The sequence below is a fragment of the Natator depressus genome, chromosome 3 (genome assembly GCF_965152275.1).
Source record: "Natator depressus isolate rNatDep1 chromosome 3, rNatDep2.hap1, whole genome shotgun sequence".
Taxonomy (NCBI): Eukaryota; Metazoa; Chordata; order Testudines; family Cheloniidae; genus Natator; species Natator depressus.
Window position 1 is genome coordinate 38541125 of NC_134236.1, and position 282668 is coordinate 38823792.

General features: G+C 41.7%; 2 protein-coding genes across 2 annotated transcripts; one reads left to right on the forward strand and one right to left on the reverse strand.

The window, feature by feature from the left end:
* The first annotated feature begins 14444 nt into the window (after positions 1-14444).
* On the forward strand, positions 14445-159948 carry PXDN (peroxidasin). The gene is made up of 23 exons (XM_074947748.1): positions 14445-14757; positions 62596-62667; positions 64239-64310; positions 75742-75813; positions 82731-82802; positions 83454-83525; positions 85057-85226; positions 87904-88021; positions 89141-89310; positions 91630-91902; positions 93345-93461; positions 94989-95147; positions 99231-99343; positions 106944-107100; positions 112012-112120; positions 112677-112834; positions 116831-118334; positions 118741-118875; positions 138487-138695; positions 148692-148812; positions 153007-153139; positions 156439-156552; positions 159160-159948. The coding sequence occupies exons 1-23, from the start codon at positions 14552-14554 to the stop codon at positions 159283-159285; spliced, it is 4452 nt and encodes a 1483-aa protein (XP_074803849.1). The 5' UTR covers positions 14445-14551; the 3' UTR covers positions 159286-159948.
* Positions 41941-43695, reverse strand: LOC141983797 (uncharacterized). The gene is made up of 2 exons (XM_074946802.1): positions 43056-43695; positions 41941-42476 (listed from the first exon to the last, which is right to left on the reverse strand). The coding sequence occupies exons 1-2, from the start codon at positions 43636-43638 to the stop codon at positions 41941-41943; spliced, it is 1119 nt and encodes a 372-aa protein (XP_074802903.1). The 5' UTR covers positions 43639-43695.
* Positions 159949-282668: the final 122720 nt, after the last annotated feature.

Genomic DNA, 282668 nt, shown 5'->3' on the forward strand with positions numbered 1-282668 from the left:
GTTGGTTCCTTTCTTCTTGGAAAGCGTTTTTAATAAAGTAAGCAATCTGTATAACCTCATATTATGCATTCTTTTCTTTAAAAAAAAATCAGTAACATCTGTTTGTTTTAATGGTTGTCCATCCCTAAAAAATTCTTTCCAGTTGTCATAGTGAGTTTTTGAAAGCACTATTTTTAAAAATATTTTATATCACTGACATCTGCTCTTTCTTTTTTGGGGGATGAAGTCAAGTATCTCATATATGCCCGATTAGTAAGTGCACTTTTAAGTAGTAGGTAATATTTCAGGAGTGCCAGACTGTGTTCCCTGTAAGGTGCGCGCTTGGGCAGCCGCCCAGCAGAGATTCGCGTGCCGCCCAGCTGATTAGCAGAGCACACACATCTGGCAGCTTGTGTTCAGGTGCCCTGCTGCTTTGCAGGCAAGGTTGCTCGGTCCTGCAGCTGCTCCCAGGATTCTCCTGCTGGCTGTGCAGAGTGGGGCAAGGGGCTGCTGATGTCAGGGTGCCCCCGCCCCTTGCCCCTGTAGCCCATCTCCGCAGAGCAGGGGAGAGGGGATAGCCTGGCTCAGGATTGGAGGACTCGGATCTGCTGTGGTCTGAGATCTGAAGGGTGAGTGAGTGAGTGAGTGCCTTTCCTAAAGAGACAGCGCACATTTTCTGAGACTTCCCCAGCAGTCAGCACACGCAATCTCTCTCTCTCTCTTCCCCTCCCCCCTGCCCATGTACCCCATCTCCACAGAGCAGGGGATGAGAGACAACAGGGCTCAGGACAGAGCAGGAGAGCTTTCAGTGTGTGCCTTAAAAAGACAGTGCACGGTGTCTCTCAGAAACTTCCCCAGCAGCCAGCACACAGTCTCTGTGTCACACTGTCACACACACACGCTGTCTCTGTGCCACACACACACTGTCTCTGTGTCACACACACACTATAGATCTCTCTCTCTCTCTCTCTCTCTCTCTCTCTCACACACACACACACACACACACACACACCTCTCTTTCACACTCACCTCTCAACACATACTTGTATTATTGTTGTTGTTACTTCTTGGTACTTCCTGCAATGCACATATATTCTCTGTAATTTTATTCGTTCAAACTGTATTATTTTAGTGTTTTGACTGGTCTATGCATTTCATAATTTTTATTTCTCTTACACTTAAATTTAGTTCTTTGAGTTGTGAGTTCTAAAATGCCCAACCAGTCCTGGCTGGAGTAATTATCCCTATGGTAACTTTTTAAAAATATATATTATATCTAGGTTTTTTGTTTCTACTGGTGGTGCATATCCGCACATACCTCGGTGCACATAACAAAATTTATTCCGCACATGGATGGAGAAAATGAGAGGGAACACACTGCCGAAATTTTGGGATAAGAATCCAACACACAGTTATATCATGAGGTTGAGTTTGCCAGTTTCTGTTCTATTTGTGTCAATTATGGATTCTATCAGAGATACATTCCAGTGCCAGTCTAATCTGTGCCACCCTATGGATCTCTTGAAGTCTAGTAGTGCCAGGCTCCCATCTCAACTGGACATTCCAGCCATTCTGTTTTTATTCTTGGCTTCTCATTTGACCATAGGAATTTTTAATAACTTTTCAAAATTTCTTGAAGAAATTTTTGAGAGGTATAAAAGGAATCCTAGAAAAAGGATACAAGATCCTGGGCAGGATATTCATTTTAAAAACATGAATTCTTCTTATCAAAGTCAATTGTAATAACACCCACTTTTCTAGGTCATTGTAAATAATTGAATTTAATTGAAAAAAACTCCCCCACTTTAGCTGATACATGAATTCCTAAATATCTAATTTTATTATTTAATACTTTCAGTAGGCATTTTTCATGTATTGGATATACTTTGGAACTGAGACAAATTATTTCTGATTTAGAGTAGTTTAGTTTGCATCCCAATTCCTGACCAAAAATTTCAATTACTTCTTATAATAGTGGCTAACTTATTTATATCTTGAATAAAAAGCATAAGGTCATCAGCGTATAATGAAACTTTGTTTTCTATTCCCAATACAATTATTACCTGAATTTCTTACTGTTTCCTGATCTTTTATGCTAATGATGTGATATTCAAATCAAATAAGGGTGACAATAGACACCCGTGTCTTGTTCCTCTGTATAATGTTATTGGCTCAATCTTTGTGACATTTCCACAAATACATGCTGTAACATTTCAGGGCAACTGCACCTGTGTTCCCCCTCTATGATCCAGCAAAGGCACATGCCCATTGCCTCTCTTGGGAAAAGACCCACGTGTCTCTACCTCCTGACCAGGGTATTTCCGGGTTATACAGCTCCCTGCCTACACTGTGAATTCCGCAGCAAAGTCAGACTGCCTAAACAGGCCTGTTTTACTTTTCTCCTCAGAGACAGTAAATAGTATAATTGCCACAGTTAAGCTACCACACAACTCTTTCTCAGTATGCACATTTATTCTTAAGGTAGAAGCATGACAGAGAAAACATATTAAAACAATAAAAAACTTACAAGCATGCAAGTAAGCTCACCAGGGATTATTCCAATTCCAACAAGGGTTTGGCCGGTGAACAGTCCTTCAAACTCCACAAGAAGTTTTCCTGTGGTTACAAGTTCATTTGCCCAAGAACCGGTGAGTTACTCCTTTATGTCATTTGGGCTTTTGATCTTGGAAATAGGTGATTTGTAGGCAAAGGTCCATCAGGGTAAAACTTCAAAAGATCACGTCCAGAAGTAGACATTTGCATTCCTACCAAGTATTTCCTAGGCAACCTACTCAACTAAAAGTTCATTTTGTCTTAGATCATTGTTTAAAAGAGTCTTTCAAAGCTCATAACATTTTCCAAGGTTTACATTAGCCATGTCACCTAGATAAATTACATATAATCCCTCAATAACACATAAATATTTGCATTTTGATAAAATAAACTTTAACATGCTTAAACTTAATTCAATAAGGTTTGTCTACTCTAGAATATTGACATACCTGTCATACATACCATAGGATTTTTGTAGACTATTTTAATCGACTTATAAAAGTGTTCCCCAAAACCATATTTCTCCAACATTCTAAATCAAAATGGACTTTCTACCAAGTCAAATGTCTTTTCTGCATCGATCATTAGAAAGCAGGCAACTTTATGAGTGTTTTTGGAATGCTATACCATATGTGGGAATTTTCTTATGATATTCATATGGCTTCTTCCTTTTACAAAGAGAGTCTGTCTTTGGTGCACTCATTTAGAATTATTGTCTATAATCTGGACGCTAATATTTTAATTAAAATATTGCTATCTATATTTATAAAATATTGGATCTGATTAGTCTTTATTTGGCTTAGGTATCAAAACTACATCTGCTTGATAAAGGTATTTGGAAAGCTCTCTATTGCTAAAGAAGACTGAAATACATTTGCTAACCTTGACATTATTTGTGTTTTAAACATTTTATAAAATTCAAGGTTATCCATGTGGTCCAGGACTTTCCCCAGATGTTAGTCATGAGATGACCATCTCTATTTCTTCTCGTGTTATTGGCCATCTAGTACTAGTCTTTCATTATGTGTTAGTCTGGGCATTTTAAGATCCTGCAATATACTAGCTCCCAATTCTTCCATATTTACTAGCATATATCTCTCAGAAATATTCTCCTAGTATTTTATTAATTCCTTTGTTAGTTTTTGGAGTATTCCATTTTTGTCTTTAAGATATGGTATGCTGTTCTGGGTCTTCTGTTGGAAATTAGTCTGGCTAGTAATCTGCCAGATTTGCTCCCCCAGTCATAAAATCTTTGTTTGGCAAATAAGAGAGCTATCTAGGGTTTGTTTGTTTGTTTGTTTTTCAGTTCGCAGTGATTATAATGCTCTTTTTTGCATTCTTAATCTCTTGGAGCAAGTCAGTGTTATTAGTCAAATTATATTGCTTCTGCAAACTGTAAATTTGTTATTCTACAAAACAAATTATTTTTGCCTGTCTTCTTTTCCTGTAATTAATATCTGAAACAATATGCCCCGTTATTATGTTTAAAGGCCTCCCACTAGTTCCCAGGGATATATTGTGTCGGAGATTATCCTTAATATAATTTTCAATATGATTTTCCATTTTCTTCATAAAGTCTGTGTCTTTTAAAAATATACTACTAAATCTCTAACTTCTTTCTCTTATTCCTGAATTAGACTTCTATTTCATGAAGACAGGAGCATGGTCACAAATATGAATTAATCCAGTTATAACATTAAAAATTTCATGTAAATTTTGATGTCAAAATTAGATCTATCCTAGCATATGTTTTGGCAGTTTTGGAGAAAAAAGTGAAATCCCTCCCATTATGTTGTAGAACGTCATGATATCTACCATACCCTGTTCTTTATATGTTGATTCCAGTATTTGAGCTTTTTTGGATGGAGCTTCTTGTCTAGAGTAAAAGAAATCAAGAGTAGATGCTAAGTGTATTTACCTGTGTTTACCTATATCCTGTTAGAAGTTTAACAATCTTAGATTTAGTTTTTTAAGGACAGTGTGATATCTGGGTAAGACCTGAGATTCATATTGACCTGGGGATAAATATCTAGTCCTTTGGGATTGGTGAACCTCACATATGGTGAATTGGGTTTTCAGTTACCTCTCACTATATTAGAGTAGTTTGTCTAGATGGGAGCCAAGGGCTGGAATGCCTAAAGGAGACTGTGTTTGGCTTCTTGTTAACTAACGCGGTACTACAGAAGCTCTTTGTTACTTGCTTGATTAATCTAATTATAGAATAAATCACCAGTTTGGGGATTGTCTACCCTATTTCTTGCAGTCTGCCCTAAGTGTGGCATTCTGAGTGTGGCCCATCCAGGCACCATGGTCACAAGCAGGGACTGTCTTTTTGGTCTGTTTGTACAGTGCCTACCACAATGGGGTCCAGGGCCAGGAGTAGGGCTCCTAGGTGCTATCGTAGTACAAATCTATAGAATAAAATTCCAAAAATGTCACGCTGCGTGTCACTCTGAAGCCCAGAATGTCTGTAAAGTCTGTGTGAAGTGATGGAACAGCTGCAAGCATGGTTAGAGCTCTTTTTGTTCAGAATATCATTAAGCTGAATCATCACTGGGTTTCACAGTCTGTTACTGTTCAATTTTAAGTTCTCAGCCTTTTTGACTCAACAGATTATACCTGTGTTGTGTACAGCTTCAGTAAAACACATGCCTATATCATGCCAAGAGTACAAGATCATTGTGATATCAGAAGTAACACAACCAATCACCACCCTTACTCTACAACTAATTTACATCCAACAATCTAATTGGAGTCTGCTCAAGATGGTGGATTACTTAGCCCAACTGCCACAGTTCTCTTCAAAATCACCCACACAACTAGCATACACAATAGCCCCAAATTTACATAGCCGTTTATGGCAGGATGCCCCTCATTTGCCACCCACACCGATCTCCCAGCACAATTCCCCTAGAAACAAATCAACACAACCAGCACACACAATAACCCAAACATCATTCTGACCTGTTGTGGGAAGTAATGGAAAGAGCTCTGTTTGTTTAGACTATCACCAGCTTCAATCACCACTAGGATTTGCAGTCTGTTACTGTCCAGTATTTAAGTTCTTGGCCATTTTTGGCTTTTTTACACACATGACTGTAATTACACCCATGCAACAGCATGGGCTTTCAGTTACTAGTAAATAATACGGTATAACTACTGAAAGAGTTGGAAAAATTGCCAGAGTTGGCAACACTGTTTGGTCTCAGCTAATCATGTAAATTATTCCTTGGGCCTCTATTATGCTTAGAATGTCTGCTTCCCACTCATTATGGGACTGAAATAGAATGTTTTAGAGGGCACTGGCAGTTGATCTCAGCATGAAATTGAATTCCCTATGCTTCCTAAGGCCAAAAGTCTTTGAAACGTAGGGGAATTCACTTGTTCCACGTCCTCGGCGGCATTTCGGCGGTGGGGGCCTTCAGTGCTGCCGAGGACCCGGAGCACCGCTCGGTGAGTACAAGCGGGTGGCACCTTTCTTTATGTCCGCTCCCCCTGTTCACTGCACCTAGCTATGCCACTGGTTAGGAAACTGAGACTGAGTCTCCAGAGCAGGAATATAATCAAATATCTTCAGAGAAGTAGAATTACAGGTAAGGAATTACACATGTAACCTACCATGGCACTGAGTGCTCTTTAACACAACATGATATAACACAAGGGCCACAACTTTGTCTAATATGGTGAATCCAAATTTTTAAAATGATCTTTCAAAATACTGTCTGTATTCACTGAGAAACAGGTGTGTTCATTATTGTTTCATTTTCCACTGCACAGTTCAGTGTGTCTTTAACTTTTTAATCAGGTAAATGAGCCACAAAGCAGTTTTACAGAGTGAATTTGGCTATGAAGTTGTTAAATTAGACACAGTCTACAGTGGTCACCTAATTTTATGTTTCTACATCTGTTGTTTATCATAATCAAAACTAATTTTATTAATTTGAGATTACAAACTGACTATTTCCAGTACTCTACCATTTTAGATGTTTTCTCAAATTCATTTAGTGCTCATGAAAGGAGCAAGACTGACTCTTCTGAAGAATAAAGTCCTCTGTCTGCTGTACAGATATAGAATCGTCAGAGGCAGTGGAATCTTCCCCATGTGGCCCAACCAGGTGAGGAGGTAGTTCATTCTTCATAATCATTGCACCTTTGGACTCTTTCCTGGATTGTTAAATCTATTGGGAAATGAACAAAGGCTAATTCATTTAATCATATTTGCCAACAATCCACCTATTTCTATCAGCATTTTAGCCATATTTAACTTCTCAAAACTTTTTTTCATCATTTGAGGTGACTTTCTTTAAAAGGAGGATGCAAGTTCCAGTGTATAGGAAACAGGACTGGGAGTCAAATAGCTTGGATTGTATTGCTGGCTCTGACACTGACTCACTGTTTGACATGTTATAAGTCACTTACCTGTTTCACAGTTTCCCCATCTGTAAAATAGGTATGTTGTTTTATGGAATACATGCAATATTCAAAAAAATTAACCTACTTAGAATTCAAATTCACTGAGGCAGAATAATGGCTGTACATCCAATTTATCTTAATTCTTTATTGTTAATATATTTTTTTTAAGAAGAGAGAAAAATGTGTATATATATATTATATTTCGTTTTCATACTGGAATACTATCAGGTCAAGTCTAACCCAAAATTTGAATTTTGTATAAAAAAGCTTTTACAAAACTTAAGACCATTATAAAATGTTTCCATAGATTTTGTTTGTTGTTTACATTCCAAAGGAAACCATTTTTAAATGAACAAATTCTCTGTATTTTTGTAAGCCAATCATCTTAACATCCTATTATAGAAAAACATTGCAAAATGAAACTCACTAGGCGCTAACTCTAAACACAGGTGAAATAGAAGTCTATTTTTGTTGTCCAAGGTGAGAGAAATGCAAAAAAATAGACACATTGTATTGATGGTTAAAAGCAAACTAGCATTTTAAATTACAGTTTCAATAATAACACATAACACCAATTATTATTTATAAGATTAGGTGTAAGGAAATTTGGGAAGGGTATTGCCAGCTTTGTCTGTTACTTTGGGGTATGCTCATTTATTAGGGTTACTCTTCTGGGGCGTTCTATACTTCTATCAATGTACTGCTTGTGTCACTTGTGTTCTCATATGGAGCTCTACTTCTCCCTGCTGCAAGTTCCCTCCCAATGGAGCTGTCCTGCGGGACCTAGGTTCCTCAGGGCTGGGTTCTTCCACTCCCAGATTCAGATGAACACACACACACATTAACGGAGCACGTCTGAGAGGACCAGGGTAATCAGCACTCCCAAGCTGACCCCTTATATGTCCCTGGACTCAGGAGACTGGGTCGAGCAGCACTTTCAATCTGCCACCCTCATGTGCCCCTGGACTCAGCATGTCTCTATCCCCACTTTCACATTACAATTGTTCTGGTAGTAACCCATTTGATGAGCAAACCCCACAGGATTTTTGGGTGCTGCAGGGATCTTTTAGCTTAGGTACAAGGAGCATTGCTGCAGAGCGAATGAGGAAACCAAAAAACACCCACGAGAGAGAGAGGCAACCCGCTTAATCATGAAAGTTATTTATTGCCAGGTAATAACCATAGGGGAACCAAACAAACAAAACAGTTATAAAATAAATCTAACTTAAATTTGATTATAAAAGTCAGGTTTACAAAACTATAACTGATCACACAAGTCAGGGTCAGGAGACTATCCCTAGAGAGAGAGAGTTGGGTTCTCACTCCATGAAGCTTGAATCGATCAGGGATCCCAGGTGGTGGTGGTAGCTGAGGATCCAGAGTGCTGGAGTCAAGCAGAGCCCCCAGCACGATCAGTCAGGAGAAGATGAAGTCCCAATAGAACTGATGCAGATTTTGGATCCAGGCATCAGAACACTTACTTGAGCATAGGTAGGGTTTTTTGTAGAGAAACAACAATGGTTCAAGGGAGAACGCTAGATTTGTTTATGTGTAAACAAGGGAGTATACCAAAGTTGTTTTGTTCAGGCTAGACATGGGAGCTGATCATTCCTGGCTTTGGGCGGTGTTCCTTGGAGGGAGCTCACAATGCAATTAGGGAGCTTCACTATTTTGCATACCAATAAAGGATTTATTACTTGAATTGGTATGTTAACTACTGAGCTGGGCGTGTGCAGGCGTGGGTTCATTAACATCTGGAGCAGAGATCCCCCATCATGTAGTGCTTTCCTGGTCCCAGAGTTCCATTTATATATATATATTTATATATATAGTTTTTGCCTTGGAATCTCTGATCTCCATTCTGTATGCTTATGGATGTTAGGGAGCTTATTCCTTCACCCACTTACTTCCCTGCTCCTTCTCGCATGAACAGAGAGCAACAATACCCGAAGTCCAAAGGTGCAAACAATTCGATGTTCATTGGGGTGAACTTCCAGCAAGCATGATTCCAGTTTCCTTCCTTAGTGTTCCCCTTCCCAGCTCTGACACCACAGAGCTTTACCTGTGTCCCTGTTCCCATTCCCCCACTTAGCAAAACATGTTTCCAATTTCCCCACCCCCATTCCCTGTTCCCATTTCCCATACACACAGACACACACACTTCCTGATTGACTGCAGACTATATAGTAAAACTTGAGTTCTGCTTAGGTATACCTTAACCAATCATTTTACTGAAATGTAACTAACCAATCCTAACATATTGTAACATGATTATTTAACCAATTATATCCCACCACCTTAATTAGTTTACACCCAGCAAAATTAATTATACAGCAGACAGAAACAATCACAGAACCAGACAGAGATGATACAGACAAACAATAGGGAAATGGGGACAACAGTGATAGAACAACAAAGAAATGAGGATTTCACATCCCAGCTATTGATGTGAGTTCTTGCCAGACAGGATGCTATCAAACTAAGTTTCCTTTTACATCTTCTAGGCACTTCCCTTTCTCTGGAGGCGATAGGCATTATCAGGACAGGATTGTATTCCTAACAGCCCAATAGCACCTGATTTCAGTGTGACTAGTTTGGAATGTGATGATGTGACCGTTCACTTCCCAGTTTATGGCTGCCTCTGCTGCTTAGCCAAAGATTTAAGCCTAAGCACAGGGCCTCAGACTGTCACAGTAAGAGAAGGACCTTACACTGGCAGACAGTGATTTTGATTCTTTCTTTTATACCTCTATAACTAGCTAAGTGATAAGAATACACCTAAATTCTTTATAGGACTTTACAGACAGACCTGAATATCTATATCCTAACAATGGAGATGCCTCTTTGCTCCATCTTCGATGCAAATGAGGCTAGGGGAGTTTCCTTAATTCTGTCATTCTTATCCCAGGGGTTCAGATGTGTCTCCCACTGCCTTTTCATTGCTTTTTGTAAGTCTTTCTTCTGATCAGTTTTGGTTCAAGCAGAGGCTGGGGTGGGGGAAAGTCTTTTGTGAGTCAGACAGGCTGGGTACTGCACCCAGGTTCCCCAAGAACACAGAGCTGCTAGGTAACAAGGGCATTTTAAATAAAGAGCCAGATTGTTTGCTCTGATTTGGTGAGTGAAGGGGACTTAGATGATCTAGGGTGAGGGGGATTGTTGCCTTTATAGCTTCAATCCCAGTGACTTTGCAGAAACTCCTCCCCTTCAATTCCTATAGATGCAGGCTTCTACCAGATTCTTGTAGGCTTCTGGAGAGTGGAGGGTTGGTGGAGCAAAAGACCAGTCATTCTTCACAGTATTATCCCCACCAGGCACATGCTCAAGTCCTTCCACTAGCCCCACAGTCAACCTCTGGACCTAATTTTCAAACTAATTAATGGATCAAGCCCCAACTACATTACAGACCAAATCTGATCTATGAACCACTGCACTGTCAGACAATGTAGAACACAAAGCCCAGGACGAAGTGTGCGGGAGCCAGGGATAGAACATTCTTGGTCAAGAAGACCTGGTTTTGGAACCAACTTCCTGAGGAAATTTAGAGTCTGGACATCTTCAGGAAACACCGCAGAACCTTCCTCTTTGAAAAAGTCCTAAGAATGGCTCTCACAACACTAATACCCTCTTTGGCCCAATTAACTACTACCGTCACCACCCACAACAAAAGAGAAGAAAATAATAAAATTTAACATATCAAAAACAAAAGGACTTTCATAGCATAGTTTTTACTGTCAAATTGGAATAGTGCCAAGGACTCTATGAAGTCTGCTAAGGACTTTCCTATTGGTATTGATACTGTGGTGATGGGCGGCAATATAAAACCTAAATGATGGCTAACTCAATGGATTTCCAGTCTGAAGTGGTGCAGGGAGTTAATGCTGATGTAGCATAATTCCTGCTATTACCCTTTACAGGTATTCCAACTGCCGAGGCTCAAATTAGAAAAAAGTAGTGGTATTCTTCCAAAATTTGCCCACAAATACAGTTCCACATACTTAAGATGTCAAAATGCAAGGCCGCTCAAAGAAGATTGTACAGATGTTAAAAATCTTATCATCTGTGCTTCATTGGACTCCTGCTTGATGGTATTTGGATACACCTAGATGCAGGGCTGCATGAAGGAAACACAGAAATGTAGGGCTGGAAGAGACCTCAAGAGATCATCTAATTCATTCTTCCTCCCAACCCCTGTGGTGAGGTAGGACAAAGTATACCTTAATCATCCCTGACAGGTGTTTGTCTAACCCAGTGGTTCTCAAACTTTTGTACTGGTGAACCCTTTCACATAGAAAGTCTCTGACTGCGACCTCTCCTTATAAATTAAAAACACTTTTTATATATTTGACACCATTATAAATGCTGGAGGCAAAGCGGGGTTTGGGATGCAGGCTGACAGCTCACAACTCCCCATGTAAAAACGTTGTGACCCCCTGAGAGGTTCCAAACCCCAGTCTAACCTGTTCTTAAAAACCTCCAGTGACAGGGATTCCACAACCTTCCTTGGTAAACTATTCCAGTACTTAACTATCCTTATAGTTAGAAAGATTTTTCTAATATCTAACCTGACTCTCCCTTGCTGAATATTAAGATGGTTATTTCTTATTCTACCTTCAGTGGACATGGAGAACAACGGATCACTGTCTAACAGTACTTTACATACTTGAAGCTGTTAACAGGTCCTTCCTCAGATTTCTTTTCTCAAGAAAGAACATGCCCAGTTTTTTAACCTTTCCTCATAGATCAGGCAAGCACTTTGGAAGTCAGGATGTCAGGTCAGGTTTTCTAAACCTTTTATCATTTTTGTTGCTCTACTCTGGACTCTTGCCAGTTTGCCCACATCTTTCTTAAAGTGATCAGAACTGGACACAGTTCTCTAGGTGAGTACTCATCAATTCCAAGTAGAACAGGATAATTATAGACTCATAGGACTGGAAGAGACTTCGAGAGGTCATCTAGTCCAATCCCCTGCACTCATGGCAGGACTAAGTATTATCTAGACCATGGGTGGGCAAACTACGGCCTGCAGGCCGGGTCCGGCCCATCAGACCTTTTAATCTGGCCCCTTCATAGGTCATGTTTTCTAGACCTTTAATCATTTTTGTTGTTTTTCTCTGGACTTTCTCCAATTTGTCCACATCTTTCCTGAAATGTGGCACCCAGAACTGGACACAATACTCCAGTTGAGACCTAATCAGTGTGGAGTGGAGAGGAAGAATTACTTCTCGTGTCTTGCTTACAATACTCCTGCTAATACATCCCAGAAGGGTGTGCGCTTTTTTTGCAACATTATTACACTGTTGACTCACATTTAGCTTTTGGTCCACTATGATCCCCAGATCCCTTTCCGCAATACTCCTCCCTAGGCAGTCATTTCCCATTTTGTATCTGTGCAACTGATTGTTTCTTCCTAAGTGGAGTACTTTGCATTTGTCCTTATTGAATTTCATCCTATTTACTTCAGACCATTTCTCCAGTTTGTCCAGATCATTTTGAATTTTAATCCTATCCTCCAAAGTACTTGCAACACCTCCCAGCTTCGCATCGTCCACAAACTTTAAAAGTGTACTCTTTATGCCATTATCTGAAATCATTGATGAAGATATTGAACAAAACCGGACCCAGAACTGATCCCTGTGGGACCCCACTCGTTATGCCCTTCCAGCATGACTATGAATCACTGATAACTACTCTCTGGGAATGATTTTCCAACCAGTTATGCACCCACCTTATAGTAGCTCCATCTAGGTTGCATTTCCCGAATTTGTTTATGAGAAGGTCATGCAAGACAGTATCAAAAGCTTTACTAAAGCTTTACCTCCCATGTGTTACATACAATGCTCCTGTCAATACAATTATACTAGTCTTTTTTTCCCAACTGCATCAAATTGTTGTCTCAGACTCAATTTGTAATCCACTACAACCACCAGATCCTTTTCTGCAGTACTACTGCCTACCCAGTTATTCCCCATTTTGCAGTTGTGCATTTAATTTTTCCTTCCTAAGTGTAGTACTTTGCATTTGTCTTTTATTGAATTTCACCTTGTTGATTTCAGACCAATTCTCCAATTTATCACGGCTATTTTGAATTCTAATCCTGTCCTCCAAAGTGCTTGCAACCCCTCCCATCTTGGTCTCATCTGCAAATTTTATGAGCATATTCTCCATTCCATTATCCAAATCACTAATGAAAATATTGAATAGCACTAGAACAGACCTCTGCAGGGTCCCTCAAGATAAGTCTGCCCAGTTTGACTGCAAATCATTGACAACTACTCTTTGAGTACAGTTTTTTTCAACGAGCTGTGAATCCACTTTATAGGAATGCGCACAACAGGCAGGTGCCCAACGCCCTGATTCCCAGACCCATTGAAAAAAGTATATATTTAGCACACATGGTTATGACTTGAGTGTAACCAGTGCTATCATGTCTGCTTGAGTCTGCTGACAGCATCCAGAATAGATAGGAGTAGAAACCATTAGACCCTGGTAGAATGCTGTGTAGCCCCGTTCCCATCACCAGTGGAGACCAGGCTCCTGCTGCTCAAGGAAAATGTGGGGAGCAGGCTGGCCTCATTGTGAAATTGGTTCCCCCTGGATGGGACTCAGACATCCCTCTTGGCTCCACTTCTTGATATAGGCAGCATAATCAAGCAGATAGAGCACAGGGCTCAATTTTATTTCCGGCTCTGCCACTGATCAATGTATGACATTCAGTAAGACATTTTGGGCCAGATTTGTAAAGGTATTTAAGCACCTAAAGATGCAGATAGGTGCCTAGTGGGATTTGTAAAAGAACAAATGAATGGGAGTTAGGCTCCTAGGCACTTTTGATAATCCCACTAGGCCACTTCATCTCTGTGTCCAGTTCTCCTCCCACCTGTCTTGTTTATTTAGAACCTGTCCAGTTCTCCTCTGTCTTGTTTATTTAGTGTATGCTCTTTGGGATGAATGCTTCCTCTGTCTCTCTAGGGAAGGGAGGAGGCTTGGCAATGGGCGTTCTCCTCGATGTAATTTGTGGGCCGTGTTGGGGTCTCTCTCTGCCCCTCTAGGGAAGGGAGGAGGGTTTGGCTATGTGCGAAGACCCCTCAGCGGGTAATTTGAGACCTGTTGCTATCTGTGCCCTGGGTGCGGTAGTGTTCAGATGTGTGTGGTCCCCTCAGTGGGGTAACCTGTTGCTCTGTGGCCCTGGTGGGGATGGGGATGGAGGGTCGGACACGTGCAGCGGGCTGTCGCTCTGTGCCCCTGGTGGGGGTGAGGGGATTCGGCCATGCGCTTTCTCGGGCCGCCCCCTCCATGCTCCCTCTGGCGGAGGAAGCCGCTTCCCCCTCTCCGGGCGATGCCTCGCTGGGGAACGCTCTGCTCGGGGCCGGGGCCCTCTTGCGCCCCTTGCTCGGGCCGGGGAGCCAGTGGCGGGGCTGCCTGCCCAGCTCTCCGAGCGCGCCGGCTGGGGCGGTCCCACTGCCGTCCCTCCCCTCCTCTCTCCAGCCTGCGCCGGGCAGGGAGTCGCCTCCAGGTCCAGGAGCGAGAGCAGCCGCAGCTGGGAGCGGAGCAGGCACTGTGGAGACCTGCTGCCGCCCCTCGCCCTCCTCCCGCTGCCCCTCGCACCATGGCCCGCTGCACATCAGCGGCCGGGCTCGGCTTCGTGCTCCTGCTGTGGAGCGGGGCGCTTTTCCTCGCCGCCTCCCCGCAGCCCCAGCCGCCGCGGGGCAGCGTGTGGTGCCCCAGCCGCTGCTTGTGCTTCCGCACCACGGTGCGCTGCATGCATCTGATGCTGGAAAGCGTCCCCGCCGTGTCGCCCCAAACCACCATCCTGTGAGTACCCCCCGGGCGGGGGGGCTTCAGCAGCCCGAGAGGGAGGGAGGCCGGGAGCTTCCTGCCCTGAATGTAGGGAGAGGCCTGGAGGGGGCAGCAGGAGGGTCTCGGCCGGGGCACCTGGGGCGGAGGGCACCGTGCAGCAGCCGCCACAACCCTTTGTCTCTAGCCTGTCGGGTTGGAAGCCCCGATCACTGGGCTGCCCTCTCCCGCTGGAGTCTTTTGTTAGCTCCAGTGGAGACTGATTTGTAGAGAGCAGGGGGTGAAGCAGCTCCCTCCACCCCCCGGTTCTGGTAGCTATGGCTGGGGTCAGTGACTTGCTCGCCGGTTGTCTCTGCCTGGTGCATTCCTCTCTCGCTTTTTTGGTGTCCCCCTCTCTCTCCCTCTGTCTGATTATCTGCTGAAGGCACCGAGGTGCTGCACGGCTGAGCTTGGCCCGCGGCTGTGTGGCTTCCCCCCTCGAGGCCTGGAGCCAGCAGGGCGAGTGGTGGTGAAGTCACTCAGCGGGTTCCAGTTTTCCTTTCTTGGATCATTTCATTAATTATTCTCAGCAACATCTTTCGGAGGGAGCCGAGCTGCAGAGAGCTGTTTAAGAAGCTGTTGCTTCACCATTGGAGACTTGGCTTTGATTCGCGTTTTTATGTGAAAGGTTTCGTTGCACTCCACCCAGCCCTAGATGTTTTCAATTGAACACACTTTTTGGTTGCTTTCATAAATCAGGCTGTTGAATTGTAGAGCTACTGGATTTTGGTCAATCCTTGTGGATTTGTAGATGTTCTTAAATAAAAGTAATCGTGAAACATGGTATTTTGTATCTAATAACAGCCGTTGGTTTTTAAAGTGTTTATGATTCCTAAAATGTTTTCACGGTGACTCTTTCTAGTAGCTTGGTACAGTATATTTCATTGGTGGCAATGGATCATTTGGGAATGTCATACTTTTGGCTGAATTTTAAGCAGCAGCGTGGACATATAATAATACACCAGGGGCCAAATTCTATACGGAATTATACCCAATACAGGCCAAGGTCCCAATCTCGCAAAGATTTGTGCAAATGATTAATTTGATGAAGTGTGAATGGTCACGTTTATGTCAGTGGGATTAACTCTTTGCTGCTCGTAGACTTAAATACATGCATAAGTCTTTGCAGCATTATGGTTCAGTTGATTTCAGTGGAATCGCATGGGGTGAAAGCCATTAAAGAATTTGGTCTAAATATTTTTGACATTGATTTTTTTTTTAAAGAAACCAGTTTTAACCTTTCTGCCCACACCCTTTTAATAAAAAAGAGAATCCATACAAACCACACACACTTTGATTTAGAGTTCATTATGAGAAAAGGATTGGCTCCATTAACCTGTTTGTATGTTTCTTGGGCTACAGAAACACTCCTCGAACTAATTCCTGCCCTCACTTACACAAATGCAACCATGGAAAACCTAGGAGAGCAGAGATTGGCCTTGGATATTTTCTGCATGACCTACTGTAACATATTGACTTTTGACTTTCAGTTATTTTCAGAAAGCCATGCTGCATTTCAGACTCTAAATATATTAATGTACAATTATTTCACATTTCTGATTCCCTCTTTGGCACAACGTGAACCTTTTTGGCAGTACTGGAGCAGTCCTGAAGAAGCTGTAAAAGTTTTAGTGAACAACACAGGAAGTGGGTGGTTAATGTTTCTTGCATTTGGAACTAAGTACATATACAGAGCACATTTTATATTGGTCATTGAGCTTTACACAGTTTTCTGTAGTCTCCTGTTGTGAATCATCTTGATTTTGTTTTGTTTTTTTAAATCCTAACAATAGGGATGTGAGTCTAAAAGGTCTGGACACATGGCAAAGATATTGATGCGTACAACAGCAAAATATATTAGATTAAAACTGGACAAGGCAGAGCTCTCATCACCAGGGATATTTATAATTTGTGAGTAAGTAAGAGGAAAATATATGAACAATACAAACATTATATTTGTCTAACCTCTCCAATATCAAACCCTCTAGTCTCTCAAATTTGAGTAACCGTTCTAGCCTATGATGTAGTAAAGGACATTTTTTAAAATAAGGTTAACATTTAAATATGCTCAATTTAGCTTACAGCAACGGTTCTCAAAGTAAAAAGAAAAGAAGTACTTGTGGCACCTTAGAGATGCATCCGATGAAGTGAGCTGTAGCTCACGAAAGCTTATGCTAAAATAAATTGGTTAGTCGCTAAGGTGCCACAAGTACTCCTTTTCTTTTGCGAATACAGACTAACACGGCTGTTACTCTGAAACCTGTTCTCAAAGTGTGGCCTATAGTCTGCTGGTGGTCTGTTGAGCTCTTACTATTCACATGGTGATGACTGTCCTCCTTGTTTCCACCTACTATATCACCATTAAAAGGCAATTAGAAATATATCAAGTACTTTCCTAATAATACTTTTCCGTATAAGCAATTTCTGTAGCTGCTACAGTTATGTTATGTGATGGTGAATGGGAAGGAGGTGGACCACAAGATACTCTTACAGTATGGAAAAGTTTAAGAATCCCTTGGCACAGACACTGATAAAATTGATCTAATAAGCAGTACCTTGAAGATCTCCACTGGATATGAATATATCAAAAGTAATATTTTTACCTGTAGCTCAAAGATATACACTATGAATACTTATAATTAATTATTACATACGTTTCTGAGGTACTTATTGCGGTAGTATCTAGGCACCAAATGGTTTACATAGTTATACTTCACCTTAGTGCTACTTAGTTCATTAATAGTATGTACTATAAACTCTCACAGAAATTTTATGCTTTTATGGAGACACGTCATCACCCAGGTAGGAGGAATGTTATGAACCTCCACTTTCAGCAATGGCTTATTTTTTTAGCATCAAAAATAAAATACATTTAAATCACTTTCAGTTTGTGAATCATCAGATTATATCTCTTTCTTTTGGAATAAGTATTTTTAAGTGCATTAAAGACTATAAGATTGGCAAGGTTGTAAACAATTTGGTGTGGACCCTTGTCCGTTATGAACTAGACTGAGCCAGCTAACACATTTCACAGAGGTAAGTACAATAGAAATCTGTAGAAATGTTCCAGCCAAATCTATAAAGCATCTGTCAGTATCTATGTTTACCTTCATTTTCTATTCTGTTTAGCTATAATTTTATGTTAGTGTCATATTTACTGTAAGGCAATACAAATAATTTGTCCTGCATGGCAATGATAGCTGGATTGTTTCAAAGTATTAATTAACTGATTTAATTTAAATACATTCATTCTTGCTAGAACAGGAACATATAAAAATCCTGCAAACAACACTACTGGAGAGCTATTGTACATTTGTCTTAGCATGTTTTCACTGGCAGCACTTTATTTGCCATTCTTACCTTATCTTTTTTTTCCCTCTTAATGTATGGCTCTACTCTGAAAAGTGACTCTGTAAAAATGGCGTAATGGGATTTCCTTGTATATTGTATCTCACTGATTTCCAGAGCTCATTTTTTTCAGTTTATAACTGCCTCACCATGGGAGCTGAGAGCTGAGCTGTACTCTTTCTGGCTCACACATCACTTCCAGTGGTGGTTTAAAACAAAATGGACCTGGATACAATCCAGACAAATGTTCCTTTCACAAATCAAATGTCTTCCTTCTGCAAAAGTGCTTGTTACAGTCCCGGTTTCCTACCCTCCTGCTTCCCTATTTTCTGATATTGTCATTTCTGTATTCCATAATTGGAGATCCATATTCTGGCTTGATTCACACAGGCAGACTCTTACACTAGTGCAGTCCTACTGAAGTCTATGGAGCTCTGCATAAACACATTTCACCTGAGTGGATCAAAGTGCAGGATCAGGTCTTCTGTGTGTCCCTGGACTGTGTCCCAGTTCAACGTCTGCAGCTTCTTGAATCTACTTTCGCTCCATCCCTGGTTCAGGGAATACCGTCTCCAAAATAGCTTGTAAAGTTAATACCCTCTCATCCTTCTAGTGGCATCTTCAAGACCCACTTCTTCCTGATGCCTACAGAAAATCTCCAAATAAATGACTAAGTGGAGTGCTGGTGGGAATTGCTGGTATTTATTTATATTTTAAAAATTTAAATGATTCAGAACCATCAGGTTGTGCATATGGCACCTAAGTAAATGTGTGTTCTTACTACTGTTACTCTTGTCCTCCCTTTCCCTAGGTGCATTTTATCCTAAATTTAATAATAAGTTCTTTGCATCAAGGGTGTCATTCTGTGTTTTGTGCTCATGATTTGGGGTCTTTGAATGCTGCTGTAATACAAATAATAATGTATCTTGCCTTAATTTACTCCTGATCATCTCCAGTAAAAAAGATTCCACAGGCCAGCTTCTGCTCTCAATTACACCTGTGCAGGTCTATTCTGATCCTCATAGTTTTTTTCCTTGGCTACACCCAGGTAGTCCCAGTTAAGAAACTGGGGTTGTACAGGTTTAATTGAGTTCACTGTAGCTGGAATTCTGAGGGTGAATAAGAACAGAATCCAGCGCGCTCTATCATAGCTTTGTTGGCTATGCAGCGTGAACAGGACTAAAAAGTAGTAAAAATTTCTCGCACAAGTGGAAATGGCTTGTAATGCACATAGAATGCAGATCTATTAAACATAAAGCTGCCATTTATGCAAAGTCACTTTCTTAGTAGAACTATATTTTTATGACAATATTTGAAACATTTGTAAATCTTACATTGGGCTCTGTGCATTTAGTACAGCCATTACACTATCTTGTCTCTTGATGTAAGAAATACTACAGCACAGAATGTGTGCTTTACAGATGTCCAATTTACCAGTATATCAGAGGGATCAATCTAGTGAATCCATAAAGTGGTATGCATTTTAGGTATCAACAAGGTTGCAACTGTTTTTGCGTGTGGTTGCTGCTTTAAAAATTCTGAAGGTCTGTAACTGTTGTTAGTACCTATTAGTTGACAGGTCACAGATTATAGGACTTATTGAAGTAGGATATGATATTAGCCATATGATTAAAGAGGCTGCCTCTTCATCTTTGCTATCAAATTTGATATTTGAGCCATAGTTTATAATTGGGGCTTGAAAAATTGGCTTACCCAATCACCAGGTTCAGTAGGAAGCTTTTCTTGATGAGTGCCATTAGCTTCAGCAGATGGTTGCAAAAATAAGCATCCAATTGTAAATTGAGTGTAAACAATTGAGTGTAAATTGAGTGTAACAATGAGGAGTCCTTGTGGCACCTTAGAGACTAACACATTTATTTGGGGCATAAGCTTTCGTGGGCTAAAACCCACTTCATCTTGGGTGTTAGTGCATGAAAGCTTATGCCCAAATAAATGTGTTAGTCTCTAAGGTGCCACAAGGACTCCTCATTGTTTTTGCTGATACAGACTAACACGGCTACCACTCTGATGTAGTACTGTCTTCCTAAGTCTGCTGACAGATGTCTTCAATGCCTCTGCTACAGCTCAGTTTTTTGGCTGTAGAATGAAAAGTGACTAGTCATGTCAATTTTCATTGCCTCTACTGGGAAGTCCAAAGGAAGCAGTGAGATTCACTAGAATCAGATCAGTTTCAATCTGCTGCTTTTGAAAATTGGGAGCAACAAAGGCAGGCACTGGAGCTATTCACTGGGTAGAAAGATTCAAAAATGGATGCTTGGGAAGGGACACAGGAGCAGAAGCACAGCTACCCTCCCTGCCCCAATCACAGTAGCCAGGGGTGAGGGTAGAGTAGTGAGATCCCTAATGCTTGCAGCAGTCAGGAGGCTGTGGATTTGAGGATTAGGGGGACAAAGGTGTTTGGGGCAGTGGGTCTAAACTTTTTTTTTAAACACCTGTTAAACAAAGCCTGATATGAAAGGTAAGCATAATGCAAGGAAGGCACATGGATAAGTATCCCAGCATCCTCCCCTTTCCCAGTAGCTCATGTTGTCTTCTTACCTGGGAGGTGCTACTCATTAGTGGGCCCTGTATCTTTTTAATTGATATTTAGCAGGTAAGCTTAGTCCTCTGGCTATTTAGTGTTTGGTAAAATTTTCAAGCTCTCTCTTTGTGTGAATTGATTGGTCTGAAGGGAAAGTAGTTGTTAGTTTAAAAAGAGAATTGGTACTGAGAGGGTGAGTTTGGGAGTAGAGGAAACAGAAAGTACAGGGGAGGAGGTAGATGTAGGGAGAAAACGAGAAGAGACTGAGGCTATGGATACACTAGAGAGATTGTGCGGCTGTAGCTATGTTGACGGGAAAAGCTCTCCCGGTGTTATAAGGGCTGGTGGGGACAACACTAGGTCGGTGTAACTTACGTTGCTCATGGGGTGGCTAACACACCTGAGTGACATAAGTTATATCAACATAAGTGGCAGTGTAGATATAGCCTGAGAGAGGCAGAAGAAAAGAGAAAACAGACAGTAAAACCACTGCTGGAGAAGATACACTGTGATGTAGTGTGTGAAATAAAAGAGGAAAACATGGTGGAATGAAGTTGAGAAGAGAAATAAGATAGAACTAAATGAAAAGAGAAGTAGTAAATTACATTTAAAATAAAGATATTAAATATAATCTTAACTAACAATCTGTAGCAATTACACAAAAAATACATTTTATTCTTCGTTTGCTTGCACGGGTATTTTTCACCTTGTTTGAAAAGACTAGAAGATGTTGGGTACATTTTCCAAGCCCTGATTGCTTGAAATAGTATAGAAATTTGAAACATTCTTTTTTAAAAACAAACTTTTGATAATTTTTTTCTCAGGGGATTTCTCTGTCAAAATTGTAATTTTTACAAATATTTCATTTTGGGTTTATATTTTGATATTCTTGGTAAAGATGGAAGGTAAGGATTGCCCCATAGTCAGAAAACATCTATACATCAGTCCATATTTTAGTAGCTGTATATTTTGAATAGTATAGGTCTGATCCTGGAAACATTTATGCTTATGCTTAACTTTCCTCACTGTGAATAGTCCGTAGGGTTCTGAACCTGTAAAGATGCACACTTGTGATAGGACTATTAATAGTGAGTAACAATAAGTGTTTACAGGATTTGGGACTAAAACTTTACTTACTGGAAAACTACAGTTGTACAACTACTTTTTATAATATACATTGCTCAGGTGAGAAATTTATAATGATTTATATGTTTGGCAGGGTTGCTGTATAAAATAATAGGGTTTCTGACGAATTTTTCCTCCCTTTAAAAAAAAAAAAAAGAAATGGCTGGTCCCATTTGCCTTAACCATTTGGTTCCACTCAGAATCTGATTAAAAAAATGTTATAGATTTACTACTGTAAACATGGGCAGAAATTCAAAACAATCCAGAGAGGTGGTGCAATGAGCATTGGATGAACTCAAATGTGCTGAGGTTGTTTTTTTTGTTCATTCTCTTATCCTGCTGCTGGGTTTTGTTTCTTTTTGCTATGGAACTATTACTGTTAACAAGAGCCAACTGATTCCATTACAAATAAAACTGAACGAACATCTAAGTTACAGCAAATAAAACAAGGATTCTCAAACTGTGTTTTTGATGGTGCAGGCTTCCCTGTGGTCTCTCATGGAGATCTTCATGAACTACCATTGGCAGTGTGTGCTCTCAGCCTCTTATCCTTGTTTGTCTAATCTGTGCTTATATGGTACTTCTTTGGGGCTGGGATTTATGAGTTTGTAAAGTGCCCAGCATGGGCCCCCGATCCTTGTTAAGGTCTGTGGGTGCTACTGTAATACAACTTTAGACTATTAATAAGCACTACACAAAATTATGAAGAAGTAAAAGAGTTGAGAACAAAAGTTGTGTCCTCTCTCTGTTCCCCTGAGTTACAAAAGGGAACTCTATTGAAAAACATTGGGATATACTCTGCTACCTTTTACTCTGATTTTACCTTAATGACACTTTGCCATTACCCTCCTTCTCTGTGGGGTCCTGCTGCTGCTGTTAATGTATTTTCTTTAGTTTTTCCCTTTTCTCTTTCCAGTTACCACTCCCCCAAAGCTTATGGAATGTTCTGACTCCAACATTCCTTCCTTCCTTCTTAAAAAGGATACCAAGCATAACATTCTACTTGCTGCCTGTCTAGCAGAAGAGGGGAAAATAATATCACTCAATATATGCAGCGTTACATTTATAGTATTGGCCACTTTTAATGGGGACCATGCTCAGTATTTATTTCGCATTAGCTGTTTGCCTCCTTCATTCTTAGAGAGCATATAGAGTATCTTTAAATGATTTTGATACTGTTGTCCAACACATTTTATTCTGCAATTTGGCTGTAAAACATATCTGTGACCCTTAGTGGCATACATTTAATGATTATTTGAATAAATGTGTCCAAAATACCATAACCTTTAAACTTTGTCTTAACTGAGGTTCTAACATGTTTTATTTGGTGGTCTTCTAGAGAACTTTTTGCCCTTGGTATTTTTTGAAAATATTTTATAAGTGTACAGAGTTGCATGGTCCTAGCACTCAGTCAACTCTGAATAGCTCATTCGAAAATCTGTTTAAATACAAATAGTTTACAAATGTGAAGAAGGAAGGGCATAACAAGCAGATGGTGCAGTGTACATTTGGGTGAGAAACCAGCAAACCCATATTTTTATTGGTTTATTGCTGAGAGGTTGCTTACCGCAACAAGCTGCCTTTGAGCAATATTGTAACTCTTGTTTCTGAGATCTGATCATTGGAATCATGATTGTGGAAAAACAACTTAGGCCAGGTTACATTTTGACAGCAACTTTCCTTGATTACACACTGGAGAGTAGGCAAGATCATTGGATATTTTAGAAAGGGTCAAACTACAATATGAGTTGCTGGTTGCTTGCCCAGACTTGGGGGCATTTTGTCTCCATAGTAAAGGACCCAGACAATTGTGTTCAACAACCAGCAAGGACAAAGTTCCATCTGGAGGTTGTTATGCAAAGTTCTCACAGAGCATCAAGATCCATTGTTAGTGTGACCAGTTGGAATTTGATTAAGTAATGATCAGGGCACTTATTTCCTCTAGATTGGAATCTCATCAATAATTTACTGAATTAAACTAAATTGATGTAAACCAAGTTTAAACCAATTTAAGCGTACACTGGGGTTTTCACCCATTTAAGTTTAAAAAATAATTTTAGCTAGTTCAATTTTACGTGTGGACAAGGCCTGAGACTGAAAAGACAACAGGCAGGAGTATGGTAGTTGTGAGCATGTTTGGTTTTACTGCCCACCCAAAAAAATCCCTTTTAATAAGGGGAACAGAAACTTCCTTCCCCTCACCCCTTCTTAAAACAAAACCAAAAAACCCCCCAAAAGTCCCCCTCCCGGCATTCCATACAAAGGGTGCTCTGTCAGTAAATTGTTTTTTTTTTTTAAACATAGTCAAAACAATTGAAATTAAAAATGCCCTTTTAATACATGCCATGACCCATTCCTCTTCTTTAAAAAAAACAAAACAAAAAACCCTCCCCCCAGAAAGTATTCACATTTAATCATTGTATACCTTTTGTGTATGCTTTACATCAGTGGTTCTCAAGACTACTGAACCCCTTGTAGGAGTCCACCAAGTTAAACATCACTTAAAAACTACTTGTTTACAGAATCAGACATAAAAATTCAAAAGTGTCACAGCACACACTTACTGAAAAATTGCATACATTCTCATTTTTACCATATAATTATAAAATATAGAAATTGGAATATAAATATTGAACTTAAATTTCAGTGTATTGTATATAGAGCAGCATAAAATCATTGAATAAAATGTTAGTTTGTACTGACTTCGCTAGTACTTTTTATGTAGCCTGTTGTAAAACTAGGCAAATATCTAGCTGAGTTGGTGTACCCCCGGAAGACCTCTAAGAACCCCCAGCTGAGAACCACTGCTTTACATTCTATATCCTGTATAGCTAACATATTTACTGACCATGTGTAATCAGGAACTGATCAGAGCATCTCTCTTTTTCTGTGCCTCTCTGTTCCATGCAGAACACAAGGCCTTCACCATCTTCCATCTTTGCCAGTCTCCTGCTGAAGTCTTAGCTTCTTCCCAGGTCAATCAGAACATGCTGCTCACTTATTTGAATTCATGTTTGACTGCTGACAACCTATTTTCTGTCAAGACAAAAAATATTTTTTTCTTCTTTAATTGGTAATATTTTTGGACTAATTCAGTTCCGAATATCAAAATTAGTCTGAATCAAAATAACAGTTGTTTCTTGATTATTGGTATATTTTTGAAAAATGTTTAAATCATTTAGGAGCCTAAGTTCCATTTATTTTCAATGGGACTTAGGCTCCTAAATGACTAAGTCACCTAGACACTTTTCAAAATTTTACCCAATAGAAATCATTCAAGATAATGTAATAATTCCAGGCTGCGTGGTATAAACATGTAGCTGTTGTTTCATACATTAACTGGTGTATTACTTATTAGCTAATTGTCCTTCTCACTTCTAGTCAATAAACTTTATAATAAAGCAGCCTTTCCAACTCTAGGTCTTTTCGGGTGAGGACTGCCTTTTTGTTTTGTGCTTGTACAGCGCCTAGCACTATGGAGTTCTGCCTCCTAAGTGTTACTGGAATACAGATAATATAATTATGTAACTGTTTTTACTTGCAAGGCAGCTTAGTTATTGTCAGTAATGATTTCAGAGGTATATGGCCTCTTGTGGGTGCCCTAGTATCTATGTCAGGGGTTTCAAAGTCCCGGCCCATGGGCCGTCTCCGGCCCGAGAACCTCCGCACTGCGGCCCGCGGAGGAGAGACACATGCAGCCATGCTGCTGGCAATGTCTGTTGCAGGTGCTGCCCCCCACAGCTCCTATTGGCTGGGGAAGAGGGCTAGAGATACCATCACTAGTTGCCGGGCAGAGTCAGCCACGGAGGCAGCATCATTAGTTGCTGGGCAGAATCAGCCATGGAGGCAGCGTCACTTTTTTCCACAATGAATATAAACAAGTCAAAATACCGAACACAACTATCTGATGCCCACCTCGCTACAATCCTGAAGGTTTCAACTGCTCAGTCACTGAGGCCAAACATCAACAAACCGACAGAACTGAAGTGTTGCCAGGTGTCTGGCAAACACTAAAAACTCTCTGGCAGGCGAAGAATTGTATAAAGTTGTATGACAGTTTTATTATTTCTGAGAAATTCGAAAGAAAAATACAATATAAACATTTTCTTTTCTGAACACCATCTTCAGTGACATTAGTGGCCCGCTGGGAGGATTTGAGGACTGGCACTGGCCCTAAGGTAAATTGAGTTTGAGACCCCTGAGCTATGTGAAGAAAAGAAACTTGCTTTCACATTCCAGTAATATTCACAATCTGGAGACTCCAGACAATTCGGGTATTTCACAAAACAGTTTTCCATGAAGTTTCCTTCACTTTTTTCTCTGGATTCCATTTGGAATGGGATTTCTAATACTATTAACATATGATCTCTATCTAACTTAACTTGCCTGTATATAATTATTGCTCACATGGTTTATGTCCTGCTTATTTCTCTTCTACTCCCCCATACTCTTCCTTAGAAGTATGATTGAGTATGTATCTGAACACTAATCCTAAATGTTCATCTGTCATAGAAATGAGAATGTACGTTCATAAGATTATGTAAAGACAAAATATCTTTGATTTATTTATTGGCAGTTGAAATGGATTCTTCTTTGAAAAGTATCTTGATAACTTTGAGGACTATATTTCAAAATTCTGGTTCTTCCAGATGCTTTAATTTAAGAGGTACTAGATAAAACAAATGTGCGGGCATAGTGTGTCTTTTAAAAAAAATCTTTGTGTCCACTTACTGTATATCTGGAGCAAGATCTGAAAATAAGTAGAAACCTGTTGCATCTGGTAAATGATTTTTCTATAGCAACCTGAACTTTGTGGCATTCATAGCATCTGTTGAAATTTAACTTGGAGCTAAAAGAGACACTCATTAACATTTTTTTTAAAGGGGAAAAAACCCTGTGACTAATACGCAGTTAAAAATAGATAAATACTTTCCAACTGCTTCTTTTCCGTATAAGCAATTAATATAGCTGTTGCAGGAATATTGCATTATCATGAGCAGGAAGTGGGCCTGGCTGAAATTTTTCATGCACTATTTTCCCTTTGAAAACTGTAGTTTTGTCACTGGCTGCTGGAATAGTGGTGTTTCCACCATTCTCCTGCCTCCCAAGTCTCCATTTTGAATCCTCCTCCTCCTCTGTGAATAGCTCCAGTACCTATGAATCTGCAGCTGCTTGCAGCTTTCCCAGAAAATGCTGTAAGAAACTGACTTAATGCATGTCAGTTTCTGAGAAGGTTCCCAGTAGCTGCAATGAATACTGACAAGTATCTTTTTGCAGTGTTGTAGCCCTGTTTGTTCCCAGTATATGAAAGAGACAAGGTGGGTGAGGTAAAAACTTGTATTGATCCAATGTCTGTAGCTCGTCAGCACCAATAAAAGGTAAGTATCTGGTCAGTTGTCACTCTGCTACTTGGGAAAGCTGTGAGCAGCAGCAGAGGCAACGGAGCTGTCTCCCTGCAGACTTTAGAAGACAGCAGTGAATCAGTTTAATGTTCATTTCACATCTGGAAGGTTATCTTTGGAACTTAAAGGGAAGACACTTTGGATGCAACTCTCTGGTCACCTTTGGCAGCTCAGTATCTTTGTGGTGGGACAAACTAGCTGTAGCATCATCTTAAATGCCTTTGCCTGATTTCCCCAATGGCACTTTCATGGTTAATCATTACGTTCTCACAGTTCTGTGTCAGTGCAAACTAATCACTCAGCATTCTGGACAGATATCTCATAATGCACTGTTCTGCCACTCTGCTCCATGCTCTATTTTTTTTCATGGTGCATTATGGGACGCATACTAGAAACTACAGGAACTACGAGTCTTGGGGTCAAATTAACAAACTCCCATTATTTCTTTCCTGTCAATGTATACTGTTTGCTTGCAAATGGAAGTGTGGGTGAATGGATTTTGAGCTGTGTGTACTATAGTATTTAATATTCATACTGGAAAGAAATTCTCAGTTTATTCTCCAATACAAGTTTTTCAGTAGGTGAGAATGCATTTTGGTTTAAAATGTAGTTTTAAAAAAAATCCATATTTCATAACTGAGAAACTAATTAGGAGGGTTTCAGAAGGGTAGCTGTGTTAGTCTGTATCAGTAAAAAAAAACAAGAAGTCTTTGTGACGCCTTAGAGACTAACAAATTTATTTGGGCATAACAATGAGGAATCCTTGTGGCACCCAATAAATTTGTTAGTCTCTAAGGTGCCATAAGGACTCCTCGTTTGTTTTTAATTAGGAGGGAATACTTTTCCTGATTAGTATTTTGAGTTCTAGATACTTGGCTACGCATGATGTTCACAACTAGGACACTTTAAGAAGGTCATCTATTTACTACGTTCTGTTTCTGGGCAACTTCATGAGAAATCTTACTATTTCAGCATAGTATATTTAGTATAGTAAAGCTACGGTGTGCCCATTTGATTTATTTAAAATACACCTATCCCTTGCTTTAGGCACAAATGCAACATTTTAATTACAAAACAGAGATTGCACCAACCTCACAGTTAAAGAACCCAGATACACCTAAAGTAAGGCTGTGTTTACACTACTCAATCTGTAATATTAGATTTTTGGGTGTGCATGTGTATTTTCACACACTTGCTTTTCTTAAATACATCTGTGTTTATGCTAGGGTATCTTGTTCTAATGATGTTCTTAGTTGCATTTTCTGTTTTTCTCTGCTTATTCCATTTTTATGAGGCATTAATCAAATATTAACCTACACAAGATTTAATTGTATATGCGTGTGGTGTGTTGGGGGCATTTTTTTTCATTAGGAACACTGGTAGTAGAGTAATAAGTACCCAAGTTAAATATGTTGTTTTTGTAGGATGTGCAGAAAACTGCTCTCAGTGCCCCAAGTTGTGTTTTCATTGTCTTGGAGCAAGCTGGTTTGACCTCATTGATGATAACAGATGATGCTGGGGCAGGAGGAAGTTAACTGTTAATTTCAAGATTTGGGTGCCAAATGGAAAGAACTAAGTCAATAATCAAAATAAATGATAGTTTTTAAGTTGATGTTAACTGATGGAGAGTGAAACAAAGTATAAAAAGGTATTTGACAGGGTATATAGCAAGGATAATTCCCCACTCTGGCACTTAGAGTGCAGAAGGTGAGGGTCCGCAAGGATTCTAAAAATTCATATTGGCCACTCCAGGCTTGTATTAAATTCCCAAGGTTACAGCTTTTCTCTGACCTTGGATTGGTAGATGCTGCCACTACGCAAGTGCAGAACCCTATTGAGAGCCCAGGAAGGCGCACTTGGGAATTCCTTCCTGTGGGGTACCCTCAAGCCCGTTCACCCCCCCCCCCCAGAAGAGCTGAGAAAGGGGAGGGGGAAAAGGAAATCAGCTGTTGCCACCAGCTAATTAAACAACGTGCACAAACCTCTTAAGACCCAAAAATCCAATTCTTTTCTTAAAAAAGGTAAATTTTATTAATAAAAAAAAAAGAAGGAAAATACATCTGGGAACTCAGGCTATTGCTAGATTTTAAAAGAGCAACTACAAGGATTAAGCACCAAGAATAGCTTTCTTGAGGACCAGCTTAAAGGTTACAAGCAAAACAAAAGCACCTGGGGTTAGCACAGAGGAATCCACAAGCCCCAATGAAATAAAAGGGATAAACCTAATAGCTTCTTCCTAGACATTTCTTTATCTACTTACATATATGGGGTTTTAAATGAGTAGTTTCTAGGCATGATACTGATGATTTTTTCATACCTAGCCCAAGCTAGTTACCGCATAGCTGCTGTCCTGTCTGCCTCTCCCCAGGAGAAGAATAACAGACAGACAAAAGGGGAGACTTTTTTCAATTTTAAAAAGTTCTAACCTTCCCATTGCCTCTTTTACCCAGGTGCTCACTCACTTCCTTTTACCTACGCATATCAATGAGACTCTTAGATCAATTAGAGAACAGCTACTAAGAGGGATTTTACAGCTGCTGGCTGGCTGGGTGTTCATAAAAGGGAGCTCCTCCCCCCATCCTCTTTTATCACAGTATATCTTCATTTATGTGGAAGAATGAACTTTGTGTATTGTCTTATACCACTTTGGTGTCATTTAAAAAAAAAACAGACAAAAGCATTTGTATGTGTACAACTGCTTCTTCCTGCTATTTTATGTTTCCCTTCTTTGTTTACTGTAATAAAAGAATTGCAGGAGATTATAATTTACTTTAAAACATGTAGTCTCCTATTTCTGTTTGGCTTGGATTCAGAAGACTTGCATGACTACTTCCCCTTTACCCACATTTTGTATGTATAACCAGTTGTTGGCTGAACACTGATGATACTATCATGGCTTTGTTTGCTAGCAGGAAGAAGGTAGACAACTTAGACTAAAAGAATTTGGTAGCCTGAGGCTGTCAGTATGTAAAGCGATTAACAACATACACAAGACTAGCAAAGTCTTCGAAATGACAGACACATCTGTGGAATCTGTAACGGTCAGGTTTTCCACTTGTCCTTATGCTTTTTTGCTAAGCAATTTAGACTTACTTTGGGGGGCAAAGGATGAGAAGAGATGCGTGAAGGGGAAAAGTTTCAAATGTATGATATAGTTTAGTCCTACTTTTTATAACATGGAATGAAATGCATTGGGTGTCAATAATATCTTTCCAATGTGCAAAGCACTGTACAATATGATAAAAAGCAATAATACATCAACATTTTATTTCCTAAATGTAAATATGAATGTAGAATGTAAGGTAAATTGTTACATGATGAGAGAACTGTAGCTTTAAAGCTGTTATAGTAGAATTGTTTTTTGTTCGTAAACTTTTATTGTTAGGACAGACAAGGCAAGCATAAATGGTCTTTCTGTTGGTCTCTTTTTATTACCACATATATTTTTGCCTTTCAAAAAGCACCCTGCTAGGGTATTTTATTGATCGCTCATTTCTGTTTTCAGGCAGACAGCACTGCTGTTTGTGGGAGTGAGTTCTCCTTTCTGGAGCAGCAGCAGGAACATGGAGAACTTTGCCTCATGTTGCTTCTTAACCACAAATGTAGCCCAGGGTGGGATTTAGTGGGCAAACATGTCATTTTCTCCTGTCCCCATTGCTAGGAATCAAGTCTGGGGGTGTAAGCCACAACATATCTATACCCTCTTTCCCCCATTGAGATAGGCAGTGTTAGCATAAAGATGGTACTAAGCATGTGAATAAGTGGGCGTCGCCATACAATGCAGTCTGCTTTTCCGACACCCTTAGATGACATCATCACTGAATCTTCTCCTCCTCTGCCTTGTGGGGACAGAAAGAGCCATTTCCAGGGCACTCTTTCTGTGGAGATAAGAGTAGTTGTGCTATGGAAACATGTCACCTTGCACAGGTAGAAGGAGTTGCTAACCAGAATGATGTTGGGGTGTGTGTGTGTGTGGAAGACGACCTCCTGTCCTAGAGATTCCTGAGCAAAGGAGCTGTTCTCTCAGCTTCCTGTGCAAATCAGAGGAGCTCTAGTATATGCCAGCCACAGTCTTTTCCCGTCTCGTGTTGATGAGTCTTTCACATCTGCTTAATTCCTCCATGGGTGACCAAGCTGTGGTACACTGGTACCTTCTAAAGCCAGGCAGGCATGGAGATTTTGACTGAGGTAGAACCTGTGAATGGCTGCTTCTCCTTGTGGGTTCTGGGACAGAGGCGTCTCTTTATTTCATCATTATTATTTATTTTTGACAATACCCACAATTGCCAAATAGAAAAAAGGGTGTGACCTCTGCTCCGAGGAACTCATCACATGGGAGAATCCTAGAGCAGCTCCACTGGATCCTGTAAGGAAGTTTGTCTCCTGAGAATAACTACTATTGCCCCTTGCAGGAGGAGGTGTTATTCTGGGGTAGCCTCTTCTGCCCCATAAAAGGGGATGTCAGTAATAACGGAAGATGAGATTGTAGGATTGGTGTGGATGGGATTCTTAGCATAAGTGACTGTATTAAGCCTACCTGCCTTGATGCGAGTGGGGAGACGGGGATTCAATTTTGGCTTCTTTGTTGGATCTATTATGCTGGGAAGTGAAAGGATCTTGGAAGAGACTGGAGCACGACAATTACTAACTCATCTACTTCTATCCATGACCCACTTTGTTGTTCAAAAGCATCACGAGGCAGAATATATCATTCCAACAAAGGGTGTAGGGCTTTCCATCCTATATCAGGCAGGGGGCAAGCTGTTGTCTGCCTCCAACAAGGAGGCAAAAGGGAATATAGTAAAATACCCAAAATATAATTTCTAAAATTGAAGGCAACTTTAAAAGAAATTAAAAAACCTAAAGTTCATGGAATGCTTGTCCTGACTTTTCCAAGCATTAAGTGTTAAATTAAAGTACAGAAATGCTTTTGAGTCCATCTGAATAATACAGTTAGTCTTTAAATCAGAAGCATTTGAAAGCTACCATAATCCTGAAAATATGCTCTTCTGAAAAGCCCCCATGTTTTGCCAGTAGGTAAGGATGCAGAATGGGTTCAGGGGTATTTGGTGGATCTGCCATGAATAAAGGCTTCCTGACCAGTTTGTGGGTATTTCATTTTTTTTTTTCTGGTATAATTCTGTTCCCTTTGATTTCCCCTGTCCCAGGCCTTAAGCCTGTTCTTTCTCTTGCCTTGTAAAACTTCACATTCCATTAAAGGAGACAAAATGGATGCTCTCCACTTAGGCTACTGTTGTTCAATTCCCAGCATTGCTCGTTGGTCAGCCAAGTCCGCACACACACTGAACCTGTGTGGCTGCATCCAGACTTGCCTATGCTGGTGGAACAAAAGGTCCTAAAAAAATAGTGATGAATGACACAGATCTATTTGTGGCACCTTAGAGACTAACAAATTTATTTGAGCATAAGCTTTCATGAGCTACAGCTCACTTCATCGGATGCATTCAGTGGACTTCTGCTGGGCTAAGAGTATAGTTGGATAGATTAACAATATTGCTGGGTGGGTTAAGGGAACCACTGTTGTGGCCCCTTGTGGCATGTAGTAGTTTAGATAGTTTAGTGTCCTTTTTCTTTTGTAGAGAAGCAAAGTGTGTGTTGTAAATGGCTTGTCTAATTTTTGTAAAGTCCACTGAATGCATCTGATGAAGTGAGCTGTAGCTCATGAAAGCTTATGCTCAAATAAATTTGTTAGTCTCTAAGGTGCCACAAGTCCTCCTTTTCTTTTTGCGAATACAGACTAACACGGCTGCTACTCTGAAACAGATCTATTCGTCTGCCTACCATGTTCTTCAGTTCACTCCTGTTTCTCTCACACAGGCTTGGTTCTTCTAAGTAGCAGCAACTTCTGCTGCGCTGTTGTTCCCCCAATGAAGGAGGAGGAAGGATTTGAGGAGCAGGAGAGCACTGATTAGTGGGGAGGGAATCAGCCCTGCCTACCCTAGGAGCTGGCCAAAAAAATCAACTCTCTAGCTGAATTGCTGGAAAAGGACCCAAAAAGTCAGAGCAATGATGTGGTGGCTCAAGATAGGGCCTAAACTCTGGTTTCTGGCACATATGCAAATTGTAAGCGTATTCAGAATATTGACAGAAGTTATTCTTCTATATCAATGTGTGTGTTTTTACATTAAAAAAATTGTACATATTTGCCTGCAGCTGCATCTTGTTTTCATAACAGGAAAAAATAACTAATTTTCCAGTGTCGTATGCGGTGTTTTGTAGCTGTGTTGGTCCCAGGATATTAGAGAGACCAGGTGGGTGTGATTATATCTTTTTGCTAAACAATCTGTTCCATCTTGTGTTTAAACTCCGAGTAAGTTTCCTAGACCTGAAGAAAAGCTCTGTGTGGCTCAAAGGTTCGTCTCTCTCACCAACAGAAGCTGGTCCAGTAAAAGATACTGCCTCACCCACCATGCCTCTCTAATTTTCTAGTGAACAGAAATCACAAAAATCCCCTTTGCTGAGGAATAACCTTTTACTTGCATCTTTCTGCACAGGTTGTTTTTTGGTTTTGTTTTTTTAATTTTGGGGGATATTTCATCTTAATTTTGTTGATTTAGTTTTTGAGCTTACGCACATGGGAACTTTAAATGTTTAACTTCTATTTCTATTATGTTGTAGAAATTGGAGCTACAGTATCCAAGGCCGATATATTTAATAATATTTTTCACTTACATAGCCTATTACAATATCCAATGGCTGGATCCTGAAGTTAGACAAATTCAAACTAGAAATAGGATGCAAATTTTTAAAATGGAATATAGTTTACCATCGGAACAACTTTCCTAAGGATGGGTAAATTCTCCATCACTTGAAGTCTTTAAATGTAGATTGGACATCTTTCTGAAATATGTGCACTAACTCAGCCAGAAGTTATGGATTTGATGCAGCAATCACTGGGTGAGGTTCTATAGCCTTTGCTAATGATCATAATAGTCCTTTCTGACCTTAAAATCTGAGTCTTTCATCTAACGATTTTAGTATTCCATACAAACATGAATTAAGCATCATAACATCCCTCTGAGAGAGACAAGTGTAAGAAATTATTATTAATCATCATAATATAGACAAACAGGAGTAAGAGAGAATAAATGGTGACCATAAACTCAAAAATTACACTTCTGAATTATTTTGCTTGCTGTTGTTACAGTAATCTTAGCTATTACTTGTAACCAAAGATATTTGGGGTAAAACCACAATTTTTTGTGTAATACATTTCAACATTTCCCCCTGTATAGTAAGTCAGTCAATTTTCCCCTTTGTTTTTGTGGTCTTTCATGCACCACAATGGGGAGAGAGAGGTTTGTTTGTTTGGTTTTTTAACTGAAAAATGTTGTTATAAAACCATAAAAATTGGCACGAGTGCAGAGGGACAGATGTTGTACTTGGAGCTACTTATCACCCTTAACCTCCCTCCACACCCCCCATTTCTAGATTTCAAATTATCTGTATCCCTTTAAGATACAGAATGTGTCAGTGACTAATTCAGGAATAAAATCCAAGAGTCTTGATTGTTTGCTGGACCCAAGACACTAGAAACCACACTTCCTCTGATTATATGGACATATAAAATGTTGTTGTTTTTATGGTGCTTATTTTTTGTAAATGTACCCTGAAGTAATGTATAGTAGATCCCAACTAATTCACACATAATGCAAGATCCTGAATACAAGAATAAAATGAATAAGATTAGTGAATTATAAAAATGTATTTCTATAAGTGTAGTTTAGTCATTTTTTTTTGGTGATAACTTCATTGTATAGTGGAAGGGATCTTTAATGTCTGTTACAGGCAATTCACCAAACGAATCATTCTCAGGAAATCAACATGGGACACTGTCTTGTCAGCTGTCACCAGTTGATAACCTCCTATTTCTGGGGGAAATTATTGAAATTGTGGTGGAGGGCCAACTCCAGCAACATTTGATATCCTCCATTTCTCTGCAAATGGTGTCAAGTGCTTGGGGCAGTGGACTGTTGTCAAGCTTCCTTGCTGGTAATGCTTGCCCTTTCAGTACCATTGATCATGGGGCTCTTCTTTATGTGACTGTGGACCCGTGGCTGGGATGGACAAAATCACCTTAAAATGGTTTCACAAATTCCTTTCAAAGTGTTCCTAGAAAGGTAGAGTTGGGTGATTGCTTCTCCCTAGGACTCTTGGCTGTTGAATCCTACAGACTTCAGTCCTGGTCACCCTTTTTGTGAAATATGTCTGGAATGTTGCTGGTGGAGATTAAGTATTACCACCTGCAATGCCATCAATATGCTGATACTTCTCTCTCTCCCTTTTATTATGAAGAGAAACACATGAAGCTGGATATTTTGACAGTTGGATAGGGGATGTTTGGAACCCGTGGGGGACTGTAGGAAAATTAGCTGGATAATTCTGTTATCCAGAATAATCTGCAGGGAGTTAGTTGAGTGTTAGAGAGACAAGGTGGGTGTCACCAAAAGATTATCATCATTTGGTTTCAGAGGTATTGATTGTTGAGATGAATAGGGGTAGTTCACACCTTGTGTAGTGTTATTTCTTCAGGATGCATGCAGACGGAAGTGCCTCTTTTAAAACTCTATTCACAATTTTTAGCTTTTTTTTTACAACCAGTTGTGAGAATTAGAAACAAAAAAACGAAGAAAAAACCCCAAAACTTGAAATCTTAGATTTTGAAGTACAGTTTTGCTCAAGGGGTGGACTTCAGTTTCTGACGATGCAAAATACAAGAAGTTATGGCTATATCTGTGTAATGGTAGTGCTTCCATTTTTAAATCTAGTGAAGTAAATGTACATGCCAGACAGCTTGTCTAACTACATTGGCAATTTACAGCACTGCAACTTTCTTGCCCAGGGGTGTGAAAAAACACCCCCCTGAGGGTGGCAAGTTTCAGCACTGTAAAGCGCCAGTGTAGACAGTGCACCAGCGCTGGGAGCTACACCCCTCGTGGAGGTGGGTTTTTTAGAGCGCTGGGAGAGCTCTTCTTCCCCAGCGCTGCACCGCGACCACACGAGCCACGTTAAAGTGCTGCCGCGGCAGAGCTTTACCGTTGCAGGGTAGACTAGCCCAGAGTCTTGGGCATCTGTAAATGGATATAACAGCAGTTAACTAACTTTTCTATTTTGTTATCAATCAGTGAAATTGACCTGTGCTTTGTTAATTTCACTTGCACAGCTGATTGGAAAAGCTTGCAAGACAGTAGCACCAGAAGCACTGTAGCTAATAAGATGACAGCATCAATTTTCATTTGATTCACATTTGGAATATTATCTTCTCATGAAAACAGCAAACTATTATTTTTTTATTTATTATTAAAATCAACTTTTGCAGAAATTAATGACTTTGGTCTCTTCATATTCAACAGGAAAAAAACATTTTAAGTGGATTTTTACAGTCAGTAAATGCAAAAGATACTGATAAAAGGAGTGTGGAGAAACCAGCACGTATTTGTGCAAATTATAGACTATTTGAATAAGGAAATGTACAAATGAGTAAGGCTGCGCTGTTGGTAATTTTTATAAGCTATTTTGTGAAAAAGGATCACTGCTACGAAATGAGTTTGCATCTCGTGGTAATAGATTCATTTGTGGAAGAAGAAAAGGAGTACTTGTGGCACCTTAGAGACTAACAAATTTATTTGAGCATAAGCTTTCGTGAGATACAGCTCAATTCATCGGATGCATGCTCTGGAAAATACAGTGGGGAGATTTATACACACAGAGAACATGAAACAATGGGTGTTACCCTACACACTGTAACAAGAGCAATCAGGTAAGGTGAGCTATTACCAGCCGGAGAGGGCAGGGGGGATGGGACCTTTTGTAGTGATAATCAAGGTGGGCCATTTCCAGCAGTTGACAAGAATGTCTGAGGAACAGTGGCGGGGGGAGAGGGAGATCTCTTGTGTGGACTGGTCCAGGCTGAGGTTGATGGTGGGATGGAAACTGTGAAATCAGGGTGGAATTGCTCAGTATGCCAACATTTTTATGGCTGACTTAGAACAATGCTTCCTCAGCTCTCGTCCCCTAATGCCCCTACTCCACTTGTGCTACATTGATTACATCTTCATCATCTGGACCCATGGAAAAGAAGCCCTTTAGGAATTCCATCCTGATTTCAACAAGTTCCATCCCACCATCAACCTCAGCCTGGACCAGTCCACACAAGAGATCCACTTCCTGGACACTACGGTGCTAATAAGCAATGGTCACATAAACACCACCCTATTCCGGAAACCTACTGACCGCTATGCTTACCTACATGCCTCCAGCTTTCATCCAGACCACACCACACGATCCATTGTCTACAGCCAAGCTCTGCGATACAACCGCATTTGCTCCAACCCCTCAGACAGAGACAAATACCTACAAGATCTCTATCAAGCATTCTTACAACTGCAATACCCACCTGCGGAAGTGAAGAAACAGATTGATAGAGCCAGAAGAGTACCCAGAAGTTACCTACTACAGGACAGGCCCAACAAAGAAAGTAATACAACGGCACTAGCCATCACCTTCAGCCCCCAACTAAAACCTCTCCAACGCATCATCAAAGATCTACAACCTATCCTGAAGGACGACCCATCACTCTCACAGATCTTGGGAGACAGGCCAGTCCTTTGCTTACAGACAGCCCCCAAACCTGAAGCAAATACTCACCAGCAACCACACACCACAACAAAACCACTAACTCAGGAACCGATCCTTGCAACAAAGCCCGTTGCCAACTGTGTCCACATATGTATTCAGGGGACACCATCATAGGGCCTAATCACATCAGCCACACTATCAGAGGCTTGTTCACCTGCACATCTACCAATGTGATATATGCCATCATGTGCCAGCAGTGCCCCTCTGCCATGTACATTGGCCAAACTGGACAGTCTCTACGTAAAAGAATAAATGGACACAAATCAGATGTCAAGAATTATAACATTCAAAAACCAGTTGGAGAACACTTCAATCTCTTTGGTCACTCGATTACAGACCTAAAAGTGGCAATTCTTCAACAAAAAAACTTCAAAAACAGACTCCAACGAGAGACTGCTGAATTGGAATTAGTTTGCAAACTGGATATAATTAACTTAGGCTTGAATAAAGACTGGGAGTGGATATATCATTATACAAACTAAAACTATTTCCCCATGTTTATTCTCCCCCCCCACTGTTCCTCAGGGTATGTCTACACTACGGAATAAGGTCGAATTTATAGAAGTCGTTTTTTTAGAAATCGGTTTTATATATTCGAGTGTGTGTGTCCCCACAGAAGTGCATTAAGTGCATTAACTCGGCGGAGTGCTTCCACAGTACCGAGGCTAGAGTCGACTTCTGGAGCGTTGCACTGTGGGTAGCTATCCCACAGTTCCCGCAGTCTCCGCTGCCCATTGGAATTCTGGGTTGAGATCCCAATGCCTGATGGGGCTGAAACATTGTCGCGGGTGGTTCTGGGTACATATCGTCAGTCCCCCCCTTCCCTCCCTCCCTCCGTGAAAGCAAGGGCAGACAATTGTTTCGCGCCTTTTTTCCTGAGTTACCTGTGCGGACGCCATACCACCGCAAGCATGGAGCCCGCTCAGGTAACCGTCACCGTATGTCTCCTGGGTGCTGGCAGACGCGGCACGGCATTGCTACACAGTAGCAGCAACCCATTGCCTTGTGGCAGCAGACGGTACAATACGACTGGTAGCCGTCCTCGTCATGTCCGAGGTACTCCTGGTCGCCTGTGTGAGGTCGATCAGGAGCGCCTGGGCAGACATGGGCGCAGGGACTAAATTTTTAGTGACTTGACCAGGTCATTCTCTTTAGTCCGGCAGTCAGTCCTATTGAACCGTCTTATGGTGAGCAGGCAGGCAATATGTCCTTCTGCACCGTCTGCTGCCAGCCAAAGATGTAAAAGATAGATGGAGTGGATCAAAACAAGAAATAGACCAGATTTGTTTTGTACTCATTTGCCTCCTCCCCTGTCTAGGGGAATCATTCCTCTAGGTCACACTGCAGTCACTCACAGAGAAGGTGCAGCGAGGTAGATCTAGCCATGTATCAATCAGAGGCCAGGCTAACCTCCTTGTTCCAATAAGAACAATAACTTAGGTGCACCATTTCTTATTGGAACCCTCCGTGAAGTCAACCCTGTAAGCCGTGTCCTCAGTCGCGCCTCCCTGCGTCAGAGCAACGGCAAACAATCGTGCATCTGAGTTGAGAGTGCTGTCCAGAGCAGTCACAATGGAGCACTCTGATTGGGCTAAAACATTGTTGCGGGTGGTTCTGGGTACATATTGTCCGGCCCCCGTTCCCTCCCTCCCTCCGTGAAGGCAAGGGCAGACAATTGTTTCGCGCCTTTTTTCCTGAGTTACCTGTGCGGACGCCATACCACCGCAAGCATGGAGCCCGCTCAGGTAACCGTCACCGTATGTCTCCTGGGTGCTGGCAGACGCGGTACGGCATTGCTACACAGTAGCAGCAACCCATTGCCTTCTGGCAGCAGACGGTGCAGTATGACTGGTAGCCGTCCTCGTCATGTCCGAGGTGCTCCTGGCCACGTCGGCTGGGAGCGCCTGGGCAGACATGGGCGCAGGGACTAAATTTTTGGTGACTTGACCAGGTCATTCTCTTTAGTCCTGCAGTCAGTCGTATTGAACCGTCTAATGGTGAGCAGGCAGGCAATACGGATTGCTAGCAGTCGTATTGTACCATCTTCTGCCGGGCAGGCAAGAGATGACGATGGCTAGCAATCGTACTGTGCCATCTTCTGCCGAGCAGCCATGAGATGTGGATGGCTTGCAGTCCTTCTGCACCGTCTGCTGCCAGCCAAAGATGTAAAAGATAGATGGAGTGGATCAAAACAAGAAATAGACCAGATTTGTTTTGTACTCATTTGCCTCCTCCCCTGTCTAGGGGACTCATTCCTCTAGGTCACACTGCAGTCACTCACAGAGAAGGTGCTGCGAGGTAGATCTAGCCATGTATCAATCAGAGGCCAGGCTAACCTCCTTGTTCCAATAAGAACAATAACTTAGGTGCACCATTTCTTATTGGAACCCTCCGTGAAGTCCTGCCTGAACTACTCCTTGATGTAAAGCCACCCCCTTTGTGGATTTTAGCCTCCTGAAGCCAACCCTGTAAGCCGTGTCGTCAGTCGCCCCTCCCTCTGTCAGAGCAACGGCAGACAATCATTCCGCGCCTTTTTTCTGTGCGGACGCCATACCAAGGCAAGCATGGAGTCCGCTCAGCTCACTTTGGCAATTAGGAGCACATTAAACACCACACGCATTATCCAGCAGTATATGCAGCACCAGAACCTGGCAAAGCGCTACCGGGCGAGGAGGCGACGTCAGCGCGGTCACGTGAGTGATCAGGACATGGACACAGATTTCTCTGAAAGCATGGGCCCTGCCAATGCATGCATAATGGTGCTAATGGGGCAGGTTCATGCTGTGGAACGCCGATTCTGGGCTCGGGAAACAAGCACAGACTGGTGGGACCGCATAGTGTTGCAGGTCTGGGACGATTCCCAGTGGCTGCGAAACTTTCGCATGCGTAAGGGCACTTTCATGGAACTTTGTGACTTGCTTTCCCCTGCCCTGAAGCGCATGAATACCAAGATGAGAGCAGCCCTCACAGTTGAGAAGCGAGTGGCGATAGCCCTGTGGAAGCTTGCAACGCCAGACAGCTACCGGTCAGTTGGGAATCAATTTGGAGTGGGCAAATCTACTGTGGGGGCTGCTGTGATGCAAGTAGCCCACGCAATCAAAGATCTGCTGATATCAAGGGTAGTGACCTTGGGAAATGTGCAGGTCATAGTGGATGGCTTTGCTGCAATGGGATTCCCTAACTGTGGTGGGGCCATAGACGGAACCCATATCCCTATCTTGGCACCGGAGCACCAAGCCGGCGAGTACATAAACCGCAAGGGGTACTTTTCAATAGTGCTGCAAGCTCTGGTGGATCAGAAGGGACGTTTCACCAACATCAACGTGGGATGGCCGGGAAAGGTACATGACGCTCGCATCTTCAGGAACTCTGGTCTGTTTCAAAAGCTTCAAGAAGGGACTTTATTCCCAGACCAGAAAATAACTGTTGGTGATGTTGAAATGCCTATATGTATCCTTGGGGACCCAGCCTACCCCTTAATGCCATGGCTCATGAAGCCGTACACAGGCAGCCTGGACAGCAGTCAGGAGCTGTTCAACTACAGGCTGAGCAAGTGCAGAATGGTGGTAGAATGTGCATTTGGACGTTTAAAGGCGCGCTGGCGCAGTTTACTGACTCGGTTAGACCTCAGCGAAACCAATATTCCCACTGTTATTACTGCTTGCTGTGTGCTCCACAATATCTGTGAGAGTAAGGGGGAGACGTTTATGGCGCGGTGGGAGGTTGAGGCAAATCGCCTGGCTGCTGGTTATGCGCAGCCAGACACCAGGGCGGTTAGAAGAGCACAGGAGGGTGCGGTACGCATCAGAGAGGCTTTGAAAACCAGTTTCATGACTGGCCAGGCTACGGTGTGAAAGTTCTGTTTGTTTCTCCTTGATGAAACCCCCCGCCCCTTGGTTCACTCTACTTCCTTGTAAGCTAACCACTCTCCCCTCCTCCCTTTGATCACCTCTTGCAGAGGCAATAAAGTCATTGTTGCTTCACATTCATGCATTCTTTATTCATTCATCACACAAATAGGGGGATGACTACCAAGGTAGCCCAGGAGGGGTGGTGGAGGAGGGAAGGAAAATGCCACACAGCACTTTAAAAGTTTACAACTTTAAAATTTATTGAATGACAGCCTTCTTTTTTTGGGCAATCCTCTGTGGTGGAGTGGCTGGTTGGCTGGTGGCCACCCCACCGCGTTCTTGGGCGTCTGGGTGTGGAGGCTATGGAACTTGGGGAGGAGGGCGGTTGGTTACACAGGGGCTGTAGTGGCAGTCTGTGCTCCAGCTGCCTTTGCTGCAGCTCAACCATACACTGGAGCATACTGGTTTGGTCCTCCAGCAGCCTCAGCATTGAATCCTGCCTCCTCTCATCACGCTGTCGCCACATTCGAGCTTCAGCCCTCTCTTCAGCCCGCCACTTACTCTCTTCAGCCCGCCACCTCTCCTCCTGGTCATTTTGTGCTTTCCTGCAGTCTGACATTATTTGCCTCCACGCATTCGTCTGTGCTCTGTCAGTGTGGGAGGACAGCATGAGCTCGGAGAACATTTCATCTCGAGTGCGTTTTTTTTTCTTTCTAATCTTCACTAGCCTCTGGGAAGGAGAAGATCCTGTGATCATTGAAACACATGCAGCTGGTGGAGAAAAGAAAAGGGACAGCGGTATTTAAAAAGACACATTTTATAAAACACTGGCTACACTCTTTCAGGGTAAACCTTGCTGTTAACATTACATACATAGCACATGTGCTTTCGTTACAAGGTCGCATTTTGCCTCCCCCCACCGCGTGGCTACCCCCTCAACCCTCCCCCCTCCCTGTGGCTAACAGCGGGGAACATTTCTGTTCAGCCGCAGGCAAACAGCCCAGCAGGAATGGGCTCCTCTGAGTGTCCCCTGAAGAAAAGCACCCTATTTCAACCAGGTGTCCATGGATTATATCTCACTCTCCTGAGGATAACACACGAACGGATGTTGCTTGAACGCCAGCAAACATACACTGCAATGCTTTGTTGTACAGTGATTCCCGAGTACGTGTTACTGGCCTGGAGTGGTATAGTGTCCTACCATGAAGGACGCAATAAGTCTGCCCTCCCCAGAAACCTTTTGCAAAGGCTTTGGGAGTATATCCAGGAGAGCCGCGAATGCCAGGGCAAAGTAATCCTTTCACATGCTTGCTTTTAAACCATGTATAGTATTTTAAAAGGTACACTCACCGGAGGTCCCTTCTCCGCCTGCTGGGTCCAGGAGGCAGCCTTGGGTGGGTTCAGGGGGTACTGGCTCCAGGTCCAGGGTGAGAAACAGTTCCTGGCTGTCGGGAAAACCGGTTTCTCCGCTTGCTTGCTGTGAGCTATCTACAACCTCCTCCTCATCATCATCTTCTTCGTCCCCAAAACCTGCTTCCGTATTGCCTCCATCTCCATTGAAGGAGTCAAACAACACGGCTGGGGTAGTGGTGGCTGAACCCCCTAAAATGGCATGCAGCTCATCATAGAAGCGGCATGTTTGGGGCTCTGACCCGGAGCGGCCGTTCGCCTCTCTGGTTTTCTGGTAGGCTTGCCTCAGCTCCTTCAGTTTCACGCGGCACTGCTTCGGGTCCCTGTTATGGCCTCTGTCCTTCATGCCCTGGGAGATCTTGACAAAGGTTTTGGCATTTTGAAAACTGGAACGGAGTTCTGATAGCACGGATTCCTCTCCCCATACAGCGATCAGATCCCGTACCTCCCGTTCGGTCCATGCTGGAGCTCTTTTGCGATTCTGAGACTCCATCATGGTCACCTCTGCTGATGAGCTCTGCATGGTCACCTGCAGCTTGCCACGCTGGCCAAACAGGAAATGAGATTCAAAAGTTTGCGGTTCTTTTCCTGTCTACCTGGCCAGTGCATCTGAGTTGAGAGTGCTGTCCAGAGCGGTCAAAATGGAGCACTCTGCGATAGCTCCCGGAGGCCAATACCGTCGAATTGTGTCCACAGTACCCCAAATACGACCCGGCAAGGCCGATTTAAGCGCTAATCCACTTGTCAGGGGTAGAGTAAGGAAATCGATTTTAAGAGCCCTTTAAGTCGAAATAAAGGGCTTCATCGTGTGGACGGGTGCAGGTTTACATCGATTTAATGCTGCTAAATTCGACCTAAAGTCCTAGTGTAGACCAGGGCTCAGACGTTCTTGTCAACTGCTGGCAATGGCCCACCTTGATTATCACTACAATAGGTCCTGTTCCCCCCTCTCTCCGGCTGTTAATAGCTCACCTTAAGTGATCGCTCTCGTTACAGTGTGTATGGTAACACTCATTGTTTCATGTTCTCTACGTATATAAATCACACAGAGGGATATTATAAGTAGCTAATATTATTGAGAATTCATTTTAAAAGAGTGACAAACTTATCTTGTTTTTTCAATGTGTCACATAAAAGTGTCACTTTTTTTTTTTAACGGGGCAGTCATTAAAACAGCATTAATGTGCCATTGACATCTTCCAGTTACTGCATTGACTTGATTATATAACCTCTTTTGTGCAATTTTCATGCTTTGTTCTGTTTGAATGTTTTTGCTGTGCTGATGGTTGTTTTTCATTTCCTGCTGCAATGACCCTGAATAAATAAGAATAAAGTAGACATAAGCAATGTAGTCTTGTTGGCATTTGCAGATCTTTTGTTCTGCATTGAGAAACATAGTGGCTTGGCATTTATGTTAGAGGATTTTCTGTTGCTGATAATTGGTCTTTAGCTATTAGAAAAATATTTACTCTTTCCTTAAAAAAAAAAAATGCTGTACCAATGGCAGAGTGATCTATTTGTGAGAATTTTGAGAGTAATAGCCATTGTTCTGAAGTACTCCTAGGAAACTGGAATGAATTACCAAAATATTTAATCAAGAAAAAAATTGTTTAATCACTGATCTTTATCTGTAGAATTTCTGTAAATATAGGCCATTAACTTACATCCCTCTCTCTTTAAAGGGGAAAAAAAAGTTTTCTAGAGATTTTTACTATTTTTTTTGACAAAGAAATATAACCAATTAGGACCAACTACATTTGATGAGTTGGAGGCATCACCAATTATTGCTAACTGGAATTTCATAAGTGCCATTACATGCTGATGGGAGGATACATTCATTACATTTCACATCCAACTTTTTTTCAGACCTCTGCTGTCATACAAGTTTTGGTGCAAGAAAGTACAATGATGAGTGAAAGGCCCACTTCTAATTTGATTAAAATCCATCCTGTGAAAACAGTTTTGAGGAATATCATTATCCCTACCTATTCAAATAGAATCAAAGACCATGTTTTCTCCATTCAACTTGCCAAATTAAAGCAATGAAGATTGTTTTACCATATTATAATATTTATATCTACATATGGAGGAAAGATTTCATCTTTAAACAGGTGTTTAAGTAAAGATTTTGGCTGGAACTTTCAAAACTATTTATCTGAGATCTTGGTCTCCATTACTATATGTAGTATCTGATTGCCTTACAATGTTTAATGTATTTATGGTAACAACACCCCTGTAAGGTACCAAGTACTAATATATTTATTTGCACTCGGGGCAACTAAATGACTTGCCCAAGGTCACAAGTGACATGTGGTGGAATGGGTAATTGAACCTAGGTCTCCTGTATCTAAAGATAGCACCTGAAACACTGGTCCATCCTTTCTCTCAAAGGAGCTGAAAAGATTTAAATGATCAGGTGCCTAACTCCTATAGGCGCCTTTAAAAATCTTAGCCTTCATTCTTTTTCACTGATAAATGTTGCAGATTTTCCCTCATTTTGATGAAACTTCACAATGAAAAGTCACTACTGGTGTCAAAATGTCATGTTAGAAACACTGGTACATTGTACAAGTCTGGTGTTTGTGCATCCAAATTAACATTTTTTTCTTCAGTAAAAGATATATAAATATTTTTTTTGGATGGAAAAAAGCAGCATCTCACTTTGAATGTACTGTAGTTGGCTGTTTTCAATGGGATAATATAACTTCTGTACTGCTAACCCTAAGTGAGTTAATGTCATTTTACCAATATTACCTCTGATGCAAGCAACCTCACTGCATCCTCTGTAGATGACCAATTTTTTATTGAGACAATCTGGCAATGCTGCCTAACTCCCCTTTCCTGTGGAATTTAGTAATTTCCTTGCTTTTATTAATTTGTACGTATGTAGTGTTGTCATGACACATCTTTTTTTATTGTAATTTGTAGTCTGCCACATTTTAGACAGTACACTGAAAGAATTCGTGCAATTATTGCTTCAGAACAACTTCTATAAGTGTTTATAAAGTTTGCATTTGTCAGATGTTCAATGAGTTTTACTGATTGCATTCCAGTATTATAAAGCAAACGAACAATGTATTTCCAGTCTGGCTGGAAGAACTGTTGTGATGTAGGGGACTGTTGAGCAATCATAGGTAGCCTGTGAAGTTTTGGTGATGTGGAATTGAGGGTCTTTCACGTCACAAAACACAGGATTTCTATTTAAGTGAAATCCTTTATTGGAAAACTCTCAACTTCCTGTCTCCTCAGTATGCTCTGAAACAGTAAAATAGCTAAATGCATTATTATAAAATTTGCTTTGTCAGCTGAAAGGAGGCTAGAATTTATAACAAACAATTTTGTGTTGACCCTCCAGGAGAAGGACTAAAGCACAAACAAAAGAGAGATTACACATTATGTCTAAATCTTGGCATATGCATAAAGATAAGTTCACCCTTAGGCAGTTTTTACTGCAAGAACAAAGAGGATGTCCAATGTAAACATAAGCTCCCTGATTTACTCAGTTTCAAGATTCTGAAGATATCATTATATGGAAAGTATGTTAGTGCATTCCAGCTGTTATTGCTAGAAACTGTTTCCCCATGTTCTATGTTATAAAGCTCTTTACTAAATATTGTACCTAGCAAATGACTCCACTGGTTATAATATGTTTGTTTTTGTTTTCATTCTTTCACTGTGTGGTTGGTGTTAGTTATCGCAAGGATGTTTAAAGCTGTTGTTTCCATCATTAGCCAGGAAGCTGAGGCTTTTGATTTCAATAGTTTGGAGTAGCTTTCAGCTGGCCTTCCCCTTTCTATGTTTTGTTTGAAAGAATTCATTTGAAGAACAACTGCACGCAGTTTAAAGTGTGCTATTCATTAACTGATGAACACTATGTATAATAACATCTTTCCTGATCCTGTACATTACTTTTGCATAGGAACATACAGAACTTGTTTCATTATAAATATCATATGTTTATCACCATAAAGATTTTTGGTGATGTACTGATTCCTTGCAAAAAATGTCCCCATATATGAGACACGTGTCATAGTAAAGATATTTCATTATCTGTCAATAAATCAGCATGGTGTAAGGCATCTTTTATTCATGTGAGTTAGAGTATCCAAATTTCTGATACTGAAGTTTTTTGTTGTTGTTTTTGTTGATCTGAGAACTCCTTTCAGAGGATTTTCCTTGCTTGGCTGTACATAGCTTCCCTCCCACCATTCACCAATCTGAACATTCAGGAGGCAAGCAGGGCCTACCTAATAGACAAAAGAACTGGTACAGTGAAGCCATGATGCTGGGGGACTATGTGATGTGGGGAGGAGGAGCTCTTTCTACTGTATCAGATAAGGGAATTGTGGATCTGTCTAGTGGAAAATTAGGGAACCAGGATCCACAACTGTGTGGATCTGCCAGCTAAACACAAACATGTCCAGTGTGGCTCTGTTGCCTGTGTGGGAAAGATTTGGTCTGTCGTCCACAGCCCAGGTCCCATAGAACTCCCCTGTGTAGGTGGTTTACTTGGGATATTTTGTGGGGCCAGGGTTTGGCCAGTGGAATATATAATGAATATGCGCCAAGCAATATTCAATACACATTTAATACAAATCCTGCATCTTGGCAGGAGGTAAGACTAAATCAGTGGTTCTCAACCTGGGGTACATGTACCCCTGGGGGTACGCTCAGGTCTTCCAGGGGCTACATAAACTCATCTAGATATTTGCCTAGTTTTACAACAGGCTGCATAAAAACCACTACTGAAGTCAGTACAAATTAAAATGTCAGACAATGACTGGTTTATACTGTTCTATATACTATATCGGGGTGGCCAACCTGAGCCTGAGAAGGAGCCAGAATTTACCAATGTACATTGCCAAAGAGCCACAATAATATGTCAGCAGCCCCCCATCAGTCCGTGCCCACCCTGCTCCTAGCGCCTCCTGCCCACCGGCAGCTCTGCTGATCAGTGCCTCTCCATCTCTCCCCGCACCTCCTGATCAGCTGTTTCATGGCGTGCAGGAAGCTCGGGGGGGGTGGGGAGAGGCGGGGAGGAGCGAGGGCATGGCAAGCTCAGGGGAGGGGGCAGAAAGGGGTGAAGTGGGGGCAAGGCCTGTGGCAGAGCCAGGGGTTGAGCAGTGAGCACTCCCCGGCACGTTGGAAAGTTGGCGCCTGTAGCTCCAGCTCCGGAGTCGGTGCCTATACAAGGAGCCGCATATTAACTTCTGAAGAGCCGCATGTAGCTCTGGAGCCACAGGTTGGCCACGCCCGTACTATATAATGAAATGTAAGTACAATATTTATATTTCAATTTATTTTATCATTATATGGTAAAAATGAGAAAGTAAGACTTTTTCAGTAATAGTGCGCTGTGATACTTTTGTATGTTTATGTCTAATTTTGTAAGCAAGTAGTTTTTAAGTGAGGTGGAACTTGGGGATACTCAAGACAAATCAAACTCCTGAAAGGGTACAGTAGTCTGGAAAGGTTGAGAGCCACTGCACTAGATGACCCTTGCAGCCCCTTCTAACCCTATGATTCTATGATACTATGCTCTGATTTTCCTTTTCTTTTTGATTACTTTAGCAATTTGCATCAGACTTACCATAACAATCAGGTTCTTCTTCGAGTGCTTGCTCATGACCATTCTATTGTAGGTGTATGTGCTCGCCAGGTACACTGGTGCTGGAAGTTTTTCCCTCAGTGGTATCCGTAGGGGACCGGCTCTAGCGTCCTCTGGAGTGCCATGCGTATGCACCGGTATAGGGGCGCCGCTGGCTCTTCCCCCCTCAGTTCCTTCTTACAACCTGGGACTTTACATGCCGGGGCCTGTGAGGAAGCAGTTTAAGCCGCAATAGTCCCACAGATTCGGGAGCCAACCTCGATCAGAGCCCTTCTGCAAGAAGGCCAAGGGCTATAAGCAGTGGCAGGGCCATCAGCCGGCTCCCTCAGCTCACTCGAACGCTACTCACAACCAACTAGGTAATGAGCAGGCATTCTGAGGGTGTGCTCGAGGGCGACCTTCCAGCCTGTGTCCTGGATCCAGCACCCCTGTTATTTTCCAGCCGTTTGTCCCCCTTCCTCCCTGCCTGAGCCTCTATAACATTGGACCAGTGGGTCCTCAACACAGTAGCAAGGGGATATACCATCCAGTTTATTTCTATACCTCCCTTCCTCCCCGTTCCTCTTCAGGGACCCTTCTCACCAGCATCTGCTCGTTGAGGAGGTACAAAGCCTACTGAAGGTGGGAGCCATAGAGAAGGTCCCTTGGTCCCATCCTCGACCCGTGGAACCTCAACAAATATCTCAAGAAGTTCAAATTCTGCATGGTCTCCCTGGCCCCCATTGAACCAGCTTCTACATTTCACTATGAGCACTACCTTCTAGTAATCATATTAACATTATTTATTCTTTTATCTTAGTTTGGTTAATCAAGAGAGTATTTAAAAACCAAGCACATGCAATACCCTGCAAAAGAATATTTGGATTACTCTAGTTAAAGTAAAACACAATTATTAAAATAAACCAAGAGCACTCTGTTGTACTTAAATAATGAAGTTCCAAGCCTTAATTTCCTCCCTTGTATACACATCTGCTAGACGATGTGTTTTCCAATTACTGGAAAGCAGACCTGGTTTTCAAAAATCACAAAAAACATACAAACAAAAACCTCTTACATCAAAAGAATGTTAAATGTAAATATTTTTAAAAGCAATTTCCTGATTACAAAATTAAATTATTTTAGTTAAATTGAATAATATCACTGCTTGAGTACAAGGAGCATGTTTTGTTCTGACTAGAAAAGTCTCTTCACTAATAGAGATTACTGCTATTGAAGTGAAAGATGAAACAAAATATCTTTAACATGAGCCTTCTTAACAGTTGTTTGGTTTTTAAATTCAGTCATTTGGTACCTGGGGAATTTACTGTGTAGCACAATATTGTGGGGTTGTGGGTGGGGAATATATCACCAATGTGATGTAATTTCTGTGCCTTAAACAAGGCTTTATTTCTTTATTTAATCTTTTAGTTTTTAATTTAATCTTTCAGTAAAGTCCTGAGCCTCTATGTTTCCCTCCCTTATGGAATGAGATTATATAATCTGCTACTTTCTTACATGTAAAAGAATTCTTTTGCTCAAATAGTAGAGCCCTGGCTCCAAATAGGAGGTCCCAGGCTCCATGCCTTCTATGACTGGAATCTGTATGTGTATGCGGCCTTGGGTTTGTTATGTTTCTCTCCAAGGGCCATCTCCTTTGCATTCAAATAAACGGAACTAGCAATGTCATCTGGTGACTCCGAATAATCACCGCACTGCACCTGAAGTGGAAGGGATGGCCGGGGGGTGGGGGGCAGGAGACAGGACAGGGGCTGACACACACCCTGGGAATGTGAGGGCTGAAGGCTTTAAAAGGTGTACTCCTGGGAGCTGGAAGCCCTTTCTCTATGCGGCAGGCAAGGCAGCACCCACACCTGAGGTGCGAATATCAGGTTGGGTTAGGTCCTGCTGTGGGCATTGCACTAGTTGCTCCTTTGTAGGGGGGCTGGGAAGGAATTTTTCTCTCACCACCATAGTGGCTTTGGTAGAGTGGGTTTTTTTTTTTGCCTTCTCCACAGTGGGTGTCAAGGAGGACCTATTATGGGAGGAGAAAAGTGGTTAGGCTACCTGTTGCCATTTATTTTGCAAGTGTGGGGCAGATGTCCAGTGCAGGTACTCCATAGGGAAGGCATCCAGTGACCAGATAAGTGGCCTGGTAAGGGACTTAAAAGAAGATGCTGGTTAATGAAACAGGGCTGGGGGTTTGGGGCTCCTCTGATTGGTATGGCAGAGAGCCAACTCCCCCTTTCTTATGGTCCACCTTAACCTTCCTACGAGGGGGGAGGGAGGTGGATGGTAAGGTCCAAGCCATGGGCTGACTGGGGGACCTGGATGGAAAATGAAATGGGGCTGGTGGAAACCCAGGGTAGTTATTTGAATGAACATGCATTTGTCTGCACTGTACACTTTTATCTGCCAGGTAGTCCAAGACATCTAATAATAAAGTTGCAGCCTGATTAAATCCATATCAAGTGTCTCCAGTCCTTCTTTCGGTATAGCCAGGCAATGCTGCCTTGCCATTCTGGAATAGGAGATCTGTAGAAGCATTTCTGCTGACAGGAGATTTTGAACTTCAGGGCAGAGGGAGAGTGGTTGTATGGTTGTATGGCATGTTCTCAGGTCCTGAATTCACTCTCCCTTTGTGATAGAATCCAAGTCTGTTGATCAGGAGGCAATGTATATCTCTTTACATAGCTTTTGCCTCCAGGTGATTAGTTCTTATGGTTTTGTTTAGATGCGCTTGTCTGCTAATCCAGTGGCTCTGAACCTTTCCAGACTGCTGTACTCTTTTCAGGAGTCTGATTAGTCTTGTGTGTCCCCACGTTTCACCTCATTTACAAACTACTTTCTTACAAAATCAGACATAAAAATACAAAAGTGTCACAGCCCGCTATTACTGAAAAATTGCGTACCTTCTCATTTTTTACCATATAATTATAAAATAAATAAATTGGAATATAAATATTGTACTTACATTTCAGTGTATGATATATAGAGGAGTATAAACAAGTCATTGTCTGTCTGAAATGTTAGTTTGTACTGACTTCGCTAGTGGTTTTTATGTAGCGTGTTGTAAAACTAGGCAAATATCTAGCTGGGTTGATGTAACCCTGGAAGACCTCTGCGTACCCCAGGAGTACGCATACCCCTGGTTGAGAACCACTGTGCTAATCATTAGGTATAGAAACTGCTGATTATTAGAGTCAACATATTGCAACAGTAGCTGATGCTGTATATAAATTGTAAATGCTCTTGGAGGCTTCACAATAGGCACACATTTTCTTCTTAAGATGATAAATATCAGTAGGAAGCCTTCCTTTCCCTGGAAGCATGCTAATAATTTTATGGACTGTAATTTGCCCCATCACGGTAGCGTTCCCTCTTAACTTGTAGTTGCATAATTTTACGTAGTCAGTGATAGCTTGAGCATTGGGATACATTGTACATTCTAGAACTTCAAGGGCTGAACAGCAACCACTGGAGTATTAGATCACATTTGTTGGCAATATCTGCACAATGCTTTCTAATATACACTTAGAGATTTGCACTTAATTTGGCCAGGAAAAATATTATTCAAAGTTTTTATATTTTAAAATTGTATTTCCACAGTGTTGCCCTTAAAAAAGACTCAAGCCTAAACAGTGACTGATGGGCTTCCTTTTTCCAAGAAGAGAAATTTACAAGAACAAAAGTAACTAGAGCGCAGCTTTGCTATTTTGCTGTCCAATACATGCTGCTGTTTTTTTTTTAATGTTAATATTTTAAAATATCATAAAAAGATGAAAATGGAAGTAGAATTTCAGTCATTGATTTACAAATATAAGATGCATAATATTTATTTACTTTTTTCCCACTCGAATTGATGGGTTTTCTTTTATTTGGGAACTTTTATCACTCAGATATAGATTTATACTAAAATACATGGCACTGGTGAGACCTCAACTGGAATACTGTATGCAATTCTTGTCTTCCATGTTTAAGAAAGATGAATCCAAACTGGAACAGGTGCAGAGAAGGGCTCCTAATGATCCGAGGAATGGAAAACCTATGGAGGAGACTCAACTAGCTTGGCTTGCTTAGCCTAATCAGAAGAAGCTGAGGGGAGATAGGATTGCTCTCTATAAATACAGTACATCAGAGGGATACATACCAGATAGTGAGAGGAGTTATTTAAGTTAAGCACCATTGTGGACACAAGAACAAATGGCTATAAACTGGCCATCAACAAGTTTAGGTTTGAAATTAAGTGAAGATTTCTAACCATCGGAGGAGTAAAGTTCTGGAACAGCCTTCCGGGCGGGGGTTTGGGGGGGGGGGGGGAGAGCGTGGGGGAGGAACCTGAATGGCTTCAAGCCTGAGCTTGATAAGTTTATGGAGGGGATGGTATGATGAGACTGCCAACAATGGCATGTAGCTGATCTATGACTGCTGGCAGCAAGTATCTCCAATATCTGGAGATGGAACACCAGATGGGGAGGACTCTAAGTTAGTACGGAGAATTCTTTTGCCTGTTGGGTCTTGCCCACAGACTCAGGGTCTAACTGAGCTCCATATTTGGGGTCGGGAAGGAATTTTCCCCTGGGTCAGATTGGCAGAGACCCCTCTCCAGCATGGGGCATGGGTCACTTGTAGGTTTATACGGGTGTAAATGGTGGATTTTCTGTAACTTAAAGTCTTTAAATCATGATTTGAGGGCTTCTGTAACGCAGTCAGAGGTTAGGGGTCTATTACTGGAAAGGGTGGGTGAGGTTCTATGGCCTGCAATGTGCAGGAGGTCAGATTAGATGATCATGATGTTTCCTTCTGCCCTTAAAATCTTTGGGCCACACTCTGGTTTCTGGCAGCCTTGATTACTACATACAGGTAAACATATATCCCTTTCTTTAAGACAGGCCTTCTTGATCAGTTCTACCTAACTGGGGGGTATGTGAGTTTGAACATGTGCCTTTAACATCATACATGGGAAATTTCATAACTTTACACATAATGTTGCTACGTACATTTCACTATTATTGACCAGTGAGTTATTAGCTTTCAAATGATTCCTCACAAAGCATATTTTGTACAAAGATTATTACAATAGTGTGTAGGGTGTGAATACAGGGGTATATTAGGTCATGCTGCCTTACATCATGAGGGGCATGTTAGGAGATTCAAACTGACCCAGCTGCAAGGTGTTGATAAGAGAGATCTTTGAATATAGGAAGAGCTGCTATCTAAGTAGCCAGCAATGCTGATGACCGTTTTGGCCAAAGAATCAGCGGTAGCTTTCAAGGGAGGTAAGCTCTTCACTTTCCTTCACTCTGTAACTGAGCTGAGGATGGCTTATCTACTTTTGCTTATGAGAAGTGTAAGTCTAGAAAAGTTGAGTAAACTGTTTCCTGTCTGTTAATTACATTTTCTCTCCGTTTTTAATAATTCTTGTGTTGTTAAGATTCCTATTGGATAACTTCATGCAGACTACTCTCAAAGAAAAGAAAACTAACCTCTAGGAGAGGTGCTGAAAGGTAGTTTCTGAAACCTACACCCGCTCCCTTGCTGTCTCAGTCAAAGACATGAACAGAGGTGTCCACTTCTAGTGTGTTTTGTTGTTATTCGGTGGGCAAACACAATTGGAAAAGCCAAAGGGCCTCCTAGCAGGAGATTATCTTTGGAGAATGGTCACTCTAGCTAAAGGGATCTAGGCAGCTACCTAAAGTGGCAGATTTGGCCGGACCACCCCTCTGTCACATGAGTGGTATTGTGACCCAGGGCGTCTGGTTGCAATGCCACACACTCAAATTTGGCCCGGTCACCTCTCTCACATGACGGGGCACCTGGGCCAAATCTGCCACCATAGGCCTATGAGAATGGGGTTGGGAGCGGCACACTGAAGTTTTGCCTAGGGTTTAGATTGTCGTGAGTGGCCTCTGTACTTGGCAATGGTTATCGCCTCTATGCTTACATGCTTTCAGTGGGGGTTTTTGTAATGGCTACAATACTTGGTACAACTACTTTTAGAGAAGATTCTGCAAATAAAGATTTTGCATTTACAGGCTAAATATTGTTGATGGAAGACTGTGGTAGAATTTCAGAGCCACTTGGAAGTGAAGCATTACTTAAATGGATGCAACTTCTCAGTATTGGGAAAACAACTTTATGATACCTTTATATAGATCTGATAGTGATGCCTATGTTAAGGTTGCCTGATATCTTCCATTGTAAAACCCTGTTTTCGGTTGCTTATATCTTGGTCAAACCTCAACTATTTGGGCTGAAATTTTCCATGCCAAGTGTCTGTCTCAGACTGATTTTTTTTGTCTTTTTTTGGGGGTATGTTTCACCAAAAATGTATGGATAACTGAGAAACTTCTGATATATTTGTATAAAAAAATGCAAACTCAGTTTTCACTCTCCCTTTATGTGGATACCCACTGGGTGTGAATGAGTTAGGTTCTATCTTGAATAAGACAAGAAATGCAGTGACTTGGCTGGGGGGAGTCACCTACCATGAATGAACTAAAATCACTGGGGGGATTATACATACCTGGACTGGTAAACACGTGTGGAGAAGTACCACTCCCTGGGAAAATTTCACATACCAGTTTTGACTGGGTTCAAGAGGCCCTGCAAACAACAACTGAAAATTGTATAAAGTGACCAGCCTGCTGATATTGATGAGGGATCATTCTCACTCCATCCAAGAACCGATATGACACTGTGACATATGTGGTAGATAAGTATTACCTGGTAAGCATTTGTGTAAGCTATTTATTGTTTTATGTTTTCTCTGTGATGCTTTTGTTCTTAAAAACGAAACAACCCCCCTCCCCCCCCCAACTTTACTTTAGAGGGCTGGCTGGTCAGTGGTAACCCTGTCCTTGTCCCTGGAGAGAACAGGACATCAAGTACTGAACTAAACTCAGTTTTGCTAAGCTGATCACAATGATTTGCAGGAGGAATTGAAGCCTAAATCCCCAGTTGGAAGGGAGAGCAATGTGGGTTCCTGCCCTGAGAAAGGTGACAGCTAGAGGTCTGAGATCTAAATGGGGTGCCCTCAAGGAGACCACAAAATGATTAGAAGAGCAGTTACCTGGGGAACTGTGACAAAATGGTTCAGCTATTTCTCAGAATTAGGTTAGGGGAAAATACATTGTTTTGCCCATGTTAAAAATTTCTTATGACTGTTTTGCTGAGAATCTCTTAACGTTTTCATGCTGTGGATCAGGGACTTGAAAGTTGGCAAGGAGTTGCTCTGGGGTCAGAGAGGTGTCTTTTGTTGTCCCTATGCAAATCCACCTGTGGGGACATGGGGTGGACAGAGATAGATTGCAGTGGTGGACATGGGCAAAGGGAGGCGGGGGACACGCAAAGGCAGGCTGCAAAGGGTACATGTGGGGCAGACAGGGTGAATGGAGAAGATGGGCCCCAAACCACGAGAGCACATTCCCTTCCTGAACCTGGGATAAAACCCAGGATTCCTGAATCTCGGTATTCTTTTGTTGTCTGGCAAATAGCTGTGAAACCCACTGCCAAAGTGTCTCTTCCCATCCTAGAGTGACATGGGGGTGAGGTAATATCTTCTATTGGACCAACTTCTGTTGGAGAGAGCGACAAGCTTTCAAGCTTACACAGAGCTCTTCCCTTTTTAGTCATTGGTGGACCTGGAGAGTATTGCTATTAGTTACTCTTTATAACTACATACTCAAACAGTAAATGTCAGTGGCATGGATCTTGGTTCCAATCCTGATGTTGATCCATGTGGGGTCACATTATTGTTCCACATGAAAGAATGTGGGGTTATTCTGGCTTGGTTTTTTTTTTCTTTGTGAACTAGGAAATGACATTCTTAGCAAAACCCTACGTTAAAGGAACATTAAGGTTGCAGAGCCAAGCTCTGGAAAATTAGGAAGTCCCAGAATTAAGGTTGTCCATTCATTCTTAAATCTGCCCCCTTGTGCATATGCACTATGAAAGTCTTTAATTGCATGATCAAATATTTTTTCCACCAGACCCTTACGTTCTTTAGTCCTTGGGAGGGATGATGGTCATGGAATGAATCAGGGTTGTGGAGCAAATTAAATTGTTGTCTGTAAAATCCCTCGATGGTTGGTTGCAAAAGGTGCTGTAAGAAGAGAAAGGGTGGTCTTGTGGATAAGATAAAATGCTGAAGAACTGGGTTCTACCCTGCTTTTCCCAAAAAATTCCTATCTGCTGGTGAGCAGGTCACTTTAAGTAAAACATTGGCCACAGATTGTGTTGATGGTTTTATGGGTGCCAAAGTGAGACATCTGGGGTCAGATACTCAGAACTGATGAATGCTCACATCAGCAACTGAAGCATTAGGAGTTGTGCTTTGAACATATAAAGTGCTATAAAAATGTTAAGTACTTTGAATAACGAGACCCTGGATTTCTCAAGCTGGGCACCAAAAATTAGTGGACAATTTTGACCTTAATCCATCTGCGCCTTATCTGTAAAAATGGGGATGGTGCTATTTTACCTTACGGGGGGGTTTGGAGAGAAATTCATTCTCATTTGTGAAGCACTTGAATACTGTGGTGATGAGGGTTCATTATGAGAAAAGCCTATGAGGAAATTAATAATTCTTTAGTTAGTGTAGGGTTTACATGATGTGGAGTAAATAAGGCATGAGGCCACACACTGAATAAGTAAGAAAAGGTAGACCGAATAGTTTCGTATTTAGCAAGCACCATTCATCCTATGTACTGAGTGAAGCAGGGGTCCTTTATGTGTGGGGAAATAGTATGTGAGCATGTAATTTAAGACAGAATCATACTACATATGCATAAAGGGATGAAATTAAAGTTGCACAGGCAATCTTAACTGACATTTCCTAAATTTGGGGTGCTTGACTCTCTAACTATAACATTTATTTGTTTATAGTTTTTTAGCTTGCTTTATATGTGTTACGTTTTTTTAAAAGTCACCTGAGCAATACATTTACTAAATTTCTTACCTATGTGTGTATTTTAAGATTTTCTGTGGTGCTTTCTAAGCACGTCCCAAATAAATTAGGCATACATAACATATTTTTTATACATGTGTGTGACATCCCCTTTCCCCCCCCACACACACACATTATCTGTATTTAAAAGATTTCATTGGGGACATGGTTGGCACAATGAACTAATATTCTATTGCAATATTTATGGAGACCTTAGTTCAGAGCTAGTACAGATCACAAGTGAAATGAGCGTGATGATCTTAATTTAGCAAGGTGGCCTCTCTCAATTTTGTATAGTGGTCTCCCTCTGGTCACTTAAAATATCCCCATTAATTTCTTTGAGACTTTTGCAAAACTTAAAGGGATACTGTCAAATTAAAAATCATACTTCTGTCTAACAATTTCTTACCTGTTGTTACAAGTCACACCTAAGACTGCTATAACTAAAATGGATCAGAGAAAAAAAGAAATCTGTTATTTCAGATTGCTTATTCTTTATTTTTAACAGCATTTTAAGTATGTTTACTTTCTCAATTTCTTCCCCCTCTATTTTGGAGTGGAGGGGCTTATATATAACCAGGGGAGAGAAAAAAAACATTACTAAAATTCAGAAAAACTTACTGCCAAACCATAAAGCTTGATTGGAATATGTTGCCATCTCTGTTTACCAGATCGGCTTGCAGTATCCCTTTTGAAGGAATGGTACCAAAATCTTGACTTCCATTATTATGAGCAGATTGATAAACAGATTGGTTATTTTGTTCTAATATCATGTCTGATTTTACTAGTTTTTAAACTATATACATAGAGAATTTTTTCCTTAGATATGTAAAGTAAACACAGACTAAAATGTGTGTGGTCATAATTTTTCATGAAACATAATTCTGTGAAGATGCCAGAAGAATCTGACTTTAAGGAAAATGTGTGCACTGTAGTTTGTTTGTCAGGCACTTTCTGAAAACTACTGAACAGAATGAAATAAGTTGCCATGCCTTTCAGCTTGACTTGTTATTCAGTCTTGCAGAAATTAATATGCAGATAGAAACTATAGCGGTAGCTTGGGTAAGCAACCTTAACCATCAAATAATGTGAATTTACGGTGATCAAGATTATCTATCCATAGTTATCACAGTGGTATTTGAGTTACTGCATTAAGGGCTTGTTTCTGCACTGTGCTGAGCACTCTGGTATTGATTCAGAGGGTTAAATGCTTACCTAACATGTTTAAATTAAATACATACTTGTTTGCTGGATGAGGGCTAGGATGCTGAGTCCTAATTTTCCCATTCTAAATATAGATCATGATCATTGTGCTTGTTTTGGGTAAATGTTGACTTTGGTCACAGGTGCTTATTTTAAAGGGATAAAGTGACACAGAAGCCCAGGAGCCCAAATCCCATTGACTGGTAGTGGGACTTAGGCACTTTTTAAATTTTACTCAAAATTAAAAGCATTGGAAGTATGGTGTAATTTTTACCTAAATTGCAATGAAACGATATATTTTTGGGGAAAAAAATGGAATTATTGTGTAACACTCCTTTCTGTGCCAGTCCATGGAGGATATGAATCTGTTAAAGCTGTAGCTAAGGAATCTTGGCTGTTTAGCACAAGTTGAAGCAGCTCATGCTTTTTACCTTTGGAGGTCCTTGGTTAAATCCTCAGAGTGTCTGATGTTAGTGGGTATTTGTTCTGGGATTCAAGCTGCTGTGGGTCTCAGACACTCAGGATGTGCTTACTTTGGTCAGAGGAAATATGATCCAGTGGTCAGTCAGTGTGTGTTATATGTCTGCCTGATCCACAAAAGATGTGAGTGCTCAGTTCCTATCAGAGAACTTTAGCTCAAGCTGTAGCAGATTGTGCCTTTAGCTCTAGAAATCCCTAGTTCAATTCCTGGCAGCTGTTAGACGCACACGCAATTTAACTACAGCGTGTCTGTGTGGAATGTTTTGAGGTAAAGATAACATTTTATGTTATGTTCCTGGCATATAAACAGATGCAAACAGATAAATTAGATAAAAACATAAAATATTCTTGCTGGAAGTTTGCAGTATGACATTACTTTATTTCTTGGAAACCAGAACCGTAACACACAGCAACCCAAAACAGAGAGGCACAACTCATCCTACCTTACTATGGGCTGTCTGTCCGCAGACTGACTCTGCTTGGCTGAGTAGAAACTGAGTAAGCATTTAAGGATTTGGTTCATGAAAAATAAGGGTTTAAGCCAGGGGTGGGCAAACTTTTTGGCCCGAGGGCCACATCTGGGAATAGAAATTGTATGGCGGGCCATGAATACTCACAAAATTGGGGTTGGGGTGCAGGAGTGGGTGAGGGCTCTGATTCGGGGTGTGAGATCTGGGGTGGGGCCAGAAATGAGGAGTTCAGGATGCGGGAGGGCAGTGAGGACTCCAGTTGTGGGTGCGGGCTTGGGGCTGGAGCTGGGGATGAAGGGGTTGGGCTGCAGGAGTGTGCTCTGGGCTGGGATTGAGGGGTTCAGAGTGTGGGAGGGGGATCAGGGCTGGGGCAGGGGTTTGGAGTGTGGGATGATGAGGAGGTGCAGGGTCCGGATGGCACTTCCCTCAAGCGGCTCCCAGAAGCAGTGGCATGTCCCTTCTCCATCTCCTATGTGGAGGTGCGGTCAGGCGGCTATGCGCGCTGCCCTGTCCACAGGCACTGCCCCTGCAGCTCCCATTGGTTGTGGTTCCCGGCCAATGGAAGATGTGGGGGCAGCGCTTGGGGTGGGGAGAGTGTGCAGAGTGGAGCCCCCTGGTTGCCCCTACATATTGGAGCCGGAGAAGGGGCATGCCGCTGCTTCTGGGAGCCATGTGGAGTGGCCCCCGGCCCTGCTCCCCAGCTGGAGTGCTGGAATGGGGCAAGCCGCAGACCCAACTCGAGGGCCAGATTAAAACGGCTGGTGGGCCGGATGCGGCCCGCGTGCCGTCGTTTGCCCACCCCTGGTTTAAGCATACCTTTTGCAAAAGACTTTGGGCTAACTTATGCCTTCAGTTCTATAAAATCTCAGTCAATGGAATAGAATGGGTGTAGCAAACAGCTGAATGTGGATTTTCTATTATTCTGTGATTTTTCTCTGATTAGTTTAAGACCTAGCTCTAGGATTTGGTATCTAAAATAATTAAAATGTTATATGTATTTTTCAACTGAGGTGATTGTTTTGATTCAAAGGAGTGAGATGATTGCGATGTAAGCATTTATATGATATCTTTTTATAGGTGGATTGAATCTATTAATTGTAAAAACAGTAAAACAATAGTGTGACCTACACCACAACAAATTCTCATCTCCTTCTTAGTCTTTCCCTTTGTGTTTGCATGCTGAAGCTTGATGGCAACGCAGCTTACTGGGAGCAGACTCTTCTGTCCATGCTCTTGTCTGAGGGCTTGGCTGCACTTGCGAGTTACAGCGCAATAAAAGAGCCCCAGGCGCACTAGCTCACTACCTGTCCACACTGGCAAGGCACGTAGAGCGCTCTGACTCCGCGGCTACAGCGCTGCTGGTACTCCACCTTGGTGAGTGGAATAACATTTGCTGCGCCCCCGCTGGAGTGCCGCGGCACCAGTGTGAGCGACGTGTTGCTTTACTGCACTCTGATCAGCCTCCAGAAACATCCCATAATCCCCTTAAGTCAAGTGACCACTCTTGTCATTGTTTGGAATCGGCTGTAGGAATGCGGAAATGCCCGTTGAAAGCTCCGTTTCTGACAGCCACCTACTTATCTCCTCCGAGACAAAGCAACCATTACTGTGGAATGCTGTGTGTGAGAGACAGAGGTGGGGGGGGAGGGGAGGGTCTGCTGCTGTCTCAACTTACAAGACAGCATGCTGACATGCTCTGAGCACCCCAAAAACCCATTCTCTCTCCCCCCACATACACACAGCACACTCCCTGTCACACTCCACCCCACCCACCCCATTTGAAAAGCACGTTGCAGCCACTTGCATGCTGGGATAGCTGCCCATAATGCACTGCTCCCAATGCTGCTGAAAGGGCTGCAAATATGGCCACGCCAGTGCACTTGAAGCTGTCAGTGTGGACGGACTGCAGCACTTTCCCTACTGTGCTCTACGAAGGCTGGTTTAACTCAAAGCGCTCTACATCTGCAAGTGTAGCCATGCCCTGAGACTGAATGGCAAGATGTAGGCTCCAGAAACGCTTTACTGGAAGCATTTAAAACTAGCATGGTTCTTTTCTCTTTGATATTCTCTTTGTATTGCCCATACTGCAGTAATCTGAATAAAACATTTGTTAAAAACAGAGAAAATGGAACTAAAACAAAAACAGCTTGTTTAATGTAGTTAGATTTATACTTTTCATAAGCTACACTAGATAAGTCATTTTCTTTTTCCCCCCCAACAACAAAGATGAAAATGTTAATAGCTTATGTCTCTTGAAAGCAATCCCCTTGCTGGCCAGCCTGGCAGACTCTCTGGCTGTCCTTATACCAACTCTTCTTTTGTCCTCCTTATTGCCTTCCTTAATATATTCCCTCCCCCATTCTTTCCTCATTTTTCCCAAACAGTTTCTGAAGACAAGAGATATCTACACTTCAATTTGGAATGTTTAAATTCCAGTTCTAGGAGACTGACTATGCTAGCTCAATTTACATCTTCCAGCTCGAAGTGTAGACATACCCAAAGAAAGACAGAGTTTCCACCTGCTAGGAGATGGTCCACTGAGGAAGTGAAGACCCTTCATGATTAATGGCTGCTATTCAAAGGCTTAACAACCGAGCTCGAATACTGCCCTTCACAGACCACATTGTCTGACTGTACCCATTTTTGTTCAGCCCTCATTTTAAATGAGTTTCACCCACCCTCCTCCCATTTGGTCATGAGCTATGAATCATGCACAAAGGCGAGGACCCTTTGCCAAAATGGTGACCCACAGTAATGTTTTTCATACTGATGTGTTTTTGTTTTTTTACCCCACAGAGATCTACGGTTTAATAGAATTAACGAAATTCAGCCTGGAGCATTTAGACGGCTTAAAAACCTGAACACACTGTAAGTTATTTCCCTTGCTCCCCGAAAACACTTTCCCCCCCTTCAGTCAAATGAGTTTTCTTAGATTATGTGCCAAATTCTGCTAATCTTACTTAAAAAGTCAATGTGACTATTCACCTGAGTATGGCTAGCAAGATTTGGCCAAATTGTGAACGAATATACACGTGTCTTTGTTTTTGAATATGTTGGACACTTTGTTAAAACTTTAGAGGCCTCAGAAAACACATTGACAGCCTGTAGCGGAGCGACGACTCATCGGCACGGCGCCTCCTGCTGGTTTTCTGGGAATTAGCTCTTTCCAGCCTCAAAGCACCCTCTGCTGGCCAGTGTCTTGCCTAGCACTGGCCCCGTGACCCTCCCACACCCTGGTGCCCCTTTACCTTGGGGTCCTGTCCCCTGGCAGTGCCCCCACACTCTGGGTCTCAACTCCCAGGGGAACCCCCAACCTTCTGTCCCCACCTTGCCTCAGTAGCTACTGCCAGTCATCATCTAGCTCCCACTCACTGGGGCAGCCTGCAATCTGTAATGGCCACTCATCACTGGCAAGGGGTTAGGACCTGCTGCCTTCGCCTATCCGCAGGCTGCCCCTCTGCAGCTCCAGTACCTTTTCATAGGCCTTCATCAAGGCCTGCAGCCTGGCAGTTTACCAGGCTGGAGCTCCCTTGCCGTATTCCCCAGCACTGCTCTAGCCTGGGTACTTCACTCCCAGGCAGCTAGCCCTTCCCACTCCAGGGCTAGAGTGAGACTCTTCCAGCTCCTGGCCCCCAGCCCTCTTATAAAGGCCAGCTGGGCCCTGATTGAGCTGGCCACAGCTTTGGCTGCTTCCCCAATCAGCCTAGTCTTTCCCAGCCACAGCCCTCTCCAGGGCTGCTTTTACTGTTGGCTCCCCCAGACAGCCCTCTCTCAGGGCTGTGTTAATCCCTACACTTATTATGAAAGATATGAAAAATATATAACTGCATATTAACAGTTGTTCATAATTGTGTTGTGTTTTTAAACTCTATGAATGTGTAACATCGGATTCTGTAGACCAGCCAGTTATAGCCGAGTTGTTCAAATGCTTCTCCACTGCTGTGTTTTTAAAACTGTGTGGAATACTCTAGTAATTGGCTGGGAAAGCTCAATGTGGGCATCTCAGAGGGCAGCATCTCCTCTTCCAGCCCATAATCTGGAGTAGCATTTGGGGAAGAGATTTTTTCACCCCTTCTCACCATTCTTGGTACCTGCATGAAGCCAGATTATTTAGGTTTTATGTATTTTTCTTTAATTTCTCTCTCAGTTCGTTAAGGATTTCATTTTCACCTCAATGCAGTAGAGCACTTAAGCACATGATTTTGTAAGGACATATTTAATCACATTTGGATTTAAAACAGAGAAGGCACAAATTCATCAGTTTATTTCTAGTAACAATTGCTAATATGTCATTAGTTTATTTTTGTTTAATCTAGTTTTTGATGCTTGGCTTGTATAAACTCTCGGTCAGACAGCCTGGCATTCTGGGTTCTTTTCAGTTGCAAATTGTTTTAACAATTTATGAATTAAGAAACGTACTGTTTTCATTTCTTTTTTAGGCTTCTAAACAACAATCAGATTAAAAGAATACCTAGTGGGGCATTTGAAGACCTTGAAAATCTAAAATATCTGTAAGTTAATGTGACTTTTTATATCAAAAGTGAATTAAACATGACTTCAGAAATGGGGAAAAACCAAACATAATTTATTTTTATTCACATTCTCAGGTGTCACACTCTTTTGAAAATCTTAAATGTGATTTCTTAAATGTGGGTGGAGTACAAATAGATGGTTTGGCATTTGCTAAAGTAATACTGAGCCTTTCACAGCTATATTGCTGGTTCGAATCCAGGCACAGTTGATACTAACTGAAAATACTTGCTAGTTACAATAGAAATCTGTGTCGGGATTTGCAAAATATCTGTTAAGGATGGGATTTTTAAAGGATTTCGGAGTCCAAATCCATATGATCCTTTGAAAATCTACTGTACTGTTTCCTATACTTCACATACACCTCTTCCAGATTTGTGCAATTTTCCAAAAGATGTTTTCTTTCTATTTTGCATTCTGCTTGTTTTTGTTCCTACATTGTGTTTTATACGAAATAAAAAATTTAACAAGGTCATTTAAAATCTTACGTGTGGATATGCTTTCATTGCTGCTGATCAAAGCTTTATAACAATTTTAACAGTTGTGCCATGCGAGTTTAACATTTTTTAGTTATTTAGGTTATGTAATCACCAATTTCTCCTAATTTAAGGAAAATAGCAAAATACAGTCAATAAAATATTGGCCCATTCGTGTAATCAGAACCTGCAACTAAAAACTGGTATGGATAATGAGATGAGTATTCTCCCATGAATACTCCCTCTGGAGTTGGTCCTTCCAATATTGATTTGTATAATATGGGAAAGCTTTACTTTTGCAGCCTTTGGGATATTGAATATAATCTACCTATCTATATACACTGTATAGAAGTAATGGTCTTCTCTCTGAAGCACTCTGATATTGCACCCTTTTCAAAATTACTTTGTGAATTAAAAGAAATCCTGAAATAATTCAAATTTGTATAATTACAATATATGAATTCAAATTTTGTGGTATACTGAAATAGCTGTATATTGTCCTCACATAGTCTACTTAGATATATCTATCCACTGTGACGGGGCAAGGCCAGATGGCTACAGAAAAGTAGTGGGAGATAGATATATTAGCTCCAGGCTAAACAAATCCCTGGTACCAGGATAAGTGAAATGGCAGCTGCTCCAGGTCAGTTACTATACCTGGGGCCAATTGAGAACTTTCCAGAAGGCAGGAAGAATGCTAGGTTGATTGAGACACCTGAAGCCAATCAGGGACTGGCTGAAACTAGTTAGAAGCCTCCCAGTTGGTCAGGAGCTGTTGTGTTGGGAGGAGGTTGTGTGGTTGGAGAGACTGAGCAGTACACACCGTATCAGGCACAAGGAAGGAGGCTCTGAAGTAAGGGTGAAGTGGAGCCTGAGGAATTGGGGGCTGCTATGGGGAAGTAGCCCAGGGAATTGCATGTGTCCTGTTTCTAAAAGGTCAGCTACCATAGCGGATACTATTAGGGTCCCTGGGGTGGAGCCTGGAGTAGAGGGCGGGCCTGGACTCCCCCCCCGCCCCCCCTTTGCCCTCTTCCCCTGATTAATCACTGAGACTGGGAGACCACAGAGACTGTGCAAGGGAGGATAGCTTCTCCTCACCTCCCTCACTGGCTTATGATGAAAATGGCTCAGTAGACTGTGACCCTTGTCTCTAGAGAGAGAAGGGTTGCGTGGAGGGTCACAGTGAGTCTCTGAGGCTAGCGAAATCTGCCAGGAAACGTGGGACCCACGGAGACACAGACAAAGCTTTGTCACACCACATATGCCACCTGTGTGTTAAAACTGATTTAATTTCATGTTGTTTGTTATGTAAATCAATAAAAACATTGTTTACTAATTATAAAACTGGAAGAAGAAGAGGAGGACCCAATGCAGTGAAATGATGAAGTCAGTTGCAGCACGATCTGTTATACAAATATACTTTTTAACTTATTTTCTGGTGTATGTTTCTATCAAAGGTATACAGTAATTGACATAATGTTGAACACAACAATTTCAGTGAAAGTTTGAAAACAAACACTTTTAAATTATTCCCTCCTGAGCTTCCACAATATATTTGTCTTCCATTGTTGTTCAGATCCTGAGTCTCTATTATCCAGACGAAGGTTCTTTCCTTTTCCTCTGCCTCTCTGAAAGCTATGGATGTGACATGGCAGTTGAATAAGATGAAACTTGGCAGTGGACTCCTGATCAATAACAGGGCTTTGTCAGCAGAATTCTTTTTTAAAATCCTTCCTCCATTGTTTAACATAGCCTTTAATAAGTCTCGTTTTAGTTCTGTTTTTAGTTGACTGCTGAATGCAGTATAAACAGACACTGCTATAGTGCAGCCAGAAGATTTGTCAGCAGTACTGATGCTAATCTGGTGTTAATATGTCAGAATGGAACAGTTTGCTTATATAGTAAAAATGTAGTGAGACTGGCCTGCAAGTTTTAGTTAACTAAGTTGTCACAACAGGAGTGGGTCATGACCATGAGTGCCTACCTCGGGGCAGATTGTCAAAAACAGGGCAGAGACCCCAAGCTGGTGGTTGTTCTACAATTAAATTTCACCAAGCCAGTAACAAATGTGAACTCCTGCATCACTGTAACAGTCTTAACATGGAATCACAGATAGTCCCCTTAGACTCTCCTATCTTGCCACCCAGACAAACTGGACTTACTGATAAATGGTCACTTACACCAAAAATCACACCACACTCTGGTTGTTTCTAGTCCCAAGAGACCAGTCGCTTACCCCAGGTCAATTGGTACCCTAGATCTTACACCAAAGACAATGCCTGTAGCCAATCCTATAATAAACTTTCTCAAGGTTTATTAATTAGGCTAAAGAAATTAGAGAGTTGTTTACATGTTAAAACAAGTCATCTAAATCCTGAGAGTGACAGAGTTGTAGTGTAGTTGTAGTAATTCAAAGTGTCATTCAGGGTGGACCCAGGGGAACTCAGCCTCAGTTTAAAGAGTCTCTGGCCCTGTCAGAGTTCAAACAGCCAAGAAGACAGAACATTTTCTTGTGGCTTGGTTTTATATCCTTCATTCAGCTTCCAAGCCTACAGGATGAGGTTCCTTGCCTGTAGTATTTCCCAGATGTGATAGGGCCATTAACCAATCCTTTGTATTGTGATGTTCCTTGATGCACGATCTTATTTTGATAGTTTTTCTGCATAGATGGGGGGGGACGGGGACACAACAATTCCCACGCCTTGGTTCACAAGTTCATTTTCAAAGTTATAAAGCAAAACGTACATATTTTCTTAGAGTGTAGAATACAGACATAACAAGTAAACAATTTACAAGCATTTCCTAGCGTCTAAACACTAAATACATTCTTATAAGACTAAAACCTGTTTTGAGCTAAACTAACATAAAGGTAAACTGGTCTGGTCCCCAGCTATGCGTTTTGTCAGTTCTTAGCTAATGCCTGCAGCCGAGGCAAGAGCAGGGAAGCAAAGCTGGCCCCTTAACTCAGAAGGGATCAACTAAAATTTAGGTTCTTTTATTAAGAGCCATAAATTTTTTCACAGAAACATTACCAAATAATCCAAATTATTCTAAAATCTTTAGGTATTATTCAGAAGGGCCCTGATCCTGCTAACACTTACAAACATAAATAACTTTATGCACTTGAGTAGACCCATTAAATTCAATGACATTATCTGTGTGTGAAATTACTTATTGTGACTCTCCTCAGGGCAGCCCAGAACTGTAAATCACTATTACCCCTCTGCCTCAGTGAGTTTTGTTGAAGAGTAGACTGTTTGTCAGTTCCCTGCCACACCATCTGTCTGCTTCACCAGCAAACTCCTCAAAACTCTGCCAGTTTGAATCTTGCCTTGTAGGCAACTATCAGCGAGCCCCAATTCCCGAGTTTCCCAGCAACATCTCTGTAATCATAGAATATCAGGGTTGGAAAGGACCTCAGGAGGTCATCTAGTTCAATCCGCTGCTCAAAGCAGGACCAATCCCCAACTAAGTCATCCCAGCCAGGGCTTTGTCAAGCCTGGCCTTAAAAACCTTTAAGGAAGGAGATTCCACCACCTCCCTCGGTAACCCATTCCAGAGTTACTGTCCAGTCCCTCTCACTGGGTCCTTACAGAAATTGAGTTTGCTGCCTCCAAAGAGCCAGAGCACACACCAGCCTGTTAGTTTTCTTGTGGACTCACACTTAACTTCAGTATAGCAGTATAACTGAGATAGTTTATAGTAAAACTAAGAATAAGTTTATTAATAAAGAACAGAGATTTAAGTAACACTAAGCAAGAGACCACTATGGTTACTGTGATGGTTTACGCCCCTCAGGTCAGGGCAGCGTGGCCTAGCGGCCAGAGTCTATAGAGCATCCCTTCGGTGCAGGGCAGCATGGCCTAGCGGCCAGAGTCTATAGGGGTGGGATGTCCACCAGGGGGTGTGGCGGCCCCGGTAGAGGGGCCCCGGCCCTCCCGACTCCACCGGGCCCTGACCCAGGGTTCTAGCTGCGGCATATCAACTTGCCACTGACTCAACAGAGGGGTCCTGCCGAAACACACTGAGGTTTTCCGGGTGGGAGGTACTACGCCATCATCCTCTCTGGGTCACTTCCTACCAGTGTCTGCATTGAGGTCTCCCATGAGACTTCGGGTTCTCCATGGTCAGCTGGGCTGGTCGTCTCCTGTGGCTCCTCCTGTCGCCGGAGTTCAAGTGGGCCCAGGGAGGCTCTGATTCCCGGCGCAGTCAGGTGCTGTGGCTGGCCCGCCGCTGGAGCTTCCCAGACAGGTCCTTCCACTGCGGCCTCCAGCCCAGAATGAGCTGGGCTTCCTCCCTTTATACTGCTAGAGCATCGGAGCATACCCGGTCCCACCGGGGAGGCAGGACTTCCACTGTCAATAATATGGACTTAACCCTGTCTGGGCTAGTGTGGGGTAAGCAGACCCCATCACAGTTACAAACAAAACATCACATTTTCTAGTGACTAAAAATTAATGTTAGCAAGTTACAATCATTGTCTAAGGAGTTTTCTCACTTACATCATTACCAACATCTCTAGCCCTCCAGGCCAGGGGATCCAACTTTCACAGAATCAAAGGGTGCTGTCCTCTTTGTTCCCCAAGTGATGGGTAACTATAATGTCTTTTTGTTCCCCCTTATATTTTCCAAAGTCCATTGTCTTTGTTTTAGGAGCCAAGAGGGTGTAAATTCAGACCCTTGGTGTGCTGATTAGCTTGGTGGCTTTGTTTACTTTATATGTAAATGTACTTTCATTATCCTCTGCCTGTAAGCAAGATGGTCAGACAGGTAAATCCACATTCCTTTGTCTAGGGCAGGCTGGGTTTATGCACTGCCTCCAAAACACATTTTAAGAACATATTTCCAGCACATATATATAATTCTTTATACACAAGCTGTACCTATATTACACAATGATTTTTGGGACTATCATGTCACCAGTTTACATTTGATAACTTACATGACACCTCTGAGATACATATTATGACAACAGTATTTTGGGGGTACTGAGTTTGTCAGGCCTGATATGAGTTACATTATGGTGTGCCCTTTGCCAATGGACCTTGAGGGGCTTTTTGGGTCACACTTGTATGGCTTTATTTTTTTTTTTTTCAGGATTGGGAACCAGAGTTGTAACTGATATGGTTTATCCACTCTTTCTAGAAAACCCATCCTTTCCTTAAGGAATTTTAGAAATTTGTTTAGGAAAATATTAGCAGTTCTAGATGATATTTGAAGAAATAACGTCAGTGTCTTTATCTGAGAAAAGTAAATTCTTCTTTCCACCAAATTCTCACAGAAGTGTCAAATTTCAAATACTTGTACTACATACTTCCTTTCTGAAAGTGAGCCTGCTCTTTCCAACTTTACTGTTCCACTGGAAGAAAGGTTAAAATGGACTGAAGAAGAGTTCCAAAGGTTACTTCAGATCCATAGGCTTTCAAAATTGTCTCTTTATAAAGGACAAATGATAAATAGGATTCAAAAAAGAACTAGATAAGTTCATGGAGGATAAGTCCATCAATGGTATTAGCCAGGATGGGCAGGGATGGTGTCCCTAGCCTCTGTTTGCGAGAAGCTGGGAATGGGCAACAGGGGATGGATCACTTGGTGATGACCTGTTCTGTTCATTCCCTCTGGGGCACCTGGCATTGGCCACTATCGGAAGACAGGATACTGGGCTAGATGGACCTTTGGTCTGACCCAGTATGGCAGTTCTTATGTTCTTAAATGTTGATGACATGGACACAGTTTTACATTCTCCTTTGAGTGCCTGCAGATGCATGTTCCACTCAGGTGTGCACTTGCCAAGTGCACTGAAGCTGGAGAACTTTTCCTAGTAGTACTCACAGGGGTGGCGCTTACACCTTCTGACCCAATAGTCCCTCCCAGGAGTGTTTAAGTGCTGCACCATCTTGAATCCCCTGAGTTTCTTCTCACTCCCTAAGGATTGAGTCACACTTTTTTCTGTCCAGTGTTTCTGGAATTGTTGTATATAGCTACTTAGTTTGTTCATTAGCATAGTCAGTTTAGTAGTAACCTTAGGTGTTTGTTAGTGGTAAGCAATAAATTTTAGACTGCTGTGATGCCCTTGCCAGGTTTTAAACGCTACCTGTCATGGGGTGGTTATCCCTAATAGTGACCCCCACACTCGGTGCTTATTGTGCTTGGGAGAAGGGCCATTAAGAAAAGGTACTCCATCTGTAAGTCATTTAAAAAGAGAATGCAGGTGATGAGGGATTTGCACCTCAAGCAGCACCTTTTGGAGCAGGCCATGAGACCCATTTCAGTACCAGGGACCTCTGCAGATTGTCTGGTCCCACAGAGACCTTTGCAGCTGACATGGGATATTGTTGCAGACCCAAGGTTGGATATTTCTGCTAGGAGGATGAGAGATCGTTCTCCTTCCTTGGGTCCTCTGAGGAAGAGGCCTCATATGGCAGAACAAGGACATTCCAAGGCTCAGAGAGATTTCTCTTCATCTTCTAAGTGCGTTACCCAAAGACTCATGGTGCTGGTCATGTGGGATGGAGCTGGGACCTCTAGCCACTCCCAGGTGCTGCATAGAGATCAGTTGGATACTGTACTGTCAATTCCGGTACTAGCCATGAGACATCAGTTGAGTCTGGTACTGTTGACATTGGCATCCGCACAGACTGCCTCAATACCTTAGTGTACCAGGTGACATCACACCTGGTCTGTTTTTCCCTTCCTGACTCTCCATTAATTCAAGACGCTTCAGCAGCTGTGGCTTCTACTGTACCTTCGGCTGTGCCTGGACTGATCTCAGAGCTCTTTGTTACCAGCATCATCTCTCACATTGCCTAAGGTTTGGAGTGCAGGTCAGCTTCCCTTTTGGTATTGAGGAGTCCATTGACACAGATATTATCTTTGGCATTGATGATACCTTCAGTGCAGACTTGAGGATTGGTACCGGCCTGGCTTCGGTGCCAACTGGAAGTGCAATGCCCCTTTCAGTGCTTAGGGTGTTGATTGCTCCTCTGTACTGATACCATTGCCATATTGTCTTTTGGATGAGGCTGGTCATTTGTTTGCTCCATTGGAGATGGCTCATCTGCTACCACTGGACAGTTTCCAGAGCTCGTTGAGATAGAGTTTGTGGATGTCTTCCTCCATTCCCTGACCTTCAAGGCAACACTCTCAGAGATCCTCAATACCACCCTGGGATCACCATCAATACTGAGATTGGCACTGTTCCTGTGGTAGGGACAGGAGCTCTCAGCCCAACACCTAGTGGCCACCAATGCCATATACTTATCCCCCAGTGGCTTCCCTCAGTCTGCAAGGTCTCATTCTTTGGCCCAGGTCAGACCTGTCTGCAGTTTCTCTACTTGAACCACATATGTTGCAGACACAGACTGAGGTCATTCCTGAACCGGTTCAGCCTGAACCTCTCTCACAGGGACAAGTAGTCCTGCAGGAGCCTCCATTTGCCCTGCTTCCTTCCTTTTCCTCTTCACTGGCTGATTCCATGATACCAGATTCTTCTTCCCCTGTGCATGAGGATTTTAAGTCATATCAGGACCTCCTGAGGCATATGGCTTCTGCCTTGGACATTCAAGCCAAGCTTGGGCAGTAGAATATGCATAAGTAGCTGGATATTCTCAAGTCCTCAGTTCCCCAGAGAGTGGCTCGCCTGATGAATGAAACTCTTCTTGATCATGAAAAGTCCTTGTGGAATACCCCAGCTTCATTACCACCTACAGCAAAGTGTACTGAGAAATGGTATTTTATTCCTATGCATAGGTTCGAGTGGTTCTATTCCCATCCACCCCCTAACTCTCTTGTTGTAACAGCAGTAAATAACAGATCTAGGCAGGAGAGATACAAGTCCAAGCCTAAGAACAAAGTGTCTAAGAGGCTGCCCTTGATCGGGGGGAAAAAAAAACACAGAAATTGGGCTTGTTTTTGACTTAATTAGCTTGTGAGCTGCTAGTTGGCTAATTTTTGGCTTGTTGCTTGTTTTGCTTGTAGCTTGTTGCTTCTCTTTTTTGATCGGCTCCTGGCAAGGAGAGGCAAGCGGGGCGGGTGTCAAGGAGGGGCAAGAGGGGAGAGAGTCAGGGTCGCACAGCGGGCCCACAACAGTCCCTGACTGCACGCCAGGGGGATCTAGTCACCCAGAGTGTTGGGGTTCTTAGGGATCAGCTTGTTTTGGCCTTGTTTTGAAATGGGATTAGCTGATTTTTGGCTTACTGTGACAGTCAGGGTGCTTATTTACCACATGAAAGTTGGCAACTGTGGTGCAAATGCGTATTCCACAGCCGACCCTCCATCCCCTCTGCGGGGAATCGGAGTGGGACTGCCCTTAAATTCCCATTGGAAGAATTATGGGGCCAGAAGGCGTCAGCACCACCCTTATAAATAGTGCTAGGCAAAGTTCTGCAGTTTTGGTGTGCTGGGTGTGCACACGTCTCGGTGGAATACATGTCTGCACCCTCACCTTGAAGAGCAACAATTACAGTACAGGTAGGCACTCTGGTTTTTTCTGTATACCAAAAAAAATTAAGTATTTAGAAAGCAGAATCATAGAATATCAGGGTTGGAAGGGACCTCAGGAGGTCATCTAGTCCAACCCCCTGCTCAAAGCAGGACCAATCCCCAACTAAATCATCCCAGCCAGGGCTTTGTCAAGCCTGACCTTAAAAATGTCTAAGGAAGGAGATTCCACCACTTCCCTAGGTAACGCATTCCAGTGTTTCACCACCCTCCTAGTAAAAAAGTTTTTCCTAATATCCAACCTAAACCTCCCCCATAGAATCTTTCTATATGTTCTAGCCTTCCTGTTTCATAAGAAGAAGTACACTTTTTTTGGTAGGTGTGTAGCTGGGGTTAGTTATTTTATTTTTTAAATCAATGACAGCTACATTGCCACAATCTCTCTAACCCAGTGATGCTATATTGTCTGAGGTAATAATATAACTTCAAATTCTGATGGTAAAAGTAGGACAAAATGAATTTTATTTCTGTTAGACAACTGGCTTTGTTTTGCTTTGAAGCCTTTTATTTCAATTTCAGATTCTTAATTTTTGGTAGCGATTCTTTAGCCAATGTGCAACCCCAGACCTCCCCAAAAACATCTCATTACAGGTAACCTAGGCCTTTTCCATATCATAGCTAATTCACGTTTGTTCTGCCCTGCAGTAACTCTATATTACTCTGGTTACATGCTCTCCCTCTGCAATGTACAATGTAAACACAGCAGTTAAAAACCAAGACTAGAATATTGTCTTCATTTATTAACTAAATAAATGATACAGTGTATGTTTTATTCTTCTGTGCTTTGTTACTCATTATATATGTATCTGCTTTGTTCACTTCTGGTAAATTATTGGGTTGACCTGACAGTAGCAGTGGCGCAGAAAGATGGGGAAGAAAAAAACCCTAAACACTGTAATATATGCAAGGACATGTGCAATGCTCTGGTGGGGAAAATTCGTTCTGTACCCTCAGCAGAAACAGTTTACTTTCAGGAGAGAAGGTGCTTGTCAGATACAGACAGGGAAACTATCCAGGCACAATGTGCAGCACTGGAAAAAAGGAGGTGCAAGATAAAAAGATAGGGAAGTGTGTGGGGAAAATGTGAGTAGAAATGCAGCTATGATAAGATTACAAAAAAACCCAAAACCTTACGGATGAGGACAAGGAGTTTGAATATGAACTGGTAGACAGGAAGCCATTCAGGGAGCTCAAAGCAGGGGATGAGATGCTCATCATTGTGGGAGATGGTTATTTTTGCAGAGAATTTGGGGCATGCTGGCTGAGGGAGAAGTGAGAGGTCCGAGGCCAGACATCAAGGAGATAATGACCAGGACATGAAGAATAGTTTTAGCAATGAGGAAGGAACAGATTTTGGAACTATTAAGGTGGAACAAGTGGCAAGATTTAGTGAAAGATTGAATATGGGGGAATGGAGAGAGAAGTAAAATGTAATACCAAGGCTACAATCTTGGGAGACTTCTTCAGGATCCTCCTCTCTAGATTCCCTAATATACACACACTGTCCCTCACCAGTTAATACAAAATGTAGCTGCTGCTATTATCTTCCTTGTGTGATGAGCTGATCATGTCACTCCCCTCTTTGAATCTCTCCAGTGGCTCCCCATCTGCTCTTCCATACTTATACTCGCTTGTCAAGTTTTGTGTCACCCTCCATGAACATTCCACACGTCTGTCAGTCTCTCAAACAATCTCTTCCATGACTCTCTTCACTCAGCATTCAAGTAACGTATAGAAGGTTATGAACTTGTTTGCAAGGGACATATCCCGTCCGCTTTTAAGTCTCACATAAAAATCCATTTATGCTAGGCTTCCTACAGTGAATCTTATTGATATATAACAAACCCCTTTTTGTTATTCCCTTTCACTGACCGCTGTCTGTCTGCCATCCATCCCTACACTGTGAACTCGATGGGGCAGGGATTATCTTTTCCTGAGTATTTGGAAAGCGCGCACCTTACTGTAGTTGCTACTGCAAACAAATAATAATTGTAGAATTTTGTTCCCCCAAACTCTCTGTTCTAGTAAACTATATCCACATGTCACTAATACTGGGGTGGGCAAACTTTTTGGCCCGAGAGCCACATCTGGGTATGGAAATTGTATGGCGGGCCATGAATGCTCATGAAATTGGGGTTGGGTCAGGAAAATGCGGGCAAAGGAAGCTCTACAAGGGCATGGTAACAACCAGAAGGCCAAAGGCCCTCCAACTACTTGTGTCAGGGCATAGAGGGCCCCCCAGTTTTCTGTGCCTTTTCTGGTGGGCCTGGGGAAAGGATTCTCAAGCAGGAAGCGTTGTTAGTGTGTACATGTTTTTGTTTTTGTTTTTCTAATATGTAGTAGAAAAACTGTCTTCATGTGTCGACTTAATTCTTCTTTTCCACCTTAATGTAGCTCTTGTTTGTGTACTAATATTACTGATTGTTTCTTGTTTCAGCTATTTGTACAAGAATGAAATCCAGTCAATTGACAGGCAAGCATTTAAAGGACTTGCCTCTCTAGAACAACTGTAAGTGCCTTTTCTCTTCTGTGCTGTCATCTACGTGGTTGCCTTTCAGAGGAAAAGTGCACGTCTTGATCAGTATTTTCTGCCTGCATGCCTTGCATGTCTGCACTGGAATGGGATATTAGTCAAACATTGTTATAATCGTTTGCATGTGAAAAAACAAAATTGATCAGTGTCAAATTCTTCATTTCTATGTTTGTCTTTTATTTGTGATTTACATTCCAAGTGTCCTAGTGTACTGTGTAGTAGACTTGGAGAAGAAGCATGATCACAGACGAATATTGAAAACAATGTGCATTAATTAGAGATTCAAGGTCTGATTCTGCTTTCACCTACATAGGTTTTACAATGCTCCAACTCCTATGACTGCACTGGAGTTGCTCTTGTTTTACACTGGTGTAAATGAAAGTTTGAATCGAGCCCTGAAATTTATTTCAGTGTTTTTCTCTTTCATTTAAAAAAACTTTTAAATTAAAATATGAATATTATTGATACACATGTGGCTGATCATTGCCATATATTGGGGGAGGCAGAGGGTGGGAGTGGGAGTGGTATCCTCATTGTCTATAATGTGGAAAGCGTTTCAGTTTGCTGCTAGCAACATTGTGTAAGCTATTGTTCTTTTACTGAGTTTCAAGTGAAGAAGAATTTAATTTGAAAATGAATGGAAAATAGCCTGTACTAGTACGATTAAAAAGGAATGTATTGTTTCGGCTATGTGTTTGGTTATTCACAGTTTACTTAATCAGAAAACAGTTCACCATTACACAGTAATTCAAGAAGTACTTGGACTGGTAGAAGCAGCGATAACTAAATAGATAATATTGCAGATCCGTTTGGGAAGTCCTGAAGTCTTAAATTTCCATTCATTTTGCAGTGGATTTTTGCTTTGCAGGGTGAATTTCATTGTCTGTCATTGGGTTCCTGTGAAAGAGAATCTCCTTTCCTGTAGGGCAATAGGAATTTTGAGTTTCCAGACTGTATTCATATGTCTGTATTTGTACTATACATACCTGTCTCTGCATTTTTATTTGTCATATGAAGTTTTATATGCAAGAAAACTACACACACACACGCCATTTATACAATCCATATACGCATCTTTTAGAGGGCACTTGGGTGCATTTTAGGGGAACAGGTTCTATTTAGTTACTAAGTGTGAAACACATATGATAACTGTCATTTGTCTCCTTAATGCCTTTCTCTTCCTCCCTCTCTAGCACTGGTTACTGCAGCATACTGACAGCAACTGGTAGGGCTTGCTTACATGCTAATAGCAAATCTTATTTTCTTCATAATACATTAATTATTTAGGTGCGCCTGTTAAAGTACTAACTTCTGTAAAATAGTAAGCTTTCAGCTTATTCGCAGGTGTGAGATGCTATAGGTAGCAAAAGACAGGTTTTCCCATGCACTGCCTTACTAGTGATCTGCATTATGACTGGGAGATCTAACTCTCCGTGGGGGTAAATAACGCATACTTTATGTTCCTCTGGTTTAGATCTCAGTTGTGCACAGACTCTCTGGTTTGAGAATTGTCATGTAGTATTTAATTTAAGACTGATGGTCTCAAGTCATTACTTATCAACTTCATTTCCATATGGGATTCAAGAGTCTTAGAACTTAGATTTTGACAGTTTCCGTTTTAGTTGTAAAAGTGTGGAGTGACATCTGAAGTCCTGCTTCACTTGGATTATGTATGTTACCCCAAGCAGTGAATATAACTTAGTTGCTCTTTTGAACAGTCTCCCCATTATGGAAACAATATAATTCTGTTAAATGTATATGCTAATATTACATCTTATATAGTACTTTTTATTTGTGTATATTAAAAGGAAGGGGAAGTATTATTATCCTCAATTTACAGATGTGGAAACTGAGGCACATATATGAAATGTTTTGCCAAAGGTTACACAGAAGGTCAGTGGCAGAGCTTGGAAATAAAATCAAAGTCATCTGATAGTCTAGCGCCTTATCCACAACACTGTGCTGCTTCACTATATTCAGATCAATACAGGCTTCTTATTTTCTTTAATTATTAACAAATTTCCTTCCCAGGTTTACTGACTAAGCCAAATTTTGGACTCCAGTACGCAGTGAAACTCCTTCTGAAGTCCTGAGAATTGCATGTACATATCGAAAGGAAAAATTTAGTTCATAATATTTGTTTGGCATTCACACAGAATGAAACTGGAAGTGTTTGTGTGTGTATATTTCATCGTTACTCTATTCAGTTAAAATTTATATATGTATACATTTTAATTTAATAGAGTAACAGAAAGTTTTGTTTGTTTCTTACCTGTGTTCCCTTAAGTTATGATGTTGAGAGAGAAAAAACAAGTATAGTTAGCCCCCTATCATTGTCCGCAGGCAGGATTCCACTTTTCCCATAGGTTCTTTGGCATCATCCTCACCTAATGACTCATTAGAAACCTCCCACCCACCCTCCGAATTCAGCAACTGGAGTAGCATCTCTGGACCAGATTCTGATCTTTTTTTGTACCAGCGTAAATCCAGTAAAGTCAGCAGGGTCATGCATCCTCAACACCACTGAAAAATCAAGTCAAATTTATTTAGATACCTGAATATTAAGTCAGTCATGGCAAATTGGAAGTGCCACAGATACCTAGTGTGATGGATGACAGATATTTTTTTAGCCCTGGTCACAGAAGCTGACTCCTTAATAAAATGAAATTCTGTGCTTGTATGTATTATATCCTGTGGTCTCTTCCCCACATCTTTCCTCCCAAGTAACTAACATATTCTAAAGAGCAATGCTATAGTACTTTTCGCACAAGGAGAATAAAACCTTTTCTGTGAAATCCTTCTAACAAGAGAAGCCTTCCTTTCCATAATGCTAATTGAATTATTGAAGTTTTAGCTATTTAATTTTAGTAGTATATGATTTTCATATTAGTAGTATATGATTTTCACATTAACATACTTCTGCTTGTTATAACTTCACCTGTTCTAATATAAGAGCTATGCATTCAGCCTGCATACAGATGTACATGTTCTTTGTTAACTGAGTCAGTAATAGTGTGAAATCTTACATACTATACTACAGTTTCTGAAACCAATATTTATCGTGATTTTTTCTATTAAGTTTTCTGTGGTTTTGAAATGTTGGTATAAAAAGATAACAACTTCTTTGGAACAAAGACTGCCTTTTTATTATGTGTTTGTACAGCATCTAGCATAATGGGAACTTGATTGGGGCTTCTATGACTTGGGTACCTAGATGCTATGGTAATATAAATAAATAATAATAATAATACATAATATGCACTAGCACAATACCTACAATAAATAGTAATAGTAAAAGGGGAGCATTTTGCAAAACAAATGCAGAAGTTCTTTTGATCAGTTTTGAATAAAACTGTTCACAATGGCCTTTTTAAACACTCAGTGTAATATTATTGCTGACATACTTAAACATTCAGTACATAACTGGTATTAACTATGGATTTAAACACCCCCCCCATCCCCACCCCCTCAAAAAAAAGATCTGGAGGTATTATTAGACAAGAACAATTGACAGATTTCAAACTATACTACAGACTATAAACTTAAACTCAGTCCGTATTCTAGAGTGCTTGCACCATATAGCTGTCCATTGTAGCTGATGATGATATCATGGCATGATGTGTTCTCATGTCTATGATGCGTGAATGCCTGTGCACTAAGTTTTTTAAGTGAGAAGACTATTGCACAGAGGCAATGTCACTCTCTCAGCTGCTGAAGTCAAAGACTAATGGCATGCGGGGATGCAACAACTGGTGGTTGTCTTCAAGATATGAAATCTGCTGCCCAATTGATCGCAGTTAGTTTGTGGATTATATTGTTGCTAGCCTTTATGTTGGCAGTGGTCTTCATCAGATGTTGGCAGGATGTGAGGCTATGATCCAGAACTACTCCAAGATATTTCAGGAAATCCTTGTGCCTGAGTTTGGTGTCACAGAAGGTGACATTCAGATGCTTCTTTGCATGTTGGTTGATCAGATGGAACATGGAGACAGCTGTTTTTGAGGATTAGGTCATAGTTGCCATAACCTGTAAGACACCTACAGCTTGATCAGATCTTCTGCTAGGGTGCTTCCGCTTGGGTGAAAGTACTCATTTGAATGAGAGTGTGAGATCATCTGTGTATCCAAATTTCAGTGACTAGGTCAATGGTACGTTGCTGATATAAATATTAAAGAACAATGGTGCCAAGATGGATCTTTGTGTGAGCCTGTTGTTCATTAAACAAGGTAGGCGGTTTGTTTTATCAGATGTATGCAAAACTTGTGATTGGTGAATTTTAAAATACTTAAACAAGGAGGTTTATATGGGTTGTTGGTACAAACAAAAGTGAATAAGAGTCATAAATAATAGAGCACAGTACATAGAACGAGGAACTCTAGAGTTCTAGTCGTAGGCCTAGTTTTGGAATTGAATTTGTGACCTTAGCCTCTACTGGAGCTAGTCAAACTCTTAGTTGCAAATAATTTCTTCTTCTTTAGATTTGGCCCCTTCTCTAGCCATGGATTGCCTGAGAAATAGGTCAGGATTTATATTTTGTTGTTCAAAATTAGTTCAAATAACTTCACAAATATATTTGAGTTTATGGCTAGTTATGAATTATTCATTATCAAGTAGAGTATTTCTGTAGTTTAGCTGTTTGGCCTGGTTTCTGATTCTGTGACCTAACTTCTATAAACCACGTGAGTGCCTGAAGAAACTGAGATGTTAAATCTCTCAGGAAAAGGATGGAGAGCACTTTAGGGAGAGAATCAGAGGAGACAAAAAGGGGAAAGGATTTATCAATACTGAAGGTCTGCCCTATCTTCTGCACAAGAAATAGCTATGTATATTGACAGTATGAACCTTTATGCATATGAATGTATGTTGGCTAGGTACACTGGCTCCAGGTGTAAAAAAATTCTGAGTTCCTCCATGATTTAGCAGAGAGAAGGTCACAAGCCAGATTTGTTGGCTGTCTAATAGATTTGACATTAAAATTTCACTTGTCACATTAACCTAGTCTTATTGCTTTGGCTGTTTCTCTGGTCTCCCTGCTGGGACCACTTATTGGTGTACACTTTCTCCTTGATGATAGTGCTGAGGCTGATGTGCTTCTTTCCTGTCAGCAGCCCATCAACATTGGATTGTTGGGCACTTGTCTGGTTGCTAAACCATGTATGTGGCCCTGTACTGTGAAAGGAGTAGTTTTACAGGGCAGTGGTTTCTGAGATTATTTATCCCCACTGTTTTTTTTTTTCCCCCCCATCCCTCTGCCCACTTGATGTCCAATATCTGGCCATGTGGACCTTGCTCTTTGGTCTGGAGCTGAAACATGTTCAGAGTGTTTCTGCTCTTTAAATGTCTTCCATCTTCTCATGCTGAGGAGTTGGTTTTTCGGTGGTGGTGGTTTTTTTTTTAGTTTGTTTTTAATTACTGTTTTTTCCATATTTTCATTAAGCTCCTCCTGAAACATTCATGTGGGGGGAGAAAAGTGGGGCAGGATGTAATCAGCATCCTGATTACAAGCATATTCACAAATCCTTTCCCAGGCTGCTCCCGCAGCTCTGCTTCCTGTTTACTCATCTGTAAAGTTTGGTTAACACATTTCTGACAGAACTGTTAATACTCACTCAAATTTATAAACCAGTATGAACCTAACCTTGCAGCCCTTGATCATGAATAGCCTGTTACCATTAGTGGAACTATTCATGTGAGTAAGGATTGCAGATTCAGACCTTCCATAAGTGCCAAGTATTTTTTAATATCCAAGGCTTTTGTACTCCAGAAGGAACTTTTAATAGCCAATATATACACCAAACAGAGGGTATCTTTTTCTTTTTAATGTTGCAGTTAGATGTCTATTCATACATCAGACAGTAATAACTATTGGGTAAACTTTTGTAGGGGTGATCTGTCCAGTTGGTGATACAGCCCACCTGCACTGATTTTGTGTTTATGAATTTGTCTGAGAATAGTATGCTTCTGGTTAGAGGAGAGGAGTGTTTAATTTTTTTTATTTTTTTTTTTTTTGAGAGGGGAAAAGAGGAGGTTAGAATTGCCACAACTTACTGATAGGGCAGTGGTATTACAGGCAAAAGACCTCTCTTGGGACAGCATCTTTGGAAAGGTTTCAGTCATTCTCATGACATTCAAAAGGCTGGATACCAAAAACTGTCGGCATGTCCATTGAAGGTTGCAAATCTTTACTAATAAAGCTATAACTTTTTCCTACAGAAAATTGTTTCGTACTCATTTATTCAACTTCATAAAATAAATCAAGTGACTTCATATGGTGGTCTGGGTGGTAGGACTCACTAGGAAAATATGATAGTTGAAGGAGAGAGGGTCAGAAAATGTAAAGCCAATATTTCTCTAAAAGCCCTGATCCTACTGTAAATAAAACAAGTTTTATTACATATTAACTGGTTGAGCCAAAACTTGTAGAAAAGAGACTGGTTTTGCATTTCTAATATTAGTTGATAATATCTATCTGGCTTTTTATGAAAAAAATGTTTTTTTGGATCTGTGAGCTTATGTTTTTTGCAAATACTATAATCTGTCTTTTCTTATCAGTCCTATGATACACATGGGCTTACTGATTGTCCCATAAGATTTTTGTAAATATTTAGTTTTGACAGAAGATTGTTTGAAGTATGATGAGTTGATATTAATATATTGTTGTTTTTACCAATATAATAGAAACTTTTAAAACCTTCCTATTATGTAAGGCCTCTTTCTTTCATGGAAAAGTGTATAATCCAAAAGACAATTATGCTATTACATTATTAACCTGTAGTCATTTACAGATGTGTTCGGCAGCATGAGAAGTCCTTTACATACCAAGTTTCTAGCTGCACAGTACTACTTTCATTAAATACATTATTTCAGTGATGTTTTGTTTAAAACATTTACAGGTATCTGCACTTTAATCACATAGAAACATTGGAACCTGAATCCTTTACGCATCTTCCAAAACTTGAAAGACTGTAAGTTTTATTTTTGTTTGGAAATGTTGGTAAACTGCAGTAGTCAAATAGCTTCTTTGTCTGACCCATATCAATAATGTGGAAAGTGAGAAAAAACTTTATCTTTAATGCAGCTTTTATTTTGTACTGAAACTTTCATGGTGTAAGAGACTGAGGAGGGAAGTGCTGAGCACCTTCTGGCAAGCGTGGAGCACCTTTATCTCCCAGTGACTTCTGGTCAGGCCCTAGATTGGGGAAATGGTTTAATAACACAGTTTTGTGTACAATTTGCAATCTCAAAATGAGTTCAAAATCATTGTGATTGACGTTAGTCTATCATAAAATAGATTGTATGAAACATGACATAGGAGGATTAAATTTTTGTATAAATGGCTTATTTGATTACTTCCCCCCACTTGTCTGTCATGTTTTATGTAGTTTTATCTCCAGTGTTGAATAAAAATGTTTCTTTCTTGGATGGAGGAGGAGATGAGGAAAGGGAAGCCTTTTTAAAAAAAAAAAAAAAAAGTAGCAGAAGAAAGTTGATTTAAAAAATGCTTATTTGCATGTTGTAAAATTCGTATCTCTTTAAGGAATTCCAGAAGAATGTATATGGAATGAAAACATTTCAAAATCTGAACTCATACATGAACTCCTCTGTGTTTTTAACAGATTTTTGCATAATAACAGAATAGCTCATTTAGTTCCTGGGACATTTAGTCATCTGGAATCTATGAAGAGACTGTAAGTAAATTAAATGTACATACAGAAAGAATTGAAATAGTCTAATTATACTTATGTCTCATCTTAAAGTGTTCACGTCCTTTGGCAGTCTGTTCCACTGCCTAATTGTTCTTACCATTAAAGAACCTAGTCTAAACTTTTCCTTCCATGGTCTATATTCTCCAGTCTTTTGTGACTGTGACTAAACCCCGTCCTTGCTTTATTATCTTGAATTTATGTATAGACTGTGGCCTTGTCTGCAATGAGTCTTCTGTTTTGTAGACTAAATAAACTCAGCTTCTACAATCTTTCCTCCTACTGTTTTAAATTCCTTTGATCATCTTTTATAAGATTTGTTGCCCATTGTATTTTTCTCAAGGTTGCTTTTTCTAGATCCTTCCTAAACTGTAGAGACTAGGCGTAAAATGATCTAAAGTGACGTAGGCACTTTGGCCCAAGTTCACAAAGGGACGTAGTCATTGCAACACTTAACTTTCAGGTGCTAGCTACCCAGTGGAATCCTCAAACCCTGAGTTAGTTGCCTAGGCTGCCTATACAATGAATGAGGAGAGATAGAAGCCTAATAATGGGCTCCACACAAACGAGCATGCTCAGTGGGAAGTCACGTAAGTTAGCCAATAGCAGATGCCATGGAGATCATTGTGTCCTAAGCCCTGACTCTCTCAGAGCATTAGGCACCTAAGATCCATTCCCCTCGAGAATGGAGGTGGCACATGCCTAACTCTATTGAAAATGGCCCAGAGAAGAAGGCAGTAGCCTCCCTTATGACCATTAGTCCAGTGTTTAAGGCACTCATCCGGAATGTGGGAGACCCCCAGTTCAATTCCTCCCTCTGCCTGACAAGGGGAAGGTATTTGAACATGGGTGGCCCACCTCTCAGATGAGTGCCCTTAGCTATTGGTCTATGGGATATTCTCATGTGGGTCTCTCTCAGCCTCACCTGTTGAAGCTGTTCCATTATGTATATAAATAATTAATTATGCATTGGGCCAGAGAATGAGTGAGAGTGACTCCATAGTCCAATAGTTAGGCACTAACCTGAGAGGTGAGAAACTCCTGTTCAAATCTCTTCTCATTGCAGACAAGGGAGTTGAACCAGGATTTCCCGCATCCTGGAGGAGTTTCCTAAGTACTGGTCTAAAGGTTAAAAAGGGAGTTCTCCTTTCAGCCATTTTGTGTAGAGTTAGGTGTCCTCAAAAACAGTGACCAAATCGGGGTCTGTAGGTAGGATAGGTGGGGGAACTATTATTGAATGATGAGGATAAAAAGTATTGAATAGTCTGAGATAGAGAGCGCTGTCTGTCCTGTACAGTGATTGAGTATTGGTCTACGGGGGGGGAAATAATATTTGATTATGTAATTAAAGACTGTATCATAATGCATATGCACAAGGGGACCTAGATGGCTTTCTTTTAATGTAGGTTTTTGTATGTAAGAATAAATAGACGGGGAATATTGCCAGGTCATATAAAATCTAATCAATTGTTCCAGCTGATTAGGAAGAATAATGGATGATACTCATTTTACACAGGCGTTTGGATTCAAATGCTCTGCATTGTGACTGTGAAATCCTATGGCTGGCAGATTTGTTGAAGACATATGCAGAATCTGGTAATGCTCAAGCAGCAGCTACTTGTGAGTATCCAAGGAGGATCCAGGGACGATCAGTGGCCACAATAACACCAGAAGAACTTAACTGTGGTGAGTTTTCCACTTAATGTTCAAGAAAAAAAATTAAATATTTCCAAAACCACCTATGTTTTTCATGGGATTTTTTCCCCATTGTTTTGGCCAGTGATGCCAATAGCTACTTTCTGGCCATCTCCAAGTATATCTTCTCTGTACAGATCCCTTCCCCACAGTCTGTCTGCTGCTTTTTGATACAGATGATCACTCACTCCACTCAGTCTCTGCTCTCGGCTTCTTTGACCATACTGTTCTGCTTTTCCTCCTATATCTCCACTTGCTCACTTTTTAATATAGTCTCTTCACCTCTCCTTCTGTCTCCTGCCTCTCTTTAACATCACATTAGTTGATAGTGCAATGGCACAATTCCATTTCTCAGCGTAGACATGAGGGGGAATAAGCCTAAGAACTGAGCATGATCATCCTGAAAAGATTTTTTTTTTTCCTTAACAGCTTTCTGTATTTGTCTGCTTCAACTGTAGAAATTGAGAGAGATCCATATCAGAATATCTCATAGCCCAGCAGTTAGGTTACTCTGCTGAGAGACCTTTGTTCAAATCCTTTGGCCCCATCAGGCAGAGGGAGGAATTGAAGCTGTGGGGGTCTCACATCCTGATGAGTACTCTAACCACTGGGCTAAAAGTTAAGAGAGACAGCACTGGAACCAACACCACCTCTTCCTCCTTGGTCTGGTAGGCATACTCATAGCATGCCTACTGGATCAGGCAAGATAGGCAGAGGAGCATCTGTTTTCACATGGTTTGAGGATCCCTCTCGGGCTTAGGTGTGAGACAGGCATCCAGGGTGTTGCGTCCATTCCAGGAGGCAGAAACTTAGGCACCTAGGGAACTTTTTCCGTGGAAATTTAGGCACTGAGTAAGTTTAGGCACCTACAGGGTTAGATGGCAGCCAAGCAAGGGTTTTGTGGGTCACAGTGGCACCTAAATCTGGGATCTAGGTTCCTATGTTTCTTTGTGGATAATGGACCACAGTAAACACAGGATGATAACCTTAAGTAGTCAAGATGCCAAAAATTCAACAATAAATACGTCTGTATAAGGGATGTGCAGACATGAAATAATTGAACACTTAGTGAAGATAAAACCAGAAAGTATACTGGAGAGATTACTTTGTACATTTGTATGATAAGCAATGGAATACACAAAGCTGGCTTCTGAGCTTGCCTTCTTTGCATTCAAAACCCCTGTTGACTCCAGAAGGATACCTGAACATAAAAAGAATGCAAGCTGGAGTCTTTAGTGGTCAGTTTTGAAGTTTAATATTTTTATACTACATTGCTCCTCAGACAATGCAAAGAGGGAAGGAAACGGACTCATTAAGGAATTGTTCCTGATTCCTCTGAAGTCAGTGTTAAATCTCTCAGACGTCAGTGGGATTAAGACTAGGTCATTGGATTTCTATCACTCAATCAAGCTTAGTCTACACATATACTGAAGAGTTTTGTTACTGTAAAGTTACTGTTACTTATGTTGCAATACTTTGCCATGCTATAGCCCAAAAATATTCCACTAGCCAGTATAGTTTTAAATGGCACTGTGTTGGCTAGAACCTCGCTCTTGTAATGCAAATCAAATCTCTGTAAAACTAAATATATACAAATTCTTTGCTTCAGAATCTGATATAAATTTACACAAGCTGTCATAAATATAAAGGGAAGGGTAAACGCCTTTAAAATCCCTCCTGGCCAGAGGAAAAATCCTCTCACCTGTAAAGGGTTAAGAAGTTAAAGGTAACCTCGCTGGCACCTGACCAAAATGACCAATGAGGAGACAAGATACTTTCAAAAGCTGGGAGGAGGGAGAAAAACAAAGGGTCTGTGTCTGTCTGTATGATGCTTTTGCCGGGGACAGAACGGGAATGGAGTCTTAGAATTTAGTAAGTAATCTAGCTAGGTATGTGTTAGATTATGATTTCTTTAAATGGCTGAGAAAATAGCTGTGCTGAATAGAATGACTATTTGTGTCTGTGTGTCTTTTTTGTATCTTAAGGTTTAGCCTAGAGGGATTCTCTATGTTTTGAATCTAATTACCCTGTAAGGTATTTACCATTCTGATTTTACAGAGATGATGCTTTTTTACTTCTATTAAAAGTCTTCTTGTAAGGAAACTGAATGCTTTTTTCATTGTTCTAAGATCCAAGGGTTTGGGTCTGTGGTCACCTATGCAAATTGGTGAGGATTTTTACCAAACCTTCCCCAGGAAGTGGGGTGCAAGGGTTGGGAGGATTCTGGGGGGAAAGACGTGTCCAAACTACGTTTTCTGAGGAACCCAGATAAAGTTTGGTGGTGGCAGTGGAAGTCCAAGGGTAAAATAGTTTGTACCTTGGGGAAGTTTTAACCTAAGCTGGTAAAAGTAAGCTTAGGGGCTTTTCATGCTGGTCCCCACATCTGTACCCTAGAGTTCAGAGTGGGGAAGGAACCTTGACACAAGCCATTTTTCAGTTTTCTAAATTGACAGTAGTAAATGTTGAGAGAGGTCAGAAAACCAATGATAATTTTGTGTAGAGAAAAATGTGTTTAATCTTGATTGAATCTACGAAGTATTTTTACTTGAAACATTTGTGAAAAATGTTCATCTACATACAGTGTGGGGGGAAAATAAATATTTAATTATTTACTTTAATCGTTTTAAAACAAGTAAGGTTTCCTTGATACCGTTTATTGTTGATACAGAGAGGCCAAGAATTACGTCGGAACCTCAGGATGTGGACGTTACCTCAGGGAATACAGTGTACTTCACTTGCAGAGCTGAAGGCAATCCCAAACCAGAAATTATCTGGCTTCGAAACAAGTAAGTTAAGGAAAAAAAGGAGAGAGAGAGATATTGTTTGTATATGTTTGCTTTACAGTTGGTGTATGAAATTCACCATTCATGTACACAAACATGAACTTAAGAACATCATATTAGTATTATACTTTGAATTGCAAAGAAACCAGATCTAGTTATAATTGCCAATATATTAACTTTTTATAACAATCATATAATAAAGAACCTTTTTATAATAAGGAACTTGATATATGATATCATGATACCATGGGCAATTTTTTCAACTGTACTTGCACCCACAAAATTTCAGAGACCTGCAAAACTCTACAGTAACTATACTAATAGGCTTTTGTATATAAAGATCAGGTAATTCTATAAATGCATGTAATATGTAGTTTGCAGGTGCATGCAAATGAGGAGTTTGCAAGTGCACCAGCACCTGTTGCATTTTGTCCAAGTGCACCCATTGTTTCATTACCTACTATGTGATATCTGTCTGCAGACCCTATGCTGTAGCTAGAAGATCAATTTCCATCCTGAATTAATGTCACTTTAACAAATCAAAGAGAAACCTAGAGAGCTACTTTTAAACATGAGGTGGTAAAATATTTTATAGATTTAAAAAAAAAAAAACCTTTAAAATCTCAACACTGAAAACATCACCTTTTTATAATCAACAAAAGCATGTGTTCAAAATCCACATATGAAAGAGTTTTAAGAAGAAATAAGAGAGATTTGAGTGTGGGTTTATTGACACTGGCTTGAGACATTTAGAGATGTTTGGCAATGAGAACAATTGATATCCTGAATAAAAAATGGAAATGGATGTGTGTAACTCACTCTTTGTTTTTTCCTCCAAACTGTATAAAACATTTATACTTATAAGATTAGTCAAGCTTTTCAGTTCTGAAGTCAGAATGTTTACATTTTTTAAAATGTCACACTGTGTGGTATTCATCTTTGCTGCTTTTTGTTAATTTAAGACTAAAAGTTCTATTATTACACTTACCCATGGACTTAAGACGCTAAAGATTTATTGTTGTAGGTTACATTTGTTAATACAATTAGACTTTTTTTCTTTGATATGTTTTTTCTGTGCTTTTGATTTAAAAGTTTTAGTTCAGCAGATTTCTGTCTTTACAGTAATGAGCTCAGTATGAAAACAGATTCCCGTCTCAACTTGCTAGATGATGGCACTCTGATGATTCAGAATACTCAAGAGACAGACCAGGGTATTTACCAGTGCATGGCGAAAAATGTGGCAGGAGAAGTGAAAACTCAAGAAGTTACTCTTAGATACTTTGGGTCACCAGGTAAATAGATTTTAGATACAGAATTGTTTTTTTTTTTTTGTTAATCAGAAGACCACTTTCATAATGAAGTACATTTGCTTTTATACATTAACTGCAGGTTTGTATTTCCTGTGCATTTTTGCAACTTCATTTACATCACCATCTAGTTATTGCAGTCCTAGAAATTATCAACCCATTATATTGATTGTATTATACCATTTAATCAGAGTAGTAATGTAGATTATCTCTAGTAGTATATGAGGGAAGGAAGAAGAGAATTAAATGGTGCTGTTGTTCTAGTGTCTGATCTTTAGAGACCTGACTTAAGATGCTCAAAACAAAAATAACAACGCCACTCACCCAGTTTAATGGGTGGAAGACTTGAATAGACCTGTAATGTGCCAGACAGCTTTAGAATGAAAAGGGGAGTCTATCAGACATGCCAAACCCTGGAAAAAAAATGCAGAAAATGGGTTTGTTTTTGGCTTAATTGGCTTGTGAGTTGCTTGTTGGCTAATTTTTGGCTTGTTGCTTGTTTGGTTTGTAGCTTGTTTCTTGTAGTTTGTTACTACTTTTTTTTTTTTTTTCGATCGGCTCCCAGCAAGCAAGGGCAAGGGAGGGAGAGAGTCAGGGGTGCAGAGCAGGCCCATCACGGTCCCAAACAGCATGCTGGGGGGGGCGGGATCTAGTCACATAGAGTATTGGGGTTCTTAGGGATTGGCTTGTTTTGGCCTTGTTTTGAAATGAGATTAGCTTGATTTTTGTTTTATTGTGAAAATCAGGGTGCGTGAAAGTTGGCAACTGTGGACTCTATGCAGGCGTAGGACTCTTCTTCTCCTGGACACTCCGCCATCCATTGTCCGGACAGAGGGAGATGGGAGCTAATTGGCTCCTTGCTTCTCACAGTCATTCATTGAAAACATTGCCCAGGGTTTCTCAAGGCTCTTGTCCCATTTCAGCTGCCCATTTTAGGGGTGGGTATGGTCCTGAGTGATGGTAGGTGGTAGGAGACCTGTAAACCCTGCACTGGACCTACTTCAATGGGTGGTATAGGGAGATGGGACACATAGTACCCTTCCTCCATATTAAGTTTAATAAAGTTTTGGCCTAATATTTTAAATTCATCCTTGTGTCTGTCCTCATTCACTTGTAAGTCCTGCTTAACGAGCTGTTTTGGCACATTACAAAATCAAACAGTTTCTGGTTTCTGTTCAAGAAGGGCCAAGAATGGAGAATAGCAAAAGTGGTACAGGTCAATCATGAGATGCATTGGAGATGCATTGCAGAGGATTAAACAGTACTTTTGTAAAACCCCTTCTGGCACTATGTCAGAGTCTTGCCTGTGTTTCATGTATGAGCACTAACTTCACCCGCAGAATTGTTTTATGGAGATGTATTATATATGTTTAAAGCAGGGGTCTCAAACTCATTTTACCTTAGGGCTAGGGCCAGCCCTCAAACCTCCCAGGGGGCCAGTAATGTCACTGAAGATGGTGTTCAGAAAAAAACATTTATGTTGTATTTTTTTAAAAAATTTCTTAGAAATAATAAAACTGTCATACAATTCTTTGCCTGCCGGAGAGTTTTTAGTGTTTGCCAGACACCTGGCAATGCTTCAGTTCTGTCGGTTTGTTGATGTTTGGCCTCAGTGACTGAGCAGTTGAAACCTTCAGGATTGCAGCAAGGTGTGCATCAGATAGTTGTGTTCGGTATTTTGACTTGCTTTTATTCATTGTGGAAAAAAGTGATAGGTGACTCTGCCTGGCAACTAATGATGCTGCCTCCGTGGCTGACTCTGCACAGCGACTAGTGATAGTATCTCTGTCCCTCTCCCCCAGCCAATGGGTGCTGTGGGGGGCGGCGCCTGCAGCAGACATTACATGCAGCGTCTCTCCTCCGCGGGCCGCAATGGGGAAGTTCTCGGGCCGCAGATGGTCCACGGGCCGGGACTTTGAGACCCCTGGTTTAAAGGGACACCAGCAACTTAAAAATTACATTCCTGAAAATGTTGTACCTACTTTAGTCACAAATTACACTTATGATTGCTATAATTGAAAAGGTATTTAAAACCATTTTTATCTCTCCTTCCCCCCCACCCCCTTTGTGCATTAAACAGCACTTTGTCTATAGTCAGTTTGTTTTCTTTGTATCAGTTTCTTTCTTGGTGAAAAGAACCTTTTAAACAGCAACAGATTATCTAAAGTGTGCTTTGTGCTCTGATATTTTTTTCATAAATTCCTTAAACACAATTTTATAAGGGTTTTTCTTCTAGCGTGTTGATGTTTATAAGAGTCTGGAAATGGATGAAAGCCACATTTAAGCATGGTTCTCTTCTGATAGCCAGGCCAAGTTTTGTGATCCACCCACAAAATACAGAAGTATTAGTTGGAGAAAGTGTTACTTTGGAATGCAGTGCAACTGGCCACCCGCAACCGCGGATCACGTGGACAAAAGGCGACAGAACCCCCTTACCAAATGATCCTCGCATCACAATAACTCCTTCAGGAGGCCTTTATATACAAAATGTGAACCAGGAAGATAGTGGCGAGTATACCTGTTTTGCAACCAACAGCATAGATAATATCCATGCAACTGCTTACATCATAGTGCAAGGTAAGTAATATTAAACAAGGAAAGACATTATATTTTTCAAAAATTAATTCAAAGGAAACATATTTCTATTCTGTTTTCTAAATTGCTGGAAATGAATTAGACCATAAGTGCATTATTTTAATTGTGTACCCTGTTCCCTCTCCTAATATAGTCAATGGGATTTTGCCATTGACTTCAGCGAGAGCAGAATCTCAGGCCCTTAATTTAGAAATAAAACTTCGGAAGAATTATACACAAATGTTTATATCCCCATTCATATTTTGAAATGTCTGCTGCTCAAGATTTTTGTCTGCTGGTCTGTTTATATAATCACATCTATACATACTGTCAGTGCCAAGTTTGTGTGGGACTCAAATATTTTCTGCAGCAGCTGGCATGTCTAAAGATTAATATGGACGCATGTACTACTGGACGTGGAGTTCTGATTGTGGTTCTGTGTCACCCATCTTTCCTAATCATTTTTCTTTTGACTGATTTGCTGCATGGAAGCTAGCAATCCCTCCAGCCCCCATATCATTTGTACAGCTCTTCTGTGAACTGGCAATTATAGTAGTACAAATTATTGTAATCAGAGTAACTTTATTTTCAGCATAATTTGCCAAAAGCCTAGAATATAAAATATTTTCAGGAACACTATATGCAATAAATTTCTTTTATACGTAGGCTATTACTCTTTAGTTTTTAAAGCTGAAAGTGATTTTTCCTTAGGTTTCTAATATCTTTTAAGAATTTAAATTTGTTCTTTCCTCATCAGTTTTGGTATTTTCCCACTTTTTTTTCTTTTAGATTGTAAACTCCTTAGAGCAAGAACCATGTCAACCAATACATACTTATTTTTCAAATTATAGAAAACAAATTGCCCTTGTGTGTTTAGTTCCACTTTTCCATCAACTAATGGGGTGGATGTATTTTGAGAACTGAACAAATGCCCGCTCTCATTGGTAATGCCACAATGTTACTGCAGAAGCTGGCCTATACCGTTGTTCATTGGTTTTCTTTTGTATAAAGGCACTGTGTGTGTGTTACAAGAAAAGAGCAGCTCAGGCTGGTTGTGATCACGTTGTGTTTTCTTCATAATTTAGTTGAGGATTTTTTTAAGGAAAGAAAAAAAGCAAGATATTTTGAATCCAGAGAACATTCTCTACTTGATTATACCAGTCTTAAGGTACATCATATTTTGGATCTATTATTATGATTATGATTTATTATTTATTTGTATTACAGTAATGCCTAGAGATCCCAAATGAGATCAGGGCCCCATTGTGCTAGGCTCTGTTCATATATGTAAGAGAGAATTCATGCCCCAAAGAGCTTACAATCTAAAAGAGCTAGCAGGATCCCTTTCCCCACAGAACTGTGCAAGTCACATAGAAAATAAGTAATATCAACCAATGGAGCATGTTTCAATTGTTGTTTAACAAGTTCTTTTCTCCCTCCTGTAGCTGTACCTCAATTTACTGTCACTCCTCAAGACAGAGTAGTGATTGAGGGCCACACTGTAGATTTCCCTTGTGAAGCGCAAGGCTATCCACAGCCCGTTATTGCCTGGACCAAAGGAGGTAAGAAGTTGATTAGAGGTTTTACTTTTAAACCTTTAAAATATTACATCCCTTTAAGAATCACTTATGAAATAGCACAAAACGTATATGTGTGTGCTATACAATTGCCTTAAAAGCTTCTTAGTCTCTGATGGAAGATGTAAATTTGGTTAGTTAATGTAGAACACTTAGTAGTTATAAATCTAAGTAGATTAAACATATAATGTGATAATCTTTAACTGCCATCTGTAAAATGTTTGTACAAGAAATATTCTTTCCATTCATGTGGAGCAGATGAAAGACTTTGGCACTGATCCTGAGCTATAATCCACTAGCACTGGCACCTGTCCCACTGCATAAAGACATTGACAAAATAAATGACCAAATGGAAGTTCAAACTGGAGTTGATATGACTTGGCATGGGCATAGGGGTCCACTCTAGTCGACTACATTTCAGGAATGGTACTGTAAAGATGCTAGGCCAAATTCAGGGGTGATAGAAATGATAGTGTACATAAGATCAGTAAGTAGATCTACTACATGTACCAACATGTGGTAGGGTGAGGTTATAGCAGGAAAAGCAACTCACAGGGGGTTGTAAGTGGTGGCAGATACAGCAGAGTTCCAGTAAGAACTTGATCATTGAGGCACTGACAGTGTCTATGGATTTTCCCTCTCCTCCGCTTCCTGAGGTGGCTCCAAACAAATGTTATATACAGTGGCCACAGATGAAAACAAATAGAGTGTGGTGGAAAGGTAGCAGGGGTGGGTGGACAAAACTGGCATTCAGCCTTATTTTGGTGCGTTTTGTTTCATTCCTTTTATGCTGGTATATCCGGTTCTGCAGAGCCGTACACTTTTTTTCTGATAGTTAGGTGGGTGAGATGGAGAGAAAAGATGAATGGTGAATATTCTTCCTACGTGATGACATGAAAGTAACAATGCTCTTCATTTGCATCCTTCCTATAGTGATTTGTTGACTTGATGCTTCGTGGGTGTGAATATCATGCTTTCCTCTGTTTTCTGCTGAAAAAGTAGATGTGGAAGAGGTCAAGAACATGAGGGCTGGTCTCCACAGAAATCAGTATAGTGGCATCGCTGCAGCTGTGCCGCTGTAGCGCTTCAGTAAAGATGCTCCCTATGCTGATGGGAGAACCTCTCCCATCAGCTTAGGTACTCCACCTCCCTGAGAGGCAGTAGTTAGGTTGATGGAAGAATTCTTCCATTGACCTAGCACTGTCTATATATCAGGGGTTGGGTCAACGTTACTGCATTGTTCAGGGTTGTGGATTTTTTACACCCCTGAGTGATGTAGTTATACCGACCTAATTTCCTAGTGTAGACCATGCCACAGTGTGTGTTCTGGAGAGTAGATAGTAGTTTCAAAACATTTTTTCTAAATAATTTGTTTTGTGAAACCTTACTTTTTTATTTAAAAAATTGTATAGGTTTTATCAAATACTAAATGGCTCTGAGTTGTGTCTGAAATATAGATAGTATTTTATTTTACATGGCTGTAATTAGTAAATAACAAATGCTGTGTTTCAGGGAGCCAACTCTCTGTAGATAGAAGACATCTAGTACTATCATCTGGAACACTGAGGATTTCCAGAGTTGCTCTACATGACCAAGGCCAGTATGAATGTCAAGCCGTCAACATTGTAGGGTCCCAAAGAACAGCTGTACAGTTAACAGTACAACCTAGAGGTATAGTCACTATATCCATATTTGCATCTGTTTAGAAAAAGTACATTTAGGGCCAGCTATTGCGGGAGTATCAAGTGAAGTTAGGCAATTAAATACCTTTATAAATGTGAGTCTTAGACTTATGTTAAAATATTCATTGAAATGCTTGACTTATTCTTTTCCTCTTGGAAACCATGCTTGAAACTTGGAGTTAATATTTGAGGTTTGAGTCAAACAATTTTGTTTTAAAAGGCACCTTTTAACTTTGCTTCTTTTACTTCATTGTGATAGAATTCAAATGTTTAGTTAGCAAAGATAAGCTCTCCAGGAGAGGAGCCTATCTTCTTCAGCACTTAGCACCCCGATCCTGGTTGGAGCCTCTGGGTGCTTCCATAATACTACTACTACTAATAATAATTTAACTTAAGTGTGGACTTAGTTTAGAGGAAGAAAAGTGGACTGTTAATATAGATGCATATACCAGGTGCAATTCACCTCTGTCTGTAGGGCCCGCACAAGCTCTATACACGATTTATGTTTTTAAAATAGAGCTTAAGAGGAATTTAGCTGGTTGTGCTCGACATCTGCAAAGGAGTTAATTTCACCCTTAAAGACTATTCCTGATTTGCACTTTCATAGTAACTTTTATCCCAGGATCTCAGTGCAATTTAAAAATGTTAATTAAACCTCACCATACACTGTGAGGTAAGAATCTATTTATATACCCTCATTATGGATGAATAAACTGAGATACTGAAGTAAAATGTCATGTTCGGGGCAACACAGAGGCAGTGCCAGAGCCAGGGATACAGCTTAGAACATAGTCCAGCAAATCTCTTAAATACATACTTTGGACATGAGTAGCCCCATAATTCAATGGGTAGCAAAGATAAGGAACTCAGTTGTCTCCGTTTGTTCAACATCTAGCTCAGTAGGACTGTGATCTTGACTGAAGTAAACAGGAATGCTCACATGCTTATAGTTATGCATATGTATATGTGCTTTGTTGGATCAGAGCCTAACAGAATAGGATTTTTTTTTTTGTCAGTTGGAAACTTTGCTGCTCATTCCGGATTCCTAGTTCATAAATTCTGACTACATGTATTTTTAGCTTCCAGTTTTCCTTACTGTTTGCTTAATAAATGAAAAGGTCAGAAGCTGACCAGTATTTATGTCAGAGTGCTTTTGTTTGAAGAAAATGCTGCTGTCTTATGAGACTTTTTCTGATTTTTTTTTTTTTTTTGGTGGAGGGAAGTTTACCCTTTGGATGACTGTTTTCTCAGATTTTGTGGGGTATTTTTGTGTTGTGAAAATTTTGCCTTTCTTCTGGGTGTGTTTCCCATAAGACTGCTGTACATGTGTAACTAATTAGACTGTTTTTTTTCATTGTGTGTTGGTGGCCAGAACCCCAAAACTTTCTGTTCCCAGAGCAAAGGAAAGATGGCCTTCCCATAGTATTCAGTGTCATTCCTGAAACAGAAAATCAAACAACATGAAAAAAGTTGTCCATTTCCCATTTTTTTTTTCTTTTTTCATACAACTCTACATAATTTGCCTCTAAGGATTAAGTAGGAACATTTTAGTTTGTGTTTTTTACTTGATTCTCTGTGTTGACATATCAGTGTTTCAAGTAATATTACTAATTGAAAATGCTTTTGAATTACATGTTTAATCTCACTGAGTTCAGTCCTTGCTCAGGGAAAATACCCATTGACTTCAGCTAAAAATAACAACACTGACCTCAGTGAGGAATCTAGAGTGGACAAGGACAGAAGCTGCGGGACTAGAAAATTATGTTCACTGAGTAAACTCATTAATTAAAGTTAAATCTAAATGTTGCTGAATTTATACAAATTATTACATTCAAGAAACTATGTTAAAAGAATGTTATTTATGTTGCAAAGTCAATCACACAGAAGTTAGAAAATGCCACAAGAAGTTGCCTGTGCCACAGAATAGGTGGTGCTCACTTAATGAGAAGTTACTCAAAATTTTGTTTTCGCCTTATTGTTCAATATGTTGTCCCATGCCTTAATTGCAGTAGGCTATTTAGACCCTACTCTGAGGACAGAATTATTCCTTTTTGCCTGAGCTGTTCTTTGGTGCTCATCACTATAGTATCTGCTTCACAAATATTAATGAATTTATTTTCGCAACACCTCTGTGAGATGAGGAGGTACTATTGTCCCCATTTTGCTCATGGGGAACAGGGGCGCACACACAGATGTACGTCAAAAGTATCCATTAGTTTTGGGTACCAGTTTGAGACACCTGGGACCTGATTTTTTTTTTCAGAGTACTTAGCATTACATACCACTTTATATGTCGAAAGCCCAGCTCCCATTGTCTCCAGTTCTCAGCACTTCTGACATTTCAGTGTCTCGATGGGAGGGCACAGACTCCTCTGCCCATTCCCCCAACCATGACCCTTTGTGCCCTGTCCCATCCCACCTGTCCCAATCCTGTCTCTCTCCTCATTTCTCACCCCAGTCCCATTCTCCTCACTTAGCCAGTCCCAGGCTCCACTCTTCAGGCTTCTCATCCCAGGCCCAGTCTTATAGCCCAGCAAGTCCTAGTCTCACCCCTTTGGACTACCTCCCTGTTCTCAGTCCCAGTCTTTCCCTCAGTGGCCCAGCTGCGTGTCCCAGCCAGTCGCAGTCCCTCCCACCCTTGGCTCCTCATCTTATGTCTTTTCTCTCCCCAACCCACATCCATCTTCCTCGTCCCCACTAGCTTCCTGTTCCAACCTCCCTTCCTGTGCTCCTCGTCCAATCTCAGTGTCTCCCCATCACTCCCACCAGCTCCTTGTCCCAGTCTTTGTCCAACCAGTCCCACTTCTCCTTCTTGCCAGTCCCACTTCTCCTTACACCTTGCTTCTCATCGGCTCTGTCTACCCTTCCCTTCTTTCCCCCATCCCACTGGTCCTTGCTCAGCCAGAACTTTTTCTCAGTCCCCACTGCAGCTCCTCATCTGGTGTCAGTCTTCCATCCATTCTAAGTTCCAGCCCCTTCCCTCTTGGCTTGGCTTCTAGTCTTCTTGTCCAGCTAGTCTCAGTTCCCCCCACCTCCCTGACTCCCGGATCAAGTCTCTTTGCCTAGCTTGACCAAGTTTTCCCCATCAGTCCAATTTCCCCCTCATGCCTCTGCAAATCTTCAATCAGTCTCTCACCACCTGGCTCTTTATCCCAGTCTACTCCCCCATTGCCCACACAGGTCCAGCTCTTGTCCCCTCTGTATTCAAATCACTCAGTTTTTTCCTCCATACTTCCTAGGCCTAGCAGGGGGCCTATTGAAAGCACAGGGGAGAGTCTCCCAATTCTCAGTTCCTGTGCCTGGACCCAGCATGACCTGCAGCAGCCCATAGATGCAATCACATGGTAAGTCCTGCTCATGTCTTGGGTGGAACATGCCCAATGTGCATTGAATCTTTGGGGGAATTTAGCTGCTAAAATCTAAGTTGTCTTAACAGAGCATTTGTGAACTACAAATTTAAAAGAAAAGCCTTCCAACTTTAAAAAATTTGGTCAGATTGGCCAGAAAAAAGCACATCCCTCACAGAAAGGCCATACATATCCCTGTCAGATTTCAAGTGCCTGCTCCAAAGCATGGCACTAGAACTATTCAAAAAAGATCTCCAGGGACAATAAAGCATTTTAACATAGGCAAAACAACATATTTTTCCATAGCTTCATGCTTGGAAGTGGCTGCACTATTCTGCCTAAAATTTTCTTTAAAGAAAATTCAGCCTGAGGAAAATGGAAAATTTCAGCCCAGTGGTTAAAGTTTGGCAAAGTAACAAGCAACTGAAAAGAGGTTCTTATAATGGGAAGTGTTGGGGAAATAGGTAGTGATATGAGCCCCATCTATAATTCTTGTTCTGAATTTTTTGTGTGAAAATAATAGGATGAGTAGTTTATTTGAAAAAGTTTTCCTGTTTTTAGTGCCATAATAAAGACTCAGCTGTTGTGTCTGCAGCTTTTATTGCATTGATTCAGCTAAGTTATTGTAGTATGTGATTTTGAACGATGCCTTTGTAATTTTCTTTATTGTACAAACATAAAATACGTTCACATTTTTTCATTGTGTCCATGTAACATCATTTTAGTTACCCCTGTGTTTGCTAACGTTCCGAGTGATATGACAGTAGAAGTTGGCACAAACGTTCAGATTCCGTGCAGTTCTCAAGGAGAGCCTGAGCCAGTAATAACATGGAATAAGGTAATAAATCTTTGTCAGATTGCTTTAGAGTGCAGTGGCTTTTTCAGATTTCACCACTGTTAAATCAGGCTTTATTAGGTGTGCTGTGGCTGATTGTTGCTTGTTCTGTGTCTAATCTCAAATGACATCAGCAGCTGCCGAGGGTGTTCAGAGTGTAGGTACTTAACCTGAGAATTCTACGTGACAGTGACCCAGCTTTTGCCCAGTGGCTGTGCCACTGAAGTACTGTAGTGTAGATGCTTCTTACAATTAGAGAAGGGGTTTTTCCGTTGATGCAGGCAATCAGCCTCTCCAAGAGGCCATAGCTAGTTTGATGGAAGAATTCCATCAACCTAGCTGCATCTACAATGGTGGGTAGGGTGACCTAAGTACATTGCACAGGGTGTGAAATTTTTCACATCCCTGAGCGTTGTACCTAGGTTGATCTAAGTTTTGGGAATAGATCAGGCCTATGGAGCACCTCTAATACAGGAACTGTGCCTAAAATTCGCATTCCAGGTTTGAAAAAGGATGTTCAAAGTTATTGCAAAGGCTTTTCTATTTCAGTTTTGTGCAGCTCTGAAAATTACAAGTCTATGTCAAGAATAGGATAAGGACTCCTTGCAGACATTTTTGCTGGCATTGCAGAGGCCCAAGACAGTACTGTAGCTTCAACCAGGAGAGTGGTTGGTGACTCGTGGTGAAGTTGTTGAATTGTACCTTTCTATCTGTGCTTGTTTGACAAATATTTTTTAAAATATTTTCTGTATATGAGAGTATCTTAATGGAAAAAATCTCACACAGAAATGATGTTATGCTAAACAAATGAAAACTAACGCAAGCAAGAAAGGTCAGGCAGGCCTCCCACTCAGTCTTCGATTTCCACTGTGGTCTTAACCATTGCAGGACTCTGACAACCGCGGGTGATCCTATGTTGCATGCTACACTGCCCTAGTGTCCAATGACAAGCGTTAAGAATAAAGCGCCAACATGAATCTTTAATTTCCTTGATTCTCATAACACTATAATCTTTAATTGTTTCATAACAAGTCTCCCCACACGCCACAACTTTCAAAAACATGTTTTTTGTAAATGACTGCAGATACATAACACATGGATGAGATGAATATCACTTTCAGTTAGGACTCACTGCATTTTGATTGCCTTATTCTTGACAGTTCTTTGGCCTCCTTTCTTCCTTGGGTTTGTGTGGTTTTGGTTATTGTTCTTTAGTTGCATGTGCTAACCTTGTTTTGTTTCCCATTCTTTCTATCAATGATTAATTGATTTCTTTTGGTAGTTGACTTTCCTGATGCTTAATGGGTTGGCCTTTTGCCACCTATGTTTCATATGATGATTGTGTATCTGGGTTGGTTGGCTAATTTTTTAATTATTTTGCATTGTATTTTTTTCTTGATCTCTTGCAGCAAGCACTTCCATACATTTTTAAATAAAAATAAGTTATTCAAAATTTGACTATTTTAGCTTAATGCTCATTGTATATTCTGCAGGGAACAGTGTCTGCTCTCCCATCTCATTTTGGCAAGAGCCAGGGAGCCCTCATTACCACTATGCCTTGCTCCCTACCCCTTTCTGGTGGTAGAGAAGCCCAGTAGCCTTTACTTTATTAAAAAAATAAAACCTCTGCTGAATCCTGCCATTGTTGCTGTATTCACACTCGACTGCAATCTGAATCTTCCGTGATTTTTATGTTCCAGAGTACACTGCATTGCACATCTGAAAACTAATCTACAATTAGTAATCTACAATAAGAACATAAGAATGGTCATACTGGGTCAGACCAATGGTCCATCCAGCCCAGTATCCTGTCTACTGACAGTGGCCAATGTCAGGTGCCCCAGAAGGAGTGAACCTAACAGGTGGTAATCAAGTGATCTCTCTCCTGCCATCCATCTCCACCCTCTGACAAACAGAGGCTAGGGACACCATTCCGTACCCATCCTGGCTAATAGCCATTAATGCACTTAACCTCCATGAATTTATCCAGTTCTCTTTTAAACCCTGTTATAGTCCTTGCCTTCACAGCCCCCTCAGGCAAGGAATCCCACAGGTTGACTGTGCGCTGAGTGAAGAAGAACTTCCTTTTATTTGTTTTAAACCTGCTGTCCATTAATTTCATTTGGTGGCCCCTAGATCTTGTATTATGAGAACAAGTAAATAACTTTTCCTTATTCTCTTTCTCCACACCGCTCATGACTTTATATACCTCTATCATATCCCCCCTTAATCTCCTCTTTTCCAAGCTGAAAAGTCCTAGCCTCTTTAATCTCTCTTCATACAGGACCCTTTGCAAACCCCTAATCATTTTAGTTGCCCTTCTCTGAACCTTTTCTAATGCCAGTATATCTTTTTTGAGATGACGGGACCACGTCTGTACGCAGTATTCAAGATGTGGGCGTACCATGGATTTATATAAGGGCAATAAGATCTTCTCCGTCTTATTCTCTATCCCTTTTTAAATGATTCCTAACATCCCGTTTGCTTTTTTGGCTGCCGCTGCACACTGCATGGACGTCTTCAGAGAACTATCCACGATGACTCCAAGATCTTTCTCCTGATGAGTTGTAGCTAAATTAGCCCCCATCATATTGTATGTATAGTTGCAGTTTTTTTTTCCCCATTGTGCATTACTTTACAGTTATCCACATTAAATTTCATTTGCCATTTTGTTGTCCAATCACTTAGTTTTGTGAGATCTTTTTGAAGTACTTCACAGTCTGCTTTGGTCTTAACTATCTTGAGCAGTTTAGTATTGTCTGCAAACTTTGCTACCTCACTGTTTGCCCCTTTCTCCAGATCATTTATGCGTAGGTTGAATAGGATTGGGCCTAGGACTGACCCTTGGGGACACCACTAGTTACCCCTCTCCGTTCTTAAATTTTACCATTTATTCCTACCTTTTGTTCCCTGTCTTTTAACCAGTTCTCAATCAATGAAAGGATCTTCCCTCTTATTCCATGGCAACTTAATTTATGTAAGAGCCTTTGGTGAGGGACCTTGTCAAAGGCTTTATGGAAATCTAAGTACACTGTGTCCATTGGATCCCCCTTGTCCACATGTTTGTTTGACCCACCTCAAAGAACTCTAATAGATTAGTAAGACTTGGTCTCCCTTTACAGAAACCATGTTGACTTTTGTGCAACAACTTGTGTTCTTCTGTGTGTCTGACAATTTTATTCTTTACTATTGTTTCAACTAATTTGCCCGGTACTGACGTTAGACTTACCGGTCTGTAATTGCCAGGATCACCTCTAGAGCCCTTCTTAAATATTGGCGTTACATTAGCTATCATCCAGTCATTGGGTACAGTAGCTGATTTAAAGGACAGGTTACAAACCATAGTTAATGGTTCCGCAATTTCACATTTGAGTTCTTTCAGAACTCTTGGGTGAATGCCATCTGGTCCCGGTGACTTGTTACTGTTAAGTTTCTCAATTCATTCCAAAACCTCCTCTAGTGACACTTCAGTCTGTGACAATTCCTGAGATTTGTCACCTACAAAAGATGGCTCAGGTTTGGGAATCTCCCTAATATCCTCAGCCGTGAAGACTGAAGCAAATAATACATTTAGTTTCTCTGCAATGACTTTATCGTCTTTAAGTGCTCCTTTTGTATCTCGATCATTCAGGGGCTGGTTGTTTATCAGGCTTCCTGCTTCTGATGTACTTAAACATTTTGTTGTTACCTTTTGAGTTTTTGGCTAGCTGTTCTTCAAACTTTGGCTTTTCTTATTATATTTTTACATTTAATTTGGCAGTGTTTATGCTCCTTTCTATTTACCTCACTAGGATTTGACTTCCCCTTTTTAAAAGATGCCTTTTTATCTCTCACTGCTTCTTTTACATGGTTGTTAAGCCATGGTGGCTCTCTTTTAGTTTTTACTGTGTTTTTTAATTTGGGGTATACATTTAAGTTGAACCTCTATTATGGTGTCTTTGACAAGTGTCCATGCAGCTTGCAGGGATTTCACTCTAGTGACTGTACCTTTTAAATTTCTGTTTAACTAACCTCTTCATTTTTGCATAGTTCCCCTTTCTGAAATTAAATGCCACAGTGTTGGGCTGTTGAAGTGTTCTTTCCACCACAGGAATGTTAAATGTTATTATATTATGGTTACTATTTCCAAGCGGTCCTGTTATAGTTACCTCTTGGACCAGATCCTGCGCTCCACTCAGGACTAGAAAGAGTTGCCTGTCTCCTTGTGGGTTCCTGTACCAGCTGCTCCAAGAAGCAGTCATTTAAAGTATCGAGAAATTTTGTCTCTGCATTTCGTCCTGAGGTGACATGTACCCAGTCAATATGGGGATAATTGAAATCCCCCACTATTATTGAGCTTTTTTTATTTTGATAGCCTCTCTAAACTCCCTTAGCATTTCAGCATCACTATCACTGTCCTGGTCAGGTGGTGGATAATAGATCCCTACTGTTATTCTTCTTAGAGCATGGAATTACTGTCCATTGAGATTCTATGGAACATGTGGATTCATTTAAGATTTGTATTTCATTTGATTCTATATTTTCTTTCACATATAGTGCCACCTCCCCACCCCCCTGCGCGACCTGTTCTGTCCTTTGGATATATTTTGTACCCCGGAATGATGGTGTCCCATTGATTGTCCTCACTCCACCAGGTTTCTGTGATGTCTATTATATCAATATCCTCCTTAAAACAAGGCACTCTAGTTCACCCATCTTATTATTTAGACTTCTAGCATTTGTGTACAAGCACTTTAAAAACTTGTCACTGTTTATTTGTCTGCCCTTTTCTGATGTGTCAGATTCTTCGTGAATGTTTCTCGTCTGATCTGGCCCATACTTTGTCCTCTTTCATCCCCTCCTCCTGACTAAAACCTAGAGAATCTCTATAAATAGACTCTCCTCTAGGAGAAGTCTCTGTCTGATCCACGTGCGCCTCTCCAGCAATCAGCTTTCCCCCAGTTCTTAGTTTAAAAATGCTCTGCAACCATTTTAATGTTAAGTGCCAGCCATCTGGATCCACTTTGGTTTAGGTGGAGTCCATCCTTTCTGTATAGGCTCCCGCATCCCAAAAGTTTCCCCACTTCCTAATAAATCTAAACCCCTTCCCTCTACACCCTCGTCTCATCATTGCATTGAGACTCTGAAGCTCTGCCTGCCTACCTGACCTTGCGCATGGAACTGGAAGCATTTCTGAGAATGCCACCATAGAGGTCCTGGATTTCAGCCTCTTTCCTAGCAACCTAAATTTGGCCTCCAGGACATCTCTCCTACCCTTCCCTACCTCATTGGTACCTACATGTACTATGACCACCGGCTCCTCCCCAGCACTACACGTAAGTCTATCTAGATGCCTCAAGAGATCCACAACCTTCGCACCAGGCAGGCAAGTACCATACGGTTCTCCCAGTCATCACAAACCCAGCTATCTATGTTTCTAATGATTGAATGTCCCATTACTAACACCTGCCTTTTCCTAATGACTGGAGTTCCCTCCCCAGGAGAGGTAACCTCAGTGCAAGAGGATACCCCAACATCATCTGGAAGGAGGGTCCCAACTATGGGAAGGTTTCCCTCTGTTCCCGTTGACTGCTCTCCTTCTCTGGGCCTTTCATCCTCCATAACAGCGCAGGGGCTGTCTGACTAGAGGTGGGACAAATCTACAGTGTCCTGGAAAGCCTCATCAACATACCTCTCTGCCTCCCTTAGCTTCTCCAGTTCCGCCACCCTGGCCTCCAAAGCCTGTACACAGTCTGAGGGCCAGGAGCTCCTTGCACCGAATGCATACATATGCCACCCGCCCACAGGGCAGGTAACCATACATGCTACACTGAGTGCAATAAACAGGATATCCCCCACTCTGCTGCTGGGCTTCTGCCTGCATTTCTCCTACAGCTACCTAGGTTAATGATAGGGTTTTTGTTTAAATCAAGAAGTTTTGATTATAGTGTACCTCGCCCCCTTCCCACTCCCCAACTCCCTCTCGAAACTCCCAGTTAGCAGTCCCTGTTCTCAAAGTTCCCTGGTCGCTTGCTCACTACTTTATAAAGCCCTGGCCTTCTTGATAGCCCCGACCCCTGACTAAGGCTCAGCCAATGAACAGAGGCTTCTAGATGTCAAACCTTGTTTAGAAGCTCACAGCTTCCAACTGCCGGCCACAGCACACGGTCCAATGACCACTGAGATTTCTGAAATTTAATGCATACTATAAAGTACACAGTATACTCCTGGGGGGATTCTGCAGGACTGCACATCCACAGAAAATGCTGCCCCCCCCGATTTCCTGTGGAAAATGGCAGGGAAGCAAAGGGAAGCCGCACGGGGTGGGTGGGGCGACCATGGGCGCTTTTTTTGGTGGGGGATTTCTCCCCTCCAAACAGAAGTGAGGCATGTAGGGCACATGGGGTTGCATGCCACTGCCTGCCCCGCCCCGCTTCTTTCTGCAAGCGCAGAGCTGCCCAGGTGAAGGAGGCTGAGTCTCGGCTCCACTGACTTTGCAGCCAGATGGTCCCTTGGCTTTTGGGAGGATGATGGGCAACCTGGTGGGACAGAGATGAAGGCAGCTGTTTCTGGTGGTTATTCCGCATGACTAAGCTGGAGTTCAAATCTGCATAGGCATCTTTGGAGTCTCTTGTGGCTGAAAAACAACAGAACTCACCTACACACTTCAGATGAGAACCGTACATAGTGGAAATAAACAAATGATAGTGCACTTGACATCAGTTTCTCTCCAATAATGGAAACTGACCTGCAGCATGGTCAACCACTGCTCAGCTGAGAGGCAACAACAACGTACTTGGAAGGCACAGAACACAGGGAAATGTGTTCAGAGCTATGGCACAGGGCCCAGCGGAGAGGGTACTGAACTCCCCATTCCTGCTGAATTGTTGGCAGTATTCCCCTCCTTCCCTGTGGAATGGTTGGGGTACTCAGATCAGGCTGCAGGGCTGAGTGCCAGCAGAGGGGCTACTGGGTACCACTGCCATGAGAGGGGACTAGGCTTTCCTCTTTTCCCAGTATTAGAGGGGGGGAAAGGCGTCTGAGTGGCAGTGTTTTTGTTCTCCCTCCTCTGAGGATAATTAGCATTTGCCAAAGCATTCAGTTACAAGAGGTTGTATTCAAGTGAATATGAATGTGAATTTGTATTCAAGTGAATTCAATCCATTCCTTACAGTATATGGCCCCGCAGAGTCTTGTTTTATTATTTGTTGGGCCTGTATTTTATATGGAAAGGGCACACAACTGAGAGGATATTTTGTGCTGCTTTTTTAAGCTTGTAGACATAATACATTCTGTATACTATTCTGCATGCAAACTGTCCTGTCTCAGTAGAATGTACAGTACTGTGAGTTATGCTGCTTTTTCTTGCTAAATTTTGTTCTCTAAACTGTAAAAAAAAAAAGTTTTTATGAGATTTATTAATGGATTTCTGTTGGGTTAATTTAAATGATTGACTTGGCATATAAAATTGGTATGAAATAAAGATAATCTATTACTGTTCTCAGAACAAGTTCACACTGCCAGAAGAAGAAAAAATATTCAAAATCTAAAAACAATTTAAAATACTAATAAAATTGCCAGAGATGATACATTTAGAATAACGGAGCATTGTGCTTTGCTGCAGGATGGAGTTCAGGTAACAGAAAGCGGAAAATTTCATGTTAGTCCGGAGGGATTTCTTACCATTCGTGATGTTGGAACAGCTGATGAAGGTCGATATGAATGTGTTGCCCGGAATACTATTGGATACTCCTCAGTTAGCATGGTGCTAAGTGTTAATGGTAAGGTTTCTAAATTATCATGGGTAGCAAGATATGAGTTAGGTCATACAATTTATACTCTTTAACATTAAAGGCACAAACATGCAGCTTCAACACCAAAGGCCAGCTTGTGAACTCCTTCCTCACTTAAGTGATTGTGTTGATTTCAGTGAGTCTACTCAGGTGAATGACAGCTAACCAATGGGAGTAAGAGGTTCAAAATCTGGCCCTTGGGGAATAACTCATCCAAAATCTCTAATATTCAAGCATCTATGTGACTTCATAGCCTAGCATGCTTGGAGCATATTCATGATTGAAGTCCGAAAGAATGCTTTGGGGTGCAGGGGGCCACACAAGTTTCTTCTTGAGATATTTTTTGGCTCTATCTGAACTTGCTAGTCCCATGCACAAACTGACTTTTGTGATGACTAGACAATAAATCCTCTGGCATTTTTAAAGGTAGATCTACCATGGCTAATTGGAAAATAGTTTGCTGCCACAAAGAATTCCTAAAAGTCTTAATTGTTTATAAGAAGCCAGTATAAGAACAAATTACTTGGTAAAAATATAAATAAAAATAATAGGCTGGCTGAGAGACTACCAAAATCATTTGTAATACTTCCATGCTCTTATAGAGACTAATCCCAAAGCTCTTCTTACTGATTGTACATTGAAAATTTTACACAATACAGTGTACACTTTTTTTTCCTTTAAGTAACTAATTTAAATCTAGGTAAGAATGGCACAATATCTGTGTAATATAAAATGGATACACACTACCATATATTTTTTTAAAAATATTTGGTTATTGTTTCTTGGCCTGAGTTCTGTTTCGCTCTTGCTAACTTTTATATAAATGTTTTACTGTGCTGATTGCCCTGGCCTCTGGCACATAACACAACACAAAAAAAATGCAATGCATAAAATTATATTGCATGTAATAGACAATTCAACCTTCCTCCACCCCCCCGCCCCATGTACTGCTTCATCAGTGATCCGTAGTCAAACACATTTTTGACCAAAAATAAATGGTGTGCTCCGAGCTCTGAATGTCATGAACTTCAGCTCTGTCAGAACACCAGAGGACACAAATGGCAGAGTTGGGAGACCTTCACTGAAAAAATCTTTATTTCCAGTTAATGAGGAATGCAAATCTAGTGACAGTCTACAAAGGTATCAGCTGATCTCAGCCACCATGGTGATGCATAGAGAGAAAGTTCCTTAAGTTAGTCAGGTCTCAAATGTAACCTTGAATTGCCCCATAACAACTCAGAAGCCAGTGCCATTCACATAGTGCAGATGTAATGTACTAATTCTAACCAGCTCCAATAAGCAGTAGCCACAATGTTCTTCAGTGTAACTGAATAATATCATCAGACAAAACCCCCTGAAGTAGTTCAACCTTGAGGTGATAAAGCCACGGTTAACTCTGGCAATTTTCCCCCCCATGAACAAGGAAGGATGTCTACCTAATCATCTGAACAAACAAGGTTTAAGCCACTTGTATTACCTGAGAATCCAGTGAAATGTGGCCACGTGGCACTGCACAATAATTTAGGACTGGAAGTGAAGAATATTATGCTATATGAACTATACAATATTTAACTGATACTTAATCTCAGTTCTTCTTCTGTGTCCAGGGCCACCCAGAGGGGAGTGCAAAAGAGGCAATTTGCCCTGGGCCCCTGTTTAAGATGGCCCCCAAACTGAGTGGTGTTGCGACCTGGCACTGGGGGTCACAGCACCACTCGCTCAAATTTGGCCTGGCTGCCCCTCTGTCATGATGGACGGAGGAGTGACTGGACCAAACATGAGTGGAGCTGTGACTCTGTGCTCTAGGTTGCAATGCCCAGAGCAAGGAATTGGGCCCAGTATTGCAGGACAGGAGCTACTACTACAGGGTGAGTGCGGAGTGGCTCACTATCCAACCCCGAACCTCTTTCTGGGGCCTCCCGTTGGTGGTAATTTTTTTTTATTTATTTATTTTTTTTAAAAGGATGGGGGGCCTCCGTTTCAGATTCTGCCTGAGGCCTCTGTGTGGCCCTTCCTATGTCACAACATCCACAAAACCATAGCCAACAAAATTCTCTTCACCTCAGTGTCGCACAGACTCAAACTGCGGTCTCTGACTATTTTCAAAGCATGATGCAAATCAAACTTTCTTACAAACTTCCCCTCATAAACAAAGCTCACAGAGCAATCTGGTATCATTTCTGGGAGATCATTTCTGGGAGATCTTTCTCCATTGTGTCCTACCCCAGATTGCAACTTTCTAAAAACTCTGGCTTAAATTTAAGGCAGGATACAATGGGGATAGAGTTTATTAATTTAAAAAACTATATTTGAAAAATTTGAACCTGCTTTTTAAAGATTAAAACACCAAAAGAAACCTCGTTGCTTGAGGTACTTTTGTAGGACCCCCATAAGTCTTCCCCCGCCTTTTGAAAACATTGAGACTCTCGGTCTTTGAATGGTAAACTTGCTTACCATATCAGTCTAACAAGTGAGTGATTGGTAGCGAATATTTAAAACAAAAATAAAGTAATGCAAAAAAGTCTTTAGATATCAGACCATTGCTTCCATTGTTTAGATCCTGTCATGGGTTGCTCTACTCACCGCTGGATGGTGCCACCTCCTGGCGGTTCTGGAGATTAGCTTGGTCAGGCCGACGCCCCTTCCAGCAGTTACACCCCATCAGTTTCACCTTTGCAGCTGTTCTCGCACTCCATCAACCATAACCTTCTCTTTGTGAGTCAGCCCTCCAGCCTTCCGGGGGAGAGGGGGAAAGAGACAAGATGTGTATCAAAGTTCTTGCTCTCCGGTAATCTCAGGCAGTCTTTCACTTCACTGCCTCACAGTGCCTTTCCCACTAGCTGGCAGGGGAATCCTGGGCCCACCCGCTACTCTGGGGTCCAGCTAAGGGACCCTCTACACAGCAGCCAAGGTCCATTCCCTGCACGTTGCTGTCTTTCCTTGAGCCGCTTCCACACCTCCTGGCCCTCCCCACTTCTCTGGGTTTGCCAGTCTCTTCACTCCCTGGCTTGTGTTTGCCAGAAGCTAGGAATGGGTGACGGGGGATGGATCACTTGATGATTACCTGGTCTCTTCATTCCCTCTGGGGCACCTGGCATTGGCTACTGCCGGAAGACAGGATACAGGGCTAGATGGACCTTTGGTTTGACCCAGTATGGCTGTTCTTATGTTCTCCCTGCTCCCAGGTAGTAACTTTAGGCAACTTGTCTCTGCAGCCTCTTAAACACAACTGCTTTCTCCCAGGGAGTAACTGCAACCTTCTCCCTGCCAGCCCTTTTGCTTCCAATTTCCTGTCTTTTGTAGAAACCCACCTGTCCCTCGCAAGTGAGCTTCTCTCTAATTAACTGCTTTCAGATTAAAGCTCCACTGTTTGCAGCCTAATTAGCTGATTGGGCCCACCTGGTCTAATTCAGCTCCTGCAGGGCTGGTGTGAGGAGCTACACACCCCATCACAGATCCCAAAAATTATTTTTCCAAGCGTGTTTATCACTACTCAGAAAGACCACTCTACTGGAGCTGTAACAGAACCGGTCGCTGAGCTTCCAGTTATGCAAAAGTAGTGAAACCTTGCTCTGAAGAGTGCGCTGGGTGTTTTAAAAAGCACATTGGACAAAAATATCACAGTAAAGTAAAACTTTCATGTCAAACTAACAAGAGCAAGGATGTTCAGAGTTAAAGCTGGTTTTGTATATTCACCCATCCCATTCTGGCGTATTGGCTGTGGTCTCAAAGTTACAGTACTGTTACTTTATTAATAAAATACTTTTCACTTGTATAGCACCTTCATTTGAAGATCTCAAAGCTCTTTACAAACATTAAGCCTCATAGCAACCATGTGAGGTAGGTAATGATCAAAGAGATTATGTACCCACTGCAAACCTGCCCCTTACCCCCATTCCGTCAGTGTCACTTTACCAACCACTCTGGGGAATCTTTCGGTATTGCTACTGGATCTGGTGGCCCCCGACACAGGGTAGGAGAGAGGCACTAAGGGGTAGATTGTATGAACCCAGCTGCACTTCAACAGCAGCAGTGGCTGACCAAACATTTCGTAAAAAGGTAGTCTCATGGACCCATGAGATCTTGCATTGCTAGTATTATGAAGATTTGTGGTCTATGAGCTTGTGATCTTTGTCCTACTTTTCGGAGGCTAGATAATGCTGAAAATAAAACAAAGATTTAAGGCCCCCAAAGTGGTCTCTCTTGCTTCCTAGAGAGATCCCAAGATTATAACCATGAACAAGTCCTCATAGCTACTTGGGAATCTCTAACAGCTTTATAGGAAAAGCCTCTTTGAACTTATGTAATACAGCTATACGTGTTCTAAAATTAAAAATGAAGCCTATAAATATGGGGCTTTTGACTGTCGTGTTTCATGTTATCCACTTAAACCCATATACTTGGGGCCCAATCCAATATCCACTGAAATAAATGGGAATGTTTCCATAGACTTTAGTGGATGCTGGTTAGGCTTTTGGTTGCAACTTTTAAGCTGCTTATATGCTGCACCACAAGCAGAAGCTGAGCTAGAATATTGAGTTCACTTTTTTGCTTTGGTCATGGTTGTATAACAATTGTAAGACTACTTAACAGTTACTTAAATAGTTTTATGTATTTTTCACACACTGTCTTATTTTTACAGTAGTTTCACTTTAACTGAACACTTATTTGTAACTGGCATTTAAAAACAAAACAAAACTTAATTCTGCAGGGATGTAAATGTGTTTCAGTAGAGTTCCCAAATGATTACTCATTTTAAATTTGGAGTAAGTAAAACTTAAGGAAATGTGGTTTTCTTTGTGAAACTGAAATGATGTAGTGTCTAGACATTGCTTTATATAAGTAACTTTTTTGTGTGCAGTAATGTTTGTAGTAATATGCAACTTCATGTTTTTCTAGTTCCTAATGTCAGTCGAAATGGAGATCCATTTGTAGCAACATCAATTGTTGAAGCAATTGCAACTGTTGACAGAGCTATAAATTCAACACGTACACATTTGTTTGACAGGTATCATGTACTTTGGGGTTTTTTTATGGGGAAGTCAAAATTAATTTTGGATATACTGAAAGAAATGCTACAATAAGGAAACCTATTTGACTACAGTACTATTACACATCTGAAAGATGAGACAATATAATGGTTTTAAATAACAAACTTTAGCATCTGGTTGGTTAGTTTCTGGAGTGCTAGCAATTTAGCAAGAAAGCCATGTTTTTAAATGAAAACTGCACTAATAGGACTTGAATAGTTATTTCAATTATTTGGGGGGAAACAACATGTTTAAAAAGCTTGGTTTTATTCAAAAGCCTACTGGTATTTTAATGTTGGATCTAATGCATTTTAATACAAATTTAATCTATTTGCATGCTTAAATATGTTTTTCAGTCATCTTGTATTAAATGTAGATATTTATTTTTATTTATTTTTGCCTTCCATTTTGGGATGAGTAACAAAGGTATAGTCAATCACGTCTAGTGATATCTTAAGTTGCAGAAACTTTTTAAACCATTTGTAGTCTTATAGCACTTGTGTATACACTTACTATTTTTCAATTATCTGTTAGTCGTCCTCGTTCTCCAAATGATTTGCTAGCCTTATTTCGATACCCAAGAGATCCTTACACTGTTGAGCAAGCAAGAGCTGGAGAAATATTTGAAAGGACATTGCAGTTAATTCAAGATCATGTACAAGATGGTTTAATGGTTGACCTAAATGGAACAAGTCAGTACCTTTTTCCTTACTTTCTGTGTTTTGTAGTGTATAAGTCATTTCAATTCATTATGCTTCAAGGAGTATTAATTTTAAAAGCTCTGTGCCCCACTGTGCAGCTATTACTCTTGTTGAAGTCATTGTGGCTCCTTGAGTATGCAAGAGCTCACCAACATGAATAAAGATTAGGTCCTTGATTCACACATTGCTATATTTTGATGTAACTTGTTTGTCTGAGATGTGCTGATACATTATTTTAATTCTTCACTATTTGACATACTAAGGAAAAAAATGTTGCAGTCAAATTCTTCCCTCAGTTAAAAGTAATGCAACTGAATGAAGTACATGGAGTTGCATAGGTGTTAACAAAGGGGTGAATTTGGCTAATAGTTTCTTAGAAGAGTTAGAATTTTTCCATATGTACTATTAAGACAGTATTCGTATTGGTTATTGCATCAAAAGAAAACATGGGAATACCTGTTTGTCTTATCACAGAGAGGATATAATCAAACAGCAAAGATTTGTGCACTGTTTGTGATCACTTTACAGAACAGTTGTCATAAATATAAAGGGAAGGGTAAACCCCTTTAAAATCCCTCCTGGCCAGAGGAAAAATCCTCTCACCTGTAAAGGGTTAAGAAGCTAAAGGTAACCTCGCTGGCACCTGACCAAAATGTCCGATGAGGAGACAAGATACTTTCAAAAGCTGGGAGGAGGGAGAGAAACAAAGGGTCTGGGTCTGTCTATATGCTGCTTTTGCTGGGGATAGACCAGGAATGGAGTCTTAGAACTTTAGTAAGTAATCTAGCTAGGTATGTGTTAGATTATGATTTCTTTAAATGGCTGAGAAAAGAATTGTGCTGAATAGAATGACTATTCCTGTCTGTGTCTTTTTTGTAACTTAAGGTTTTGCCTAGAGGGATTCTCTATGTTTTGAATCTAATTACCCTGTAAGGTATCTACCATCCTGATTTTACAGAGGTGATTCCTTTATTTCTATTTACTTCTACTTCTATTAAAAGTCTTCTTGTAAGAAAACTGAATGCTTTTTCATTGTTCTCAGATCCAAGGGTTTGGGTCTGTGGTCACCTATGCAAATTGGTGAGGATTTTTACCAAACCTTTCCCAGGAAGTGGGGTGCAAGGGTTGGGAGGATTTTGGGGGGAAAGATGTGTCCAAACCACGTTTCCCAGTAAACCCAGATAAAGTTTGGTGGTGGCAGTGGAAATCCAAGGGCAAAGGGTAAAATTAATTTGTACCTTGGGGAAGTTTTAACCTAAGCTGGTAAAAGTAAGCTTAGGAGGTTTTCATGCAGGTCCCCACATCTGTACCCTAGAGTTCAGAGTGGGGGAGGAACCTTGACATCAGTATTTCTGCATTTTCTGTACCAGTTTTCCTGCAGTAATTGTTACTTGTTCTTAAAGCAGAGTATAGTATCAAACTAAGCTACAACAGTTTCCTGGGAGTCTGTTCTCAAATTTAATTTGCTATTAAGAAATATGTTTGTTGTTGTTTTTTATAAATAGTAAGAAAAAAGTAAAGTTTAATATTTCTGCTCATTAACTGCTCAACTCAGAAGTCAGAATTCTAATGCCCAGCCTGAAAATTTAGAGCTAATCACACTTGCAAAGAGAACTGTAAGCTGATTGTTCTGCCGAGCCTATAAGTTCTTGCTTTTGGCAGTTGAAATGTAATGTGTCAGTGTGTGAGACTTATGACTAAAGCCTTTGGAAATAATGATGGAGTTTCAGGAGAGATGCTGAGGTGTGGCAGGTAGCCAAATGTTACAGCTAGACTGGAATCTGAGGAAATATTTTAACTTATAAATACTACTTTTGATGTTTATAATTGAGAATTTCACTGTAACTTCCTAAAACTTTATCTGTGACCCTGAATTAGGCCAATATGTACAAGGCCAAAGACTGTAAGCTTAGTAGAATTAAACCACTATAAGATTTGTTAGTAAAAATGGACAGTTACTCATAATGCTGAGCAAACAATTTGCAAGGAATAATTTGTCTCACAAATTTGACTTCTTTTTTGACTACAGAACATCCACAAACAGATCATAATTTCATTGAATTTGCTGCTAATCATTCAGAATTGTTTGACATTTTCTTCAATATTTTTTAACTACAAATTGCAAGTATTTAAATCTTAACATTTGAGAAATTGCAGTTTATTAGGATAATCACAGGGTTATTTTGTTTGTTCTATGGTTGGATGCAAGTATTTATACTACAAATACTAGTGCATACAAATCTAACATTCTTTTTTCATGAATACTCATGTATGAAACACTGAAATTTAATTTTATCAACTTTAATGCTAGTAAAAACAATCATTCTAATGTTCGCTGAAAGTGAATACAATAGGATCGTGAGCATGTCCAAAGTGAATTCATTTAAAAATTCAAGCTAATTATCTCAGACAACATTTTATAGTGTTGAAAACTATTCACAACCAGAGCTGGCTTTTGGTCCCTGCAAAATCCACAGCCATGGCCCTAGGATTTCACAAAACTAGAAATGTAAAGAGAATCTGTTTTCATTTAAACACCCTCCCCCTAAATTTCTAACCCTAGTCCTTGCACTTGCTTGGTTTGTGTTTTCAAAGCTAACAAATGTAAGCTGCTACTAAAGTTGAAAAGAACAAGTGGATGGGTCCCACTTTTGTAGCAGAAAAATTGGGGGAACCTAACAATTGCCGATCTATGAACTTTTGACTAAATGAAACTATTAAATTTCAGCTGTAGCCCAAAGAATCCTCTTGCTATCACTTCAGAAAAAAATTTTAAACCAGGCTTATATATAGTGGTGTGGTAATGGACAGGAATGTGTTACATTTGGAGTATGTGGCAAAAATTATTTTTTCAGGCCAGCTTGTCCAAAAACGTGGAAGTTTGGTTCTGGTCACACCCTTGTTCCAGAAATTTTGATGGAAACCAGGATTACCACAGCATACAATCATTTATCTCAACTGCACACAAGTAAAGAGCAAAAGGAAAGAGAGATTCAGAAGACTATAATAAATAAAGATAACTTAGAAAGGTGTGTTACTGAAAGGGAGACTTGATTACAAGGACAGGCATTGGAGCAGCAGAGCCACAACATCCTCATCTTAAAGTGTTAAAAATCCTCAAAACAGTGTACTGTGTTCTGTTCTTTAGTAGCCAGTGATGATTCTGCACTGTGCAGTGTTTCAGAGGCCAGAGTAGTCCTGAAAATATTATTTGTAGGGCAGCTAGTTGACACCTACTCTTTGAATTTTTCATTCAGATCATATGTAACATTCTTGAATGATTACCATTTACTTGTGCATGTTGTTAGCCTATGTAAACATTTTATTTTATTACAGTTAACCTCATCCTTCCTCCCGTCTTCCTACCTATTGTTCGTTACACTCACTTGTCTTTTGATGAGATTAAGGACCACAACTACCAATATGTTTTATGGTTCCTAGCACAATGGGACACTTGTATTCTGAGTAGGGTGGAGAGTGTGTGTGTCTTTTTTGTATTGCTATAATATTTATATAACCTATAAAACAATACATAATAGTAAGAAATATATTTTGAAGTGATCAAAAGCTTGTATAAGATAACAGAGCTCTGAAAGTAGAAAAGCTTCAACTGATATTAGTTTTGGGCCAGATTTTCAAATGTTCTCAACATCTAGTTATGACCAGATTTTCAGAAGAGCTCATCTCCCATTTAGGCACCTAAATGAAGTGGGCAGATTTTCAAATTATTCTCAGTGGCAGATGTTTTGTGTTGAGTACTTTCCAGAATCTGCCTATTTCATTTAGGTGGCTAAGTGGGAGATGAGATCTTTTGAAAAGCTTTGTATCATTGTTGTCATGAAAATTATTTTTCCTTTGAATTTGTCCAAGGGTGTGTGGGATTTTTTTAAAATCAAAAGATGATAAAATTATGTCTAGTATATTTGTGATTTTGCATCCAAAATCTGATAAGTCCTTAATTTTCCCTATGCTTCTGTTCTGTTTCAGGCTATCACTATAACGATCTTGTATCTCCACAATACTTGAACCTGATAGCTAATCTGTCAGGCTGCACAGCCCATAGACGAGTGAATAACTGCTCAGATATGTGCTTTCACCAGAAATACAGGACACATGATGGAACTTGCAATAACCTGCAGCATCCGATGTGGGGAGCCTCTTTGACAGCCTTTGAACGTTTGTTAAAGTCAGTCTATGAAAATGGATTTAATTTGCCTAGGGGCATTGGACCTAATAGACACTATAATGGATACACGCTCCCCATGCCTCGCTTGGTTTCAACATCTCTAATAGGAACTGAAACAATAACCCCCGATGATCAGTTTACTCACATGCTAATGCAATGGGGTCAGTTCCTTGATCATGACCTTGACTCTACAGTTGCTGCTCTGAGTGAAGCTAGGTTTTCTGATGGTCAGCACTGCAGTTCAGTTTGTACCAACGATCCTCCATGTTTCTCAATCATGGTACCACCCAATGACCCCCGAGTTAGAAATGGTGCACGGTGCATGTTTTTTGTACGCTCCAGTCCTGTTTGTGGAAGTGGCATGACATCTCTTCTGATGAATTCTGTTTACCCACGAGAACAGATTAACCAGCTGACTTCGTATATTGATGCATCCAATGTGTATGGCAGTTCAGACCACGAGTCACAAGAAATCAGAGACTTGGCAAGTCAAAGGGGTCTTCTGAGACAGGGCATTGTACAGAGATCTGGCAAGCCGCTTCTTCCATTTGCTACTGGTCCACCAACAGAATGCATGAGAGATGAAAATGAGAGCCCAATTCCTTGCTTCTTAGCTGGGGATCATCGTGCTAATGAGCAACTGGGTCTCACCAGTATGCATACATTGTGGTTTAGGGAACACAACAGAATTGCTACAGAGTTACTGAAACTCAACCCACACTGGGATGGGGACACAATATATCATGAAACACGCAAAATTGTTGGTGCAGAAGTGCAACATATAACATACAACCATTGGCTACCTAAGATCTTTGGAGAGGTAGGCATGAAGATGCTTGGCGAATATAAAGGTTATGATCCCAATGTTAATTCTGGCATAACTAATGAGTTTGCAACTGCCGCTTTTAGGTTTGGTCACACACTTATCAATCCCTTACTCTATCGGCTGGATGAAAACTTTGAACCTATTCTACAAGGCCATATACCTCTTCATAAGGCATTCTTCTCTCCCTTTCGGATTGTAAATGAAGGAGGCATTGATCCACTTTTAAGGGGATTGTTTGGTGTTGCTGGTAAGATGCGAGTACCATCACAGTTACTCAATACAGAATTAACAGAGAGACTATTCTCCATGGCACGTACCGTGGCTTTAGATCTGGCAGCTATGAATATTCAGAGAGGCAGAGATCATGGAATTCCTCCCTACCATGATTTTAGAGTTTACTGTAATCTTTCTTCAGCTCATACTTTTGAAGATCTGAAAAACGAAATGAGGAATCCTGAAATCAGGGAGAAACTTAGCAGGTGAGCTTGAGGTGAAGGTGAACTGTTAAAAATTCAAATATACTTTTATATCTAAATGTGCATGTGAAAATAATAATTATTTAAATGTCTAACCTAGAAGGAAGTATTTGTTAGGAAAGGGATAAAGGGAATCTCCACAAAACTTCCTGCCAACATCAGGAGACATATATGGGGGGCTCAGGGTTCCCCAATACCTGCATAAGCTACAGAATGTCTTTTCCCCAGTGAGACTTATACAGATCTGATTTCTCCACTCCACCAGGAAGAGAATGCTCAAGGTGATTTAATACCACAGTCATTTTTGCTGTGAATAGTTCATATCCATTACCCTTATTTTTGTCATAATACTGAATGCTTTTATAAATGTATAATTTTAACATAACTGTTTGTGTTTCTCTTGTTATAGGCTCTATGGTTCACCTCTGAACATAGATTTATTTCCTGCTCTTATGGTAGAAGATTTAGTTCCTGGTAGCCGATTGGGGCCAAGTTTGATGTGTCTATTGAATACACAGTTTAAACGTCTTCGAGATGGAGACAGGTAAAGCCAAAATGTCCATGGAAAACTTAAGTGATTTTAGAATAGATTTATTTATTTTTTTAAATTGTTGAATGACTTTTTTTTAAAATGCAAACTCTGTTTTCTTTCTTTTTTATGATCTGAATATAGAAATGAAAGTGATAAAAAAGCTGATTTTATAGTTTGTCAAAGCAGCTGAAATAACAGCTATGCTTAGTTATTTTTAAGGCCTGTTATCTTTTATGGTGAAAATAGCATATAAAGCTCCAACAGGCAGTACAGAGTAGCTGACTGAGCAGGGGACTGGGACCCAGGAACTCCTGACTTTCCTATTTCTGACATTGTTTGACTGCCCTTGTGCAAATTACTGTTCAAACTACTTCACTGTAAATTGAAGAAAATAATCTTTCTTCAGTGATTGTCCATGTGTATTCCACTTCTGATGCACATGCATCCACATGCATGAGATTGGATTCTATTGGCCAGCAGTGTCCACTGGGGCCTTTCCTGCACTCTTACTGCCTATGGCTGCGAGATGGAAACCCTGCAATGTCCAGTTCTCTGCATACTGTGCAACTTCCCTAGTAGTGTGTGGGGGGGGGGGGGGGGCTAGTTAGCTAGTAATACTAGCATAGTTATTGTAGTGATTTTTGTTTTTTGTTTTTTACACCTCTTAGCTATATGTTATTGTTGTTTTTACAATCTCTCTATTAGTGTTCGGGACTTTTCCCACCCTAATGGGGATGAGCTGCTATGGCTGAAATTAAGCCTCTGGGCTTCAAAACTTGCCCTTCCTATGAAGCAACTATTTCATTTAATGACAGACACTCAAGGTGCCTCTTTTGTTTTGGAGAGGATCGTTTGCTCGATAGATGCTAGATCTGTTGCTTCTTCTCCAAAAGGATGTAGAAAGCAAGAGAGGCCCATCTTAAATGTTTTCGCCAGGAGCACTCAGTGCAAGCTTCCTCAGAACTGAAGGAAAAAAAGGCCAATTAGGCCTCAGCAGGATTCCTCAGTCAGTGCTCCTTTGACCTGCTGCCCAACTCCGCTCTTAGGCTCACTCTTCAAAGAAAACTTAATCCACTGAGGCCAGCAGAGCAGCTAAGTCATGTCCTTCACTTAGTTATCTGAAAGGAGTTGGAAGGGGCATAGTTCCCACAGTAAGTACAGGCCTTGGTTACCCTCCATGGAACCTAATAAAAGGAGGCATAGATCTCTCCCTACTCGGCCAAAGGGTAGTTCAGAGCCCAAATTTGGCGCCTCTGACAACCTGGCAAAACCTGGTCCCCGAGCCCATAGGGCGCTGTCTCAGGCAGCGGTCCGCATTTTGCTGGTACCAGCCTCTCAGCAGTAGTATTGATGCACACAGTGCCAGTGACTCTGGTGCTGAATCTTGCAGCACAGATGCTCCTGGCACTGACTTTCTTGGCAGCAAAGTTATTCTTGGTACTGAGTGATCTGGCAAGAAAACCTAGCTCTGCTACCACCACTAGATATAGGTCTCCCTTCCCTGTGAAACCTGTGGTTCCTTGAGAAGGACATCTGGCATTGACTCACATTATACCCCAGTAAGAATGGGAAAGTGAGGAAGAACACCTGCAAATGGAGAAGCACTTGATCTCAGCAGTGATCTCCTCTTCCTCACCAGATGAAGCAGTTGTGCACTCCATGTCCATTCAGTCTGACTATTTAAAAACATTTCAGGAACTTCTGCATCACATGGCAGACACATAAATTCAAGAATTTAAAGAGGAACTGAAGTACTCTCAAAGGCTGCAACCAGGAAGCCCTGTGCATGGCAGTGGAGTAGCATTACCTGCAGGTAGCATTAGACGCATTGGACATGGCAGCACAATCAATGACACACTCCACTGCCATGCACAGGGCTTCCTGGTTGCAGCCTTTGAGAGTACTGAAGGAGGTCCAGACAACTACTGAGGTCCTCCCATTTGAAAGTTATGACTCAAAAACTGATAAAGTCCTACGCGTTGCAAAAGATTAAAGAGCTATTGTCCATTTCTTGGAGGCTACACGACAGCCCCTAAGACAGAGCAGGCCTGGTCACAAGCCACTCTAGATAAAGTTTTTTAATGTATTATTATTGAAGATACTGTCTACATCAGTAGTAAGCATGTTCCAGATGCATGGAAGAAATCAAAAACAATACTATTGATGAAGAAAGGCAATCCAGAAGAACTGAGAACTACCATCCAATTGCATTCCTCTCACAAGATCTTCACCCGTGACACACTCAGTTGGATTAAGAAGGATCTTGAAATGCACGAAAGCAGAGAACAAGCTGATTTCTGCTCAGGGTATTCAACAATTGATCACATCCACTCAATTTGGCAGCCCATTAAAAAATGCAAGGAATACAAAGTTCCAGTGTGTCTTGAATTTGTCAACTACAAAAAGGCATTCGACTTGGTGGAGATTAACACTGTACTCAACGCACTCAACGATATCTGAATCAACCCAAGGTACATTGACCTGTTGGAAGAAATAAACTGCAGTTGTTCGACAGAGATAAATTTATTCAATGTCCTGTGCATTATTATTATTCATGGAGGAATCAGACAGTCACTGAAGCTGACTGAAGCTGTTTTCAGCAGTACTGGAATTGCAGTTAAAGAAATTGTATGGGGAAGAAGGAATCAGAATTGATGGAGAACAGTTAATGCATATTTTCTTCACCGACAGTTGGGTAATATTGGCAAAGGACACAGCAGAACTGGAGAACAAATTGCAGCAACTGCAAACACTTTTGCATGATATCAGGTTGGAAGTGAACACTTTGAAGACAAAGTGGATGCGGAATGAACATTGTTTAGCAGGAATCATCACTGTGAACGGGAAAGTAATCAAGAAGGTTGACAAATATATTTACCTGGGTCAGCAGGTGAACAGAGATAACTTATTCGAAGTGGAAAGTAGTAGGAGGAGAAAGGCAGAGTGGGCAAGTTTCAACAAAATAAAGATATCTCTAACGGATGATGAACTGCCCATGAAGAAAGAACTGTTTAACTCCACTGTTCTGCCAGCAATGATATATGGAGCGGAAAGCTGGTCAACAAGGAAAGTGGAGGAAGAAAAATTCGCTGTCACCCAGAAAGCAATGAAAAGGCGAATGTGTAAGATATTGCTCTGTGATCACATACCGAATGAGAAGATTAGAAGGTGTCCAGAGGTGACTGATGTAGTGCAGGCGATGTACGACGCAAAGCGGAGATGGGTGGATCATATAATCCATAGGGTAGACAACAGGTGGATAACCTGCATCAGTGACTGGATCCCCAGAGACCACAAGCAACCGCTGGACAGAATGAAAATACACTGGGCTGATCCCATGACAAAACTCTTTGGCCAGAAATGGAAGAACGTGCTCGCAACAAAACGGGATGGTGTGGCATCGACTTGCGTTCGTGGAGAGACGGACGAGGACAAGCTGTACAAAGGTGACAAAGGTGATTATAACCCACAAAGATCACCTGAGCCACCAAGGAAGAAGCAAAGTTTCCAACACAGAGGCTCTCTTCCTCTGATGCTGCACCTCTAGATCTGCCTCATGGCAGCAAGTTTGACACCATCACTAAGAGCCGTATAGAGCGGTTGGAGGATCTATACACTTCTTGCCACCCCCACTTCTGGCAACCACTTTTTTTATTTCTGAGAGACTTGGAATTGAATTAACTCAAACCACTGGGTTTTAGAGATGAATAATACCTCACATTGTTAATTTGCAGTCCCTTCCTAACCCTCTTCAAGGACTTCTCTTACAAAAAAATGTTAAAGTAAGAAGTGAACTCCCTTCTAAATCTCTAAGTAGTGAAAAAAGAGCCTCTAGACTTAAAAGAGGAATGGGTTTTGCTCCCATTATTTTATAATCCCTAAAAATGAAGGGGGACAAGCATTCAGTACTAGATTTGAGACAACTCCAAACAGCTTCATCTGCCGTTTCAAATTCAGTATGGTAACTCTAGCCTCTATACTCTTATCCTTAGATCCTCAAAAATCATTCACAGCTCTTGTCATAAATGTAAAGGGAAGGGTAAACCCCTTTAAAATCCCTCCTGGCCAGAGAAAAAAATCCTCTCACCTGTAAAGGGTTAAGAAGCTAAAGGTAACCTCGCTGGCACCTGACCAAAATGACCAATGAGGAGACAAGATACTTTCAAAAGCTGGGAAGAGGGAGAGAAACAAAGGGTCTGTGGGTCTGTCTATATTCTGTCTTTGCCGGGGATAGACCAGGAATGGAGTCTTAGAACTTTTAGTAAGTAATCTAGCTAGGTACGTGTTAGATTATGATTTCTTTAAATGGCTGAGAAAAGAATTGTGCTGAATAGAATAACTATTTTGGTCTGTGTATCTTTTTTGTAACTTAAGGTTTTGCCTAGAGGGGTTCTCTATGTTTTGAATCTAATTACCCTGTAAGGTATCTACCATCCTGATTTTACAGGGGGGATTTCTTTATTTCTATTTACTTCTATTTCTATTAAAAGTCTTCTTGTAAGAAAACTGAATGCTTTTTTCATTGTTCTCAGATCCAAGGGTTTGGGTCTGTGGTCACCTAATGCAAATTGGTGAGGCTTTTTATCCAACATTTCCCAGGAAAGGGCGGGTGCAAGTGTTGGGAGGATTGTTCATTGTTCTTAAGATCCAAGGGTCTGGGTCTGTAGTCACCTAGGCAAATTGGTGAGGCTTTTTACCAAACCTTGTCCAGGAAGTGGGGTGCAAGGTCTTGGGAAGTATTTTGGGGGGAAAAACGTTTCCAAACAGCTCTTCCCCAGTAACCAGTATTTGTTTGGTGGTGGTAGCGGCCAATCCAAGGACAAAGGGTGGAATATTTTGTACCTTGGGGAACTTTTTGACCTAAGCTGGTAAAGATAAGCTAAGGAGGTTTTCATGCAGGTCCCCACATCTGTACCCTAGCGTTCAGAGTGGGGGAGGAACCTTGACAGCTCGCAATTTACAAGACACATACTTTCACATATCAATTCACCTGGCACACAGAAAATAACTAAGAGTCCAAGTGGGAACTTCCCACTACCAGTACAAAGTCCTTCCCTTTGGTCTTTCAACAAAACCAAGAGTATTCAGCAAGTGATTGGCAAGCTCATCTTAGGAAGCAAGGGATCTAGGTATGCCAGTACCTCAATGACTGGCTCATTCGAGGAAGATCACCATGGCAAGTGAACGATTCTATTCACTTAGATTCTATTCACCACACCAGATCTCAGAATCTACAAAGGAAAGTCAATCACTGTTGCAAACCAGAGACTAGAGTTCATGAGGGTAGTGCTAGATTCCCTGTCAGCAAGGGCTAATCTGCCACAGGACAGATTCAAGACCAAGTTACACCTCATAAACCAGCTGCAGGCTCACCCAAACACATGAGCGAGAGCATGTCTCTCACTTATGCCACATAGCATGCCAGATTTCACCTCCACTTCATAGAAGTGTGGTTGAAAATAGTGTATCTGCCCAAGATACATCACATGGACATGAGGACACAGATGCCCTGAGAAGTCTTCTCATTATTAAATTGGTGGAAGAACCCTCTCCATGTGTGCAAAGGAGTACTGATTTCTCCAGCTGTACCTACCTATCAAAACATTGGTGATAGATGTTTCCACACTCGGGTGGGGAGCCCACCTAGACCACCCACAGGTCTGTGACCCAAGTTGCCTAGAGTAGCCCACACTGAAAATGCCAAGGTCAGGGCAGGCTGCAAGAAGGAGAGCAAATTCTCCCAAAGCTGGTGCTTAACGCTGTAGTTAGATTCACCAGCCAGTCACAAACTGTGCTCCTGGTCCCCCACACAAGTTATCAAGCAAATAGGTCCAGTGAAGTGAGAAGTTATTTAAAACTGTATTCACTATACAAAATGTTCTTCTGATCACCAAAGGGCCAGCCACAGTACCAGATCAGTATTAGTTTGGATCTTACCCAAAATATCATGCTGCCAGGCAATCCCTTAGTATCTAAAACTAAAGGTTTTATTACAAATGAAAAGAAAGGGAAGAGAGATGTTAAATGGTCAAAGCAATCAGACACATACATATGACTTCAGAGACCATATATCAGGTTCTTAGCAGCACTGGTGAGTTTGCTGGCTTGTAAAGACCCTGTGGAACATCTCCAAAGCTTGGGTGAACCTATTAGTCCTTTGTTCAAAGCTTCAGTTTGTAGAGAAGTTACTTCAGAGGTGAGAAGCAAGATTGAAGACAAAATGGAGAAGATGTAGCTGCCTTTTTATATCTGTCATAAATATAAAGGGAAGGGTAAACCCCTTTAAAATCCCTCCTGGCCAGAAGAAAAATCCTCTCACCTGTAAAGGGTTAAGAAGCTAAAGGTAACCTCGCTGGCACCTGACCAAAATGACCAATGAGGAGACAAGATACTTTCAAAAGCTGGGAGGAGGGAGAAAAACAAAGGGTCTGTGTTTGTCTGTATGCTGCTTTTGCCGGGGACAGAACAGGAATGGAGTCTTAGAACTTTTAGTAAGTAATCTAGCTAGGTATGTGTTAGATTATGATTTCTTTAAATGGCTGAGAAAAGAGCTGTGCTGAGTAGAATGACTATTCGTGTCTGTGTCTTTTTTGTATCTTAAGGTTTTGCCTAGAGGGATTCTCTATGTTTTGAATCTAATTACCCTGTAAGGTATCTACCATCCTGATTTTACAGAGGTGATTCCTTTACTTCTATTACTTCTTGTAAGAAAACTGAATGCTTTTTCATTGTTCTGAGATCCAAGGGTTTGGGTCTGTGGTCACCTATGCAAATTGGTGAGGATTTTTACCAAACCTTCCCCAGGAAGTGGGGTGCAAGGGTTGGGAGGATTCTGGGGGGAAAGACGTGTCCAAACTACGTTTCCCAGTAAACCCAGATAAAGTTTGGTGGTGGCAGTGGAAATCCAAGGGCAAAGGGTAAAATTAATTTGTACCTTGGGGAAGTTTTAACCTAAGCTGGTAAAAGTAAGCTTAGGAGGTTTTCATGCAGGTCCCCACATCTGTACCCTAGAGTTCAGAGTGGGGAAGGAACCTTGACAATATCCTTTGCCATGTGGCTTTGTCCGAAACAGATGCTCACAGCACATGGGCATGGGAAAACACTTGGAGTCCCCTGTCTACAGGCATGTCCCTATATGTTCTGCTGACTCATAGGTGTAGCCCCTGGCTTCTCTCTGTTGGTTCACTGTACAGCTGGTTGCCCTTGATGGGCCATTAAACAGGCTGGATAGTGCTGATGCCAATCTGTATGGAGAAGAGGAGTACTTGTGGCACCTTAGAGACTAACAAATTTATTTGAGCATAAGCTTTTGAGCTACAGCTCACTTCATCGGTGTCACTCAGAAAGACAGCACAAGTTTGAGGTACAGATATATCACACATATTTATAACTCATGAAACAAAGATGATACATACATATAAAAAAGATTATCATACTTAGCAAATCATAACTTTTCCACTGATACCTTTGTCATAAATATAAAGGGAAGGGTAACCACCTTTCTGTTTACAGAACTATAAAATCCTGGCCAGAGGCAAAACCCTTTCACCTGTAAAGGGTTAAGAAGCTAGGATAACCTTGCCGGCACCTGACCAAAATGACCAATGAGGAGACAAGTTACTTTCAAAGCTGGTGGGGCGGGGAGGGAAACAAAGGGTCTGTCTCTCTGTTCCCAGCAAAAGCAACACACAGAAAAGGAATGGAGTCTTAGAACTTAGTAAGTAATCCAGCTAGATATGCGTTAGATTTCTGTTTTGTTTAAATGGCTGGTAAAATAGCTGTGCTGAATGGAATGTATATTCCTGTTTTTGTGTCTTTTTGTAACTTAAGGTTTTGCCTAGAGGGATTCTCTATGTTTTGAATCTGATTACCCTGTAAGGTATTTACCATCCTGATTTTACAGAGGTGATTCTTTTACTTTTTCTTTAATTAAAATTCTTCTTTTAAGAATCTGATTGTTTTTTCATTGTTCTTAAGATCCAAGGGTTTGGGTCTGTGTTCACCTATGCAAATTGGTGAGGATTTTTATCAAGCCTTCCCCAGGAAAGGGGGTGTAGGGCTTGGGGCGATATTTTGGGGGGAAGACGTCTCCAAGTGGGCTCTTTCCCTGTTCTTTGTTTAATATGCTTGGTGGTGGCAGCATAGGGTTCAAGGACAAGGCAAAGTTTGTACCTTGAGGAAGTTTTTAACCTAAGCTGGTAAGAATAAGCGTAGGGGGTCTTTCATGCAGGTCCCCACATCTATACCCTAGAGTTCAGAGTGGGGAAGGAACCTTGACATCTTCCATGGCATATCTTGTAAGATTCATTTCTATTTTGTAATGTTGGTATCAATAACATTATAAATGGTCACACTTATTCCATACAGCATCACAAGGCACAAGGCCTCTTGACTGCCAAAGAGATTCACATAAATGTTCTGAAACGCAGAGCTATTTGTCCAGCATGCAAAGCATTTCTTCCTATGCTATGGACTAACAGTTGAGGAAATGACAGACAACACAACAGCAATACTTTATGTCAACAAACAGGAAGGAATACAATTATCCCTCCTTTGCTAAGCAAGTTCATCTCTGGAATTGGTGCATTCATCAACAGATTGTACCAGTAATTCTGCTTCTATCAGACTTTCAGAATGTCCTGCTGGACCAGCCCTCTCATCTGCAAATTGCCCGCTAAAGATTTGAGCCTGCAAACCATCTTCTGCAGGTGGGGATAATCAGCAGTGTTGCTTCAGATCAGAACAAGAAATGCCAAACATTCTGTTCGACAGTGGGAGATTTGGGGAAAGGCTGAATTCAGTCTTCTTGTCAGATGTTTTCCTTATCTCATGGACTCTGAGAATAAAGTGTACCTATCCACGGATTATGTAGGTGAGGTAATATCTTTTATTGGACCAACTTCTGTTGGTGAGAGAGACTAACTTTCAAGCTTACAAAGAGCAGTGACACTTTGAGTTATTTTCCCAAACTAAAGCTGAGTAAGCTCAAAAGCTTGTCTCACCAATGGAAGTTGGTCCAATAAAAAATGTTACCTCACCCATCTTGTCTCTCTCTGTCAGTAAAAGAAGCTGTTTAGTTGAAGTCCAGAATATTTTTGCGAATAGCTGGAAGGACTCTACCAGATTGACCTATGCACCTAAATGGAAGAGTTTCTTTATTTGGGCAACACTATGCCACTTGTCTCCCTTAGAAGTCCCAATTCCTACTATTCTGGTCTATCTGATATGCCGAAAGCATTCAGGGCTATCCATCAGCTCCATAAGGGTACATCAAGCACCAATATCATCCTCCCATCCAAGGGGAAACTGTATTTTCTCACCCTATAGTTGCTATATTCCTTAGGGGCGTTATTTCATGTGTTTCCCACTTTCTGTGAGCTCCCTTCTTTTTGGGACCTCAATATAGTGTTAGGTGGGTTAATGGGGACCCCCTTATGAGCTGTTAGCACTTGCTTACCATATCATCTTTCTATGAAAATGACCTTTTTAGTGACTATAACATCAGCTTGAAAGGTAAAGGAGCTGCAGGTCCTCACGGCTGGTCCACTTTAGACTGTGTTCCATAAAGACGAAGTGATCCTTAGGGTTCATCATAAATGTTTTCCAAGATTGTCTTAGATTTTCATTTCAATTAGACTATTCACCTGCCATTTTTCTTTCCTTAGCCCCACTTCAACCAGGGGGAGGTCAAATTGCACACCCTTGATGTGGTTAGGACTCTTTCATAATACCTTGAAAGAACGAGAACCTTCAGGAGTTCCCTTAGGCTGTTTGTAGCATTTGAAGATTGGGTGAAAGGTCAGGCAGCATCCACCCAAAGACCGTCTAAATTGGTATCTAATTGTATTGGGGCATGTGTACATATAAACCACTACAGCAATACCTCTGCAGTTTCGCCGCTGTAGTGCTTCAGTGAAGACACTACCTATGCCGACAGGAGGGGTTCTCCCATCGGCATAGGTAATCCACCTCCCCAAGAGGCAGTAGCTAGGTCGAAAGAAGAATTTTCCCATCGACCTAGTGCTGATTACACTGGAGGTTAGTTCAGTTTAACTGCGTTGCTCAGGGGATTTTTCACACCCCTGAGCGACACAGTTATACCAGCCTAATTTCCTGATGTAGACCAGACCTAATGTAGACTTAGTGTCACGGCCTTAGATAATTCTATGACTTATTTAGATTAGAGCCTACTACACCAGGGCTCAGGATCTTTTGTGTCTTCTGTGGGAATCATACCAATTTCAGAAATTTGCAGGGCAGCTACAATGGGGATGAGTCCACACTTTCACCCAGCTATTCTTCAGTTGAGGCCTCAAGATTTGATGTCCTCTTTGACAGAGCTTTTCCTGCAGTCTTGATTTAAATAGGGCTTCTAGCAACCTTCTCCTAATTATGAGGTCACTTCTCACTAGTCACCAGAAGTGGAATACATGTGGACAATCACTTGAGGTAGAAAGAACAGTTACTTACCTTACAGTAACTGTGTTTTTTCAAGATGTGTTGTCCACATGAATTCCGTGACTTGCTCTCTTTCCCCTCTACTAGGGAGTTCTACACCACTTGGATTCTGAACTGGACAAAGGAACTGAGGGACACTTGGGCGCACTGCATCCTTCATGCCCTTAGGTGAAAATATAAAGGGGATAAAATATTAATTATTATTGTTACATTACCTGGCACTCCTTTTGGTATTTGACCACTCTCCCTTCTCATTCTGATGTCTGAAAATCCACACTTCCCTCCTTTTGATGTAACTTGTAGTCTGTGATGTCTTGCCTGGTTTTGCTTCTCTTGAGGGAAGAAAGACAGGTTTCTTTTTATTGTAGATGCCTGGCAATGATTAGCCACATTTTAATAGTTTACCACTATCCAATTAAGTTTATTTTTTCATAATTAAAAGGTGCCTTAAGAGAGGGAAAATAGAGAGAGAACATGAATCATGAAATGAAATGTAATTTAAAACAATGCCTCTGGCAAATATTGCTAAAATATCATTAGGGAGGGTGGATCAGAGCTTATCTTACAAAACTGTAGGCTGGTACTTTAAACTCTTAGATCATAAATAAAGTATTTGAATACCCGCAGGTTAGTGTTACAGCCCTCTCAGTACACTTTTCTGTCTTTTTTTTCCTTTGCATAAAACCTACTTAAAATTTTAGAAATGGAATCCAGAACTATGTAAATCAGATGTTTGTATGTACATGAATGAAAGGGAGAAATTCTGACTCAGAAATAAGGTCTCCAAACTTCTGGTAACAGCATATACCCACATATGTCACAACAGGTTAATCATGTTGCCCACTCTAGTGTTCATTTGCATGTTATCAGCAGAAAGACGTTGTTTTCCAAAATACTATTTGGGAGCTATATTGAAGTGTTAAAACACTTCAGTCTGCTGTCCAAAGTATGCAGCTGCTTTGAAGTGCCACACAAGTCAATGACACTATAGAAATAACAAAGGCTGTCTTTGAAGAGCCTTTATTATGGACAGAGGATGGAAGCTGTCAGTACCTTGCGAAACAGACGTGTCTGGTTAGGGGAAAATGAGTTGGGTGCAGCTGAAGTAAGCATAGCTCATTTTGAGGACATAAATACATAGTTCAAGACCTCGAACCTGGTTTCCCATCCCAATGTTTCTGTTGGCTCCTCTGTCTGTTAGAAAAATTGTGCAGGTAGAAGTGGAGCAACTTTAGTACATATTCTTCTGACTTCTTGATAAATGTAACTCATTTTACACAACTCATAGTGTGGTTCTGCAGCATCATAACTTTAAAGGATCTTCTCTTGACAGGTATTGTATCTTTGCTCTCTACACAACATAAAGAATATGGGGAAATCACACTGGCACGGTGGGGTTACAAATAACTAGGTTTATAAATTATATACAAATATAGAAGGCCACGCTACCTAAGTACACTGCTACTGTGGCAGGGTTCTGATGCAATAGAAGACAGGGAGGCCCATTTAGGGTTCCCAAACTGTTTAAAGGGCTATTAACCAATTTCTATACATTACATACTCCTCCCCCTTTAGAATGAAAGGGCAAACAAAAATTGCAAACATATTATTATCAGTGATGCATAAGATGGTGTAAATTATGTCTGAGAGGTGGTTTATGACTTCTTTCAGGATAATATTTCATGGGGATCACAAATATCTATATTGTCTGGTGTAGCTGTATCAATATATTCCTGCGCTACAGTATTAGGGTCCCTTGTAGTAGAAATAGGGAAAGGTTCACTGGCACTATGACAAATCACGGTCTATGGCTATATTGTAGGCTCAATATTTCAATAGGCATCACTGGTGTAAAACATCCTGCTGAACTTGTGCTCATGTATGTTCTACTGAGGTCAGAGATCTAGAAGCAAAGACAATAGGCCTTTCAGTATGATCTTCCAATACATGTGAAATTACTGCTCCTGTGCCGTATGTAAGCACTTTTTCAGATGTTATAAGCTTCTTTACTTCATCCATAGCCTTGACACACTGTGTGGGCCAATAACATTTCTGTCCATTCTGTCAGTTAAGTCAGGAGATGTTCCATTGTCACTATGTTAGGTAGGAACATAGGAGTGCTTACTCATTCCATTCCATATTAGGTGGTATCCATAGGGGACGGGCTCTGGTGCCCTCTGGAGCGACACACACATACCGCGGTATAAGGGGCGCCTCCAGCTCCCCCCACCCTCAGCTCCTTCTTACTGCCATTGACGGTGTTGGAACGTCTGCTACTTCAGCTAGCTTTTCACTTCCTTCAGTGTGTCTCACAAACTATTTTTTTCCATGCCAAATAGTTGTATATAGTTAGTAGTTACCCTCAGTGTTAGTTCTAGTTAGTTGGTCCCGGACGGGACTCAGCCTAGGGACGGGGCATGCCCCAGTCCCCAGGCTGTAAGCCATGCGATCGTTGCAAGCAGCATAGGCCTATCAGTGACCCTCACGTTAGTTGTTTAAGGTATCTAGGCGAAGGACACATAAGCGATAAGTGTCACATTTGTAAAGCATTCAAACCCTGAACAAAAAGGGAGCGAGACATCCGTCTCAGGGCATTCTTGATAGTGTTAGCCCTGACCCAAGCACCGGAGCAGAGGTCCGATTCAGCCGCGAGCACCGCAGCTTCTATGCGGAGCACTCCACCTGCGCCATCTATGAGCCGGCACCAGTCCCCCTTCCCGGCCCTGGCCAAGAAGCCCAAGAGGACCGCGAGGGGAAGATCTCCCACTTCCGGTAAGGGAAAGGAGAGGGCCGGAGAAGAGCCAAGACCCGTGCTGGACGGCTCAACACCTCTGTCAGGGAGTCAGGCCCCAGCTGAAGTTGAACAGTCTAGCCCCTCCCGTACTATGCCCACCACACCAGACAGTGACGAGGGCCTCTGTCAACTAGAAGTCCTGTCGACTCCTGAGGCCCTGGAGGCAGCGCAGGAGATCCTGACACTATCTGTGCCTCCCACACCGGCCCTGGCGGTACCCAAGTCCAGGCATAAACCCACCTTGGGACCATTCCATGTGTCCCTGATTCAGCAGCACCGCTCCCCATCACAGGGGACGTCCAGCCAGTGCTCACCCACAAGGAGCCGTCATGCCTCGGACGTAAGGAGGCAGGCTCAGAGAAGCCCTCTTCGGTCTCCGGATCCTGGACACAGACAGCCGGATTTGAGGTGCGGCTCACCAGTAACCTGGTGCAGACCTGCGGACGGCATGAACATCAAGATCAACCCCTTGTGTCTCCAATGCCTCGGCACCGATCACGTGACTGATTGGTTGAATGGAGCCACATGTCACCCGCCTACCAGCACCTGTCGCCGAGACGCAAATCCCCACGGTCGGGGAGATCCTCCTGACGACCAGCCCACTCTGGCTCCCAGTCCCGCTCTAGGTCCTGGTACCAGTTGAGCAGCGTGAGGCGTAGATCACCAGTCTACCGACGCAAATCCACTGAACGCCGAAAATCCCCGAGGGCCCGTGTGAGGGACCCATCTTGATCGGACAGGTCGCCTCTAACCTGGGGTTCCAGGCAGAGGAACTCGAGGAGCCATCGGACTCACTGTTCGACATCCTTTGTTCCACAGTGCCCGCCAGGATGGCTTTACCCCTACATGAGGGGGGTATTGAAAATAATGCCCTGTGGCAAACCCCCTCCTCCCTGCTAACTATTTCAGAAAGGGCTAAGCGCAAATTCTTTGTGCCAGCTAAAGGCTATGAGTATCTCTCTACTCACCCGGCCCTAAACTCCCTTGTAGATGAGGCTGTTAACCAGAGGGAAAGGCAGGGTCAACCAGGGCTACACCCAAGAATAAAGACTCGAAGAGACTGGATCTGTTTGGGCAAAAAAAATATTCGTTCTCCAGCCTTCAGTTGAGAGTGGCCAACCACCAAGCCCTCTTTGGCCTCTACAACTATAACATGTGGCAGACCATGGCCAAATTTGAGGTCTTGCTGCCCCATGGGTCCAGGAAGGAGTTCTGGGCAATCCTCGAGGAGGACACGGCTGTGGCCAGAGCGGCCCTCCAAGCAGCTTCGGACGTGGAAGACTCCATGGCTCGCACCATGGCGTTGGCCATTTCCATGCGGAGGGCATCCTGGTTGCTCCTCTCAGGTCTGTCAACTGAGGCTCAGCAGTGGATGCAGGACCTCCCCTTCGATGGTCAGGCCCTGTTTGCAGAGCCAGACGGATAGTAAGCTGCACGGACTGAAAGACTCCCACACTACCCTGAAAACTCTAGGGCTGTACATCCCTGGTCCAGCCCATATGTGGTTCAAACCTCAGCCATCTCAGGATCAAGGGAGCCAACCCCATCAGGACCCGCCCCATAAGAAAAATAGGGGCTACAAGCGCCGTCCGAGACACCCACCTCCACCCTCTGCCCAATGAGGCTCGACCCACAACAAGCAGGGGGGCAAGCGAGTGTTTTGAGGGTGCACTCTAGGGTGACCTACCCCGGACTATACCCCGGATCCGTCTTTCCCGCTGTTTTCCAACTGCCTTTTATTTTTTCTCCCCACATGGACCACTATAACTTCGGACCTCTGGGTCCTCAATACTGTGGCACAGGATTATGCCCTCCAGTTTCTTTCTACACCCCTTCCTGTCCCTCTTCAGGGACCCTTCTCACGAGAGTCTTCATGCACAAGAGGTAGAAGGGTTGCTGCAGCTGCGTGCGGTGGAAAAGGTTCCCACGAGTACAGGAACAAGGGGTTCTGTTCCTGGTACTTTTTAATCCCAAAGGCCCAGGGCGGTCTACAGCTCATCCTGGACCTGCGAGACCTCAACAAATACCTGAAGAAGCTGAAGTTCCACATGGTCTCCCTGGCCTCCATCATCCCCTCCGTGAATCCGGGAGACTGGTATGCTGCCCTCGATTTCAAGGATGCATATTTCCACATAGTGATCTTTCAAGGTCACAGATGCTTCCTACGTTTCACAGTGTGAACCGACCACTATCAGTCCGCAGTCCTACAGTTCGGCGTTGTGACAGCACTGAGGGTGTTCACCAAGTGCATGTCGGTAGTAACCACTTACCTCAAATGTCAAGGTATCCAGATCTACCCGTACCTTGACAACTGGCTCATCAAAGGCTGCTCCAGGTCCCAAGTTCAGAGGCATGTTGTGATTCTGCAGGCCACGTACCAAATCCCAGGGCCTGCTGGTAAACGACAAAAACTCAATGTTAGTTCCGGTGCAGAGGATAGAGTTCATCGGAGCAGTGCTTGACTCCACCTGTGCCAGAGTGTTTCTACTGCAGGAGAGGTTTCAGACGATAGTGGACCTCATTGTGTGAGTTGCGGTGTTCCCCCTGACCATGGCCAGGATTTGCTTGTGCCTGCTGGGACACATGGCAGCATGTATATATGTCGTCCACCATGCCAGGCTCAGGATGCGGCCCTTACAGCAGTGGCTGCTGATGGTCTATTACAGTCCAGAGATCACTTGGAAAAGGTCGTTATCATCCCACCTACGATACTTACCTTGCTACAGTGGTGGACCAACCCCAGGGCAGTCCTGGAAGGAGTTCCATTGGACAGCTCTTGTCACTCGATCGAGTTGATATCGGACACCTCAGACCTCGTCTGGGGAGCTCATCTCAGTGGCCTTCAGACCCAGGGCATGTGGTCCCCAGAGGAGATGACGTTGCACATAAATGTCAAGGAGCTCAGAGCAGTACGCTTGGCCTTCGGAGTCTTTCTACCACACCTGGCAGACAAGGTGGTGAGAGTGTTCACAGACAATATGACTTCGATGTTTTACATCAACAGGCAAGGGGGAGCACGCTCATTGGCCTTCTGCCAAGAGGCACTCCGACTGTGGGATTTCTACATTGACCATGCGACCCAACTGGAGACCTGTCACCTCCCCGGCATCAGGAACACACTGGCAGATGGCCTCAGCAGATCCTTTTCCTCTCACCATGAGTGATTGCTCCATCCAGAGGTAGCCCAGTCCCTCTTTCAGAAGTGGGGAACTTCCTAAGTGGACCTGTTTGCCACCAGACAGAACAGGAAATGTCTTCGCTTCTGTTCCCTACAAGGCCTGGGCAAAGACTCCTTCTCCAACACCTTCCTCCTTTTGTGGTCAGGGGCTCTGATTTACGCCTTTCCACCGATCCCACTCATCAGCAGAGTCCTGTCAAAGGTCAAGAGAGACAAGAGCCAAGTCATCATGGTCACCCCGGCATGGCTGCGCCAACATTGTTTCGGCATGCTGATGGACCTAGCAGTGGCCGCTCCCTGGCCCCTTCCCAACCAACCAGATCTGCTCTTGCAAGATCATGGGCGTCTCCTACATCCCAATCTTGCCCCCCCTCCACCTCATGGAGTGGATACTGCGTGGCTGAATTTGGAGGAGCGGGCCTGCTCTAACGAGGTCCAGCAAATCCTCTTGGAAAGCAGAAAGCCTTCAGCAACCTACCTGGCCAAATGGACGAGGTTCTCCCACTGGGCGTCTGAACATAACATCTCTCCAACCCGCTCCTCCTTACAATCTATCTTAGATTACCTGCTCCATCTTAAGAATCAGGGGTTTTCCCTCTCTTCTATCAGACTACACCTTGCGGCTATCTCCACTTTTCACCCGCCAATCCAAGGGCAGGCAGTGTTTTCACACGACATGTCGGTCTGTTTCCTGAGAGGCTTCGAGAGACTCTTCCCACCGGCCCGGCCTCCTGTTCCACAGTGGGACCTTAACTTGGTTCTTTCTAGGCTCATGGGCCCACCCTTTGAGTCTATGGGCTCCTGCTCCCTCTCCCACCTGTCATGGAAGGTCGCATTCCTTGTGGCGATAACATCCGCAAGATGAGTGTCGGAGCCTAAAGCCCTGACATCGGAGCCACTGTATACAGTGTTCTACAGGTACAAAGTTCAACTGTGACCCTATCCAGCCTTTCTGCTGAAGGTGGTGTCTTCCTTCCATGTCAACCAGGACATCTTCCTCCCAATGCTTTGTCCCAAGCCATACACCACTGTGGAGGAAATGCGGCTGCACACCCTGGACGTCAGACGTGCCCTGGCATTTCACCTGGAGCGTACCAAGCCCTTCCGCAGGTTGACCCAGCTCTTCATCGCAATAGCGGATAGGATGAAGGGCCTTCCAGTGTCATCGCAGAGGATTTCCAACTGGACCACTTCCTCCCTCTGGACCTATTACAAGCTGTCACAGGTCTCGCTGCCGCCGATTGTGAGGGCCCACTCCACCAGATGTCAGGCGTCCTCGGCGGCCTTCCTGGCACACGTTCCCATCCAGGACATTTGCAGAGCCGCGACGTGATCTTCACACATTCACAGCATATTATACCATCAGTCAGCATGCCAGAGACAATGCTGGGTTTGGCAGAGCTGTGTTGCAATCTACACATCTGTGAACTTCTACCCATCTCTGTTGGCACTGCTTGGGAGTCACCTAGTGTGGAATGGACATGAGCAAGCACTCGAAGAAGAGAAGACAGTGACCTTTCCTGTAACTGGTGTTCTTTGAGATGTGTTGCTCAGGTCCATTCCATAACCTGCCCTCCTTCCCCACTGTCGGAGTTTCCGGCAAGAAGGAACTGACGGTGTGGGGAGCCGGTGGCACCCCCCACCCCTTATATACCGCTCCAGAGGGCGGCAGAGCCAGTCTCCTACAGATACCACTGAAGGAAAAATGCCCGGCACCAGTGCATGTGGTGAGCACACATACCTAATATGGAATGGACATGAGCAACACATCTCAAAGAACAAAGGGATAGCTGAGTGGTTTGAGCATTGGCCTGCTAAACCCAGGGTTGTGAGTTAAATCCTTGAGGGGGCCATTTAGGGATCTGGGGCAAAAATTGCGGATTGGTCCTGCTTTGAGCAGGGGGTTGGACTAGATGACCTCCTGAGGTCCCTTCCAACCCTGACATTCTAAGATTCTATTTCTTTTCACAAACTACTGGTGCACCAGTTCTACTCCATAGACTGCAGGAAAGACCAATATTCTAGGGCAGGGGCAGGCAAACTTTTTGGCCTGAGGGCCACATCGGGTTTCCAAAATTGTATGGAGGGCTGGTAAGGGGAGGTTGTGTCTCCCCAAACAGCCAGGCATGGCCCGGCCCCTGCCCCCTATCTGTCCCCCCCCTCCATCTGTCCCCCCCCCCCACTTCTCACTCCCTCATGGCTCCCCCAGGACTCCTGCCCCCCCATCCCCTGATGTCCCCCATGCCCCCCCGGGATTCCTACCCCATCCACCACTCCCTGTCCCCTGACCACCCCCGGACCGCCCACCCTGATTGCCCCCTGCCACCCATCCAACCCCCCCTCTCATTCCTGACTTGCCCCCCCGGGACCCATGCCCCATCCAACTCCCCTGTTCCCCGCCCTCTGACCGCCCCGACCCCATCCATACCCCGCCCCTGCCCTCTATCCAACCCCCCCGCCCCCTTATCATGCTGCCTGGAGCACCAGTGGCTGGCAGTGCTACAGCCGCGCCGCCCAGAGGACCGGGTCAGGCTGCGGCTCTGCAACTGCGCTGCCCGGCCGCCCAGAGCATTTCAGCGCTGAGGCTGTGGCGGAGCGGGGACTAGCCTCCCAATCCAGGATCTCAGGGGCCGGGCAGGAGGGTCCCACAGCTGGATGTGGCCCGTGGGCCATAGTTTGCCCACCTCTGTTCTAGGGGTATGTATGTGCAGGAGAAAATGGGAAACAGGAGGGAGGGGAAAATTGGAATGTGTGTGCACAGGAATGTTCGGATGCCTCGAGAGGGTACGAATTTGAGCATGCGTATAACAGGAGGGAAAGGGAAATTGGCATGTAAGCTTTGGTGTCTTTGTGCAAAGCAACTGTAAATCCATGTTAATTTGCAAGTATGCTCTGGCTGCTTTGTCTCTTCTACCAAAAAAAATTGTTCACCTGGGAAGATTTGTGGACAGAGGCCTCATGGCTAATTAGAAAGGAACATGAAGACAGAGTATAAAGTCATCTGCTTTCAGGAACTGTATTTTTCCTACAATCTGTTTTTCAAAGAATACTATTTTGTGTTGATTATAATATCCCAAGATCTCTAGTAAAGTACAAACTATCTGTATGTCTGTCTTTATTTTATTTTATTTTATTTTATTTACCATTGTCTTAACTGTCTAAGAACTTAACTTTTCTTTCTGTGAGACTACAGGTTATGGTATGAGAATCCTGGTGTATTTAGTCCACCTCAGCTGACTCAGATCAAGCAAACATCTCTTGCCAGAATTTTGTGCGACAACGCTGACAATATAACCAGAGTGCAACGTGATGTCTTTAAGGTGGCCGAGTTCCCACATGGTTATGGTAGCTGTGAAGAAATTCCCAAACTGGATCTCAGGATGTGGCAAGATTGCTGTGAAGGTCTGTATCCAGGGAGAGTATTGGGAGTGCATCCTATGTTTCTGGTTATGTTTTTTTAATGGCCTGCTTTGAAGAAATTTTACGAGATTTTTAGTTACTATTCAACTCTAACTCAGTCTGAACTAGGAAGATGGATAATGTGCTTACAAAACCACACTTGGAGTGTGCAGAAGTAATATTCCACTTCCCATAGAAGTAATAGGCGGTGAAGGAATCTGGTCAGGAGATTGATGTAGCTACTGTATAGCTAAGGTTTTGGTTCTGTTGTATTAGCAGTTTACTTATAAAAAACATTGAAAACTTACTATTTTTCCTAAATGACCTTACAAATTCTAGTAAATTCCATTGTTTGATTAAAATTTAGACTGTAAGAATCAATGTTTTGCTCACTGTACTTAAATTTATATGTACTAAGTCATCCATGTATTTAATTGTTATAGCTGGGTAAGTAGGAAGCATCTGTTTTTGTTATCCTTCCTGTTTTGTTCAGTGCAAAATGCTTTTCCACATGGAGGGCAGAGGAGCAGACACTTAGTTACCAAAAGCTGTTACCTCTTAGATTGCTTGAACAAACCCGGATTTAATTTTTTTTTTAATGCAAAACTGTTCTATTCTATAATAACAAAACCAGATTACCTCTGAAGTTTACTTAACTACTCACACAGCAGAATTACTGATTTATCATTATAAAAGAATTAGAGTTTAAATGAAACACCCAGTATTTTCTTTCTACTTCCTTGACATTCTAACCTGCTGCTTGGGATTGTCACAGGCCCCAGTACCTAACTTTTCCGCAGGGTGAACTGTTTGAGCAATGAGTTCCCCAAGTTCAACTTCAGATTTTCCAAGAAAGCTACCTCTGCGGCTTTTTTCGGTATCTTAACAGAGGAACAATTACCCTATGTTTCAAGTAGTCGACTAAGACTCAGGAGAAATGGTATCAATTCATGGCTCTGCCACATCCTTCCTGTGTGACATTGGGAAAGTAGCTTATTCTCTCTGTACCTCAGCTCTGCACCTGTAAAATGGTGATGATGATCCTTTCTTACCTCAAAAGAGTATTGTAAAGATAAAAGTATTAATCCTCGTAGGATGCTTAGGGTATGTCTACACAGCAGTGTAAGGCCAGACTCGAGCCTGGACTCACGCCTTGTGTCCACATGCCAATTGTGTTAACCTACGACTCAGACCTAGGGTTCCAGGATCCTACAGGGCTGGAGGGTCTGAGCCTGTGTTAAACTGGGACCTAGGGTCTGAGCCCTATTGCTTTCCTGTATGCACGTGGCCCAGGCTTGTTGACTCGAGGCCTGGAAGTCATCTGGATGTATCCCAGAGTTCCTTGGGACAATTTCCTTAGTCTTCTCTATGCTGACAATCTGTGGTGCAGTCTGTTGCACTCTATTGCAAACAGAAGCCAAACTTCCCTTTGCAAAGGCAGCAGCTCAGGTCAGCATTAACCCATTGTCTTCTGAGCACTGGTCTGTGAGCATTGCTGTCAGGAAGGCTGCAGGGTTTTCCATGGAGACCATTCAGAAGAAGCTTTTTGCAAAGAGAGCTGATTTCTGGTCACAAGAGCATAGCCAGATTTTGGTGTATGCTATCCAGGTGAGAGCAGGGGCAGAGAGCAGATCAGGGACTAAGCAGATGCCCTGTGAGTAGAGAAAGAAGCAAAGCTCCCGGCTCAGCACGGCTTGGGGAGGATGACTCCCAACTCCCCAGCCATGCCTCCTCCAGGGCAATTCCCCGGTCCCTGCTCTGCTCTCTAACCCCCACCCCCACCCCCCGGGGCTGCATGTGCAAGGGCACCCGGGGAGCATGCACTATCAAGGGGGCGAGTGGGAGCCAGCTCCAAACCTCCCCACAGCCTCCTGTGGTAGTGACTCCAGCTCTTCCTAGCTGCTGTACAGAGCTTGCCCAGAGCAGCTGACAGGCGGGAGGCAGCTCCTGGATGCCAGGATGTTGGAGATCACCCCTTCCCCGGCCGTGCTGACCTGGGAGCTCTGCTACTTGCCATCCCTGCAGGGCTCCTCTTGGGTCCTGCTTCACCCTTTGTCCCTTGCGCCTCCCCCCGCCTCCCCCACCCTTCCTGGGTGTGTGTGTGTGTGCATGCGTGCAGGGCCGCCTGGACAGTGTGCACTATGAGGGCCGTGAGTGGGATCCAGCCCCAAAACTTACCCACAGCCCCTGGGTGTCCTTTATCCCTGCCTCCCAGGGGGCAGGGATAAGGGATCATAGAATATCAGGGTTGGAAGGGACCTCAGGAGGTCATCTAGTCCAACCCGCTGCTCAAAGCAGGACCTAATCCCCAACTAAATCATCCCAGTCAGGGCTTTGTCAAGCCTGACCTTAAAAACCTCTAAGGAAGGAGATTCTACCACCTCCCTAGGTAACCCATTCCAGTGTTTCACCACCCTCCTAGTGAAAAAGTTTTTCCTAATATCCAACCTAAACCTCCCCCACTGCAACTTGAGACCATTGCTCCTTGTTCTGTCATCTGCCACCACTGAGAACAGTCTAGAGATCCATCCTCTTTGGAACCCCCTTTCAGGTCGTTGAAAGCAGCTGTCAAATCCCCCCTTGTTCTTCTCTTTTGCAGACTAAACAGCCCCAGTTCCCTCAGCCTCTCCTCAAAAGTCATGTGTTCCAGCCCCCTAATCATTTTTGTTGCCCTCCGCTGGACTCTTTCCAATTTTTCCACATCCTTCTTGTAGTGTGGGGCCCCAAACTGGAAACAGTACTCCAGATGAGGCCACACCAATGCCGAATAGAGGGGAATGATCACATCCCTCGATCTGGTGGCAATGCTCCTACTTATACAGCCCAAAATGCCGTTAGCTTTCTTGGCAACAAGGGCACTTGACTCATATCCAGCTTCTTGTCCACTGTAACCCTTAGGTCCTTTTTTGCAGAACTGCTGCCTAGCCACTCGGTCCCTAGTCTGTAGCAGTGCATGGGATCCGTCCTTCCTAAGTGTAGGACTCTGCACTTGTCCTTTGTTGACCCTCATCAGATTTAATTTAGCCCAATCCTCTAATTTGTCTAGGTCCCTCTGTATCCTATTCCTACCCTCCAGCGTATCTACCACTCCTCCCAGTTTAGTGTCATCTGCAAACTTGCTGAGGGTGCAATCCACTCCATCCTCCAGATCATTAATAAAGATTTTGAACAAAACCGGCCCCGGGACCAACCCTTGGGGCGCTCCACTTGATACCGGCTGCCAACTAGACATGGAACCATTGATCACTACCCGTTGAGCTCGACAATATAGCCAGCTTTCTACCCACCCTTATAGTCCATTCATCCAGCCCATACTTCTTTAACTTGCTGACAAGAATACTGTGGGAGACCGTGTCAAAAGCTTTGCTAAAGTCAAGGAATAGCCCTGGGGTGTGCTGGAGCATACTGCACCCCAAACCGTGGGGATGCATTTCACTGCTCCACAACCGGCAGCAGCCAGGCTGGGGCGTGTGTGTGGTTTTCCCCCAAAACTGACATTTTTATGTCAAACTTCAAAATAGACAAATAAATAAAAAAACAACCAAGCAAAAATATCTTGAACCACACCATTTTAAAAATTAAGAACAGAAAAGTTTCATTTAAATAGTTTGGTAGCCTTGAAGACTGATATCCCAATTATCCTCAGAACAGGTGCACATGTGCATTTTCTTGCCAGTGTGACTCAGCCTAAAGGGGGAAAGCCCAATTTTCATTTAGTTCAGTGCAAAGCCGCTTCAAACTGCAGTGATTCTACTGAGACAGCCACCCAAAGGAACTAATTATTCAGTTTATGTATTCATGTGCTCCTTATGGGCACCTGAGTCCCATCAATAGCATCGTCACAGTTAGGAAACAAGATGGGCAATAGAGTGTTCCCACGGTGCAACGCATTCGTAGGGCTAGAGTGTTGACATTGGCAGGCAGGATTGTTAGACACTGAGATGGGGTTACTTTGACTCGGGTCTGTGCACTGCAGTGTGGACTCCAGAGCCCTAGATTCGAGCACAGGTCAGAAAATCCTTAACCTAGGGTTAAAATTCAGTGCAGACTCTTAAACCCATGAATAGGGTCACTAGGTTGCATTGCTGTTTTGACATACCCTCAGATACTGTATAAGAAGATGACAGAACATTAGGCATGAAAACATGACAAATTGAGGTCAATGGCAAAATGACTATTTACTACTTTGGAGCCAGGATTTCACCCCAGTTGCCTAGGGTATGTAGCATTCATCAGTATAATTTTCTAAGTTTCTAAATTACTTTCCGAAATCTTATCTAAATCAGAAAATAGGGGTATCTGATGTGGTATCCTATCTCTACAGTGGCTCAATACCTGTTCTTTCATAGAAAGGTACAAGAAACCCCATATTAGAATAACTTGTCCAGAGGAGACATTTCTTCCTAATTCTTACCAGTTAGTGATTGGCATGTGCCCAGAAGCATAAGAGATTTCTCTCTTGTACATTTTTATCCTTTCTAAGACTGATTCAGGAAGGCATCCTTATTCAGGTAAACAATAAAACGTGCTTAAATCCCATTAAAAGCAATGGAATTAAAGTACATGCTTTATTTTAAGCATGTAGATGATAGGTTTTTAGGCCAGAAGGGGCCATTAGATTATCTAGTCTGTCCTCCAGTTTATAAAATTTCATCCAGTTACCCCTGTATTGTGCCCAATAGCGTGTTTGAATCAAGCATATTTTCCAGAAACAAGACATGGAGATTCCACCACTTCTCTTGGTAGTTAGTTCCAGTGGCTGTCACTCTCACTGTTAAAATATGTGCCTTATTTCTAATCTGAATTTATTTGGCTTTAACTTCTAGCTATTTGTTCTTGTTATGCCTTTCTCTGCTAGATTTAAGTGACCTTTGGTACCTGGTATTTTCTCCTCAAGAAGGTACTTATACACTGTAATCGTCACATCTCAATCACCTTTTGGATAAGCTTAAACATATTGTTTTCTTTAAGTGACTCACTGTAAGGCATTTTCTTCAGCTCTCAAGTCAGATTTTAACTTCACCTCCTCCAATTTTTCAGCATCCTTTTAAAATGTGAACATCAAAACTGCGTGCAGTATTCTAGTATCTGTCTCACAAATGCTGTACACGGAGGTAAAATGATCTCCTTACTCCTACTTTGGAACTCCTCTGCTATAGACATCCAAGGATTCCATTAGCAATCCCTTTTGCCATAGCATTGGTCTGGGAGCTCATGCTGAGTTGCTCGTCAACTATGCACCCTAAATCTTTTTTCAGAGTCACTACTTCCCAGGAAATAGTCCCCCATTCTGTAGGCAGAGTGATCATTCTTTGTTCCTCGCTGTTTGACCTTCCATTTGGCTGTATTAAAAGGATTTTGGTTGAATGGGCCCACTTTCTTAAGCAATCCAGATCACTCTGTATGACTGCTCTTGCCTCGTTATTATTTACCACTTCTACAATTGATGTGTCATTTGCAAATTATATCAGCAGTGATTTCATGTTTACTTCCAGGTCATTGATAAAAATGCTGGCCTAGTTTTGAAGCTTGTGGAACTTCACTAGAAACACTTTTATTTGGTGATGATTCCCCATAGACAACTGCATTTTCAGATGTGTCATTCAACCAGTTCTTAATCCATTTAACATTTGCTTTATTGATATTAAATAGTGCTAATTTTAATGAGAATGTTGTGCAATAACAAGTCAAATGTAATACAAAAGTTTTATATATGTTACACCTACACCTCTATCAATGAAACTTGTAATCATATCAAGAAATGAAATTAGGTTTGTTTGACAAGACTTGTTTTCCATAAAACCATTTTGACTATCATTAATTGTATTTCCATCCTTCATTTTTTTTATTGATTGAATACCATATCATTTTTTCCATTATTTTGCCCAGGATTGTTATAAGGCTACTGGCCTATAATTACTTGGGTCATCCTAGTTGCCCTTTTGAGTATTAGCACAACATTAGCATACTTACTTCAACAAGAGCCAAGAGGCTCTTGCTCTTCAACTTCAAAACCTATACAATAAGTGTCTGTTATACTTCGGGTATTAGATTTAAGTGCTGCTAAATTCTGAAAAGTCACTTTGTAAAATTGTATTGCGTTTCAATGATTTGCATAGCTGATTTGCTCAGTTTTCCAATTAAAAGCTGTTCTTGAGATTTTGACCTCTGCCCCAGTCAGGGGTGTTTAGGTTGTGACTCATCCTGCAAAAACCATAAGCAGTTCAGACTTGGCTCCTGGGCTTGACTATAACCCTTTCATTCTGTTACTAGATTCTCTGTCTCCAGTGTTGCAAACAGAGTGTTGGGTAAGTGCTCCAGCTTACTCCATTGCAATCCTAGCTTTTAAAACTGATTTGTGGTAACAGTGAAGCAAAATTACTTTTCCACGTTCTCTCCTCTCCCTCCAAGGAGGCTTTTATTTCCAGTTTTGTTTCCTACATGGGATGTCTTCCCATCCCCATCACGGGGAAGAAGGCCAAATGGAGCAAACTGAATGCAAGAAATGCTCTCCCTATGAAAAGACCCTCTTAGGAATCTCATAAATAAAGTGCGGCCATAATTTCTCCCAGCTCCCAATCCCGGCTTTACAAGGGGAAGTCTGGGTGGCTTATTGGGGGCCTCAGCATCCCTGCATTGCAACATCTCCGCTGCTAGTTAAAACTCCTCAAGAGGTGCCTCTGCAGGAAATGGGACTTGTCAAACCAGATTGTCTTCACTTATTAAAGACACTTCAGGGATAAGTCCAAAAATCCTCTTTGGCGCCCATAAGTCAAAATAAAACGTGAAAAGGCCAAATAACATGGGGGTTGTAGGGAGAGCCATAAAGTGCTCCAGATTATTATATTCTTCCATTGACATTTTGTTCCTCTCCAAAGATGAATACCTCTCTTTCTGATTATAATCCAGAGACGGAGAAGCATGAGAGGTTCTTTCCTCTAGGGATTTTGAATGTCTTGGGAAAAAAATGATGGTCACCACTGAAGTCCAGCCAGAGAAAGAGGAGAAGATAAAGCCAAGGACAAATATCTCCCTTCCAAAACTAGGACAGAATTTCCATCCCCTACATTCCATTTTCAGCGATCAATAGCAGAGGTCACTACTAATCTCCACCACTACCCTGTCTCCTTTCATCCAATTCTACATCTGAGTTTATCTCTCTGACATCTCTCTGTACATGGTGTTGTCTTGAACTGAACGTAGTTCAGAACTAACACAGAACTCCTTATCTTCCCTCCTGTTAATGCACCACCATCATCCACATCTTATTCAGGTCATTCCATTTCTTCCACCTTGACATCTCCAAGATCTCTCCTTTTCTTACTATCCCTAGTGCTCAATCTCTCATTTGGGACCTCATCTCTCTCCTCAAATACTGTAACATCTTCCTCTGTGGCCTCTCATACACGCATGTCCCCCCTCAGTTCACACAAAATGCAGCCACTAAAGTCCTTTTCCTTCCCTGTGCATGGGAATGATTTGTAGGCATGGCTGGTGTGGCCAATTTTGGCAGGAAATTTTTCTCATGTGTCGCAGACAACCTGGATGAAAGTAGAAAGATGCTTAAGGGAGAAATGGACAAGTGGGCAATTGATGTTGGCTCTGTTGTCCGAGTGAATGTGGGGAGTGACAATCAAGGAGCTAACAGATCCAATAGATGGGGTGGGCTAAATGGTAAAGGGCCTAAAAAGGCAAAGACGAGGAGCTTGAGTCTGATGTATTAAAAAGTTGGAAGCCAGATCAGTGTTCCCTCTAATTTTTCCCACCCATGTGCGGAATGAATTTTGTTATGTGCACCAATATGGACGTGATGTGTGACACATCACATCCATATTGGTGCACATAACAAAATTCATGTGGCGGGGGTGGGGCTGAGAGGTTTGGAGTGTGGGAGGGGGCTCGGTGCGGGGGGGTGAGGGTTCTGGCTGGGGGGACAGGCTCTGGGGTGGGACCGGAGATAAGGGGCTCAGGGCTGGGGAAGAGGGTTGGGGTTCGGGGGGGGGGGTTCGGGGTCTGGCTGGGGGTGCGGGCTCTGGGGTGGTGCTGGGGATGAGGGTTCAGGTTCCGGAGGGGACTCAGGGCTGGGGCAGAGGGTTGGGGTGCAGGGGGGGTGAGGGCTCCCGCTGGGGATGAGGGGTGTGAGGTGCAGTGGGGCTCCCTGGGGCTATGGTGGGGAGAGAGGACTCTCACTCTCCTTCCCCCGCCCCCTCTCCCCACAGTAGCACCTGGGCTGTGTGAGAGGGGAGAGATGCCTGTCTCCCGTGCACAGCAGGTCCGGGTCGGGCTGGGTTGGGGCAGGGAAAGGGGCGCCCGTCCCCCAGCTCTGGCACGTTCAGAGCTGGGCTGGGCTGGGACACCTGTCCCCCGGCCACGGCACATTCGGGGCTGGGCTGGGGACTGGAGGGGAGGGGCATCTCTCCCCCCTGCAGCCCTGAGCGCCTGCACGGTGCTTGATAGGCAGCTGCGCGGCCGCGCAGCTTAGAGGGAACTTAGAGCCAGATGCAAAGAAAAAAGTGATGTGTTTGGATCGATGAGCCAGGAAGATGATCCTTGCAGCAGTGCTTTGAATGGGTTGGAGCGGGAAATATATTCTTTCCTTGTTTTCCCCTAAGCCTCAACACCCAATGAAAAAGACACATGATAGTTATGAGAAGTGCAGTGTAAATATACCTTTATATATAACTGATCAGTTCAGGAAAACATCATCTTTATTTATTTCCTTCCACCCTAAATGTCTGGGTCTGTGAATATTCAAATCATCTGTATATAGTCAGCTCAAATGTGGAGCATATTCAGGCACAGACAAATTGATCTGTTGGGATCAAAATACACTGCATTCATTTCAGAGTAGCATCCTGGGCAGAAAGGGCTTTAGCCAGTCCAGATGAAATTTATAAAGTTGCCACCTGATTCTCTATCAACAGTTTTACAAAGCTCTCTGAGACTGACCACCATTCCTTTGCAGAAGCATACTTCTGCAGGAAGGTGTACCACATGTAGGTCCCTGAGTAACCTGTGTTAATTTTAAGGAAAGGAGGGGAATCTTCTTCTTCTTCTTCTCTTACATAGCTCTCACTCCTATTTTTTTCTTTGATGCTCATTGCTTCCCAGATATCTCGCACTGAGAGAGAGGTTATGACCTACAATGTAAAATTAGTTATCTGATTACTTCCTTCTTTTAGGTGCTTCTACAATGGCCTCTTTTGGTGGGCACATCTACAGTTCACATAGTGGAATAAGAGATTAGTGTTAAGAAATGTATATTTGGAATTGAGTATTTCCTTTTAACTTTGCAAGGTCTTATCTAGAGACAGAAAAGAAAGGGCATGCTATGTTCTGGAGCTTTATGGACAAATCTGAACTGCCTCCAGTATTTGCAGATATTTCAGACTTGGAGAGAGGTCATTTTGAGAAGGGAAATCACCATTTTTTTCCGTTTTCTAGTTTCCAATGCTGCAACTCAAACCTGGGCTTTGAAAGTTCTTCTTTTGCATTATTAGTAACCAGAATTCTGATTTCAGAATCTTTTTAATAAAGAGAGATTCTGTAGGATCTATCTTGCTCTCTCATATCTCTGTTAACTGTGATAAGCCAATAGAAGCAAAAAGTAGTTTAAAAACTTGTCATTGAATAGATACAAGAAGATCTGATGAATGCCATTTTTGTTTAGCACCTTTTCAGAGTATAACTACACTATAAACAAAATTGTAGACTTCATGAAGCAGATATAGATCTGAATTGTACAAGGAGGTGTGAAAATCTGATAATTTATGGAAGAGGTGAACATAGTTAAAGGAAAAAAATTTTTTTAAAAAATCACAAGATTTAATTAAAAGAAAAGAAAAACTTCCATAAGAAGACATATTGGACGAAAGAGGATTTAATTCTGCAGTTTTTTTTAAAAAAATACACATATATATAATTATTTACAATGATTATTGTCATAAAACTATCAATTTATAGTTTAATTTCCAACATTAATTTGTTGTCTTATTTCAGACTGTAGAACTAGAGGGCAGTTTAATGCATTTTCATATCACTTCCGGGGAAGACGTTCTCTTGATTATAGCTTTCAGGAGGACAAGCCCTTAAAGAACACGAAAATGCCCAAAACAGTGAGGTAAGGATTTTGTACTAAGATATGAAAAAGGGTGTTTTGTTTTGTTTTGTTTTTGTGTAAGGTGGAAGAAAATGGAATATTTTCTGCAAATGCACATTAGGTTCTTGCAGTCTGCAGTCCAGTCTGGGATTGATGCCTTTCACTCTGATGCTTCTAAATGTGAAAAGCAAAATTGAATGCTACAGTTTGTTGCCAACTTCAGGTCCTGTTTCTGCTTTGGTTTATCTTCCAGCTCTAATTTTTCTAAGATCTTCAACATGTGAAACAATAACACTTAAACTCCTAGTCTTGTGTGTTTTTCCTCAGAAGAAACATGAAATGTTAAGGAAAAGCAGCAGAAAATTTGGGTCCTTACTGCATCCATCAATAACAGCATCTGTTTGCCTGGAAAATGCCCACACTCCGCTGTCCCCAAAGTGATACAAGCAGGGACTACAGATAATATTTGCCCCACCTCAATGTCTAGGAACTTGCTTAGAAGCCAGAGCCGGGCAAATATTGGGGCAGTAGCATTGAAATCAGTAATAATAGGCTAGATTCTCTCATGCCAAGATTCTCTGCTCTGGTTTATGAAAACTGGGTACTGTAGGGGACCCTATGCTAGCTGTGAACTGGCGGAGTAGAGATGGGCTCTTCTCCATCCAGATGTGCCCTTTTCCCTGCCCTGACACACACCTTACTCCATTTGGTGTAGGAAGCAGTGTCGCCTGTTTTATGATATCAAGTGTCCCCTTCCAGAGGAATTCGCAAACCAGCAGTAGCAGCCAGATTCTAGTCCAGCATCTGGAACTTGGAAAGGGAGAATCTGTCCTAGTGTGTTCATATCTCCAGATCTACAAGAAAGGAGGGTCTTCAGGCCCTTGCATACTAAGATTCCATCTTGTCTCCTTTTTGTCTAGAAATTGTGTTCCTTGTGTCCCAGGTACTCTGTGATTTAGATATTAAGCTGAGATTTAAGAATATTATATTCTTCAGGTATAACTCTCTCTCAAATGCTGTAACAGCCCAGACAGTTTCTCAAGAATCTCACCCTCATAGGCACCTTTTGAGGATGAAAAATTATTATAACTAGTCCAGCAATAGAGGACTTCATCTGCTCACTCTCCCACAGAGATGTTGGAATCCTCTCAGATTCTGAAAAAGTCTGAAAGAAACAAGCTTTTACATACATTTTGTCACAGACTATTTATTTGTGTGTATATGTATAAACCTAAGACATTGTGTCTTTCTCAACCAGAGCCCCAAAACAGTTGGGACAAAATTATTCTGACTACCAAAATCTATACCAGAGTATAACCGACTCTGTTACACATTAATGCTCTCTCCAAACAATGCTTAAGACTCTGTACACTCCTTTTTTTTCTTTTTCATCACCACAAATGTAAGAACTACCAGACTGTAGCTTTCACAGAACTGGTTTATGAATCTGAAATATCCAGTTACATGTTTACAAGGTAGGCTAGTATGTATGAAGGGCCTTGCACTTTAGCTAATACAACATTCTGCTACGAAGAGCTCATTTTAAAAGTTAAATTCTGATCAAGCCACTGTTCAGGGCCCTTTGATTCATTTCATTCGCAAGCCTGAAAGTGAGTGAGCCAAGAGAGTGATCCCAGCCTTCTCCAGGACACCCTTCTCCCTCAGGGTCAGTTGGAAGCTCTTCTTATGAAACGAAAATACTGGGTAGGACAAAATGTGTAGTGTGACCACACTTTGGATATATAGTGTATAGTTGTATGCCAACTTGATCAACTCTTATATAACATGAACAAAGTATAGACAGGAATTTGCAGTGTATTTATTTATTTAATTTTTATAACCACGAAAAAGTGCCTACCCCTGGTTCTCGGTTCCCTTGACAATCTCTTTAAATATATATAACATACACATTAAATAAACTATCTTTCCTCAATTGCTGCCAGAACATAAAATTGTGGCCCCAGCAAATAACTAACAAAAATGTAATTGCTCCAACAGAATATCCACTAGTGTTCTTTTCCATTTTCTAGCCCCATAAATTCCTCCCACTCCTGAGCCGGGGAGAAAAGGTTGGCTTGCATAGGCTTCTTGAAGATAATAAACTAGGGATGTTCTGGGGATCAGATTCCAAAAGTATAGAACCCTTAAGGAGAATGTGTCCCACCATCACCTTTTATTTTATATCAGTATGGCTCTAGCTCAGGTCCTTTTACTGACCATAATTGTGTAAATATGACTTGAGGAGAAAGGATTAAAAATGTTTAATTTAATCCAGCAATTGTTTGGTATAGAGACCTCTTGCTATGTTATAATAAGATACAAAGAAAAAGATATCCTTGAAGTAAAAGTTGCATCTTGACTTAATGAGTCCAGCATACTCCAGTGTCCTAATAGTGTTACGCACTGACAAGAACCTCGAGTGCTATATAGACTCAAGATGAAGATAGTCCCTGCCTCCAAAGAATTTATAATCTAGAAGGCAAAGAGAAGTCAGGATATGCTTGGAAGCTCATATAAGGTAACAACTCAGAGGGTGTTTACTTGGCTTACTTCGTGTGAGTATTATGAAATGAGTGAACTGGAAGGCTTCAATGGTGACTCAATCAGACAAATCTGAGCCTCTGCTGGCAAATTTTGCATTAGTAAAATGCAAGGCTATGCACAAAAAATCATGTGTTCTTACAGCAAACAAAACATTTTACTGCTGCTTCTATATGTCTGATGAATTATAAACAACACTGAACAAAATTCATGTGTGGAATAACTCCACTGAGAGCAATGAAGCTACACCAGGAGTGAATTTGTTGCACAACATTTCAGTGATTTTAACAACTTATATATATATATATATTTAATAACACTAAGGAATCAAAGTAGGAGTAGGAATCAAAAATGCTCAACAAACACTGTAACTTTCAGTTTGACTGTTACAAGTTGTTCTGAAGTAGCAGTGCATTGTAGATTATGGTTCTCCTTCCCAAGTGAACTTTTACCAACTTTTCCAAATTTCTGTAGCATAAACAATAATATACAGGCAAAAATTCTTTGTCACATATTTATAAAGCCATAAAGAAGTTAAGTCCCATAAAAATTAAAGTCAAAAGAAAACATCAGTTTCTCCTACCCTGGTAACAAAGAGAATCTTTTGAACTTTTACAGTTAGAACAGAAATATCAATAGGAAGGAATTTCCCAGATTGGTAAGTGAGAGATGTAGAAATTACATATACAGGTAGGATGCAAGGGCTGTATTCATACTTGATGTAAAAAATGGTTTAATAATTAATACTATCTCTATTTTTACTCAATGTTATATGAAATCTATTTAGATGATATGATTAATACTGAATATGTCCATTTTCTCTGATGACTTTATTCAATATTTTCATTGAAGATTGAACTGATTAAAAAGATTTTGGAATGTAAGTCTGCCAGATGTCAATTGCAATAGGCAAGTGGCTCTAAATTATTCTGTACTGTGAAAGCACTATTGACTTCAAATGCTTATTAAATTGGAAACAGGCAAGTAAACCAACTTTTTCCATTTTCAAAGACTGAGGTTTTAAGCATAGATGCTTTTTCTGATGTCTATTCATGGGAAGAAACTTTAAAGTGAGTCCAAACACAATGCTGATTACAATAAATCAGCAAAAAGAAAAGGAGTACTTGTGGCATCTTTGAGACTAACCAATTTATTTGAGCATGAGCTTTCGTGAGCTACAGCACTTGTGGAGCTGCAGCTCACAAAAGCTTATGCTCAAATAAATTGGTTAGTCTCTAAGGTGCCACAAGTACTTCTTTTCTTTTTGCGAATACAGACTAACCAATAAATCTGGATTATTGTTGGATGTTTAGCTTAACTGCTTCACTGGTTCTTTTCTCTGTGAATAGTAGGCACTGCCATGAAAATGGTATTGACTAACAACTTTTTCTGTCCCCTAACATAGTAGACATAACACTTTTAAGACTGATGCATTCTGTCCTCAAAACTTCCTGTCCCTGCTGGTATAAGGAGTAATACATTAATCTACCTGATCCTGAGCCCATATCCTGCTACAATGGCACTGGTGTTCTGTTGTGCTTCATAAAACTCATACAAGCAGCTGCCTATACTTAATTTATTCATACTTTACATTTTAGATAGCCCCTATGCAAATAGCCTGTCTATTGAAAATGTGTTGGGTGAATATCCTGATCTATTTTCCTCTTGTTGCAGTTCTACAAAACAGGGTAAACATTTTAATAATGCCACTTCAGCATCTGATGAACATATAAAATTACCTGTGGTGAATGACTTCAGAGAATTTGTTTTAGAAATGCAAAAGACCATTACAGGTCTCAGAAATCAGGTAAGAAGATGTAATGAATATTTTCTAATCTTAAATTTAATTTAAATCATTTTAAACTTTAAACAGCATATTTACAAAGAATATTGATCCTTCCCTTGCATTTCTCAATCCAAAATTTATTTTGTAATCTTTTGACAAAATGGAACACAGAGCATAGTGTACATATTATTGTTTATTTTTGCATATTTTGTTAATCTTATTTAAAACAAAGATTATACAGTTTGTCTTTGTTGATTTCTGTCACCAAAAGCTTGTGTAAGCAATGCATTCCATGTATGTAAGAAACTGTTTATGGAATTAGCTTTTTCCTTCATGCTTTTATAGTGTTTAAGACCTGGAATTTATTGAATCTGGGTTTATGGTGTGCATCTGAGTAAAATCTGTTGATTGAGCCATATCTGTGATAAACTATGCAATTGTTATGAAATAATGTGGTATGTGCCAAATTGCAATTGTAAATAATTATACCCAGGATTCAGATCTTTTTTTAAAAGACTTTTACAGTGTGACATAAATTAAATCTCTTAATAATCAGACTAACTAAAGTAGCCATAATAGTAGCCACTTAAAAAAGTTAATATTTATGCACAACATCTTTTACATATCAGAGAACTCCCTAAGTTGGTCATAAGGATTGAAGTTCCTTCAAAAGTACTCCACATTAAATGTATTGGATATGTTAGTTATTTCTAAGCATATATTTGTCTGGACTGTAGTTTGACCTCCCTGTTCGCAGGTGCAATTTACACCCACAATGTGTATCTACAACCTAGGTAATTCAGCTACTCAAACTTGTAGTTGAATGACCAAAATTCAGGTACAAATTACACTGCAAAAGGAAGTCCACCCATTTGGAATTTTCACTTTATTATATCACAAGCATGATATAGTTTAGTTTATATATATATAGTTTAGGTCTAAATCAGAACTCCAGATCTGAACATCTTACAGCTTTGGACAAGTCTGGATTTGGATCTGAACTGTACAGCCTTAGATAATTTGTAAATTGGAGCCCAAAAAGTATAAGTTCAGATGACTTTGGCGTATATTTTCAACCTTACTGTCATCATTCTACATGCAAGTGTAGTCTCTAAGGATGAGTATATATTTCCCAATAAATGTCTAAACTCTTCTTTTGTAATACAAACATTGGTATGGAAGAGGTTTGGAATCATGTAAATGGACCTTCTTATCTCAAACTCTGGCAAATTAAAAATGCCATAAGGAAGGTCTCATATTTCCATCAGTAGAACTGGCTGCGCAATTGTTCTCCAAAATGTAAACATTAATTTGGAAAAATAAAACCACTCTTGGCCATTTATGGTTTAACTTTGATTTAATATTTTGTATCAGTAATTACTTTTACACTCACACAAACACTCTCTAGCCAGGAGCAAGTTACCATCATCCAGTTTAGTTGTTGCATTAGTTCCTGGAGCACCCAACTAAAACTTTAAAAAAACCCTCTGAAAATTAAAATGTTCTCTTTAGATGGTAATTTAATCTTTATTATAAAAGATACTTGTTAATAAGTACATCTTAATGTAAGTGTTATAACTTTGGCATGTGGCTACAATACTGAGGAAACCAGAATTATGCTGCAACTGTCATTCAGGAGCAAACTACCCTTTTGAGAGAGAATACTATGGGCTGACCAAGCTGCATTCAGCATTTCCATTCCTCAAACAAGAAACTGTCTTTTGGGCTGGTTCTACTACTGGTGCAGTTAAGGGTTTGTCTACACTGCATACATCGTATGGTGGCGAGTAGAGTATATACACTGCACGCAGCCTAGCACAGGTATAAACAGTCAATTGTGAGGCACTGCTCAGGCAGGTAGAGTACAGACATGCCAGAACCTTAGGGAATGGTTCTCTACACCCCCAAGCAGTGCCTCTACCGTCTACATTGCTATTTTTAGCAGTGTAGTATCCCACTGCTGGAGCCTTTCCGCATTACCGGAGCCTTTCCCCATCACCAGAGCCTTTCATTGACAAGTGTACCTAAACATTGCATGTGGATGCAGCATGTTTTTCACTGCGGCATGTAGCTACACGTATAGTGCTGGTATCCTACATGCCGCTGCCAGTGTGAATAAGGCCTAAAAGATACCTGGATGGGCTCTAAGTTGTGCCCTTCTATCTGTGGTTCCAAAGGATCATTCTAACAGCTGAGTATTGCTGCAGTGCATGGGCTTTCCAGGTATACTCCCCTGCCTTTGGTAGACAGGTAAACTAATTTTATGGCTCCTCTGCATCATTAGAATGGTCACAGATGTCAATAAGAGTGGAGAAGTTACAAATGCTTTCAAAGTAGCCATTTATTCAGTATTCTTCAGTTGAATAATCTAATCTTCTTTTTCCTTATGGCAGTCTTATGAGTTTAGTATTCTCTCTCTACATTTGTCATCTTTTTTTGTTTGATGCTCATGTGGTTGTAGGTGTATATATCAAGGGTAAGAAAGAAAATATCTTTGTGGTTAGACTTCTCTTGCAGAGACTCTTTCTATATGTGTTGTCTGCCTCCAGCCTTTTAGTTTTTCAGCAGTTATACTAACTGAGTAGAGCTGACCAAAAAAGGGGAATCCCTTTCTGCATTTTTGAGGAAAAGTTTTGTCCCCAAAGTGGAACAAAACGTCAAAACTATACAAATTTTAATGGAAAGGGATTTCAAGAAAAGTCCATTTAGAAAGAACCAAAATGGAATATTTTGCCTTCCCAGCTGCTCTCAGGGAATGTTCTTGTTGTTTCTGCTTGTGAAATAGACACGAGCCTTCTAGTCTGGTGACCAGAGAGGCAGAAAGCCAGTCGCGTTGCCTCCCTGCCAACCCCGGAGCTTCAGGAGGAACTGTGCCTCTCCAGTCCCCCAGCGCTGGGGGGAAAGTGGATGGCTGGAAACCCAGGCTCTGCGCCTCTCCATCACCTGGAGTTGGGAATGTGGGGGGGAAGCAGAGTGTCCTGGCTCTGGGCTTCTCCATCCCCTGGATCTGCGGGGTGGAGAGGCAGAACTCCTGAGGGTTGTGCCTCTCTATCTCCTGGAACTGGGGAGAGTCAGAGCGGCCTGTGCTCTGCTGTGTTTCAGCAAAAGTTTTTTGCTAAATCTGTAATAGATGAAGTGAAACATTTCACCACGCCAAATCTCCATTATATCTGACCAGATCTAAAACTAAGTAATCAGCCAGATGAATCACATGAATGTTGTTAGGGGATTGTATATAAGGTTAAGAAGAGAGTACATACCTTAAGCAGGAAGAGCTTTACTTTGGTTCAGTTAATAACTTATGTATTTTCCGTCTTCAGATAAAGAAACTGGAATCACGTCTCAGTAGAACTGATTGCACTGATGAAAAGGGTAAATCACACTCCAACAATGAAACCTGGAAAAGGGACCCTTGTACTATGTGTGAATGCAAAGTGAGTATGTTGGACTTCATTTTCAGTGTTTAAGACATATTGTGATTTTTTTTTTGAGATGCAGCCTCTGACGATGTTGTACCCACAATTTTGTACGTTCTTCTCATTGTTGATTCAATATGTATCTGCAGTTAGTTGCTGGGGAAATTGACACCATTCAGACATCCATCGATCTAACAGTACTTACAAAACTAATAATTAGACATCTACATAACCTAATTTCCATCATTTGGCTGGTGCTAAATTGTCCTTACAAAATTGTGGGTAAAAAGGGGGAGGCCCAGAAGAAGCCTTTCCAAAAGCAGCCTCTTAAAAAACGTAAAAATTGGTAAAAGCTCATATACCAAAATGTTAATATTTCCCTTGTTTTTTACCTTTAGTGAAAGAAATAAAATAATGTAATGTAGGAAGAAAAAACTTCGGCTTTGTGGGATCCCTGAACTTTATGAGTGAACTTTAGATGATAAATCAATATATGACCTTTAAATTGTATTATTAATCATGTTTAGTTTGGTAATGCCTAAGGACCAAGCAAGAATATAGCCCCATTGTGCTAAGTGCTATACAAACACAGAATAGAAGATAAGAACTTACAGTCTAAATCAGGGGTGGGCGAACGTTTTGGCCCAAGGGCCACATCTGGGAATAGAAATTGTATGAATGCCATGAATGCTCACAAAATTGGGGTTGGGGTATGGGAGGGGGTGAGGGCTCCAGGGTGGGGCCAGAAATGAGGGGTTCAGAGTGTGTGGGGGGGTCCAGGCTGGGGCAGGGGAATGGGGTGAGGGCTCCTGCTGGGGGTGCAGGCTCTGGGGTGGGGCTAGGGATGAGGGGTTTGGAGTGCAGGAGGGTGTTCTGGGCTGGGATCAAGGTATTCTGAGGCCAGGAGGGGGATCAGGGCTGGGGGCACGGGGAGAAGCTCCGAGGTGCAGGCTCCGGGCAGCGCTTACCTCAAGTGTCTCCCGGAAGCAGAGGCATGTCCTTTCTCTGGTTCCTAAGCGAGGCATAGCCCGGTGGCTCTGCACACTGCCCCGTCCACAGGCACCACTCCTGCAGCTCCCATTGACTGTGGTTCCCCGCCAATGGGAGCTGCAGGGGTGGCGCTTGGGTTGGGGGCAGTGTGCAGAGCAGAGGTACCTGGCTGCCCCTATGTGTAGGAGCTGAAGGGGAGGCCATGCCGCTGCTTCCAGGAGACGCGTGGTGCGGCCCCCGACCCGGCTCCCCGGCTGGAGGGCCAGAGTGGGTCAAGCCCCGCTCCCCAGTGGGAGATCGAGGGCCAGATCTGGCCCACGGGCTGTAGTTTTCCCATCCCTGGTCTAAACAGGCAAGACAGACACATGGTGGGATAAAGGAGTATAACACACAAGCAGAGTTGTTAATAATATGCAGCACAAGGTCATAGAATCGTAGGCCTGGAAGGGACCTTGAGAGGTCATCTAGTCCAGTCCTTGGCACTCATAGTAGAGCTAAGTATTATCTAGACCATCCTTGGCAGGTATTTGTGTATCCTGCTCTTAAAAATCTCCAATGATGGAGATTCCACAACCTCCTTAGGCAATTTATCCCAGTGCTTAACCACCATGACAGTTACAAAGTTTTTCCTAATGTTCAACCTAAACTGCCCTTGGTGCAATTGACGCCTATTGCTTCTTGTCCTATCCTCAGAGGTTAAGGAGAATAATTTTTCTCCCTCCTCCTTATAACAATCTTTTATGTACTTGAAAACTGTTATCAAGTTCCCTCAGTCTTCTCTTCTCCGGAATAAACAAACCTAATTTTTTCGATCTTCCCTTGGAGGTCATTTTTTTTAGACCTTTAATAATTTTTGTTGCTCTTCTCTGGACTTTCTCCAATTAGTCCACATCCTTCCCAAAATGTGGCACCGAGAACTGGACACAATACTCCAGTTGAGGCCTAATCAGCACGAAGTACAGTGGAAGAATTACTTCTTGTGTCTTGCTTACAACACTCCTGCTAATACAGCCCAGAATGATGTTCGCTTTTTTTTACAACAGTGTTATACTATTGACTCATATTTAGCTTGTGATCCACTGTGACCCTCAGATCCCTTTCCACAGCACTCCTTCCTAGGCAGTCATTTCCCATTTTGTATGTGTGCAACTGATTGTTTCTCTAAGTGGAGTACTTTGCATTTTCCTTATTGAATTTAAACCTATTTTCATGTTAGTTTCATGGGTTTTTTAGACGGGTTTGGTTAAGAAGTGATAAGCTATATGGAAAAAAAAAAGTGAAAGGAGAGAGGACATTGAAAGGAAATGTAAGTGAGAGGAGCAAGGTAGGGGAGAAGAGGATAGGAGGGGCAGGTATGGACTGACACTTAAGAGATGAGACTGTGAGAGAGGGGAAGAAAGAGTGTTAGAGCAAACTGCCTGTAAAAAAGTTGCCATACAAGGTGCTTTCTTCTAGATGCAAATTTAAAAAAGCCTCTCAAAACAAATGATGATACATTCAGAATTTGTCCCAGTAGCCAAAACCTTAGAAAGAATGTCTGGGAATACATTCCTGAATAATGTAAATACCATATATTTTATTTTGTAGAGAAAGCTAAATAATGTGTTAAACTGTTGTATATTTGTGCTAATACAGGTTGGTCAGATTACCTGTTTTGTAGAATCATGTCCGCCAACCGATTGCTCTACACCAGTGAAGGTCAAAGGAGTTTGCTGTCCAGTCTGCTTAAAACAAACTATTAGCAATGAAAAGAAGCCATAAACCTCCTCTAAGAATTTCAGATGTGTCCTCTTCAAATCATAACGATGCCTGCTGATGGCAAATACAGGTAACCAGAAGCTTAAAACAACAGCAAGAAATCAAGATTTTACATGACAACATTCTAATGGTGCTGTAACAGTATAAGATGACATATTATTTTATTATTTGCCCATAAAAAGAAAACAACAATGCAAAAATGTTGAAAGGGAAATAAACAGGTGAAGATAATTTTGTGTTAAGATTCTCAGGTTAGACAAACTGAATCTGGTGCTACTTCAAAAGGACACTGTCAAGTAGTTTTAGGCACCCAAACTGATTTACCTTAAAATGTTTACATTATAAAATCAGAACATCTCCCATTTATGAGAAATAAGCACAATATAAATATTTACTTTTTCTTTTAAAATATTTACTTTTTTAGTATCAGTATGACTTGATGTTCAGTGCTCTACTAATAAAGTCAGAAGAGGAAAAGCTAAACTAAAAGGTTAATAAAAACTATGTTCAGAGCCGTGCTAATACAAGGCCAATTTCTGCAAGCCATCTGTGCATTTGGATTGCTCAGTCAATTATGCCAGTATAGAGACAATGAAGTTAAAAAAAAAAAATCAAATTGGTTGCATTTCAACCTCTCTTTAATAGAAGAGGAAAATTAATCAGTGTTTGACAAATTGAAGAGCATAAAATTGCTAGGGAAAGAGAAACAAACATCAAATTTCTAGGAAGGTAGTAAAACAATGTGTATTACAAAAAGTGTTTGACAGTGTTCCTTGAATGTTGTTCCTCACTTTAGGAAGCAGTACATGACTCATAAGTAGCCTTTGATATTAAAATTAATATAATAATTTTTGTCAAAACATATGTAATTGCTTGGCTACTTTTTAGATTCATTTATTTTAAATCAGTGTAAAGTGACCATCCAAAGTCCAGTTTGCAAGCATGCTTCTCTCCATCTCAGACGTGCTCACATGTATAGTTACTATGGCCCTGTTTTGAAAATGTGAAAACGTCACATGCCATTTTGCATACAAAGATAGCTACTGATCCATTGTACATATTGTCAGTAGACATATGTTCCTGAGTATATTATGGCACTGATTGTTTATGAAAAGAACAATCAAAATGAAGCATTTACCATTAATTGTGGATTGACTACTCCTTTCTGTTTTTTTCTGACAAGGTATTTCAGTTTATAGGTTTTCTCCATTTTTCAGCTAGTACATGCATACTTATAGCTGAGTCCCTTTGTATGACTCATGTTAAAAATGATCCTCCAATGAACTTTACTGCTCACATAATTCATTTTTTAGCACTATAGAATATATGTCTGTCAGTGCAGTGTATGTGTTAGCACACCAATTTTTCACCTTTTTAACAGCCATATATTACATTCAGTGAAAGACAACTATCATACCTCATTTTACAGTTTTGTTTTTCATTTCTAGTGCATCTTCTGAAAAAATCCCTAATTTCCTACAGTTCAGGGCTCAGTACTGCAGTCCTAATGCAGAACTCCTACTGAAGTTATTGAATTCTCTGGATTCTGAGTTAATTGTTAGGATTTAGGAATCAGGGATTTAGGGATTAATGAAATCTGCACAAATGTAAAAATTAGAGAGACAAAGTGGGTGAGGTAATATCTTTTTACTGGACCAACTTCTGTTGGTGAGAGAGACCAGCAACATGTAAACTTGTAAGTCTTTTCAAATTATGTAAAGACTTAATTTACATAGTAAATCACATTTGCGTGTAATAGCTAATCTATAGCAACAGTGCCATTTCCACTATAATATTTTGGCACATAATTTCCCTGGTTAGTAGCTTTAATGTTCTATAATTTGATAAACTACATGCTGTGACACTGCTTTCAAACTTTGGTATATATTACAAACTTACTACAATGACTTGTTTGACAGTGTAGTAAGAGTAATGTGTACATGTGAGTGGTGTGTTAAGCAAAGATGTATGTTAGAGGTACATGAGGTACTACCATTTATATTTTGAAGAATATTTCAATTGATTTTTATATATTACGTTTTGACTTATATAACCTGTTTTAATGTTTTTAGAAACTGTGTGGAAAGCATGTTTGAGTATCCCATGTTATCTAGGGCTTCACATTCCTTCCCCTTTTTTGATACTCTAGTACTGAGTTCTGTTTTCTTGAGAGTCCAAATCACACAGTCACCCCGGAAGCCCTATGCACGTATAACTCCCATTGATCTACAATAAGAATTCCTCAAGAGAAAGGCTTGCAGAAACAAATCAAATATCATAATTTAAGTATGTATATGGTTATGTAGACCAGTAAAAAAGGTGCTTTTTTGGATTATTATATTATTTTTTTGGATAAATGGATTATTAATTTCATACTTCGCCCCAAGTTTATATGAATTAAATATCCTTAGAATTTCAGATCGTAGCAGAAGAGCTTTTCCATTTATACACTATATAACAGTATCATGTATCTCATTCCCCCGCTCCCTGCCACAGAATAAAGTGAATATCTGTTGTTCTTTGTTCAGTGTTTACTCATACAGTATATAAAAAGATTCTGGAATAACTCTTGAAATGCTTATACCACTGTCATCCTGAGTTATTTTCTATAAACATAAAACAAAGAAAAAGCAGATCTTCACCAACAATTTTAAATGTAATAAGCTATCAAGAATTGTATAAATTTACTTTTATTACAGTGTCTACAGATTCAGCACCCATATTAACATTTCTAAAACAGTGACCAATGGCTGGATGATCATTTCCTCAGTATCCACTGTGAGAATATTGTTGTAATATGTTGCAAATTGTTCATATTTATTTACTTTTTAAAACTGTTACCAATAGCAGTCTTTGTTATTTTTATTGTAATCAGTAAATTTACCAAAGAACTGTTTGCACTGTGTAATGAATGCTTCTCAGTTGAAATAAATGGGCTACATTTCCTAATATTCTACCTGTTAATTTCTTGAAGCTACAGTGTGTATGTTTTTTATCGAACGGCCAGTCCAATGATTTCCTCAAAGGAGCTTAGTATTAACCCTCCATATCTGACACTAGAATGATCAATTAGTGGGATAAATAAATGTCACTTTAATAAAGTTATAGCTTTGTATTTAGGTGGTGAAAGTATATATTTACTATTTACTCTTTGCAGGGAGGGAGGACAGAGGGTAAAAACAGGATCAGAGAAGGAATTAGTTATTAGCAGCTGGGCACTTTACAGCTTCCCAGTCTAGTCCTTTCTCAGGAAAAAAAAAATTGAAAGCTTTTTTGATATTAACCTTTTTTCACCCTAAGTAAATTGCACAGAGACTCTAAGGACACTTGGAGGCCACATATCACTTACCCATGCCTCATTCCAGCCCAATTCCTTCGGTCTCTCTACCACCTTCAAAATGAGTGCACTGTCACTTTTCTATCCCCCTCTTCTACAATTAGAAGAGGTTTCCTCCCATTCCACAAAGCAGCTGGCTGCTGCTACACCACTGAGCTTCTGTGGATGCCACGACAGGAAGTCCTGCTTCTGGCCTCTGCTACAAGTGCATGCCATTTTCCTTTTGTTACTTTTTGGGCTGTGGTAGAACATGTTTGTCACTGAGAAGGGCAGTTGGGGTAGAGCAGGATTAGGACTTAATGCAGGCAGGAGTCATGACCCATGCATGTGCATCCGACGAAGTGGGTAGTCACTCACGAAAGCTTATGCTCCAATACATCTGTTAGTCTATAAGGTGCCACAGGACTCTTTGCCACTAGGTATTGTGACGGGACAAGGCCAGATGGCTATAGAAAAGTAGTGGGAGAAGGGTTGCTTGGAGGGTCACAGTGAGTCTCTGAGGCTAGCGAAATCCACCAGGAAACATGGGACCCAAGTAGTATTCCTCTGGGTGCTCTCCTTCAGGCATGCATTCACCTCCCTGTGCCTTTGGTCAGAGATGTTTGGTCACAATGCCCATTCAGCCGACTCATGCGCCCTACACGTCTTCATGCCCGGTAGTGAGGCTATATAGGTCTGTGTGGGTAAACCACCTCAGTTCCTTCTCAATTGGCTTTGGCCTGAGACAAAGCATCGAGCATGCCCACTCTGCTGTGTTCATTAGATAGTAGTTAGCTATTTTGAGATTTCTCTTGTTTGTGTTTTTCCCCATTTCTGGCATAATTTTTGGACACTTATTATGGGATATGACAGGATTCCCAGGCTTTAAACATTGCTCTTCCTTCCAGAAATCCTTCTCAGTTAGCAATGGACACTCTAGGTGTCTTAAGCACTTGCAGGATACAGCTTGAGAGTACATAGGTAAAATCTGTTCTTCGTTTAAAAGCAGATCCCATAATAATAGGGAGCTAAAATTCAAACTCTGCATAATAGAGCAAGCCCTGAAACCAGTTTATGACCAGAGCACCAAGAACCCTCCCGTACGTAGTGTCCCATCTACTTCTGGATCCTGGTTACCAAGAACTTTTATGGGTAAGACTGTTGCTATCCCATCCTTTGCTGGGTCCCAGTCATCGAGAGCAATAAGGGTTCAGACAACCGTTACCCCATTTTCCTCGAGGTCCTGATTACTGAGAGCTTTGAGGGATGAGAGGTCTACATTTGCACCTGCATTACCAACCATCAAAAAGAGCACAACTATTAGATCTCCTTTAAAGAGGTCTCAGTTACTGGAGCAGTGTTACTGAGGTGTCAGTTGTGTCCAGTACTGTGACGGTACCTAAGGCTTCTAAGAGACATGCGTCTATGAAAAAAGACCCAGTACCGAATACCTTCTCTGCTACACCTGGTCACAGCCTTGTTAGCAGACATTCTATGATAAAGATCAGCACCATCTCGCTATTTGGTATCCTTGATATGTTTTTCAGCACCCCTGGCTGCTCCATCTGAGTCTACGTTTGCACAGGCTCATCTGACCATGTGTAGTAGCCAGTTATTCACCCTTGGTATTGACATCGACCTCCATTGTTCTTCCAGTACCACAGGATTTCCAGTACTCAAGAGATCTATTTTTACCCAGTGAACCAGAGTCTCCTGTACTGTCAGGTTCTGTGCATCTCTCGGTACTGAGATCCTCTTGGTCACCGACAGCACCTCTCTCATCAAGACCCCCCAATTCACAACTTCTACCATCCCAGGAGAACACTTATCACCTCCCAGGAGAGCACTTATCACCTCTGCTTGTGACTCACAACTCTCAGTGCAGGGAGATCATGTTTATTCAGTGGGACATTACTCTCCTCCAGTCTTTTGGGATAACCAACAGTGGCTATCTCCTCTTATGCCTTATGGTCCACCATAGTGGCCTTATTGGGCCCAGAGTTCCCCCTGCAGGGAGCACAGAGATTCTTGCTCTCCCATACCTTCCTTCCCTCCTCACCAGCCAGAACCAATAGAGGAGACCTTTGAAGAACAAGAGGCAAGGGCTGATAAGGGCTGATGGTCATACTTCATATGAATATTTCATTGTCATTGCTGAATGAGTTTATAATGCCTCTACCACCTTCCATATCAGATGACTTCAGGCAATTCCAGGAGTCACAGATATGCTTCAGATTCACCCTGAGGAAGACCAGGACTCCCATCATAAACTCCTGGGCATTTTACACATCTCAGCTTCGGCATGTGTGGCACTCCCAATTAATAGGACTTTTCTGCAGCCAGCCAAGACAATCTGGCAAACTCCCACTACGACAGCCACCTCCATGCAAGTTTTTCATTAAGAAGTACTATGTCCAATCCAAGGATTCCAATTTTTTATTTATACACCCAGCACTGAATTCTTTGGTTGTGGATTCAGTGAACGAACATGGGTGGCTGTACACCACCCATGGTACCCCATATAATAAGGACCAGAAGTGTCTTGATCTTTTCGGTCACAAGAGCTACTCCCCTGAGAGATTACAATTAAGGGTAGTGAATCATCAAGTTCTCTTGTCAACATATGACTATCTGAATTATAACAAATTTAACACTTTATTGGACATTTATAAGTGGAGCACTGTGAGCAATTCAAGAACGTCATTGCAGGCCTCAGATACAGCAGATACTGCAGCTCAGTCTGTTTCCACTGTTATGGTGTTGTGAGGTGCATCTTGGCTACAGCTGTCGAGACTCCCTAGGGAAGTGCAGAGCACTGCTGAGGACTTTCCTTTTTGAAGGTCACAATTTTGTTTAGAGTCTACAGATGACTTCCTTTACACCTTGAACGACTTGAGGGCCACACACTGACCCTTGGGATCTATATGGCTGCAAATAAAAGAAAGTTTAGCACTTCTCAGAGATCTTGCCCAGACCATTAATCTACTTCCAGAGGCCACCAAACCCACTGGCCAAGAGGCCTAGATATTCAGAAAAGAAGGGTTGGGGAACTGGGAGTTTTAATCGCAGATCCCACCCCCATTTACAGTGTTCTTCAGGGAAAAGGTCTTTTTATGACCACATCCTAAGTTTTTACCTAATGTATCCTCTGAATTTCATATTAACCAGACCATTCATCTCCCATTCCCCCCCCCCCCCAACACAGCATCAGACTAGGCAGGAAGCTGCCTTCCATATGCTGGATGTCAGGAGGGTACTAGACTTCTATTTGGAAAGAACCAAACTATTCAGAAAGTCTCCCAGGCTGTTTGTTTCAATTGCAGATGGATCCACAATCTGCCCAGAGATTTTCAAGGTTGATCTCTGGTTGTATCATTTCATGTTATGATTCTGTCAGGATTAGAAAACATGCCTTATGGTGACAGACTCAAGGAGCTCAGTTTATTTAGCTTCACAAAGAGAAGATTAAGTCTATAAGTACCTAAATGGGGAACACATATTTAATAATGGGCTCTTCAATCTAGCAGAGAAAGATATGACACAATTCAGTGGCTGGAAGTTGAATCTAGACAAAATCAGACTGGAAATAAGGTGTAAATTTTTAATGGTGAGAGTAATTAATCATTGGAACAATTTACCAAAGGGTCTTGGTGGATTCTCCATCACAGACTAGAGCATGACAATGGACTTGCACTCCAGGAATCTATGAAAACTCAACCTTCTTCTAGACTGCTAGCCCATTTTACAAGGCTGCAGTCTACTTCCATGGCATTACTCAAGAATGTTCCATTTGATGAGTTTTGCAAGTTGGCAACCTGGACTTCCATTCATACTTTTCCAAGTAATATGCCTTGCTACATGCCTCTAAAGTAGATGCTGTGGCTGGCAATGCAGTTCTGTTCTCTATATTAGATTCTGTTCTGAAGCTCCGTCGTCTTTGTGAGGATACTGCTTGGGAATCACCTGAAATGGAGCACCCATAGGGATACTACTTGAAGAGGAAGGAGAGGTTATTCAGCTTTTGCAGTAACTGGAGTTCTTTGAGAAGTGTGTCCCTATGGGACCCTTCTTTCTCTCTACTTCAGATTTTCTGCTGCGGGGCTTCATGTTAGAGAAGGAACTGGCTGGTGGTCATCCATGGAGCCCTATATATCCTTGCCACAGGGCATGAACATATATGGGGTGCATGCATGGACCAGACAAGCACCACTACCAAAAATCTCTGATCAAAGACAAAGGAAGCTCACATGCACTTGAAGTAGAGCACCCATAGGGACACATCTGACAAAGAACTCTAGTTACTGCACAAGGTGAGTAACCCCTCCTTCTTGCATATTAGCCATAGTTTAGTGAAGCTACTTGAAGTAATGAAAGCAGCAGGTAGTATCTATATAAGGCTTTGCTAGTTCTGTTTCTAACTTGGCTTTTTTCATATCTTTTGGATTAGATATAGGGTACCATACTGTCAAAGGCAAATGTGAGCGTCACATGATCCTATTGGGCAATACTGTCACAGCTGAGATGAACTGAGGCTCCCTATAAATATATGTATGTGTGTGTACACACACACACGCACACATATAAAATGTATGTGTATTAAATAATATATTATTTCATGATTGAAAAGTGGGAGGGAGCTGTTTGCAGAGTGTTTTATATGAAACTCCCTCAGCTCTGGAATTCAATTCCCCTTTGGTCCAGCACCGTCTGGATTTGTTATCCTTTAGGTCATACTGCAAGGCCCATCTTTTTTCCCAGACATTTGGAGAAGGTGGTTTATGGGGAGGGATGAGCAATTTCGAATCCATTAGGCTAGTTGGCTATCCCTTCTTATATACAGTGTAGACTTTGAGTGTCAAATCGAAATGAAGATGCAAAGAAGCCAAACTAATATGTCACTGAAATATGCCTCCCCCCCAAATTTTGACAGAGAATATTCAACCATCCTTCTTTAAAATGCATCCGTTTAAGGAGACCTGAACAGTATTTTTTGTCTTCACCTTAAGAGAGAATTGGTGTGGCAAAGTTTTGAAATACCCTGATCTAGTTAATTATATGTTTGACTTGTGATTTTCTTCACAGATACACTCAATTTCTCTTCATAATCTAATAGGGACCAAGTGTTTGAACTTCAGTAGAAGGCAAGTTAATAAATAAATACATAAAAGGGGAGAACCTACTACCTCCAAGAAAACCTTTAATAATAGCAGAGTTCATAAATACATTAACGAACTTCGTGCCTTCACTACAGTAATATATTCACCAAAATAAAGTCTCAAATCTAGGGGACAAATTGTTTGTTTAATATGTAATTCTATTACTGTGCTTTAGTATTCATCACTGAGTCTCGCTCTTTTGGTAACTTGTCATGATTGTAAAATAGAGGGAGCCTTGCTTAGAAGCTTTTGCTTCCATAAATGTCTTTGTATTTGGCTAAGCTGGAGTACTGCCAGGGTTCCACAGAGTTAATTGCCATCTTTAATAACAGGGGTTTCAAAAGCTTCAATCATTTAGGACAAAACTTTCTGGCTGCTACTAATAGAATATTCTGGGAAGGATTAAATTAGATTTGAAGTACTCTGGGCTAATTGATTTATTCCTGTTGTTTAACTTCATGCAAGGATCGGCTGGCTGCCTTTTATCGGCTGGCTGCCACGATCGCCAGAGTTGCCTTTTATGGAATGACTACCCACTCCACACACACAACAGCTTAAAAAAAAAAAAAAAAGGCTTGCATTGTAAAATGATATGCTGCTATAGTGCTCTGTCATTATAGGATCTAAAAACACTTTACATGAATTGTCTTCAATCACCCTTGCAAGTTATACTCATTTTACGGATGAGTAATTTGAGGCCTAGAAGGCATTAAGTGACTTGCCCAAGGTTACTTGCCCAAGAGCAAATCGGAGGTTTAGCTGAGTATAGAGCTCAAGGAGCATATCCTCAGCTGGTGCAAATTGTCATAGCACCATTAAACTCAATCTGCCCCCAGCTGGAGTCCTGACTTCCAGTCCCCTGCTTTAACCACTGCCTACTCACTCCTTAAATGGTCATACACTCAATGGTGTACAGAAAAACACAAAAGTCTTGCTTTATACTGAATTAGTATATTTTTAGTGAGACTTTCTAAAATGTTGGGAATATTCCATAGTTTTATTATAGTGATTAGAGCAAAGTATCAAAAAGATGGTGGAACTAGTTTCTTTATCAACCTTTCTGGACAGTTCTGACACTAATTTCCTAGAAACTGATTGTAACGTGGCATATTCGGGACTGTGGCATCATAGACTATCCAGCAGAGAGAGAATCAGCTTGTAGCCTTCTGAAGGTCTTGCGCACGCACAGAGCCCTGCATATCTGCGGATATCAGTGGACCATTTTTGCAGCTCGCGGATGAATGTGGATCCAAATTTTATATCTAAAGTCCTGCAAATCTGCTGATATCCGCTTGATATCCGCTGTGGGTGCAGATATCCGTGGATTATTTTTGCAAATCGCGGCTCGAATGCGGATACAAATTTTGTATCTGGGCAGAGCTCAACATGTAGTCTATAACAATTAGTACGTTGCAGATTTCATTACATTCATTTTATCACCCACGAGAAGGAATGTGATATGTGACAAAAAGCTTGTTAGATTGAATGTGTCATCATTAAATACCCATATGAATATTGATAAGTGGCAACCTCAAATGTTTAAAGGATTACTGAGCACAAAAGTCTGTGTCAAAATCCACTATGGAGAAGAAGAATGTTATCCTTATTGAAATTAATGAGAGCAAAATAAATTACTAGATAAGTCCTACTCAAGCTGGGCTGGAGGAAAATTTCATTACCAAATGGAATCATACAGAGTAACCAAGTGATCAGGGCACAATGTTTGCATCATGATGCACATCAATATGTGAATATGCTGAGTCATGGAGTTGTAATGATTTCACCTATTGACACAATATCCTGAGGCAGACATTCCTACTAATATCGGCCTGTTTCTCTGTTGTTATTTTGTGACTTCTGTTGCTCAATTTCATGCAACATCTCTACTCTTCCTTCCCTCCTCTCCTGGCCTGTGTATGGTGGAAAGGAAATCTCTTCAGCTCCCACACCCCAGTTCATTTTCTTAATAATCTATGCTTTATCCCAGGCAGGGATGGGAGTGCTCCTGTGATTGGAGCTCTGGTATTCAACCTGGTAGCAGACAGAGCACAGCATTGATCAGATATGCATAATCTACAAGAGTAACCAGAGAGCTGTGTGTAGCTCAGGAGCTATACATTGAACCTCCTTGTTTAGATCCTGCAGCAAAGCAGATAAGAAACTTGTGTAAAAAAGCAAGAAACATAACGGTTACGTACATTTAGGATATCTGTGTCTAGTGAATGCTTTAAGGCTTCTTCTCGGTAATATAACTTTACAACCCCACAAATCACATGCATTTAAATTTTTTTGCTATATTCTGAAAATCAAACTAAATCACTTACTCATATCTTTAAGGGAGCTGTAGTCTGCTGTTATCAGGATTGCAGCCATTTCTGGGAGCACTGCAGTGAGTTTTCCCTAATTTGGCTTGTCTTTATTCATAGGGATTAGCATAAAAATATACCCACAGAAGAAGAATTGGGGTTGTCTTGGGGGATGGAAAGACAGTGTTTTTTATGGGGGGTGAAAATATTCTAGCAAGTATTGTGCAGTTTTTCTCCACTGTTTATCCTGTGGGGCCTTTTAGAATATGGAAACTGATTAATTTATGTACTTCATATATGAATATGCACCAGCCATATTATAGATAGAAGTGGATATTTCCCCCACCCCCAGTGCACCTGCCAGCATGCACAAATATATTAAGGAGCATATGCTATGTAAGACATATACCTGCCCAGAGCTGTGGGGAGGCTGGAAAGAATATCTATTAATACATGTTTGGCAGTTTTAGTGACAGATATTGCAACTACATGCAATATGGTTTATCGCTGTGGGGCAGGGATTGCATGCAACAATTATAGGTTTGGAGGAGAGGGTTTGTCACAGCTTGGCCAGGAACTAAGAACAGTGCGGGGGTGATGATGGTGAATCACTCAGGTTGTAAAGACTTCCAGAGAGAGACTCCCCCATGGGAAGGCTTGCGTATATTGATCCAGACTTGGTTTTCCAATGGCCAACAGACAAAGAAGAGGTTTTTGGCATAAAAAGGTTAAGCTGAAACTGATTTAATGGCATTTTTTGCATCGGAAAGAAGGCAACAAAATGCCAGGACTATAGGTCCAATGGGGTCTCCAAACCTTGCTGAAAGACTGATACCTAGTAGAGCCCGATGTTGGGGCTGAGGGTGACCTCTGATAAGCTTTTAGTAAGTGTGTGGGAACTTTTATTGTTTTTGTATGTTTTCTCTGTAATGTTTTCACCTTAAGAATTAATGGGGGGAATAGAGAAACCCTCTTTTTTGCCCCACAGACATTACAATATTTGCTATTGTTTATTTTATTTCATTGTTTATTTATCACAAATTAAAAAAAAGGAGACTTTCCCAACTGCACCTTTGCTCATCCTATGTTGCATCAGATCATAAGAAGAGTCATGCTGGGTCAGACCAAAGGTCCATCTAGCCCTTTGTGACCATCACTTTCCTAATCCTGATCTGTAAGGTAAGTATCCTGTTTTCCTTCAAATTCCTTCTCAAGACCCTCTTCTGTTGCTATGCTTACAAGAGATCAGCCAACATATTGTGACAAAGTTCCTCCTCTGCCTTGGTGGGTCCTGCGCTTATTGGCGGATTTGCTTGCCTCAGAGATTCACAGCAGCCCTCAGTTTGGCCACTTTTGCTAGTGGCTCAAAACTGCCGTCCACTCAGCTAACCTCATCACTGGCCAGCATGGGGGAAACAGAAAACAAACCCCACAGTCTCTATGTCCCACCTAGTGGGTCCGGGACAGGCCAGACCCCTTTCCAATTTAGTCCTTCCCTTCTGGTGTTTCTCGCAGACCAGGTCAATTCCTCCTGTGTCCGATCAGGAGTTGGGAGAGGATGCGGGGAAACCCAGGCCCACCCTCTACACAGGGATCCAGACCAGGGCCCTGTGGATAGCAGCTGTCTACAGTGTTCCCTATATCAGCTGTGTGACAACTACAACTCCCTGGTCTACTTCCCCATGGCCTTCCCCCAGCCCCTTCTTTATCCTCACTGCGGGATCTTCCTCCTGAAGCCTGATCATGCTTGAACTCTTCAGTTCTCCAGCAGTATACCTTCTCATTCCCTGCTCCTTGTGCACTCCCCTATTAACTGATGGGAGGTCCTTTTTAAACCAGGTGTCCAGATTAGCCTGCCTGCCATAATTGATTCTAGAAAGTTCTTAATTGGCTCCAGGTGTCTTGATTAGCTTGCCCATCTTAATTGGTTCTAGCAGGTTCCTGATTGCTCTAGTGCAGCCCCTGCCCTGGTCACTCAGGGAACAGAAAACTATTCATCCAGTGGCCAGTATATTTGCCTTCTACCAGACTCCTGTACCCCACTGGTCTGGGTCTGTCACAATATATGAAGCCATGGTAAGTCCACACCTTGAATATTGTGTGCAGTTCTAGTCACCCCATTTCAAAAAAGATTTATTAGAACTAGAAAAAGTATGGAGAAGGGCAACAAAAATGATTAGGGGTATGGAACAGCTTCCCCATGAGGAAAGATTAAAAAAGACTGTTCAGCTTTGAAAAGACACAACTAAGGGGAGGATTTGATAGAGGTCTATAAAATCATGAAGTAGAGAAAGTGAATAAGAAAGTGTTATTTACCCCTTCGCATAACACAAGAACCAAGGGTCACCAGTGAAATTAATAGGTAGGTTTAAAAACAAACAAAAGGAAACACTTCTTCACACAATGCATAGTCAACCTGTGGAACTCTTTGCCAGGGGATGTTGTGAAGGCCAAAAATATAACTGGGTTCAAAAAAGAATTAGATTAGTTCTTGGAAGATAGGTCCATCAAAGGCTATTGGTCAGGGATGCAGCCCCCTACTCTGAGTGTCCCTAAACCTCTGACTGCCAGATGTTGGGACTGGATGACAGGGGATGGATCTGTTAATTCCCTCTGAAGTATCTGGCACTAGCCACTATCAGAAGAGACTGGGCTAGATGGCGTTTGTGTAGTTCATCACATGATTGGGGTGGGTTTGATATTCTCCATAATGCGGGAGTAGGGAGGCTTTCCAATGGTCCAGTTTTCATTAGAAAATGCTTATTCCACAAAATTGAAATACTCTGCAGAACGTATTGATTTTGTTAAATTTTTCTATGAAAAATTATCAATTCATCTTGTTTCGATAAGGTTGAAGTGCTTCAGTTCAACTTTTACATTAGAAGTTGAACATGACAATGTACAGTGGGGGTTAGTTCAACTTAATTACATTGCACAGGGTATGACATTTTTCACAGCCCTGAGTGATGTAGGTATGTTGACCTAAGTTTTAGATTTAGACCAGGCCTTAGGTAAACTGCATTAAACCCCTGTTTGGACACACTCATTCAAAATTAAAGTGGCTTTAATTTAGTTTAGCTTAATTCACTTCATCAAACCCTTGTTGACTTTAGGATTCAATAGAATAACATAGGGATAAATCTAGATAATCCTTACCTATAATTCCCATTGTTTTTCTCTTTCATCTTCATAGCAGTGCTGGGGGATGCCACACTACAGTAAGATGGCACTGTTCAAGTAGGACATTGAACCAAAGTCCTGTGAAGATATTTCAGCAGGAAATAAAGATCAAAAGTTAAATCTTGGCCCCACTGAAGTCAGTGTGAGTATTGCTCTTGTCTTCATTGTGGCCAGGAATTCACCGTAGATCTCAAGCTCTCCTAAAAATATTCCTGAGGTTATGGGGTTTGCATGGAGAGAGGAGAGACCTGGGATTCCCTTTGAGAGAATACAGGCAGGCTTTTTGTTTCTACTGGGTCATAGTGATACAAGAGGAAAGACATTTGGATAGGAACAGTTCAAATGGTTAGTTTGTGAACGCTGAACAGTATCTTATAAAAGCCCCACCAAAATAAATAGTGACTACAGCTTATGTAGTCCTTGTCCTGCTGCCTCCTTTGGCATATGACCAGTACTATGGATGTTTGTGTGTGTACAAAACAATTCCCATGGCAACTCTTAAAGATGGAAGGCAGCCCATGAGACAATTGCCTGTTACACAGTCCTGGCCACTTGCAGGCACTCGAGGGCCTGAACCACCTTGCAGAATGCACTTCATTAGACAGACAAGGAACAGCATGTCACTATAAATTAATGGCAGAGTTTCCTTGAAGGAATTCCTTCTGCTACCTGCAGGTTCATCACCGCATTCCCACACAGTTTTAGGTGATGGCAGCCCAGGATGTATTTCCAAGACAGAAATCCTGTGAAAAGAAAATATATTCTGTACAGGACTTGTCACCACTTGTCGTCAATTTCTCATTCATTTTGCTGAAATCTTCTAAAGGGCAAAGAAAAAAAAAAAAGCAGCTATGTGGGCCATGCTCTAGTATTGACTGGTTACAAGTGAAATGCGGGTATAAAAAAATACCTTTCTGGCCAGACTTCATGACTGTCAAGCATTCATCCTATTGGAACAGGTGCTCCCACTGCCTCGCCCCCTGCCAGAAAACATCAAATTACCCTAGGCAGTTTGCCAAATTATGAGAAATGTGGCTGCTATTTAGGATTTCAATTAGCAGGTTTTGGTCTTCAGAGACGAATGAGCTTCTCAAGGTTTCTATTGTTACATCAGTCATTGCACAGTAGAGCAAGGAGACAAGCACAGAGAACAGGGCTTATAGAGATGTGTTCATTAATACGTTCTTCTTTGGGGTCTTGAAAAGAAATTCCTGCTGTGTCGCTGAAAAACTACTCCCTTCCATCAATTAAATTTTAGCGCCAATTAGCTATCTCCATGGAATATATTAATTTCTAACTGTAAGACAGGAAGAAAAAAATTCCATGGGATCTAGGACTTTATTGCACGTACTTTCTTCAATATACAGAGTATTCTTACAGTGTTTTGCCAGGCAGGATTGCTCCCAGTCTGGAATGGAGACAGTGGTCCAGATCCTCAAAAGTAAATGCTTCTGAGAATCTGGCTCCCTGTACATACTCGTGTGAAGGATACAATTAGGGCCCTACCAAATTCACGCCATGGAAAAACGCATCACAGACTGGGAAATCTGGTCTCCCCCGTGAAATCTGGACTTTTGTGTACTTTTACCCTATACTATACAGATTTCACAGGAAGACCAGCATTTCTCCAACTGGGGGTCCTGAGCCAAAAATGAGTTGCAGGGGGAGGGGTCATGAGGTTATTGGGGGTGGGGGTCATGGTATTGCCACCCTTACTTCTGCACTGACTTCAGGGCTTACTTTTGTACTTCTGCTGGTGGTGGCTCTGCTTTCAGAGATCGGCTCCTGGCCAGCAGCCCCTGCTCTCCAGCTGCTCAGCTCTGAAGGCAGCACCACCACCACCACCAACAGTGCAGAAGTAAAGTATCGCACCTTGCTCCTTACAATAACCATGCGACCCCGCACAACTCCTTTTTTGGGTCAGGACCCCTACAGTTACAACACCGTGAAATTTCAGATTTAAATAGCTGAAATCATGAAATTTACAATTTTAAAATTCCTCTGACCATGAAATTTACCAGAATGGACTGTGAATTTGGTAGGACCTTAGCTATAAAGTTTGGTATCTCTATACAATGAGTCCTTCAGTCAGCAAGCCCCTTTCTGTTTCTGATGAAACTGCAGCTAGAAAATGCATTCAGTCCAAGGTAATTCTGTACCAGAAAGTTTTCAACAAATTGGATGGATTTCAGAGAGAAGCAAAAATCATTAGAGGGCTGGACTGACTGATTTACGAGGGAACTTAAGAAAGTTTAGCATGTATGCCTTAGTCAAACAACCACCAAGGAGTGAACAAATAAGATTGCCTCCATAATTACTTTAAAGGAAATACTTGAAATGCACAAGGAAAAAACCCAGACTTTGTGGGGGTTGTCCAAGGAGGTATAAACAGGGTTAACGGAATGAAATTTTTGGGAATATAGTATTGTTGAACATTGTTGGAAAATATTTATCAAATTCCTAAGATTCAGGAATAGTCTTTGAAGTGGTGAAAACTTAGTCTCTTGAGGGATTTAAATCATTGGGAAATATACTCTTCTTCCACTAATACAAGGCTGTGATAGAACCCTCATATCTTAGCACTCTTTATACAGTGGAGAGTAATAGTATCCACATACTAGAGTTCCAGATTATTTTGCTTTACTTATTTTAGTGTTGCTTTGTGTATTTTGCTTCCTTATGGATCTTTCTGGTTAGCTTAATTATAAAAATGTTACACACAGTGTGTTGGTACAGACCATGAAGCATATACAAAAACTAATAAGTAATTTATTCTTGAATTGTAATAAAACTAAATGCATCAATTCTACTTTTATTTTTATGGCACCTAATTTCTGGGTCAGTATCTACAAAGGTCCAGTCAATATCTACAAAGGTCCACTAGCATGATTTTAAAAGGATCTTTATTCTTTCTGAGTAGACTGTGTTGGAACAGATACTTGCAATATTTATTAGGTATCATTTTGTTAACGTGTTAAAACCTTTATTATTGTCTTACTGTGTTGTGTATTCCTTTGTTAATAAAGATAAGGTAGCAAATAATCCTATCCTGAAAACAGGGCTTCATTCCAAACCAGTCAATTACCAAGTAAACTGAAATATCCTATATCAAGATTTTAATCAATTAATCACAGTATTAATTGAATAAAGTGAGTGTCTGTGGCTACTCTCTTCAATACAATCTATGTAGTAAGATTCCAGAATTGTCACTCTGTCTGTGTGTCACTCTGCAGTCTAGATATCTGTTTGAGTCAGTATGAAGCAATAGAAACAGCTACAAGCATGGTTCAGAGCTGTTTTGGTTTAGAATATCACCAGGGTCAATCATTACTGGGTTGACAGTCTGTTAACATCCAATTTTCAAGTTCTCAGCTATTTCACACTTTATGAATTACACCAGTATGACAGCACAGGCTTTCACCTAGTAGTACTATACTCCTTTGAGTTTCTACCAACACAGATTTACGTAATACTAAGAAGTGTAACTTGTACTATTGTTGTGCAGAGACCTGTATTTTAAGTTGTCCAACCTAGCCAGTTATATAAAGTTGTCTACAAAAGTAAGCAAAAGCTAGAGATAGAAATCATGGTACAAACTGGATTGTTTCAGTTAAAAGAAATACACAAAGGGGTCTTCAAAGCTTCTTTTAATGTCATGGATTGGGCTCATAACAAGCTGAAAGATTCTAGAAATGAGAGGAAATGTTAGTAGTTAAAAACCCCAGCATGTGTTTTGAATGAGTAATTTTAACGGGATTTGGTTTCCTCACCTTTCTGGACATTGTTTATCTGAAGCTTGCTGAAAGAGCCATCTGGACAGCAGATCAGTTGGACTGGAATGAGTGAGCTACACAAGCATGGCTGCGGCTGCCCCCATTGTCTCTTCAGTCCTGGGATCCCACCAGGATCATTATTGTTCTGATCCTATAGATATTCTGACCAAGCCTGAAACAGGAAACCAAGTGACATCCCCACCTCAACTGGCTTTGGTTAACTCCTAAACTGCGCAGTGGGAGGCAGCATGGATAGAGCACTGGCCTGTGATTCAGGATACCTGGGTTCTATTCCTAGCTCTGATATTAGTCTGTTGGGTGACCCTGGGCAAGTTACTTTGCCTCTCTGTGCCTCACTTTCTGTATCTGTAAAATAGGGATAGTGATACTGATCTCTTTTGTAAAGCGCTGTGAAATCTACTGCTGAAAAGCACTATGTCAGAGTGAGGGAGTATTATATTATCTAAAACGTGAACCTGAGTAAACCAACAAAAACTCACAGGAAATCCTGAACCACACTGAATGCTTTATTTTTTCTAACTTAGTAAAATAATAAACTGTTGTAACAGATCATTGCAATATTTATAGGGTACCTTTTTGTTATTTTTTTTAAAAAAGTAATATTAGCATTTTATCCCAAGCTGAGGTAAAACACAATACTGTATAATGTGTGCACTGTAGTAGACAACATCTCTAACAAATAGTCTCACATCTACCTATATAAGATACAGGTAGTATCGGTGAGATGTACTGCCACAGTTGCAGGCAGCAGAGGGACCTGAGTTGAAATGGTATATAGAAGACAGAGTGCCAGGCATGTAGCCTTTATTTTAATTTGACTGGCTAGTCCCTAGGCTGCTTTTATCCCCTTCCTTTCTGGTGTGGGGTGAACACCCCATCACAGGAAGGAAGCAAGATGGTGCCAATGGTTCTGGGGACAATTTCACCAAAGTACTTACACGATCTTCTCAGTCTCCGCCTGATTACTTCAGACAATATCGGGAGCTCATGCACAGGGTGGTGTCCGAGCTAGAGATTCAGCTTGAGTAAGTTCAGGAGCCTCAACAGAGATTTCTGGACATTTTTCAGCCTTCTGGTCCCAGTCGGATGGTCCTTCCAATCAACAAGGCCATCATGGACCTAGCAAACGTGGTGTGGCACATTCCTCCTTCCGCTGCCACCCCAAAGAGGACCAAGGAGTGTTACTTTGTTCTGTTCAAAGGGTGGGGGGGGCGTTATCCTCACACCCACCACCTAACTCCTTGGTCATACAAAGAGTTACAGAGAGATCCAGGAAACAACACCCAAAAGTTACTCCCTCTGACAAGGTACCCAAGCACCTCAACCTCCTGGGAAGAAGTCTTTTCTCTCACCTCCCTTCAGTTTAGGATCTCAAACTATCAGGACCTCCTGGCTAAATATCATTTTATGCCAAGTTTCTAGAGTTTAAGGACAAGTTCCCAGTAGGAGATCCCACTTCCAAGCCTTAATTAACAAGGGCAAAACGGTGACCAGAACTTCCCTTCAGGCCACAGTGGATGCTCTGGACACTGCTTACAGAGGAATGTCTACAGTTATTGTTATGAAAGAGACTTGTGGGTATGATCCCCAGGTTTCCCTAGAGATGTGTCGAGTACCATCTAGGATCTGCCCTTTGATATCACCAATCTGTTCCACAAAATGACAGATGCAGGTCTTCATTCCCTCAAGGACAACTGTTTGCTCTTTATGTTCCTGCCCCCAGGAAAAATCATCATAGACAGGGTTATATAGCGAGACCATCTCCTCAGTCCTCGTATCATTAACATCCTCAGGAACTAGGATGTTCCTGTAAAAGACAGAGGGTTTATAGGACCAGGAATGCAGCCCCTGCAACATCCACCACCACATCTCACTGTAACTCGCAGCCAAAGAGTTTCTTTTCATGGGACTGTCGAGACCCACATTCCTTTATTGGTACTACATTTCCCTCCTCAGGGTTTTGGAAGCCACTTTATCCAATTAGTCTGAAACTGGAGGCCCTAACTACTAACAAATGGATACTGGAAGTTATTCACAGAGGCTATCTAGTCGAGTTTCTCACAATTCCTACCCACAAACCCCTTTCCTGGTTCCTTTTCAGGGACCACTCTGAACCATAGAAAGTGTTCCACCTCATCATCAACAGAAGGGATTCTACTCCCCTTACTTCTTGCTCCCCAAAAAGAGTGGGAGATGGAAGACAATTCTCAAACTGAACATATTCATCCAAAAGCTAAAATTCTGCATGATCTCTTTGGCATCAATAATTACATCTCTAGAAGAAGGCACATGGTTTGCAGTCACTGCATACTTTCACAGAGACATTCACTCATCCCACAGGAGGTTCCACAGGTTCCTCTTCAGTCAGGACCATTATCAAGTAGTCCTTCCCTTTGGACTAGGTAGGTACCCAAGGTCATTACAAGAGTTTTTTCAGTGGTGGAGCTTGGATGAGAAGAAAGGGTCTCATGTCTTCCCATACTTCAACAGTTGGCTTCTGATGGGCAGATCATATGAAGGAATCCAGCGGGCAACCTGTTCATTCTACTGTCTTCTCTAGATGTTTGTGTCAAACACAAAGAATCCATATTGGTCCCCATGAGGTCCATAAATATCGCAGGAGTCACATTGGACTCATATATAGCAGGAGTTTAACTTATGGCATATTCAGACCCTAGACTTCAATCAGAACTTGCCTTTCCTTCCTCGGCCACATGGCCTCACACACACATTAAACTATTTGCCAGTCTCTATCGTCATTGTCTGAAAGCCTGGCTCCTGCCCATGTACTCAGAGAGGAGCAACATTATGACAAGATGACAATTCGGTCCAAGGTTTTGGACTATTTTGTCTGATGGACAAAACCTGTAAAAGTGCAAGTGGGGATCCCTTTCCTCACATCGACTCCTGAGGCAATGGTCATTACTGATGCCTCCCTCTTAGGCTGAAAAGCTCGTCAGGGCAATCATACCGCGCAAGGCATCTGAACCCTTCAGGAGTCCAAAATGAATATAAATTTACTAGGCTCAAGTTTCATATGAGTCAAACCATCCACTAAATGGTATTTTTTTCCCCCCTAAACCACATGCCTCAGATAAAGAGGATGCTGTATTCTCTGCATGTCTGAAGGGTGCTGGCCTTTTTATCTATAAAAGTCATTAGAAAAACACCTAAACTATTTGTTTCCATAACACGGAGATCAAGGAGTCAAACTATATCTGCACAGAGACTTTCAAAATAGATTTCTGGTTGTATTATCCTTTGCTACCAGTTAGCCCTGGGTGGGGGTGAGTGCTCATTCCACCAAAGTGCAAGCAACCTCAGTGCATCTCTGAGAGATGTACCTCTACTGGAGATGTTTAGGGCAAATACTTGAAGCTGCTTTTACACCTTCATAAAACATTATGCTTTGGTTCAATCTTTTACTGCAGACACAGCTGTAGGGACAGCAGTATTACAGTCAGCCATCACGTCTGTGTCCTGTTTGACCGCTGCTTCTTAATTTCCACCATATTGAATACACACAGGGACCATCAGTTGTGGAAGAAACTCCAGACTCGGGTGGATGGTGCATTTGTCTGCCTACATGTGTAATACAAATAGGAACCATGCATCTTAAAGAACTTCCAGTTACAGGTAAGTAGCCTCCATTTCATTAGCTGCTCTGGTCTCAGTGCAGCGTCAGGAGATCCTCTCACAAGAATACAGTGGTTCCATGAAGAAGTAGTCAGTGAGACAAGGTTTAGTTTGCTAGCCTTCACTGTTAAGACAGGGCACCCATTTCCACAAATCATCACTAGGGGTTAGGTTCACAAAGAAGGTCAGGCACTGAAGAGGGGTTGGCTGACCCTTTGCACCCCCTTGTGTCTGGGGTGCCTCTGCTCTGCAATCTATTCTCCTGCTTCCAGGCCCTTTTCTTTACAGAGACTCCACACACTTGCTTGTCCAATCACCTCCTTTAGAGCGGTCTGTGTTTATTCAAACCATTCAAAACAAAACTCAGAGTCCCAAAAATCTGTTCCAAAGCATGGCTGTTACCTCACAGCCTGGGCTTGGCTTGCAGCTGTCCTGCTCAGTGCTCACTTCCCAGAGTCAGTTCTCCCAAACAACTGCTTCACCTCTCTTACAAGGAACCAGCTGCTTGCTGTTCCCTGCCTGTGCCAGTTGTGTCTGGTTAGCTCATTTAGCAAGCCTGTTTCAGGCCTCAGGTCTCCTGCAGACAGCTGCCTCATTCTCTCTTACTCCTTTTGCTCTCTCAGACACCTAGAAAATAACTAGGATTCACAGAGCCTGAGTTTGGTGCCTCAGCTCCCTGCAAAAAGAATGGGGAGAGACATGTGCCTGAGAATGGGATTCACAAAAGTCAGCACACCAGGCGGCTCCTCACCTAACCTTGCCAAGGGGAGATAAGCCCTGCCCCTCTCTCCGAGATAGGGCCTTGGATCAGGCTGCAGGGGAGGTGCTTGGGAATCTGCCTGGGATTCTCAGTTGCAAAGCCTTTCTAAAACAAAACCCCAGGGGGGAGGCTGTTGCTTGTAAATTTTAGCCCAGTGCTAAGAGCACTCACCTGGGATATGGGAGGCTCCAGGTCCAACTCCCCTCTCCACCTGAGGGGAAGAAGAGATTTGAAATGGGATCTGCCACCTCTCACAGGAGTGCACTAGGCTTTGTGTTATTGTGATTTAGGGACTCCCTTAGTCTCTCCTGTTGAAGCTGTTCCACAATGGAAAAATAATTTTAAAAGTCACTGAAGTAGCCAGACTGGATCTTTGGTCTCCCACCTCTTAGCTGAGTGCTTCAGTCACTAGGCTACAGCATCATACTCATGCTTGTTATCTCTCTGGCTCATTTATTCTGTAGCCTGCTGGTTAATACTCATCTCACAGGGGTGTTGTGCCAATACATTTATTGATGTTCGTGAAAGCACACAGATACCATAATGATAAGCACGATAGCAAAGTCATTGAGGAAATTAATAATTTTGTTTTAAGAGCAAGGACTGAATACTGTGCAATAAATGAGGTCTGGGGCTACACATAGAACAATAAAGAGAAAACAACTTATTCAGCGAGTGCCATCCATCCTGTGCACTGAATGAGGCATAAGGTCCTATAGAAAATTAATGTGATCATGTAATTAATGACTGTATCATAATGAACACACAAAAAGGAGCCGAAGTAAAGTTGCACAGGGACTCTCAATTTTGGCATTTCCTGACTTCTGAGTGCTTGACATTGAAACTGTAACATTCTTTTAATGTAGGTTTTTTAATACAAAAGTTTAAAGAAACCTTGTTTCAAGCAAGGTGTAGAGTGACAGTTAAGGTGTACTCAACGTAATAATAGTACTCAGCTCTGACCATAATCATTGTACACACCCTGGGAATGTACTGACTTGGTATTCGATGTAGTGATACGGTAGTGACAAAATTCAATCTTTGCTTTGGTTTAACGTTTCAGGATAACTCTTTTTCTAGTGTATACTGTTCAAGGCAACATAAAAAACCTAGAAAATGCAGTGTAATTTTGTAATGCCATATAATTTACTATCAGCTGGAAGTACACTGAGTCCAAGTCACTAAAAAATGTTGTGCCTTCTTCTAAAGATTAACTACATTAGGCTTCATTGGCGGGGTGGACTAGGCCCTGAGGCCCCCTGCTGGAGACCTTGTGGTCCTGCCACATCCTGCCCCAGAAAGGGGCAGTAGAGAGGTCCTCCAAGCTGCCTCCAGTGGCTGTGTGGGAAGCAGCCAATCAGGGCCCAGCAGGCCAGTATAAGAAGAGTTTCTTGCTAAAGTTGGAGGAGAGTGGATGGTGCTCCAGGCTGCCCACTGGGACTCCATGAGGAGAACGCCCTGAGGTAAGGGTGAAGAATGTGCGGGAAGTAGCCCAGGGAAGTATAGCAGCAGTTTATTTAAAGGGACATTGTGAGTTGCTGGGAAAGTGGCCTGGACTTCGAGGCACCCCGGAAGAGGAACTGAACCGTAGTGGCCCCAGCTGAAGAGATGCGGGGCCAGAAAGGCCCTGAGAGGGCAAAGACACTGCCTCCAGGGAAGGAGCCTGGGGCACTGCTCTGTTCTAGAGCAGGGACAAACCGAGAGAGACATCACAGAGGGCACTGAGAGAGGCCCCTGTTGGACTTGTATGAAAGGGGTTTGCATTGCCTGTATCTCACAGACAGACTGTGTATGGCTTGGCTGGAGGGCTGACTCACTGAAGACCCACACAAACAGAGAGAGAGTGCAAGCACATGCACTCAGCCAGGGGGTGCTTGCAAGAGGGGAGTGTGACCTCCATTATGCTCCCTTTTTATGCTGTTATCTTAAATAATTAGTCTGCCTACTGATCTATGTGGCTTTCCAGATATGGCACATATAGGATACACAACTTTTTTTTTATGGGGAGGGAAAAGGGGGGCTAGAGTTTAAAAATAATAAAACAAATTGCTGAGTATTTTAATGAGCAATTTTGCACTATGACTATATGTGTCCAATTTTAATAAAGTGAGACAAATGAGCTTCTATTCCAAATACAGCGTTCCTTTATTTATGAACGCAATCCCTCAATTTGGGGGAGGGCCTGACCCCTCCAAGGCCCCAGTTGTCAATGCCCATGATATAATAGGCACTCTGGCTTTAGGATTTTTCATTTGGCCAGAGGTAATAAGTAGCGGTATGTCACTTTCATCGCTACCATAGTGCAAAACACCAGACAAAACAACAATATACTGATGTAAACAGCATATTTTCAGCCTTTCTTTTCCTCTGGCACAAGGCCACAGGCAGGGTCAACCCAAGTTTAAGATTTCACCAGGTGTAAAGCCACAGACTTATCATGGTTTTGTCAAATTTGGTCTATTCAGCTGACAATGAAGCATATGTCATCCCTCTTCTAAGGGCATGGCTACACTGGAAACTTCAAAATGCTGTCGCGGGAGCGCTCCCACGGCAGCGCTTTGAAGTGCGAGTGTGGTCGCGCTCCTGGTAATCCACCTCCACAAGGGGATTAGCTCCAAGCTCTGGGAGCCTGTTTACACTAGCACTTTAAAGCGCTCTGACTTGCTGCGCTCAGGGTGGTGATTTTTCATCCCCCCGAGCCAGCAAGTTAGAGTGCTATAAAATGTAAGTGTAGCCAAGCCCTAAGACAGTAGGGATGTGGGGATATTGTCATAATGGTATTAGCTAGAGCGCCTAAAGAGCCACATCATGATCAACTGCTGTTAGAGAATGACCCAAAATAATTAAACATATTTCTAATCCCCAGTTTACAGATGGGGAATTGAGGCATAAACAGATTAAGATCAAAAGTGTCCATTAATTTTGGGTGCCCAATTTGACATGCCTGATTTTTCAGAGTACTTAAAATTTTATAGCACTTAATTGTTCAAAGCATAGCTCCTGCTGATGTCATTTGCAGTGGTAATTGCTCAGCATTTCTGTAAATGAGGCCCTTGGGTCTCAAGTTGGGCATCCAGAAATAGTGACCATCTGTGAAATGTTTGGGTTAAGTGATTTTTTTGTCCAGCATCACACAGGAATTTTGTTGCAGCAGCAAGGTTAGAACACAGTTCTCTAATACAGCATTCATAGAATATCAGGGTTGGAAGGGACCTTAGGAGGTCATCTAGTCCAACCCCCTGCTCAAAGCAGGACCAATCCCCAACTAAATCATCCCAGCCAGAGCTTTGTCAAGCCTGACCTTAAAAATATCTAAGGAAGGAGATTCCACCACCTCCCTAGGTAATGCATTTCAGTGTTTCACCACCCTCCTAGTGAAAAAGTTTTTCCTAATATCCAACCTAAACCTTCCTCACTGCAACTTGAGACCATTACTCCTTGTTCTGTCATCAGCTACCACTGAGATCAGTCTAGATCCATCCTCTTCGGAACTCCCTTTCAGTTGTTGAAAGCAGCTATCAAATCCCCCCTCGTTCTTCTCTTCCGCAGACTAAACAATCCCAGTTCCCTCAGCCTCTCCTCATAAGTCATGTGTTCCAGTCCCCTAATCATTTTTGTTGCCCTCTGCTGGACTCTTTCCAATTTTTCCACATCCTTCTTGTAATGTGGGGCCCAAAACTGGACACAGTACTCCAGATGAGGCCTCACCAATGTCGAATAGAGGGGAATGATCACGTCCCTCGATCTGCTGGCAGAGCCCCTACACATACATCCCAAAATGCCATTGGCCTTCTTCAACTGTCTAAACTACAAGACCATCCTTTCTCCTTCTGCAAACTACTGCATCATTCATGACACACCTTTCAACTTAACTAACATATGAGGCATGAGTCCTACATTCTTTCACCACACAACTCTGATTCATCCCCAGAGCAGATCCACTCTGTGTACCAAATGAGGTAGGGTCTGGTGGGAAAATAGCATATGATCATTGTCAGGGTTCAGGGCAAATGCACCTGTATTCCCCCTCCGTTGTCCAGCAAGAGCACACACTTTTAGGCTTCAGACTTCCTAACTATCATCTTGGGCAGAGATCCCTGTCTCTCTCTCTCCTGACTGGGTTTTTTCCAGGCTGTACAATCCCCTCCCTAAACTGCATTATTCCCAGCAAGCCAAATGGCTTGAACAGCCAGCATCTGCATTTTGCTTTCTCTCCTGAGGCTATGAACAGTGTACTTGCCCCCAGTTATAAATTACCATACAGCTCTTTCTAAGCAACCACATTTATTGATAAGGTGAAAGCATTACAGAGAAGACATAGAAAAACAATAAAAGAACCTACACACGTGCTAATAAACTTACTAGAGATAATTGAAACTCTAACAGCTCTGGTAAGTGATCAGTCCGGCAGACTCCATGTGGGTTTTTCTATGGTTACAAGTTCATAACTGCTTTAGCTCAAAAGACCACCCCTGGGAACAGTTCATTCTTTTCTTTATACAGCTTGGACCTTTGATCTTCTCCTTTTGTAATGGAGATCTGCATACAAAGGACCCTCCTCAGGGAATCGCTTCAAAAGCCTGAATTTTTGCATAAGCAGAGGTGGTACATTTGCATTCACTTTCCCCTAGAGATTTCCTGGGAAATCCATGTAATTTTGTTTGTCCCAGAAATTCATTCTTGTCTGGCACATTGTTTCAAATAGTGCTTTGAAGTTCATAACACTTTTCAGGTTTTACACTGGTCATCTCTCCCCTGCTGTAGAAGTTGCATACAATTCCACAGTAATACAGAAACTTTGCATTTTTAAGACCATTGGACTCCAAAGCTACTTTAACTTAATTCAGTAAGGTTTCTCAGGGACATTACAGGAAATTGCGATATCTGTCACAATCATGTAATTAAAGACTGTATCATAACAGTTTTGGAAGTTTCAGTAAATGTTGGTAAACATCAATTTCACCACACACACAGGTATTTCCATCAATAGTAGTGGAAAATTTAGGATAAGCAAAGCAAGGAAAATGCTGCCTGAGAGCATATTAGAGTTTGACGTATAGATAGTTTGTTTTTATACTTTGACATGTTATTGACAATTTTGTTTTTTAATGGTTTTTAACCATTGGGATTCAAAAAATGTTAAACTTTCTGTCATTAAATAATTTTCTGATAACTCCCACCCCGCATAATTTCTCTGAACTGTGACAATCTGAACAGGTTAAAAATTTTTAAAAATGCTTAAAAATAAACACTGATCAAATTCTATCCAGCCTAAGCATAATGCACATATGCAAAGGGGCTGAATTAAGGTTGCACAGATACTCTTAATTCTGGCATTTCTTTGCTTTTGAGTGCTTGACTTTGCAACCTTAAAATTCCTTTAATGTAGTTTTTGGGCTGTAAAAACATAAAATTCCATCATGTGAAACCATATTGACTCCCACACTGTTCATCAGTGGGGTTCGGACCTTTGTGTCCACTGCACATAGCTCTCCCAAGTGAGCTAACAGAGTAACTTGTAGTAGTAGTGAGTTGTCATCCTCTGTGTGAATCAGCCTCTCGAGTGAGATGAGGCACACATGATGCCAGTTGGTTTCACAGCTATTTGCTGACAGCAATGAATGTTAAAACTGAGAAACCTGGGTTCTGTTCCAGGTTCTGAGGGGAATGTTCTCTGGAGGTTACAGTCCTGCTTTCGTTCTCTGTCCTCCCTGGTGTCCTTATCTCAGTCTTACTCTAATCTCCCTCACCCACGTCCATACATGTATCCTCCGCTCCAGTCCCTTCTCATTTCCCCTTCCCCTTGACTGCAAGTCCCATTCCACTTCCCTCCTTCCCATCTCCTCCTCTTAATCCACTCACCCCCTTCATCTCTTTATCCCAGCCTCCCCCCACCCCATCTCCATTCCCCTGGGCTCCAAATTGAGTTTAACTAGAAGAATCAAACATGTCAACAAGACCCAATATATCATTCTTTTTATTCTAATTGAGCCAGACATTTCCTGTAAACTTGATACCTGGATTATTTCCCTGTTACAAGAATGGCAAATGGCTCATGAAATGATAGACTTCAGAAATACAATATTTCAATTAAAGAATATTTCATGGGAAATTCCAAACAAGCAATTGGAAATGAACTGTGGTCCAAGTCTCTGCTGAGCATCATAGCAAAAGCAAGTCCCTAGGTTCATTTAGGTTGCTGAAAAACAAACTGTGGCATGATATCATCGGCAGATGTTGAATATATCACTTGATGTATTTCTTGTGGTTAGTGGGCTGAAGAATTGACCAAACCATTATTCCTCTTTGTGTAAAAGCAGCAATACATCTGTTAAAAATTTCACTGGAACAGTTGGGATTTTCCAATAGAACTATATAGCTCTACAGATGTAACTAGTGATACAATGTTAGATATGGAAGATTTAGACATTATTTTGCATAGGAAAGTATTTAATATTTTATTTGATCAGTATTAAAGGTCAACATCTTTTAACACTTTATATTCTACATCGGTTTAAGGCATAAATTAAACATCCAGTATTGAACAGCTTTAACATTTTGAACAAGTACCAACTATTTCTCCATCATTGTTACTAACATACAGTACTTGCCATTTATATGTCAGTATTTACCCACTAATACCTCTAGCTATTTCCAAGTACAGAGAAATGGTAACTATGGTAAAATGTTGAATTTGTAATCATCACTGTATGAGGAAGACATAAGAGTTTTGCATATGGTGAATATGATTGGTTACATAATTAAGGTCTAATCAGCTGAACCTTTTTAATGAAGAGAGACCGAGAACAACAGTAAAATGTAGCTCACTTTTGTTTTCAGATGCTGATGGTTTTCTCTGAAAGTTAAATAACTAATAAACCATGGTTTTCAATGAGGTGCAAGGGATTGAAATTGTAATGGAAGATGTCTGGTAAAAACTCTGCCCTTCTTTGAAAATAGCAACACATTTGCTTTAGATGTGAGATGTAGCATTAAAAGGGGGCACTGTCAATGTTGTTAAGACTTAAACTAATCTGCATTCAGAGATGTCTTTTTAAAGAGTTTAATCCATCCAAAAATATCATCTTGTGTGGGCCAGCAGCTGAAGAAATTTGGTGAGCCATCTGCGTTCCACATTCCGTGAAGCTAGCTACATGTCTTCATTGGTCAAAGTAGAGTACAGATTTTACTTGATTAGTCATTAGTCTGTGCCATTCCACATTCTCAACAGTATCTCAAATGATCTTTGCCTCATTTTCCTTACAGGGTGATGAAGTTTCAGGTGACTCAGCCACATAAATTCAGGCAATGCCTCAGCTATTCTATTGTGGGTGAGTTCTAGTCAGCCAAAGAAGCCCTTTTAAAGGGCCCTGAACCAAAATTATTGGGCTTTTCCATGGCCACTGTCACAGTTCAGAGCAACTACACCTGTATTCTCCCTCTAGGGTCCATCAAGGGCATCCACTCTCAGGCTTCTGGCTCCAGAGCCATCACCTCTCTTGGGCAGAGACACACGTCTCACTCCCTCCTGGCCTGGGTATTTCCAAGCTGTACAGTTTCCTGCTTACCTTGTGAATTCCTCAGCAAAGCCAAAGAGTGGCCTTGGTCTCTAGTGGCACAGGAGTTATATAGCCCAAGATAGCCTCAGCGGATAGTAGCATCTGGTCCATAACCTTGCTTTGTTTCAGTTCCTTGTTGGGGAGTAAATGGAATTTGCTGGCTCTGTCTTGGAATAAATCTCCAACCCGAGTATGGGTGAAGGGGAAAACTGTACAACAATGCATCTTCCACATGTAAAACATTCCAGAGGACTGGTGCTGCACAGAGTTACTATTGTTTATAAACCAAACAAACCTTCCAACTCTTACAGAGTTGGATTGTGGGAGATGCATCCATCCATGGCTAATGTCATATGACCACCCCCCCTCCACATCATCAGAATTTGCACAATCACTCTACTGCTTTGCTGTCCTCAGAATGACAAGTCAGAAACCAGGTTTGGGAGAGCCATTTTTGCTAGCTGCTGGTCTCCTGATGAGAAGTTAAAAAGGAAATGGCTGGCAGAAATCTCTCTAATTGACAAAGACTAACAGCGTCTGTGACAGATATGGTAATTTCCTGCAAATAAACTGGACAAACATCGTTCAACTAAGTTACACCTTACTGAATTGAGTTTTTAAGTATCTTAGGAATTCATTGTTTTAAAATGAATGAAAATGTTTACGTATTGCAGAAGCGTGTGTAACCTCTCAAGGATATGAGGTGTTGCCACCCCCCTGCCAAAGAGTCTAGGCACAAACTTTAGCTCTAGAGGTTCCTTAGTTCAATCCCAAGTGTGGCAACTAAGATGTCACATCAGGACATTACACCTGTGGAGTATTGATATAGCCTCACTGTCCCTCTTATGCATGGGAAAACCGTCACAGGAGAGGCTCTATCTTGGGTTGGTACTGGGCAATTCTGGATCAGGGAGCCACAACTGGCTCCTTAGGGCCCTGCATTTTCACTTCATCTGAGCAGAGTGGAGGATCAAGCCCCATGAATCTCAGAACTGAGGGGTGGGGGTGGGGGGCAGGGCTCAACTACCTTTCCTCCCTCTAAGATGCATTTCTGCTATAACCATAGACTGGCCATCTGCTGCCTGTTAGCCACACAGTCTGTTGCAAGGCACACTCTCACACGCATCTGTAAAGCTCTTGGTCATTGACATCCCTTCCATTGGCCAGAAGGGTTATGTTAACAACATATACAGAGATATTAGAGAAATACTTAAAATAGTCTGGCTAGAAGGCTGCAATATCATGCTATTTTATTTCTTAGAATTCAGAATGGTAATGCACAAAAGCCCCAAAACATAGAGAAAACAGGCTGCTCCCTAAGGTACAACTGAGCCCATCTTGTTTTAAGCTGGCTCTTTCCATAACTCTCCCTGCTGACACACTTTGTAATAGATACTAGCCTGTGCACAGGTCCAGGAATTCTCCCGCCCCCCACGCCCTCCTTCGCAAAATGATAGGTTGCTGTTCTAACACATTCCTCAATATACCACAAGAAGAATGAGGCAGAGTTGAAGTAAAGCTTTCAACACAGGGAGAGGAGGCATGGGGTATAGTACAGACTGTTGGCACTGAAGTCAATAGTAGTGAATGTGACTTGAGGACGGGATTCTGGCCATTGTCATTGGTGTGTGTGTGTGTGTGTGTGGTGCAGAGCACCTGGAACATGACTGTGGAGCTGTTTGTTGTATTTTATTCAGAGGCAGTTTGCTGCAGGTCAACCTTTCCTTTGACTAGATCAACAGAACCAGGAATTTCCAGTGCTTGTGCTACCCAGGTGGACACAACTTTCTCCTGGATAGAAAAATCTATTCTGAAGATGCCAAGATTGGATTTATATTTAAAACTGACCTTCACCCCACAAGCAAAGTTTATTTTAAAAATTATTATCAAGCCCAAAACCTTGAGTAACTGTGCCTACCCAAACCAGAGAGCACATGGCATCTTCTGCTTGTGTCATAACATTCAGGGTCTCATTAGTTTACATTGAGTTCCACAGTAAGCCTGGGCTTTGTCTGGTTGGTTTTAGATTTAGCACCACAGCAAGGTCAGGTTGGAAAAATAAACACATTCCCAGAATCCTTAAGGCCTAAAAGAGCAGGACAACTGGCAAGCTACTGTGCATTAATTTTAAGGCCTGTAAGACCCTTGACAGTATTTTTTAAAGGAAAGCAGCAATTAAATATACTTAGTCATTTGTTTTGCAGTTTAAATAATCAGAACTATTTTCTCTCCTATTAGCCAGCCTGGTTTTTGAACACCAGGGAGTTCTTATAGGCCAGCTTTTTCTCAGTATTTTACTCTCCTCCAGGTGGCTGAGGAAAATAATGCATCTGTTTCAAATCTCAGTAGACCCACAGATTGCAGACGTCACCAGAGCCCTAAAACAAACATGTTGTATAAAAGCTGGAAAGATTTCAAGCAGTCTCATAATTATGAATGTATTTAATATGCACTATAAATGCAAAGCAGCTTGGAACGTATTCTGATCTTTCCTAACTGGCGGGAACAGGCTAGCTGTATAGAAGTTCTCCACTGTGGGTATGATGGGGGTGGACAGTATCGTGGTTGGTAGGGTTCCCTATTGCTTTATTGGCAGGGAAGTTAAAGAGGTGGGGCCTGGCATCCCCAAGACCAATGATTCTGAATGGAGTAATAGCTTACCTGACCCAAGTTCTATTTTCCTCTGGTGACATGAGTGATAGTATCCACTGATCCAAAGTGTCATTAAAAGGCACATGAGGAGAGGAAGCGCTCTCAATAATTCAAAGCAGATCCTGTGTTCCAGAATTAACTCCCTTTATTGTATCTATGAATTATTTCACCAGGAAAAATCCCTTTGACACACCTCATGTTTGCAAGGAGATGCTGGAAAATCATAATGACTTCATGGTGGATATTTTAGTTTGTCTCTAGCTGTAACATAGCTAACATCATGGGAGATTTTTAAAAGGTTTTAAGATGGAGTTTGTATAGGATTTGATCAAGATTTAAACAAGAACAATTTTTTTTAATTGACAACAGATCATGTTGTGGCTTCTCACTGTTAAAGATTCAAAGACACTTCATTAGGCTTAACCCTGTTTTCAGATGTTCTAACCTTCTAACCATCATCTTTGGGATGACATTTTTCAGTCTTTTTCTCTGTCCAGAAGCAAATGTATTTCAAAGGTATGGGGACAGTCTTTTCAGTAATTTCTGAGCTATGAGAGAGTGATAGTTATTAAATATGTAATACTTATTATTAATAATAAATACTTTAATACATCTGTCTTGACCCTACGCACTAGCAGGGTATCATGATAAAGCAATGTAAGCGATAGTATAAAAATTGTTTTTAAAAATGCCTAATCACACTTTTTTCAACAGGGCTGTAAGTCCCAGTTAAGTGAATAAGACTTTAACTAAAGTTACTCAGATGACAAAAGTAAAGAGAAAACAGAGAAAGGAGGAGGTGAAGAACAAAGATTATAAATGTAAGGGTATGACTTAGCTTAGCGATACAGTCATGTCTTTTTTTTATTGTTTGTTTTTAAATGTTGACCTGTGTCTTAACTACCCCGGACTTCATGCCAAACTGCTGCAATTTTGATTGTCTCTTGTTTTTTAACCCATGCCTGTTTCCTACTTTAAAAAAAAAAATTATTTTGAACCATTAGCTATTTCTATTTTATACCTTCACTGTTTCCTTTTTCTTATTTGTAACTCATGATTCTTTCCTCATTATTTTCACTAGTGGAATTTAGGGGTGTTCCCCCCACCAACCCTAGATAATCTCTTTAAGAACCTAAGAACGGCCATACTGGGTCAGACCAAAGGTCCATCTAGCCCAGTATCCTGTCTTCCGATAGCGGCCAATGCCAGGTGCCCCAGAGGAAATGAACAGAACGGGTAATCATCAAGTGATCCATCCCCTGTTGCTCATTCCCAGCATCTGGCAAACAGAGGCTAGGGACACCATTACTGCCCATCCTGGCTAATAGCCATTGATGGACCTTTCTAGAAAATTAATTGCCTCTTTCATCTCTTCTAATTCTGAGCTCTCACTTAATCCTCATTCTTCTTCCCCATCTCCTCCCCCCAGTTATTGTCATTCCTTAGCCACCCCTTCCTTTTCCTGATTTTATTGGCAGTGAGAGTATGTATGTATATATGTATGAGTTTTGAAGGCATGGTCAGCATTTTACCAGTAGCAGCCTTTGGAGACTGATAGTAGATTTACTTGTAGAAATACTAATTTTACAATTGCAATTATCATTTTTTTCTCCACGCTGGCCTTACCCTTCACTAAGTGTTTTTTGACAGGTGGAAGGGTATTTGTGTAGCTAGATGTGTATATTTTTGTCATATTTGAACGAAAATTTCTAAATAAATTTTAGTCTCTAAGGTGCCACAGTACTCGTATTTTTTTATATTTAGAGAATCTTCTTTTTCCCATATCTCCTTTATTTATCAACCAATTTTGATAAAATTTGAAATGGAGTCAGTTTTTTCTTTTGTTTAGAGGCCCCTCATATTGTGAGGCCCTTAATCCGACACTGCCTGTGCAGCCAGACCTAAAGAAGATAGTTGTCATCATTGTCCAGGCCTTTTAAAGAGAAGTGATACTAGAATTTCATGATTTTAAAACAGTAAATGTATTAATGTTAGTCTTTTTTCAAATACCGAGAGAGCAACCCAGTCTAGTGCGGCAGACGCTGCTGATGGTAATGGGGGTCATTAAAGAAGAAAAGCTCAGCCTGTTCAGTTTTCTGCTGTGGGCCTGTCGGTCCTAGTTTGGAAGCAGGCGGCTTACAGTGAAGGGTCAAATGGATATAAACTGGCCGTCAGGAAGTTTAGACTTGAAATTAGACGAAGGTTTCTAACCATCAGAGGAGTGAAGTTTTGGAATAGCCTTCCAAGGGAAGCAGTGGGGGCAAAAGATCTATCTGACTTTAAGATTAAACTTGATAAGTTTATGGAGGAGATAGTATGATGGGATAACATGATTTTGGTAATTAATTGATCTTTAAATATTCATGGTAAATAGGCCTAATGGCCTGTGATGGGATGTTAGATGGGGTGGGATCTGAGTTACCCAGGAAAGAATTTTCTGTAGTATCTGGCTGGTGAATCTTGCCCATAAGCTCAGGGTTTAGCTGATCGCCATATTTGGGGTAGGGAAGGAATTTTCCTCCAGGGCAGATTGGAAGAGGCCCTGGAGGTTTTTCGCCTTCCTCTGTAGCATGGGGCACGGGTCACTTGCTGGAGGATTCTCTGCTCCTTGAAGTCTTTAAACCACGATTTGAGGACTTCAGAAGCTCAGACATAGATGAGGTTTTTCGCAGGAGTGGGTGGGTGAGATTCTGTGGCCTGTGTTGTGCAGGAGGTCAGACTAGATGATCATAATGGTCCCTTCTGACCTTAGTATCTATGAATTATGGAAATCACTTCATCTGGTAGCGTGGCAGATACTGAGTTTGACCTCTAGAGAGTGATGCAAGGCGCATCTGTTTGCTGGAGAGGATTATTTTAAAGGTAGGTTGGAGCAGTGCAAGGATGGGGCTCAAGATGCGTCTTTTAGTCTTCCTTTAGATAAGGATTAATGTCAGTGGGAAATGTACATGACCATGGACTGCAGGAGTCATCCAATGCGGTATTTTTGCGATGGTGTATGTGATGCCTTAAATGTGCACATTTTAAAGTTGCTGTGAGCACCATAGCTTTGACTTTCCTGACCTTGGTCAATGTAAACGTTCAACTTAAATATAACATTAACTTGTTGTTTTATTTTAATGCTATTGTATGTGCTTTTTGCTGTGACGTCAGTAAGTTGCTGAAAACATTCCTCTATTTTATGAACTGCAATTCCAGCTGCTCATTATCTCTAGTCAGTTCCTGAAATTGTCTCCTTACAATTTGTGCCTCAGATCTAACTCCACTTCCTGAGGCTTCTCTTAAAAGCTTCCTTCCTGCTGACTGGACTCTCTGCAGCCCTATATGTAGCTGAAACAACACAAGAAATTTTATTTAATTATGACATTGAGCAAATGTAAATGTGGGGCAGGGATTTGGAGGGGTTTTAACAACCAAATCTGTTGACCTTGTGATGTTTTTTTTTAAAAGTTATTTTGCAGTAAAATTCATAGTCTATGAATGCTCCCAAAGATCGTGCCATGACAGAACAGATTCTAGGGTCTTGGTTACTGAGTACTGCCTTGGGCTTGTCAGATGTTGGATAAGTTACACTACCACTGTCGGTACTATTCATACAGCTGTTCCTCAGAAGCCCCAGAAGTGCTGGGGTGGGGAAATCAGACAGAAGCCTGGGAGTGCTCTGGATGTTGAGATGCTGCTCAGAAGATGAGCCTTGAGATAAGTTGGGGAAGTGGTAGAGGATAGGAGTGAGGGCCTCAGAGTGTGTGGGAAATGGGCAGAGCAGTATAGTCACCTAGAGAGCTCTGGGAGTGTTCAGGGAAGTGCCACTATGTGCTAACTTGAATAGCCACCACTGTGTTAGTCAGAGACCCCAAGAGTGATTTTTGTGGGATATCCGATGGGGAACCCTGAGGCACTCAGAGGAAGTGTGATTAGACACTCCAGAGGGCTTGGCAGCAGCTTGAGAAGATCAATTATAGCCTGAAAATGAACTCCATACATTTTGCCCCTCTAGAAAATCAGTTACCGCTATAGCCAACTCTTTATTTTCATCCCCTTTGTCACTTGGATCTCTCTTTGCATACTTAGACTGATAATCACTGTGTACTTTACTGTGAGTAAGCTGCAGAAATCAGGCCTTTTCTGTGCTGTAGTTAGGAATGGACTGTTTTTCTTAACATTTTTTCCGCTTGTCCTGAGAACAACTCGTTGGTCTGGCGGTTACCATAGGGACTAGAAAGACTTGCAACAGGCTGTTGCACAGTGTTTGTGCAGGCTGCTATAGGAGCTTTCACAGTTCCAGTAGCATAACACCATGTTATCTGTATTGTTTAAGAGTGTATCTTTTCTGTTAAGGAAAAAATGCATTCCAAATTGTAAGCAGTTCACAAAATTCAACAAGTGATACAGAGCCAGAGAAATGTTCATTTTCTTTCTCTCTGGCTTCTTAAAGACACTTTGAAGACTGAGTTCAGTCTTTTATGTTTTATCTGTGGATCTGAGAGAAGAGATTCCCCTTAGGCTAATGAACTTTTAATTTTTTTTTGTCTGCATTCTTGTTTAATGCAGTGCCCTCTTAGACCTACCAGGCAGACAAGCTTATTCAAGATTAATACAAAAGACACTTCATTTATGTGTTGGGAGGGGTAGGGATGGAAACCCTATTGCTATTAGTCATTAGATCAAAGCTATGTTATAGACACAACATTCTTTGTTCAAACCTTCAGTATCACTCAGCAAATAGTTATGGGCCAAAACTTTAAAACTTTGTCTAAATTAGGTACCATAAAACTAAGCACTTTATTAAACAGATTTTCATTTTCAAAGATATTGAGCACCCCAGCTACTCGTTTATTTCCAAAGCAGCTATGTGTGTGCAGCCCCTTTGATAAAAAGACCATTTTTATGTTGGTGCTCAAGTATGAGTTTAGGATGGGATTTTCCAAAGGCCTAAGTGACTTAGGGACACAAGTCCCATTGATTTTTTTCAATGCACCTAAATTTAGACACGAAGGCTGAGATTTCAGACGTGACTAGTCATTTTGGATGTCTGAATTTTTGGGTGACTAATTTGAAATAATGTAAAGGGGTCTGATTACCAGAGGGCAAGTGCTCAACACTTACTGAACAACAGGCCCTTTTAAGGTGCCTCTAGATGGAAGCCCCAAAATTCAGGCCTCTGAACCCCTCATCACTTTTGAATTGCCCGTGGAGTCCAAAGAGGCTGTGGCAGTTTGTTGCTGATCTAGTTGTAGAACTTCTTCTGCAAATTGGACCTGGCTGGGATCTTCTGTTTAAACATTTTGCTTGCCTTTAAAAGGTGGGTATTGTAAGCAAATGGTCCTCCCACTTCTTCCCCCCGCCCCACACACACATAGGATCTGGTCCAAACATACCCCTTCCTGGGGCTTGCCTTTTTAGTTGAGCTGAATAACAACAAACCATAAACTTCAGTGGAAGCATTATCCTAAGCATAGCTTTTCTTCTCTAGGGTTTCTTTGCAGGGCTCCTGTCTCCTTGACCCTGTGTGGGGGTTTTTTCTTCTGCCTTAGAGATGCACGCAAACCCTATTTGACCTGACTGCTAGGCTGAGTCAGGAGAAATAATGCTTCATTTCTATGCAGGGTCCTAGCCCCTGACAGAGTGAGAGACTGCAAGTTAGCTGAAATGCAAGTTCGCTATAGGTATTTGCCGCACACCCCTTCAGTAGGGATATTGTCCAGGTGAATGACAACAGAGCTGCTCTACCTACCCCTCCGCTTGGCCCACCTTGCCCCACCCACAATAGTCATGATGCACTCCACATGCAGGTGATTGCCAAACCTCTGTGTGTGTGTGTGTGGCTTCCAGCCCCCTGAACCCTCTTCCTGTGCAGCAGAACTGCATCAGTTCCCCAGCCAGCACAGCCCTCCATGTTTGTGGAAAGGGTGGCACTACTTTCTTCTGTGTAATTGGGCTTATAAAATGTATTTTGTCCCTTGATTAGAATATATGGTGCCCCTTTGTGTCAGCAAGAACCCCATGTCTTGAACATTGCCATGAAGAAAGTTAGCTAGGCACTCAGCAAGAGCCTTGTGCTTGATCAGATAAGTCCCCATGTCCCTGACTATGTGAGCAGTTAGGGTAGTGATGTTAGGTGAGAACTCGTCTGTACTCAGATGTGGTGGACTTCTAAAAATGCCATAAACTCATGTAATGTACATGAGCACTGATGGCAGAAATGCCAGGCATTCCTTGCAGTACCAGGCTTTTAAATTGAATGTGTATGTGCATATAAAAAGAATCAGTGAATCAAATTAAGGATGGTTTCAGAGTAACAGCCGTGTTAGTCTGTATTCGTAAAAAGAAAAAAGAAAAGGAGTACTTGTGGCACCTTAGAGACTAACCAGTTTATTTGAGCATGAGCTTTCGTGAGCTACAGCTCACTTCATCGGATGCATAGCATATTGTGGAAACTGCAGAAGAAATTATATACACACAGAGACCATGAAACAAAACTTCCTCCCACTCCACTGTCCTGCTGGTAACAGCTTATCTAAAGTGATCATCAAGGAGGGCCATTTCCAGCACAAATCCAGGTTTTCTCACCCTTCCCCCCCCCCCCCCCCCAGACACACATACAAACTCACTCTCCTGCTGGTAATAGCCCATCCCTCTTTGAAACCTCTCTTTATAATGCGCATGATAATCAAGGTGGGTCATTTCCAGCACTAATCCAGGTTTTCTCACCACCACCACCACCACCCCCCCCACACACACCCCCCTCCAAAAACCACACACACAAACTCACTCTCCTGCTGGCAATAGCTCATCTTACAATGTGCACAGCAATAATCCAAGTTTAACCAGAACGTCTTGGGGGGGGGGGGGTTGTAGGAAAAAAACAAGGGGAGATAGGCTACCTTGCATAATGACTTAGCCACTGATGTACTCTAAGAATTCTTTTAGCAGAGCTTATGCACTCATTGTTAATCTTTCCTTTGTTTCAGATAAGGTGCAGCTGTAGTATGCAGGACCGTAGGTCACTTACTGCCCTCAGCTATTTAGGCACGTTGACTAAGTGTGAAAAAAATCAAAGGAGTGACTGAGGGAGGGCTACAGTCAAAGAAACTGCTATTGAACCAGAAGTGAATCTGCTCCCCTGCCAGACTTTGGCTGGACAAAGACTATTTGTTTTCCTTTTAGTAACCACTGTGGCATGGCTTTATTAGAGAGTTATCAGGCCAGGGTTACAGCTGTACTGGATTGCCAGCTGGCATTAGCAGCCAAATGATCTAAAGTTAATCTATGAGAGAACAGCTGTCTCTATAAAGTCAGGAACATATGATGAATAAGTATGTAAGTGGGGAGGAGAGAAGTGATGATTAATGATATGATAGAATGTATGTAATGTCTAATATTCTGAGAGTTGGTTCTCACTTAAATGAATTTGGGATCCAAAAGTCAGGGAGATCACTTTTTGAGAGAAGAGATGGGTGAAAACAAGAAGCTCCAATCCATTTCCATTTGATCCTTTAAGAGGGGAGAGTTAGATTCAAATTCCTTTGATTCAAACTCACCTGCTGCCTTTTGATTTCCAGTCAGATACCAAACCAAACCAAAAGGGCCTGTTTTCATTTGCTGTTGAGATGCAGTCACAATCTCATAACAGTCATTCTCAGGAGATTGCATGAGATTTCTGCTTAAAATCTCATGCAAAGCGTTCACAAGATTTTCATACTGTAGGATCTGCAGCCAAACCAAATCCCAGCTCCCTTAATGCGTCAAATCTGAACTCTGAATTCTAGTCTGAACTTAATCCAGATCTGTAATCTGTTTTCTCTGCTAACAAATGCATCTGAGATTTTGTCATTTGTTGGAATAATCAATAACTGTGTGAGCACTTGTGGGTGCAAGACCATGTGATTGCACTTATTTACACCAGGGTTGAAATTTGACCCAATATCTTGAGGGCTTCTATATTTATAAAAGCTAACTCTGCACATTATGTCTGTCTTCAAATTAATTAGATGGATGTTAAACAGAGAAGAGTGGCTTGTCCCTTATAAACCCTCCAGGTTTTTACTGTTACTGAGGCCTGGCCTAGACTAAAACACTAGGGCAATCCAGCTATGTCTTCAGCTGTGTGAAAACTCCACACCCCTGAGTAATGTAGTTAATCTAATTTAACCCCGATATAGACAGCGCTAGGTCAACAGAAGAATTCTTCTGTCAACCTAGCTACTACATCTTGGGGAGTTGGATTACCAGTGCCGATGGGAGAACCCCTTCTGTCAGCATAGGTGTGTCTACACTGAAGTGCTACAGCGGTACAGTTACATTTTAAGTGTACACGAGCCCTGAGTTTGTTTCTCTCAAGCCGGCACAATACTTCAAGTTAATAAGTATTGCAGCATGCAAACTTCAGCTGGTAGTTGCACTCTTTGAGTTAAAAAAGAAAAGAAATTGTCCCTTCCCTTCTCAAAATGATTCATGGTGCTTGTTTCTATTTCTGACTTAGGTAGCTAGTTATGTGGTATAAACACCCCTTGTGCAAGTAGGTTGAAGTTGATAGTCAGTATGGGGAAAAAATGCTACAAGAGTGGACAATCTTCCATATTTGGCAATAGCCCCACATTTTCAAGGTACCTTCTGCTGCCAAGACTCTGTCATCAGGGTGAGCTAAACAAATAGATAGTGAGGCCCACCTAAAATTCTTCCTCATGGAGCACTCTGTGCAATCCTCTGTGGACCCTGAAAGGAAGGACATAGCTAGATCTTTGTCCTCTGGTCAGTCCCTCTTCATCAGCACCCCGGTGAGCCAAGATTCCACCCTCAGCTCCTGTGCTACATTGACCAAGAGGCTTCAATCACTTGTCTCTATTCTAGCATCTATGATCTTAGAGAGGGGTAGCAAGAACACAGCACCAGAGATGAGATGAGACAGGTCAACGTCTTTAGTGCCTACCAAGTTACAAAATGAATCAGAATGTGTTTGACTCATCTTGGGCTCAGAAGTCAAAGGACAGCCAATGGTTTGACAAAGGTCTCTCTGACATCCTGGAATTACTGACTGTGAAACGTGTTCTTGGGTACCCACTAAACCTGTGGAATGCCTTCATCCAGGCCCAACCCCTCAGCACCAATTTTCTTGGTGTCATTCCTATTGACACCTACAGCATATATGGTACCAAATAATTTAGCTGTAGGCCTAGTACTGGAGTCACCCTTGCTGGACAGATGGAAGATGGGGCTGGCTAGACCACTAGTCACCAAGACCTCAGTTCCACAGGCAAGAGAGATGTCAGCAGTACTGACTCCACCTCCAAACCCCATGATACTGAGGGTGCTGAGGAAACCAAAACAAAATGCTGGAGCAATGATCATGATAGGCCCAAGATGGGCCTGACACTTCTAGTATTTGGTTGTCCCCCTGTCCCAGGAGCATGTCCTAACCATTAAGTTATGTGATATTCTGGGGTAGGTTGCTCTCAACTTTGTGAGGTTCTGTGGAGAACAGAACTCTGGGCCTGAAGAGTGGCCAATGCCTCCACACTGCTACCCAGCAGCTGTGACAGGGCCATATGTGTTATCACATAGGACCTGTATAGAAAATCACCATAAGAGGTACTACCTCATAAGGCTAGAACTGAAACTTCCCTCATGGCCCCGATTGGCCCAGGCACCCTATTTAAGCCCAAGAGATGTTCCAAGAAGTATCCATGCAACTAGGTGACCTCCCCAGCCAGACTCTGCTTGATCCCAGACTTCAACCCTTACTTAGACCCCCAGCTTCTGCCCTTGAACCCCAACTCTGATCCTGACCCCCTGGTTTCAGTACTTGGACTCCAACCCTGTTTTTTGACCTATTGTGTGGTGCTTGGACTCAGACTCTGGTCTTGACCCCTGGTTTCAGCACTTGAACTCGGACACCAGCCCTGACCACCTAAGCCTGGTCATGATATATCTTTCCTCCTGAAGTTGTTCTACCTGGTATAAATAAATATGCACTGGACTATTTAGTCATTCTCACTCCCTCTCCAACACTCTTTTGGGAGGGGAGAGACCCATGTTCAAATCCAGTCTTGCCACTAGGCTGAGGGGGGAACTGAAACAGAGTCTCTCGCATCCTGGATGAGATCTGGTACTCCCGGGCTAAAAAGTTATAAGGGAAAATCATCACCTCCTCCTCTGGCCCAACCTGGTAAGTGGTTACTGAGAGAGCCCCACAGGAGAAATAGTAAGGGCAATGTCTAGTTTGAAGATTCTGGTGGGGTTTAGATGCCTGGGTGCCTAGGCAGTGCACATGGTCACTGGTAGATTTTTAGGTGTTAAGGAACTTTACCAGTGAAAATTTAGGCACCTGAAAAGTTAGGCAGCAACTGAGCAGGGTTTTGATTATCTAAATTTTAGATTTAAAGTGGCAGTTAAGTGTCTAAGTCCCCTTGAAGATCTAGCCTTAGTCACTCAAACTGTTTAAAGGGATATTACCAGAATCCTGTACACTACAGAGCCATAGAAGAAAGATGTACTGGGAGACCCAAAGGAGTTTTATGTTGGAACAATTTTGTTTTAGTCATATGAATATATAGGACCAGATGCTCAGGTGGCATGAAATTGACACAGATCCATTGTCTTCACTGGAGTTATACCAGTTTACACCAACTGAGGATCTAGATCATAATGTTTTTTCTAAGATTGTCTACTTAGGGTGTGGGGGAAGGGAAGGTGCTTTTTCCCCCCTCTTTCGGTTAAGCGAGCTCACTCAAGTTAGGTTAACACAATCCTCCCTTTATATCTCTGTAGACTAGACTAGGTGACAACATTCACATTTTTCCAAGGCCTTTTGCTGGTCACTTTGAGGTAGGTTCTCAGAGCACTGCAATGGCATAGTATATACATTTGGATATGAAGCACACTAGTCTAAGCTACAGTACAAGCAGGGATGTTTTGCAGGGACATAGAATAAATCTCATTGGGGTTCCACATATCCTTTTCTCAGTCCATGTGGAAAGATGGAATGGATGCAAAGAAGCTGGAGAGTTATCAAGTAGTCCAGTAAGTACTATGTTCCTGATTAATAAATAGAGCTGATCAAGAGAGTTCACGGAAACCATTTTTTAATGAAAAATGACTTTTCAATATGAAGATTTGTTTTGGTCAAAATTTTCTATTTTGTCAACAAAAACAACCCTCTGTTAATTTTTTACACTTAAAAAAAAATACCTGATCCGTGAGAGGGGAAAAAGTCTGTGAATAACTATGAATGAAACAAACAAAAAATTTAGTTCAAACATTTTCAAGGAAAAGATGCAGCATTTTGTATTATCTCTATTTTTAAGAATAATAATACTTAGCTCTGATATGCTTTTCATCCATAGATATCTTCTTTTGTAAAGCATTTTAGTAAGTGTCATTATGCACAATTTTCTAAAGATAGAGAAACGAGGCACAGGGAGATGAATTGAGGCCCATTAGGTCAGTGGTGGGAATAGAACCAAACTTACCTGATGCAGCACAATAACCACTGCACCCTGGCAACTGTTTAGGTTTGGGGGGTGGAGGGGACACAAATTATGTAAATTTTAATGTGTAATCACAGTGATTTCAATTCAGCTCATTTTTACCATTAGAAAAAGAAAGTCTGTTACTGGATCTGGTTATAGAACAATTCAAACACCATGGGCCAGATTTTCAGCTGACACAAGCTGACAGAGCTCCTTTAACTTTAACAGAGCTAACAATGTCTGGGTATCCTGTGTTCTAATGAACTCCTGTGCATAACACAGCAAATAAAGAAAGAAAGAGAGAATTTTTTTTTAAAAAACCTGTTTTCTTTTCCCAAGATCCCAGAATAACACAATGTGGGGAAGTGTCCATTATAGGAAAAGATTCTTCTTTTCTTTTAGCTGTTCTATTTTGACAGGTTTAGCCAGCTTTGAATGTTTTTGTCTCCTACTGAGCTGCTCTTTTCCCACCTTTGTTTCTCCAACTTGACAGTTAATTTGTTGGCTCTCTTCTCCACTCTGCCTTCCTTTCACTCTTCTTTCACAGCCTGTTTTCTAGCTTTTCTATCCTCTCTGCTCTCCTTTTTGGAACACGGCTCTGTGGATACTCTTGGCAGGTCGCTGTTGTTAATCGTTTGCATGTGTTCAATCTACTTTGCTGTAAGACCTCTCTGAGGAAAAATATCCAGTGGGATTCCAGCCTTACTGGAAATTTTGATTGTTTTGGACTTTGGTGGATTCTCAATAAGTTTTGAATGAACATACAAATTTGAGTATTTACGCTGAATGGATTTGCAGTCTTATTTTCCTTTGGGTTTCTTAATAACTAAAGCTAAGATTTCCACCTCTTCCTTTTCTTCTCATAGAGGTAACAATATGATTTTTTTTTCATTCAAAAGCCTAAGTTTTCATACACTTTACCAAATACAAAACTTAATCCTGATTGTAGATGGTGTAAGAACAAAGTATGAAAGATTCCTGAGAGACCCCCATTAATGACTGGAATTGGTCCAATAAAGTTCTTATTCAGAAAAAATTCTGGGCACATAAACAAAATATAAGGAAATTAAAGCCTGAATTAACAGATAAAGAGAGGGGCAGAAGGGGCATTAGAAAATAGGGCTACAGACCTCACTATTCCACTCCGAGGAGACAAAAAACAATTGCAACAGAAATTGGAAACAAAACCTAGTGCACAGCTCTTGTCAAAAGGAACCATTCTACACTCTTGAGAAGCAGAGCTGAGCAAATAATAAACTATCCATTGTGTACTAGATAAATTCCCCCTCTTGTTCTCATCAAAGAGGATGAGATTATGATACCCTTGCTCAGGGTGAGCCTTACCTTATAGTAAGTGATTTGATTGAGTTCATTGTCAGTAATTGTTAGTAAGGGGCTCTCCATCTGGCCCATGATGTCTGATATCATGATAAATGTTGGTGATATTAAAAATGATTCAACACTTTCTTTTGCAAACTTCATTCACTCTTTTACTTGCTATTCAAATTGAGAAATCTAAAATTCAGGTTTTGTTGGTTAGTTATGTTTGGTTACATGGCTTACACAGAATTGTTTGTGTTCCCTGGTTGGCTGAGTGTAATTCTTATTATCATGTTTCTGGCATCATTGCTTATGAACTTGTTTTCCACAAGTATTTTCCTGAGGATCCATTCTAGAATTCAATTGCATGAAGATTTATGGAAAGAGAACACAAAAGAGGGTGAACACAGTCAAGGCAAACATGTTTAAAAATGTGAATATTTGTAGACAATGTTTGCTGTGTTTGCGCTGAGCCATTAATAAGAATGGAAGTGACAGGAATGTAGGAATCACTATCTGGATCAGATCAGTGGTTCATTTGGTCCAGTATCCTATCACCAGCAGTGGTTGTTACCAGCTGTTTGAGAGGAAGCTACAAGAAACACTTCAGCAGGCAGTTGTGGAATACCTTGCCCCCAAGCAAAGCTCCTGTCAAGGTTCCTTCCCCACTCTGAACTCTAGGGTACAGATGTGGGGACCTGCATGAAAACCCCCTAAGCTTATTTTTACCAGCTTAGGTTAAAACTTCCCCAAGGTACAACTATTTTCCCTGTTTCCCTTGGACTTTATTGCTGCCACCAGCAAGTGTCTAACAGATATATAACCGGGAAAGAGCCCGCTTGGAAACGTCTTTCCCCCCAAAATCCTCCCCAAACCCTACACTCCCTTTCCTGGGGAAGGCTTGATAAAAATCCTCACCAATTTGCATAGGTGAACACAGACCCAAACCCTTGAATCTTAAGAACAATGAAAAAGCAATCAGGTTCTTAAAATAAGAATTTTAATAAAAGAAAAAGTAAAAGAATCACCTCTGTAAAATCAGGATGGTAAATACCTTACAGGGTAATCAGATTCAAAACATAGAGAATCCCTCTGGGCAAAACCTTAAGTTACAAAAAGACACAAAACCAGGAATATCCATTCCATTCAGCACAGCTATTTTATCAGCCATTTAAACAAAACAGAATCTAACGCATATCTAGCTAGATTACTTACTAAGTTCTAAGACTCCATTCCTTTTCTGTTCCCGGCAAAAGCATCACACAGACAGACAGACCCTTTGTTTCCCTCCCCCCCGCAGCAGCTTTGAAAGTAACTTGTCTCCTCATTGGTCATTTTGGTCAGGTGCCAGCGAGGTTATTCTAGCTTCTTAACCCTTTACAGGTGAACGGGTTTTTCCTCTGGCCAGGAGGGATTTTAAAGGTGTTTACCCTTCCCTTTATATTTATGACAGCTCCTTCCTAGCCTCCAGTAGTTAGAGGTCGGTTTATGCCCGGAAGCAAGAGGATTTATATCCCTTACAAAACTTCTGTGTAATTGTTAAAAATCCATACTCTGGATGTTTTTATTATTCATATAAATGTCCAATCCTTTTTGGAATCCTGCTAAGCTCTTAACCTCAATTACATCTTAACTACTGCTACAGTCACTTTCTGGAGCAGGTAAAACAAAAGCGAATTTTACACATCACGAAGTACATCAAGATTAGTAAAATCCATGCTCTGGAAACAGTAAAATTCATGCATACAGAGCAGAGAAAATTATGTGCTGAAATTATGTGCAGCAAAAAAGGAAGAGCAGGCTTATTGTGTTTAGATCAGGGTGAAAGGACAGGATTTGAAGGAAATGAGATGACTCAGAGGGGTTGTTAAATAAAAGTATTAACATTAGTCCCAAAAGGAAATATATTGAATCCACATTTGCAGTTCCCACTAAGAGCAATGGCAGCTGCAAATGAAGATCCAGAGTAATATATGGCCTTATGTGAATTTACACGAAATGCTGTTGGTTTTTTTACAAAGGATTTCATGAGCGCACACTTTCTGTAATTTAAATGTGCTGCATAATAAGATTGATAACTTGGAAACTGTTCATAAGAACTGAGAGGAAGAATATTTTACTATCAAGGGGGAAAATAAAAAGTATGGAAGAATGAAGCACCCTGTTATCTTAACTAGGTATATTGCTTAGAATTCATGAGTTAATTATATGCCATGGTAATAAGTACTATGATTACAAAACTATGTCAAAAAAGGCTCCACAAATCAATCAATAAATGTAACCATTGGAGGGAGGAAAAAGAAGAAAGCAGCTAGTAGATACTGGTGGAGGTGGAGCTGTAATGTAATAATTTAATGCTGTATGAAACCTACTTATTGAGAGAGACTAAGTTAGTGGAATATTTACTGTATGCCTGTATCACATTAATTCAATAGCGGTTATCACCAGGAAGAAGACAATAGCTTCAAGATGAGAATATCCTAGTACATACTGGAAAGAAAATAGGAAAGCAATTGGCTTTGAAGATCCTACATCCTGTCTCCAACTTAGTCCTTTTGTATGGAGGGGGTGGGGGTGGGGGGCTGATCACAAGACTGCTTCAAGTAGTGTGTCTTTAAATGCTCAAAGAGTGAACTGTAGTTTGTGAGGAGTACTTGTGGCACGTTAGAGACTAAAAAATTTATTTGGGCATAAGCTTTCGTGGGCTAAAACCCACTTCATCAGATGCATGCAGTGGAAAATACAGTAGGAAGATATATACATACATACACAGAAAACATGAAAAAAATGGGGGTTGCCATACAATGCAACCCCCATTTTTTCAGTTAGTCTCTAAGGTGCCACAAGTACTCATCATTCTTTTTGCTGATACAGACTAACATGGCTACCACTCTGAAACCTGTAGTGTGTGAGTGACACCCAGACCCTGACAGGATCACCACGTGGAAGATGATTTGCTAAGCTAGACGTGCATATAATATGTTTGTTTTAAAATCTTGAAATGCTCTGTTTCTAAATAAACAATACTTTTGTTTAGGCCCCCAAATGATGAGTGCATCCAGGCTTTCTAGAAAAGATAGAATTTGAGCTTTTATTCTCTCAGCACTCTGTCCTAACTCAAAATCAAATATAGTATTTTAATATTTGTGTTGCCAGATTCAGTAGTGGGAAAATAAGGAACCAGATTGACTCAACAATTGTTGAGTCAATTAAGCTATAGGTGTAAAGAGAAGTTGACTAAAGTGATACAACTTTGGGCAACATATTGTAAATTCAAATAACAGGGTTTACCTCATGGACAATCCAGTTAGGAAAGAAAGGGGTTGCATTCATACTGATTTTTCTTTTAGTTTAAGTGATCAAGTGAAGAAGTAAGGCTAATGTTGGCGTGCCTAGAGAATCAAGCATGCCTATGCTGTCAAATTAATGACATACACCTCTGCTGAAAGAGGCAGTCAATAAAAGGAATGAAAACCAAATAGTGTGGTGACCACAAAGTGGAATAATCAGAAATGTACCTGTTTGGTTAATAATGAGAGAGAAGGTGGATGAGGTGATATCTTTTATATGATCAACTTCTGTTGGTGAAAGGTACAAGATTTCAAGCTAACCAGAGCTCTTCTTCAGCTCTGCGAAAGGTTAATAATGCACAGCCATATATACTAAGGTCCCACTGTTGTTAAAACAAGGAGAACAGAAATTCTCCAGCCTGCTAGAGAACAACAGTTCTAGACGTAAATTTGCTTTGTACAATGGACTGTTAAAACAAGTTTAAAGACCATCAAAGATTATGGCTTGACATTTTGAATCTTCAGAAGAAGTATGGGTCACCATCTAGTTGATCCAAGCCAGCACTTCCCAAGAAGAACGTTGGGCCACCCAGCAGAAATGGGACAAAAGGGCCCATTTCCTTCAGCACATCACTTCCTGAAAACTGAAGACACCTGGAAGGGAGAAGACTAAGGTCCTAGGCTGGCCACCTGGGAGTCCTCCTGGAGATATCCAGTATCTATCTTGGATAGGCACTGTTAATAGTTGCTTTCTATTTACCTGCAATTTGGGTGCCTGCTAGTGCCCTGGGAAAGGAATATAGACATGTCCATCCTTCACCCCATCTGCGTTCACTGTCAACTCCTGCTGTGAACAGTAACTGAGCTGAAAGCTGACTACTGCGCAAAATTGTTAAGGAAAACATACACACTTTCCATCTTGGATGATGACCCAAATCAGTCAATTGACTTGACCTTGAAATTGGGTACATACGTAGTAAGGAAGTCTATATGCTTGTGCATGTGCTTTTAAGATTGTCACAAAGTTACAGTATGTGTCTTTGTTTTGTAACAGGTCCCAATTAAGATTGCTGTAAAGTAGCTATCGGAAGGAAAGCCCTCCGTACTTCTGATGCTCTAATGAACAAGCTAAGCTCCCTGATGGACAGCCCTGCCTGATTGGCCAAGGAAACCAGCAGGCCTTTGTGGGTGGGTTTTTTTGTTGGTGGTGGTTTGTTTGTTTTTTGTTTTGTTTTAAATTAAACCTAGCAGCAGTAGTAGCTTGCTCGCTGCTCAACATCCACACCATGAACTTTGCCTCCCTGTACTTATCTCTACAAGCCCTTCTCCGGCTTTGCTCCTCCACCCCAGATCCTGCCCTGCACCCAGTCTTGTTCCCACCCTGATCTACCCTGGCTCCTGCCTCAGAACCAGCCCATCTCCTGCCTTCCCTGACTCCTGGTAATCTGGTTTTGACCCTCAGCTCTGACTCCTGACTGTGACTCTGCCTCAACTCTTCACTTTGCAGACATGCCAATTCTCGCAAATTAATCACGAGAGATTTGATTTTTTGTAGTAAAATTAAGCCTGACTCATGATCTGGGGATATAACTTTCAAATGTCTGGATTTGAGTTCTATACCCAGATCATGTGTCAAGCTTAATTTTACTTAGAAATCGCTGTCAGCCCCAGGGGGCTGGGGTTCCCCTGCCAGCCTGGGAAATGGGAGAGGGGACCCAACTGCAGCCCCCACCCCAGGCCTGGGAAAGTTGAAGAACCCTAAGAGGAGCAGAGGTGAGTCTGGCAGGGTTGAACTATGGCCCAGGGGTCTGAAGTGAGGAAGGTGTGTGGGGGGGTCTTTATTGGTGGTTCTGAGCAGGTGCGGTGAGTACTGGGAGAGTGAACTGAGGGTCGTGGAGGTCAATGGGGTAGGGAGTCTGAATTGATGGGATGATGGTGATGGGGCTGGGTGACTGAATAAGGAGAGTGGAATTGAGGGGGATTGTGTGGGGACAGAACTGATGGGGAGGACTAGTGGGCAGGATTAACTACTGGGAGTGAGAGCTTCTGCAGCAGGAGCCAAAATCACCTTATCCAGTACATGTGGGAGAATGGGCAACACTAATTGTCACATGCACACACCCTGGGAATAGGCAGGGGAAGTTCAAAAATCAAGAAACTGAGCTAAAAGACACAATATTATCTATTTTTAAAATCTTATGATTTTTTTGTGATCTGACTCATGATTTTTGAGCTCTTTAAGTTGGCAATACTGACTCTGGCATTTGGTCCTGACCCTCGGCTCTGATTCCTGACTCCAACTCTGTCTTGACCATTGGCTCTGGCATTTAGACTCCGACCAATAGGTCTGACTCCTGCTCTGACCACTACTCCTGACCACCTATGACCTGCTGACAATAAATTTGAAACTGAACAGTTTATGTTAACTAAGTTTATAAAACACTCTGCATTCATCTGCCATACTGTGGCCTTAAGAGTTCCTTCGTGCCAACTGGCAGAGGGCCTACCATATTGTAACTCATATTAAGCCTGACCCACTGTTGTCATAATATGTAAAATAATATCTAAAAGGTGTCATGTAAAGCATCCTATATAAACTGGTGAAAACTGCTGATGCAATGATTGTAAGGTGCTAAAATTAAGTTGTTATCACTAGAAAGCATGTTTTTGTTTTGTTTGTAACCATACCTGTCTCTCTTTCTCTTGCTTAGTATCACTTAAATCTTTGTTCTTTATTAATAACCTTATTCTTACTATAAATTATCCAAGGCTGTTACTTTGAAGTAAAGTGCGAATCCTCAAGGAAACGAAAAGAAAAGGAGTACTTGTGGCACCTTAGAGACTAACAAATTTATTTGAGCTTAAATAATGCTCAAATAAATTTGTTAGTCTCTAAGGTGCCACAAGTACTCCTTTTCTTTTTGCGGATACAGTACTAACACGGCTGCTACTCTGAAACAAGTAAACTAACAGGCTAGTGTGGGCACTGTCTCTTTGGAGGCAGCAAACTTAATAATTTCTATGAGTGACCAGTAAGAGAGGCTGGACTCTACAGAAATACATCTCTGGGAAACTTGGGAAATGGGGTTCACTGTATGTTACCTGCAAGGCAAGGTTTGGACTGGCAGAGTCTCAGGGAATTTGCTAGTGAAGTGGACAGTTTGGTGTGGCAGAGAGCTGACATATAACTCACTTGCTGAGGCAGAAGCATAGCACAATTTCTTAGTTCTGGGTGCCCTGAACAGAGCATCATACATACTCAATTTTTCCAAGTTCTAGGTGTATACAGACAGAAAACAGAGCAAGTGGAAAAATTCCCTGAAGTGCACTCAGTCTATACAGTTGTAAATGTAGGATTTTGTCAGATAGTTAGGAGTATTAGATCCTTGGATTAGCGTAATTAATTGGGAAATAGGTAAGAAGGGTTGACCACCATAGATCCATTGGGAAGGAGATCTTGGTGAATTGGCATGTAAGTAATTGACCAAATTGTCTTGTAATCTATTTTTAGAATGTTTTTCCTCTGTGTGAGCAACAGTGGAGTTGATAACCAATAGCCACAAGTGAGAGCCTATGCTGGACTCTTAGTCAAAAATCTAAAGAATATCACCTTCCCAAGATAGTACGTGTTGTTTTCTATTGTGGTTGCATGATTTGATTCTAAAAACCTGAATAAGAACATAAGAGCTTCCATTCTGGGTCAGACCATGGTCCACCTTACGCAGTATCCTGTCTCAGAAGTGGCCCGTACCAGAGTTTCGAGGGGAATGTACAGAACAGGGCAATTATGGAATGATCCACCCCATCTTCTACTTCTGGCTTCTGGTAGTCAGGTTTAGAGTCATGCTGAGCCTGAGGTTCTGTTGCTGACCATCTTGGTGAATAGCCATTGATGGACCTATTGTCCGTGAACTTATCCAGTTCTTTTTTGACCCCAGTTATACTTTTTGACCATCACAGCATCCCAGGGCAATGAATTCCACAGGTTAGTTGTATGTTCTGTGAAAAATATTTCCTCCTGTTTATATGAAACCTGTTGCCTATTAACTTTATGAGGTGACCACTGGTTTCAGTATTGAGGAAAAGAGTAAATAACACTTCTCTGTTCACTTTTTCCAAACCATTCATGAATGTATAGACCTCTGAGTGGTCTCTTTTCTAAGATAACCAGCCCATTTTTTTAGTCTCTCTTTATATGGAAGCCATTCTGTACCCTTGATCATCTTTCTTGCCCTTCTCTGAACCTGTTCCAGTTTTATTGTATCCTTTTTGAGATGGGGTGACCACAGTATTCAAGGCATGGGTGCATCATGGATTCATATAGTGGCATTATGATATTTTCTGTTAGGATATAGATATTCAGGCTGTCTGCAAAGGCCTATACTTTAAGAATTTAGGTATATGTTTATCATTTAGCTAGTTATAGAGGTATAAAAGACAGAATCAAAATCACGGTCTGCTGGTGTAAGGGCCTTCTCTTACTGTGACAGTCCAAGGCCTTGTTTCGAGGCTAAGGCCTTTGGCTAAACAGCAGAGGGAGCCATATGCTGGGAAGCGTATGGCCACATCCTTACATTCCAAACTGGTCACATTGAAATAAGGTGCTATTGGGCTGTTAGGAATACAATCCTGTCCTGATAATGCCTATCGCCTCCAGAGAAAGGGAAGTGCCTAGAAAATCTAAAAGGAAACTTAGTTTGATAGCATCCTGTCTGGCAAGAGTTCACTTATCAATAGCTGGGATGTGAAATCCTCATTTCTTTGTTGTTCTATCACTGTAGTCCCATTTCCCTATTGTTTGTCTGTACAATCTCTGTCTGGTTCTGTGATTGTTCCTGTCTGCTGTATAATTAATTTTGCTGGGTGTAAACTTATTAAGGTGGTGGATATAATTGGTTGGCTTATCATGTTACAATATGTTAGGATTGGTTAGTTAAATTTCAGGAAAATGACTGGTTAAGGTATAGCTAAGCAGAACTCAAGTTTTACTATATAGTCTGCAGTCAGTCAGGAAGTGTGTGTGTGTTGTGGGGGGGAATGGGAACGGGGGTGGGGAAATTGGAATCATGTTTTGCTAAGGGGGGGGTGGGAACAGGGACACAGCCAAGGTTCTGTGGTGTCAGAGCTGGGGAGGGGGACACTAACGAAGGAAATTGGAATCATTTCTTGCTGGAAGTTCACCCCAATAAGCATCGAATTGTTTGCATCTTTGGACTTTCTTGTTGCTCTCTGTTCATGCGAGAAGAACCAGGGAAGTGAGCGGGTGAAGGAATAAGCCCCTAACATCTGTCTTATTATCTATCCCTTTCCTAACAGTCCCTAACATACTAATAGTCTTTTTGACCGCTGCAGTACATTGAGCAGACTCCAAGTGATTCCAAGATCTTTCTTGGGTGGTAACAGCTAATTTAGCACCCATCATTGTGTATGTACAGTTGGGATTATTTTTTCCAATGTGCATTACTTTGTACTTACCAACACTGAATTTCATCTGCCATTTTGTTGCCCAGTCACCCAGTTTTTGAGTCCCTCTGTAGCATTCTGCTCTTGACTTAACTATCTTGAGTAATTTTATATCATCTGCAAACTTTGCTACTTCATTATTCACCCTCATTTCTAGATCATTAATTAATATGTTGAACAGCACAGGTCCCAGTACAGATCCCTGGTGGATACTGTTGTTCCATTGTGAAAATTGACCATTTATTCCTACTCTTTGTTTTCTATCTTTCAACCAGTTACTGATCCATGAGAAGACGTTTCCTCTTATATCCTAGCTACTTAGTTTCCTGGGGAGCCTTGTCAAAGGCTTTCTGAAAATCCATATACACTACATTGACTGCATCACCCTTATCCACATGCTTGTTGATTCCCTCAAAGATTTCCAATAGAGTGGTGATGCATGATTTCCCTTTACAAAAGCTATGTTGACTCTAACATGAATTTTTGGGGAAATCTATCTGTTTTACATTCTATTCTTCGCTAAAGTTTCAACCAATTTGCCTGGTACTAATGTTAGACTCGGTGTCCTGTAATTGCCAGGATCTCCTCTGCAGCTCTTTTTAAAAATCTGTGTTATATTAGTTACCTTCCAGGTACAGAAGCTGATTTCAGTTGTAGGTAACAGTTCCTTCAGAACTCTTGGATAAACACCATCTGGTCCTGGTGACTTATGACAGTTTAGTTTATCAATTTTTTCTAAAACCTCTTCTGTTGACACATCAGTGGTTATATTAACCAATTTCCTAGTTTATATTAGCCAAATCATAGTCTGATAGTATTTTTGTCATCTTATACCCCGTATTATTAGTTGCTGTTAAAGGTATTTAATAAAACACTATAAAACTAAATTCAACTCTCAATTATTTATTTAGTTTTTTTTTAGTTAAGCAACCAAAATTAAAAGAACGTAAGAAAAGTGGTAAACAGCTAGGCAGTTTTTTACTTAGGGCACAAAACAAATGTTATCTTTCTTACATTTGCCTTAAGAAGACTGTTTGGTCACTGGATGCTAATGGTCACTGCTTGTACTGAACCTAAGTCAGGCCTGCAGAGGAATTCATAGTTAGCACCAGGGAATTACAACCCAAGGCCCAGTCTGAGAGTGGGAGAATTGCATGATTCCACCCTGAGAGGTTGTCAAGGTTCCTTCCCTACTCTGAATTCTAGGATACAGATGTGGGGACCTGCATGAAAGACCCCCTAAGCTTATTCTTACCAGCTTAGGTTAAAAAGTTCCTCAAGGTACAAACTTTGCCTTGTCCTTGAACCCTATGCTGCCACCCCCAAGCGTGTTAAAGAACAGGGAAAGAGCCCACTTGGAGACATCTTCCCCCCCCCAAACACCCCCTTTCCTGGGGAAGGCTTGATAAAAATCCTCACCAATTTGCATAGGTGAACACAGATCCAAACTCTTGAATCTTAAGAACAACGAAAAAGCAATCAGGATCTTAGAAGAATTTTAATAGAAGAAAAAGTAAAAGAATCACCTCTGTAAAATCAGGATGGTAAATACCTTACAGGGTAATCAGATTCAAAACATAGAGAATCCCTCTAGGCAAAACCTTAAGTTACAAAAAGACACAAAAACAGCAATCTTCATTCCATTCAGCACAACCTATTTTACCAGCCATTTAACAAAAGGAAATCTAACGCATTTCTAGCTAGATTACTTACTAACTTAACAGAAGTTCTGAAGAGCATTCCTGACCTGGTCCTGGCAAAAGCATCACACAGACAGACCCTTTGTTTCCACCCAACCCCCAGCTTTGAAAGTATCTTGTCTCCTCATTGGTCATTTTGGTCAGGCGCCAGCGAGGTTATCCTAGCTTCTTAACTCTTTACAGGTGAAGGGGTCTTGCCTCTGGCCAGGAGGGATTTTATAGTTCTGTAAACAGAAAAGTGGTTACCCTTCCCTTTATATTTATGACAGAGGTGATGGCTTGAGACCTGGAGAGGTCAGAGGTGCAGTTAGCTCAGTAGCTGTGACACAGGCCATTTTGGAATTTCTCTGTATTTGAAGTGGGATGATGGGTTCTACTTATTATATTTATATTAAATCATGTCCAGAGGGCCTGACCTATTGTGCTAGGCACTGTACACAAACATAGTGCGGGGCAGTCCCTAGCTCGAAGAACTTACACACTGAGTCAACAGACAAAGCATGGGAGGAGAAACCGAAGTACTGAGAAGTGAAATGGCTTGCCCACAGTCACTCAGCAGCTCAGATGAAGGTAGAATCTGACTTTACTAACCCATGATAGCACACTCATGCTATCCATTACCAAGGCTAGAACTCAATTTCATATTACATGGCCATTCTCTAATCTGGACCATTAACAGGCATGTTAAATGAAACTTGGATCGAGGTTTAGGGAGAAAATAGAGCCTTGCCTGGGGAATTGCTCTGCCAAATAAGGGCAAGAAGAACCACCTCACTGACTGCTGAGCTGGAGGAGCAGTGGAAATCCCATCCATTGATTGGGGCTAAAAAAAGAAAGTATAGACAAAGCCAATATCTTTTTCTGTTCCTTTTGGCTCACTGGAGAATGCATTATTCTCAGGAGTTTGCCCATTTCAATTACATTCTTAGCTTGACCAAAAAAGGGACTTTTCTGCAATTTGTAGAATCATAGACTTTAAGGTCAGAAGGGACCATTATGATCGTCTAGTCTGACCTCCTGCAAAACGCAGGCTACAGAATCTCACCCACCCATTCCTGTAACAAACCTCTAACCTATGTCTGAGCTATTGAAGTCCTCAAATCATGGTTTAAAGTTGCATTTTATTCTTTTTCTACAGGACTACAGGATTACTGCTTCTGCAGTGTATATATCCGTTTCTGCACCGTAAATACCAATATGCTGAAAGAAGGCAAAAATCACAGGTGTTTCTGACTAATTTTAGCTAGCACTTGATGTTGCAATAAGAAAATATCATTAACAATCCAATTTGGAAGTCCTCTGTGCAAAGGAAGAGGTGTCCTGTCAGCCAAAAAAGCTCCTAAAGGAATTTTATTTAGATATTGAAAAAAGCATAAAACCACACAGAAGAATCTATAAACTAATGATAAAATATATTCATATCCAGACTGGGAGAAATTAATGCGATGGATTTGTTCCCTTGATATATAAAACTGGCTGTGTCATGGAATGTCTCAGACTGTAAACTGTAATTCACTCTGTCATGGCTGCTGAATTGCTTGCTCCCCTTCACATATTAATTAATTGCAAATGTGTTTTGGTGCAGAGGCTCAAAATGTTCAGTGCTGAAAAAGGCCTAGTCTTCGAAACAGTTTGTTTTTTCTCTTCCCCTCTCCCTATCTACACACACTCAGTTGGATATTCTTTTTCTTATTAAACAATGGGAAATACCTTTCCAGCTGTGAGATTTACTACAACTGTCTGACAGTGAATTTTGGCAGTCTTTTCATGCAAAAGGATGCAAGTAAAATTTGTGAAGGTTCTGGGCCTCTGCTCATCTGGCAGCTGACAGAATCCAGCAAAGCCTTGCTTGGCCCAGAGCTAAAAGTGTGGAAGTTTTAATTGTCCGTGTAAATATTCTAAGCCAAAGGGTAACTTGCACACTGAGGGAAACTTTCCAACACATCAGACTTACAGAACATATACCCAGTTTTATTTCTGGTATTTGAATTAATCTCTTACTATTTTAGCTATCAAAGATGTGTTTTTCTCTCAGTTTATTTTTACTGACTATACTGTAGGCAGCACTAGATGGTCTTTTCCATCTCTAATTTTTATGAAACATTCCATGTTAGCAAATTTATATTATATTATTAGCCATAGCTCCTCCTCCTAGACTAGCAGAGGTGGAAGGTTGTGCAGTATGGGTACATTCTTGGAAAAATAATTTTGCATTGATTTGCATTAACTTGGTGGATTGATTTATGACCTCAAATGGCTGGGTTTCAAGTAGTGCTAGACTATTAGAACTCAATCCAGTACTACCATTAGAGTCAATGGAAGTCCTTCCATTGACTTCAGTGGACTTTGGATTAGGCTCCTATTGCTTATTATGCCATTGGCAAGGTATTTCTCTAGAATCACATTTTTTTTTTTAGATTTCAGAGTGGTAGCCATGTTAGGCTGTATTGGCAAAAACTCCTCTATATTTTTTAGAATTAGTTTTTATATGTGCGATCAAGTCCCACATTTGACATGTCACAATAACCTACACATTCTTAACAGGTGTCCCTGCTAAATATTATCTTTTTATCTCCCTCATTTTGCAATGTTGTCCTCAATTAATAACACCACAATCATTTGTTGTGCACTGCTATCAGGACTGCACTATTATCACGATTGTCAGTTAACAAGTACTTCTCTGCAGGGTCACAGATAAGTTGTATTAGGAAAGAGAAGAAAAAGCATAAATAGCTGTACAATCAGCAGTCCGAACACCAAAAATGGTTTTGAAATGTGTTTTTATATTATTCTCTTTTCCAACATCACCCCCTGTGTGGGCATACTGTCAACTTAAATTTGTCACAACATTTAGATTTCCTAAAAAGCAAGTTTTTACAGAATCTAAAACAAACAAATTGTTTCAATGATTTTTTTTCTTTAAATGAAATGGAAGCAGATGTTTTAAAACAAATAAAGATTCCCTTATGGTGTTTTTAACGCAAGCACTGCAGCTCTGGGATCCTGCAAGTAAAACAGACTATGGAGTGGGCGGTGGCGGGGGGGGGAGGAGGGGAGAGCTGAAACTGATTTATTGCTTGTATTGCCCAAGGTGAGAGAAATGCCAAAAGGAAGCAGTCAATATAAATAGTGAAGTCAAGTTCTGAATATAAATATATTTCAAAGTTGTTATTTCAAAACACTATATAAAAGCTAAGTATTATTAATTATTATTATTTTATTTAATATTATGCAAAGCCAGTAATCATCCCTGGGGTAACTCCACTGAATTAGATGTGCTGATATCACTGTGTCACAAACCAGGAACTTGCCTAGTGGTCAGAGCTGGTTGGAGCTGGAGTCAGCAGCCAGGAACAGGGCAGGCACAAGAGATCACAATGGTGGACATTTGAATTGAGCAGCCAGAGATCCGTTATCACTGTGCAGCTAAACGTCAGGCTTGCTGACTTCCTCAGTCAATCAAGTGACTCTGCTGTAGCTCAACTGTGCTCATGGGCTGCCGGGGAAGTGGGCAGCTGCAAGTCCTCATTCCTGACACAGTGATGATTTTGGTTCCTGGATTTTACGGTTTTTATTGTACCCTTTTAAACTCTTTTCAAATTCAGAATGCAAAGTGCCTGCTTTCTCAACATGTACACGGGGGCTTTAAGTGAGCTAACATACTATATAGTACTTCCAGTAATGTTAACTGGAGTTGCGCATCTAAATCCCACCAACAGCAGACATAGTTCTCACCCCTTCAGGATGTGAGGTGAGGGGTCTCCCTCTGAAATCAAAGGGAAATCCCCATCTCCTGCAGGAGGAGAATCTGGTCCCTTGATACCCATCCACAAAATAGCAGTTTATGTAACAGCTAATTTTAAAGTTCCATGCTGGCAAAACTCTTCTTACAAACCAGAGAAATAAAAATCTCTGGAGACCCACCACTTAGTGCTAGATTATGCCTTTAGGCACAGCCCTTCACATGCATAGTCAATCTGTGGAACTCATTGCCAAGGGATGTTGTGAAGGCCAAAACTGTAACCGGGTACAAAAAAGAATTAGATAAGTTCATGGAGGATAGGTCTATCAATGGCTATTAGCCCGGATGGTCAGGAATGCCTCCCCATGCTGTGGGTGTCCTGAGCTTCTGTTTGCCAGAAGCTGGGAGTGGACAACAGGGGATGGATCACTTGATGATTGCCTGTTCTGTTAATTCCCTCTGAAGCACCTGGCATTGGCCACTGTTGGAAGACAGGATATTGGGCTAGGTGGACCATTGGTCTGACCTGATATGGCCAACCTTATGTTCTTATGTGGTGGTGCTTAAACTTCACCAACGGAAGAGTAGCCGTAAAAATCATTTGCCTCTACCATTACCAGAATACATTTCTGAGTGGTTAAACCTAAGATGACGAGGTCTGTGCAGGGTTTCAAAATAAGTTTTATTCCAATTGTCTCAATGGAGCAATGATTTAGAGTAGCTAAGGATCTGGCCCACATACTTTAACTATCAAACCTCTCTGTTTCAGTCTGATTTTGTAGTTTTAAACATACACTTTTTACGTAGGTCTTGCAGTGTTGGACATTTGGGAAAGGCAGCTAGTTAGCTGAAGAACACAAGTTAAGACACCCTGTACGACTTGGTCTAAAGCTAAAACTTAGGTTGACCTAGCTACATTGCTCAGGGCAATGAAAAATATTGTGCCCTGTTTGACATAGTTAGGTTGACCCTAATCCCCACTGTACAAGTAGCTGGGTCAGCAAGGATTCTTTCGTTGACCTAGCTACTGTCTCTTGATGGGGTGGATTTACTATAGCGACGGAAAACTCCCTTCCATTGGTGCAGCAAGTATCTACGCTACAAAGGCATAGCTGCAGTATTGTAGCTGTGCTGCTGTAGAGCTTGTAATAAGACATACCCTAAGACTTATCTGTTATATCAGCCCTTTCAATTCTGGCAGAGGCTCCGAGGGTTGGCATAAGGATAAAGCAGGAATCAGTTTGACTTCAGATCAATACAGACTAGACATTTCTAGATGCTCCTAATTTCAGTATTTGTGCAATGATGTGTTTTTGTTGTGTGTTATAAATCAACACTTAAATACGATTAATAGTTAATCAACAAGGAAGCAGTCACTATGAAAATGGAAAAAAAAAGTTTAATTACCTTTCTGTTAAAACTTTGGGGGAATGTGGATTTATCAATTGTTGCACATTAACAAAGGGCAGAATGGAGAAGGGAAACTTATTTAAAAGCTTCTAAAGAGACATTATATGCAACATAGAGTGAAAAATGGTAAAATTAAACAACTGACACCAGAGATTGGCTGATAATGCAAGATTTTAGTGTTAGCTAGGGAACAACCATATCTGCTTATTTCCAGAAGCTAGGCCATCTGGTCTACTTCAGTCTACCTCTCTGATCTAGGGTTTGACACCTTGGATTCAAATATGGGGATTGTGATTTTAAATTTAGCACATAATGTCTGCTGTGCAGCTTTTTCATTTTCATTGTCACCCTGTGTCATTGCTTAGATATCAAGGTGACGGGGTCTTAAAACTACAATTGGGCTAAATCTTCATTTAGAGCTGCATTTTCTCTGACAATGTAAAACTCCTTGAAGGCAAATAGCAAAATCATTATGGAGTTGTGTCCAGCTATAAGTTAAATGCATAAAGCCTGGTTCTCACACTGTTGGAAAGCAGATGTAACTTCACTAAACTCATTGGAGTTACTGGTGAAAAGCAATATAAAGGGGATCAGGCTCAGTCCCATAACTGTGATATTAGTTTAGAAGTTCCTTTCATTAAAATGATCTTGGCTGTATGGATTAGGGCAATTAGACATCACCCCTAATGACAAGGACATGTGTTCCAGCTGGTCTGCAGAGGAGAATGTTTGCAGAAACTGCTTGGCAAGCAAACACTTTTTTAAAATGGATCAGTGAAGGATTGCTGTGGATAATACCTTACAACTCTGATCCAATATATTTGCTGCCAAAATGTTTGCTGAGTAAATGCTTTTGAATGGTGCCATGGTTAACACTGGTTACTGAAGTCCTCTACTAACAGAAAAGATTCATTAGAGGCAGTAGCAATACAAGTTTCCCCACATTGCCCCAAATATGCCTCACCTTGTGAGAGGATAATTTAGGGGTAGAACCTCAACTGGTGTAAATCACTTAGTTTCACTGACATCAGTGCAGCTACACTGATATACACCAGCTGAGGATCTGACCTAGTTTCTCTTCAGGGTGTCTCTGTTAACTGCTGATAAGTTTGCCAACTTGCTTTGGAAGTTGCACACTTGTTTGTTAATAAAGTGAGACAAATATGGGCAAGGCCTATATGATGGGTCCAAAACACACTGTTCTATCTTTACCCTTGGCTTTCCAGATACAGAATCCTACTTGTTGCCCAATGGAATGGTTTAATGAAGTGCTGTTGTTTCTTTGTCCTTCTCCCTTTCTTGTCCCCAGTTCATATAAATGTTTCATACAGTTTCAAATACTAACCTCTGCCAGTGCCTGCTCTGGGGTGTGACCCTGCTTTCACTGAAGTCAGTATGCAAAGCACCATTCACTTCTGTGATGCAGGATCAGAACCCTTAAGAGAAAGAGCTAAGAATTAACCCACTGCTTCTGCCAGACCCAGACAGGAGCCAGTTGACACCAAAGGTGTAGTAGTCTCTCTCTGGGAGATGAACCTACTGGGTGAAAAGTAAAAGGGATGTTTACATGAATTTAGGCTTAACATTTTACTGAATATATTGCCTTGTGTTGGTTCTTCCCTTGCAAAGCTGCTTTTTTTGTGGTTGCTCAGATTTTTTTTTTTTACTTTACAATTAAAAATCTAAAATGTTTTTAAAGTTGTAAAGCTCTCAAGTACCAGGATGACCAGCACAGTGCATAGATATCGGTAGCTAGCTAGAAGCTTTTGGTTACACCTAATGAATAATGATAGACTATTTGAAAATTGTGTTTTCATTTGTTTGGATTGGCTAGTGAGGCATTTAAATGGTGATTCCATCTGCTCTCCATGGACATTAAAAATTCTATGGCTCTTTTTTCTAAGGGTATGTCTACACTACGAAATTAGGTCAATTTTATAGAGGTCGATTTTTAGAAATCGATTTTATACAGTCCATTGCATATGTCCCCACTAAGCACATTAAGTTAGTGAAGTGCGTCCTCATTACGGTGGCTAGCATCGACTTACGGAGCGTTGCACTGTGGGTAGCTATCCCACAGTTCCCGCAGTCTCTGCTGCCCATTGGAATTCTGGGTTAAGCTCCCAATGCCTGATGGGGCAAAAACATTGTCGCGGGTGGTTTTGGGTACATGTCGTCAGTCGCCCCTCCCTCCGTGAAAGCAACGGCAGACAATTGTTTTGCGCCTTTTTTCCGTGCAGACACCATACCACGGCAAGTGTGGAGCCCGCTCAGCTCAGCTCACGGTCACCACTGCTGTTGTGTCCTGGGTGCTGCTGTCAGCAGACAGTGCAGTAGGACTGCTAACCATCGTCATCTGCTGCAACTCTGCTCTCCTCTCGTAAATGAACTTAGTCTCAATAGCAAATTTCTCCATGTTGTCGTCATCCACCACTTCCGCTGCAACTCTACTCTCCTGGTGCCATGAATCCACCTCGCAGGTCCTCTCATCGTTCTGTATAAATATCTATTCTCGTGGCGTCTGTCGTCATCCACCGCTTCCGCTGCAACTCTGCTCTCCTGCAGATGCCATAGCACGGCAAGCATGGTGCCTGCTCAGCTCACCGCTGCTGTTGTGAGCATTGTAAACACCTTGCGCATTATCCTGCAGTATGTGCAGAACCTGCAAAACCAGGCGAGGAGGCGACGACAGCGCTATCATGATAGTGATGAGGACATGGACACAGACTTCTCTGAAAGCATGGGCCCTGGCAATTTGATCATGGTAGTAATGGGGCAGGTTCCTGCCATGGAATGCCAATTCTGGGCCCGGGAAACAAGCACAGACTGGTGAGACCGCATAGTGTTGCAGGTCTGGGAGGATTCCCAGTGGCTGCAACACTTTCTCATGTGTAAGGGCACTTTCATACAACTTTGTGACTTGCTTTTCCCTGCCCTGAAGCTCAAGAATACCAAGATGAGAGCAACCCTCACAGTTCACAAGTGAGTGGTGATAGCCTGAAGCTTGCAACACCAGACAGCTACCGGTCAGTCAGGAATCGATTTGGAGTGGGTAAATCTACTGTGTGGGCTGCTATGATCCAAGTAGCCAATGCAATCACTGAGCTGCTGCTATCAAGGGTAGTGACTCTGGGAAATGTGCAGGTCATAGTGGATGGCTTTGCTGCAATGGGGTTCCCTAACTGTGGTGGGGCGATAGACAGAACGCATATTCCTATCTTGGGACCAGACCACCTTGGCAGCCAGTACGTAAACAGCAAGGGGTACTTTTCAGCGTTGCTGAAAGCACTGGTGGATCACAAGGGACGTTTCACCGACATCAACATGGGATGGCTGGGAAAGGTGCATGACACTCGCATCTTCAGGAATTCTGGTCTGTTTGAAGAGCTGAAGGAAGGAATTTTCTTCCTAGACCAGAAAATTACCGTTGGGGATGTTGAAATGCCTATAGTTATCCTTGGAGACCCAGCCTACCCCTTAATGCCATGACTCATGAAGCCATACACAGGCATCCTGGACAGTAGTAAGGAGCAGTTCAACTATAGGCTGAGCAAGTGCAGAATGGCGGTACAATGTGCATTTGGATGTTTAAAAGCTCGCTGGTGCAGTTTACTGACTAGGTTAGACCTCAGTGAAACCAATATTCCCATTGTTATTGCTGCTTGCTGCGTGCTCCACAATATCTGTGAGAGTAAGGGGGAGATGTTTATGGTGGGGTGGGAGGTTGAGGCAAATCACCTGGCGGCCAATTTTGAACAGCCAGACACCAGGGCAATTAGAAGAGCATACTGAGGTGCGCTGCGCATCAGAGAGGCTTTGAAAAACAGTTTCATGACAGACCAGGCTACGGTGTGACAGTTGTGTGTGTTTGTCCTTGATGCAACCCACCCACCCCTTTGGTGAATGTACTTCCCTGTAATCCAATCCCCCTCCCACTCTTCGACCACAGCTGGCACAGGAAATAAAGTCCCTATTTTTCTGAATCCATTCATTCTTTATTTATTAAAAAAAACTTGAGATCACTGACAATGCTGACTCGTAAAAGGTAGCCTGGATGTACAAAGGGTTTGATAACAGGGTGGAGTGGGAGAGGAGGGAAGGACAAGGCCACATTACAAATCAAAGCTGCTTGAATGACAGCCTTCTATTGCTTGGGCCACCCCTGGAGTTGAGTGGCAGGGGGCCCAGAGCCTCCCCCACCTTTTTTGGCGTCTGGGTGAGGAGGATATGGAACTTGGCGAGGAGGGCAGGTGATTGCACAATGGATGCAGTGGGGATCCGTACTCTAGTTGCCTTTCCTGCAGCTCCACCAGATGCCTCATCATGTCCGTTTGCTCCCCCATTAGCCTCAGCATCTTCTCCTGCATGTTCCAATCACGCTCACTGTATGCTTTCCTGGCCTCTGCCACCAAATATCTCCATGCATTCAGCTGTGCCCTATCAGTGCAGGAGGACTGCATGAGCTCAGAAAACATGTCATCGCGAGTGCTTTTTTTTTTTCACCTTCTCATCTGTGATAACCGGAGTTGATGTGGGGAACATAGAAACATTTGCAGCTGCCGGGGGAAAAAAAAGGGAGAGTAGATTTTAAGAAGATACATTTCTGAGAACAAAAGGGATACTCTTTCACAGTGAATTAAGCAATTCACAGCAGACAGCACATGTGCTTTTAGGTACAAGGTCGCATTTTGCCTTTTATATTGAGCACCTGCCGGAATGGTGACACATCACACGTGGCTGGACAACAGAATTCTGTTACCATGGCTGCCTGGAAAGCCAAAGGGTATGTGGGGTTGGTGTCTTCCACATTCATAACATGTGGGAATAGTTTCAAACTGCAGCACCCTCCTTCCCATAGCAACCAATGCCAGTTGGGTTTGCCATTTAAAAGGAGGGTCTGTGGTTACTGTTTAAAAGGAGGGACGGCGGTTTTGGGGTGGATGTGCAGCACACCCCTCCCTTCCCCTGTGTGGCTATTCTCTGGGATGATCCCTTTTATTTGAGCACAAACAGCCCAGCATGACCGGGGTCTAATGTGTCAGGGATCACCAAACAGAGGGGATTACTGGTCCCTTACAAAAATGCCCCTATTTCAACCAGGTGACCATGAATGATATCACTCTCCTGAGGCTGACACAGAAAGATAATGACTGAATGTTGCATGAATGCGATCAAAACCCAGGACCATTTGCGGCCATGCTTTGTGCTGCAATGATTCCAGACTACTGGCTTGGTGTGGTAAAGTGTCCTACCATGGAGGACAAAATAAGGCAGCCCTCCCCAGAAACCTTTTGCAAAGGATATCAGTGTACCTCCAGGAGAGCTTCATGGAGATGTCCCTGGAGCATTCCCGCTCCATTGCCAGACACGTTAACAGACTTTTCCAGTAGGTGTAAGGGCCACGAATGCCTCCCAATTGTTCAGGGCAAATCAAACATTAAAAACAATTTATTTTAACCCCTGTAGTGTCATTACAAAGGTGCACTCACCAGAGGTCCCTTCTCTGCCTTCAGAGTCCGGGAACAATACATCCTGGGAGGGTATTGGCTCCAGGATGAGGAAAAGGTCCTGGCTGCTAGGGAGAATGGATCCTCCGGTTGTCTGCTGCACATTCTCCTCCTCTTTCTCATCCACAAAATCCTCATCCATGTTGTGTGAGGTTGCCACCTTGCAGGTGTCCATGGAGAGTGGTGGAGTACTGGTAGGGTTCCCCCCTAGAATGACATGCAGCTGATCATAGAAGTGGCATGTAGGAGGCTCTGACCCGGAGCAACTGTTTGCCTCCTTTGTCTTTTGGTAGGCTTGCCTGAGCTTCTTAATTTTCACACAGCACTGCTGTGTCTCTTTGGTATAGCCTCTGTCCACCATGCCCTGTGTGATTTTGGCATATATATCAGGATTTCTTCTGCTGGATCAGAGTTCTGCCTGCATAGATTCTTCTCCCCATACAGCAATCAGATCCAGTGTCTCCCTTTCAGTCCATGCTGGAGCTTGTTTGTGATTCTGGGACTGCATGGTCACCTGTTCTGCTGAGCTCACCACGCTGACCAAACAGGAAATGAAATTCAAAAGTTCCCGGTGCTTTTCCTGTGTACCTGTCAAGTGCATAGGAGTTGAAAGTGTTGTCCAGACCTGTCACACTGGAGCACTCTGCGTTAGCTCCTGGAGGCCAATACCATCGAATTGCACAGCGATGTGTCTACACTACCCCAAATTCGACCGAGGAAGGTCGATTTTAGTGCTACTCCCCTCGTCGGGGAGGAGTACAGCAGTCGATTTTAAGAGCCCTTTAGGTCGGTGGAACAGGGTTGGTTGTGTAGACGCATTCATTATAAAATCGGCCTAACACGGCTAAATTTGACCTAACCTCATAGTGTAGACCAGACCTCAGTCTAAAAGTAAGAGCCCTGGTCTCTCTCATGCTCTTCCCCGCTCCCTTTAATAATATTTCTGAAGCATTTATTGTATCTATCTATTTTTAAAAAATTGTAAAAACAATTAACAGGAATAGAATAAAACACAAAGAACCAGGAATTTGGAGCTTGATCCTGCAGAATGTTTTCCTATTGATTTTGATGGGATTACTCATGTGAGGAAAGATCACTTACTTATATGGAGACCAGTTGCAGGACTGGACCCATAATTTTTTAGGGTACACATAGGGTTAGAGAAGACAAGGTGGAAAGATAATAAATAAGAAAGCACTTCAACTCCAGGTTATGGAACACAGTATTTTAAAATGTGCTAGCTGGCTGCATTTCCTGAGTGAATATTTAGTACTGCTCCTTGTTGGTGTTAGGCGCACATAGAATGCAGATTTTCTGCTTGTTCTCCCCAAAGAAAAATCTATCATCTTTTTCCTTCTTGTGTCATACCTCCAGCACTGTGGGTGTTGCTTCCACATACACACAGAGACACAATAGTCCCCAAGCTCTGGTAGGACCTCACAGCCTTTCCATGCAAAAAGAATACTGTATCCATCATAGAGAAACAATAAACAAAGTTCTGCCATAAAGAACTTCATCATGTTCTTAAGCAAGCGTTCAATTTCTCTCTGACCCTGACATCAGATAATGATAACTTCTGCACAGAATTTCTCCTTACTGATGTTAGATAGCACTTCTGCAAGCAGAGTCTTCATTATAGTGTTTGATCCTGTCCCACTGAAGTCAATAGATGTTTCACCATTAATCTCAATGACCACAATATTAAGCCCTGTTATCCTTAGGTGCTGTGGAAGGATTTTTCTTGTATCTAGTCCTTCCACACAAGATTGGAGACCATGAACGTAGATCTTCTAGACTTTCAGTTGGTTCCCACCTCCTTTTTATTGTTTTGGGAGTACAGATTTCCTTAAGGATGGGGTTTTTTTAATCACTTTACCTCCACCTCAACAGTAACCTGCAGTCTTTTCAACATAACCCCTCCCTTTGCTTACACACACACACTCGCTCACTCACTCTTACCTAGCCTAGGCCATCAAATTGAACTTAGAGCTAGCGCTACACTTTTTTCCTCAAAGAGTATCCCAGAGTTCATAGAGATTGGTTCATCAAAGGGACTGGCATGGTTTTTACTGCGGCTTACTGGGGCTCAACCTGAAGGTGAGGAGAGCTGGAAGAAATAGCACAAGTGATGGTGTGCCAGCTATAGTGCACTCTGCTCAATAGCATAATTTTTGTCTCCTTTATTTTTGGTACAAGGTAGACCTATTCTTAAAGAGGGATTTTTGACTATGCCATGTAACAGCCCTTTGGAAGGCAGGAGACCTCTCCCCCGACCCTGATAGCTTCATTAATAAAGCTGGATTCATAGAAATACATGGCTGGAAGGGCCCTCAGGAGTCCATCCCCCCATGTTAAGGCAGGATGGTAGTTATTTTTCTTCCCTTGTTTTACTTTTCTAGCCTTGTTTTCACTGTGATAATTTTTCATTTTTATCTGTACAGAAATTTTCACTGTGTCAAATGAGGTTTCTATTTTTCAAAATGTACCATGACAGATTACAAAGAAGTATTTGTGATAACAGCAGTTCAGTGCCTTCCTATGGTCTAATGTTGGAGTTCACTTGAAAAATAAGAGAGATCTTTTGTTTACAGTTCCCTTGTAGTTATTCTGAACCATTAACTTAATCATCCCAAACAAAAAGAACCAAAATGCTGTGGTTTAGAGTGACTTAATTCCTGGACAACATTGGCTGTCTGCAAAGTGGACAAGGATTACCACATCATTATTTTTATTGTGTAATAATAAAGTGGGATATGACCATTATGCTCCTCTAACTTCTGGGTCATAGGGAGAAATAGGGGTTTTGGTTATTTGGGGTCTTAGTCTTTTGTAAATTGATGGGTTCACATAAACCCTGGGGGACTGTGAATTGGTTTGAATAAACTCTCCAAGAGACAGTCTCCTCGTTTGAGGGTGATGATCTCATTTCACATAGTTTATGGTGTGGGTGGGGAGGATTTTAAATGCATTCAGTAAAATGTCCTTGCTTTTGTTGTAACTACAGTGAATACACATAAGTAAACCAACAAACACAGAGTGCTACTGAATTGACCTCTCAGCTTTCTGTGCAAATTGCTTCTATCCTGGATTATATTTGAGCCTACTGAAAATGAGTCAGGTTGACAACTGAGTTTGAAGCAACACAAGAGTGCTGGCTGCTGTTGGGTTTCATATATAACATTGATACCTGTCCTTAGCTGTCTGAGCTAGAGAGGTCGACTGCAGTGTAGACATACCCTATGTGCTTGTACAGTCTAGTACAATGAAGGTTTGGTCCTGACTTGAGCGTCTGGGTGTTACTGCAGTGCAAATATTAATAAATAACAATAATGTGGGGCAGGTGAAACTTAAAGGCAGCAGAACTGTCCATCTCATTTATGCAAGCAGAAGTTATACATGTAATTCCCAGTATCAGAGTGGTAGCCGTGTTAGTCTGTATCCACAAAAACAGCAAGGAGTCCGGTGGCACCTTAAAGACTAACATATTTATTTGGGCATAAGCTTTTGTGGGTAAAAAACCCTACTTCTTCAGATGCATGGAGTGAAAATTACAGATGTAGGCATAAATATACAGACACATGAAAAGAAGGGAGTTACCTTACAAACGGAGAACCAATGCTGACAGGGCCAATTCAATCAGAGTGGATGTGGGCCACTCCCAATAATTGATACCAACACCAAGATAGGGAAAATTGTTTTTGTAGTGAGCCAGCCACTCCCCGTCCCTATTCAAGCCCAAATTGATGGTGTTAAATTTGCAAATAAATTGTAGCTCTGCAGTTTCTCTTTGAACTCTGTTTTTGAAGTTTTTTGTTGTTGAAGTATGGCTCCTTTTAAATCGGTTATAGAATGTCCAGGGAGATTGAAGTGTTCTCCTACTGGCTTTTGTATGTTACCATTCCTGATATCTGATTTTTGTCCATAAATGCATCTGAAGAAGTGGGTTTTTTTAACCATGAAAGCTTATGCCCAAATAAATCTATTAGTCTTTAAAGTGCCACTAGACTCCTCGTTGTTTTTAAGTAATTCCCAGTTTATCAGTGGGAAAGCCAAGCACTTTACCCTCAGATTTTCCTCTCCAGAATCGGCTCTAGGTTTTTTGCTGCCCCAAGCAAAAAATCTGCCACCCCAAGCTCCGAAAGCGCAACTGCCCAAGCGGAAAAAAAAAAAAAAAAAAAAAAGGTGGCTAGAGCTGCCCTGGAATTGTGCCCCCCCAAGCACGTGCTTGCTTTGCTGGTGCCTAGAGCCAGTCCTGTTCCTCTCTTCCTCAGGCCATCCACTCTTCCTCGCACTATGTGAAGTTGTCTACACTGGCAATTTACACGCTGCAACTTTCTTGCTCAGGGGTGTGACCCCCCCACCCCCACCCCCAAGCGCAGCAAGTTACAGCGCTGTAAAGCGCCAGTGTAAACAGTGCACCAGCCTCTCGTTGAGGTGGTTTTTTTTAGTGCTGGGACAGCTCTCTCCCAGCGCTGCGCCACGACCCCACAAGCCACGTTAAAGCGCGGCCAGAGCAGCGCTTTAGCATGGCCAGTGTAGACTAGCCCTTTAACTGGCTTGTCGCGCTGTTCCAAAATGTACAGGGTATTACAAAGATAAGGGGCGGTCTCTGCCTGAATAGCTAGCTGAAGAGCTCCCTGTTGTTTGTTGATCTAATGTGCTCTAGACATTCCTACAACGCCCATTACAGTTTGGAGCATAACAGATGGAGGAATTAAATGGCTGAACTGAAAAATCAGAGTTGCTATACAGGATGTGTTGTTTAAATATATATATAATGACGTACAATTTAAAAAACCTTTTGAAATCCTGTAGATTTTGAAGTACAGGTTATTGTACTTTATTGGCCTTAGTGAAATCTAGTATTTAATTTAGCTGGGGAAAAAATCAGGTTTGTTTGTTTTACAAATGAAGAGTCTTATTCTTGATCATAGTCATTCTCACGGGTAGAAGCCACTGTTAATTATGGGAAGTGGCTGTCTTTTCTTACTATCTTATCTACTCTGCAGTAGATAAGATCATATTAGATACATGCTTACTACTCCACTAATCAAAACCAGGCAAAATCTGGAGTCTGGATAAGCTCAAGATTAGGAAATTAAAATGTATACTGCAAGTACCCTTACTAACCTATGCAGTCATAGTCCATCTTATCATTCACAACTCATGTTCTTTTCATATTGCCTAATGCACTCTACATGGGCAGTATCTGGTATATATAATATGTACAAATTTTGCTGACATTACATTTGTGTAGCTTATAACCTCATTGTCCAATGTCTGCTTTAGAGCTTTCCTCGCTATAGATCAGCGGTTCTCAAACTTTAGCAACCCGAAGACCTCCCATTTTGATTTAACATTTTTGGGGACCCCAAGCCCCCCTGCTTCACCCCAGGCCCTGCTCCCACTCCATCCCTTCCCTCAAGGCCCCACTCCTGCCCCATCTCCCCACTCACTCCATTCCCCCTCCTTCCATCGCTCACTGTCCTCCACCCTCACTCACTTTCACCAGGCTGGTGCAGGAGAGGGTGTGGGGTTCAGGCTCTGGGAAGACGTTTGGGTGCAGGAGGGGGTGAGGGGTGCAGGCTCTGAGAAGGAGTTTGGGTGCGGTCTCTGGGCTGGGGCAGGGGGTTGGGGTGCAGGAGGGGTGTGGGCACCGGCTGGGCGGTGCTTACCTTGGGCAGCTCCCGAAAGCAACTGGCACATCTCTTGGGGCCAGAGGGTCTCTGCATGCTGCCCCTGCCCGCAGGCACTGCCCCTCATCTCCCTTTGGCCGAAGTTCCCGGCCAGTGGGAGCTGCAGAGTCTGCTCTGGGGGCAGGGGCGGCGCACGGAGACTCCCCTCCAGGAGATAGAGGGAGTGGGAGGAGTTGATCTGCAGGGTCAGCAGACCCCCTGGAGTACCCTCGGGGACCCCCATTTAAGAAACACTTCTGTAGAACAAAGTTTCTTCGATATACAAATGATATTTTATCTCATTTCTCAGAGCCAGGCTTCACAGATCAGGGATTCATTCGTATAATATAGAAATCACACATTGTAGATATGTTCCAGGATAGGCATTAAGTAGAATGCCTATCCTAGAGCTAACTGTTGTTTATTGATCTACTGTGCTTTAGATATTCCTACAGTGCCCATCACTGCAGTAACTAAGCATTATATTTTCATCCACTGAACAACTCCCTGAAATCAGTAAAGCTCACTTTCTGCATGCAGTCTGAGGCCTTCACCACTGTGTCACTGGACACTTTTGAATACTCCAGCCTCTTTACTCAGAGTCATTCTCAACTTCATGACAAAACATTTCAGCAATATTTTTAAATTTTCAACCTGACTATATAAAATACAGTCTCCCACTGTTCCAAGAATGGATTTCTACTAAGTGCTATTGTTCTGTGCACTTCTGTCTCAGCGCACCATTTCTTCTTTGATGTAGGACTCATGAAATTGTTTATCCAAGGGGCCAGGTTGCCCTGATAATGCAGGCAGGGGGGTTATCTCTACAAGCTATTATAAAACAGTTTCAATTCAAAGCGAAATGCCATGCCAAACAATTGATTCAATTACAGTTAGTTAAACCTATAGCAAGCTGCTATGTTTTCCAGAATCTATCTACAACAGAGGTCATCTTGAGTAGGCCTCAGTGTTTCTGAGCCCACAGACTCTCTAAGCAGGGAATTCCCTGTAGCTCTCATCTCCCAGTATGTATGGTAAGGAAGCCTTTTTTAAATCATAGTAAATATGAAAAGATATAAGTTAACATTTTATTTTCATTGGTGAGAATTGATGATGTATACAAACACTAAGGCCAACATTTTCAAAAATGTTGTGATTTTGGGTGCCCCAGTTTTTGGGTGCACAATTTAAGACACCTTAAATTGGCCTGATTTTCAGAAAGTGTTGAGGACCCATCCTCTGAAAAACAGATCACTTTAAGGTGTTTCAAGTGGGTATGCAAATATGGAGGTGCACAAAATCTAGAGTTGGTTGGGAAATTTTCAACAACACCCTTTTTTTTTTTTTTTTTGAAAATGTGGATTCAACTAAATGGAATTTTTTTGCAGAAATATATTGGTTTCAGTTAAACTTTTGTTGGGAAGATTTCTCAGGTCCAGGATGGACTTTTGGAGTGAGAGAGAAACTCCTAAATAGCCAATAGCCCAGTGGTTTGGACCCTAAGCTGGGAGCTTCAAAGCTGGCAGAGCAGGGACTTAAACCTGTGTCTCTCGCTATCTGGGGGAGTGTCCTAAACACTGGGATATTGTCTGTTCTGGTGTTGGGGCATCTCCCTCTTTTTTGTGTGTGAAGAATTTAGAAAGGTCTTGATTTCATCTTAATGCAGGTTGAAACCTCAAACTTTTTTGGCCAAATGGAATTGTTTTCTGGCCAGCCGTAGCAAAATCACTAGTCATATTTGAAAATGTTGGCATAAGGGCCTAAGGTGAACCAGCAACAATGTTTGCCAAAGTCATAAACAAATGCCCTCGATTTTTCCATATTTAACTTGACCAAATATTTGTAAACACATTTTAAAGGGATTTTAATAGTGCTTCTGGTTATACGCTAGGATACAAGGTGACCAATGAATTAAGAGATGGCAAGAATTGAAATAAACAAATCCAAAGCTTTCCCTAGGCACAACTCAATTTCATAAAAAAAAATGTATCCAAGTTATATTTAGTTACAGAAAGCTTTTTCACAGGCTAGCAATCTGAGATCAAGCAGAAGGCAGTGGCTCTAGAAACTTTGTTAGGGCAGTATTGTGTCTAGATGTGGTTTTAAAACAAATTAATGGAGCCAAAGAGTTGGGGCATTGAATTACAAAGATGCTTGAGATGAGGTATGTAAAGTAATAGGCTCTAAAGAGGGGTCACAGGCCTGAACGTTCATTACTTACAAGGCAAAATGCCAAATGAAGATTTGCTAGAGAAAGGAATGCAGGATTATTAGCCTTGATCTTTCCTAGCAAAGTTATGTAGGGTTGTGTGTATAAGCACCAGCTAAAGTACTGAGAAAGACAGGGAGTCCAGGGGAATCTGGTCAGCATTAATGAGAATGGTTTTGTGTGGTCTCCAAACTATTCCTTCCTAGAAGCAGGGATAAGCTGAAGAGGGGAACCAGTAGTCAAGTGCCTTGTGCATGTCTCTCAGACATGTCCATAAGCCACAGTACCTCCCACTCCCATCCCATTTTTCAACCTGCAGACTATGAGTAAGGGAATAGGTATTTATGGGGATTATTGTTATTATTTTTATTTATTTGTATGACGGTAGCACCTAGAAGCCCCAAGTGAGATCAGGGTCTCATTGTGTTAGATGCTGTACAAACACATAGTGAGAGACAGTATCTGCCCCAAAGAGCTTACAGTCTAAATAGACAAGAGAGGGAAATGATAAGAGGGAAGAACAAAGTTTTGAGAGGTCACACAGGCCATTAGTGGAAGAGGCAAGTCTAGAACCCAGCTTTCCTGAGTAAGACTAGTTGATATTTCTTTTGTTTGAAACTGAGGGGGAAAATAGCTTTTTTTTTTTTTTTAATCAAAACAAACATTTCTGTTTTCCACAAAAAAGCAGCCAACATTTTTGCCCGATTGGCCAACACTTTTTAGTTTTCAGTTGATGAAAACCAAAACATTTTTGAGGCTGCTCAGCTTTTTTGTTTTTGAAAGGGAACACACAAAAAAGTCTAGAGATGTTTTGATGAAAATGATTTCATTTTCAATGGTTTTATTTTTTACCAGTCTAATTCTGTGTCCTAGTCCACTTCCTTATACCCTGCCTCTTCAGTCACCCACTTCTTCATCTTCCTGATGCCCACACAGTTTTTGCTCACACTTGCACTGGAGCGCAACAGCCATGCATTCTGCTGCTCACTGCACAAAGATTGGCAAGGTCAAGACACCCTGTTTAATATTTTAATGTATCCACCCTAACAATATATGTAGAAGGAGGGTATATTGGTCTTTCTATTCATGTGTATTTGTATATGTGACACTGGGAAAACAGACGCCAGCTCTTGCCAAGGCTGTAGGCTCCAGCTGAGCACTGACAAATTCATAGCTGGAAACCAGACCAGCTCACCTTTGTGTTAATATTGTTTAAGATAGGTGTTAGACTTGTAAAGATGTGTTTAGTGCTTAGACTTTATAAAATGCATGTAAGTTGTGGCATGCATTAATCTTACTTGTAATGTATGTATCCCATGCTATAAGGAAGTATGTAAGTTTTGCTTTATAATTAGGGTTGTCAATTAATCACAGTTAACTCACGCAATTAACTCAAAAAATTAATTGCTATTAATTGCACTGTTAAACAATAGAATACCAATTAAAATTTATTAAATATTTTTGCATGTTTTTCTACATTTTCAAATATATTGATTTCTATTACAACACAGAATATAAAGTGTACAGTGCTCACTTTATATTATTATTTTTTACTAGAAATATTTGCACTGTAAAAATGATAAACAAAAGAAATAGCATTTTTTAATTCACCTCATACAAGTACTATAGTGCAATCTCTTTATTGTGAAAGTGTAATTTACAAATGTAGATTTTTTTTATTACACAACTGCACTCAAAAACAAAACAATGTAAAACTTTAGCGCCTATAGGTCCACTCAGTCCTACTTGTTTGTCTTAGCAATTGGCTGAACAAAAAGTTTGTTTACATTTATGGGAGATACTACTGCTTGTTTCTTATTTACCATGTCACCTGAAAGTGAGAACTGGTATTTGCATGGCACTTTTGTAGCTGTAGCTGGCGTTGCAAGATATTTACATGCCAGATATGCTAAACATTTGTATGCCCCTTCATGCTTCGGCCACGATTCCAGAGGACATGCTTCCATGCTGATGATGCATGTTCAAAAAATAATGCATTAATTAAATTTGTGACACAATTCTCCCCCAAGGAGTTCAACGTCTCCTGTTCTGTTTTACCTGTATTCTGCCAAATATAGCAGTCTTGGATGATGACCCTGCACATGTTTGTTTTAAGAACACTTTCACAGCAGATTTGACAAAACGCAAAGAAGGTACTATGTGAGATTTCTAAAAATAGCTACAGCACTTGACCCAAGGTTTAAGAATCTGAAGCACAGTCCAAAATCTGAGAGGGACGAGATGTGGAGCATGCTTTCAGAAGTCTTAAAAGAGCAACACTCAGATGCGGAAACTACAGAACCTGAACCACCAAAAAACAAAATCAACCTTTCTCTGGTGGCACCTGACTCAGATGATGAAAATGAACATGCGTTGGTCCACTCTGCTTTGGATCTTTATCAAGCATGGACGCATGTCCTCAGGAATGGTGGTTGAAGCATGAAGGGACCTAAGAATCTTTATTGCATCTGGCACATAAATATCTTATGACTCTAGCTACAACAGTGCCATGCGAATGCCTGTTCTCACTTTCAGGTGACATTGTAAAGAAGAAATGGGCAGCATTATCTGCTGCAAATTGTAACCAAACGTGTTTATCTGAGCGATTGGCTGAAGTAGGACTGAGTGGATTTGTAGGCTCTAAAGTTTTACATTGTTGATGTAGGCAGTGTCAGGATGAGCTCCACCCTGACATCTGGTGGTGAGGTGTGGCAAGTTGTGGAAAAGAACTTCAGCGGCTGATCTCATTTGCATAGGCACACCCACCCCGCCTAGAATGAGGCCATAGCTGCCCCAATGGTCACTTTGGCTGCTGTGGGATCCCCAGTGTCTCTGTTATTGGGGCAGGAAGACTAAATTGTTATTATCCTGATTATGGGAACTGTGTTTGGAACTGTACTTGGCCTTTTGTTATGATAGAGGGACTCACCATCAACTAAGTAGCACTTGCTAGGCAAGGGTCATGGGTTCCAAAACTCTGTGAATTGAGAGAGGCTGGGGACAAGTATTAATACTTGGTGGCATGGGCCCCTGGGTGAGGGCCTTACATGCTAATTGCACTTCCTCCTCTCTCCACTGTGGAATATCAGAGCTAATTTTGATTCCATTAGGAGTCTAGTTACAGGCTGCTGAGCTCACTTTGGGCTAATGGTGCACTAGCACTGAGGCTCCCCTACTACAAGCTGAATTCACCAAAGAGCTGAACTGACTAAGAGCTGAAATCACTGAGCATTGTGTTAAGTAGTGGGGGAGCCTGAAGATATATTGTGGAGCAGTTTGTGGGACGGCTGGAGTGCCTCGTGGACCGGCTGGTGGCGGAGCGGAGCAGTTCGTGGGGTGGCTGGCGGGGTGGAGTGAAGACCTATGGAGCTGTGGGGCGGTCAGCTTCACATCATGTAAGGTGCCCCTTACCTCTCTCTCCCCCCCCCGCCCATCTCCACCTAGGTTGGGAGGTAAAGCTCTGCAGATAAACTTTCGAACTCTGGGGCTGCCCTGACCAGGGACAGAGACTTTTGGGTCATTGGACTTTTGGGACTTTGGGTGATTTGGGGTTGCTGGCCTCAAGAACCAAAGGGAAAGGACACGCCCCAATTTGCTTGGGGTGGTTTTTTTTTGCTCATGGGTTGTGTTACAAATCCTGTTGGTGGTGTTTCCCCAACATAATGCCACATTGTTTCTCTCTGTTATTAAAAGGCTTTTTTGCTACACTCAGACTATGTGCTTGTGAGAGGGGAAGTATTGCCTCTTGGAGGCACCCAGCGGGGGTGGTATATATTTGTCCCAGGTCACTGGGTGGGGGCTCGAGCCGGTTTGCATTGTGTTATTGGAATGAATCCCCTAGATATTGAACCCGGCCCTTGTTGCTGCCAACTCTGACGGGCAGAAGGGTTACATTTTATTTTTGAATGCCGGGTTTTTTTGTACATAATTCTACATTTGTAAGAGCAACTTTCATGACAGAAAGATTGCACTACAGTACTTGTATTAGGTGAATTGAAAAATATTATTTCTTTTGCATTTTACTGTGCAAATATTTGTAATAAAAATAAATATAAAGTGAATACTGTACACTTTGTATTCTGTGTTGTAATTGAAATCAATATATTTGAAAATGTAGAAAACATCCAAAAATATTTAAATAAATGGTATTCTATTATTGTTTAACAGCACGATTAATCACAATTCATTTTTTTAATCGCTTGACATCCCCATTTATAATTGTAAAAATGCCTGCTTTGAACTTGTAAACCTAGGTAGGAAGAATGATTTTCCTGGCCATCAAGAAGGATGATCAAGACTAAATGGGGCATTGTAGGACAAAAACTTTGTTGATTGCCCCATCCACCCAGGAAGAAGTTACATGCAGGAGCCCTTAAACCATCAGTTTGAATTCTGGGGGAAGGCAATATAAACACTGTCACAAGAAGAAATGGTTCTCTCTTTGCTGTTTGGACTCTCACAAGGGCTGGATCTAAGAAAAAAAAGTAGAGATCCCTAGAATCAACCTGGGTTAGTCCTAAAAGACATTCAGTGGACAGATTACTACTACATCTCTGTCACCTTTAGGAACCTAAGATTGTAACTTGTTTGTGTTTATATGTTGCCTGCTTTAACCTGTAAATAACTCTCTCATTTCTTTTTCCTAGTTAATAAATCTTTAGTTGGTTTACTGAAATAATCATATCCTGAGGAACTATCCACCTGCTTCTTCCATGGGAGTTGTGTGGCGAACCCTTCCCCTGCTCCTCACACAGAATGGTCTGGGGAAAGCTGTCTGAGGATAACAGTGATTCTCCTCCTTACCCACAAGACCCTTTTATGAGAGCTTCTCTATGGAAGAAGGACAATCTGTTTCATAGCCACCTAACTACAGTTATCTATCTCATTGTAAAATGTCTTGGGACACGCTGGGCATGAAAGGTGCTATTTAAAACCCCATGGTCCATTTGGCGCACAAGCTCAGAAAGAAAGAAAGAAAACTGCTCAAAAATGGGTATGCATAGCCTTCCAAGAGATGTTATTTAGTATGACCAGTTCCTAAAATTGCTCCTCGATCATCACCCAAAATTAATCAGTAATGTATCCCACCTCCCTTGTCACCAACAAATATTACTGGAAAAGAAGACAATTGATTTTTCTTTACTTCCAAAATAACCAATTAAGATTTCTGGCAAAAACATCTTCTCCTAGGAGATTCAACACCATCTAATATTAAAAACTGATTTTTTTCATCAAGAACTGTAGCCCTTTTTCAAAGAAAGGTATGTCTTTCTTAGGAAATTATAGCTAGCTTTCCTTCACTAAGAAATAAGCTAATCTGAGGTCCTAGTCAGAGTAATATTAGAACTACAGAGACATTCTTAGCTTAGAGTGATAACATAGGCAAAGGGAAGCTTGCCTGGAGACATTCAATAATTTATCAAATACAGAAAACAATAGCGTCTCTCTCTCTTTTCCCCACTGTATTCTTCTCCTGGTGGGCGAGGAAGTGATACTAATAACTCTGCGTGGAAGTTGCTGCATTGCAGTCCTTTAACCCCAAATTTTCCTTGTGGCTGTACAGTGTGCTCTGATTGACAGTCAGGTGCTCCCTGATGGATGATTATAGGAACATTATCATCTTATATGTGTCAGCATGATTTGACTTTTTAAGCACATAAAATCACCAGGCAGTGAGAAATAACTAATTAATCCTCAAGTGATTTATCCCTTTTGCACAGCATATATTTAAATCTAGCTGCCTGTAACAGATGACATAGAAATACTACAAACCTGTGAAACAGTGAAAGACAAAACAGCCTTTGTTTACAAAGGAAGGTTTGGGCAGGACTTACTTTACTCAAATATTTCCATTTTGTTTTGTAGAGAGAATTCCATAATTCAGATTATATAGCTGTGTTGATGCAGACACGTGTCTTGTTTTTATCAGTTCAATAACTGGTTGACTTCATGCCACTAAATCCCACATACTTGGAAAACGCAAAGTAATTTTTATAGAATTACATGTAAGTGCTATTTTGGAAGCCCCCCAGACCTCAAAAATATTATGCAAATGTATGGGCTCAAAGAAAAGGGACATAAATGTCAATAGTAACAGAGAGAGGTCCCCAAAATTATATGACCCTGCACTGGGCTCAGTACAGAAATAACTGGGTGAACGTCTATGGCCTGTATTATGCGGGAGGTTAGATGAAATGATCATAATGGTCCCTTGTCACCTTAAAAATCTATGAACTGAATATCTTGTGAGGTACTGAATAGCGGTGCCTCAGTATGATGCTGCAGTACAGGACTTGACTACCTACATGGGACAATAGTGATAGTTTCTCTAGCCGTAGACAGGGCCTATGTTAAGCGCCTTTGGGGAACTGCTTTTGACAACAGTTCTTAGTCAAAAGGAGCTGGCTTGTTTCCATGGACAGCGTATATAGGATCAGGGAGAAGGTTAGTGGGGAAAGGGCCCAGTATCTTTAGAGCAGGGAGGAGGCTAATAGCAGAAACAGTCCTTGGAGCTCTGAATGTGGTCTGGAAGCAGAGAAAAACCTACCAGTACTAAATCAAGAACTGGATGAAAAATGGAATATCAGTTATGTAAAGCATTTCCATCTTTTGAAATCATTTTTGTTCCAAAACTGAACAAAAATGTAACAAGAAGGGAGCAGACACCCTAAGGGGAGAACAGGCGGTCTGAACCTCAAAGAATAAGCAATTGACTCAACTTATTATATACAATGTTATTGGGTATCAATTTTTGTCTAGTAAGATCTTTTATGAATTCTGAAATTAGCCATTGGGAGATATGTATGCAGGTTATGAATGGATGCATGTATCCATGTGTAGAACAATGTTCATATAACCAGAATGCAACTACAGCATCACCCCACAGCAGAGTGGAGAAGCAGACAGGCAGGGCGGGACACCTTTTCACAAAACTAACTCCAAGCACCTAGCATTGTACTTACAACACAGGGAAAAACAATGGTAGACCATTAAAGTAAATGGCAAGACATTGAAACGGTAAAGTAAATCCCAGTACTGGAAAACTGAGGAAGAGGAGAGAGTTTTCCCCTCTCTATGTAATCATGAATTACTATTGTCTGAAAGAAAGGGAAAAAAACCAGCAAACCTCTGTTTAAAGGGAAGAGTTGGAAACGAAGGCTATCAAGAAATGGAGGGCCAGCATCTAATCAGGGATGAAACGCTGGATTTCCCCCCCGGCCAGGGCTGTCCCTAGGGGGGGTGCGGGGCCCGGGACAAATCAGCCTGTATGGGTCCCCCCCTTAACATTTTTTATACAGGTGAACCTGGTTACAGTGAACTTCAAGAGCAGCTGCAGGCTGCAGGTTAAATATCGATAGCACCCAGCTGTATAATTATAATGTAGTTATATTATATTATAGTTCTGATGTATAATTATAATGAAGTTCATATAATTAAAAAAAACCTCACCATTAGGCAGCCCACCCCAGGACTGAGCTGTGCATGGACCCTCTAGCTGGGGTCCAGTGTCCAAGCCGCTCCGCACCTCCATAGCGAGCTCATGGGCCAGTCCTGGTGGGCCGGACCAGGCCCCTGCCCTGCACAGAAATAACTAGCTGTGAAGGGGCCTCTCAGGCTCCCGGAGCTGGGGCCTTCCCATGATCCTGCTGCTGGCGGGTTGGGCCTGGGACCCTGGGAGGGCAGCACAGACCCCTGTGAGATGGGACTGGGAGATCCTGGCCCGTGGGATGCCCCCACTCAGCTGCGCTCCCCCCCCCCCTCGGCCCCACACTCACCCCCTGTCTCCCTAGCATTGCCTCCTGCCTCTTATCCCGCTGCCACCACAGCCCCCCATCTCCAGGGTAACCCGACCATGGGGCCCGCGCAGGGACAATCACCACAGCCTCCATTGCTGCGGGTTGAACCCAAGAACCACCACTAGGCTCCCCCCACGGATTGCCACCGGTGCCCCGGGATCCCCCAGCCCCGATTGGCCCCTGGAATCCCTGAGCCCCCCGAGCAACGCACACACACGCTCTGATTGGTGCATGCGAAGTATTGCATCTGACACTGTTATGTTGAAGCACGGGGCCCAGAGCAGTTGCCTCGATTCGCCCTACCCAAGGGACCTCTATATTCACACTCTACTGAAATAATTTTTCTACAAAATACGTGAGGTATCAGATTAATGCTAATAGCACATTGGTTATTAATATCATTGCCAATTTCATGTGTTACTGTTATATGTGAAGTTATGAATTCCCTCTGTATGCTGTTACTAAAACATGTTTAAGACCAGAGCTGTAATATACTGACTCTTTAACAGAGCAGCAAACTTAATATCATCTGTTAACGTACAGGGTTAGGTGCTGTGCATTGCAGAGAGAAACATCTCTGACAAGCTTGGGGGCTGAAGTTCACTGATTGTTACCTGTTAGGCAAGGTTTGGGCTGGGAAAGCCTTGAGGAGCTTGCTGGTGAAGAAGATAGACTGGTGGGGTAGGGACTTGACACAGAGTCTATTCAACAGAATAACTTATGCTTGCTGTGCAGGGAGGTAACCCACTGGCTGACAGCTCTGGGTATCCCCAGGAGTGTGTCATACCCTCTGTGACAGAGGGCACACTAGGAAACTGTTAAGAGGCAAAAGGTAACTGGCACTAGAGAAGGGCATTTAACTGGTATAGAAGTGTAAAGCCTGAAATTGTGTCTTTATAGCTATTTTCTATGTAACTTGTATGTATTTTCATTTTCTTACTTTGTTATCTTTGAATCTGTGATTTTTCTAAAAATATTTTTTTGTTCATTTTTCTCTTAAGCAGGTTTCTGTTGTGCAATGTGGGTGGTGTGTGTGTCCTCAAGTGGACTGATGACAGGGACACGTTTCACTCCTTCAGGGACAATGAACAAGAATCCTAGCTGCAGGTGCAGCACCTTTGTAAATAGTTCTCTATTTAGTTTAGTTTTAGAAACATGGAGTCCTCTCATGTTATTACCTAGCACTGGGTATATGACCATCAGGGAGCTTCTCTCAGTGGTTTTGCTTCCTGCATCACTGGGGAGAAGGGGAGTGGAGAAGGCTCACATGTTAACAGGAGCCAGGAATCCAGCTAGTCCAAGGGAATGGAGAGATGTAACACTTGTGGATGGCAGCTTACACTACCTGTTTTAAAAGAGCTGGCGGAGGAGCTTGGTGGACCATTAATACTGATTTACAATAAGTCTTAGAACACTGGGGAAGTTCTGGAAGAATGCTAATATTGTGACAATATTTTAAAAGGGTAAACAGGATTCCCTAGTAATTATAGGCCTGTCAGTCTGACACTGAACTCAAGCAACGTAATGGAGCAACTGATATGGGACTCAATAAAGAATTAAAGAAGGATAATATAATTAATGCAAATTAACATGAGTTTATGGAAAATATATCCTGTCAAACTAATTAGATTTCTGTAATGAGATTACAAGTTTGGTGATAAAGATAATAATGTTGATGGAATATACTTAGACTTCTGTAAGGTGTTTCAGTTGGTACTCCACAACGTTTTCATTAAAAAAACTAGAACAATATAAAATTAACATAACACAAATGGATTAAAAGCTGGCTAACTGACAGGTCTCAAAATGTAATTGTAAACTAACGGATGGATGGGTTTTTAATGGGGCCCCTCAAAGATTGGTTCTTGGCCCTATATTATTTAACTTTTTTTGTCAAAATTGTCACTGCTAAACTTTGCAGAAACACAAAAATTGGGAAACTAGTAAATAATGAGGGGATAGGTCCGTGATATAGAGCAATCAGGGTCCTTTGGTAACCTGGGAACAAGCAAACAACATGTGTTTTAATATTGCTAAATGTATATGTATACATCTAGAAACAAAGCATATGGGCGGGGGACTCTATTCTGGGAAGCAAAGACTCTGAAAGAGATTTAGGGGTCTTGATGGATAATCAGCTGAACATCTCTGAGTGTGGCCAAAAGAGCTAATGCAACCCCAAGATCCATAAACAGGGACATCTTGAGTAGAAGTAGAGAAGTTATTTTACCTCTGTATTTGGCACTGGTGTGACTGCTACTGGAATTCTGTGTCCAGTTCTGGGGGCTACAATTCAAAAAGGATGTTGATAAATTGGAGGAGGTTCAGAGAAGAGGCATAAGAGTGACTAAACTTGCCTTATAGTGATAGACTCAAGGAGATTAACCTATTTAGTTTAACAAAGAAAAGGTGAAGGGGTGACTTGATTACAGTCAATTAGTATCTACATAGAGAACAAATATTTAATAATGAGCTCTTCAATCTAGGACAGGAATAACCCAATCCAATGGCTGGAAGTTGAAGCTTGATGAATTCAGACTGGAAATAAAGTGTACATTTTTAAACGTGGGGGTAATTAACCATTGGGACAATTTACCCAGGGTGATGGTGGATTCTCCATGACTGACAATTTTAAAGTCAAGATTGGAAATTTTTGTAAAGGATATGACTTAGGAATTATTTGGGGGGAAGTGCTATGGCCTGTGCTATGCAGGAGGTCAGACTAGATGATCACTATAATTCCTTAGGGCTTTGGAATCTATGAACCTATATGACAGAGGAAGCTGTTGGTAGGATGTTCCCCATGAGTGCCCCTTGACTTTGAAGCTTGCTGCCTGATTGGTTTTCAAATCCGCAGTCTTTCCAAGCATGCTATAAAGCCTACCTTTTGAATACGTATTGGGGGAGCTATGATGTGTTGTTTCCTTTGTGAATTTGAAGGGCAGGGAGATTTTTCTGTGATTTTTTTTTCTGACTTGTGGTTGTATATAAGTGGGTATTTGCTGCCATTTTGTTTTGCAATGATTTAATTGTTTAGGGATTTAACTAAGGGTAAGAATTAGAGCCTGGAATAGGAAGATATTTTCTGTTCAAATTAAAATAAATAAATTGAGGGTCAGTTTCCCTTGCAGAACAGAGATACTTCAATATCACCACCAGAAACTCAGGTTAGGTTTCTGCTGGGGGACCCTGTGAAGCTAGACACTGCAGGAGTACCACCCAATGTGCCCTGAGTGGCAGCCTCCCATAGCCTACTGATTGACTCGTGCCAATAAATAGACCAGGAAGCCATCACAGAGAGCTGTCTGAGGAATGATACAGACTGCCTGCTTGTTTCTGCTCCAGCCCTTGCCTTGCTGTGAACCCCAGATGCTGGCTCCTGATCCTGGTTTGTCCCTCATTCTGCTACTTACAACTTGGTGCCTGACCCTGACTTTCTGACAGCCTGACCCAGCTCAATCCTGACTCTGCTGTTTGTCTCCTGATTGCAACTTAGTACCTTACCTCTACTTACAGACTATTCATTGCCTGGCCCTGACCTCTCTTGACACTGCAACAGGAACCAACAGTATCTGAAGTGAATTTGAACTCTTTCCCATGACTGGATTTTATGCATGGAAGGTTGTTTATGTCTCCATGAGGTTTCCTTATAATCTAAGTAATAAGAACCTTATGAATAACTTTGCAAACAGTGTATGCTCACTCTTTAGTAAGAATGATGTGTTAATTGAGTGCAGATGGTTTGGTTCTCTGGTTAACTAAGTAATTCGATAAGTAGGGTGACCTGATGCAAAGGGAACTGCAACATATAATACAGAAAATTATTACTAGTTCTAGCTAAATTAAACTAATTTACTGTAATTCACTCTTCTAGATATCGGGGTCACAGCTAGAGTAGGCTGTTTATTCAAAATCACTCAGATCAACTAATATTTCTAACTGCTGCCTGTCTAGAAAGATTAGGGTTGTGCAGCATATACAATTTTTATTTGGCAGCGTTTCTCATGTTTTTTTTCTCTGCATTAAATGACTTTGCACCTACAAAGGTTTTGTTTGCAATTTTGTCGAAATGGATGTACTAACATCACACATGAAATTTGAGTGTTTACATGTTTTTGAAATGACATGCCTGCAACAGAAAAGCATACATATTTGGTTGTGAGTTGAAACCTGAGACATGAATTTCCTATAGGAGGATGTCAAAAGCTTCTAAAACATTCCAGAAGAATGGAACTAACCCAGTTAAAAGGGTCTTTCAATCATCCCCCACTTGCAAGTCAAAAAAACTCACAAAGGGACATAGTTGTCTAAAATGACAGTTAGGCAACCAAGTCCCAAATTTAAGCATCACCAGTATTAATAAAAACCCCACTTTGCTGCTGTCACACCCTCATTTGGAGCCTAATTGATTGTAGTAAAAGCTCCCTACACACTAATGTTTCATGCCCGCTGCTGCCTTACTCTAGGCTTCCAGACACCTGTCTCCTACCTACATCCTAGTGAAATTCACAGACTTGCCTGCAGCTCCAGTGTAGTAGGTGTTCTCAGAGAAGGGGGACTGGTTCCTGAGCCTTCCAAGTGCTGTGTGAGTGTCTGACCCACCAGGCTATAGCATCATTCTCATGTGCTATTGTTCTCTGGTCTAATGACTCTTTAATTATTTATCCAAAGTGGAACAGCTTCAACCCAAGAAACTGAGACTGCCTCCAGCCCCATCAGCATCACTAAGTGGTTAGGGCACTTGCTGAGAGAGGAGATACAAATACCTTTGCATCAGAGTGAGGAGAGACTTGAACACGTAGTTCCTGCATCCCAGGTGAGGACCCTAACAATTGGGCTAAAGTTTATATGGAAGGTGCTGCTGATGATGACTCTAGGAGAGGGTTCATATCTCATACTCCCATTCAGAAATAGACACCAAACTTCTTGAGAAGGGCAGGGCTTCTCTCATTACCATCTCCCATTGGCTATCTTAGGCAGCTCTTTGACTAGTATGCTGGTTTTTGTGGATCCATTCTTAAATACCTATAGTCACAATGTGTAAGTCTCTTTGTGAATCTAGCCCATGGTCACTAGTATTGAGGGCTTCTCATAGATCTCACACGTCCAGCAAGAGTATGTCCCTGGTGTCTAGGTTATCAGCCCCAAACAACAGCATTCTCTCTGACTGAAACCAAACAGCAAAGGGGCAAAGACATCTATGGGACCAATGGTGACTGTAGCTGTTTGAACTCCATTTTCTCCATAATCTTCCCCAAAAATAGTAAGTTAGAGAATGGGGTTGTAGTTGGTGAGCCTGTTCATGACAAGAGGTGGTTTGCTGAATAGTTGGTTTGCCACTGCTTATTGAAAAGTAGCCGGCACTCTTTCTTTAGAAACTAAAGTATTGAGAATCCTTATCCATTGTAGTCTCAAAATGTCTCTGCTGGTCTTGACTACAGTTAAGGACTAGGGACTAGGATTCATATTACAAGTAATGTGCTACAACTCTCCAAATACTGATAAGTTCTCATTGAGAAAAACCAAGTGGAACTCCTGCAGGAAACGTGGCGGCGCTTCACAGTTAATTTCCTTTTCTGATATTGCTCCTACATTGCCAGCTGAACTAGCCCAGATCAGATAACTGTTTTTCACCAAATGTGTAGAAAACATCCTCAAGCTCTTTAATGAAGATAAGACATGCCCGAATCACCATTCTGCAGTTTGAGGTAACCATTTACTTCATTGATTGCTTGGCTATTAAATCTAAAGTCTAGGAAAGAGGTGAGTATGGTCTTTATATAGCGTGTGTACTGTGTTTTTAGAGTAAGTTAGTTAAGGTAAACCCAAACTCTCCAAACCCTTTCCAGCTCGAAGTGCTGAAAGCAGAAAAGGTATTCCACCCCTGACCATGGCACATCTGGCCAGAGACTTACAGCTGTGAAGTGAGTTTGCTTGTTACAAAATAGGGCCCTTAAACTGATCATTTGAACTTGAACCTTATGGGAGTGATTCAAGTGGAAGTGTCACCTTTCCCTATAGTTTCAGTTCTTCGAGGGTATGGAATTTAGTCAATTTTAAAGTTTTTTTCTGTCTGTCCCGTAGTCAGGTTGCATTCATTTCAGGATCATATCATCCAATGAGAAAGGTACGCATGTGCATTACTATTATATTTAGTAGCTTGCTGTCTATTTTAGTGCTGAAATCATGAAATCAGAAGAGGGAGTCAAATGGCACTCAGCAAACAGTTGGAAAACCTATTCCTTCCTTTCACCATTGCTTCTAGCACTGGATACATGCAACAGTTCTATCATCTAATTCTAGGAATATTACCACTGATATACACGGATGTAGCTGGATCTTCCAGAAACTATTGCTATGCCATAGTGCAGTGGTTCCTAACCCGGGGTGCACGCACCCCCTGGGAGTGCGAGATGTCCTTTCTGGGGGTGCGAGATATGCCAGATTTTTTTAGAAGGTAAGTCATCGAAAACACAAATTAAGCACAGGCACATAAGTACAACATTATACATTTTTTAATGATTACTGTAATATACAAACAAAAAATATATCTAGGTTTAAAGAACTGACCTACTTCAATGATTTTTGATAAGGGGTGCAAGAACATATTTCGAGAACCAGAGGGGGTGCAGGCTGCAGTAAAGGTTAAGAACCACTGCCATAGTGCATCTACCACCTAATGTTTAGTAATGGTAGCCTTTCTAACCCCTACCATTAGCAGTGCTGCTACTGATTTTGGCCTCTTGGACAGTGTAGCCCACCCTCCTAGTTGGAAAAATGAAAATCCCAGTTTATTTAAGTACATATGTATAAAGAAGAATGATCGGCATACAGTATGTTCTGGAGAGATTCAGTTTCAAGAACTTTGGAAAAGAAAGAAAACAAAATTTGCCCTGGAAAAGGAATCATGCACTGCTGAGTAATAAGAATGTGTGGGCTGGTTTTGTCTCCATGTTGCAAACAAATTCAGATGCTGAGTTAAACTTTCTGGTGTTTCCACATCTTCTTTTCAAGTGAATGGCATGCTCAAGGATTTGTATCTAATTTTATATAGTTGAAATCACCTCTCCAGTTGTTATTAAATAAAAAGCCACAGAGTAATCAAGGAGCCTAATTTCCTGTGAAGTGGAAATGACTTAATAGTTTCACAGCGTTTAAGGCAAGAAAGGACTATTAGATCAGCTAGTCTGACCTCATGTATATCACAGGCCATTAAATTTCTCTGTTATCCCTATAATGAACCAAATAGCTTGGGTTACACTAAAGCATTTTAGTCCACAGGAGACAAAACTGTTAGGTGACACAGGCAGAGAACAGGAGACACTGAGGTGCCATCAGTCCCTGTGGCCCCTGACATAGTAGGGAACTGAGTAGGTGAGATATGCCTAGATGAATCAGTGAGTCATATCTTTATGAAGTGTTGTTGTACAGGTGTTGGTCCCACGATAGGAGAGAGACAGGGTGGGTGAGGTAATATGTTTATTGGACCAACTTCTGTTGGTGAGAGAGACAAGCTTTTGCGTTTACACAGAATTCTCCTTCAGGTCTGTCCTCAGAGTGTCACAGCTAAACACAACAATCTATAACCCACTAACAACACGCCCCCAGCTGCCTTATACCCCCCCTTTCATTTCTTCCCTATGACTGGAGGGGTGTTAACAGGCCACTTCACCTTAACTGGTCCCTTGAAATATATGTTAACTACATATGCTAAACAATCTGTTGTGCTTTCTTTTAGCTGTGACACTGAGTATATTTCCCAGACTTGCAGAAGAGCTCTATGTAAGCTTGATAGCCTGTCTCACTCACCAATAGAAGTTGATCTACCTAGTCACTTCTTTATACAGTTTTGGTTTTTTTATCTGTTCTCATGCAATAGGTGATCAGGAGGCAAAAGGTCCCCTCCTCACAATGAAGCTTCAAAGGTTGAATTTTGGCATACCTAGAGGAGTTCACATTTGCATACATGCCTCCCCACACCCCCTCCAACTGCCTGGGAAATCCACTTAAATTTAAAAGTTCACAATGTTTCAAATAGTCCTTTTGAAGCTCATAAAACTTTCCAGAGTTTATATTAGTCTGGTCCCTAGAGAAGCTGCATACAATTCCACAATAATATATAAACGCTTGTATTTTAATACAAAGAATTCCTAAAATACGTAAACTTAATTCAATAACATTTGTCCAAGATATTGCCATATTTGTCCCACTGGCCATTTAACCAGGCATTTCAGATCACTAACAGTAACCTGTCTTCACTGTTAATACAAATATTGGTGGGTAGTAATCTACAAACTTTATCAGCAATCTTTGTATCATCTAGATTGTTGATAAAGGTATTTACTAGTGTTGGCCCAAGAACCTGTTGCTAGAGGACCCCTGAACCAAAAAGGCCCTGCTCATTGATATTTACCCATTAACAACTACATTTTGAGAGCTATCTGTAAACCAGTTTTTTAATCCATGTGACGTGTGCCCTGCTAGCTCCATATAATGCAAGATTTTTAATCAAAATGTCATATGGTACTAAGTCAAATGCCTTGGAGAAATCCAAGTTAGCAACACAATTGCCTTTATTTCCTGTGTATTAGGGACATGTTTCTAATTTCTTGTAAAACTGTAAGCAGGGGCATATGAAGACTAGATTATGCTGCTCTGCCATCTAAGAACAAATATTTAAAATTTGCTGCTGGCTTAACTCCATTGACTTTAATGCAACTGGTCCAGGGGAATTATATAAACGACCATTTGGGTAACAGTAGATTTTTGGCTACTTTGAAGGGAAGGATTTAGCTAATTCTACAGGAATTACATAAAGAACAGAAGGAAGCTGAGTACAAACCAGTCCAACCCCTGATTTTATCAGCTTGATAGCAAGTGAAAAAAATAAATTTATCTCTTGTAGGAGAACTACTTGTGCCCTTGTTCTGTTAAGGACTAGCAGGATATACATGCCATTACTGGCTAATTTATCCCATGTGCATTCCACATCACAACTTTAAATGTGGATACCATTATGTATTCTGTGGCTATAAATTGTACCAATAAAAAGTAATTTAATACCTTTAACTATTGGAATTGAAACATTTGTGGACCTTGACACTTTCAAGCAGATCAGTTCAAAATTAAAAGTCGAAACACATATTTAGTTCCCCCTGCCCTATATCCAGTCTGGCTCCTCAAATGAGACAGTACCAATCTAAGTAGAACATAAAACCATGCCAGAAGCAAAAAAAACCCTACATTTGAATGGCATCTTACCTCATGCCGTAGCTTAACCTGAAGCTGATCATTTATAGCTATTGCATGTAATTAATAGACAAACCTTAGTTTAAGATACACAGGGCTAGATGCACAAAGGGGACTTAGGCTTAGTGTTGCAATGCCTCACTTTAGGTGATCTGCTGCCTAATGCACTGATTCTCAACTGGGGGTCTGCAACTCCCCAGTTTCAGGGAGTATGCCAGGGACTGGGCTTCAGCCCCAGGTGGCAGGACTTGGGGAGGGAGCACCACCTCCCTCCCAACTCACCTCAGTGGGCCACCCAGCCTGTCTGAGTTGGGGAGGGGGCACAGCCAAAAATTGCAGCATCACTGCATGGAATCATGGTATCAGACAGGGTGGCCTCAAAGTCACACCACTGCTTGGTCCTGATACATCATCACTTCAGGGAGCAGGGCCAAATGGGAGGCAGAAATCTGGGGAGCGGGGCATGTGACCCTGCATGCCCCCCTGCATCACCTCTGGCTGGGGGTCTGCAAGTTTGTCTATTGGAGCTTTAAGGGTCCCAGGTTAAAAAAAGGTTGAGAACCACTGGCTGAATGGAACTTCTGTGGAGAAGGTTAAGCACCTATGAATTGGATCCACAAAAGCCAGTAAGCTGAGTTGGGAAATGCTGGGGAGAGTGGTGTAGCCTAAGCACCACCCCTCAAAAAGACTTAGGCATCTAAGGCCAGGTCAGGGGGAAGTGCCTCCCTCAGTTTGGGATTCATGGCCATGAACCTTCCCCTGGAGTTAGGCACCTAATGCCTTTCTCTGAAAGCATCAAGGAGAAGGCCCCACAACCTCTCTCCCCGCCCCTCCCATAACCTTTAGCCCAGGGGTTAGAGCACTCACCTAGCCTATAAGAAACTCATGTTCAAATCCTCCCTCAGCCAGATTTGGAACTTGAATTCACATATCCCGCTGCTCTAGAGACTGCCCTCACCACAAGGCTACAGGATATTTTTAGGTGGGGTGCCCAATCTCTCCTGTTGAAGCTGTTACACTTTGTATAAATAATTAAATAACCATTAGGCTTGGGTGCCTAGACTGAGGCATGCTAACTAGTAGATTTTTAGGGGACCTTTTTGATGGAAACTAAGAGCTGGCCTACATTTACTTCGCTTAGTGAAGCCACTGCCTATGCCAACAGAGAGCTTCTCCCGTTGGTATAGGTACTCCACCTCCCCAAGAGGTGGTAGCTATGTCAACAGGAGAAGCCCCCCCCCCCATCAATATAGCGCTGTTTACACCGGGAGTTAGGTCAGTATAACTACGTCGCTAAGGGGCGTGGAAAATCCAACATAAGTTCCTAGTGTAGACCAAGCCTTAGGCATCTACAAGGTTAGGTAGCAGATAACTGGAGGCTTTGAGGCTATAAATTTTGGGCTTATGCAGCTAAAGTGCAGTTGGGCACCTAAATCCCGTTTTGGACCGAGCCCAGAATGTATGCACAAATCAAAATATAGTTACATTGCTAAGTATTTTTTTGACTTGGATCTGTGAATGTGCATGATCCACCTTAAAGTTTATATTACTCTCTCTCTGTGTAAAAATCTAAGACAAAAAGAATAGCTCAGGGAAAGCTGCTGGAAGGTTGTTTTTGAAAGTGATACAGCAAGTTCTTTCTATCATCAGAGTTGTGCCTAATAGTGAAGGATCAAATTGTGGGAATGAGTGAGTCTCCTTTTTCCCTTCTAAGCATCACTAAAAGGCAAATCTAACCAATCTTTTCTCAAGATTCATTGCTCATGAGTCACTTCTGAGTTGCCCTCTGATAAATCATTGAACTTTTGCAAACCATGTGTTGTCTTATTTGAAGAGTTTCACATTCTTCTAAGTGAGGCCTCATCAGAGCCAGAAAAATTTCTTGAAGTTTATATTCTATATCTCAATAGACATGTCCTGGGACTTAGTTTGTCTTATTTTATTGCTTCAAAACAGTGTGAAGGTAGTTTAATATCCACAATCGCTACCAGTTCTCTTCCTTGATCTAGGTCTATGACATTAATATTAAACATTATAAATAGGGCTGACAAACGATTAATCGCAATTAATTATGAGATAAAAAAAGGTCTTGATTAATCATAGTTTTAATTTTTCAGTAATGTTAATTACTCCTTCCTCCCAGTTGTCTGAGTTTGACAAGCTCCAAAATACTCACTTATACAACAAAGTTCCCTCACTCCTGCTAAATGCATGGGAAATGTGCTTATAGGCACTTTGTCAAGCCCTGTGGCTAGAAGAGTCAGCAAAATCTGCTCATTCATGTTTCTCACAAGCCCTTCCGGACGCTTCCCCTCCTGCCCACTATCACAGACAAAAGGCCCGCGCTGTATTTATACTGCACTGTGAACTGTTTCATTGCTGCTGATTAAAGACAATGCATATCAAATGTTCGTGAGAATTTACAGTTCAGCAATAAATCCGGTACATGCCATCCACAAGCCTATTAAAACTTCCTAGGATGACCTTTATTCATTGTTCTAGGATAAAGACTATGGACTCTGATGAATTCCACTATCTGAAAGGAGGAAAATCCTTATGTAGCTTACTATGGGGTCCAAATGCTATCTTTATAACATGAGATTAGGATGGGACTTCACCAAAAATCCTACATTCGGCAAAGGCTGGAGGATGATATAGATGTTACAAAGCTATCTCAGCTACTGTCAAACATAACAATAAACTAAGGAAAGTCAGACTGAAAAGCAATTCAAGCAGAATTTCTTTACACAGAATAACTGCACAGAAGGAGTAGGAAATAAAGGGGCCAAATTTATATTGGTGTATATGTGGAGTAAATCCAATAACGTCAAATCAAAATCTGTATGGGCCATCCACTATAGGGGGATGAGACACATAGTATCAGTGGGTTTTACAGCTGTTTGATACCAGAACTCACAGCAGCTCTTGTCTCCGCTGTACTTCAGTAAGGTGGCTTTCATCACATATTTTCTACCCAGGCACCAGCAGAAGATTCACTGAGAGCCCAGGGAAGACAATCTCCCTGCTCTCAGTTCAGTGCCCAGCCCACTCTGATCTGAGCAGTAACTGCAAGGAAAGTCCTGCTCAACCTCTGCATGCCTGGGATAGAGCATTGCTCATGCAGACAGAATCTTTGGATACTTGAGCCTCCAAACCCTAACAGGTCTCCAGTGAGCAAACATATTTCCAAATGCAAAACTGGGTGTTTTTCCCCAGCATCAGCAAAAAGCACATCCCTCTTACAAGGATGACTCCTTTGCCAAATTTGAAGTCCCTGTTCCAAAGCATGGATGCACTAGAGATTTTCAATAAAAGACTTGTAAGGATTTTTTTAACATGTGTAAAACAACATTTTCCCTGATCTCATTCTCAGAAACAGCTGACCTGATTTGGCTGAAACTTAAAAAAAAAAAAAAGAGCCTGAGGCAGACACCAGCATGGAAAATTTTAGCCAAAACAGATAAAGTTTGGCAAAGTTACAAACAACTGAAAACTGGGTCTTATAATGGGAAGTGGGTTGGGCAACCTTAACAATCAGTGACATTAGCAGCTCTGCCTCTAATGAGTAATATTTTTTCCTTCCATATCACTCCTTTCTTTCACTGCTTCTTTTTCTGTCATGTGTTCTCTATCCATAATCTTTAAATCACTTTCCTCTTTAGTCTCTCCTTACTGCTTATTTTCCATATTAGCCCTCCCTTCCCTCTATTCCCTCATCCCCAGTTTCTTTTATATTTTCCCCTTCCCTCATCTAATCAGTCCCTTCTAGCCCTCACTGCTATTACCACCCTCAGCTCCATCTCTACCATGCACTTTCTTTGTCCTCCATTATCATTTTTCATTTTCACTAACTCCCATCCTTGCTTGTGCTGCCTTCCACGCTGTCTCTTGATCATTCCTTTCTTCTCTTGCTATGCTTTCTGGCCTCTCCCATCCCATTAAATCAGCACATAAGAACATAAAAGCAGCCATACTGGGTCAGACCAATGGTCCATCTAGCCCAGTATCCTGTCTGCTGACCAATGCCAGGTGCCCCAGAGGGATTGAACAGAACAGATAATTATCAAGTGGGTAGGTGAGATTCTATGGCCTGCATTGAGCAGGTTGGACTAGATGATCATAACGGTCCCTTCTGACCTTAGTATCTATGAATCCCCAGTCACCCGTTCCCAGCTTCTGGCAAACAGAGGTTGGGACACCATCCCTGCCTATTAGTCACCACTCCCCAGTGTGCTCTCTGTCCAGCTCCTCTGTCATGCCATGATTCTACTCTCACTCCCTTTTCCTTACCCTTCTCTCCTAGCCCTTAGCCTCTGTACTTCTGCTCGTTTAAGGACTGGAGTTACCCATGAGATTTGGACTGGCTTCAAACTCCCCTAAATGAAGCATAGGGACCGTGTTAATGGGGAGGACTGACAAGGTGCCCGTCTGCATCTATATAGTCTGTCCATACTGCACAGATGGCCTTGTTCATTTGAGCATTTTCTTTGTTTCGATTCACATGGCTTTACTCTCACAGGATCAGATATTTAGTTGCTGTAAATCAGCATAGATCTACTGAAGGAAATAGAGTGAGGCTGATCTACCCTGGGTGAGAATGTGGGTCTTAATTTTTCTTTTGAATAGAGCTTACCATTGAAACAATAGAGTTTCATTTGATGTCATGTCAAAACTGGGAGTTAGGCATAATTTCAACATACAACCATAAACTGTCCCGGGGTGCTTGGACAGGCTCAGGAAATTTAGGGAGTCTAGATAAAGCTGCTGTGAGTTCTGAATTTGTAATGCTTTCATGTTGTTCTGAGTGTCAGGTTTTGTTGCAATCATTTTGCACAGCTCTAATGACATTTGTCTCCCACAGGAGGAACATACAATAAGGGGAGTGCAGTGTTTTAATATTTGAGTATGTGCTACTCACTACAATTGTCCTATGTCCTCACTTACTAGCCAGAAAACCATCTGCAATCCTCAGAGTTAGCCTGCATTTTTCTGTGTTGATCGTAGAAGCTTGAGGAATCTTGAGTAGCTGCTGCTGAGATGGTTAATTCATTTCCTCCTGGTCCCTCTAGAAGACTTTTTATTAGGAGTGTTCTTCATTCCTTCAAAATCAAAGACACCCCTCCCTGCCAAAAGAAACCTCTCTCATAGTTTCTCCTCTGTAAGAAAATCATACTTACCTCACATGGTGGCTGTAAGGATTAATTACTTAATGGTTGTAAAGTACTTTGAAGATGAAAAGCACAGTGTAAGTGCTAAGTACTATTGTCTCATATAAATGGTCTTAAGCCTGATCCCAGACAAATACCAAAGAGGGTGGGATAGTTAGGTTTTTTTATGTAAGGGATCCTCTTTACAAAGGATGCCTCCATATTGGATTAAGGCAGATCCTTGGAGTTAGAAGAACCCACCTTTAGCCTTTGGAACTAGTCAGATGTTTGCATGCTACTATTTGAAGCTGTGTCAAAACAGGTAACTTCTGAGGTAGCCAGTGCTATCCCAGAAATTAGCTGCCAGATATACTCTCTAGCCTTCACAGCCCATAGAAGAGGAATTTATCTGAGTTGGCTTTTAAATGTGGTTCTCTCACATGATTGCAGACATTTCAGTAATGTTCCCAGATCACCAGGCTACCTCAAGAAACCACTGAGGTCCAAATTCTGCCTTCACGTATGTGCATGCAATTCACAGTTTAAAAATTTAAAATTTAAATTTGACACTTCCATGCCATCAAATGTGGTTAAAAGATTGTGGTTTTTAACAGATTTCAACAGGTCTAGTGCCTTTATATGTGCATTGGGGTAATAAATGCACAAGAATGATATTGTCTTCCAGGTGGTGATATTGGGTATAAAATCTCTGATTTAGAGAAAGAAAGATCATCTGATTTCATCAGTTCAGTATGTTTGTGCCTAGAAAAGATTTTTTCTTTCCCTCCAGTCAAGTTATGGTAAAACTAATAACACATTTGATAACACTACATTTTGAGATCTATGGATAAAAAGTGCTATATAACAGTGGCTTCAACCTTTCCAGATTACTGTACCCTTTCAGGAGTCTGATTTGTCTTGTGTACCCCCAAGTTACACTTAAAAACTACTTGCTTACAAAATGAGACATAAAAATACAAAAGTGTCACAGCACACTGTACTGAAAAATTGCTTACTTTCTCATTTTTACCATATAATTAATCAATTGGAATATAAATATTGTATGAGTATAAACAAGTCATTGTCTTTATGGAATTTTAGTTTGTACTGACTTTGCTAGAGTTTTTTATGTAGCCTCTTGTAAAACTAGGCAAATATCTAGATGAGTTGATGTACCCCCAGGGAGACCTCTGTGTACCCACAGGGGTACACATACCCCTGGTTGAGAACCACTGCACATATATATGAAATACTATAATATGGATGATAAATAATACATTTTCAAGGTGCCTCATTGACCTAATGATTGCTTGGTGGCTTAAAGTAACTAAACAAACCATGCAGAATCATGTAAAAAGCCAAAGGCAATACAGTCCAATAAAACACAAGAGCAGGTCAGAGGAAAAAAGGCCTCTACCCCTCAAATGTAGAAAGCTCACTTCCAAACAAAAATGTTTCAAAAGGTTAAATGAATATTATGTTGAGCAGTTAAAAAACAACAACATTGACTAGACATTGGTACTGCTGCTCAAAGGCATTCAGTTGTCTCCCTTTTTAAAAATACTTTTAAGTGGATGTAATACTGAATGGCACCCTCTTGACTACTGGCAAAAAGAATCCACAGCTTCACCCATGCTGTCTAACTGATGTGCCAACAGGTTTGTGAGTAGTTTGGAAGGACGATTCAGTCTTCATGCTCATTCCTTCCTTGGCCTCTCTGATCAGCCATCAAGAAGAGTGCCAGGATTAGTAGCTTTCGTAACATGGGCATCTGTCTAACCGGCACCAGACAGAAATCATCCCCTTATTTCACTCAGGGTGCCAAAAATTGTGAGATGGACACACCTTTTGGTATTTACTGAAGCAAGGTGAATTTAAATCAGTTATGGAAATGAGAGAAGTTCTGGGTTCCCTTACCAATCCCCTGAGCCATCCACTTCCTCTAGCATCTAGTATCCATTCCTAAATGTTATGGGCACCTCAACCTGCCATGTACTTCAGAGATTGGTCAATATCTTGTAGAAGAGCAGCTCAGCATGTCACTACAGGAACTTTGGTTCTCAAGCTTATTACAAAAATACCCCGAACAGTATATGCACATGGAGTAAATGATTCCATTTTAGTTCAGTCTTCTGAATTTTTAGGTTAAAATTACTATAACATTAACTATCATTCTGTTCAAACAGCTACTGGAAATACCAGACAATATAGCTGGATATGCCATTTTATCCATTTTACAAGATAAACATGAGATTACATTTTATTTTTCAAGTGATATGCAGTGAGTAACATGGCATTTCCTTCAGGAAATAAAAGTGAACCTACAATCATTTTCCAAACAAAATATCATAAGGTATAGTAACACTGCCACTCTGTGGCTAGGAAAAGTATATCAGCTAGTTTCAAGGACTATTCACAGAAACTTTAGTTTTCTCTCAAATGTTGGTGAAATAAACTCAAAAATATTTAAACAGAAGTTGAGTTTTCCTTGCAAACAATAAAGGGCCAAGGAGGATGGAGACAGATTCAGATTTTTGGCTAAGTACTGTTTTTGGCTAAGTACAGTGCCTGTATCTTTGTTAACCTTACACATTATTCCTAAATGCGGAACACACTAGTAGTTGCCACCTATACCAATTTTTGTTTAAGCCTCAGATTTTCAATGGTATGGAGGTCTTGCTCATCTCTGCATTGCAAAGCCTAGTGCCCAGGTCCTCAAAGGTAGTTAGGTGCTTAATTCTTGTTGATTTGGGAGCTAGGAACCTCAATACCTTTGAAAATCTGGGCGCTAGTGACTTAGATGGCTGAGTCCCCGTTCAGCTGTTTCTTTATACTGCTTGGACCTTCCAGTCATCTGGTACAAGTAATCACTAGTCAATAGCCTTCTCCTCAGGCCATAGCTTCAAAATGCTAGGTTTTTTGCATAACTGTAGTTGTTGAATTTAGATTAACCGCAACCCAGGGATCCCCCAGGAAACTACCTTAATATTATCCCCAGATCCATGTCTGTCAGGCACATTCAATATAGTTGTTTGAACTTTTTACACTTCCCAGGTCTCGCATCTGTCACACTTATCACTGGAGGTTTTTAAGAACAGGTTAGACAAACACCTGTCAGGGATTGTTTAGCTACACTTGATCCTGCCTCAGCACTGCGGGATGGACTAGATGAGTGTTTCTCAATGACTGGTCCGTGGACCGGCACTGGACCCTGAGATCTCCCTGACACAGTCTAGGAAGGTGGCAAGCTAGTCCCTGGTATAAAAGAGGTTGAGAAACACTGGACTAGATAATCTCTGCAGGTCCCTTCCAGCCCTATGATTGTATGATTTAGGCTCCTGTGTCCCACTTTTAACAGTACTTATGACCAATTTTTTAAGGTATTTAGGTGTCTAAAAATTCAGATATTCAGAATAGTCTAGGTTAGCCACTAGCGTAGTGGTTAGTTCACTCTCCGGGGTTCCAGTTTCTGCTCCAATTACAATTTAAGTAGTTCATACAAAGTGGTATATCTTTAATGGGAATGATTGAGAGGAGTCCACCCCAGAAATCCTATAGCCCAGGGTTTAGGGCACTCACCTATTAGCTAGGAGACCTGGGCTCAAGCCCCTGTTCCAAACCAGGCAGAGGGGGGACTTGAAGCTGTGTCTACCAAATGCCGGTGGAGCATAAGAAGGGTACCACCTATTTGGCGGTGTTTTGTGTGGGACCCAATAGGCATGCTCCTTGGTGGTCTCTGAGAGCGCCTACCAGAGGAAGTCCTGCAAGCAAGATACCTGGGAAAGCCCTAGTTTAAGAATCCTGCCAGCACTTAGATGGCTTTACACATGCCCACCAGAAGAAATGTAGGTGCCTACAGGATTAGGTGGCAACTAAGCAGGGGTTTTGACAATCTAAATTTTGGATTTTGACATCTAAACCTCTTTCAAAGTGAATAGGCACTTATGGGCTAGATCAGAGCTGGATTAGGCATCAGCTAACTAAACTTCAGTTGCTTTCGTGTTTCTATATTCAATGTTCTTTCTGTGAAAATACTACATTTTTTTATGGCCATATCTTAGAGCCTCAGAATGTCATAATCAGGCCCTGTGCTAGATCCATCAACAAAAGCTGCATCTCAAGAAGGACAGGCTGCATCTAGAAGCCCAGCTCCTTGTAGACCTTGGAGAGAGAGAGAGAGAGAGAGAGCGAGCAGACTAACAGAAGGAATACTAGCACAAGGAGAGAGAAGGACAAAGATTGTCAGCATCAGCTCAAGATGGACAGACTGCTCCAGCAAAATCCTAAACCAGTAGGTGCAACCAGACACCATGTAAGTGTCCTGATGGGCAGCAGAGACTCCAAATTATTTCGTCACTTTAGTGACGGGGAGGAGATGGATGTGTTTCTAACATCTTTTGAAATGGGATATGAATGGAGGTGGACAGAGCAGAAGGACGTGGTACAGTATCTGCCTCCATTACTGTCAGGGACAAAGGCTTTAGACATTTTCACCCAGATGACTGAGCAGACTAAACAGATTATGAGCAATGAGAACAAGCTGCAACGTTGCTCAGGAAACCCAGAACTGTGAGCCACCGTGTTACTCCTCTGACTCAGCAAGAGTGAGCTTTGCTGCTGCTAAGCTGTCAGCTTCTTGACACACCAGCCTGTCTGCCTTGCCAGCAAACTCTTCAGGACTCTGCTAGTCCAAGCCTTGCCTTGCAGGTAACAATCAGTGAACCCCAATTCCCCAGAGATGTCTCCCTGCTGCGTCCAGTCCCGCTCACTGGATACTCAGAAATGATTAAGTTCACTGACACTGAAGAGACAGAGCGCACGCACCAGCCTGTTAGGTTAACTGAGGACTCAACCTCAATACCCAGCACTGAGATGGTTTTGTAATAAAACACAAATGAGTTTATTAATAAAAAACAGGTATTTAAGTGATACTAAGCAAGAATCAATGAGACAGGTAGGGTTACAAATAAACAAAACACACTTTCTAGTGACTAAAACTTAATTTTGGCAAGTTACAATCTTTGGCTATGCAGGTTCTCACTTACATCAAGTTTGCAGCAGCTCTTGCCTTTCAGGCCAAGAGGAACCAGCTTTCATAGGCTCAAAGGGTGCTGTCCCCTAAGTGATGGATAATGCAAATGTCTTGTTTGCTCCCCTTATATTGCTCAGAGGCCATTGTTTTTACCTCAAGAGCCAGAAAGGGTCCCAGGGCGATGACTGGGGGGAGCTGATTCTGTCCCCTGGTGTAATTGTTGAATGGTCTTTTCCACGTTCATTTAGTTTGATGGCTTTTTAAAAATCATATATTGTATTTTCATTGTTCGCTGCCTGTAGCCAAGCCAGGCAGACTGATAAATACACATTCCTTTGTCTGGAGCAGGCTGGTTTTATGCTCTGCCTCCCAAACACATTTTAAGAACATATCTCCAGCACACATGTATAACTTTTTGTTCACAACCTGCATATACGTCAAGCAATGATTTGTGGGACCAATATGTCACCAGTTTACATATGATCCCTTACATGATACCTTTGGGATCTATATTATGAAAACAGTGTGTTAGGGGCAAAGACTGTGTCACAATATGGGGGCCCCCTGCCAGTTACAGTATGGGGGGAACCCTCTGCTAGTTGGCATTGTGGGGCTCCTGGAGTCATACAAGCATTGTTGCAAAAGTTTAAACTGATCCCTGAAGCTCATAGGAATAGAATCATAGACTATCAGGGTTGGAAGGGGTGTCAGGAGGTCATCTAGTTCAATCCCCTGCTCAAAGCAGGACCAACACCAACTAAATCATCCCAGCCAAGGCTTTGTCAAGCCGGGCCTTAAAAACCTCTACAGATAGAGATTCCACCACCTCCCTAGATAACCTATTCCAGTATTTCACCACCCTCCTAGTGAAATAGTGTTTCCTAATATCCAAACTAGACCTCCCCCACTGCAACTTGAGACCATTGCTTCTTGTTCTGTCATCTGCCACCACTGAGAACAGCCTAGCTCCATCCTCTTTGGAACCCCACTTCAGGTAATTGAAGGCTGCTATCAAATCCCCCCCCTCACTCTTCTCTTCTGCAGACTAAATAACCACAGTTCCCTCAGCCGCTCCTCTTAAGTTATTTGCCCCAGTCCCCTAATCATTTTTGTTGCCCTCTGCTGGACTTGTCTCCAATTTGTCCACACCCCTTCTGTGGTGTGGGGACCAAAACTGGACGCAGTACTCCAGGTGTGGCCTCACCAGTGCCGAATAAAGGGGAATAATCACTTCCCTCAATCTGCTCGTAATGCTCCTATTAATACAGCCTAATATACCATTAGCCTTCTTGGCAACACATATCCAGCTTCTCATCCACTGTAATCCCCAGGTCCTTTTCTGCAGAACTGCTGCTTAGCCAGTCGGTCCCCAGCCTGTAGCATTGCATGGGATTCTTCCTTCCTAAGTGCAGAACTCTGCACTTGTCCTTGCTGAAACTCATCAGATTTCTTTTGGCCCAATCATCTGGACCCTATCCCTACCCTCCATCATATCTACCTCTCCCCCCAACTTGGTGTCATCTGCGAATTAGTTGGGGGTGCAGTCTATCCCATCATCCAGATCATTGATAAAGATGTTGAACAAAACCAGCCCCAGACAGATCCCTGACAGAAGGACAGCTGGAAAAGTTTCTCTGGGATCCGGGGCTATTGTAGAGAGAGTGGATGTCACCTATGAATATTGAGCCATGGAGAATATGCCCACAGTTGGTGGTAACACAAAAGTACTGACTTAGGCTATTTAGCTTAGCCCATGGTATATCCTTCTTGGGGCTCATGGCAATACAACACAAACAGTGCTGACTTCAGAATTTCTATTGGCCCAGGGGTTTTGATGCAGTGCAAAAACACTGTAAGTACTGTGACCCATGCCAAAAGATGTGGAAGGGCTACGGCAAGGATAAGACTGCCTTGATCCCCTTCCCATTGTAGAGGAACCCTTTCAGAGGGTCACTATGGACATTGTGGGTCTGTGACCAGAGGCATCCCTGTATTCACACATTTTACTGAACTTACTGAGCACTGATGATTGTTTTTGAACAATATATGCCTTGTGAGATATCACTTGAAAACTAATAATACACAGGCCAATAATATTGTGGAAGAAAAACGCAATCTTCACTCTTAGGTTGTTTGCAACAAGTCAGAGACAGGTTTATTCTTAAGCCATTGCAAGGGGGATAGTGCGCACGGATAGGGATTCCCCCTTCCTAGGCAGGTCTCCGCACAATAAACAGTTAGGGCAACATTTATACCTTTTGTTACGCACAATAATGATCAAATGCTGCATCTTGTTTGTACATATTCCTTCCTGATATCTTACTTTTTCTCAGCAGTTCCTGCTACAGTCTGCGTTCCATTCTTATTTAACACAAGGTCAAAACACCATCTCTTACAGTTTTCCCACTCACTTCCCACTCGCCCAGGCCCTGCCTTAAAGTCTCATGTTATTAGAGTTAGAGTTAGCCTGACTCTTACTCTATTCCTAAGAAAACTAAGATGTCTGCATCCAAATCCCCTTTATGCCTTTTTTTACTTTCACAATATTGTTGTAAAATATGTGTAACAATGCTGTATGTAAAATTATGAATACTCACTGATATTATGCTTTAAAGTCTGCGACTAAAAGATGTTTAACCAGGCATATCAGGGGGAATTGATAAACAGGTTTTCTCTAGACACAGGAAAGAGGCCAACACCTCAAGACAGTATTCTTGAGCTTTGCATGGGTCAACCCTTGAATACTGCTTAGAAGGGTCAGCTAGGGCAGAATGTGGTTACCTAGTTGTTTAGCAGCAGCTGTGATACTGGCAAACCTGCTAACCTGTGTATGACCTCTAACAACTTTACAAGATTCAGAGTAGCAGCCGTGTTAGTCTATATTCACAAAAAGAAAAGGAGTACTTGTGGCACCTTAGAGACTAACAAATTTATTTGAGCATGAGCTTTCGTGAGCTACAGCTCACTGAATACATCCGATGAAGTGAGCTGTAGCTCACGAAAGCTTATGCTCAAATACATGTGTTAGCCTCTAAAGTGCCACAAGTACTCCTTAACTTTACAAGAGGCATTTCAATTGTATTAGGACAATTCAGTTGTATGTGACTATCAAAGAGATATACTAGACCAGCAATCACTAACCCATTAATTTGTAGTAATAGAAATCAAAGACAGACGCTAAATGTGTTTGTCTGTGTACCTGTATCCTGTTAGAAGTTTACCAATATAACCAAATTAGCTTTTAGATTATAAGTCCTTTCCATGTCTTAATTGCTTTAATTATGTATGCAACTGTGTTCAGTTCACCTTAAGATCAAGATGTGAGATACTGCAGGAAACTAATAATATTATCTTCAGTTTATCTAACCCTGTTATAATGAATGACCAATTGTTGCCTTATAGTGTAACTAGATTACCTGTGCAGGCATAGGAAATTGAATGTTAACTTCAAAGTGGTGGGTCAGTGTGTGCTTAACAAAGAAGAATCCTCAGTCACATGCTGTGCTCAAACACTTGACAGTCTGCTTCAGCTATAAAAGTGAAACCTCGGGCCTGATCCTGCATTTCTAGTCTGCTGAACTTTAAACATGGAAAGTTTAAGCACAGAGGCAAGAAGATGTATCTGACCACTGATGTCACCTGAGATTTCTGAGCAGAGATTTGACACCCAGATTGCAAGATTTTAGCTCTTAAGTCTTTTTGTAAAATTAAATGATTTTCAGAGAGTCTCTAGTTTAAATTGTTATTCAAGAAGTTGTTGATTCTTCATAACAATTTTTGGAGAGATGATTCTTGTTTTTCTGAGTTGGATGAGGGAGTTGCTTATATATTTAATTCCCCATTAATCTAAATATTCCATGTTTAAATGGATTTTTACCCAATAGTAATTTAGTAATTAGTCATTAGATTTCAGATTGGTACATAAAGCATTTAGCATTTTACATAGCAATGTTATTAGAAAATTACATTGAATATTTTTCATTTAGCTAACATTTGCAAGTATGCATTTCACAAAGGGGTTTGCCATTTCAACATTTAAGAAATGAAAAAAAGGTTTCATATACTTCCAACTACACATCATGACACAGAATCGTGGAGAAGAGAAGATGGAGCAGGGGACATAATAACAGTCTTCAAGTACATACAAACTGTTATGAAGAGGAAGGTTATACATTGTCCTTCTTATCAGACAGGACAAGAAGTAATGGGCTTAAATTCAAGCAAGGGAGATTTAGGGTAAAAATTTAGGAAAAACTTGCTAACTGTAAGGGTAGTTAAGCACTGGAACAAATTACCTAGGGAGGTTACCTCTGTAATTGGAGGTTTTTAAGAACAGGTTACACAAACACCTGTCAGGGATGATCTAGATAATACTTAGTCCTACTTCTGTGCTATTGAGGTACTTTCTAATCCTACATTTCTGATTCTGTGTTTTTCTAGAGGCTTTTCTTTATGGGGTGAGCAGTGGGTTGGGTGAAGTTTCACTTTATGGCTTGGTAGGTAACATTCAGTACATTCCAAAGAGGAATGCACTGAAAAAGGGAACATCCTCGCATTCTTTTACATAGCCAGGTCTTTTCTAAAACACTTTCTTTACAATAAGAAAAGGAGTACTTGTGGCACCTTAGACACTAACAAATTTATTTGAGCATAAGCTTTCGTGAGCTATAGCTCACTTCATCGGATGCATGCAGTGGAAAATACAGTGGGGAGATTTATATACACAGAGAACATGAAACAATGAGTGTTACCATACAGACTGTAACAAGAGTGATCAGGTAAGGTGAGCTATTACCAGCAGGAGAGTAGGGTGGTGGTGGTGGTGGTGGAAACCTTTTGCAATTGACAAGAACGTGTGAGGAACAATAGTGGGGGAATATAAACATGGGGAACTAGTTTTACTTTATGTGATGACACATCCACTCCCAGTCTTTATTCAAGCCTAAGTTGATTGTATCCAGTTTGCAAATTAATTCCAATTCAGCAGTCTCTCGTTGGAGTCTGTTTTTGAAGTTTTTTTGTTGAAGAATTGCCACTTTTAGGTCTGTAATCGAGTGACCAAAGAGATTAAAGTGTTCTCCGACTGGTTTTTGAATGTTATAATTCTTGACATCTGATTTGTGTCTGTTTATTCTTTTACATAGAGACTGTCCAGTTTGGCCAATGTACATGGCAGAGGGGCATTGCTGGCACATGATGGCATATATCACATTGGTAGATGTGCAGGTGAACGAGCCTCTGATAGTGTGGCTGATGTGATTAGGCCCTATGATGGTGTCCCCTGAATAGATATGTGAACACAATTGGCAATGGACTTTGTTGCAAGGATAGGTTCCTGGGTTAGTGGCTTTGTTGTGTGGTGTGTGGTTGCTGGTGAGTATTTGCTTCAGGTTGAGGGGCTGTCTGTAAGCAAGGACTGGCCTGTCTCCCAAGATCTGTGAGAGTGATGGGTCTTCCTTCAGGATAGGTTGTAGATCCTTGATGATGCGTTTTAGTTGGGGGCTGAAGGTGATGGCTAGGGGAATTCTGTTATTTTCTTTGTTGGGCCTGTCCTGTAGTAGGTAACTTCTGGGTACTCTTTTGGCTCTGTCAATCTGTTTCTTCACTTCAGCAGGTGGGTATTGTAGTTGTAAGAATGCTTGATAGAGATCTTGTAGGTGTTTGTCTCTGTCTGAGGGGTTGGAGCAAATGTGGTTGTATCGTAGAGCTTGGCTGTAGACAATGGATTGTATGGTGTGTCAAGCCTGTGTGAATCCATAACAAGTGATAGGTATTTGTAAGGAAAACTGAACATGTTAAAAAATTAATCCGCTAGCAAAAAGACAACAGTTGATTCTCAGATCACTATAACAGATCCAGGGATTGATTTCACAGTGCTCTTCTACATTCACAACAACTGATTCAACAAGTTACCTGCTTGTGAAGAATATTTCCCAGAGAGGTGAGCCTCAAAACTACACTATTCTCAAAACCGAGTCGAGAAAAAAACTGCCGTATAAAGTGTACATGAACAAAATTAACTTTGAAAAGGAACATAAAGATTATACCAGACAAGGAGAAACTTAGACATTGCAAATTAAGTTACTGTGATTAACAATACACCCCACATACATCCCTACCGAACAGTTTAGTATATCTAAGCACAACAGTGTGATTCAGTCTTTGATAAAACACTGTTGCACTTCTCAGTTCCCACAGTAGATGGTGCTGTGCGATAAAGTATGTATTGTACCAGCTACACTACTTTTCAAAACAGAGAGGACAGCAATACAGGATTAATATACAGCTCTTTGTGATGGGTCCACATAGACACTTATAAAGCATTTATAAACGATCATGCATAAAATATTATTATTTTATCAACATTTGGCAATATATTATTTGGCAATAAAAATATACTAAATAGATAGCAAGCCAAAATGGAGATCTTTACCATAAAAGTAAGGTGCTGAGATTTTTTAATGAGTCCATGTGTGGCTTTAGAAAAAAAATAGAGATCACATTTAGTTGTTTAGATGGATTAATCTTTTGGCCCTTGTTTTTAGGTCTCAGCTCTGGACCTTGGCAAGATAAGATCTCTGTCTGGTAACGTCTTCTGAGAGCAGATCCCAGACACTTCCAATCTCATCTGTCTTATACTGGACCTTTATTTCAACTGGAATCACTGTGAATTAGTATTCTGTATACAAGACAAATACAGGGCAGGGGCAGGAAGGCTCAAGTTTAGTGCATATGGCACAAGTAATACTTATTTAAGAGAAGTCTCTAAGGACAGTGAGTTATATTGTTCTGCTCCAAGCTGAAAGATAAACTGTACCTACAGAAAAGAAATGAGCATATCATTTAGATTGCTACACGCTACAAGCCAAATTCTGACCTCACTTACCCAACTGACTCCAGTAGAGTTTCTGGAGTAAATGACAGCAGACGGTGACTCTACTAGTCTGCTTTAAAAGAACACAGGGTAGTCATAATTTGAGAGTTTAAAGTTTTGGTTTCTTATTCTATATTATTTATAGTACCCAGTTAGAAGTTTGAAACACCTGTTAATTTTGTCTCTTTTGAATTGGCAAATGCTGATTTTTATGGAGTGCAATACACTGTTCTCACTCCCCCATTTACTTTTTGTTTATGTTGCATAAGCAATGTAATCAGAAGGTTGTTTGCAAGTGAACTATGCTGGATTTACTTCTCTAAGTGCAGCAGAAGAGTACAAAATTAAAACTAGAAGGCCTGCTCCTGCTCCCACTAAGGTCAGTGACAAAATTCATATTGAGTCCATGTGAGCAGGATAAACCCATTTCTTCTTTTTCTTTTGCGTGGTGATAGGGGAATATAAGAACGACCATACTGGGTAAGACCAAAGGTCCATCTATCCCAGTATCCTGTCTTCTGACAGTGGCCAATGCCAGTTGCCCCAGAGGGAATGAACAGAACAGGTAATCATCAAGTGATCCATCCTCTGTTGCTCATTCCCAGCTTCTGGCAAACAGAGGCTAGGGACACCATCACTCTCCATCCTGGCTAATAGCCATTGATCGACCTATCCTCCATGAATTTATCTAGTTCTTTTTGAACCTTGTTTTAATCTTGGCCTTCACAACATACTCTGGCAAAGAGTTCCACAGATTGACTGTACGTTGTGTGAAGAAATACTTCCTTTTGTTTGTTTGTTTGAAACTTGCTGCCTATTAATGTCATTTGGTGACCCTTAGTTCTTGTGTTATGACAAGGAGTAAATAACACTTCCTTATTTACTTTCTCCACACCAGTTACGATTTTATAGACCTCTATCATATCCCCTCTTAGTTGTCTCTTTTCCAAACTGAAAAGTCCCACTCTTGTTAATCTCTCCTCATATGGAAGCTGTTCCATACATCCAGTCATTTTTGTTGCCCTTTTCTGTACCTTTTCCAATTCCAATATATCTTTTTTGAGATGGGGCAACCGCTTCTTCACACAGTATTCAAGATGTGGGGGTACCATGGATTTATATAGCAACAATATGATATTTTCTGTCTTATTATTTATCCCTTTCTTAATGATTCCCAACATTCTGTTTGCTTTTTTGACTGCCGCTGCACATTGCATGGATGTTTTCAGAGAACTATCCACAATGACTCCAAGATCTCTTTCTTGAGTAGTAACAGCTAATTTAGACCCCATCATTTTATATGGGATTATGGTTTCCAATGGGCATTACTTTTCATTTATCAACGCAATGTTGTAACTACAGTTGGATCTTCAGTTCAGAGAAGAGGGGGTACCCATGTTAATGGCTGTGACACCTTCAGGATGAGCATAGATTGGATAATCACCTTTGATGTGCCAGACAGTTTGCACCACTATTCAAGGTAGAGTAGCCTGTTAACACCTCTGCAGTCATATGACAAACAAAAGGGGTTAGTGGGTTACAGATTGTTGTAATAAGGCATAAATCTAGTGTCTCTGTTCAGTCCATGGTTTTTAGTGTCAGCAGAGTTATGAATTTAAGCTCCCAGGCCACTCTACCTTGAATGGTCCCTTAGAATCATCTGAAGAAGTGGTGTTTTACCCATGAAAGCTTGTGCCCAAATAAATCTGTTAGTCTTTAAGGTGCTACCACATTCCTTGTTGTTTTTTTTTAGACTATGTGCTAACTACTTATGCTAAACAACCTCTTCCACCTTGCATTTAGCTGTGATGCTCAGAGTACCTTTCCCGGACCTGAGGAAGAGCACGGTGTGCATCAAAAGCTTGTATCTCTCACCACCAGAAGTTGGTCCAATAAAAGATATTACCTTAGCCATCTTGTCTCTAATATCCTGGGGCCAACATGATTACAACTACACTGGTCCTCTCAAAGTCAGGGTTACTCACATCTTTAAGTTGAATGGACTTTTGCCTATAATTCACTAGTCACCTTTATGGTATACTATTAATTGGAAGTTGCTGTCTTTTAAAGAGCTGCCAAGTTTTATGCACCTCATGTAATGCTCACACCTTTGGCAGCTCTTTCACTGCAGTCCCCACAGCCATCGGGAGCCACTGCATTGCATATTCTACAGGCATCCTCTCTTCTTCCCCATGTGCTTCTCCCTTTGCTGGATTCAAGCTGGGGACGAACAAGTAGGCTGGAGAAGCAGCAGATAGTGGGGTGCATGAGGCAATATTGGCCAATGAGCTGGTGGGGATAATGCCACAATTCTGGCCCAGCACGACTTCCCCAACTATTCCCTGCAGTCAGTCCCCCAGCCATCAGTTGCCACCACCTAAGCTATCTCTTCCGGCTGGAGGTCATTCCCTCACGGCTTGGTGCAGGGCATAGGAAAGGAAATCAATGACATTCCACCATCCATGATAAATGGCACCCAAAGAGCTGCACAAAATTTAGCAGCTATGTCACAGTGAGCAAACCAAGGCAATAATGTGATGATTTGAATGCGATGAATATTCACGCCCAAAAGTCCCATTTTCTGTGATGTTAATTAGCAATAGATTCACAGTGTTAGAGCAGTTTTAAAACAATTAGCAGCTTTAAAGATTTTAGGGGGTATAATTCTGCTCAGTTTCCAACAAGTAAGGTATTCCACAAATGAGATTGTTTCCTTTCTTTAGGAATCAATAGAAATGGGAAAGAAAAGATACTGCCTAACCTAAGGACTGCAGGCAACTTTATATTAGAGTGTGTGCTCTGGTGAAATAAAATTAGTTATTTATCATATGTTTATTTTACATATATATATACATATATATATATGGTCTATTGCTTTACATGTTGTCCCCTCTGATTTTCACAGATGTTATGCTACTCACTTTGAGAAAAGTTTTGCCCTTGATCTTCTGACACATGTGGCATGGGAGGCAGATGTGTGGTAGCAGTTGAGTGGAAGGTTTCTAATCCTGAGCCATTGGGTCTGTATAGAACACAGTGGCTCAGAGTGGGATCTGGAAGGATCACTGTTTACTGCTGAGCCAAGAAAGCAGCACATATGCACCTTCCCTCATCCCCCCATCACCTTCTGATAGCAGTAGTATTAGGAACAGGCCATGACTCTCAAGCTGTCTGACCTTGGGGTATGGAGTGCCACCACACATATTAAGAACAGGAGTACTTGTGGCACCTTAGAGACTAACAAATTTATTAGAGCATAAGCTTTCGTGAGCTACAGCCAACTTCATCGGATGCATAGAATGGAACATATAGAACATATGGAAGATATACATATACATACAGATAAGTTGGAAGTTGCCATACAAACTGTGAGAGGCTAATTAGTTAAGATGAGCTATTATCAGCAGGAGAAAGCTTAAGGCTTGTGTTCTAACCTGATCCTGTGTCTCCTTTAACTTTTGGTGCCCTTTCTCTAGTGCACCTGCGTAGGACAGGACCAAATTTTGTCCCATGATTTATCAGCTAGTGCTGAACGTAGATTATGATCTGCCAAGGGTTACCTGACATCTACAATTTGAAGAGACTATCTGAGGTAAACAAAAGACAAATAATTTCCATAAGAAACTTCAGTTGTGATTGCTTGATCTGAGGAATATTAATTAAGGAGGTTTATAAGGTAGCAAAAATTGACAGTCATGATACGTCCTTGAAGTTATTTGGCAACACCATTTGTCACTGACAAAGCACTTTCGCCAGTGGAAAAAACTGTCATGGTAAAGAATGAGCTGTTCATAAACTATTTGTAAAGAATAATTTACTTGCCCTTTTTCTGTTTATAAAAGATTTATGTTTATTAATTGATTATTTGGAGAGGCTTTGCTCTGAATTTTTCTAAAGCGATATGTAATAACTAACATGAGTGAGTATTAGTTATAACAACACAATTTTTCAGTACTAAAAAGGTGAAATCATTAGTTTGGATTAAAGTGGGTGCCCTTTCATCAAGCATAAATCCCATTAACTTTAGAAGGAATTATGCTCAATTGTCACTTATTTTGTTCCATTGTTACTACCCCCCCCCCTCCACACACACACACACAAAAGAGACATTTATATGTCCTCTCAGGCTTGAATATACTTTTTTTTTTTTGCACTGCTATAGTTATTCCAATGTAGCTACCCCAATGCCCCTATTATAGATGCACTGCACTGATATAAAAAGATGATTTGCAGTGCGCTAGACTTCTAAAAGGACTTTAAGGTGCCTAAAAAGGAAAACAGGCACCTACTGGTATTTCAAAAATGCCTAGATACTTTTGAAAACCCTACTGGATGCCTATCTTCAACTTTAGGCATCTAAATACCTTTTGAAAATCTCACCCTAAGTCACTTTTGAAAATGGACTTCGCTCTTAAGTCAGTTAGGAGCTTTTGGAAATTTTATCCAGAGCCTCAGTTTCTAAGTCTTTTTCCCTCAATCACTTTCACAGTTCTTTTCCTACTGCTCTGTCCCCATATACTAATTCCTATCTCTTCTAAAAGCACATCTTCCACAATGCCCATGCATATTGCTTTTCTATTAATAATGACAAATTAAAGAAAACCAATCTTGAGATTATTCTGTCTTCTGGGATGTGGGCCAGATCCTCAACTGTTGTAAATGAGGATAGCTGCATTGACTTCAGTGAAATGATCCCAAGTTACACCAGCTGAGGACTGACCTCTTAAAATATAGGCTCTTTGAGTACAAACAACTAATAAACAATAAATAAATATTTAAAGAATAATATACGTTAGTATATATATTGTGCGCTTGCTAAAACAACTATTATATTTTTTAATATGAGTAATACAACTATGTAATTACTCCAATGTGCTCAGATATAGTGACAGTATATTCATTTGTTTGCTTTTTCTATACCTGAAGCAAAAAAGCTATTAATATCTTGCTTTATAGGACACTTGAATACAAATGAAAATCATTATCCTAAAAGGGCTAGCAAAATAGCAGATCATTAAGACAGGAATAAATCATAGAAGTTCCTAACTCTGGTAAGATACCTTATCTATTTAACAGTATAACATTGATCTGTTTTCTATCTTTTTAGCCCTGTCTTTAAAAAGAAGCCTGAGAATTGCAGCTAAACTGAAAGGTACAAACTTATTGCATGCATGGTCCTTCCACAGTACAGCTGTGTAAAATTTAAATTTTGCAGAACTTATGTGGTTTGGTTTTTTTTGTTAGAGACTCAAAATTAATTCCAGTATTGCCAAATGTTCACCAAGATTTATAGCATTTTGAACTAACCTGGGCTCAGCCTTGAAGAACCCTTTCCCTATTTTTAGTTATTTAACACTGAAAGAATGATGGATTGCTCATAGAATGAACAAAAAGAGGTGGCATTATAAAGTTTGGATCCTAAGGCCATTGTAGTCAACTGGTGCTCTTCTGTTGGCTTTAATGGCCTTTGACTTGCTCCCTACATTTATACTTGAAGCAAAGAGTGAGTGTAACAAACAGTAAGATAGGAAAGAATATTATTAATAATAAAATAATGAATAGTAATAATACCAAGCTCTTATATAGCACTTTTTATAAGAAGGTCTCTCAGCACTTTGAAAAGGAGGTCAGTATCACTATCCCTATTATATAATGAGCCACAGAGAGGTGTAGTGGTTTGAACAAGGTCACTGAACAGACCAGGGGCAGAGCTGGGAATAAAACCCAGGTCTTCTGAGTCTCAATTGAGTACTTTCTCCACTGGGCCATGCCATATCAGGGCTGGATTAACCTTTTGTGGGCCTGGCGCCAAACATATTTGTGGGCCCCCATGGAGGCAATGAAGCATGGCGCAGGGAGGTAAGTCCCCAGACCGAGGGGCCAGCCAGGGGCATGGCATGGCAGGGATGGCCCTGCTCCGCCCAGCCCAGTGCAGGGGCACTATTTACAAACTGCCAGTTGCCAGACCCACAGTGGCCCTGTGATGCCAGTGTGCCCCTTCCCCTCTTAGAATCATAGAATCATAGAATATCAGGGTTGGAAGGGACCCCAGAAGGTCATCTAGTCCAACCCCCTGCTCGAAGCAGGACCAATTCCCAGTTAAATCATCCCAGCCAGGGCTTTGTCAAGCCTGACCTTAAAAACCTCTAAGGAAGGAGATTCTACCACCTCCCTAGGTAACGCATTCCAGTGTTTCACCACCCTCTTAGTGAAAAAGTTTTTCCTAATATCCAATCTAAACCTCCCCCATTGCAACTTGAGACCATTACTCCTCGTTCTGTCATCTGCTACCATTGAGAACAGTCTAGAGCCATCCTCTTTGGAACCCCCTTTCAGGTAGTTGAAAGCAGCTATCAAATCCCCCCTCATTCTTCTCTTCTGCAGACTAAACAATCCCAGCTTCCTCAGCCTCTCTTCATAAGTCATGTGCTCTAGACCCCTAATCATTTTTCTTGCCCTTCGCTGGACTCTCTCCAATTTATCCACATCCTTCTTGTAGTGTGGGGCCCAAAACTGGACACAGTACTCCAGATGAGGCCTCACCAGTGTCGAATAGAGGGGAACGATCACATCCCTCGATCTACTCGCTATGCCCCTACTTATAGGGCATGCCACACCACAGAGCCCCCCCGCCCAGCACTCCCCTGACTCCCTATGACCAGAGCCCGCCGGACCCACTATGCCTATCACCACCCCCCAACCTCCCCCAGAAATGCACAGCGCCCTGCACAACACCACCACTGCCCAGCACTCCCCTGCCCATAGCCCCACCAAACTGCCCAGCACCCCACACAGAACCTCCACTCCCTAGTGTCCCAACACACACATCTTCCCCGCTTCCTCACAGCCCAGCACCCCTCCCCAGAGACCTACTCCCCCAAGTCCTGCCTTCTGGCTGCACTCTCCAGCCCTGCTGGGAGGTGCCTGTGTCTGCTGGGCTGAGCCGACAGCGCAGCCAGGGCTGGTCCCGGGGCCAGGAATTGCTCTGTCCCTTCAGGAGTGGTGCGATCAACCAGGCCAAGGCCTGCCCCGGCCAGGCTCCCTCAAGATGCACTTGCCTGGAGGGGCCCAGCCAAGCCCCCCACTGTCTGCCCCCCTCAGGCTGAGACTGGCCAGTCTTCTGCACCAGTCCTGGGTGGCTCAGCCCCACAAGGCGGGGCTGAGCCACAAACAGGGACAGGTGGGGCCTCACAAGCCTGGAGCCAGAGGCGCACTGGGGTCCTGCCAGGAGACAGAGAGGAGCCCTCTGCCAGCTGGATATAATGGAACTACGAAAGGTTCAGAGAAGGGCAACAAAGATGATCAAGGTATGGAACTGCTGCCAGCTGAGGAGAGACTAAAATTACTAGGGCTGTTCATCTTAGAAAAGAGATGACTGGTGTGTGTGTGTGTGGGGACTATAAAATAATGAATGGAAAAACTGAATAGATAACATATTTCCCACAATACAAAAACCACGGGGGGGGGTCACCTGGTGGAATTAATAGGCAGCAGGTTTAATATAAACAAAATAAGTTCTTTTTCACACAACACAAAACTAACCTGTGGAATTTATTGCCATGGGCTGTTGTGATGGCCAACCATATAACTGGGTTCAAAAAAGAACTGGATACATTCATGGAAGATAGGTCCATCACTGGCTATTAGCAAAGATGGTCAAGGATGCAACCCTCTGCTCGGGGTGACCCTAATTCACTGGAGTGGAAGATGGGTGGATCACTCAATAATTGCCCTGTTCTGTACACTCTCTCTGAAGCTCTGGTACAGGCCACTATTGGAGACAGGATACTGGGCAAGATGGACCGTGGTCTGACCCAGTATGGCAGCTCTTATGTTCTTATGAATTGGTACACTGCACCATGCTGGGAGGCATAACATGGGAAGACTCCTTAGGTGGTGCACCTCTGAATGGTTCAAAGCACAACCCAAATGGGGACTGCTTGCCTGCTGTCATGCAGGAAGTGCTAAAGGAAAGACCAGGTGGCAGGGCTGGATGAAGACAGGGCTGGTGAACCTGTTGCTGGTGGCAGAGGTGCTGGAACAATTCTTTTAGTGGGGGTGCTGAGAACGATTGAACCACACTGCAAACCCTGTATATAATGGAAACCACTTCAAGTCAGGGGGTGTTGCAGCACCCGCTCCCCCCCCCCCCACCTCTAGTTCCAGCACCTATGGCTGGTGGAACCTAAGTAACTGGACTACACACACATTCTCTGCACTTGCTGTTGCTGCAGGAAAGGTTGTGGAGCTGCACCACCCTCACTGGGAATCAGTGGCTTCAAGTCACAATTTGGCTTCAAAACTCATTTTTGTTTTGTGAGTTTTAAATGGTGTATTATTCTTGTAAACTCCATGATAAAATACGAATGTGTGCAGCAGGGCTGAGATCAACACATTTATGCACTTCTTGCAACATACATCAAAATGCAAACCTATCCAAAAATATAACTACTCGGAGCCTGACTCTAAATTAGTAATCGCACCCACATCATCACCCTTTCTTTTCAATTATTCAAAAATTCTCATTGATTTACCTTTCACTTTTATTTTTTAGTGTTTTGGAAGGGATGAGTACAAGCTCTTGAAAATTATTTCTGCATATGTGAATCTTTGTAGAGCCTGCAAATGATCAGATGCTAGGAGTGCTTTCTTTTAAAACAGAATTAATCAGCCAGCATTATACAGAGGCATTAAAACCAAGTACGAATACAGCATATTGTATTGGGTTATATCCCTGGGAGAAATATCTTTAAGAGAAGATATTCAAGCAATTTAATAAGCCAGAACAGTTTAAGGTTGATTTTTTTTTTAAATTATATTTTTCATAGCCCAATTTAAATACCATATATATACATTTGTATATAAATTACCTTGGAAATCTCCCTTACACACCTGACAATTTATGGGAAAATATGAAATGGACTATTTTCCACCAAAATCCTGGAGGTCCTAAAGGGCAGGGGGAAAATGCATGAACTCTCTTTAGGGGATTTCTTCATAATCTTGCTTGTCACATGCAGTCTTATTTGCAAAGAGACCTCGACAACATTACACTTCAGTTGTATGCAATAACATTTTCGCTAACAGTCAGTTCAATTGGAGCAGCTCCCATGACACAGAAGGGGGAATTGCACTGTGTACATGGAAAATGGCATATAAATTTTGTTCTCTAATGTTCAGAGTTTGCACATTCTGAAGATTAATGTTGACATGAGAGATAGTGTAACCAACTAAACACTCTGATGTAAAAGTAACAGATATATTGTGCCAGTTACAATTTTAAAACAAGATGCCTGTCTGCCCCTTGTTTTTATACTCCTGTTCCCCCTTTCAGAAGCATTTCCAGCAAGGCAACAGGCCTTCCTGTTTCTTTGCTAAAATGTAGATTTTTGCCCCTGCCCTCTTTCCTGCCACAGAATAGACATTTAGCAGGTAATGGTCCATCAGCCTTGTTTACACCTGGCTGAGGCATCAGCTTGCCCTCTGTCTAGGAGGAAAGGATTTAGCCACTCTCCAGACTTATCTGGAAAACATATTTATAGTCATGATATCAGCTTTTGTTTATAACTTTATATATAATGCTGCCACATGCATTTTTGCCATATTACTGATCAGCAAATCATGAGTTTTTAAATGATACCTCACAAAGCATATCTTAGACAAATGTTATTACAATAGTGTGTAGGGTGTGAACACAGGGGTATATTCTATCACACTTATACAGTGTCATCTTTAACTATCTTGCCAAAAGCAAACTTTGCACTGCTTCCTAATGTTCAATTTCCCTCTGACATATGCACCAAGTACAAACCCTCAAATGCACAAGTCAGCCCCTCAGAAAAAAACAACACACGTTACACCATTATCATATCATATGAGATCTGCAAGTCTTATCAGAAGCTCTGCAGGAATAGGCTCTTGACTGAAAAGTTTAATCTCTACTCTTCCCTTATTTCCAAAAGTGCTGGAAATCCCTAGTCCCTTTTGTGTGCCATTTATTCTCTATGCTAGCATTCCAATGCACCCTCCATCCCTGGTGAGATGCAAAGAATCTGCTTCCTTCCTTTAATCCATATTGCCCTACTTTGTGACAATACAGGCCCCTCTCATATTTTATTTTTCATCTCCCCGTCCATGTATTTCTCCAATGCTCTTAACCTTTCCATCATCATATCAACCACGCTCCTCTGTGTAGTTAGTAGCCTCCTTATTTCTGCCGATGAAAGCTCTTTCCGCTCCTTGTTTTCCTTCATTTCAGTCTAGCTTTTGACAATCTGGACCCTTCTATTCCCCTGAAATGTCCCTATAGCTTTGTAGGCATTTCTGTTCTATCTCACCCCACCCCCACAACACCATACCAGTCCTCCTCTCGATCTCATACACACATTTTCCCTCCCAATGCTTAGTTTTTTTTACCACTGATGATAGAACAACGATCTTGGTGCCATGTTATGCGTAATGGCATAATTTGCTTGTGAGTTATTTCTTTTTTAATACTTGTTCATTAAGCAAACACAAATAATTACATTAATATTTAGAGAGCATCCTCCATGCAAGCACCCCAGGATGTTGCACAAAACCAATATAAAATGCATACAATAAAATATTAATAAACTACATTTTATTAAGAGCTTATTACATTTGCTGTAAAAATTGGCACCAATTTTGAAGCTTTAGTGCAGGATGAAAATTAATCTAATAAATGAGGAGTAGAAATCATTGAAACTACTATATTGCATCTGCAATATTACACACACAGACAATGGGTCTGGTTCACCTCTCGCTGGTATAAATCTAGGGTAACTCAGCTTAAGTCAGTGAACTCAGCACTCCATGGCAGGAGCAATCAAAAAAAAAAAATCTGGGAGAGCCATCTAGTCACAAATGCACAGTCCTGAACTAAAACACAACAACAAAAGCTGTGCTGATATTGTCAATTATGTAGGTTGTGTGAGAGGGGTGAGGAGTGAGGAGGTGACCAAATTCCAAAACAGAACTGCTGCAAAACGTGGGGAAAAAAAACTTGAAACATTTCAAGTGTTTTTATTTATAACTCAGCTATTTTGAATGGCTCTTGTCATGCAGAAGGAGACTTCGCCGATTGGAAGGCATGAGATGCACTGTCCTAGGGTTGGGGGTTCCACGACCACCGCTCCCAAGAGAAGGAGGCGGGTGGTGGTGGTCGGGGACTCTCTCCTCAGGGGGACTGAGTCATCTATCTGCCACCCCAACCGGGAAAACCGAGAAGTCTGCTGCTTGCCAGGAGCTAGAATTCACAATGTGACGGAGAGACTGCCAAGACTCATCAAGCCCTTGGATCGCTACCCCTTCCTGCTTCTCCACGTGGGCACCAATGATGCTGCCAAGAATGACCTTGAGCCGATCACTGTGGATTATGTGGCTCTGGGAAGAAGGATAAAGGAGTTTGAGGCGCAAGTGATCTTCTCATCCATCCTCCCCGTGGAAGGAAAAGGCCTGGGTAGAGACCGTCGAATCGTGGAAGTCAATGAATGGCTACACAGGTGGTGTCGGAGAGAAGGCTTTGGATTCTTTGACCATGGGATGGTGTTCCAAGAAGGAGGAGTGCTAGGCAGAGATGGGCTCCACCTAACGAAGAGAGGGAAGAGCATCTTCACAAGCAGGCTGACTAATCTAGTGAGGAGGTCTTTAAACTACGTTCACCAGGGGAAGGAGACCGAAACCCTGAGGTAAGTGGGGTAGTGGGATACTGGGAGGAAGCATGAGCAGGAGCGCGCGAGAGGGCAGGGCTCCTGCTTCATACTGAGAAAGAGGGACGATCAGCGAGTTATCTCAAGTGCCTATACACAAATGCAAGAAGCCTGGGAAACAAGCAGCAAGAACTGGAAGTCCTGGCACAGTCAAGGAATTATGATGTGATTGGAATAACAGAGACTTGGTGGGATAACTCACATGACTGGAGTACTGTCATGGATGGATATAAACTGTTCAGGAAGGACAGGCAGGGCAGAAAAGGTGGGGGAGTTGCATTGTATGTAAGGGAGCAGTATGACTGCTCAGAGCTCTGGTATGAAACTGCAGAAAAACCTGAGTGTCCCTGGATTAAGTTTAGAAGTGTGAGCAACAAGGGTGATGTCATGGTGGGAGTCTGCTATAGACCACTGGACTAGGGGGATGAGGTGGACGAGGCTTTTTTCCGGCAACTCACGGAAGTTACTAGATCGCAGGCCTTGGTTCTCGTGGGAGACTTCAATCACCCTGATATCTGCTGGGAGAGCAATACAGCGGTGCACAGACAATCCAGGAAGTTTTTGGAAAATGTAGGGGACAATTTCCTGGTGCAAGTGCTGGAGGAACCAACTAGGGGCAGAGCTCTTCTTGACCTGCTGCTCACAAACCGGGAAGAATTAGTAGGGGAAGCTAAAGTGGATGGGAACCTGGGAGGCAGTGACCATGAGATGGTCGAGTTCAGGATCCTGACACAGGGAAGAAAGGAGAGCAGCAGAATACGGACCCTGGACTTCAGAAAAGCAGACTTTGACTCCCTCAGGGAACTGACGGTCAGGATCCCCTGGGAGAATAACATGAGGGGGAAAGGAGTCCAGGAGAGCTGGCTGTATTTTAAATAATCCTTATTGAGGTTACAGGGACAAACCATCCCGATGTGTAGAAAGAATAGTAAATATGGCAGGCAACCAGCTTGGTTTCACAGTGAAATCCTTGCTGATCTTAAACACAAAAAAGAAACTTACAAGAAGTGGAAGATTGGACAAATGACCAGGGAAGAGTATAAAAATATTGCTTGGGCATGCAGGAGTGAAATCAGGAAGGCCAAATCACACCTGGAGGTGCAGCTAGCAAGAGATGTCAAGAGTAACAAGAAGGATTTCTTCAGGTATGTTAGCAACAAGAAGAAAGTCAAGGAAAGCGTGGGCCCCTTACTGAATGAGGGAGGCAACCTAGTGACAGAGGATGTGGAAAAAGCTAATGTACTCAATGCTTTTTTTGCCTCTGTCTTCATGAACAAGGTCAGCTCCCAGACTACTGCACTCGGCAGCACAGCATGGGGAGGAGGTGACCAGCCCTCTGTGGAGAAAGAAGTGGTTCGGGACTATTTAGAAAAGCTGGATGTGCACAAGTCCATGGGCCCGGATGCGCTGCATCCGAGAGTGCTAACGGAGTTGGCAGATGTGATTGCAGAGCCATTGGCCATTATCTTTGAAAACTCATGGCGATCCGGGGAAGTCCCGGACAATTGGAAAAAGGTTAAGGAAAGGAAAAAGGTAGTGCCCATCTTTAAAAAAGGGAAGAAGGAGGATCCTAGGAACTACAGGCCAGTCAGCCTCACCTCAGTCCCTGGAAAAATCATGGAGCAGGTCCTCAAGGAATCCATTCTGAAGCACTTGGAGGAGAGGAAAGTGATCAGGAACAGTCAGCATGGATTCACCAATGGCAAGTCATGCCTGACTAATCTAATTACCTTCTATGTTGAGATAACTGGCTCTGTGGATGAGGGGAAAGCGGTGGACGTGTTGTTCCTTGACTTTAGCAAAGCTTTTGACACGATCTCCCACAGTATTCTTGCCAGCAAGTTAAAGAAGTATGGGCTGGATGAATGGACTATAAAGTGGATAGAAAGTTGGCTAGATTGTCGGTCTCAACGGGTAGTGATCAATGGCTCCATGTCTAGTTGGCAGCCAGTATCAAGTGGAGTGCCCCAAGGGTCGGTCCTCGGGCCGGTTTTGTTCAATATCTTCATAAATGATCTGGAGGATGGTGTGGATTGCACCCTCATAAAGTTTGCAGATGACACTAAACTGGGAGGAGAGGTAGATACGCTGGAGGGATACAGAGGGCCCTAGACAAATTAGAGGATTGGGTCAAAAGAAATCTGATGAGGTTCAACAAGAACAAGTGCAGAGTCCTGCACTTAGGACAGAAGAATCCCCTGCACCACTACAGACTAGGGACTGAATGTCTTGGCAGCAGTTCTGCAGAAAAGGACCTAGGGGTTACAGTGGACGAGAAGCTGGATATGAGTCAAGAGTGTGCCCTTGTTGCCAAGAAGGCCAATGGCATTTTGGGATGTATATGTAGGGGCATTGCCAGCAGATCAAGGGATGTGATCGTTCCCCTCTATTCAACATTGGTGGGGCCTCATCTGGAGTACTGTGTCCAGTTTTGGGCCCCACACTACAAGAAGGATGTGGAAAAATTGGAAAGAGTCCAGCGGAGGGCAACAAAAATGATTAGGGGACTGGAACACATGACTTATGAGGAGAGGCTGAGGGAACCGGGACTGTTTAGTCTGCGGAAGAGAAGACTGAGGGGGGATTTGATAGCTGCTTTCAACTACCTGAAAGGGGGTTCCAAAGAGGATGGATCTAGACTGTTCTCAGTGGTAGCTGATGGCAGAACAAGGAGTCATGGTCTCAAGTTGCAGTGGGGGAGGTTTAGGTTGGATATTAGGAAAAACTATTTCACTAGGAGGGTTGTGAAACACTGGAATGCGTTACCTAGGAAGGTGGTGGAATCTCCTTCCTTAGACGTTTTTAAGTCAGGCTTGACAAAGCCCTGGCTGGGATGATTTAATTGGGAATTGGTCCTGCTTTGAGCAGGGGGTTGGACTAGATGACCTCCTGAGGTCCCTTCCAACCCTGATATTCTATGATTCTATGGTGCTGTGAGATTTATCTTTATCATCCAAAAATTTCCACCTTTAACAAAAATAGTTAAATACATTTTTTGTTCAACAAGACAAACATAATAAAATATTTCATGACAATTGGCATGACCTTTGCATGCATATCACTCTTCCCTTTGAACTACACTAGTCTTACAGTCCGTAAGCTGAACATATAGTATGGTTACATTACTGTGAGGGTCTAGCAAGTCTTTACTGCTTATATTTGAATTGTAATTTTTCCAAAGGCTTATAACTTAGCCAGATTTGGGTAGATTTGCACAGGGGACAGCAAAAAATACATCCATGACTCAGAGGCCCACCCCCGCAAAATTTCAAAAACTGGGTGCACTAGAACTTTTCAAAGTAAAGGTTGCCAGAATTTACTGATATGGGCAAAACAATGTATTTGTCCCTAGCCCCTCATTCTTTGAAGCGGCTGAACTGATCTGGGTAAAATCCCCGCCCCTCCCCCCTCAAAAT

What these genes read in the sequence shown, in the direction of transcription:
- PXDN (XM_074947748.1), top strand. Translation starts at nt 14,552, where the DNA reads ATGGCCCGCTGCACATCAGCGGCCGGGCTCGGCTTCGTGCTCCTGCTG. An exon ending in TAGATACTTTGGGTCACCAG is followed by an intron (nt 89,311 to 91,629) that starts GTAAATAGATTT and finishes CTCTTCTGATAG; the next exon opens with CCAGGCCAAGTTTTGTGATC. An exon ending in CGTACACATTTGTTTGACAG is followed by an intron (nt 112,121 to 112,676) that starts GTATCATGTACT and finishes ATTATCTGTTAG; the next exon opens with TCGTCCTCGTTCTCCAAATG.
- LOC141983797 (XM_074946802.1), bottom strand. Translation starts at nt 43,638, where the DNA reads ATGCAGAGCTCATCAGCAGAGGTGACCATGATGGAGTCTCAGAATCGC. An exon ending in AGGCGGAGAAGGGACCTCCG is followed by an intron (nt 42,477 to 43,055) that starts GTGAGTGTACCT and finishes TTTCTCCACCAG; the next exon opens with CTGCATGTGTTTCAATGATC.